This window comes from Bemisia tabaci, chromosome 2 (genome assembly GCF_918797505.1).
Source record: "Bemisia tabaci chromosome 2, PGI_BMITA_v3".
NCBI lineage: Eukaryota > Metazoa > Arthropoda > Insecta > Hemiptera > Aleyrodidae > Bemisia > Bemisia tabaci.
In genome coordinates this window covers 36,315,459-36,559,251 of record NC_092794.1, presented here as the reverse complement: position 1 = coordinate 36,559,251, position 243,793 = coordinate 36,315,459, and the positions used below count along the sequence as shown (strand labels likewise).

At 38.9% G+C, this 243,793-nt stretch overlaps 3 protein-coding genes across 16 annotated transcripts; 1 reads left to right on the top strand and 2 right to left on the bottom strand.

Moving 5' to 3' along the window:
- Positions 1–12,471: 12,471 nt before the first annotated feature.
- Positions 12,472–233,953, bottom strand: LOC109043408 (kelch-like protein 5). Of its 14 annotated transcripts, none has more exons than XM_072297234.1 (15): positions 233,725–233,953; positions 233,010–233,136; positions 192,619–192,696; positions 170,209–170,372; positions 158,520–158,681; positions 133,938–134,134; positions 112,493–112,609; positions 97,028–97,123; positions 94,924–95,113; positions 74,035–74,262; positions 70,385–70,547; positions 57,764–57,976; positions 33,675–33,846; positions 21,048–21,100; positions 12,472–14,286 (listed from the first exon to the last, which is right to left on the bottom strand). In XM_072297234.1, exons 3-15 carry the CDS (start codon positions 192,669–192,671, stop codon positions 14,277–14,279), a joined length of 1,818 nt encoding a protein of 605 aa, XP_072153335.1. In that variant the 5' UTR covers positions 192,672–192,696; positions 233,010–233,136; positions 233,725–233,953; the 3' UTR covers positions 12,472–14,276. The 14 variants fall into 14 exon arrangements, 13 of the variants coding, with proteins under 13 accessions (XP_072153335.1, XP_072153336.1, XP_072153334.1 ...); XM_072297235.1 differs by having other exon boundaries at positions 233,025–233,136; XR_011899325.1 differs by lacking the exons at positions 233,010–233,136; positions 233,725–233,953 and adding an exon at positions 196,001–196,175 and having other exon boundaries at positions 20,945–21,100.
- On the top strand, positions 217,155–222,670 carry LOC140224078 (putative nuclease HARBI1). Its single transcript, XM_072297248.1, has 4 exons — positions 217,155–217,561; positions 218,206–218,406; positions 218,954–219,101; positions 221,095–222,670. Exons 1-4 carry the CDS (start codon positions 217,449–217,451, stop codon positions 221,824–221,826), a joined length of 1,194 nt encoding a protein of 397 aa, XP_072153349.1. The 5' UTR covers positions 217,155–217,448; the 3' UTR covers positions 221,827–222,670.
- On the bottom strand, positions 223,933–227,809 carry LOC109032048 (uncharacterized). Its single transcript, XM_072297249.1, has 3 exons — positions 227,215–227,809; positions 226,066–226,295; positions 223,933–225,681 (listed from the first exon to the last, which is right to left on the bottom strand). The coding sequence occupies exons 1-3, from the start codon at positions 227,702–227,704 to the stop codon at positions 225,379–225,381; spliced, it is 1,023 nt and encodes a 340-aa protein (XP_072153350.1). The 5' UTR covers positions 227,705–227,809; the 3' UTR covers positions 223,933–225,378.
- Positions 233,954–243,793: the final 9,840 nt, after the last annotated feature.

Genomic DNA, 243,793 nt, shown 5'->3' with positions numbered 1-243,793 from the left:
TGAAGTGCAGCTATACAATAAAATATTAGAACGTCACGCGTGTGATTATGTAAACTGAGTAAAATATAAGAGTAATCGAAGATTGAACTTTTTTTATGAATAAATTGTGACTGTCCACGGAAAAAGATGCCTTAATCCAGAAAATCTCAAAGCTTATTTTTCAAATCTTATTTTTTAAAGTAAGGAATTAGAACTATTAATGTTTCTTTTATAGTGCTCACATTCTTCCTTTTCCGCCCGATGTGAATTAATTAGAACTATTGAATAGAACTATTAATATTCTAATTGAAATAGAAAAGTCTAATAAATGGTCCAGAATAGTCTTGAATATTATAATCGAATTGAATAGAACTAGTAATATTTAAAAAATGTAACAATCTCAGTCATCATAAATAAAAAGTTATTGTGTTACAAACATTTTCGAAGAGTTTCATTCTTTATTCTTATTTTTTTAAAGTCAGCGATTCTTCAAGAAAAAATGAAGAGAGAAAATTTTAAAAAAGGCGCATTGCTTTAAATTCTTTTTAAAGAGATTAAAAATTAATATAAGATGGGAAAGAAACAAAAATAAACGTAAAAAAGTGACAACAGTAACACGCGTATTTCTTTTTTGCTCCAAATTCATCTTTTCGGGTTCAAAAAATCTTAACCCATCAGGTCTCGCGCATATTCACTATCACAATAATGGTGAGAGCCTAAGTCAATGACTTATATAGTGTAAATTCGGCCGTGGTAGACATAAGCCCCGATGGCTAAGTAGGTAGGGTGTTAGGTTCGTAAACTGTAGGTCCCAAGTTCAAATCCCGATAGGTAGGCCAAAATTTGCAAGTCGGTACTTGCCATGTCGAGTCTTCGATACTTGCAGATATACAATTGAAATTTTTTTTTCATCAAAAATTCGATAAATTAAACCATGTTTTGCTATTATTGATCAATAATCATACATATGATATGGGTGCAGTGTGCATACCTGCAGTGACTATTTACTAAATTTAAAACAACAATTGGCTAGAAATAAGTAAACACGCCTGAGAGTTAGGCAACATCCATTCATGCCGGGCGTCCCCGTTTACTAATTCTAAGACAACAGTTGGTTTCAATACAATAAACGCGCATTCCCGTCCAACACGCCGTTTACTAATTTTAAACAAACCATTAACTTGAAGCCAGTAAATGCACGTGGGAGTTACGCAACTGTTTCCTATTTCTAAGTAAACAGTTTACCTAGATCAATACGACGGATACTCTCTTCAAACCAACGATAATTTCTTAAATTTAGGAAATATTTTCACGGCATGGAATGTTTCCTTTTTTTAAGTAAACGCTTTCTTCTTTTAAGGGGACGTGGAGCGTTGGATTGAGAAAACGCTATTTCTTGATCCAAGGTAACTCCGTTGTCTTAGTTCAAACCTCCGTTTCTTGTCGATACTTTTTAAGTATCCAGTTTACTTGGTCTAAGACGGCTCCGCCTTGTATTTAGGAAACATTTTTTTCAGTGTTTCCTTATTTTAGTGGATTATCTGTCAAAATGGTTAGAAATAACAAAAGTCCCATCTCACCATGCTAGAACGGTGATTGATGCTGTAAAACCAATCCTTGCAACGCATGGTTATCCTAAAGAAATTATTTGTGATAATGTCCCTTTCGGAGCCAGAGAATTTAAAAATTTCATTGAAGAACATAAGGGTAAGGTCCTAACAACCAGCCCAAATTTTCCTCAAGCACATGGAATGATTTAAATTTATGTAAAAATAGCCAAAGGAATGATAAAAAAAAAGCAAGGAGTCTAAGGTTGATCTTGATGAAATGCTGTTAGAATATAGAAACATGCCTTTGACAGGTATGAAAGTCAGTCCAGCTCAAATTTTAATGAGTCGTCAGTTGAAAAGCAAGTTACCTGTTAATCCTAATCAGTTAAAACCTAAAGTAGTGAATGCAAGAGAAAAGTTTCTTGAAAAGCAAGCTAAAGTTAAAGAACAGTTTGATAAATCTGCTACACGATCTGAAACTGAGTTTAAGGCGGGTGACAATGTTGCTGTTCGAAAAGATAAAATCTGGATTAAAGGAATAATTGTAGGTCCAGCAGTACCCCTCGTTCGTATATTGTTCAAACAGCTCATGGTAATTTGCGTAGAAATACCTTTCATTTAAAGTAATCTCAAACTGAACGTTTCAATCCACTTTTGCAACAAAATGACAACTATGATTTTCTGGAGGCAGAATTAAATGATAATACCCAGTTACATAATGTAATTGAACCTGATAATAATGTACCCCCAAATGCACAAGTTGTTAATAATGCCCAGCCTAACGGTCAAGCGCAAAATAATGAACCTGAAAATGTAATTCCACGTAGAATTAGACGTGTCCCTGAGTGGCACAAAGATTATGTTATGTAAAACTCAGAGTAAATTCTGTTTTGTAACCCTCTCAAGTGTAATCTGTGTATTGTACTAAAATTTAAAAAAAAAAAATTCTCAAAAAGGGAGATGTAAAGTAAGATTTAAATTTTTTTTCTCAAAAAGGGAGATGTTGTAATGTCAGAAAGCATCATATAGATATGGCAACCATGGATCATGTGACCAGGTCAAACCCCACTCAAAACCACACACACACACACAACATGTCCGACCATGAAAGTTCTTGAATAAACAGGTGTAATCTCGTAAAAGTCCTAATTTATGTTTCAACAAAAGTCCTTCAAAAGTATAGATAAAACAGCATCTGTAAAAAATCTTCAGTCACGACGTGTTCTACCTCGTAAGTCGGTTGGCGGAGAGAATGGTGCAAAATAAAGTAAGTGAAAAATAAACAAGTATAAAATAAAATAAAATTACGAGCCAGAATCGGGATGCGATCCTAGGACCTCCCGCCTGCGCGGCGAGCGCGCTACCGTTTGGCCAAGCGCTGCTGATAAGGGTAAAGAGCCTCTGTTACCTATCTTTACCTTGTTCCGCTAGCGCACGCGTTTTTTCCGCATCTTTCGCCTTATTTTTGAGGGCTTTCCCGACCCCATTCGAAAAAACGGAAAAATGTGGTATCCCTAAAATCATCTCTAGTATCTTCATGCGAAATTTCAACTTGAAATTCCGGTGACACTTGGGAAGCTCCCCTTGTGAGTTGATAAGCGCGCTTCTCACGGTGTTCATCCACCGTCTCTAGCGGTTGAACGAAAATGAGTCGAGAACGAGTCCCGGCGAGCGCATCTAGCCGCGTGTGTAGTGCGTTTGGAGTTGCGGAGAAATGCAGGAGTCTGGATGCGCGCGCGTCCTTCAACAGGCAAGTTGTTCGTAGTCGTGATTTGAATCGTGAGCGCTTATGGAATTGATTGTAAAGTCCACTTGTTAAAGTAAGTATTTTCCCCATGTTTTTACTGCGTTTTCATTTTCTTTACCGGTGTTTAATTCTGCCGCTCGTGCAAGAAACAAAGCCGAAGTATTTATCTCTTAGTTAGTTATTTCGCTGAGGGACGAAAGTTAGTTTTTCTTTTCAGAGCTAACCTCCCTACCACTTTGTACCATGCTCTGTTTGAATTCAACATATTTCCTTGCGAAAGTGAAGGATAGCTGATCCTCAGTTGTCCTCCAGATGTTGAACTACCAAAGTGGCAAGAACACAATTCAGCTTAATAAGCCAAAATTCTCGTGACTGTGGTCTGTTCGAATCTCACCTGGATAATGCAAGTTACCACTGGCTTATATGTTGTAGACTCATGTAAGTACTCAAGCAGTGAGCTTGCTTATAAGTTGTCGACATATGTACTTAATCAATGAGTTTCAGACTGCATCTTACTTCTTCTCCGCTAGGTACTTTCATCTTTGCTCAGGGTTGGAATTGTCCTTGCCCATTGTAACCTATCTCGGATGAGATAAGCTGAACTCAATGAGTAATTGATTTTGGTTTCATCCGCTGGGTGGTCCTTGTGAGGTGTGGAGGATTTGTTCACAATAATATACCTCAAGGGGTTGCGGAGTCTCTCAGAAGTCAATGGAAATGGTGATTTTCTCAGAACTTTTATGCGTTAGTTCTGAAGTGTTCAATATTTAAACGATAACAATCACTGATTCGTTTAACCCCAGTTAGCAAGATCGAGCTCCATCGCCGATTCTAGCGGTGGACGGTGCCAAAGCGGAATCGCTTATCCACATAGAGGAGCGGCAGTGTAGCTAGAGATATTCACCCGTTTGTAGGTGGATACCCCTCGTCGGACTCGGAGTCCAGGCGCTGCTACTCGCGGCATCCGGAGCGGCTTTGTAGCGCTGACGCAAGCGGCCCACGCGCGGCGTCACGCAGCGCGTTCCTAGCGGCAGTTCTGACTGATAATGAAATTTATTCGGGGTTTTTATTTCTTTTACAAAACATTGGATCTTCAGGAAATAGATCTACAGGGTTATTCAAAAGTTACGCACCACTGGCCATAACTTTAGTTCTAATCATGATATCGATTTGCGGTTTGTGGCGTCCTTCCTCATATCGAGGGGGAAACTTTTTGAGGTACTTTTCAGTTTTTCACCCCCCCAGGGGGAGGGGGGGCGGGGGGCAACTCAAAAATTTCAAATGGCAACCCCCATCATGTGATACATCGTTAGAAAGAGCATGAGAAAAGAAAATTTTTGGCGCAAACCGGAAGTCGATCTGACCCCCCTGTCAAAAGTTAGGGGGGTCCAAAGGTTATTTAGGGGGTCCGTACCTTCATTTTTTAGAGTAGCTTCGGCGGCTCTTGGACATACCGTTTCTCTTTTCAAAGAGTCCTCGAATACTCCAAGTCTGATACCGAAGTCTTCATATTCGCCCCGGGCCACCACAGCCCCCCCGTAGGGGGAGATGGGCCTGTTACAATGAAACATTGCATTAAAATGCGAAAAATCACAGAAGAGCTTCAAACTTAGCATCAAATCCGAGTGGAACTTCTTGCCAATGTTAACGCAAACGCAGCCTGCGACTTTAAAGTGAGTTTTCAAAACTCTTAGCCCCCTGCCCCCCTTCATTTTTGGTTGCAGAGCGGGTAAAAACCGGGAAATTCGCCAGAAATGATGCCCGAAACCACTGTAGAACTTGACGAGAACCCTTGAAACGTTGCGCTTAGTCGGAGAACTGCAACACAGGACTGCCGCCCACTTTAAGGACGGAAACATCCATAAAACCCCCGCTGCCCCCCTCTTTTTTCGTTGCAAAGCTGGTAAGAACCGGGGCATCATTTCTGGCGAATTTCCCGGTTCTTACCAGCTCTGCAACGAAAAAAGAGGGGGGCAGCGGGGGTTTTATGGATGTTTCCGTCCTTAAAGTGGGCGGCAGTTCCTGTGTTGCAGTTCTCCGACTAAGCGCAACGTTTCAAGGGTTCTTGTCAAGTTCTACAGTGGTTTCGGGCATCATTTCTGGCGATTTTCCCGGTTTTTACCCGCTCCGCAACGAAAAATGAGGGGGGCAGCGGGGGTGTTTTGGATGTTTCCGTACTTTAAGGGGGTGGCAGTCCTTGTATTTCAATGCTCCGACTGATCGCAACGTTTCAAGGGTCCTCCTCAAGTTGGACATTAGTTTCGGGCATTATTTGTAGTGAATTTCCCGGTTTTTACCCGCTCTGCAACCAAAAATGAAGGGGGGCAGGGGGCTAAGAGTTTTGAAAACTCACTTTAAAGTCGCAGGCTGCGTTTGCGTTAACATTGGCAAGAAGTTCCACTCGGATTTGATGCTAAGTTTGAAGCTCTTCTGTGATTTTTCGCATTTTAATGCAATGTTTCATTGTAACAGGCCCATCCCCCCCTACGGGGGGGCTGTGGTGGCCCGGGGCGAATATGAAGACTTCGGTATCAGACTTGGAGTATTCGAGGACTCTTTGAAAAGAGAAACGGTATGTCCAAGAGCCGCCGAAGCTACTCTAAAAAATGAAGGTACGGACCCCCTAAATAACCTTTGGACCCCCTAACTTTTGACAGGGGGGTCAGATCGACTTCCGGTTTGCGCCAAAAATTTTCTTTTTTCATGCTCTTTCTAACGATGTATCACATGATGGGGGTTGCCATTTGAAATTTTTGAGTTGCCCCCCGCCCCCCCTCCCCCTGGGGGGGTGAAAAACTGAAAAGTACCTCAAAAAGTTTCCCCCTCGATATGAGGAAGGACGCCACAAACCGCAAATCGATATCATAATTAGAACTAAAGTTATGGCCAGTGGTGCGTAACTTTTGAATAACCCTGTATATCTCAAGAGAATATAATTAAATTTTGAGGCTAAAAAGCTCAAAAATAAAATGTCAAAAATACCTCTGAAAAAATTTCACAATCCATGAAATTTTTTCTTGTATATTTTTCACTTTATTCCTCAGTTTTTTAGCTGCAAAATTTCAGAAATCAGGCACTCTAGAGATGTAGATGTACTTCCTGTGGATCCGATTTTTTTAAAAGTAACCCCAAAAGAAAACTTAATTTTTTTAAAAGGAAACTTATAGTAAAGACCTATACTTATAATGTACTTATATCAAAGTGTTTTCGGTAGGTACACAAAACACCAAGTCAAAGTTATTAACCAGAGTTATTTTCCATATTACCTCGAAAATCTATTTTTCGAGGAGACAAATTGCCTCTTGGATGAATTCGATATGTCGCTAATAAAACTTTTTATATTGAAATACTAATTATATGTGATTGCAGGAACTTTAACAAAAATTCTCATAATTCTTTCCCCTATGGCTAACTAGATTTATTCTCAACAATGTAACAAAGGAGAGCATTTAAAGTCAAGAAAAAAAGAAGAAAAGAAAAAAACTCAGATGTATACCAACAAAGATATTTTATTATCATTATATCATTCCAAATAGACTCGTTTCTAAATTTAAGATGTACATTGATGATGTACAAGATGATCTTTTCTCTAGGGCAAACTAGAGATTTAAGAGAAAATTTTATTACCTAGTTCAGTTTTTTCATTAATTAAAAAAGTTGATGTATGGAACACATTGCACAAGTAATAAGCATAATTTGTATGAAAATAAGAAATTCTGGAGACTAGCCATATCTTAAAACATTGGTTTTGATAACTTATTATTCTTCTACAACCCTGTTGATAAGAGTCTCCCCTCGGAATCGGCACTATTAAGTAGATGTAAGAATTATTATCGATAAAATTGGGAAGCGGACGAAAGAACAGTATTAATTACTTTAGCCGTATTTGATGGAGCCTCAACATACGTCCAGAATAGGATGCTGCAAATACTTTCTATCAAATCTCATCGAAGCTGACAATGAATCTTCACCACTTTCTCAAGGAAAATATAACTTTTGCCACTTTATCATCAGATGTCGTTCCGAGGATATATCCTTCATTCCTCACAAAGACATTGAAAGACATTCAACTCCATATATTGTTGAAAATCCTGACATCGAAGGATGCATGTCATTGAAAATCCTAAAACATGTTGTTAGGAATTCTAGGATGATGAATGACATTAAACGGCGCATGTCATTGGTCATCCTACGATTATGGATGACACATGTCATTGGTCATCCTAGGATTATCAATGACACTGAAAGACACATGCAGCTGGTAGTACAAAGGGAGCATGTTTGCCATAGAGAACCCTGCAAAGATGAATGAAGTTTGATGTAGAAAATGTATACCAAGGTATTGATTGATGCGCCACATCTAGTCCGAATAACTCCACGCTTACTCCAGTAACTCTTCATTAGTCACCGGCGTAAAGTATCGTGAGATTTTGACTGCGAGACCCTCAGTTTTGGGGGGATGGAGGTACACAATGTCTTTAATTTAAGCTTAATAAGTTGTAATGATAAATCATGACATTCAGATCCACTTAAATGATGCCGACAAATACAGCTAGATCACTAAAAAGTATGACAGAAAATATTCAAGGCTTTGAACTACATAAAATCAAAATTTTCAGGTAATATACAGCACAAATATGTAACTCAGACTTGAGAGGGCATCAAACTTGCTGAGATGATGTTTCATGATGAGCATCAAAAGAAACTGCTTTCTACAGTTTATCAAAGTCCTTCTGTGTTGAAAGAGTATGCGTTAAGAAATTATATAAAAAAAGACTCGCCAAATATAAAGTTCTTCTTCAAAACTTAAATTCAGAACAGTTTGGTTTTACCTACTGATTCAGATATTTAGGCATTTCCAACACTGAACTTAAGTACACTTTTCTTCTTCGTTTGAAAAAATTAATATCTGGACAAATCAAACTTTGAAAGTCACTGTTTATGATTATTTAAGTTGCCTACACTAAATATTCCTTGATATCAATGTTGTTTGAAGCACTAAATGATGAATTTTGAGGTGATTTGATTTTGCTGCTAACTCTTCACCAATGATTGCTCAGATACAGGATGGGCAATCAGATCATAGAATATTAGCCGCTTGGAAATTCCAGAATACTTGGAAATAAATCTGAGTGCAGATGCTCGTCTGGAGTGAGGCCACTGAAAAATAGATGAAGAAAATGACATTACACATTAGCTTCACACCTAATAAACCCAACTTATGTTTAGTTCTTATACATTTACTCTGTTAAACGAATCAGCGATTGTTGTCATTTAAATATTGAATACTTCAGAACTAACGCATAAAAGTTCTGTGAAAATCACCATTTCATTTCCGTTGACTTCTGAGAGACTCCGCAACCCCTTGAGGTATGTTATTGTGAACAAATACTCCACACCTCACAAGGACCACCCAGCGGATGAAACCAAAATCAATTACTCATTGAGTTCAGCTTATCTCATCCGAGATAGGTTACAATGGACAAGGACAATTCCAACCCTGAGCACAGATGAAAGTACCTAGCGGAGAAGAAGTGAGATGCAGTCTGAAACTCATTGATTAAGTATATACGTCGACAACTCATAAGCAAGCTCACTGCTCGAGTGCTTACACGAGTCTACAAGATATAAGCCAGTGATACCTTGCATTAGCCAAGTAAGATTCGAATAGACTACAATCACGAGAATTTTGGCTTATTAAGCTGAATTGTGTTCTTGCCGCATTAGTAGTTCAACGTCTGGAGGACAACTGAGGATCAGCTGTCCTGCACTTTCGCAAGGAAATATGTTGAATTCAAACAAACAGAGCATGGTGCAAAGTGGTAGGGAGGTTAGCTCTGAAAAGGAAAACTAACTTTCGTCCCTCAGCGAAATAACTAACTAAGAGATAAATACTTCGGCTTTGTTTCTTGCACGAGCGGCAGAATTAAACACCGGTAAAGAAAATGAAAACGCAATAAAAACATGGGGAAAATACTTACTTTAACAATTGGACTTTACAATCAATTCCATAAGCGCCGTAAGCGCTCACGACTCAAATCACAACTGATCAACTGAATCCTGAATCACAACTAACAACAACTTGCCTGTTGAAGGACGCGCGGCGCGCGCATCCAGACTCCTGCATTTCTCCGCAACTCCAAACGCACTACACACGCGGCTAGATGCGCTCGCCTGGACTCGTTCCCGACTCATTTTCGTTCAACCGCTAGAGACAGTGGATGAACACCGTGAGAAGCGCGCTTATCAACTCAGTCTCCAATCTGCCGCTAGAGACTGTGGACGGAGACTGTAAGGAGCGCGCTTAGCAATGCCATCTTCAATCTACTGCTACATTTTGTGGATAACGCGAGTATTGGAGCGAGCTCCTGTACGGGCTAATGGATCCAAATGACGGAGCTCCTATGATCTGAATGCTCATCCTGTATCTGAGCAATCATTGGTAGAGAGTTCGCAGCAAAATCAAATCACCTCAAAATTCATCATGTAGTGCTTCAAACAACATTGATATCAAGGAATATTTAGTGTAGGCAACTTAAATAATCATAAACAGTGATTTTCAAAGTCTGATTTGTCCAGATATTAATTTTTCAAACGAAGAAGAAAAGTGTACTTAAGTTCAGTGTTGGGAACGCCTAAATATCTGAATCAGTAGGTAAAACCAATCTGTTCAGAATTCAAGTTTTAAAGAAGAACTATATATTTGGTGAGTCTTTTTTTATATAATTTCTTAACGCATACTCTTTCGACACAGAAGGACTTTGATAAACTGTAGAAAGCAGTTTCTTTTGATGCTCCTCATGAAACATCACCTCGGCAAGTTTGATGCCCTCTCAAGTCTGAGTTACATGTTTGTGCTGTATATTACCTGAAAATTTTGATTTTATGCAGTTCAAAGCTTTGAATATTTTCTGTCATACTTTTTAGTGATCTAGCTGTATTTGTCGGCATCATTTAAGTAGACCTGAATGCCATGATTTATCATTATAACCTATTAAGTTTGAATTAAAGACATTGTGTGTCTCCATCCCCCCAAAACTGAGGGTCTCACAGTCAAAATCTCACGATACTTTACACCGGTGACTAATGAAGAGTTACTGGAGTAAGCGTTATTCGGACTAGATGTGGCGCATCAATCAATACCTTGGTATACATTTTCTACATCAAACTTCATTCATCTTTGTAGGGTTTTTCTATGGCAAACATGCTCCCTTTGTACTACCAGCTGCATGTGTCTTTCAGTGTCATTGATAATCCTAGGATGACCAATGACATGTGTCATCCATAATCGTAGGATGACCAATGACATGCGCCGTTTAATGTCATTCATCATCCTAGAATTTCTAACAACATGTTTTAGGATTTTCAATGACATGCATCCTTCGATGTCAGGATTTTCAACAATATATGGAGTTGAATGTCTTTCAATACCATATATCGAGAAAATATCTGAGAGAGTGAAGAGAATAATAGAGAAGGACAAAAACGTAAAGGTAACCTACGGCAACCAGAGAAATTTGGGCAGAATTTTGATCAATACAAAAGAGAAATGTGAAAAATTGGAAGCAAGCGGGGTGTACAAAATAGAGTGTAACTGTGGGAAAATATAAATAGGCCAAACAGGAAGGAGTGTGGCAACAAGGCTGAAGGAACACGTTGACTGTGCCATACTAAAAAGGAGAGGTCATTCATCGTTTGGGGATCATATAATCGACACTGACCATAAACTGGAAAATTGTTATGCGAAACTAGAAAAAGTATGTCAAAAAGGCCGAAAATTAAATGTATTAGAACAGATCGAAATAATGAAAACACCTAAGGAGCAGCTACTTAATTCACAAATCGAGCAACAGGTGGCACCAGTGATCGTCCCCCCGCCCTCCTATGTGACGCAACACAGTCAGCTGATCACCGGCAAGATATCGCACTGACTAGTATCGCGACGCGTCGCCGGCGATAATACGTGGAATTTTTAACGTCAGTTTTTAGCTTCGGTTTTTGTTTTTATTTTCGTTGTTAGTTAATAATTGCCTGATGATGGCTTCCACAGAAGCCGAAATGGCCATCGTTTAAGTTTAAAGAGTGACAACCGAAAAATTCATCGGGCGGAAAAGAAAGTCAATCACGTAGTTCCCGATAAAGAAAACAAAGGATTAGTAGATTATTATTATTTCAATTTATGTCAATGAAGCTAAAAATTCCATAAAAATTCAAAGAAAATTTGCATGTTACAGACTCAGACTTTAAAATGATGTAATGTAAATGGCTACTTCTGTTAAAGGGAACATATCAATGGCTGAACCAGGAAATCATTTAGCTTGGTCTAGTCGTGTTGAATTCTTCCTGGCATACTTCATCTTTTGATTCATGAGTTATCAACGTAATTTCTTACATATTTTTGTAATTGCCTTTCTTGCCACTCTTGCAGGTAGAGGAAATATTGTCATCTGGCATCCCCAATTAGTGGGTAGGTACAGCCGCATCTTAAAATATATCTGTTAAATTTCATTCAAAATGAGTACGCCAAGCGATTTTTGATAACGTCAAATTGTTTGGGTAACCAAATTACCAAAGTTCACACCGTGAGTTATTTCAACAACATTGTGAATTTTAAAAACATGCCTTTAAATATTTGAAAATCGGTATCAAGCTCTACTAATATTATTTCTTAAAGTTCGTGAGCACTTTGGACTATATTCGAAATTGAAAAGGTACGGGGCATTTAATTAAGGAGGGCTCATGTCACTTCAAAACCATAATGTGAGCTGTTCTTGTAAGACTGTAAAATGCAACCTTACAATCATTTTAGAAAAAAGCATTTCTGAAGTCCGTGAATTTGCGTTTCAAAGTTTGTGAATTTGTGTTTCGAAACCCAGAAAATGTCATTTAAGATTGAAATTCGCCTTTTAGCCATTTGCGTTTTAATTTCGGAATCGGTAAGTTGTGGGTAGCGCCTCTATCTTAGTCACACTTCAAAACATCCGTGTCTAAAAAAAATCGCGCTGTAAAATGCAAATTGAGACTGCAATTTCTTGGGATCCCCGGTTACAGTATAAAATCACCGTCTTTCACATAGATAAATTAGATTTCAAGATTTTTTCCTCTGGATCACTCATCCACAAAATGGCTTGGCAAGTTTGATTTTGAAACAACAATAAAATACGGAAAGAGAAGGAAATCAAAAAGTCTCCCCAATGAGAAGAAAAAAAGGTATAATAATATAAAATATGGAAAAAAAGAAAACAGAACATTATTTTAAATACTTTCATACATTCGGTCAGTTTATAATTTAAGTCAGTTTAAGTCCTGAAACTTGAAAATATACATGACTCTTGGAAAAGCAGAGAGATGAGTGGATTCAAACTGATTTGTCCTACGAGACGGTTGTTGATGGTTTTTTTACTCGAATTATCTTGTGGCTAATAGGGAAAGAAATACAAAAAGTGAAGGGTTGAGGACATGGGGTGGAGGGGGCACTTTAAAACCTTAATATTAAGTACAGTAAAATAACTTTTTTAAAATTAAATACTATCACAGCAGTACAATTGGGAATTATAACACGAATTGAATAGAAAGTCCTTTCTCACCCAGAAAAGAAAAAAGAAGGGAAAAAACATGAACTCGCTGATAAATTTCATCTTCAAGAAAGGTGACGAATTTGCACCTGAAAACTATTGCGGTATTATGCTCCTAAATACATGCCCAAAGTTACTTACATCCGTTCTCGAAGGCATTGTGGAGGAAATCGTGCAGATGGCTAAGGAACAGCAGGGATTCAGAAAAAGCAAGGGCACCAATGATGTCATATTCATGGTACAAAAATGGATCACGGTGCGCCTGAACGAGTTTAAATTTTTTGATGAGTCACAAGCAAAAACTCTTCAGGTTCTTGAAGTAGAGTGTCTACTGAGTCACTTAAGCCAAAAAGAAAACGTTTCTGTCGAGCTCCTGGAAAATAAGGTCGATTTAAAGGTACTTTTGGGCTAAAATAGCCAAATTACCCATAGCACGTCCCGTCATATTATTTAAATTCTTTTTTCTTCCGGGATATAATGCCTAAGTTTCTTGAATATGGATATTTTAAGCCTCCGAATATTTAAACTACCAACTTTAACCATACGGTGAATTTTGGGGGCCTAAAATGAGCCCTCAGAGCCAAAAATTGCATACATTTACAAAAACTTCGGGTTTTCAGGGGGATATTTTTTTTTAAACGTTGTTTTTCTACAGTCGTCAATAGGCAATTCTGAAGGGCATTTTCGATTACATAATCAACATTTTGACTGTTCGGGTGAGGGGGGGGGGGGCATCAGACTTTGCTTTGTCTTTCTCACAGTTTCTGAAAACGCTTGAAAATTCCCTTTTACATTGGAAGTAGAAAATATCCCACTTTAATTCATTAATTACTGCTTCTGATATTATGAAATATGCAGCAGGAGTTACCCCCCCTCCTCCTCACCACAAGATGCATGTAAACCTTGATCTTACTGCGCCCGCTAACGGATCCTTGCTTTTCGCGTGATGGCAGCCCGTTGTATAGTAAATCCGGGCATTTGCAACAAAACATGAGGCGGTCTTTAGCATTACATGTAAATGAACGTATTTATGCTACGAGGCACTATAAGCATAAGGGGATGGGGGAATCTTGATGATCCGAACGTTCACAAAAACCTTTCTACAAGTGCTAATGACTTTTTTGTACTCATACTTATTGAATTGAGAGTCATATTCAATGGACCTGAGGTCATTTGAGCCGAGGAAAATATATACCACATTAGTACGGTGGGTACGATCAAAATCGACGATTTTTTTATAGGAAATTGCCACTTTGGGAGGTCATACTAGATGAAAAAATAAAAGTTTTTGTCCGTAGAACCACTTTCAAATCCGTGCAGGATCCAAGATGGCGGCCGTTAAAGATGGAGGCCAAGCGCTTTTTTGAAGTGCAATATCTCTGTTGCTAACTGTCCAATTTTGATTTTCTTTTTTTTAAGTGAGAGCTAAAAGGGCCTGAAACATGAATAAATTATAACAAGTTCAACTTGGCCAACAATTTGTCCAAAATTTTACAAAAAAATTTTTCCTTGAAAATTCGTAAAATTTCAAAGCAAAATAACTTTTAACTGAGCAGGAAAATTGATATTTTCTCCTCTGTAAAAGAGATGGGTCTTAATCTCGCGTTTAATTTGATACCAAAACCATTTTTAAGCTATGAGTGGTTATCCCGCGAGAGCCATTTAAGTGTCGCGCGATTGGCCGCGGCGCGCGATTTCCACCCCGCGTTCATGGCCACGAGCGCGCTTCACATGTGTAAAACGCGCGATATCTCTCCAATCATTCGTTCGATTTTCAAACTTTTGCTTTCGTTTGAAAGCTACTATAAAAACCTTTTCAAATAATGTGCATTTTTACATTTACCTTCAAATAATTTGCCATATTATGAAAAAATACGTGAATTTTTTAATTTCCTTAACAGCCGTTGATTTTTTGTTTCTGGGCGCAATTAGAGCCCTTTATTTTCTTGAGGTGGGTGGAGGATTTTCTGACCTTCAAAACGATACCAAAACCTTTTTTTGTGACGAATAGAAAACGCGTGAAGACGATTTTGGTCGCGCGCTCGGGTAGAGGTTCGCAACTTATGCGCCGTGCAACCTCGCGTCGGCCCGCGTTCATGCGCTACACAACTGGAATACTCGCTGTTTTTTGATCATTCATCGCACAATTTTCATGAAAATTATTAATTGGAAAATCCTTTCATACCCTCTTGAGACGAAATGAATACCTATAATTAAAAAAAAAAAATACTCTGGTTAACACGATGAATATGAAAAAATGTATAATGAACTAATTACTTATTCCTTAAGTTTTTATGAGATGAAGATGGATGAAACCGCAACAAACTTGATTCATTATTTGATTCATACACTTTTGCGACGATATATTGTCGATAATCAGCATTCTCATGGAATTTTAGGAATGATTTCTACAATTTTCTCGCTTAGAGGCGAACTCTACTATTTAATCAAAATTGATCGCAAAAAGATCAGCGGGCTTAGAATCTTTCCCTGCAACCAAGTGCATAGTGCACGTGGAAAAACTTTTCCAATGCAACAGCGGGGTTTCTCCCTCTTTCGTCCCCGAAGGCATTTCCAGATGCCTGTTTTCAAACCCTGGAAAGATATACCTACCTGCATGTCACCTCTATTTTTGGCGGTAAACAGAGGTTTTCTTAGCAGACGCAAGGGCAGATATCGGTTTTCTTTAATTATGCTGGTAGATATGATGTGAATGAGAAACCGCAACAAACTTTTTTCATTATGTAATTTATCTCGATTTAAAAATGGGGATATAACGGCGATTATCGACATTCTCGTGAATTAGCTATGGTTTATACAAATTTCTTGCCTAGATCAGTCGAGCTGGTCACAGATATGTGTTCTGATGCTTGAATCTTGTAAATCAGCTAAGAATAGTAGGATCTGTTCCAACAGCAACTCTCAAAGTTCAACGTTATCCGAGATATCGTGCTTTGAAAAATTCGATTTATCCCGTTATCCACCGCGGTAGTGAAACCCTTGGTTTCCTCCAACTTGCTTTCATCCGAGTTTCACGCATGTTTCAATTGTTTCACGTTGAGTAACCAGTGAAATTGAGTGTCAGCCTGAAATATGAGAGCAAGGTAGAAGAAACCGAGAGTGTCACTATAGTAGTGACACCCAAGCTGTATCCAAAGCGGTACCGCTTTGGATGACGTCATCAACCAAATTTTTCAAAGTTGGATATCTTGGTTAATATTGAAGGAAGAAAGCTTTTGCTCGTACAAATCTTTTTGTTTATAGCTAATCCACAAGAATCAAACGTCAAAACACGATTCTATGACTAGCGCGACTGACCCATTAAAATTGATCGCTAAAAGGTCAATGTGTTTAGAATCCTTCCCCACAACGAATCTGGGAACTCTAAAAAGTTCACGTAGTAGAGTTTCTTCGGACTTTCAATTTTTAGGAAACTCTCCATATCCAAGCATCATATCAGCCACGATAACCCCCCCCCCCTTCTCTCACAATGTGCCCGATAACCGCCCTGCATGACATTTAAGGCACACTAAGGGGGCATCGACAATGTCCTCCGCTTTAGTAGGAATTTTTTAAAATTCAGTCAATTTATAATAACTTTTGTTAAACTATTACTGCAATGACTAATACAAGTACCTCCAGAACATTGTGTGCAGATGAAAGTGCATTGAACTTGAGCTTTAACACAGGAGAATCTCTTTGTGCAGGCAGACTTGCAATTGCATTTAACAATCTCCCGACAGCCGTTCCAAATGGAAAGAAGATTTGACCAGATGAGTGACCAACTTTCTCTCTTTTCGATCAACTCGTACTTCTCACGGCCAGGAATTTCTTTTTCTGGAGACAAAACACGTTCCCAAACTTGCCTTACCTGGTCAGCAGCGCAAAGGGCGTGCTGCTTTAATGCACCTTTTGTGGGGGGCAAATTATGAAGTTCCCTTTTTTTGGTGTAAATAGAAATTTTCTCAGCAGATGCAGGGGCTTATTTGCTGCTTTTTCGTAGTAAGGACGGCAAACCAAGTACATGCAGTGCGTAGAAAAATTTTTCCGATGCAACAGTGGCGTTCCTCCTACTTCGAGACAGCAGCAGATATCCGCCCTTGCGTCTGCTAAGAAAACCTCTATTTACCTCCAAAAATAGAGGCAACATGCAGGTAGGTATATTTTTCCAGGGTTTGAAAACAGGCATCTGGAAATGCCTTCGGGGACGAAAGAGGGAGAAACCCCGCTGTTGCATCGGAAAAGTTTTTCCACGTGCACTATGCACTTGGTTGCAGGGAAAGATTCTAAGCCCGCTGATCTTTTTGCGATCAATTTTGATTAAATAGTAGAGTTCGCCTCTAAGCGAGAAAATTGTAGAAATCATTCCTAAAATTCCATGAGAATGCTGATTATCGACAATATTTCATCGTAAAAGTGTAATGAATCAAATAATGAATCAAGTTTGTTGCGGTTTCATCCATCTTCATCTCATAAAAACTTAAGGAATAAGTAATTAGTTCATTATACATTTTTTCATATTCATCGTGTTAACCAGAATATTTTTTTTTTTAATTATGGGTATTCATTTCGTCTCAAGAGGGTATGAAAGGATTTTCCAAAATTAACAATTTTGGAAACTAACACAAAAAATGGCCTCCATCGAATCACCTTAAGGCAGTGGTCTTGCTCTTATTTGAATCGCCGAGCACTCAAGCACAAACCTGCGTCCAGAGGGATAGTCACCCAGCAAACACATACCACTTCCAGTCAAGGCAAATAGTCCTAAAAGAGACCAAAGCCTGCTCCAATACCGAGTGGCTGCGTATTCAGTGTCACCTGTGCGATTTTTATTGCTGAATACAAATTTATCTGAAATGCTTGACAAACAACCTCAGAGAGTGACGACCCTCCAACGCGTTTACACCTAATTCTAATGATGCAAATTGTGACTGAGAATTATCTCATTTTTACTTGAATTTATTCTGATTGATTCTTTGCTACCGAATAAACAACAAAAATGTGATTGGACAACTAGGCAATAGCCCTAAAAATCGCAAAAACTATTTTATGTAATCTCGGCAACATTGAAATGCGTTTGGTTCTTTATTTATTGACTGTCCATGTAGGTCATCGTAGATTTTACTAGCTTTACTTCATTTGTCGAGACATTTTTCGATAGATGGGAGGGATGGGAAAATGGTAAAAAACTGCGAAAAAAAAACCCATTCTTGGCTCATGGTTCAAAGTTTGCTGCCATGTTTCGGCACTTTCAATTTCAGCCCGAGCAATAAAATTCATACTAAAACCAATTTCATAAGGAATATTATGCGCTCTCATTTAAAAAAAAAAAAAAAAAAAAAAAAAAAAATTGTAGTCGGATCAACTTTTGGCAAGTTACTAACCATTATTTACAAAAAAGCCAATTTAAGGCCATTTTCACCAAATTTGGCAACTTCCAAGCACTAGTCTTAGGGGGCAAAGTTGAAATTTGGATCCAGTGTCAAAACTTACACTGTTCACACTGTACAAAAAGCTACCCGAGATTTTTGTGGGCTACTTATTGTAGGTAGTTGCCTGAACTGTTCTTTAACCCATTACCAATGGAACTTTGAACACGCCTTCTTCGGCTCTGCTCCGCTCCAAAATCCTACATCATAAGCGTCCCCGAAGCGCTTCAGCAAGGCCAGCAGTTGGCCATGAAATATAAGCTCAACAACCTGTTGCTTGCAGGTCCGACAACTAGTCTCTCTATTTTTTTTTTTTTAAGCATCCTCATTCCTCTTGAACAAGGTGGAATCAACCCATGAGTTTGGCAGGCCTGAGGGCCTGTTTTCATTAAATTCATCAGAAAAAACTCAATTGAACTAGAACAATTTTTGTAAAAGACTCTTTGAAGAGATTGTGAGAACTTGAATACAATAGAGGTTGCGAGTGCTGTTGTTTCTGACATTTCTTTTGGAGTTTTATAATGTAGAGGAGGCTCCCAATTCCGCATCACTCCACTCTCGAAGGTAGCCAGGGCTGCCCATGTCTCTCATAATGACAGAGCCTGCTTAGGCAATGATTCGGCGTGCAGTTCTTGGACCTCCATGCTCTCTCCAGCGCATCTTGCTCAGACTCTGCTCTCTTGCACGTAAGGACAGCATGTTCTACGTCGTCTGCGAAGGAATAACATGCAAGGGTTTCCATGAGATATTCAAGTCCATCCTATGAAAAATACCTGCCATCGTCATACGTTTCCAGATGAAATTTTCAAAAATCAGCATGAAGTCTCGAAATTTTCAGCATCAAGACAACCTAACGAAAGGCACCAAGACCCCATTTAATAACCAGGCGATTTGACTGGGACCACTTTTCTTATATGACAGGAGCCTCTTCCATTCACAAAGAATTGAAAAACCAGCAATTTTGAAGAATTTCTGTAACATCTTGGAACCCTGCCTAATCCAGCTAAGAGAAGGGCCTATCAGCTGCAGGGGCCGGTTTTTTCCAAATCAGCATTTCAGATTTCTGGTGTCCTGGACCATTCTCTCTAGCAATATTATGACTAAGTCTGGAGTTTGGGGCTCAAGAAACCTGTTTTAGTTGGGCCGTTACATCAGAGTGTGAGAAAAAGGCTTTTGCCTGATAATCCTCATCAGGTCATTTTGATAGGTTTCTACTGATATCTGTACGTTTCGTATACATGATGTGTCATTTGGTTGATATTTTTCTTCAAGTTTGGAGCCTCCACGTGTTGTTATAATAACATCATTATATAAATCATACAAATCTTATGCATTTTGATTACAAACAAACAATATTATACAGACAACTGGACAACCTTTAAGGTAATTAATCTAGCTACCTACCCAAAAACACCAATCACAGATTTCCTTCTTACACAGTCTTTGCATTATACCCAAAACAAAACTCTGAATGCCTTTTTCTCAAGACTCCTATTTCGACAACAGGTCCTTACTCCAGCACTCGCCTCAATTCACATCTATAAATAGGTCCTAATTACATTGTAAGTTTGGTCATTTCTGTAACCAACACTTGAAGATTGAAAAAAAGTAATGGTCTCACATGCAGGGTGTTGGAAAAGTGCCCTCCCCCTTTCTTACTTTTTACCTAATAGAGGTACGGATTTGAAACTTGGAAGACGTTTCCCGGTCAAAAGGAGCTACTTTTTGACCCCCCCACAATTTTCAGGGGACCTCCTGGGGGGGGGGGGGCAACTTTTTATTTTCAAATGAGAAGACCCCTCTTGTGATACCTCGTTCGGAAGAGCATATAAGAATCAAACTTTTTGTGCAAACCCGAAGTCAATATCTCAAACCGTTTTAAAATGGCGGCCGGTTAAAGATCGACATGGCCGAAAATTGGCATCTCGGTTATTTGCCTGTGGATTTGCTTATAACTTGGAACCTACGGGTATTTTGGCACGAGATTAGCAAATTTGAAATTAGATTTCCAAAGAAAACAAGTTTCGACCATTTTACTTTAACCAGCTGCCATTTAAGAAATTTTGAATTTTAGAGAATCGAACGTCAAATTTGTTTTTCGTGTGTTAAAATACCCCCCCACTACCGAGTTTTCGGCAAATCTAACGACAAAAAGCCTAGGTGCCGATTATCTGCCATTTTGAACTTCAACCGGCCGCCATTTAGAAACGGTTTCAGATGTTGACTTCGGGTTCGCACAGAAAATTTTCTTTTTTATGCTCTTCCGAACGAGGTATCACAAGTGAGGTCCACTGAAAAATGAAAAGTTGGGGTCCGTTACCCCCCCCCCCCTCCCCCAAGAGAACCCCTGAAAATCTTAGGGGAGTCAAAAAGTAACTCCCTTTCACCTTGAAACATTCCCCACGTTTCAAATCTCCGCCTCAACTAGGTAAAAAGTTACAGGGGGGAGGAGGGAAAGGGACTTTTCGAACATCCTGTATAAAAACAAGTGAATGTTTGGCGTAAACCGTACACCACTTATGTATGAGTACGTAAAAATGATTTTTGGGTGCTTCATTCTTGAATATGCTAGGGTGGCGGCGAGGACCCTTCATTTTTTACTAATACAGAGAGAGAATGGGGAACATTTTAAAAATGAACATCTTTTCAAAGAGACACAAGTACCTCCTGAGCAAAATACTTTTCAGTCATGAGGTGATTGAGTCAAACGTAAAGAAAAGCAAAGTAAACTAAGTGTAAGGTTGAACGTGTTTTAGAAGTTTCCTACGGTTTGATGACAACAACGCAGGCTCCTCCTCTCCCTGAGTTCAGCGGTGCAACCTAGAAAAAAAAAATCATGAGAAATTAAAATGTTGAGGCAAAGTTTAACGCTGCCAGGTTTATCTCCGATTCAAATAGGCTAGATCTCACAGTTCTGCACAGTTCACAGATCTTCTGAACTTTGTAAACACAGTGGTGACATTTTATAAAAGATTCTAAAATGAAATTTCGTTTACTTAGTTTTCATTTTCATCTTACTCATCATCTCATCTTAAGCATCTTGATCATCTTTTTCATTCATCTTGATATTTGACCGAGCTATGATGAGTCAAATTTGACCTGCTTTCAAGAAATCGTAACTCTGGTTTAAATTATCGTAGAAAAAAATTAAAATAAAACGGGAAATAATATTAGATTGTAAGAAAATTTAAGGAAAAGTCGCAGGAATCACTTCAAACCAATTTCAAGGGGAGTTTCAGACCCCCAAATGCTTCAATTCAATATTCATACGATTTTCCCGCGAAATGAGCCAATTTTTCCTAACTTTGCCCTAACATTATCTCGGTAACTTCAAAATCAGTTCGACGTTATATTCTTGAGTCCTCAAACGGGCAAAGGTAAGAAAAACGATAAAGTTTGATGCAAAAGCGGCTTTTTGCGCCCCCCCCCCCCCGGAATTTCTTCAAACTTTGTCTTTTGATTACTCATACTTACGTGCTTCTTTCCCCAAATTTTCAGACCCACATCTGTTTGGGGGGGGGGGGGTGGAGGAAGTCAAAACCTGTGAACCTTGATATCTCTCGAAGGAAGATAGGTATCAAAAGTCCAGTTTGGACGAAAAATCGTCTAAAATTGCATAATTTAAGATTCTGAAGATCAAAATCCGGAAATTACATTTTCAAGTTAACATGTGCTTCTTTTCAGTTGTTGAAACGAGAGAATTTCTTTGAAACAAAGAATACACAGAGTACTCAATTTTTTTATTTGAACCAATACCAGTATTTTAGATTGTTTCTCTTTTCCCGCATACAACAAGAAGTCCATTAAGCTGGGGAGCCAAAGGATTCAAGGGTTATGGCCGATTGAAGTTTCCGCTCTATGCGCGCTGACCGGGTTTTCGCGCGCCAAACTATGGTTCCAAAGCCGGATTTGTGTGTTAATAAATCAGATTAAATGTTCAAACCGTACAAAATAAGTTTTTAGGGATTCTTGAGGGTCGCTGAGTTCAGAAGTTACAGATGCTTTAAAAAAATTCATTTTTTCTCCGTAGCGCAACTTTAGAAGCCCACTGAGCGGCCGGTCGGTTGGCGCTCGGAGGGCCTCTAAAGTAGCACTACAGAGCTGTAATTTTAAAAAAGTGAATTTTTTGGAGGTATCTATAATTTCTGAACTCAGCGACCTTCAAGAATCCCTAAGAACTTATTTTGCACGGTTTGAACATTTAATCTGATTTATCAACACACAAATCCGGCTTTGGAACCATAGGAGACTGGAGACCAGTCGGCGCGCACTGTGCGGAAACTTCAATCTTCCATAGCCCTCAGAATCCTTTGGTTCCCCAGCTTGATGGACCACTCGTTGGTAACAGGAAAAGAGGAACAATTTAAAAAACTGGTTTTGGTTCAAATAAAAAATTGAGCACTTTGTGTGTTCTTTGTTTAAAAAAAAATTTCTCGACTCAAAAACTGAAAAAAGCACATACCTTAACTTGAAAATATGATTTCTGGATATTGACCTTTAGAATCTTACATACATACATACATTAAGTCGCTTTCACAGCGCCGCCTCGCTCTCTGCGACGCCCAATCGCCATTGCCTCCTATAGGGGGCAATGGCGATCCTCCCAGAGATCATCAGGCACTTGGCACCTTCTGATCTTCTCCTCCACCCCTTGTCGCCAACCTTTCACAGGACGTCCAAGCCGTCGCCTTCCGGGAGGAACCCAATCGAAAACCTGCTTGGGCAACCGCTCGTCCGCCATCCTTCGCACATGTCCATATCAGACCAACTGCTTGGACCTGATATCGTGCACGATGTCCTCCACACTCATTATCTCGCGCACTTTTTCGTTGCGGATACGCTCTCTTCTTGAAATGCCAGCAGACCTCCGCCAAAAGTCCATCTCAGTTGCTCTACATGTCTTCACTCCCTTTCTTGAGTTGCCAGACCTCACTCCCGTAAGTTACGATACTCTTCACGATGACGTTACGTTGTAAATTCTTTTGGTCTCCTTGGAGATACTCTGGCCCCACAGAACCCCATTTAGCATCGCCATAGCTTTCCTGCCTTGCACATTCCGATCTTTGATGGCCCGATCCAAATTTCTGTCCTTAGTTAACCAAACTCCCAGATATTTATACTCTTCAAAATCCTGAATTCTCCGGCCATCCTCCAGTTCAATGCTTTGCTGATCACCACCGATAGCTAACTTTTCCGTCTTTAACCACATTTACTTCCCTTCCCCACTTTCGGTATACTTCCACTCACTTCCGCGTCATGTAATTCGCATCGTCTTTGTCCTGAGCTATTACCACCTAATCATCAGCAAAGCACAGAGTATAAAGGGTGCCCGTAGCGGGACGCCCATTCCTGAACAGCATCTTTTCCATTCCTTTAAAACTTCTTCAAGGTACACTTTAATTAAGGTTGGCGACAAACAACATCCTTGTCTAAGTCCCTTAGTAATTAAAAACCCCAACGATAACTCCCTATGTGATTTAACCCTAGAAAAAGCCCCATCATAAAATTCTTTAATCGCACTAATTACCTAGTCCCCCACTAAAACCCCTTTTGTTAAAGGCTTCCCAAAGTTTCATCAATGGCACACTATCGTAAGCTTTCTGGAGATCCACAAACACTAGATGTAATTCCTGGCCTACTCCCTTCTTTTTCTCGATCACGTGGATGATAGTAAATAAGTGATCAATCGTTGACCGACCAGCTCTGAAACCTGCTTGCTCTTCCGCTCCATGTTCTTGCCACTCCTCTTCGATTTTTGCTTTTAGAATTTTTCCATACACTTTGCTTAGGGCACCTGCAACCGGCAGTCCTCTTTAGTTATCACTCTCATATTTTCTACCCTTCGTCTTGTACATAGGTGACACCAAAGACTCTTTCTATTCTGTCGGTACCTTTCCACCGTCCAAGCAATCTTGCATCAGGTCTCGCAAACGCTGAAACAGCTTGCAGGTTCCACACTAGATCAACTTTGCAGGAACGTTTCCCGGATCCGGAGCTATATCGTTCTTCAGCTCTCGTACGGCCTCTACCACGTCCTCCATCTGGATTTCCAAGTTATTATCGTTAGTATGCTCCAAGCTTACACCTCCATCTTGAAATTCAGGTCGCCTTTCTGTCAGTAAATTTTTAAAATAACCCTCCATTTTATCAATGGATATCGGAGATATTAAGTCCCCCTTCATGTCCCTTCGCAGTCCTTTCAGCAGCCTCCAGCTCTCAGTACTTTTCCTTCCTCTTATGTACGTGTCTATTTTGCTACAGCTACTCTCCCAAGATTCGTTCTTTTTCTTAGTTATGAGCCTTCGCACCTGCGTCTGAGCTTTTCTATACGCCTCTTTGTCTTCTGCTTTTTTAGAGGAAAGGAACTGATGATATTTTTGCCGTTTTTCCTGAATCTCCTTATCAATTTCTTTGTCCCACCAGTAAGGTTTTTCACTAACTTTTCTATCATCAGCAATACCAAGAGCCTCCATTGCTGCCAAGTGAATGCAATCTTGAAGGAACTGATACTGCTGTTCAGTATCACCGTGCCTTGATTCGCCAAACTTCTTATCCAAGCGCTTTCCATATAATGCCCTTACACTTGGATGCTGCAAGCTGTCAAAATTATAGTTTACAAGCTTGACACGATATTTTTGTTAGTGAACCTGTTCCTGTGCTTGCCTCCTTTCCTGGCTCCTTTTCACCGCGAAAGCTATTTTCGCCCCGATGAAATAAAGATCACTGCCGCAGGAAAGACCTCTCCACACACTAACTTGCTGAATCTTCATTCCCGTGTCTTGTCTAACAACCATATAATTAATGATCGACTTCAACCCGCGAGTAGCCTCTATTCCCCAAGTTTCATGGATATCCTTGAGTTGATAGAATCCATTGAGCACCTTCATCTCCCTTTGCTCACATGCGTCAATGATACGGGCTCCATTATCATTTATTGCCGCCTCTCCGAAAGGGCCGACGATCTTACTTTTAACTTGACGTCCTGTTCTACCATTGAGATCTCCCAACACAATGATTTCCCTCCTGGACCAATCTTGCCAATCTTCTCGTTCAATTCTTCAAAAAATTGGTCCTTCACTGCAACAGTAGAATCATCTTTGACTCCATACACTCCCAATATGGTGATTCTATGGCCAAACACTGCCATCTTCATCTTCATCATTCGGGGGTTAACAGCTTCCCGAGTAGTGATGCACTTCCGTAGGCTCTTGCCAATAAGATTTGCAACACCCTGCTGAGCTCCCTGATATTTTTCCACGCCACTGTCAAACAAATCGTATTCCTTTACACTTACAGAACCTTGCCCTTTCTTCTTCGTTTCTGTTAGTACTGTGACATCAAATCCGTGACTCCTTATCTCCGATACCACTTCCATCATTTTAGTAGAAATTCCTTGTACGTTCCATGTTCCAAAAACCACCATCCGTTTACGTAATTTTTTCCGATAAATCCGTTAAAGTCCGTTTGTACCGAGGCAATTGTTCTTGGGTCTTTTAACAGTCTTTCTTTTTCGAAGTATCGGGAAATTAGTCCGATAACTCAACCCCCAACCTGGAGGACCGGGGTTTGATTTCGGAGTTTCCTCTCCTAGACAGGTTGCTTCCACTACAGCTGAGAGCCCTTTCTACCTTTTCAATGGGTGGTTCATACGCCTTGAAGCCGGTGACCATCTCCACTACCCCATAAGGCAGGGCAGGGGTTACCAGCTGGGGTCCGCAGGATTGCTAAACCTGTGACAACAGTCCCCCATATGTTTCCTTTAGAATCTTAAATTATGCAATTTCAGACGACTGTCCCAACCGGACCTCGATATCTTTCTCCCTTCGAGAGATATCAAGGTTCACAGGTTTTGACTTTCAACCCCCCTAACACTCCCCCCCCCCCCCCCAAATAAATGTGGATCTGAAAATTTGGGAAAAGAAGCGCTCAAGTATGAGTAACCAATAGACAAAGTTTGAAGAAATTCCGGAGGGGGGGGGCGAAAAAAGCCTTTTTTGCATCAAGCTCTTTAAGGTGCTTAAATTTGACCTATTGTAACTCGGTCAAAAATTAAGATATTGATCTGCGGTTTGCTTAAAAATACTTAGTTTTTAATGATCTTTCCAATGAGGTATCGCAAGGTAGAGGCCAAAATTTTGACCCACTCAGAAGATGGTCCTCTTTGAGATAGAGATATTCTCAGAGTTTCGTTTTTTATCTCGAAGGGTTCAAAAGAAAGGGGGGGGGGGGGCAGGACTGTTGGCTCACCCTGTATGAAGTTCAAATAAGCAAGGATAAATTAATCCGGCGATTATGAGTGGCAGTAGCCACATCCGGGCAAGTAATCTATCCTCCAAAAATTGGCAACACAGTACAGCCCGGGTGAGGCACCGACACCATAACTGGACGTACTTCGTACTTGGCTTATTTGGGTTTTTAGTTGCGGTATCTAAAGCTTTTAAAAGCAATGGAGCGACGGAATTCAAAACTGTTGGTGTCTACAGATGCGTCTCAATCCCGTCCAACGAACTGAAGAATTTCAAGGGAGTCAATTATTTATTAAATGAGATAATTGCGCATGTGTGCCAAAACTGGCGGAAAGGATCTGCTTTGCTCATTTTCACGGTCTGCCAAAGCTATGAAGAAAACGAGACATAAGAGGCCTATAATATCAAAATAATTGTTAAGCTCTCGTCTATGTTGCTTGAAAGTTTCATTCAGATTCAAGCCATTATAAGAAAGAAATCGTCTCTGAACTGCCTTTTGGGTGCAATGGACGACGCGACCTGCCGTCACTTATCATTGAATGTCTCGCTTACACTATTCTGGAATGAAGTTTTTTATGGTTTTTTTAAGGTATCATCTCGAAGATATGAGGATTCTAAAAATTTTATATAAGTAGAGGTTTACTTTAACCGTTAAGGCTGTAGCTTTGTCAACGTCCCTAAAATCGTAAAATCCTCCTTCACTAACACATGCACATGAAAGAGTGCAGTGTATGTACTCTAGACTAGAAAGAAAAAATCGGAATACGTTAATTACTTTTCGCATAGCGAGGGGTCAAAGTGGGGGGAGCTTTAATTTTGTCCACGCGATAACTCGAGTAAAAATGAATATTTTGAGCTGAAATTTTGATGGTCGTTGAAATCTACTAAGACTGGTTTCCTATTGAATTTCAGGGAAATCGGCCAACGCGTTCCATAATAGTGGCAATTTACCGTTTTTACAGGTGAGGGGGAGGGGGTAGGAGTTGCGCAGCCAAGGGGAACTGTTTCTTGAAACATATCTGTGGCAAGAGGGATAGGGTAAATGATTTCAATCCCCAATGTGACACTACCCTTTGGAAAATACACTCATGCCGCGGTAAATGCGGGGACTACAAAAAGAACCGTCCCCTACTTGCCGGCAACCCCACGGGAAAACCCTGCCGCTTGCGGCAGGGTTTTTGTTAAAATTTCTGTTGGCTCCTCTCAGCTACACGGACAGACAATACATTTTTGGCAGCTCTCTATAGGGTCATTCCACGTCAACTGTGCCAGGCTCGGAACCCGACCCCCTCCGATTTGGCTGAAAATTGGTATACGGGGTCTTTACATCATTCTAAGAAACTTATTTGAAGGGTTTTCCCATCCGACGCCCCGTTCGCGAGATATCGACCCCCAAAGATGGGGTGAATTTTAGCGATATTCAAAAAAGCCCGTTTTAGCAATTCTCATTTTCTCGACTTCCCTCTCTTTGACTCTCCATAGCGAGACTCTGTATCAATCCACCATACTTTGAAAGAGTGTTTTTAAACCAATTTTTCATGTATATTTCGAATATGCCATCGAGCTAAAAATTACTTAAATGGCCGTAATTTAGGGTTTTTCAAAATTTACAATTTTTTCGCCATTCAATGTTCAAACTGAATTATCTAAAAAAACTGTCTCTCCGATTTTCGATTTTGTTTTTATACTTCAAGCTTAAGATATATACTATTGGTTGATAGACTTTTTTCAATTGCTATCGGACGGTTAAGGGCCATCAACTTGCGTTTTTTTTTAAGCTGCTCACTTCAAAACGGAAACTGACACAGCAAGGTGATCAGCAAAGCATTGAGTTGGAGGATGGGCAGCAGATCAAGGGCTGCATGCACTATGGGTACTTGGGGGTGCGGTTGACCCAGGATGGAAGAACGGATCAATAGATCAAGGAAAGAAACATCCTAACAAGGAAGGCTACAGCGATGTTCAATGGAATCCTCTGGGATCCGAGGATTTCCAAGGAGAACGAGAGGAAAATTTACAACGTTTTAGTCAAAGTATTCTTACATATGACTGTGAAGTTGACCAGCTGAAGGAACGGACCCAGGGGATGCTGGGAGCTACGGAGCTGGATTTCTGGAGGAGGTCGCTGTAGGAATTTTTAGGAGCGATCGGGTCCGCAATGAAAGAGCGCGTCAGATCATGGGAGTCGAAAATGATATCGTATTCGATGTCATGATCAGACAGCTTCCTAGGTGAGGTCATGTCGATAGAATGACGGACGTAGGACTGATGAAGAAGAAGCTTGATTGGGTTTATCCTGGGAGGAGACGAAGTGTTCGAGTGTTCCTGAATAGGTACCCTAATCAAAATGAGTGACGAGTTCGGCTTTTGCACGGTCCAAACGGTCAGTTTCCCGAAAACAGAGAGGTGATCGGGAAAAATAAACGGAATTTTCAGATTCAGCGGCTCAAAACACATCGGAATAGTTCAATACTGCGTATCTGAGAAAAAATTCACCCACATTCTGCAGGGCCCCTGCAGGGGTACTGGTCCTAAAAAGACCAATAATGCTAATTATAGAAACTGACCCGGAAAATGAGTGCCGAGTTCGGCCTTTGCACGGTCCAAATCAGTACCATTTGGCATGAAATGTTTTTTCCCCTATTTTTTTGGAATCTATGACCTCGAAAACAGATATCTAGAGTGTTCACTCCTAGGACTCTTTGCTCCGCATTTGACGTTTTCGCCACTAAAGAGCCAAAATCGGCCGCCATCTTGGATTTTGGGCATTTCCGTGGGTCGAGGGGTGTGTATGACTAATTTTTTGGAATCTACGATCCAAAAAACATGAGAATCGACACCTCTCTTGACGTTTCGTGCCGTTTTACCAACATTTCCATTTCAGCCTCCATTTTGGCCGCCATCTTGTTTTTGGGGCCTTGGCATCAAAATCGGAGAGTCTTGCAAAGATTTTCTCATTCTAGGGACCAAAATGAAGAGAGTAAACTTGCATCACAAACGTGCAAACGGGACGTAATTTTCGAACACATGCTCCCCTGACTATGCGATAAGTCGCCTTTTCCCGTCATTTTTGAGCAATTCCGGCCGGTGTTCATTTCCGTTTAGATACTTGCCCTATCGATGCACGTTAGTAAGTGTTTATTACTCGTAAATATATACCTTAAGGTTGAAATAGAGAGAGAAAATTGGAAATTGCAGTTACAATCCATGGAATGCATCGGTTACGGTGTGAAAAATCGCCTTTTTGCGTAAATTTTAAGGATTTTTAGTCGGTTTCCGGTTTCCCTCAGGCCGTTAATCGATCGATGAATGTATTGGAAGCGTTGATAGGCTGATTTTATACATCTAAGAGGGTAAACTGGGGGAAAATATCGATAATTAAAGCGTTCCTTGTAGAAATATTTGGATTAACATGTAAAAAATCGTCTTTTTTTTACCAATATTTGACCTTTTGTGGCCTATTTGAATTTTTTTAGGCCCTTAACCGTCCGATAACAATTTAAAAAAGTATATCAACCAATAGTATATATCTTAAGCTTGAAGCATAAAAAAAAAATCGAAAATCGGAGAGACAGTTTTTTTAGATAATTCAGTTTGAACATTGAATGGCGAAAAAATAGTAAATTTTAAAAAACCCTAAATTACGGCCATTTAAGTAATTTTTAGCTCAATTTCGATGGCATATTCAAAATATACATGAAAAATTGGTTTCAAAACACTCTTTCAAAGTATGGTGGGTTGATACAGAGTCTCGCTATGGAGAGTCAAAGAAGGGGAAGTCGAGAAAATGAGAATTGCTAAAACGGGCTTTTTTGAAAATCGCTAAAATTCACCCCATCTTTGGAGGTCGATATCTCGCGAACGGGGCGTCGGATGGGAAAACCCTTCAAATAAGTTTCTTAGAATGATGTAAAGACCCCGTATACCAATTTTCAGCCAAATTGGAGGGGGTCGGGTTCTGAGCCTGGCACAGTTGACGTGGAATGACCCTATAGCTAGATGCCACCCATTAATTCTTAGTTAAGTCAGTTGCTTACTGCTGCATTTGGGATACCTACACGATGGGTTTAGTATGAAATTTCTCTTAGATGAGCCAGCATAGAAACAAGTCTTCTTGGAATTAAAAATTCTCTGAATTTTCTGGGATTTTAGGCGTACAGGTCATAACTTTTTCCTGATTTTGGAATGTCCTGTTTTGATATTGGGTGTCTCTCATAAAAATTCTTTTCACAAAAATTTTTAGTTTTTACTTGATTCAATTTTTAGTGTTTGGTCTCTTTCAACTGAAAAAAGCAAATTTTTAACGGGGAGAAGGAATTTCAATGCTCCGCAGCCAAACTACCTCACGTATTTTCACAGTGAGAAGGGCATAATTTCCTAACTTTTAAAAAACCTGTTACCCTGTCTATACGTCAGAAAATCAGTGAACTGAATGAAATTAAATGAGAGTCGTTGACAACATTACCACTAAATTGATATTTAGGGGATTAGAGAGGGAGCAATTTTACTAACATTGTTGTTAAACAGGATTTACTCATCAGATCCATGAATATTGATCCCGGAACCAAGAGAAAATAATTTTTTTCCTTTACTCTTAAAGATTAAACTGGTCATGACACAGGTAAGTATGAAAACTACATAGATCTCATAAAACTAAAATAAATCTTGTTGCTGGGGAAAAGACTTAACACATACTGAAGATAATCATTGAATAATGTACCTCCCTAAACATAGACAATAGTTTCCGTGAAAATGTCCATTATTTGATACAAAACAGGAGTACAAAAATTCTCAGAGGACAAAAAGAATGCCAAGAAAGTCATTAAATAATTTCTTCTTACAAACAAAAATTCTAGGTGGCGGTAACCACCCCGGCCCAATCCTAAAAAACTACCCCTAAAAATTTGATGATGTAAAAGAAAAAAAAAAAAAAAAAAAGACGGGTGGCTGCTGCCTAACTACATAGGCTGTCCCAAAACAACTGAGAGTAAGTCTGTATTTCAGAAAAAATAATAGATATTGAAAAGCGGTTTGTGGTAGGTTGTAGCTCATATCCTTAGCTATCCAACAAGCCCAAGATTTGCTATTTTGGTCAAAATTTCGCTGAGTTACAGCAATTTTTTGGAGCCGTGTAAAATATAACCCTACAGGATTTTTGAGTATTTTTTTCCTTGTCTGAACTGTTGTTCCGAGATCGCAACTTTGCGGATCACGTTGGCACTGGTCTAGATGCAAGTTCTAACATTTTTGCATGAGCTTTCATTGCATATCAGAGTTTTCTTCAACTTCCCAGCTCAGTGAAGCCAACTTTGTCTAGCGTTAATGACACGTGTTCTCGTTTGGTGCAATGAGTTCGCCCGCGGAGCTGAGACAAGAGCAACGCTATGCCATCCGTTACTGTGTTTACCAAGGTTTAACTGTCTCTGATACCGTGAAAGAGATGTTAGTTGCTTATAGAGAAAATCGACTTGGGAAGAGCACCATTTATCGGTGGCATGCAGCTTTTTCCGAGGGTCGCGAGTCGGCGGCTTTGATTCCGCATGGCGGCCGGCCGTCAACTTCTGCGGCGGAGGAAGAAAGTGTCATTAACGCTCCAGAAATTGGAATGGATGAAAAAACAGATCAACGGACTAATTTTGCCCAACCAATTTAACTAGAATAAATCAATCTTTGAACCTTTGTTGGGCTTTCTGTGATTTTAGACTTTCATTTTTAAACTTTTTTGTAGGCAGACAACTTTATTTGTAAAGTATATTAATATTTGTCATATCTTCTAAACTAATGAAGATAATCTAAATCTGTAAAAAGGGTTTTAATTGTCATACTCTCAGCTTTCTAGAAAGCTTCAGTTTTTGTGAATTTGGTTTTCTGAGTAACATCAAATTTCCAACACCAGTCTCTCGCCACCGCGTGTCCAAAATTTGCGCACGTCTTGTGGGGTGTTCAGTGAGTGTTACTCATTGATTTCTTAGAAGAAGGCACAACTGTTGATGCTGACAGAGACTGTGATGTCATGAAAAGGCTTAAATTAGCAATCAAAAGAAAACAGCCTGGTCTTTCGTCTCGTCAAATGTTGCTGCTTCATGACAATGCTAAGCCGCATACAGCTCATATGACCAACCAGTTGTTGATCTCCTTTTAATGGGACCTTTTTCCCCATTCCCCTTATTCCCAGGATCTCGCCCCAATTGATTTACCACTTTTTTCCTCAGCTAAAGAAGGATTTTCGCAGAAAAAGTTCCGCGGACGCTGATGAGCTGAAAGAAGCTGTATGGAAGTGATCGCCAAAACAAGATTGACAGTTTTACGCTGATGGAATAAAAAAGCTCGTATTTCGCTATGTAAAATGTGTTCAACGAGATAGGGATTACTTGGGAAAGTAAGTTAAAGTCTTCTCAAACACGAATAAACTATTCAATTTTGAACGAAAAATCGCATTTTGACAATTTGCAGAATGAAGTCGCATGATACTGTGCTGCAACCTCCCGAGTGGGCGTAAATTTTGGACAGGCGGTGGCGAGAGACGTGTGTGGGAAAAATTATGTCACTCGGCACTTGGAGGACCGAATTTCAAAAACTGAAACGTTTCAAAAAGCTGAAAGTATGAAAATTCAAACGCTTTTTACAGATTTAAATTATCTTATTTAGTTTAGAAGATATGATAAATATTGACTTGCATTACGAATACCCCTCGTATTTAGGTTATTGAACATATACAATTTTTGAATGTACAAATTTTGAATTTAAATGTTTTGAACATGTCATCTAGTGGGCCATTGTCACGATTTCCTTTGCATACAAGTACGCCCTTCACTTCTTTCTTCATAAAAAAGCACATTATAAAAATTGCGTTCGCAAAGAATAACACATTAAATGGTTGCCATTACAAAAAGTAGCTTATCGATGCAAAGACATTAAACTGAAATTTTAAATAGAAAGACCCGAATGCCTCCTCCTTCCACATTTTCCCCCAATTTAGGTGCCTTCACATATCTCCCGCGCTTGGCTGATGGAGCACTTTCTGCAACCCTGAAGGCTTCACTACTATGATGAAAGTCGTGACCTGTATTTACTTGTCTTTTTCAAATAAATACTCAATTTTTATGCAGTAAGTAAGAATTAGGTTGGTAAAAAAGAAATATACGAACCGCTTGCCATTCATTGGTTTGAGAGTTGTAAGATTCAACAAGACGAAGGTACGACTGCCCATCATATCCTCCAACTGCTAGCAGTCTGTCACCTAGTAGACTCACACCAATTGCGTCTCTGCCAATACTAAGGCTTGCTATTGTAGTCCATGTGTCGGTTTTTGGATCATACCTGATAAAAATAAATTATTTGCGATCATCAGACTAAATTCAAACAAGTTGTGAAGGGTCGCATATTGCATCTATTATTACACTTGTTCGACTAGAGATGTACTAAGTAGATGTAGGTTAAAACTCGTGTATGGTAGGGTCTCTTTATACAGAGAGTAATATAGGGACAATACCAATCCATTTCTAAATGGTTCCCGTATTTTAGGCCTCCACAGTGGGGCGGGGAACTTTGTACCTCTGGAAAATGCGCCTAACGGACAATGTGCCTAACCTGTCACCAGTCATTTCACAAGGTCCGCGGAATAGCGCCTCCCAGTAAATGTGTCTAATGTGACGTTGACTCACTGTTTGTCTGTCTGAATTTCTGATTGGTTATAGTTTAACCTGAAAATCCGGATTTTGAAGGGTGACAAATCCAGAGGCTGAGTCCGGACTTTAATGTTCGCATCATTGAGTCTGGTTCCAGTGCCTACCTCTAGCTCAGAGCATAGAATATTAACTAGCTGCGCTGGAGAATGATCGTAAGCCCTAATTATGTAGGTACTGGAAGAAATCTAAAACCAAGTAATGAGTAAGTAAGTAAGTAGGTAATCCGTAATTTCAAAGGTTCTGCAGAGAGAAACACTCATTCATTCTAGAATTTGGACGAAAATGAAAAGCCGGCTTCGTTTTTAAATAACACTTAAGGTTACGCATTTTGTTTTCTTCCTCAAAAGTCTACTTCTTTTTTTCTTCTTTCAATCGACTTGAGGGGGAGGGGGAAAGATGGCGAATTCAATTATAGAATGAAACAGGTGTAGGTAGAAACCTAAAATAGTGTTATGTATTCTCGGTCCCTATTTGTAAGTAGACCCAGTTCAAAACTCAGAACTCAACATTAATTGATATGCTCAGCGTGATTGAAAAGTAAACGTTTCGATGTATTGTTTTTTTATTACTATTTTTTATTTTAAGTACAGCTCATGGTTAATTTAACAGGGACAACGGAGACCACAAGCGTGTTGGAGGTGGGCGTGAGGTCCCTAGAGACCCCTATACATTCTTGATCGTCACGGTATCATATGATATTTATGGATTTTTGCCTCTCCCACTAAATTAAATTCTACTAATCCAGATTTCACATGCATGTTTAGAGTTTGAGCGCGAAAATAAATAAAATGCTAATAAACGCTAAAAACTAGGTTAGTCGGTAAAGTACGTCCTAAAATCATTTTTTCTTTGTGCCTACAACAAAATTACGAGTCACTGGTAAAAATCAGAAAACATTACTTACATTCATTGGGTTTTTCACAATGCCTCATAGTCGAAACTAGTTTTATACATGTTTCGTAAAAATTCAATTTAGTTTATTTAAATCATGCAGATAGAATCATTACATATTTTTGTAGTAGTAAGTAAGGTCTTAAATAATATTTGTTAAAGGAAAGAAAGAAAGAAAGAAAAATTGTTACACCGCAAAAATGTATTATACCTGGAGGTTTTACTATTTTGGACCTCTGGTCATGAAACTAGTTTTTACCTACAGGTTTTTGCGCACTTCAACCCTGCAGGGTCAAGACTTTAACACACTGATATAATGGTAGGGATTTCTTTGTGAAGACACAAAACCAAGGTGTTATGAAATGCATTTATTAACTAAGAACTGAAATTAACAAAAACAATTGAGGACACCGCACCAAGAACAGCCTATAACTGGAAACCGCGTTTTGAGAAAAACGCATTTTAAGTTTTGTTTTTGATGTACTGCGCAGACTTTTCTATGCAGGTACCCTGTTTTGGTGTTTTTGGGTGACCTAACCCTTCTATTGAAGGATGCCGGGTGGATTTTTCGATACATTTTGGGTTTACACTCTAATATATTTAATTTAAAAAAGCGTTTTATAGGCCATTATTACGCCCAACAGTCATTTTGGTGGCAATATGAAGTATAAATCAATTTAATCACGCATGATTAACGCAAAATGAAAGAATATCGATAGTGAGTATAGAAAGGGGTAACTAGCACCTTATAGGCCCGTTTACAGGTCGTTCTTGCACCCATCGATCCAGAGGCCTGACTTAACTCAGAAAAAAAAGGTTTTTCGACCTCGAGCCATTACCAATCTATATTCTATCGCTACCACAGCATAGTCCGGGGTACGTAAAATCCGAAAAGCAGATGGGCGTAATAACGACCTATACGCCTATAGGCTGTTCTTGGTGCGGTGTCCTCAATTGAATCGAGGTATGCGAAAACGTCCGATGTCCAAAAAATCAACTTTTGGTAAACCGCAAAAAACTGTGGAGGCCTTTAGAATCGGCGTTTTGAAGAAAATCAAGGCATGTGTTTCTCAGTAAAGGGTTGTAGAAAAGGCACACAACTGTGTCCCATTCCAACTCCCATTCAGTGCTGAGTAATTGTAAAAAAAGGGCTTTGGACATCGGACGTTTTCGCATACATTGCAAAAATCTGCCCAAAAACCATTATTTTTGACCCCTCCAAAAACCTTTAAACTAGAGTAAAACATAATGTCAGACCTCCAGTAACACAAAAAAAAATATTTCTCTTTCCTTCGAGGCTTCAGTGAAAGTTACGTGACGGCGGAAGAAGAAAAATAATGGACATCGGACGTTTTCGCAATCTTTGAGATTGCCCCTCAAGATATGTGTTCAGGATTGCCTACAATGCATGAAATCGATTAGAATTATATAAAATAGGGTGAAATTATTCATCTTCAGAGGGTCCTGAACGAGAATCCAAATTTGCCCCCTCGACAAATCATGGGAACCCCCCCGAAAACCCCCAACATCAAAAAAACAGTCAGAAATTGGTTATTTTCTCTCGTTGTTCTGCTACTAGCGCACGTTTTGAGAGCAGAAATCTTTTTCTCATATAATTTCTCATCTATAGGGAATTCTTAACGAGAATCCAAATTTGCCCCCTCGACCAATCATGGGGACCCCCCCCCCCCCGAAAACCCCTCCATAATCGAAACAACTGTCAAAAATCGGTTATTTTCTCTCGTTTTTCGGCTACCATCGCATGTTTTGGGAGCAGAACTTTTTTTCTCATTTAATTTCTCATCTGTAGGGGGACCTTAACGAGAATCAAAAATTGCACCCTCGAACAATCATGGGGACCCCTCCAAGCCCCCCCCCCCCGATAAAAAACGGTCAAAAATAGGTTATTCTCTCGTTTTACGGCTACTATCGCCAAAGCCGTTGATTTTAAGACTGAGTTTGTGGATCTCACATGAAAGCAGATAAAAATTCGGTCTTATTTAACCCGGTTTGAAATTTTTCTGATGAAAATTGCGGTCACTACAGGGTTCTCATAGATAGCCCAAAATTTTCAAAATTTCGTTTTTTAATGGTTTTTTGCTTGTAACTGTTGTTCAGCTATTCTTTAAAGTAAGTAGATCCTTTCAAATGAAAGTAGATTCAAAATGCTACAAATTCGTGTATCAAGCTTGTCCTTAGAGCGTAACGAGACGGCACCCCAGCGTTGCAAAAGTTACCGTCTCAAAATGGATTTTCCGGGGCGGTGCAGTCCGCGCAACCACTCCACTCTTTTGCTCTACTCTAGGATTGCCTAGAATGCATAAAATCAAGTGTAATGGGCCTGTTGCATGCAAGAGATACAGCCGTGCGAATAGACTTTTCAGAGGTTAAATGACACGAAAATTACGATGGTCACATTAAAAAAGTCTGAAATACACTCCTTACTGCGCATTTTGCCTTGTGAGGAACACGCTTTTTCAAATTTCCCGCGTCTGGGGGCAGTTTTCTAACGGAAACAATTAACGGCAACTCGCGGCTATTTCCGGTCAACTAAAACTGACAACATAACCTAAAAATCGGAGCTCGTGATATCGTGAAATGAAATGTAGAAGGATTGCGTTGGATATTTAAAAGTTGATCGATTTGGTTACCGCATAAAGCGTATATGGACCACTATAAGAGATCACGTTGGGTTTGTAAACAAACTGAAGGGAAAAATAACAACAACAACAACAACAACGACTCGGCATCTTCCGGAAATCACCGAGCCCGCCGTTTGCTCGTTTTCGGTGATTAGAAAACTGCCCCCAGACGCGGGAAATTTGAAAAAGCGCGTTCCTGACAACACAAATTGCGCAGTAAGGAGTGTATTTCAGACTTTTTTAATGTGACCATCGTAATTTTCGTGTCATTTAACCTCTAAAAAGTCTATTCGCGCGGCTGTATCTCTTGCATGCAACAGGCCCATTATACAAAGTAGGGTGAATCGATGTTAAACAAAATAAAGTGTGAACTTTGTAACAGGAAAACTCATGCTAAGGAGAAAGAACAAGACAAATACTGGAGAAATACATTTACCGGACGGAAACTTTAGCATTAATCATGACTTTCCATCTATAAAAAATTTACAGCCAGTAAAATGGTTTTGAAATGCGTCTTAAACAAGTTAAAAATTGAAAAAAGATTGGGAAAGTTTCGATTACTTATACAGGTTGTTAAACAAAAATCATGGGCTATCATGTACCGTTTTCGGAGAATTTAAAGTCATCGGCTCAAAGAAAATATTCAAAGAAAGTCGTAATGTGGTCAGTTTAATAAAAATACACGATACAGTATAAATGATAAAAATAAAAAGGAACTTTCAAGATTAAAATCACATAATTAAAAAGAAACTTCAGGGAAACTGTATACTTTTTCTTCTTGGACACCAAACTCTCACGGAGCCTAAACACCGAAACCGATACGTTGTTCCTTTTCTCGATTTTGACAAGAGATCATCTATGCTCGTGGGGAATCGAACGTCCGAGAAATCGTAATGATTAGACAGATCTAAATATTTTACTAGGCGTTGTTTATCATTCGCATCTCTCGGGAGGAACTTTCCCAACATTGCGTACCGGAAACAATCCTTTAATTCACCGTTATTTACGTTAACAACATTGTTGGTGCGAAACGGAAGCTTAACGTACGTTCCTCCTCGATTTAAAGCGTAATAGCGGTTGACACGTAGATCCATACCCTGTATCTTCTTTAGCACCCACCCAGATCCGTCCATGTGAAAATCGAATGACTCTTTGTTGATCTTGGCCCTGAACTCTTCATAATACTCGTCCAGATCCGTTGACGCGAAAATAACTTCGTTTATAGTCTTACGCTTTTTCAACTGCATTCCTTCCTTGTCCCTATCATCAGCTTTCTCGTATTCAGCGTAAACTAGTATATTTACCTTCAATGCCTCGCCGGTGAGTTCTTCTAAGATTTTCCAATCACGAGGTCTTTAGCTGATGTTAAGTAGGTCATCAATGATGAGAATCTCCGGTTGGAGGTTTGTGATGAAAAATGTTTTCAACCTGCTTTGATAAGCAGTCTCGACTTGAACAATCAGTACTTTCGTCTCAAACAAATTTCTTGTGTGACTTGCAGATTCTTTATGTTTTTCTCTTTTATCGTATGATATTTTGCATGTGTCACAATATTCTTGATCGTCGTCGTCGGCAGGTGATGAGGCGTCTTTTATGGTGGACTTTTTTTCAATATGTTCGGAAGATTGCTCATGATTCTCTCCCTTCGTAAAAGACTCATCACAAACATCACATTGGATGAGCGTGTTATGCTCCTTTTTAATATGCGTTTCTTCTTTAATAACCTCCTTCTTAATTTGTTCCGCGCAGACTTCGTGCTTTTCACCTTGTTTATAAAATTCATCACAAATATAACATTGGATGATTGTTTTAACAATCTGTTAAGCTTGTTCTTGAGCAGCCATGATAAAGATACTATTTTAAGCTCTAAGTTTTCTGAGTTTGTCAGAGAAGGGAATTTACACTATCTTTACGTCTGTTGGATTCAGTTCACTGAGAAGATTTCAGAGCGAACAACTGATAACTACTTTAAGCTCTAAGATTTCTGAGTTTGTCAGAAAAGGGAATTTACACTATCTTTACGTCTGTTAGATTCTGTTCATTGAAAAGATTTCAGAAGGAACAAGTGAATACTATTTTAAGCTCGAGGTTTTCTAATGTCATCAAAACCGAGACTGACGAACTTTCGCTCGGAGACAAATCTACAGTTTCCATACCAAGCGGAAAGAAACTGTAAAGTCATAATTTACCTCAGAGTAAATATAGCAGTATTCGTTCACTACCAAACTCGGTTACACTCGGACAAATTGTGTAGTCATGATTTAGATCAGAAAAATATAGTTGTAGTAAAAGTCGTAACATAAAATTACACTTTCATGTAAAGTCATAATTTACCTCAGAGTAAATATAGCAGTATTTGTTAATCACCAGACTCGGTTACCCTTGGACAAACTATGTCGTCATGATTTAGTTTAAAGTAAATATAGTAGTAGTAAAAGTAGTAGCATAGGCTGACCTATAATCGCCCATGTATATAACATAAAATAAAGTGTCTGTCCTTCCATTGTTCGAATATGCGATTAAGCGAATGACCTTTGAAGAATGCGAGTTTGTGAGTTTGTATGAAGTACCTTACGAGCTGGAAATCGGTCTCAACGCGCAACTTGTTGCGTCATTGTATTTGCAAGTGGACCCGATTCATCACAGCAGGCGCACCCACGTGTGTGACTACGAGTACGTGCGTACACTAGAAGCGATTCTAAAAACTCTCAAATATGAATGACGCGGCAAACCCGCGTTTTGTGGGTGCTTTATGACTGGTTTTTATAATTGGGCTCAAACACATTTGTGCAGTAAAAATCTCATTTCGTTGTATATAGAAACCGAATTACTGCTACTCGACTGATAAGTCATGGAGCGAGTTTTTGGAGCAAAAAAAAAATTGATTCATCAAACTGAACATTGCAATATCCAATCCCAATTACTCATCCCAAAACCCAAGGTCCGATACACACCGCCACGCCACTAAAAATTGAAATGCCCGAATCAGACCCTCCTCTCCGGTACCTGATACCAGACACATCCTGGAGGAGATGGTCTATCGATGCCGAAAATTTTACAAGTCCGAAATCTCGAAAACGGAAAGTCGTATCAAAATTCGGTCCGTACAGTTTTCCGATCTTCGACAGTTTAAAAGATTCGCATCGATCCGGGGCGGATCGGAGGAGGAGAATGTTCCCAAAATATTTTCCAGCGCGGGAAATTCCCGAATCAGACCCTACTCCCCGGTACCCGATACCAGACCCATCCTGGAGGAGACGGTCTATCGATTCCGAAAATTTTACAAGTCCGAAAATCCGAATTTTTCGCACAATCTGACAACAATGTACGGAAAAATTATTTAATTTTTTGCACCATCTGGCAACACTGTAAAATTCGATGTTGCCAAATTTCACCCATAAATTAATCATTTATTTATGTGCACCGTCCGGCAACGCTGTTGCATAACCCCCATCCTGGGCTACATACACCATTGCATAACCCGCAGATTGAAGGGGCAACATACAATACTTCTTTCTTTATAGCGTAGCCATATTGTTCAATACCCGTCATACAAGACCGTAATTAAATTCCTATTTTTCTGCACAATTTGGCTAAAAACTTTTGCGCTCAAGAGCTCATTTTTACCCTACTCGCCTCAAATCAAATGTTTTGCAGTTTCTTTATTTTAAGTATGTGGTCCTGAATTCATTCAAGAGTTAGAAGTTTACCATTTATTTAGTATTACAGCCTTTTGGCCTCTCAAACTTCACCGATATGATCTCATGTAGTTCAAGGTTTCTTTGGCCCGAACCAAGTGATTACACATCTGAGGTGTGTCTCATGGCTCTTCAAATTTGCAGTTTAAAACTAGATTAGGGACTACAGTTAATTAATCCAGTTCTGCTCTCTTGTTCAATGTTTGTTCGTGTCTGTTCTTTGTAAGTGACCACTCTAGTGCATACACCGTTACACTATTGGTACAGGTATTATTTCTTTTTTTCTACAGTCATGACTTTCTCTTGAGCACAATAATTTACCAAAGAAATTTCCCAATTGCGTTAATAATTTGGTGTATAGTTATTCAGTTAATATCTTCTTGCGGTGACGCAAAGTTTCTGAGATCTGTCCTTAGTGGGTTTCACATTTAGACGGTCACTCTTGTCAGATGAAATTAGGTACTGCCATAGCAGCGTCAAATTTATACTTTGATGTCTGATTCATCAATAAATGACACTCATGGTGTCATGTATCATTAATCAGTTCAAAGCTATTTCGACAATGAATCATCGAAGGTCTGATCAAAGCAGGAATTTTCTGGTGTGTGCTGCGGCTGAACCGACATGAAAACTCAACTTTTGATAGCATCAACCTATAAAAATTCATCGAGAAGTGATAATGGTAAGTGGTAGTTATGTTAGTGCTCGCTTCTTTCATAAGCAAATTGTGCGCTCAAAATTTCAAAATCTACTCACCTGCGTGTATATTTGAAGAGGAATACAACATGCTATGTGGCGGGCTACACTTCATCTAGGAACAATATGTAAAGTTGTCTCAAAAGCATTCTTGGGAAACTTTCAGAATTTTTAGTTTTGTTCCTGAGAGTAAATTTTGAGATGACTATGCTGGTATTGCCAGTGTCTTTTCAGAATTTTTGTACTTTATAGATATCATCAAATACTTATCAATAGATATTGCATAAGACAGTTAATTTATTTGAGGATTCTTGTTAGTATGTTGTAAGTGTTTCCTGCAGCAACAAGGCACATTATATTTCATGGAATGAAGCGATCAGAACTACTTACTTACCTACAGCTTGGTTAATTTCATGTCTTTCAAGAGTGAAGAAAATATTTTTTTTTTTCTCCTTTGAAGAATTCAAGGTGATTCAAACCTGTCCAAAATTTTTTTAATAAAATCGCTTTGTTCAAAATCACCTAAGAATCATTTCAATGGTAAAGCTGCCGACGAATTTTGTTGAAAGTCTGAAAGTCTGAAAGTCGGCTGGTTCACTGAATTTCTCAGGTACAGACGGATGAAAGGATTTTGAAAAGACATGGAATTACATCCGTAACATGCGTAACCATAGATACATACATATGCAATATACAGGCGAAATCGTACAGGTTGCCACCTCCGGGCGGGTATTTCAGGGTTTAGGACAGGGCAAATTTCAGATATGCTGCGTATTAAAGTGCCAGAGCTGGTTTTGATTACACCGAAAAAAAAGAGGTGTAATTTGAACAGTCACTTCGGGTGTCAAATACGTGGTCTGTCCGGAAAGTATCAGGACTTTTTAGATTTTGAGAAATCGAGCTTACCTATGACATTGTGGCTTTAATTTCCTTCGCAGTACTCTCCGTAAGACACAATGCACTTGTTCCAGCGATTTTTGAGCTTTTTCAAAACAGCCCAAAAAGCACTCCTTTGGGATGTCCTTCAGCGCTCTCGTCGTATTCTCTTTGATGTCATTGATGGAGTCAAATCGAGTCCCTTTCATTGGAGATTTCAGCTTTGGGAACAGCCAGAAGTCGCAAGGAGCTAAGTCTGGACTGTATGGAGGATTTGGAACCAGAGGAATACCGTGCTTTGCCAAAAACTGTTGCACACGACGGAAGGAATGAGCCGGAGCGTTGTCATGTTGGAGCATCCAGTCACCGCTCCGCCCGAGTTTTTCAGTTAAAATTTCCGCAACGATGGTCTTCGGGATATTTAGCTGCTCTGCCAGTTCCCGCACGGTTAACCGACTGTCTTGGGCAATAGCTTCCCGAACTTTTTCCACGTTATCGGGAGAATTCGTCGACGAAGGTCTCCCAGACGGCGGATCATTAGCGACTGTTTCACGACCCGATTTAAAGCAATTATACCACTCATAAATATTGCTCTTGCTCATAGAATCAGTGCCAAAAGCTTTCCGAATCATTTCCATGGTCTCCTTGGCAGTTTTTTCTAGATTAAAGCAAAAAATACAAATTCTCTGATCTTCACGCTCGGTCATTTCACGAAAAAAAAACGCGACGATAGCACTTGACACACACACTTTGATCAGTTGATTGCAATCGACTGATTAAAGGTGTGAAAGCCCGATTGTGTGGCTGCATTGGAGAGGACCTTCGCAAAATCCAACCCAAGTTTCAGCTCATTATCTGCATTACATTCCGAGATAATCAAAAAGTCCTGATACTTTCCGGACAGACCACGTATAATACTAGTTTTTCATTTCATCTAATCGCCCTGGGCGCTACCTCAACATATCTTAGTTATTAGAACAGCAACCAGCAAATCGGTGTCATAGACGGACTGTCAGGTCTGATGAAATGACAGATCAAACGGTTAAATTAACATGAAAAGTATTTTAAATTAACAGCCTGTGTAGTTCGTAAAATCAACGTCTGTAGACCCGGGAATGTAATCCAAAGGCGGTTCATTTTACCGCCTCCGCGGCGTTGAACAAACACTTATCCAGACTGCGGAGCCTACGGTTCCTCTCACGCAACCGTGATGGCCGTCAACATCACCATGGCTTATTAAGATGACTTTGAATTTTTGGCTTGAAGATTTGGAATTTGAATAATTATTGTTCTCGGGACGGGAAAACATGATCATTCTTAGCTGTCCCTTAATAATGACATTATTTTTAAAATTGTCATAATTTTCAGTTTTTTATTGCTGCCTTGTCAGTAACATATTATGGACTTTTAGTTATGTAAAAAAAAAAGAACCTGTTAAAATACACGGAAAAAGAAATCCGCTTTTACGGGATGTTAGAAATATTGCAAACTTTTTTAGTGTATTTTCCAAAGGAAATACACTATTGCGTTCTCCCCTGATGTCAGACCTGGACCAAAGACCATGTAATGAGCATCGATCATGGGTCGTAGATTACGAATATGCATGCCGTTTGAATTCATGTTTATATATATAATGTGGGACCGTAGTTGTGAGGAGTTTTATAAGATTTTAACACACGTTGTGAGCAGTGGGGTAATTATGAGGAGCTCCTCACAATGAAAAGCCATAAGAACAATGTAAAAACCGGACTAGTCATTTTCGAGGCGATTTCGATTCCTTCCTCACAACGTTCACACAGCAACCAAAGCTTCGCGGTAGGTGTATAAGATAGCGCTGCTGTCGCTTTATGTGAGACGATGACGAGATTTCCGGCAGAGGCCGCGTCGATCGTAACGGAGCACCAGTCAGCCGGCAACGATCCCCGATAGAGGCCGCGACGATCGTAACGGTCAGCCGGCAACGCGCAACCTGCTTCTTAAGGTGTAACCCGGTCTCCGGACATATAATTTGAATATGCGCGGTTTGGTCCTTCTAGTCCCAGGGCACGTTGATTGGTCTCTCTCTACTGGCTGTCGGCCAGTGGGGAGAGGGCAATTGGCATTGCCTGGGGAGTGGGGGGCCCGGCCGCCATTCAGTTTTTTGCCATCTCCTAGTGAGACCTCATGTAAGTTTTCATCATCTTTTTGAAAGGGTGGGGCTTCGGCCCCATCTAGTGTTTTTTGTCTTCAATCATGTGCTTCAGGGTCCTTGCTCCGGTATTTGAACTTTAAAACCGACTCGTGTTCGTACTTTACCTACCTGTTTTCATTCATCTATCTCGTCTGTGGCTTACAGGCCCCGGCTTCAAAGGGTTATGTTTTCTTGTTTATGAGTGAAATGATGTCAACATCAGAAAACGAAGAAGTGATGTAAGCAAGAATCTCTCGCCCTTTTCTGGGATTCTATTGTTACTATTCTATTTCTTTTGTCTACTGCATTGGTGAATTGGTGTTGTGCGCGTGTTCGGTGTTCGGTCAGTTCAGTGTTCAGTTGGAGGTACGCGTTTTACATTGGCTAATATTTTCTGTGTTTTTTCTCTTAATACCTATGCGGTACTCCACTCTCAGTGGGCGCTAACATCTTAATCACTGTTTGCACAACAAAAATCATGGAAATAATGAGAACGGACTCACTATCAGCATTAAATATGCCAGACTGCAAAAAATGCAATGGCATTGGATCGAATTTCTTTCCCGGGATACCATTTTATTATATGTAAAGGAGTATTTTACAAGATCTTCTTATACATAAAACGTTACCATAATGCTGCATTTTAATATATTAGTATGTATCTGGTAAATTTGCACATATTTACAAATTTGAACTTTCTATGCCTACACGTACGTATTATGAGTTACTTAATATTACATTATGGGGATACCAAATTGGTTCATAGGAGAAGTGTGTCCTTTTTAAGGAATGTGTTGTTTGTAAGGAATATGAATATTGTCCTCATCTCCATTTCAATCATTCTTGATGAATAAGACCATATTTGTTCTTGGAAGGTATTTGCTCTACCTGAGAAGTATGCATTTGCGAGTAGTGTGAATGTTATCATTCTCTGTACTTACATATTTTACTTTCTCGCTCCCCTGGGTTTCTGGAGAAGACCGTAGTAGTCCTTTGGAGGAGTGTGCCCTGTGAGGAGTGTGTTTTTGCGAGGAGCATGATTAATGAATTACCTCCACATAAATCTTCTGTGATACAAAGGACCCATAAGGTCCTTGGGAGAAGTATGTCCTTTCTGAAGAGAGCAAGCTTCCCATAAACAACACACTCCTCGGAAGGGGTTTACTCCACCGAAGGTAAAGTAGGATCTTCTCATTAAAAAATATTATAAAATCTAGATTATGAAAATTTTCACACTCCTCGCAAACAACACACTCCTCAGAAGGGACACACTCCTCCCAAAGAGAAGTAGGGTCTTCGAATGATAAAAATATTTAATGCCAGATATTGACAATTTTCACACTCCTCACTAACAGCACACTCCTCAGAAGCGGCACACTATTCCCAAGGAGAAGTTGGGTCTTCGAATGATAAAAATATTTCATGCCAGATATTGACAACTTTCACACTCCTCGCAAACAACACACTCCTCCCAAAGAGTATTAGGGTCTTCGAATGATAAAAATATTTCATGCCAGATAATAATAATTTTCACACTCCTTGCAAACAACACACTCCTCCCAAAGAGTATTAGGGTCTTCGAATGCTAAAAATATTTAATGCCAGATATTAACAATTTTCACACTCCTCGCAAACAACACACTCCTCAGAAGGGGCACACTCCTCCCAAAGAGAAGTACGGTTTTCGAATGATGCAAATACTTAATACCAGATAATGATAATTTTCACACTCCTCGCTAACTACACACTCCTCAGAGGGGGCACACTCTCCCCAAAGAGTAGTAGGGTCTTAGAATGATAAAAATACTTAATGCCGGATAATGATAATTTTCAGACTCCTCGCTAAAAACACACTCCTCAGAAGGGGCACACTCCTCCCAAAGAGAAGTAGGGTCTTCGAATGATAAAAATATTTAATGCCATATATTGACAATTTTCACACTCCTCGCAAACAACACACTCCTCAGAAGGGGCACACTCCTCCAAAAGAGAAGTAGGGTCTTCGAATGATAAAAATACTTAATACCAGATAATGATAATTTTCACACTCCTCGTTAACTACACACTGCTCAGAAGGGGCACACTCTTCCCAAAGAGTAGTAGGGTCTTAGAATGATCAAAATACTTAATGCCGGATAATGATAATATTCACACTCCTCGCTAACAACACACTCCTCAGAAGGGACACACTCCTCCCAAAGAGTAGTAGGGTCTTCAATGATAAAAATATTTAATGCCTGATATTGACAATTTTCACACTCCTCGCAAACAACACACTCCTCAGAAGGGGCACACTCCTCCCAAAGAGTATTAGAGCCTTCTGAAGATAAAAATATTTAATGGCGGATATTGACAATTTTCACTCTCCTCGAAAACAACACACTCCTCAGAGGGGGCACACCCCTCCCAAAGAGTAGTAGGGTCTTCGAATGATAAAAATACTTACTGCCAGATAATGATAATATTCACACTCCTCACTAACAACACACTCCTCAGAAGGGGCACACTCCTCCCAAAGAGAAGTAGGGTCTTCGAATGATAAAAATATTTGATGCCAGATATTGAAAATTTGTACACTCCTCGCTAATAACACACTCCTCAGAAGGGGCGCACTCCTCCAAAAGAGTAGTAGGGTCTTCAATGGTAAAAATATTTAATACCAGATATTGACAATTTTCACACTCCTCGCTAATAACACACTCCTCAGAGGGGGCGCACTCCTCCAAAAAAGTAGTACGGTCTTCAATGGTAAAAATATTTAACGGCCGATATTGACAATTTTCACACTCCTCGCAAACAACACACTCCTCAGAAGGGGCACACTCCTCCAAAAGAGAAGTAGGGTCTTCGAATGATAAAAATACTTAATACCAGATAATGATAATTTTCACACTCCTCGTTAACTACACACTGCTCAGAAGGGGCACACTCTTCCCAAAGAGTAGTAGGGTCTTCGAATGATAAAAATACTTAATACCAGATAATGATAATTTTCACACTCCTCGTTAACTACACACTGCTCAGAAGGGGCACACTCTTCCCAAAGAATAGTAGGGTCTTAGAATGATAAAAATACTTAATGCCGGATAATGATAATTTTCAGACTCCTCGCTAAAAACACACTCCTCAGAAGGGGCACACTCCTCCCAAAGAGAAGTAGGGTCTTCGAATGATAAAAATATTTAATGCCATATATTGACAATTTTCACACTCCTCGCAAACAACACACTCCTCAGAAGGGGCACACTCCTCCCAAAGAGTATTAGAGCCTTCTGAAGATAAAAATATATAATGGCGGATATTGACAATTTTCACTCTCCTCGCAAACAACACACTCCTCAGAGGGGGCACACCCCTCCCAAAGAGTAGTAGGGTCTTCGAATGATAAAAATACTTACTGCCAGATAATGATAATATTCACACTCCTCACTAACAACACACTCCTCAGAAGGGGCACACTCCTCCCAAAGAGAAGTAGGGTCTTCGAATGATAAAAATATTTGATGCCAGATATTGAAAATTTGTACACTCCTCGCTAATAACACACTCCTCAGAAGGGGCGCACTCCTCCAAAAGAGTAATAGGGTCTTCAATGGTAAAAATATTTAATGCCTGATATTGACAATTTTCACTCTCCTCGCAAACAACACACTCCTCAGAGGGGGCACACCCCTCCCAAAGAGTAGTAGGGTCTTCGAATGATAAAAATACTTACTGCCAGATAATGATAATATTCACACTCCTCACTAACAACACACTCCTCAGAAGGGGCACACTCCTCCCAAAGAGAAGTAGGGTCTTCGAATGATAAAAATATTTGATGCCAGATATTGAAAATTTGTACACTCCTCGCTAATAACACACTCCTCAGAAGGGGCGCACTCCTCCAAAAGAGTAGTAGGGTCTTCAATGGTAAAAATATTTAATACCAGATATTGACAATTTTCACACTCCTCGCTAATAACACACTCCTCAGAGGGGGCGCACTCCTCCAAAAAAGTAGTACGGTCTTCAATGGTAAAAATATTTAATACCAGATATTGACAATTTTCACACTCCTCGCAAACAACACACTCCTCAGAAGGGGCACACTCCTCCCAAAGAATAGTAGGGTCTTCGAATGATAAAAATATTTAACGGCCGATATTGACAATTTTCACACTCCTCGCAAACAACACACTCCTCCAAAAGAGAAGTAGGGTCTTCGAATGATAAAAATACTTAATACCAGATAATGATAATTTTCACACTCCTCGTTAACTACACACTGCTCAGAAGGGGCACACTCTTCCCAAAGAGTAGTAGGGTCTTAGAATGATAAAAATACTTAATGCCGGATAATGATAATATTCACACTCCTCGCTAACAACACACTCCTCAGAAGGGGCACACTCTTCCCAAAGAGTAGTAGGGTCTTAGAATGATAAAAATACTTAATGCCGGATAATGATAATATTCACACTCCTCGCTAACAACACACTCCTCAGAAGGGACACACTCCTCCCAAAGAGTAGTAGGGTCTTCAATGATAAAAATATTTAATGCCTGATATTGACAATTTTCACTCTCCTCGCAAACAACACACTCCTCAGAGGGGGCACACCCCTCCCAAAGAGTAGTAGGGTCTTCGAATGATAAAAATATTTAACGGCCGATATTGACAATTTTCACACTCCTCGCAAACAACACACTCCTCCAAAAGAGAAGTAGGGTCTTCGAATGATAAAAATATTTGATGCCAGATATTGACAATTTTCACACTCCTCGCTAATAACACACTCCTCAGAGGGGGCGCACTCCTCCAAAAAAGTAGTACGGTCTTCAATGGTAAAAATATTTAATACCAGATATTGACAATTTTCACACTCCTCGCAAACAACACACTCCTCAGAAGGGGCACACTCCTCCCAAAGAATAGTAGGGTCTTCGAATGATAAAAATACTTACTGCCGCCAGATAATAATTTTCACACTCCTCGCTAACAACACACTACTCGGAGGGGACACACTCGGAAGTTTGGGGGCCCTGAAAGTAGCTAACATTGATGTTTGAACATTCCCAAAATTTTGTTTCAAAATATTAAGTACGTAAAATTTTAGAGGGAGTGGAAGGGACTTTGGGGATACCCTGTATAGTTGAAGATAGAATATAGTTGGGTTGTGTGTAAAAGAAACGAACACATCAAACACAACAAACACATCAAACACAACAAACTTATCAAACACAACAAGCTTATCAAACACAACAAACACATCAAACACAACAAACACATCAAACACAACAAACACATCAAACACATCAAACGCATTAAACACAACAGGCACATCAAACACAACAAACACATCAAGCACAACAATCACATCAAACACAACAAACACATCAAACACAGCAAATGCATCAAACACAACAATTGCATGAAACACATCAAAGACAACAAACATAGCAAAAACTTTAAACACAACAAACATCCCTTTTACCCCGGTTAATATTAATACATCCCGTTTTATCCCAATCTATATCGTATTTTACCCATATCTGATTTATTCTATCCGTCCCGTTTCAAATTGATTATGCCACTTTCCCATCCTGGTCCATATTGGACAATATATCAAAAATCGATTAACACAGATCAATATATCGAAGGGCAGGATAACCCTACCTATCCTATTTTATCCTTATCTACCCCGTTTCACACTGATTATTCCCCTTTTCTTAAAATTCCTACCTTTTAACCCGGTGAATATCAATAAATTCCGATTTATCCGTGTCTGTTCTGCTTTATATCGAACGATATATCGAGGATGGATATAGGGGAGCAAGGCATGCCATAAGAAAAAAGAGACAAGTAAAATGAGTGGCGGGGGGAGGGCTGCACGAGTTAGAAACATGAGCTGGAAGGAGGAGGGGGTAGAACAAATGCTGGCAAGAAATTAGAACTAACCTCGCTATGATTTATTATAAAAAAAAAATAAAATAAAAAGGAAGTATAAAATCCACTGACTTGGCCGAGATATGGAAAGAAAACATCAGCTGATAGCAAACAAAGGTTACCAAGGAAACAAAGGAATGGAACTTTAATAAAATCAGTTTAGTGGAAAACAGCGTAAGTAGGGCACTTACGTTAATTGCCGTTTACAAGTAAACGGTAAATGCGATTTAACCGAAAATCTATACAGTTCTTCATGAGACCAAAATGGACAAAATTGCAAAATTTGAATCAGCTCACGTAAATCTAACGATAGTTATCGTGAACGAAAGATTTGCTGACATAGATCCGATAACTATTATAGGTGGGATGGGATATATTTCCGACTCATCGTGGTTTTTTCGATTTTTGCTTGGTTATATTTCCCTCATTTTAAAAAATTTCCAAGTGAAACTTTTTGCGATGTAAAGTAGAGGAACAGGACTACCATTCTGCGCAAAAAAACGGAGATCGAAGTATTAAATTTCGAATGGTGGGGGCGAGAAGTGGGGGGAGGTTCAATTTTGTGGGCGCGATAACTCGCGCAAATGAAAAGCTTTCCCCCCGAAATTTTTACAGAAGGAAGATCTTACTTAGTTCTAGGCTGGTATTGAATTTGAGCGAAATCGATCAAGCCGTTTAAAAATGGCGAGCTTTGAAAGTTTTAGGCGGGGGGTGTGCGGCAAAAGAGGAGGGAAGTCGCACAGTGGGTCACGACCTGAAAATTGGTGGACAAGACGGCAATGTTGTCGCACAGTGGGATACGAACTGAAAGTTGGTGGACGAGACGACAATGTTTTCGCACAGTGGGTCACGAACTGAAAATTGGTGAACGAGACGGGAATGTTGTCGCACAGTGGGTCACGAACTGAAAATTGGTGGATAAAACGGCAATGTTGTCGTACAATGGGTCACCAACTGATGAACTGATAATTGGTGGACACGATGACTATATTGCCGCACAGTGGGTTACAGACTGATAATTGGTGGACAAGACGGCAATGTTGTCGCACAGTCGGTTATGGAGATTCATCCATCGTCATTCAAGCTTGCCACAGCGTTTGTTGACATTTTTTCATATCAGACATTACATGAGGATTGTTGTTGCAATCTGGCGACATGAAGTCCTTATTCGAATAATCAATGCCTCCAACAGTGTAAACGTAAATCCAACCTCCAAAGATTGCTAACTCCCCGCCCCCTCCCCGCCCCCGCCCCTCCCTTCGGAAAATACACTCTTCCCGCGGTGGACGCGCGGGTCACTTAAAAGACAGAACAACTGAGGCCGGACACCCAAACTAGAAAACGCGCGCGAAGCGCGCGTCCTGGGGGGGGGCTTGGGGGGGCGAAGCCCCCTCAAAAGCCGGCGCGGAGCGAAGCGGAGCGCCGGTTTTCTTAAAAGTATTTTAGATGAAGAGGCAGCATTTTGAAATTTAAATAAATACATTTTTTTACTTTGAGGCAAAGCTAGAAACAAAGCGTGGTTTTTCTTAAATTTAAATAATATAAGACTTTAAAACATTTTATGCCGCAAAATATTCGCATCTTCAAAGATCTATGAATTTAATCTATGAGTTTTTAAAACAGTTACAAAATGAAGGTCAGTCAATATATGAACAATTTTGAGTAACAAAAATGCAAGTGTTACTATTACCTAAAATTATTGATAAACTCATGAAAATTTTTTGTTCACTTTGTTTTTTTTTTCTCCTCCTCCTTTTTTTGAGTCATCCAACAAAACTTCGCAAGAATTTGCTGCTACTGTCTTAAAATAATTTCTCAGGCTAAAATACAAATAAAATATGTTTTTAATAATTTGAAATTAAATAAAAGGAGGGAGAGACATAAAGAGAGAAAAATATACTTCATGGGCTAAACTAATCTTATAGCGCGCAAGAAGATCACTAGGAAATTCTATTGAGATAGTGAGATACTATAGGAGAGGCTACATAATGTGTGAAAAGTGAGGCTCCCGACCGGCAGCCTGGCTAGCTCAAACAGTAAAGGCCGCGCACGGTAGCACTCCGAAGGATGCGCGTTCTAATCCCGCCACGGACAAAAGAATTTTAAGGGTGCTGGATGATTGAATCATCTCCGGTAGAGTAGCCTGGAGGAGGTAAGGATGTTCTCAAATTAAATAATAATCATAAATATGAAAGACAAATAGAAAATTAAATTTTTCCCTTCATTAAAAGCCTTTTTTGCAATGGCTCAGAAGTGCCAGGTTAACAGTCAGGGGCGGTAGATTTTACCGCCTGTTAGACATAGAATCCAATACCCTAGCTATTGCGTCAGCGGGTCACTTACCCAGGCGGTAAATATTACCGCCTTGGGCCGTTGGCTTAGCGGCCTCGAGCATTAGTCCAACAGACCAAAGGGTACTGAATTGCCGTTTCAGCATGCTGTTGATACAAACAACAGGTTAGAGTCCAATTTTTCAACCGCCTTAGGATGTTGAGTCAGGTCCCAGGGCGATTGGATGAACTCTTCTTTTTTTCGGTGTAGTGAGACTCTAGTTATGTTGTCATTGACTAGGTAAAGCTTTATAATTCTGCTCATTCTTCAAAGCAGAGGAGGCAAAAACTTATCTTTTAAAATCAATAATGTATTGACCTTAACATTAGTTTGTCTTACCCATTTATACCTTTGTTGTTGATGTAAAAATTCCATCGACCAACGTTTCCAAAATGTTTCATATAATTTTTTAATCAACTTCTAATTTGTAACCGACGAGGTTGGGCATTCTGTGTTAGTGTTTGAAATCTCGGTCATTGAAAAACCAATCAAGAAGTGGCCAGGGGTTAGTGCAGAGGGATCAGAAAGATCGTTTGACACTGGCCAAAGAGGTCTAGAATTTAGGATTGCTTCAATTTTGTTAGGGAGTGTTGAGAATTGTTCGAAATGAAGTGTGTTCGTTGTTATGGTTTTAGAAAATTGATGTTTGAAACTTTTGACACAGCTCTCCCATAAACCACCAAAATTCGGAGAGTAACTAGGGATAAACTTCCATTCAATCTGTTTTTCTTGCAAGTAATATGAAATTTTGGGTGGAAGGTTATTTTCAAACAACAAGGGTTGCTGAAAATTATTTCTAGCACCGATAAACGTTTTTGACTGATCTCCACCTCTAGATACAAATTCCGAAATCAATACAAATTCTAGATACAAATCTTTGAAGTGCTAATAGGAATGAGTCAGTTGTTAGATTAAATTAATGTTGTCTCTAGATGAACAGCTTTTGTAGCGAAGCATATAAATAGAACAATATTCCAAAAATTGACTCCTTTTTTGTTAGGCTGCAAGCGCAATTTAAATGGTCCACAATAGTCCAAGCCTATGACTGGAAATGATCTCGAAGGTGTATCTCTTTCTTGTGGTAAGTGTCCCATTAGCTGCGTAGTGTTGGATGGTCTTACTCTTCGACATGGCACACATGAATTAACTGTTTTCTTTGCAAACTTTAAACCATTAGTAGGCCTAATGACGCTCTGACTAAGGAAAGTAATAACTGTGGGCCGCAATGTAACTCTTTGATACGCTCTGATGCAACAATTAAAGAATATAAAAGATGATCCTGAGGAAGTAAAATATCATGTGATGCATAGTGGGGAATAGATGAATTTTGTATCCTTCCTCCGGCACGAATTAAACCATTTTTGACGAAAGGACTTAAACTTACTATTGAATTACTTTTTGGCAACTCTCCATTTTTTTTCAATAAGGTATACTCATAATAAAATCTCTCTTTTGGTGCAATTTTGCACAATCTTACTTTAGCATTATTTAGCTCCTCACAAGTTAAAGACCCAGTTCTTTTATTACTCCTTTCTAAGTTCTGCCTTAAATTTTCAATAAATCTAAGACAGTACAATGTTACAAGCAGTAACTTATTAAAACTTGAATACCTCAAAAATAAAAACATTTGCTCAAAATTAACCGCACTCAAACAATATCAACATTTTGTGGCTCTACAAATATCCTAGGTGAACCATTCGAAACAGTTTCAGTACTTCCAATGCATAGAGGACCAAACCACCATAAGAGGTATTCTTCTAGTTTGTTTCTCTTTTGTCTTTTAGCATAGACACTTCTAGTAAGGAGATCAGCAGGGTTCTCAGCTCAGGGAATGTAACCCCAGTTGTCGGTTTTCATATCAGTTCAACTCTACCGAGTGTGAATCCCCCCTCTTTACTCACTTGTGTATTTGTGTTTAATCAGATTTGGCGCAATTTTGCTGTCAGACCACATCAACACATAATTTATATTTACAACTAATATACTTAAAATAAAATACACTAGTTCAGGAAGCAATGCATGATTCTAATTTTGGAAGAGTTACTTGCTTCTTTGATGCAAAAAAAACTGAAACATGATTTCATCATGTTTCAGTAGACACTGCTTATAAACGTAACTCCTGATAAGGGCCCAAAAAATCGTGTTCTGCCGTAACTTTGAGGGTTTGAAACATGCATCTGCACAGTTTTTAGCCCAAATCTTATGATTTTACGTGAAAGAACACTAATAAATGTGTACTAGTGCAAATTTTTATTCGTCTACATGCAAAAATGCGTACCCAAAGTTCAGGGCGAAATACCGTAAAAGCCCGATTTGCTGAAAATCGTATTTTCGCCGGCCTCAACTTTGGCGCCATTGCGACATACGTAAAAAATTTGTTTAATTCCCCCCCACTCCGATATTTTTACATAAAAAGGAACCGATTGCAGGGTTCCGACCTGAGAATTTCTCAAAAGTCCAACATAAGGAACACCCTAATGCTACAGATAAATAGAGTGCGCTTTTAGACATTTTTATTTAGTTTTGTTAATTCTGTTGGTGTATGTAGTGTTGCAGTTAAAACCGTGGGTTTTACCATTTTGCTATGAGAAAACGAGCTTCACTAAAGGAATTTGTGAGTTATTATGAGTTCCTGCATACGAGGTAGTACAAGCTTGTGAAGATGGTGATGATATTTCAGACCTGTTAGTTTGGGGTGGCGTGCAGGAGTTCCAGGGGAGATGGCCGCGACCACTCACGATCGCGAGCTGATTTGGAGGACGAAGCTTTCTTGCACTGCATGAAGAGGCATGTGTGCTTTTCCACAGGGTTAGTCTTAGGTCATTGAGCAGTAGTCTGGCCCAGTTTAGCTCTTTTAGAGTGGTCAAATGCGTTCCCAGACTTCCGGTCTAATGTTTAAAAGAGAAAAGAAGGGTTCCCGCCCATTTCTGGTTGATCGAGTTTTAATGGTTGTATTGTTTTTACTTGTATTCCGTCCAAAGACAAAGTGTTCCCTCAGATAGTGGATTTTCTCTGCAACTCCCTTTGCTGCAGGGTTTTGAAGGTTACTAAAAAATTGCAGTGCTCTTTCACCCTATCGCTTTAACTTAGATGAATCAGCACTCTGCAACTTATTGTTTGCCCATTATGCATTTAGCTTCATTTTAAAGAGAATAACACAAACGACCACTTCTGCACATATTTAGTTTATTTCATTATTATTTATTATGCTTTAATACAGGTGATCCCAGATGACCCGTACCTGGTCTTTTTCTCGGTTGGATTGGTTCGTACGAAGTCGGAGACCATGCGGTTGCATAGGGAATCTCCCGAAGCTCCCCTAGCCGCCTTTAGGGGGTAAACGGGGGAGGCACAATATCCCCCGCCTTTCGAAATTGTGCCTTCCCTGTTTACCCCCAAAAGGTGGCTAGGGGGGCTTCAGGACCATAAAAATCGGATTTCTTGAGGTTGATTACTTAGGAGACCATCTTTTCCCAGAGAGTCTACGTCAATTTTTGACCGATGGGAAATTATAGAGGGAGCTGCTGTTGCCCTCTTTAAGGAATTATTTTGGGGCGTAAAGTGGTCCGATTTTGGATTTTTAGGAGACAATTTCACGTGAAATTTTTGTACCTTTCAAATTTAATGCAATCGAATCGCAATCCCATCGAGAACCCCGGCTATTGGGATCTTAACCCCCTTTTACCTCCCAAGGGGAGCTGGGGGGGGGGGGGTTTCCAGGACCATGAAATTTGGATTCCTTGGGGTAGATTCCCTATTTAACTCCGCAGTCTCCGATTTCGTACGACCTAAAAAACCGGGAAAAAGACCTGGTACGGGTGGTCTGGGACACCCTGGATATTTGACCTTCATTTTGAAAAACTGAGTAACTAAAATTAAAAATCGAAAAATTCCATGAGCCACAGCTCAGTTAAAATTAACCAATATTTAATATGAAATTCATAACCATTCAAAACTTGTCAAAACATACTTTTTTTTGTGGCAACCCCCCCCCCCCCCCCCCTATAGAGCTAGATTAAAAAATCAGTCATCTTTTAACTTCCCTATCCTTCTTCCGTAGACTTCTTGCAAGAAAAAATTGCTTTCTGAGACCAATTCTGATGGGAGCTGCGTACACCTCTTTCAAGTTCTGTGGACTTGAAATCAACGAAGTTGATACTGCTTTTCTACGCATACACTTTTATCAACTCTTCTGATTAAGAAGTATCTAACCTGAAATATCACGAATGATTGACTGTGATCATAAGCGAGAAAATCGTTTATGATTTGGTGGAGGAAGACATCTTTTAATGGAAGAATTGGAAGGATAATATTACCTTTCAACACAATCAAATCGAGCCGAAGATGGATTGGAAGCAGGTGCATCATGACCTCCTAATGCGTAAAGAAAGCCATTCATCACTCCCACACCAACACCTCCTCGCCGTTTGGCCATTGAAGCGCACAAGGTCCATCGATTTGTATGAGGATTATAGCATTCCACGCTTTTTAAACATGAGCTCCCATCACGGCCACCGACTGCATATAATCTAGAGAAGAAATAGAGATTGAGAATTTTAAAACCAAATGAAAAATAAAAGTTGAGCCAAAAAAGTCAGCTGAGATTCAAAATAAGTTTTCAGATCAAAAAAGAGCATTAGTGAGAAAAGTATATTCGAGGGGTTTGGAGGACAAGGCGCACAAGTGAAGTCTTCGCTATTATAAGAAATACACATTTACAATTTCAAAATTAAGTGGCGCCTCTTGGCAGGAAGGAAGTTTAAACTTACTTTTTAATGCTTTTAAGTTGGATTTCAGATGTAAATTTTTCACTGAATGTATTTCCAAACTAGTTGTAGACGAGTTCAGGTATATCTCAATTTTTTCAAAAATTGCACTTGTGCGCCTTGTTCTCCAAGCACCTGATTTGTGACCATGAACAGAGAAAGAAAATTTTACTGGGGCACTCAGTGATTACACATTGGTGCCAATGCTTAAGTAAATATTTTAAAGCCATTTTGGGACTTTCGATGCCAAACTAAACTAGAGTTATAATGAGATGACCTGCTCTCTATGGCATGGTGTATTATATCAACATATTTTTTGGTTTCTTAAGAATTGAATTACTCCTCTTTGAAAAATGATGACAAAAATTGTGAGAAAAAAAATTTGGGATTCAATGTTTTTACGAAAGCTACAACACAGATTTGTGTCCTCCAAAATCCAAGATCAAAAATTAATACAAGCAACAGGGGGTTAGGTAATCACCACGTTAGTATCAAAAGGTTTTGTTCAGAGATCTATTCCCTCAAGCCGTATTCGTTACAATCTTTGGCATCAGTGAGCAGTTCCGTACCGCTGACCCATTAGCGGGCGGGATGCGTTCGAAATCATGATCGGTAACCCTTACAATTGTCTTCCAGTTACAGATTCAGGTTGCAAACGGAATCCGTCCTCTACGCGGTCGCGTTAATGATCGGGACCGGACACTGCATGCTTCACTATTAAAATCTGTACCGAAAACGCGACACCCCGCTTTCTCGTTTAAATACTCGAACTCGAAAAGGCACTTGGAACTTGAACGAAAAGGCACGCCTTTTCGTTCAAGTTCAGAAACCATAACTCAAAAGAGTACGGCGCGTTATGAGTTCAGCTCTCCCGAACCCGGACGACTGGCTGGCTTCCCCAGCGCACATTGCTTTTCGGCAGGCGGCGGTCAGTCCCCGCAAATTTGCGTAACAACAGTAACCACTGAGAAAATTCGTTCCGCAATTTGTGTCTTTTGCTACCCTTCGTTCATTTTTTGAGGAATCAACTGTATACTAGGGAAAGCTATTTTAAAATAATAATTGTAAATGGACACAGATACTACAAAAAAGGAAAAAGTGAAAGAGGCGAAGGAAATTAAATGAGGATATAATTACTGATTCATTCAGATAGAATGAAACAAAATCAGGAGTGAAATTTAGGTACAATGAAGCTGTAAGAAAAAAAAACACAAGTGGGCTGATAGCGATTTGGAACTCGAACTATACTATCGTTGAGCAGTTTTTAGACCCCAGCACCTCCGATATTCTTTTTAGGAAGTAAAGATGAACTTTTGTTACTTCAGCTAGTCAAATCGTGGAAGCAGATCAACGGTTGTCACTTTCCTCCACCCGATGGGACTGACGTCCCAGTTAAATGCGTTTTTGAAGAAATGATCGATCCCCATGATTGCTTCATCTCCACAAATTTATTAATGTGCAAATGATGGCACGCTCCAGTATTAAGGTTCTATGACAAAATAATTTTTGTCTTGAGAGTCTCCAAAATGTTTACATCATGATGTAACAAATGTCCAATGTATGTGTGTTGTATATGTGTTGTATCAAATGTCCAATTACTCAGAAAAAAGGTTCGCGAAGCGAATCGAATGTCACTCGCGTGGCGAGTGGCCAGGGGTCCAGGGAGCGCAGCACCTCCGCTAGCCGAGACGGGTGCTCGAAGCGCGCACAGAACGGCTGGTATTTCATAGGCCTAAAATTGTTTTGAGTCTGGCAGCCACTTATCCCCGGCATTCAAATGCATTCTACATAAAAAGTGACAAAAAATTTCGAAATTTACTGGTGCGTGATTTGACTTTCCCCCGGCTTTGGACTGCCAGACCGCCTGATCCTTGTTGCACACGGGCAGGTACTTAAAAGTCATTAAGTAGATTCACATCTTTCCATACATGAAGCCGTATCTGTAAAAAGAGCAGGCGGGTGTCGAGTTCAGTTTTCAGAAAAACGCTCACAAAGTTTTTAAGGCTCTGCATTTTAACTCCATTTAAAACCAAAAGGATTCGGCTTAAGGATTTTATGTAGAAGAAATCCTCCTTTAATTTGTTTTTTTTTTTTTTAGACTCCTTAATTCCAAGCAAATCTCAGTGAACAATATCGGGTTAAAAAAAAAAAGTCCACTGTTTTTACGGATAATATATTTATGACGGTTCAAATCAGGTTTTAAAGCAATGTCACTATGTCAGCAAAGTTAAACGATTGAAATTAACAAAAACGTATCGCATACTAATTTTCTTAATGAATGGTAAAAAAAAATGAAACATTCAGTAACTTCCAGAAAAATAGGGAACAAATTATATTAGTCTTCTAAAATGAAATTAAATTACAAATTTCAGTCTTCCAAAGAATAGTTTAAATAAAAGCGTTGTTCTCTAAAAAAGGGTGGCCACTAAGTGCTCAACCATTAACTAGCTAACCATTGACGAGGCTATAAACCAGTTTCAATGTGAAAAAACGACGAGTGTTTACAATGTTTACATGACATCCACCTTTTTCACATACAGGGTTATTCAAAAGTCACGCACCACTACTGGCCACGAGGGGGGTGGCCATTTGAAATTTTCGAGTTGCCCCCCACCCCCTCTCCCCGAGGGGATCAAAAACCGGAAAATGCCCTAAAAAGTGTCCCCCTCGATATGAGGAAAAACGTCTTAAACCGCAAATCGATATAATAATAAGAACTAAAGTTGTGGCCAGTGGTGCGTGACTTTTGAATAACCCTGTATAACATAGCTTTTGCCTGATTTTTCACGCCAGAATGGAGTTCTGAGTTTTACAATTTTTTACACGTGCTTTTGAGGGTCCGTATACTCAAAGAAACTGTTCTCCCTAAAAACGGCGGATGTCGATATCCGTCGGTTTTTCAGATACGGCTTAATATGATTTGACCGGCTGGCTGACCTTAAGAAGTAGATGCATGACGGAACTAATAATGCAATTTGCGATTCATTCATGCCGATCGCGCAACATCGTGCTACATTGCAAGCGCAGCATTTTGGAACGCATCCGTCGGACTTGCAGTGCGCAGTTAGTCAGTCGAGTAAAGCATACCAAGCCATCTCCAATGAGAATGTCATTCAACAATAAATTTCATAATCTTGATCCGTGATCCACTTTTCACTCGGTATTTTCCAAACAACCTCGACAGGTTATGGGAGCCCAGACGACAGCCGAAAACTTAAACATTCGTGTTCTGAAAGTGCGACCGAAAAGTGTGCGAAAAATTTAAACATTCGTGTTCTGAAAGTGCGATCGAAAAGTGTGCGAAAATGAGCTGGTTCGACAACGAAAACGAAATAACGATAACTAATGATCTTGATATGCATGACGTGGTGCATTACGTGTTAATTTTCGGAATGATGGTGATAATTTTCATATTTTACTTAGGAAACAAGTGCAAAAAAATGAGAGGGAACATCGAGGCAGTACGAAACGCTTTGCGACTGCACGCATGGCGAGGTCAAATTTTCGTGAAGTGAGTTCCACGCGATTTTCCAGTTCTTTTCGCGAAGCAACCCGCGTAAACATTTTTTTGCGAAGTGAAGCCGCAATAAACATTTTTTTTCTTTTCGCAAAGCAACCCGCGTAAACATTTTTTTGCGAAGTGAAGCCGCAATAAACATTTTTACTTTCTCGCTCCCCTAGGGTAGAGAGGAAGTATTGTCATCCTCCAAGGAAAAAAAAAAAAAAAAAGTTGAAATTTCATCATTTCTAGACGTTTTAAGGTCCCAGGAGTCAAAATAACCATACTTGAAAAAATGTGTGTCCGTCCGTCCGACGTCCCCCAAATCTGTCAACAGCGATATCTCAGAATCTATCTGTTCGATTTCATTCAAAATTCTCACAGAACACCATATTTATGGTCTCCTTATGCACGTCCAACGATTTTGGGGTACGCTAAAATTTGGGGGGGCTAGGGTCAAATTGGGTTAAAGGTCCATTTTCAGCAAAATCACACGGAAAGCTCATTTTGAGGGACCGTAAATTTTGAAAAATGCCTTTAATTCTTTAAAAGTGGGCATCAAGCACATCACCTGGGTCATTAATTTAAGTTCCTAAAAAATCTTTGGACTAAACTCAAAATTCAAGGGATTACGAGGCCCAAAAGTAGGGCACTTTGCTCCGCGACATCACACAAACAACTCATTTTCAAAGACCGTAAATTTGAAAAAAAATGCCTTTCATTTCTTCGAAAGTTGGCATAAGAGCACCACCTGGTTCAATAATGTAAGTTCCTATGAGGTCTTTGGACTAAACTAAAAATTGAAGGGTTACGCGTCATATAGCGAGGAGAGCACTTCGGTCACACGGAGAGCTCATGGACTGTAGATTTTGAAAAAATGCCTTTAATTCTTTGAAAGTTGGCTCGAAAGCACCATCTGAGTCATTAATTTAAGTTCCTAAAGGATTCTTGGACTAATCTCATAATTGCAGAGGGGCCGATAGGAAACGCTCAATTCTCTGATAAATGAGTCGGAACGCTTCTAGATAATAGCAGCAAACGCTTTGAGTCAGGTGAAACCTAGGAATTCAAATGCATTATATAATGCATCATATACTATTTCCAAACTTACTCCGTAGGTATACACCAAGCAAAATTAGACAACTAATTAGGTAGGCTGTACTTACAATATATAGTTACTATTAGTCATCAAGCTGACGCAAGAACTGACACTTACATCTTTATTAAATACTAATATGTTTGTTGTTAATGAATTTAGAATCCCGGCAGATTCCATCTTTCGCGGTTCCTTTTTACGAGGTACTAAGCACAAATATAATATAATAATACGGCACAAATATGAAATATGACTGATTTAATGCTTGTTACTTAATAAAGGAGGTTATAAAAAGAACCCGAGGTTTGGTTGAAGGAGATGGCGCTCTCAACGCTCTCTATTGTTTTCGCTTTGAATTACAGGGATACGCGGTAAGGAGATGGCGCTCCTGGCGGGCGTGTGGTGAACCTTCCAGCAGGTAGATTCGCCCGCCAAATTTAAAATTTGGGAGATGCTAAGCGAAAACCGTTTAGTTTTAAGACTATTTGAACATCGAATAGTCATTCTACCCATTCAAGTAGATATTTGATGGCTTTTGACCGTGCTTAAGGAGAGATTATAATATAAAATCGTATCTGAAGTATGATGTCAATAAATCTAATGGATCCTAATGAATCGTAGAAAAGCTAAGATTTTTACGGATCGCCATCTTTGACAGGAGACTTTGTTAATCAATTACATATTTAATTGAAGATGCCTCATAAAATCAACAAGTCGAGTCCGAATATATGAATTCATCACATATCGCGAAGACATTTACAATAAAGTTCAGTGGTTTGAATAAAAATTTCATAACTATTATCCTGTGATCAAAATTCCAATCAAACTTTATGATTTTGTAAAATTGGCAGTATTTTTCTAAATATTCCAGTAAAAGTGTCTATGCCGGCGCGAAGCGCCGGCTCGAGCGAGAAAGTCCCGTGCGGTCCCCGCACCAATCCGCTAAGCGGATGGGGGGGCGAAGCCCCCCAAATGCCGGCGCGTAGCGCCGGTACGCGGCGCGAAGCGCCGCGCATAAATTGGCCGGAGGCCAATTTTTTTCTTTTCGCGAAGCAACCCGCGTGAACATTTTTTTGCGAAGTGAAGCAGCAATAAACATTTTTTTTAGCTCTCTCGCTTTCTCTCTTTTGCGAAGTGAATCCGCAGTAAACATTCAGTGCATTATTATCTCGCTTTCTCTCTCTTGCGAAGTGAATCTGCAATTGATACGATGTCGTACGAGGGAAGCACCAACGCACGTCTTCTAGAGATCCGCGACGTGGAGAAACTGAAGGATGCCAACACATATCCCCTATGGAAGTTCCAAATGAAGATTGCATTCCGAGCAGTGGGAATTCTTGATGTAGTGAACGGAAGTATACCAAAGCCTCGTTTGAAGGAAGACTTATCCAACGCGAAAGATGTTCAAAACTGGAAAAGGTCTGATGCAACAGCTCAACGGGTCATAACAAACACAATGGACAAGATTATTCTGGTGCACTTGATGAACTGCCAAACAGCAAAGGAGATGTGGAACATTATCAAGGAGTTATACGAGAGGGACACTGAGGAACAGCGTTGTGCCCTCCTTGAGGAATTTTTCAACTATAAATATATACAAGGTACAGACATTATGACTCATATCAGTAATATTGAAAACCTTTATACCAGACTAAATGCGATTCAAGCTAAACTTTCAAAAGACATGTTAAAAACAAAGATTCTATCCACATTGCCGCCCAATTACAGTTTTTTCCAGTCCGCGTGGGATGCAACTCCCAGCGACAAACGCACATTATCCCTGCTAAAATCTCGATTACTTTCGGAAGAGAACAGGAAGCAAGAGAACAAGTCCGAAGGGGTTGCATTCAGCGCTGCTGAAAAACGCTGTTATGGCTGCAATGGGGATCATTTATTACGTTTTTGTCCAAATAAAGTAGGGACGCTCAAACGAGAAATCGCAAAGCAATGGTAAATTTTGTACATATTGCAAAAAACGTAATCATGATATTTCAGTCTGTAGAAAGCTAAAAAGAAAGAATCAGGAGCAAGGGGGTGACAAAAAAGGAAAATGGTGCTCTCTTTGCAAAATGAGCAATCATACAGATAGCCAATGCTTTAAACAAAAGAAAAACGGTGACAAGTCCGAGCAAGGGGTTGCATTTATGGGATACGATGAGAATTTGACGCAAGAAAATGTTGGACAGTGGATTCTTGACAGTGGCGCTAGCTCCCACATGTGTGCAAACAAAGAATATTCCTCTGAAATGTCAGAATGTAACGTTAAAATTGCCGTAGCTAAACAAGATCACTCTATGTTAGCTACAGGAATTGGTAAGATAATATTCAAGACCTTTGAATTGAATGATGTATATTATATCCCCTAACTGTCACGAAATCTGATTTCCATAAATGCAATTACCGCAAATGGAGGACAAGTTAAATTTAACAAAGATAAGGAAATTATCAAGAAACATGGAAGATACATATTTCACGGTGTCAAAACTGAACTGGGTTTGTTTATTGCCACCATTGATCCCTTCAAAAATGAGCATGCTTTAGTTGCACAAAAATGTAATAGTGTTGAGAAACGAAGTGAGTTAGCGCAACAATGGCACAAAAAGTTGGGGCACATTGGAAATACTTACTTAATAAAATTGATAAACATGGCCGAAGGCTTAAACTTACAAGAAAGAGATGTAAAAAGTGAAAAATTGCAAGATTGTGATGTATGTATTAAATCTAAACTCTGTCGCACACCCTTCGGGGATGGACGACAGAAAGCCGATCGTATTTTGGGCATCATCCACTCAGACGTATGTGGTACAATCAGCCCGAGTACTTACGATGGTTATAATTATTATGTTAGCTTTACTGGTGGAGTTTCTGGTTTTGTGATGTTATACTTAATAAAAACTAAGGATGAAGTATTTGCCAAGTTCAAAGAATGCGTAGCTGAGGTAGAGAACACTCATAATGCCAAAGTTTCTATGCTAAGGTGCGACAACGGGGGTGAGTATGATAATACTGCTATGAAGCAATGGTGTAAAATGAAAGGTATAAAATTAGATTTCACTCCCCCGTACACTCCTCAACTAAATCCAGTAAGTGAGAGATACAACAAGACTGTTTGGGAAAAGATAAGAGCCCTCATGTACAAAAGTGGTTTAGATAAGAAATTCTGGGGATTAGCTGCGCATGCTACATTTTAAATCGCTGTCCAAAAAGGGGGATGAAAATAACCCCGTATGAAGCATGGACGAATAGAGTGCCGGACTTAAGTAACTTGCAAATTTTTGGCTCTCAAGCGTACGCCAAGAATTTGCACTATCTAAAAAAACTAGACGAGCGAGCTCAAGAATACATTTTTGTGGGATATGCGCCAAATGCGTATAGACTTTGGTGTGAGGAAAGCGAGAAAATCATAGTGAGCCGTGACGTAGTTTTCACAAACAAACATAAGCATAAGCAAAACTCTGATGGGACGAAGAGTGTAAAAATCCCAATATTTGTATCCAATGATGATGAAAGTGGGACAATGGCTGAGGACGAGGGGGGAGAAGTACCAGAGATACCAGCGGAAGTGAAGAAAATGAGAATGAAGAAAATGAGAGTGAAGAAAATGAAGAGGAAATCAAAACGATCACGCTCGCAGGGCGCGAAATAAATCATCCTGACTGGTATGGTAACCCAATCCCCAGCGATTGTCTCGACTTGATGTTGCAAAGTGCGATGCTCACTTACGCACAAGCGGTGAAAGGGCCAGATTCCAAGGAATGGCTCAAAGCCATAAATGAAGAGAAAAATAGTTTAAAAGAGAATGAAACTTGGAAACTGGTGCCACGTTTTCAAGCCGCAGGCAAAGGCATTTTAAACAGTACCTGGATTTTAAAAGAAAAAGAGGACGGCCGTAAAAAGGCAAGATTGGTCATAAGAGGTGATCAAAAAATCCCAGGAATTGATTTTGAGGAGACATATAGCCCAGTGGTAAGCAACAACGCACTTCTCATTATTCTAGCTCTTGCTGGCGATAACGCATACAATATTATGACTTTCGATGTTAAAACAGCGTTTTTGTACAGTCAACTTGACAAAGAAATATACATGTTCTTACCCGAGGTATATGAGAAGAATAACGAATTTATATGTAAATTGCAAAAGTCTCTGTATGGGCTACGTCAAGCTTCGCGTCAATGGAACATGAAATTTGTTAATACTCTAAAAGGTTTAGGCTTCACAGAAGTAATTTGTGAACGCTGTGTGTTTGTTCATAAAAGTCATGGCATAATATTAGCGATACATGTTGATGATGGCTTCTTGGCTTACAGAGATGAGAGGAAGGCGAAAGCCATAATGACAAGCCTTGAAAAAGAATTCAAAATGACGGCCAACTATGACCCAAAGAGTTTCTTAGGAGTAGAAATAGTTAAGAATAGCGTAGGTTTGTCGATAAGTCAAAATGATTATGCCTCCCAAATTTTGCAAAAATTTAACATGCAGGATTCTAAACCAGTTTCAACACCTGCAGTAAAGACAAGTAGAACGGAGAGAGAGAAGGAAACTGCTGAAGAAGTCAACTTTCCTTACCGTCAAGCGGTGGGTAATTTGCTATATTTGTCAGCAAAAACCAGACCTGATATTGCTTATGCAGTTAATTATGTGAGCAGGTTCATGGAAAATCCGACGAAGTTGGATGTGACAAATGTGAAACGTATCTTTCGTTATATACGAGGAAACAGCGTTGCCTCAATTATGTATAAGAATGGTAATGACGAAGAGCTGCATGCTTATTGTTACTCTGATTTCGCTGAGGATGAGATTGACAGAAAAAGTACAAGTGGCTATGTCATAATGTACAAGGGAGGTACTATAGCTTGGGCCACTAGAAAACAACAGATTACAGTAACTTCCTCCACGGAAGCTGAATTTGTCAGTGCTTGCGCAATGGTTAAAGAACTTGTCTATTTGAAATCATTTATCGAAAACCTCACTGGTAAAACGGTCAAGGCAACTGTTTATTCCGACAATCAAGGAGCAATTCAGCTAATTAAAAATGGTATTTTTAATCGGAGGTCAAAACATATCAAAGTTAAATTTCACTACGTTTGCGAAGTATATCAAGAAAAGAAAATAGAGATAAAATATATACCCACTGACCAACAGCTGGCAGACGTATTCACAAAGCCACTGGGGTCAACCAAATTTGAAACATTCAAGAAACAATTTTTGACTAGATTTAAGTGATGTCTTGAAATATTCAAGAGACAATTTTTTTAATAGATTTAAGTGATGTCTGAGATCACATGAGACGGTGTTGGAAACCTCGACCAAATTTGAAATGTTCAAGAATCAATTTTTTTTACACCAAATTCAAGTCTTGTGTAAGATCCCTATTGTAAATGTAATCATTATTTCTCTTTCAGGAGGAGACTTGACATAAATGTAAAATTAACATTAAGTAACATTAAGTAAACTTGTAAGAGATGTGCTTTAGTTTTGATAGGCCTCGGTGGAGGACAGGGCATTTCGTTAGGCAGTGAACGAATTGAGGGGGTGTGACGGAACTAATAATGCAATTTGCAATTCATTCATGCCGATCGCGCAACATCGCGCTACATTGCAAGCGCAGCATTTTGGAACGCATCCGTCGGACTTGCAGTGCGCAGTTAGTCAGTCGAGTAAAGCATGCCAAGCCATCTCCAATGAGAATGTTATTCAACAATAAATTTCGTAATCTTGATCCGTGATCCACTTTTCACTCGGTATTTTCCAAACAACCTCGACAATGCAAAGCACCCAAGATATTAAAATCAATAAGACAAAAATGATTTTTTTGCAGTGCTTTTTTAATGTCTCTCCGTGTCAACCATTATTTTGGGTATAAGCGACTATAAACCCTCGAGTAGGCAAACCTTAAAATGTTCCCATCAAGCTAATTTTTTTCACTGGCAATGAGTCATTTTTAAGCGGAATGGAACGAGTTAAGGGGGTGGGAACCAAAACAGTCCTAATAAAAATGTCTACAGGTAAAAAGATGATCCACCCAAACGCGGCATGCGCTAGGAAAACAGCGGGCCACGGGCAGCTTGAAGCGGGGTGAGAGACAAGGGGAAGGGAAGACCGGTGTAGAACATCAACGGCCGCACGGCATAGAGGAACTCTGAACGCGACGGAGTTCGGCGAGGTTCTAGATCTGTAACGCATAACGAAAAGCGGCGTTACGAGTTATGGCATTAGTATAGCTGAACTGATAGCAATGGTCAGGTCTGTGGTATGAGTTATTTGAACTCAAACGCAGTCGGCCGCTTATTCTTTCAAGTTCCGAATTTCAAACCGATTCGATTGACAATGCGTTCGGGATCGAGAACCCGACCGAGACCTTTCCGCAAACGGTTCACGATCGAAAACCCAAACTCATTAGGAGCCTATTCCGTTCGGGTTCCATATCCCGAACGCGAACGCAAAGCTGGCCCATTGCGGTGTTGAACGATGAACTGATTAAATAAGAAACATTTAACATATAGATCTCTGGTTTTGTTCCATTCGAGAACATTTTATTTGTCATACGAACATACCAAAAACATTTTGAATTTCTTTTTGAATAAAATCGTGTAAAAATAATTAGTGATTATTTGGGCTGATATTGTCATGGAAAGACGTTCCATATCACCTATGGTTCTATGTCCGCATTTTCACGATGCATCCAATGCCTTGAATGCAGGGCCATGGTTTTCGAAGCACAAGCTCGCACGGGCTTTTTGGCGTCTCAGAGGATTCACCTTGGAGTGTCCTGCCCTCGCACGAACATCTCGGACGTAGCTGCTCTTCCGAAAGCTACTACTAAGATATATACTCTGAGAGGCCCGTGGCGCGGGGTCGTATCATCGAGGCAGCGAATAGTGAGATCACCTTAGCCAAGTGTATCCAGTGTGTATCGTGTCATTATCGATTATATTGATCAGTTCTACCATTTGACTACGTGGGTTGGATCTTTTCATCCCCCCCCCCCCCATTACAATATCACTACTTTTATTAGGGAAAAGCAATTTCTTATTTTGAACTTCGCAGCATAATTTTACGAGAATGTTTTTGATGGTACATACTTTTATAAAAATAAATAATCCTCAACTTTAACAGTTCTATGGTCACTAGGCTTAGCAAGCAGATTAAGCTTTGCTGTGAGGAAGCAAGTACTTTGCCTTTCATCTTGTCTATATAAGCACCTGATTTTAAAGGGTAATCTAAGACCGATACATCATTCCAGAGAAGGCATATGAAGTTCGTTTATTCCTCCTAAGCTCACTTCACATTACACTTTAACAAAAAGTTTGTTAAAATTCAGCTATCAGCAGAGCCATTACAGGGGGAAAGGAGCCTTTATGCAAAATGGCAGATTTTTAAGAGCACCAATTCTCGTTAAGTTTTCAACAGAGAACACTTACCAGTTTCTAAAACAAATTTTGAGAGCAGGGGTCGTCCATTTTGTGGGTTGGGAAAATCACAAAAGGAGTGAACTTTCCTTCTTCCGTTGTGTATAGTATTGTTTTTTAACATTTACACATTGAGGACAGAATCAACAACAAAACTATCAACTTACTTGTGATTAAGTACAGCAACACCTACTGTAGAGCGAGGAGTGCACATTGAGGCAACATAGCTCCATGATTTGACTTGAGGATCCCAACGTTCAACTGTGTTTAAATAACTCCATCCATCATGTCCGCCAACAGCATAAAGAGGCCCCTCTAGCACACCAACACCTGGAAAAGTCCCTATCTAAGTAAATTTCCATTCACACGAATGAAATAATTAAAAGGCATGATAAAAATTATTTGCAAGTGACTTAACCAGAAGGAGATAATGTCCAATATCGCTTGAAACATTTCGAGACCAAGTTGTTGCTCTTTCCAAAAGTAAAGTATTGCACATGTCGTCGACTGCTCCCTTTCCCCCAATAGCAGTCTTTTTTGCCTTTTTTAGCTCATGTACATTAATGGCAATTTCTAATTTTGTACATTTTTCAATGATGGAACGAGGAGTTTGAGGTCTATTCAGAGAGAGGAGGGAAGAATATGTTGGCGTCAAACTTCAAGATTATATTCAGTGGATACTTCTTCCTATATTATGTTGAAGCTGAGTAAGGTGATTAGATGGACGTCATATTTTGTGTCAGAATGACATGCGATACATCGCATCGGTTAGTTCCATTTTTTCAGCTATTTGTCATTTTTCTCAAATTTTGAGATCGCAATTCTGTTGTCAGGAGACTAAAGAATTCACTTATTTTTGACAAACAAATTCAACCTGATGAAAGCATGGTTTTTTTAGAGGAAAAATATCGCATTCGATACTGATGTCGAAACTGCACTTTTCTCTTCTCTCTAAATAACCACGCATACACTACGTTGATTTAGTTTGTCAAAATTGATTAGTGAATTCTTTAGTCTCCTGACAACAGAATTGCAATCTCAAATTTCGAGCAAAATGACAAGTAACTGAAAAATGGTACTAATCAATGCGATGATTAGCATGACACAAAATAGAGCATCATCAAATCACCTACCTCCTTGCGTCCAAGAGCACTTTCCTGTGAATGAATCCCGGCCCCTATTTTTGCACCCGCTTTTCAGTGAACCGATTTTCCATAGGAGTATTGAGAGATATGATCAGGATCTTGGTGGTCCGAAAAAATTAAGCACCCTTCCCCCACCTCTCGCAAACTAAGGAGAAATGAGAGCAAGAGACACATACATGGTTGCAATGTCACGTTAATTTTTCTTCTTCTTTTCTTAAGTACTTCCTCTCTTTATGGCACTGAAATATTTGTTACATATAATTCCTTTGAAGGATTTTTTTCGTCTGTTGATATCTCATGGTTAGTTTCATTGCGTTGTCAGAAGTGAGACCATGATAGCAAAAAAATAGCCTCTATTTCATTAAAATAAACTGGAATTCACAGAAATAAAATAAAAAAATTTAAAAAAAGCCGTCAACCCACAGAAAAAAAAATTCTTGGAGAAGGGTAATTTCTTTATATAATGGTGGAGAGGGTTATCAACCCTAATCTTAAGTAAGCCTTCCATTTAAAAAACATTTTCCCAAATAAAAGCTGCTATAAGTGAGCCATCACTAAAAAAAAACTCAACTCTAATCGTGTCCGTTATTATTTTTTTTAAAAAAATTGAGAGAGAGAGTATGGCCAATCTTATGATTTCAAAGGGAAGGGGGGGGGGGGGGGGGCAGGTAGCCTTACGGGTGCTTACCTTATGGGGGGAAGGGTGAAAGAGAAGGCCAAAATACTCACAAAAACATTTGTAAGGATTATTCATTGTATTTCTTTTAATAATATATACAGGGTGATCCAAAAGTCCCTTCCACCCCCTCTAACTTTTTACCTAATTGAGGTAAAGATTTGAAACTTGGGGGATATTCCTAGGTCAAAGGGAGCTACTTTTTGGCCCCCCTAAAATTTTCAGGGGGCCCCCCTTGGGGGGGCAACGGCCCCCAACTTTTAATTTTCAAATGGGAAGACCCCCTTTGTGATAGCTCGTTCGAAAGAGCATAAAAAAAGAAAACTTTTCGCGCAAACCCGAAGTCAATATCTCGAACCGTTTCAAAATGGCGGCCGGTTAAAGTTCAAAATGGCCGAAAATTCACACCGGTTATTTGTCGATGGGTTTGCGCAAAAATCGGTATGTAGGGGTATTTTGACACGAGAAAAACGAATTTGACGTTAGATTTTCAAAAAAACCGAAATTTCCAAAATGGCCGCCGGTTAAAGTTCAAAATGACAAAAAATTGATTTTTTAGAAATCTAAGTTCAAATTTGTTTATCTTATGCCAAAATACTCTCAAATTCCAAGTTTTAGGCAAATCCATCAGCAAAAAACCGAGGTGACAATTTTCGGCCATTTTAAACTTTAACCGGCGGCCATTTTGGAAATTTCGGTTTTTTTGAAAATCTAACGTCAAATTCGTTTTTCTCGTGTCAAAATACCCCTACATACCGATTTTCGCGCAAATCCATCGACAAATAACCGGTGTGAATTTTCGGCCATTTTGAACTTTAACCGGCCGCCATTTTGAAACGGTTTAAGATATTGACTTCGGGTTTGCGCGAAAAGTTTTCTTTTTTTATGCTCTTTCGAACGAGCTATCACAAAGGGGGTCTTCCCATTTGAAAATTAAAAGTTGGGGGCCGTTGCCCCCCCCCCCCAAGGGGGGCCCCCTGAAAATTTTAGGGGGGCCAAAAAGTAGCTCCCTTTGACCTAGGAATATCCCCCAAGTTTCAAATCTTTACCTCAATTAGGTAAAAAGTTAGAGGTGGTGGAAGGGACTTTTGGATCACCCTGTATATATTTTCCCTGTGGGATTCGGGGATTTACTGCAATTACAAAAGAAGACTTACGGAAGCAATGAGGACACACACATTAATCTTGGCCGTGCGATGGTCCATGATGAGCTGGAGCTCACTAAGAAAGGTGATAGAAAATTCAATGCTGTTGCAGCTGATTTGCTGCTGAAGGGACTGGAGTGGCCAAGGATGGAGGGAACAACAAAACGTTGTTAGGAATAGACAGCCGCTTTATCACACCAGATTGCCAAGGACAAGAAGCAGGCCGACGAGTGAAAAACAAATATGACAGAAAGCAGAAGTATTAAGGAGTCAATAGATTGTGCGTACAGGGAAGGGAGAGGGATTAGAAGGTTGCGATAAGTTACAGCGGAATGGGGGAAGTCATAGTCCGAGATAGAGACTGGAGCTGGCTCCGTTTCAGCAAAGCTCCGAATTCCGAAACGGAACTTGCCTTGCACACAGCCAGCTACCGGCCGGAGCCGAGCATGTAACATGGTCGGCTCCGGCCCAGGCGGCTCCGCTGGCAGAGGACGGCTCCTCAGTCCGATGCTCCGTGCGTGGCTCGGCTCTCAATCGAAGCCTGGTGCCGGAGCCGCCTCCGGGTCCCTGATTTAAACCAACCTAATTTACAAAAATGTCAAAGTAATTTTACCATGCTGCCGAATTTTTTTGGCTCTAAAGATTTAGAATTTCGGAGTATTCAGCAGAAAACACTCACTAGTTTCTAAAACACATTTTTAAAGCGGGTTCGTCCATTTTGTGGGTTGGGAAAATCACCAAAAGGAAAGGATCTCCCTTCTCTCACTGTGTATAGTATTGTTTTTCAACATTTACACCTATTTTTATACCTAACATTTATACTTCTCTTAAAAGTTGGTGAAATACTTTACCTAAACCATGTCGATGTGTGGACATAGGTGGCATTGAAGTCCAAGACTGGGTCTTTATATTGAAACACTCAACAGAGTTGAGAGTTTTCAGGCCGTCTCGACCTCCTACAACAAATAATTTATCATCTAGAACTGCAACACCAAACTGCAAACGTCGGCCACCCATATGACAAACAAAACTCCAATTGTCAGTGCGGAGGTTGTACTGCTCGATATTAGTTGCTCCAACTAAAACAAATGCCATGTAAAGAGTCAATAATTCATATCAAAAGGCAAAAAAGCAAGCTGCCATCAGCAATTGGCAAGCAATGGGCCAGCAGCCAGCTGCACACAAGAGATAGAGCGAACTGATTATACAGTGAAAGGGAAAATTCACTCAAAAACGTTGGACCTCGCCTCCATGCGGGACATACGGCAGGTACCCCCCTCCTTACGTCTGAAACCAATGAAGATACGTCTTTGCTGACTTCACCATTGAACAGAGCATGCTTCACTTAGTCTAATTTCATGTCTAACTAAAAAAAAATGTTTTTGTTCATACGGCGTTCTTCCTTAGCACGGCAGCATATCACTCTCGCCAACCAACTTATTTTTTACCCGATCAACTCTATACTTCCAAACAAGACAATATCTCTTCCACCCACAACTTCTACCATATGTTCACCTGGTACGTTCTCCATTACCCAGTCTCTTGGCATAGAAAGTAGCTTTGCCACCATCAGAGCGTGAAACTGGTGAAGAGTTATTTCCCCCTTCCCTCCCCAACGCTACCTTTTAAACAACCACCCTAACCCCTTATAAATTATTTTGTAACACATACACACTAGTCCACAGTTGGCTTCAGGTGTTTAATGCAAAACCATTAAACAACAGAAAAAAAAAAAATGTAAAAGCAAAGAGACTGATGTATCATTCAAACTTTAATATAATAGCTGCACACAGGAATGTTTTTTGTACATCTGCAACCACACTATAAATTGCGGGTTTTATGAATTAAAACTTGCAAGGTTGCCATTTTTCATTTTTTCCAATATCGTTTTTTTTTTTTAAATTATTATACATCGTCAAATGCCTCTTTTCAAAATCAAACAAAAAACTATTCATTGTATTAGCCCTAATTTTCCGTATCCATTGGTTCTACATTGCTCGGAAATCACGTTGTGCATGTCAAAAAAGTCTGGAATCCATTCCTTAGTGAGCAGTCTGCGTATTATGTAACGCGTTTTTCAAGTTTTCCGAATTAACGGGCAGTTTACTGAGTCACCGCCGACCAGATTTGCACAAGCAAAAGTGAAAGAAAAACTAATCTGAGTATACAAACGAATTTACTTCTTTTTTTTTCTGGTATAATTTCAATCGTTTTCAAGCGTTTGTTTCATTTTTTTCCCCCTTTATTTTCTTAAAACAAAAGTTTTGAATCAATTGAAATCTTATGCAAGGAGAGTTTGTAATAGTTCTTGAGACTATTTGTTTATTTCAGGTTTTTTTTTTTTTTTTTTTTTTTTCAAACAATTATTTTATTTGTTAAATGACAGAGTAGAATGATACGTGACAGGGTATCACCTGAAGGCCTAAGTTTACATATTATTAGTTTTTAAAGATCCTATTTACAATTTTTTTGATTATTCCCCCCTGTCCCATGGAAGCTTATTGTCTAGTTACTTAAGTTCTAATTGGTTTCTCGAAGATCCTCTGTCTTCTTTTCGCTTTAGTTGTTTTTGTTTGTCCCGGAATTGCCTTGGGGTGGCCTGTCTTCGGGTGAGGAGGAGGGTTGGCAACTATCGTCATCCTTTTCTTGATTAAGTGCATGTTGTTTTCCCTGTAGTGTGTTCTTGACGTATGCATGTATTAGTGTCCATTTTTTGCGAGAATCTAGCATGGTTGGTATTAGATTATCTGGAGTTAGAGTTGGTATGTTTAGTGTTTTTTCCAGTTCTTCTTTCTTTTGTCTTACGTTGTTACAAGTGAAAAATGTGTGTTCAGGCGTGCCTTTTATTTCAATTCCGTCTTTTATACAATATGGACAATATGGGTCTTTTCGTTTCTTGAATCTATGTAAGTAAGAGGCATATGCGCCATGACTAGAGAGAAATTGCGTAAGATAAAAATCTGGTTGGCCGTGTCTTCTGTTTAGCCATTTGTGTAGTTCTGGTATGACTCTTTTTGTCCACTTGTTTGGTGAATTTGACCATTCTATCTCCCATCTTGTCATCTTGTCCTTGTGTATTTCTATTGGGTCTTCTTTCATATATTTGCTCATTCTTTCTTGAATAAGAATGGTTTCCGATGGTATCCCTGAAATTATATTTAGTGCGAAGTCTGAAGTTGTTCGGTAGGCGCTGCATAAGGCTAGTTTGAGTGGTCTTAGCGTTTTTCTTATTTCTTCTTTGTTTTTTTTAAGGTTACAATCTGGAGCCCAGATTATTACTCCATAAAAAATTATGGACATTACAGCTTGAATCATAATTTTCCGTCTTATAAATGTTGGTCCATGGAGATTTGGTAATAGTGGTCTGAAGTGGGTTGCTACTTTTCTTGCTTTCTCACAAGCTGCTTTGATGTGCTTGGCCATCCTGACACCCCTTGTGATTTGGAAACCAAGGGAGGTCAGTGATGTCCCTGCGGTGATTTGCGCTTCTCCAACTGTTACTTCGATGTTTTCTGCTTTTCTTGGCCCATGTAGTAGTATTGCTTCTGTCTTGTTATCTTCGGTAAGTAGTTTTTTCTTTCGCAATTTCTCTTTGATTTGCTTGGTGATTTGTTTTGTTTTCGTTTTTATTTCTTCTTCGTTTACACCTGTGATTATTAGTAGCGTATCGTCTGCATATGCCTGTTTTAATGAGTCTGGTGTTGTATTTAGATTCAAAATTTCGTCAAAGATCATTATCCATATCGTTGGTGATAGACAGCCACCTTGCGCTACACCTGAATTTAATTTTATCATAAAGTCTGGAAAGACTAAGAATCTGTTTGTTAAATAGGATTTCATGATTTCTATGAGATATTGCGGGATGTTTCTTTTATACATGGTCTCAATTATGTCTGTCCAGCTTACTGTATTGAATACGTTTTTGATGTCTAGGTTGAGTAAAAGTAATAAGCGTCTTTGAGTGTTACTGTTTTTTGTGTGATGTTCATAAATTTTTTTAATCCTGAGAATTGCATCGCATGTATTTTTGCCGTTTCTGAATCCAAATTGTGCGGTATTTGGGGTGAATGATTGTGTGAGTCTTTTGTTAAGAATGAATTCGTATATTTTAGACATCGAATTTAGCATGCATATTGGTCGGTATGCTTTAGGGGAGTTTATTTTTTTGGTTTGTTTCGGTAGTAATGCTAGTCGGGCTGTTTTCCAAGTGTCTGGAAAATCGCATTTTTTCAGTAAGGAGTTTAACATGTCTTTGTACGGTTTGAAATTACTATTTATGTATATTTTGCTTAATATCGGAATTATGTTGTCTGGACCTGGGGCTTTATAGCTCTTTTGTCTTTTGATTGCCATGTGTAATTCTTCATCTGTTATGAGAGGTATTTCTGTTTCTGGTATTGTTGTCCGTTTCCATTGTACATAACCATGGTCTGGAAATAATTTGTCAACTGTATCTAATAGTTCCTTTTTGGTTAGGGTGTTGGTGTCATGAGTTGGTGGTCTTTTTAGTTTGTTTCTGAAGATCTTATATGCTTTCCCCCATATGTCATTGTTTTATTTCAGGTTAGATTTCTCTCTGGGAAACCTGACTGCCGGTCACCAAGAAGAACTGCCTGCATACGCGTTAAATTTGAAAAAGGGTGTCACAAACTTCCGTGATTGCGCGCGAAGGAGTAGATTTTAGACTCTTTCCAAGACTAGACAAGAATTCGAAACTAAGATTTTGCCGTGAAATTTTTACAGTATATTATTTCATGGTTGAAGACGATTAATGATACCTTGAACAATTATTTTTTATTTATTTATTTATTTTTTTTTTATGGTCAATTCTTCAATTTTGTTTTCCTTCCTTATTTATGTTCAAACAAAATGAGAAAGGGAGAATTCAAATGCCGATACAAACGAGCTACGTACGTAGTTTTAGTTAAGTTCTAAATTATTTTAATTGGATTGGTTCCTCTGCTTATCTTACTCGATCCTAAAACGGGCATCATATTGTCCGCTACATTTGCGTGAATTCTCGGCATTTTGAAACTGTCAATTTTATTCGACAATCTTTCTCTACATTTTAAATGGAAAATTGTATGAATTCTTTTTTAAACAAGTTCTTACGGTAAATTTTCCTTTTATAATTTTGAAGTTTAGATATTAAAAGTAAGTAAATCAAGTAATTTGAAAAGCTAGCCTAGTAATGAAAAAAATAATTTGATGAATGCGGAATAGTCTCCTCAAGATAGAAAGTGAAAAAAGGGAGAAAAACATAGGTTGCAAAGGGAAAGAAAGGATTTTATTTTTTACTAAAATCAGGAAACTACTAACCACTAACATTCTTTTTTTTCACGCAGAACTTATTGTCTCCATTTAAGGCCAACTTTCAATTTAACATGCCTCTTATTCAAGTAAGAAACATACAAATAAAACAGAAAAATATAAAGCTTCCAATTCAGTTGCAGTTACTTTTGCATTGTCTTTCCTCTTTAATTAATATTTCAATTTTTAAAATAGCTCTACACCTTAAAAACACGGACGGTGAATGATCTTGGTTATAGGTAAAATGATTCCTGCAAAAATAAACCTCACAGAAACGAAAGAGGAGAAATCCCTATACTGCAGCCGGCAGCGTTGGAAACACGTCCTCGGCACTAGGATGGACACTAAAGGACCCTGCCTGCACGGGCAGTTTGCCGTGAGTCCGACATACCCTCATTCTTTTGTGATTTTCCAGGAAGTCATTATCTTCTTGCAAATGATCCAAGTGTAGGGAAGATCCAAGTTCATGCCTCTCTGCAAGGTTCGCGAATTTTAATTTTTCGTTTTCTCCTATTGACAGCTTGATCCCTTGGCTGTCCATTAGCACTTGGATCATTTGCAAGAAGATAATGACTTCCTGGAAAATCAGAAAAGAATGAGGGTATGTCGGACTCACGGCAAACTGCCCGTGCAGGCAGGGTCCTTTCACTGTGCCGATTTTGCTGTGTGTCCATCCTAGTGCCGAGGACGTGTTTCCAACGCTGCCGGCTGCAGTATAGGGATTTCTCTTCTTTCGTTTCTGTGAGGTTTATTTTTGCAGGAATCATTTTACCTATAACCAAGATCATTCACCGTCCGTGTTTTTAAGGTGTAGAGCTATTTTAAAAATTGAAATATAAATTAAAGAGGAAAGACAATGCAAAAGTAACTGCAACTGAATTGGAAGCTTTATATTTTTCTGTTTTATTTGTATGTTTCTTACTTGAATAAGAGGCATGTTAAATTGAAAGTTGGCCTTAAATGGAGACAATAAGTTCTGCGTGAAAAAAAAGAATGTTAGTGGTTAGTAGTTTCCTGATTTTAGTAAAAAATAAAATCCTTTCTTTCCCTTTGCAACCTATGTTTTTCTCCCTTTTTTCACTTTCTATCTTGAGGAGACTATTCCGCATTCATCAAATTATTTTTTTCATTACTAGGCTAGCTTTTCAAATTACTTGATTTACTTACTTTTAATATCTAAACTTCAAAATTATAAAAGGAAAATTTACCGTAAGAACTTGTTTAAAAAAGAATTCATACAATTTTCCATTTAAAATGTAGAGAAAGATTGTCGAATAAAATTGACAGTTTCAAAATGCCGAGAATTCACGCAAATGTAGCGGACAATATGATGCCCGTTTTAGGATCGAGTAAGATAAGCAGAGGAACCAATCCAATTAAAATAATTTAGAACTTAACTAAAACTACGTACGTAGCTCGTTTGTATCGGCATTTGAATTCTCCCTTTCTCATTTTGTTTGAACATAAATAAGGAAGGAAAACAAAATTGAAGAATTGACCATAAAAAAAAAATAAATAAATAAATAAAAAATAATTGTTCAAGGTATCATTAATCGTCTTCAACCATGAAATAATATACTGTAAAAATTTCACGGCAAAATCTTAGTTTCGAATTCTTGTCTAGTCTTGGAAAGAGTCTAAAATCTACTCCTTCGCGCGCAATCACGGAAGTTTGTGACACCCTTTTTCAAATTTAACGCGTATGCAGGCAGTTCTTCTTGGTGACCGGCAGTCAGGTTTCCCAGAGAGAAATCTAACCTGAAATAAACAAATAGTCTCAAGAACTATTACAAACTCTCCTTGCATAAGATTTCAATTGATTCAAAACTTTTGTTTTAGGAAAATAAAGGGGGAAAAAAATGAAACAAACGCTTAAAAACGATTGAAATTATACAAGAAAAAAAAAGAAGTAAATTCGTTTGTATACTCAGATTAGTTTTTCTTTCACTTTTGCTTGTGCAAATCTGGTCGGCGGTGACTCAGTAAACTGCCCGTTAATTCGGAAAACTTGAAAAACGCGTTACATAATACGCAGACTGCTCACTAAGGAATGGATTCCAGACTTTTTTGACATGCACAACGTGATTTCCGAGCAATGTAGAACCAATGGATACGGAAAATTAGGGCTAATACAATGAATAGTTTTTTGTTTGATTTTGAAAAGAGGCATTTGACGATGTATAATAATTTAAAAAAAAAAAAACGATATTGGAAAAAATGAAAAATGGCAACCTTGCAAGTTTTAATTCATAAAACTCGCAATTTATAGTGTGGTTGCAGATGTACAAAAAACATTCCTGTGTGCAGCTGATATATTAAAGTTTGAATGATACATCAGTCTCTTTGCTTTTACATTTTTTTTTTTTCCTAAAAGATTATCAACACCAGATGATCAGATCAGATTTTTTTTTTTTTTAATGGTTTTGCATTAAACACCTGAAGCCAACTGTGGACTAGTGTGTATGTGATTCCAATAGGTCTGTAGGAAGAGGCCAGTTGGGGGTCTTCATCTCTCTAAGAACTAGTATAGATTTTAATATCTTTCCAGGAATCAGGGATTTTTTTTAGTATCTAAAATGTTGTTAAAGCTGTCAAGGAGGATAGTTTGGGCTTTGGGGGGGGGGGGGGGGGCTTCTGAAATAAATGCGACAGTGTTGGTCTAAACCAGGATTTTTTTTTTTTTTTTTAAGTTTCATAATAGCCAGAAAAAATTCTTTTTTCAAGATTTTTCAAAGGTATCTGAGAAGGATGGTTCCATTGTTTACTGAATTCGGCATCCGGGGTAAGGGATAGATGAAGGTCTTCGATCCAACCAAAATTAATATCTTCATACAGGATTAGCGATCTATTAAGAGTCTTTACTTTTTTAAAAATTTCTTTGGCTGGGGCACAGTGATTAAGTTTGTGAAGTCTTTCCAATTTTTATTTTTTGTATTTTTAACAAGGAGTTTAAATTCAGCACTGGTATTCTTATATTCTAAAAATGTAGAGAGGGAACAGTTTCTCTGATAATCTTTTAGGAGGCAGTCAGGTTTATTTTTTAGCATTTGGCACTTCTCATTCCACCAGGGGATTCTTTTATGTTTCTCAGGTTTCGGAAGGTTCGGGATTATGGGGGAGAAGGGGGGGGGGGGCGTTGCACAAAATGAGAGTGTATGGTTTTTAAATCTCACTCATCTCTCACACTGTTAGAGTAGGCTTCTTGAACAATCTTTAAGTAGTGGGCGATTGAAAAGTTGGTAAAGGTGGGTTTTAGACAAGCTCCACTTTTCCTCTTTTGGTAACTGTGCCAGGTTAGGGGGAGAATTTGAGGGGGTGAGGGGGTTCGATGCAGTATCGGTAGAAATTGTTTTACTTAAGAAGTAGGAGCATGGAAAGTGGTCACTACCGTCAGTTTGGAAAGCTTTTCAGTAGGTGTTCCTGCAGAATGGCTCAGAGATAAAGGCTAAATCGTTGAATCTGAGGCTCTGGCCTGGTGCAGTTTTCTGCGTTGGTTGGGGGTTAAGTGAATTGATATTGACAAAATCTAAGTGTTGGGAGAGGTTAATAATAACTTGGATTGCATTTTGCAAAAAGGAACCAATAGCATTGCAATGTTGCTAAGATTGTGCAACTTCTTTTGTCTTGGAGGAAAACCCTGATTATCCATTAATAGTTTCTATTTTACTCGCTAAAAACTGTGAATTTCAGACAAAATTACCATCTAAATTTCATAGTTTTTCACTATTTCCGCAATTTTTTTTTGAAAGGATGAAGTTGCACAATCTTAGTATCATTGCAATGCTAGTGGTTCCTTTTTGCAAAATGCAATCCACTTCACCTTTATCTTAAAAATCGTTCTCCCTCCAGAGCGGTAAAAGGTTTCGTTCCTGAAACGAAATGGTCTGGGAAACAAGTAGACTTGCAAAACGTTAGAATTTTTGGTTGCAAAGCCAACGCTCAAATCCCAAAACCAAAAAGGAACAAACTAAGTCCGAGATCCACACTTATGATCTTTGTAGGAATATGTGAGAATTCTAAGGCATATCGCTTAACAGACCCTAAGAATCCAAAAATATTCAAGATAAGTCGGGATGTCGTTTTCGATGAATCCTCATTTTTCGATAATAATACGAAAAATACAAGTAATGCACAAGAAATTTTCCAATACCCAGAACTTTCTGCTGAGAAATCAACTTCATCAACTACAACTTCCCAACAACCTCTTCTTGAAACTGAAATAAATACAACTGTAAGCTTTCCTGTGCCACAATTAAAAGTCAATCAACAAATATCTACAAGTAATATTTCTAGTGACTCTCTCGAAGACAACAGTGATGCTAATACAAGCAAAACTTTATCTGAAGATTCCCTGGAAGCTGATGAAAACATGGTTAGCAAAATGATTCCTGAATTGTTCACAGATGATGAGGATTCCTCACAAGAAGAACTATTTTCTCCAACAGAAGAAAAATCGTCTCAGTCAACAGTTAATGAGGAAAAACAGCCGAGGATCATTAACCTCCTGAATGGACTAAGGATTACGTTCTGTTCCATGATGCTGAAGAATTCAACAGGAATGAAGTTCCAGAAACTTACAGGTAAGCCATCAACTGCAGCGACAAAGAAAAGTGGATGAAAGCGATGCAAGAAGAAATTGAATCTTTCCAAGAAAACAATGTGTGGGAATTGGTGGACAAGACTAAGGACTCCAAAGTTGTAGGTACCAAACGTGTCTATAAACTGAAAAGAGACCCTGACAGTAAAATCGAATACTACAAAGCCAGGTTAGTGGCAAAAGGTTTCTCGCAAAGAGAAGGTATTGATTTCGAAGACACCTTCTCTCCAGTAGTGAGACATTCTACTATGCGCTTGTTATTTGCTTTAGCGGCAAAATTTGATTTGGACATACTTCATCAAGATGTCACAACAGCTTTTCTGAATGGTGATTTGAAAGAAAATCTATTCTTAAAACCGTCCAAAGGAATGAACGTGCCTGCAAATAAAATCTTCAAGCTTAAAAAGGCAATTTATGGGCTGAAACAGTCTGCTAGATGATTAAATGAAAAAGCTCACACAACCCTAATTACTCTCGGATATAAACAATCTCACCCTGTGTTTACTTCAAGAAACTTGATGGCAAAATAATCATTATTGCCCTGCATGTCGATGATTTCTTCATTTTCCACAATCACAAGAAGGAAGCCGACAAATTGCGCTGTGATCTAGTTAAAATCTTCAAATTTCGAAACTTAGGTGAAGCTACAAATTGCCTTGGTCTGAAGATCTCAAGGAATAAAGAGCAGGGTGAAATTAAATTAGGCCACAAGAACTAAATTTTAAACTTATTGAAGCAATACAACATGGCAGATTGTAAACCCGTTTCTACTTCTGTATCTGATCTGAAGCCTCTTCTTACTTCAGATACACAGATCACATACGCGGGGCGATAACCCGATAACTGTCCGCAGACGGTATAATATACAGAAAATATTAGGAATTGCCGATTTTCGCTGTTTTTTAGCTTTTGCCCCCCTGTAACAAAAAAACTACTCAAAGGATCATGCTGAACTTTGGCATGATGATTCTTTAAGATTCAAAGGCCATACCTTTTGGTGTCTGATCTTTCAAAACTTATTATTGACGGAGATATGACGTTTTAAAGATTATAAAACGCTACCGGACTTCCTTCGTTTTCTAGAACTCCTGGCCTTGAAGTAGCTGCCGATTCTCATTAATAGCGCGCTTTTTTTTATCAAACCAGAACAAAAACACTTGAATAAACTCTTTCAGTGTCAATAAAAGAACAATTTGGGAATTTATTCGGAATATAACTGTCACGGAAAAGTGCGTCAAATTAAAGTTTAGCGACTCCTTTCATAAGTTCCCGGGTCGTAAGTTATTCCTGACGCTAGAGTTTGCATGCGCAATTGCGGCACGACGGCCATTCATGGTTTTGTTATTGTTATCACAAGTGTTCAGTGTCAAATTTGTCAAAAATCGTGTGAATTGTAATCGTTTTAAAGTTATTAATTCTTTTTATCTGTAGTTCATATGTTTCTACATGTGATTTAGTCCTAAATAATCATAGTTCAAGCACTTGAAGCCTCCACCAGACCCCAATCGTCATTGAGGAAACAGCTGATACAGACTACAGACCTAGCGCCCCTTTATACTGTTGCTATGCCTTGACTAAGCCTTTGTTTTCTCTTATTTATTTTCATCATCATCATGTACCTTTATTCAATCATGAATTCTGAATGGAAATTTTCGGAAGTGCGTGGTTTACCTATTCTCCGGAAAAAGTTGATGGTGTAGCCACATCCAAACATCCGCGTCTCAATCTCAACTACGTACTAGCCATGAAACCCCATGCTTTATTATTTCATTCCTACTATCTACATATGATTTATAGCGAAGGAATATCTCTTTCTCTCAGGTAACTTATCAAACATCATAAACGATATCCTCACTTGATTGTGATTCGTCGAGTTGGCAGCTGGTTTTCACAAGCGCAAGTTCTATTGAGTCAATGTTTAGCACTCAATACTGTATTAAACTGATTTGTGACTATGACGATGATATGTTTCTTCGTCTTCCAGATACTGAACATGATTTACTATTAGTTTTCAACTTGACCTCTAAATTCATGAACATTGTCTGCATTAAGTGTTTCGTATCGCTCATGAAAATCTATCTTATTCTAGTAAGCGTTGCGTTGTAGAGCTCGCTGGGTGTATGTTTATATAAAGCTCTTGTACTGTTTCTGTCACATTTCGCCAATGGTGCCATCTATTACCATGTATTAACGTGTTATTAAGTGGTGCTGATTCAGAGCTGATCAGAAAATGACATTAGTCTCAACATGCGATGAGCAATCTTTAACAGCATCAGGCGCACAACTGATTGCATAATCAAGGACTTTGTTATCATGATGCTTTTCTTTGGGTTGGTACGCTAAGTGCTTAAACTTCTTTGAAATCAAGATGTGCGTGGTCTGATCCCGGCCCTAAGTTGTTTAAGTGAACCCAGAATCTGTACTTACTGAGTCATATTCGCTAATCGTCGCAGCAAAGGGACATAGTTTGAATGCTATTCTCATCAAGCATCATATTCAAGAAATTACAAAGATCGCCAATTCATAGCTGCCTTTTCAGAAAGCAATTTACCTTGTCAGTTTGTGTACCTAGGTATCTAATGGCTGTTTCATTCAAAAATCATGGTTCTCCGCTGATTTGATATTCAAAAATTTGCGGAGACCATGGATTGATTGACCACAGCAGTCAATTTCAACACAACACATCAGCCTCTGAATTCTCTTATCCATGTATCTTCTCATCCTTCAAATCTTCTACAATATCGCGTGGAAAGAGTTCAATTTCCTGTGAGTATTTATGACATCATGCTTTACAACTTTCCTTCTTCCAGAGCACAGAGTTTTTCTTTTAAGCTCCTTGTCAACCTTGACTTGAAACATGTATTTTCGTTTGAGTACCTGCTTTGCTATAATAAGTTTGGTGAAGGTACTCATAAATTAAAAGTGATCTCTTTCTTTCTCCTCAGAAACATTTGAATTCCTCAATCAAATGATTTTTTTTGACAGACAAAATTGATCTGTGTTACTTCAGGATCTGTGAATAGATTATTCAAGTAGGTAATTCTTATTTTTTCATTTAATTCTACCCTGCCTTAAAAACATTTCTCATTAATTCGTTTCTTTTCTGGTTTTTATGGTAACATTTTTTTTTATTTTTTGAGGGGCAAGGTGCACAATGTCAAAGGATGAGTGTCCATATTTTTGTTAGTGTCCTTTTGCATGCTTTCAAATAGTTCATCACTATTTTAGCAATACCAGGTACCCATGCTATCACTGGATTTTGCCTGATAGGTGAATTCCAATTTTCTCAAGGAGTTCATTTCTTTGGAGGCCTAACCAGTGGAAATTATTTTTAAGTATGTTCCTCTGAGACTCATTTCTCAGTTGTTGGGAATCTGAGATCCATTATTTATCCTTTCTTGGCTTCATTTGACTGAAAAAGTATGGTCACGTTTGATCCGATGTGTTAATTTTTGTGTTTATTTTGTAGAGAGGCGCCTAGAGATGAGAGGAAAGAATGGAGGAATAATGAGTTACTCAGAAATTTTTCTTACTAAAAAACCGAAAATTCAGTGTTGGGTAGTTTAACTACGGACCAATCAGAACTTACGTCGTTTTGAAAAAGCATGGCTCTCAACTCATGTTTAAAAAAAAAAAAAAAAAAAAAAAAAAACTAGTTTGTACATCTTACTTTAACAATAAAAATACAGGATCGGATGACTTAGCTCGTTTAAAAAAAATGCCCCTTAAGCCATTCTAGAACATTGACCAAAAGCCACGTACGTCTTTTCTGGTCAGAATGTGCATAGGTTTATGAGGCAAAAAGCCTCAGACCACTCACATCCTTTTTGACGAAATAAGTGCATAAATGGCAATGAAGGCAAAATTATATCGTTTTCAAAAGCATGTCACTCAAGTCATTTCAGAAGTAAGACTGGAGTTCTCTTAAGTCGTTTTTGAAAAGGAAATAAGAATACAGCAACTCAGTATGACTTGATGAATGATCGAAAGCCCGGATGAAAGTGGACATCCATGACCTCAAGTCTCTCTTTAAAGGGAAAAGTAGCTTAATTTTTTGAAAATGTTTCTAGAAAAAGAAGGAGTATCAAGACGTTGAGAAAAAATTTCCTTCTACACTTTTATTTCTCGCCCATCTGATGAATAATCATTACAGCCAGAAAAAAGAATCATCACTTTTTTGAAAGTTTCCTCAGACCTTCCTCACGAAAATCTCGAGACTTCCTCTAGCGAAAGTAACTTGAGGAAAGTTGGAGATGATCCAAACGAGGTCTTGAGTCGAGGAAGGTGCTAAAAGGCCAATATTTTTATTAAAAATTTGCTTTAAAAATGTTAAGAAATTACATTATATTTCATTAATTAGGTACCTTTCAAGTGCTCATCAATACCTACCTTATCAGACACTGCAGAAGTTTTCAAATCTCTCTTAAATTGAAACTACAAAAACCCTCAAAAACATTTTTCGGGCAAAAAATCCGGTCAAGGAAATTAACGTGTCACTTCCTTTTAATCAAGTATAAGATAGGCAAAAACCTTTGATGAATCCCAAGGTCCACTAACACTAATAATTAATCATTAAAAAGTTCCAAAAAACTTACTCGAAAGGAAAAAAATAAAATGAAAAATAAATCCCTTGCCAAAAATAAATAAAATACCGATTTTGAGATAAATCCCTCCAATGAGCTTGAAATCACAAAATCGGTCGAGAATGTCAACTGAAATTTTTTCCCCTTCAATTATGAGCTCCGCAACAAGCGTGACTTGCTTGTACTTTTTCATACACGAGCTGCACGAATTCTTCTCTTCTTCTCTCCTCTCCTTCCATCCATGGACAGAGGTCCAAAATTTTTCGGATTTACTGACGCGACCGGCTGCAGCTCGATGCTCTGAGTGAATCGATGCCTTCTTATCCCTGAAGTCGGCTTCAAGTCGGTTGCATGCAGTCGACCAATTTTTCCATAACCACATGTTAGACTTTTTCGAAACATGATTCACCTGAAACATAGATTTTTTTTAAAGGGAGCTTACCATTTGCTTTGGACGGTAGGTAGGTTGTAAGTAATAATTGCTCTTATACTCTATCAATTAAGTATAGGATACATCTGTACCATTGGATGACATTTCGACAGACACGTTAGGTCCGGACGAGTGAGGGGATTTCTGAATCGAAAAATTATTAGTGGAATTGTTATAGTGGAGGAGTTGAGTCCCTTACCGGAATGAGCCCCACTTAAGTCGACAGGTTGTACGTGTTTCTCTCTGACTTATGTGTAATCTTAGTATTTCACCCATGTTTACGCACCGAGCCGCAGCCTGTCGCGTCAGTAAATCCGGAAAATGTTGGACCTCTTTCCATGGACGGAAGGAGAGGAGAGAAGAAGAGATGAATTCGTGCGGCTCCTGTATGAAAAGGTACAAGCGAGTCACGCTTGTTGCGGAGCTCATAATTGAAGGGGGAAAAATTTCAGTTGACATTCTCGACCGATTTTGTGATTTCAAGTTCATTCGAGGGAATTATCTCAGAATCGGTTTTTTATTTATTTTTGGCAAGGGATTTATTTTTCATTTTATTTTTTTCCTTTCGAGTAAGTTTTTGGAACTTTTTGATGATTAATTATTAGTCTTAGTGGACCTTGGGAATTCATCAAAGGTTTTGCCTATCTTATACTTGATTAAAAGGAAGTGACACGTCAATTTCCTCGACCGGATTTTTTGCCCGAAAAATGTTTTTGAGGGTTTTTGTAGTTTTTATCAGGTCGTTTTTGGGTGGATAAGTACCTAAAGGTCTGTCTATACGAAGAGCTAGCAAAACCGAAGTATTCGGTGAAATAGACCATTTATTACCTGTAGTTTTATTGAATTTCTCAAAGCAACCTCCTTATCTCCCCATATAGTCGCTTCTATCCTCGCCAATCAATTTTAGACAAAATGATTTATTCAGATGATTTTTTTTGTCCGTTTTTCTATTAGTGGTACAATTTGTTTTCTCATAACCTTTGCTATGAGACCTTGTAAAAAAGGAGCTTCATTGAAAGATGTCTAGTAAAAGTAAGAAGTTTTCGTCTCGCAGCTTCTTTCTAGACATTTTTATTTAGTCGCTACTTTGATGCGTGTAAGCTCCAGTGTCATAAAAAAAATATAAAGCAACCTCCATCATCTCCCCTTATAGTTGCTTCTATCCTCACCAACTACCATTGGACAAAGCAGTTTATGGATAATTCACGCATGGTGGAAGCACGAAAAGAAGACCCACATAAGAGTTGAGTTGGGGGGTTGAACATAAGACCCAGAAATTGGATGGCTGCTCAACTGATCCTGGAGGCGAACAGACGCAAAATCAGGAGAACAATATGGACTGAATTTTCCAATTTGGACCTATAAATTCTGGCTCATCTGAAAAAACACTTATGTGCATAGGGAAACTAATAGCACATACGTTTTTTTAATCAGGCTGGAATTGATAGGTCCAAATTGCAAAATGCAGTCTAGTTGTGATAGAGGTTTTGACTGACTCTGACTTTGAATGACTGGAAGTCTGACGTATTCAGTTTCAGCAACAGAGGCTCCTTCCAAAACACAAGATGGTGACTCATCTTCCGGTTCAAGTGGATTTTCACCTGAGGAATGATTACATTTTGAAAGAGCCTTCCGTAACTTATGATAGGATCTTTTTCTCATTGACTTTCTTTGTCTTTTTATCAACTAAAAATAAAGTCGAAAGAGGGTTGTTCCAATAGTTGAGATCGTCAGTAACTGTAGGAAGCGCAACATCTGATTGCTTAGTAGCATGCTGCGCTTATTTCCTTTAAGCTTTCGCCTGCTGTTGTGCTTTGCTCGGCATTGCAGTTTTACCTTGCTCCAGGTCTTTCTAAAAATTGACTGATGACCAGGGAGTCAACGGAACTTTGTGTACAACTCAACAATCTATGCAATTGAAGGCAATTTGCATAGAGAGTGAAACTCAAGTTATGCGATGAGAGATAATACGTATAAAGAGCACAAGAAACTCAACTTAGACAATTAGAAATTATTTTGAGTGAAACTCAAGTTATGCGATGAGAAATAATGCGTATATAGAGCAGAACTCAACTTATACGATTAGAAATTATTTGCATAAAGAGTGAAGCTCAAGTTATGCGATGAGAAATAATGCGTATGGAGAACACAACTTATACGATTAGAAATACTTTGCATTAAGTAAGAGTGAAACTCAAGTTATGCGATGAGAGATAATACGTGTAAAGAGCAAGAAACTCAACTTAGACAATTAGAAATTCTTTGCATAAAAGGATAAAACTCAGCTTATGACACTGCAAATTCTTAGTGTCAAGAGCGTAGGACTCAAAATACACTAGTGCAGATTTTGGCGTAAAGAGGTAAAACTCTTCTTATGCTATGCAAATTCTTAGTGTAAAGAGCGTGGGACTCAACTTACACGAGTACAGATTTTCGCGTAAAGAGGTAAAACTCTTCTTACGCTACTGCAAATTCTTTGAGTAAAGTGGGTAGGACTCAACTTACACGAGTACAAATAATTTGCGTAAACAGATAAAACTCAACTTATACAACAAGAGGTAATGCGTATAAAGAGCAAGACACACCTACAGCTTTTACGATCAGAAATTGTTGGCATGTAAAATGTACTCTTCCTCTCATGCAAAAATATGTAATGTAATAAAGCAAAATATTTTACCTAAATAAATGAAGACACACACAAACAATGAATGAACAAAGTAAGAAATGGCACAGTGACACAGAGTGCACTTAGTTTTCACTGAAATGAGACCGATGTCTCAATTTAACGTAGAACAGTATAGCAGCAAATAGTAAGAATATCGTGAAAAATGCACTAAAAGAACAAGGGTTTCCAGGAGAATGTATTTTAAGATTGAAGTAGAAATTCGTCGGTATAAAAATTTGCCTTCTTATTTTCGAGGTTTTGTTTATTTTGCTCTTGTTGCTTTCCTACCATTTCCTACTTATATTCCCTCTCTCGTTCCGTTTGTTTCTTGTTGTACCCTTCCTTCCATGGTTCATACTCAGTCTTCCGCTTTAACCGAAATGCAAGAGCCAATCAAAAATTGATCCTACAAGGCGAACTCTAAGTATGAAACGAATCTGGTGTTCATTGGTTGAGAAGTAACTGCATCATGAAGAATGTGACCACCACAATTGAGTCCTTATTTTTACTGAACTTCAGACAGTGGGAAACGCAAACAGAACTGTTGTCAAATTAAATGATGTTTTTAATTAATAATAATGGAAATATCGTGATCTTTTTATCCAAAGGATTGACGCCAAATCACAGATCGGTTGGGAACAATTGGATCTATGAATCGCTGCGTTGCAGCTAGTGTCTTTTGTCCACCCAATAACAAAAAATTATGTTGGTACCTGCACTTGGTATAAAGATTGACAACTGACTTGACCTATTTGATTTATGATCTTACGTGTTCTTAATGCAGTAAATAAGTCTGGAGATCTAAGTATTGGCATGAGTTCATTAGAAAAAAAGGCTCATCTGAATGTGAGAGGCCAGAGCGGTACTTACGGTCACCATACCTGGGTTCGTAGGCTCACCCTCGTACTGAGACGGCAATCCCATCTGTTGATCGGAGGATATGCCATACCTAGTTGGTAAGAGTGGAGAGGCATTTATGATTACATTGATACCATGGGGTCTAATTGTATTTAGCCTTGATTAACATGATCACACTTATTCCAATGGAACTAGGCAGGAACACGTACCTACGTATCTTAATACTGAAGTCCTCTAAACAGATGAGCAATACATTCTGTAACGCGTTGAAATAGAGGAGGAATGGACGCACCCATTTCACACAGCAATTGATGCAAGAAAATGAAGCCTTCATTGTATTTTTATCATCAACTTATGAAATTATGAGAATAAAACGGGTACATACCTTTCATTAAAGACCTTGTTATACATTGTTGGGCAAAATGAAGTTTCTAACAACTCCTGACGCAAAATCACAGAGACTCAGAAGAAACCAAGTTGAGCAAATGCTCACAGTCAAAGACCTTTGATTGTGTGACATTAAGTTGACCTATGATTGAACTGTTCCGAAAAGGGATGGAATTGTGCCTCACTTACTCAGGTACACAAGCCACGCGTAACAAGAACGGTAGAAGAGATAGGAGGATTCCAAGATAAATCATGAAGGAAACATGTTCTTAATGTAAATAACATACACTTCAGAGAAGCATTATCACTCCAGAGCACATAGGTTGATGGCAAGATATAGAGCGAATAAATTTTGGTTGAAGTTCAGTGACAGTCGCATGTGAAGGCCGAGGCTCATATTCCAGTAATTTTTAGACTTTAGTAGTGAGAATACATTCTGTGATGTAAATGCTGCTTCCTTTGGAGAGTTTGGCACAATGTCGGTGTAATTTCGTTGACGTAATTTACCGGAATTACATCTATCGCTTAGGTCAGGTACTGACATAAACATGACGACATAACCTCACTTAAAAATTTGTCACATATCGTTCAATAAAATAAAGATATCACTTGAACATTTTAAGAGAAACTGAGGTAATAGTATATCGGGCTCCAGTAGAACACGTGAGACGTAATAATATGAGTATGTAAATATAGTAGTTAGCATCTACAAAGAATTAAACTCTTATCCAAATTAGGTAAATCTATTCACAACTAGTTAAAGAGGTTGGTAACGATCGACCAGAAATCACTTGAAAACTTTTAAGAAACCAATGAAGCAGTGTATCGGGATAAAAGTGGGCGTAATAATATGAGTGTGTAATATTAGTTAGGATCTAAAATGAATTTAACTTTTAAATTAAATCTGTTCATTATTCACAAATAAATACAGTAGCTGGAGGTTGGTATAATCGACGACGTTTCGTTCCCGAAACTCAGACGGACCTGAACAGAATGAACCAATGGCATTGAACCACCACTGGTTTTTTTTTCTAAATTCAAATATTATAGCTAAAATTTTGAACGATTGGAGCAGATGCTGGATTATCCGTGCAATAAAGCCCTATTTTATGTGGCGAAATGAAATCCTTATATCTTCAAGGAGTGCCCTTTATATAGGCTTTATTACAATCTATGGCCGTGTAAGCTAGAAATCTGTTGTCAAAGATGGTCATGACGGGTAGGTTTCAGTCGGTTTAGTCGTATTTTCCGTAATTTCTCTTTTAGAACACTAGGAATGTTAAAAAACTGTAAAAACCCGTGGACGCGGTAACATGGCGATTCTTTAGGTACCCACTTTTATGGGTCTAAGGTTTACCGTTATCGCGGAGTTTGAGTGACTTTCTCAGGACCCTGGACTCTTGAAATTCAAATTTCCCGGCAAAGTAAAAAGTAAAATTTTCCTCGTTTTGAGTCATTGAGTGCTTATAACTTTTTGAAAACTCAATGGATCTTAATGAAACTCTTCCACTTGGTAGTCCTAATTGAGATGCGTCCGTAGACACCAAGATCGTAGGAATCCGTGCTGTCGTTTAGGCTGCAGTCAAATAGCAACCGAATAAATTTTCAGATTAAGGGAGTTGCCTATGACTAAGAGTGTCTGCCACCCGTTTGTTATCGGGACTTTAGTAGGACGTCATTTTCCTCGACCGGGGTTGGCTACCGCCACTCTTGATAATGAAATAAATGTATAAAAATCAGACCATTCTGCTCCTTTTATTTGTTTGTGATCATTTATACGAAAAACTTCATGATATCACACCAAAAATACTTCCGGGCAAAAATGACCCGCCAAGCTTAAAATATACATATTCGTCGCCCAAAATAAGATGATATCACACAAGGTAGACGCCAAGTAAAGTTCATGAATACAAATTTTAAGTTTCTCCTCCCTCCAACATTATTACCGGAAAAACGAAAATTATAGACAAAAAAAAATAATTTAAAAAAACCGATACAAATTTATCATTTTTTGTAGTACAATTGTACAAAAAAAATGATAAATTTGTATCGGTTTTTTTAAATTATTTTTTTTTGTCTATAATTTTCGTTTTTCCGGTAATAATGTTGGAGGGAGGAGAAACTTAAAATTTGTATTCATGAACTTTACTTGGCGTCTACCTTGTGTGATATCATCGTATTTTGGGCGACGGATATTTATATTTTTAGCTTGGCGGGTCATTTTTACACTGAAGTGTTTTTGGTGTGATAGTTAAAGTGCTCTAAATTTATCAGAAAACCCTACTCTCCATCGAAGAACCAAGCATATTGACGTGAAATATCATTTCATTAGAGAACAGATAAAAAACAAGAATATTAAAGTATCTTATGTACCCGATGATGAAATGATTGCTGACGCTCTCACAAAACCAGTTCCAGCTTCCAAACTAAATTTTTGCGTGAAAGGTTTTGGCCTGATAAATTAATTTTTTTTTAATGTAATATCTTTCTAAGGAAGAGAGCCAAATCCTTAAATATAGTTCAGTTAAACTCTTTTTGTTCAATTGTTTACTGATTTAATCATGAACTGAAATCCTTTAATACAGGCACTTAGATTTCTTGTATCTTTTTGTATAATATTTTCTTCAGCCTGCGATTTCTTTTTTATTGGCCAGGTAGAGGAGAAATGTTGGACTTATACAATCTGTCCCTGTTCTATTAGTGTTATATCGGTAGGACCTATTCAAGTTGGTAGTACGTATTCGAGTGCACGATTGGTGCTAACCACTCCCTTATTCTTATCTTTGTAAGATCCTCTAATTTGCAATTGCTAATGTACTTCACTTAATACTGCTCGTGTCTATAGTCTAATCCTCTATGTTCTCATTTCCAATATGCTTGCTACAACAAAAGTTCATGACAATATCAAACCTTTGGTAACTTCCATCCCTCCAACAGCGTATAAGACTCCAACAGTGGATTTGCGTGGCCGAGTTCTCTGTGACTGCAATAATTGCCTTCTCTCAGGCAACAAATGGTACTTCATGGCTTCCATGATTAAATCTTGACAATATTTATCATCACGGAAAACTGTCTCCGGCTCGATCAAATCAGCAATGAACTAAACAAAAAATACCCCTATCATTATGAAAACATAATGAGAAAGAAAAAACAATTTAGAACATGCACCAAGGACAGCAACAGAAGATTGTCATGGAATGGCGAGCCAAGGAGTCTACGGTTCTATGTCCGCATTTCATGATGCGTCCATCACCTTGGGTCGAGAGCCGTTGCTTTTGCAGATGCAAGCTCAAGCGTGCATATTAACGTCTTGGAGCATTTACCTTGAAGCACCTGGCATCGCACTGACATCTTTGACGTCATTGCTCTTTCAGATGCTCCTGAGATATAGACTCTAAGAGGTCCGTGGCGGTCGTACCATTGAGCAACAAGTAGAGATATCACCTTAGCCAAGGGTATCAAGTATCGTCTCATATCGATTCCAATAAAACAAAAATAATATTTTTGTACAAAATTTCGGCTCAATCCAAAAAATGTCACTCCTTCCCTAAAAAAAAAAAAAAAAAAAAAAAAAAAAAAAAAAAAAAATCGGGCACCCAAAAAATTTGATGGCAATACCGTTTGGATTCATCATTTAAAAGGAGATGATATTGTAATGGTTCGTAAAGTAGCCTGAGAAATATCCTGAAAGGAAAGGGGGGGGCCCTCGGGGAAGGAGGCGATGGCGAGGGATATGTCCCTTGAATCAGTCTCCAACACGAGAGCAAAGGACCTCGAGGAAGGTGCCGATAGCAAGGGATAAAATCCCTCAGATCGAGTAACCGACGCAAGATCCAGGAGTAGGAAAAGGAAAAAAAAGGGGGGGTCAAAGAAAAGGTTACTTAAAGCTAGTTAGTTGAAACTAATTCAGAAAATTAGAACAATACAGGATAATCCTATATTACAAGTGGCTCCCATGTTGATGATTGTATGAGCCCTTGCCTGGCCACTTCACCAATTTGAAAAGGTGACAGCAAATTGACTGCTTTATTGTATCATTGAACATAAAACTAAGAATTAAAATGGCCTTCTCCTTAGCACACAAACAGCCGGAGATTTTTGAGTTATTGAGTGGACAAGATTTGACCTCCCACCACTTTCAAGCCCCACCCCTCAAAATCTATTGCCTCAAATTTCAATTTTTTTCTCGCAGAATAGCAGTTTTAATGAGTCTCTACTAAATACAAAAAACTTGGTCAAAATATCTTTCAATGTAAGAAAGATATAACTACTCAAAAATCGAAAACTCTTAAAAAGGCAGAAATACATACGTACATACATACATACATACATACACACATACATACATACATACATACATACATACATACATATAGTATGGGTAACAATTTAATCAGCCCAAAAAATGTAAATGAAATGAGAGGAACACGGGGTACAGGCTGTAAATAAAAGTAATTTGGACGGGACGTTTCGGGCTTCACATTCCCTTTTTCAAACGCCGAGAAAAAACAAAAAACAAAAGTTAAAATTTTGCACATAAATGAGCCGCCACTTAACAGCAAGGCAAGTCTTGCCCTACATATTAACAATTAAGATCCAAAATTTTCCCTCCACTTTCTGATCTCCATACCATCCTTTCAAAGTATTTTCATGAAATCTCTCTCTTTTTCAAACGAATTAATCTCCAAATTTAATGTGCTCTATCCTTACCCTAACTCTTAATTTTGTACTACCTTTTTGTGACCCCTACTTTTTAGATTTTCAAATTCTGTACTATATTTTCATCTCTCCTCTAAGGTGTTAATGGCTCAATTATTAAAAGCACCAAATAAACGTATCTACCAACCAACCAACCAACCATACATACATACATACGTACAATAGCATATATTTTCCTGATCTACAACCCATGATCGGTGCTCTTCACAATGTCTCAGGTCTGAGTCCGACATCATGGGAGAATGCAATGGTGTCTTTTCCTCGGAAAATACACTAATAAAAAGAGAAAACTTACGGAGGGAGAAATAAGTGGGAGTCTCACGAGCTCCAGCAACCGTGCGGCACCTTCCTTCCTGTTGATTTTATCATGACTAATCCAAATCATCACAGCCTGAAAACACAATTAGAAAATTTTGACGTGAGTAAGAAGTTTACAATTCGGGCTAAGCATATACAGTTTTCCGCCCTCAAATTGAATGGAATAAAAATTTTTACGCATATTTATATCAGAACCACCTTTTTGTCACTCAACACAAGGCAGAAATGCTTCATGTTGTGTTAATTAATAACGTAAAAACAAAATAATTGAACTGTCCCTGCAGCCCTCAAATCTCTTGCCCAGTCCAGCCTTTGCAGAGAGTCCACTGATGTTCAGTCCACGAATCACCGGCGACTGGACCTCCGGCTCTCTCTACTGGGACTTTTCCCAGATTTACGGGAGATACCATGAGGCGAAAAGTAGTAATTATTTCTAGAACTTTTTAGAACTTTCTCCAAGTGACTCATAAGTAAAGGAGACGTTCATTATTCCTTTCCAGAACTTTCTAGAATTAGCCGCTTTTCGGAAGGTGTCACAAGGTAGCTGACGACGGCAGTTTTTTTGGAACTTTCTGAAACTCTCTCAAATTTTCTCTAAATGATGTACGAGTGAATTCAGGCCCTTCCCACATAATATCCAGAACTTTCCATAGGATATTCTTGGACTTTTAGGAGAGTGTCACAGGGTAACAAGCGGTAGCTGTTTCTAAGCCTTTCTCTAACTTGCTCAAAGTGATGGTAAAAGTAATGTGACTCGTAAAGAAAGCCAAGATCACTTGCAGCACGAGAGTTTGGCGTCTGGGGGTCGCCCCCTGGTTTTGCATGGCACTGAAAGCTGTGGCTTAGCGGGCAGCAAATGGGCGAATTGACATAATTTTGATTTTTCCCAGAAACTACAAATATTATTCTAAAGGGTTATTTATATTATTTTTGTTTTCAAAGCTGCAAGATGCGAGCAGCCTCCTACCACAGTCTTTTGGGGGCGAGAAACTTGGCCCCTTCAAGTGGTTTGAAAAAAATTTGGATCTCTGTCACGACTTCCTCCTTCTTGATTCATTCCTATCCAGATCTCTTTGTTTTCATTTTTTCTTAGTTTTTACTTGCCTGTTTAAATTAAATTTGTCTCTTAAGTGTTTTTTCTTCAACCTAAGGTACATTCAGCTGTTTCATTTTATTCTGCCTGTTCGTTTGATTATTACCTCGTTCTTTCTTATTTTAGTTTTAGAGGCACGGGTTATGTATAATAGCTGTTCCGGGCACGCCTCGCGCGCCCGGAATATCTTGCCCGGGTCGGAATGTTCCAGAGCCTTCCAGAATATTCTATGGCACACCAATCGATTTTTCGAGAAAATTCGAGAATCAATCGGAGAGCGGTCGGTGGACCTGCACGGCGGGTCGCGCGGGAGGAGGGAGGCTGTCATTGGGAGCGGTGAGCGGTGTCGCTGGGTCTGCGCGGTGCGTCGCGCGGGGGGATTCCTGGCACGAATTTCCTGCGAATTTCCGGCAATTTTTAGGCGCGCTTAGAGCTGTAATATAATGATGATAAAATAATTGGCGGTCCGCCGCGCCGCACATTGGTTCCCAGACCCCGATCTAGGTGGCATTAATTCGAAAAAATGAATTTTGCAAAAATTAAAATTTGACACCACAGATTGATAGTGCATACTCTAGAGAGTACCTTGGCCAAATATCATGAAGAATGGATCACTAATGAGGAAATGATATGCACCTAGAGGTGAGGCCGCGAGGTACTTTCGAGCGGACTCACACCAGATTTTAGTGTTTACTGTTTGGTCCTATGATTTGAAGTTCATCATACAGAAATAGATGCAAATGTGAAGTGTCCTGTTATGGTGTATCAAAAATATAAGGCATGTCAAAGGTTTATACGTTTTTACTATCCTTCAAAAACGTGTCTATACATCTAGACAAGCCGCTAGACATAGCGTTATTCTCTACTAATTTCAAGCAAATTTTTACAAAAATGGCTCTAGATGAATGTCTTGCGCCGGTTCGCACGCATACTGACCTACTGTAGTAGTTAGTACTAACCCTACACTTGATTTTAGTGCAATAAAATTCTGCGCATACTTGCGTCCCTGGGGGTTAGGACACTTTGAATTTCCAAAACCGGCTTTCAAGAAATGAAGAATTAACATACTAAGGAGCTCACTGCAGACCTCAGATCCTTGGGAAGAAGAATACTGCATTTTTGACAGGTCATGTGGGTTCTCAAATCTTCATAATCGTTAGGATGATTGTTTTTTACCTTGTCTATACCTCTAGAGAAGCCCATAGACTTAGCACAGCTCCGGTTTTTTGACTGGAAATTTTACAATTATGGCTCAAAATAAAGGTTATGCGTAGGTTCGCACACGTGCAGACCGACTGTAGTAGTTAGTGCTAACCCTACACTTGATTTCGGAGCAAAAAAATTCTGCGCATACTTGCGTCCCTGGACGTTAGCGCACTTTGAAATCCCAAAACCGGTCTTCGAGAAATGAAGAATTGACATACTGAGGAGCTTACTGCAGACTCCAGATCTTTGAGGATATGAATACCTACTGCATTTTTTGCAAATCACGTGAGTTCTCAAATCCTCACAATCATTGGGATGATTATTTTTCACCTTGTCTATACCTATAGAGAAGCCCATAGACTAAAGACAGTTCCCGTTTTTTGACTGGAAATTTTACAATATGACTCAAAATACAGGTCGCGTGGGTTCTTGAATCCTCACAATCGTTTAGATAATTGTTTTTCACCTTGTCTTTACCTTTAGAGAGGCCCATAGACATAGCATTGTTCCACAGGAGAGGAGCTTACTGCACTCCTCGCGCATTATTCCGTGATTGTATGAGTAAATGTCCTCTGACTTAACAACGAATGCTTATTTCTTTCTTTGGTTCATGATTTCTTCGTGTTTTTATTCTCTCAGGTTTGAAAGGCTCTGAAATCATCGCAAGCTCACAACTTCATATATTTTGTTTAAATAGGGAAAAAAAGCAAATGTGACACCTCACTCTTTTTGCTGCGTAATGAAATACGAGTATTATACCTATGAATATTTTCCTGCTCTTACAGACAGGAATCATTTTTCTTTCAAAATACTTTGTTATTAATTTTGGTTTCTGCTTTCCTTCATTGAGTGAACATACTTCTTGTTCAAGTAGAATATTTTTGTTACATATGTTTAAATTGCCGCGTAATATGAATTTAAAAGTATTTTTTAAATTATTGACGGAGATCAAATTTTAATTCATAGTTATTTTGATAACATAATAATTCTGATAGCAAAATTGTACCATTAAATTAAAAAGCTTCAAAATTCATGTTGGTTTTAAAGCGCTGCGAATTAATAAATCAGCGAGCGTTGAGGTTCAAATAGAGTTCTTCTTACGCTGATTTGTCCACACAGTATGAAAAACTCGATTAGTGGAATAAATCGTTTTCTTTGGTACTGAAATTGATAGTCCTCAAGGAAACCACAAAATTTACTAGGTATATTTTACCATACTAATTCCTTGTTCACAAAGCTATACAACATTGCTCCCCCCCCCCCCATCCAAAAAAATTAGTAATTAGAGGACAAATCCTCGTAAGTTCATCGATAGTTTTTGATGATCAATAAAAAAAAGTTGAAAAATATATCAGTCCAGGAACCAAGCCATGTTAAAATATTAGTAATGCAGTATTAAGTATGAATTTTCGAGCTAAATGCAAATTTACCACCTTATGCTAACTGATACGGTCAAATTGACTTCAAATTCATAATTAGTGACCCAAAGAACCTCTAGAAACATATATTACATGTCATCATCAGTGATATTCTAATTAATGCCACCTAGATCGGGCCCTGGAACCAATGTGCGCCGTGACCTCGAGATTCTCGGTCTCGCCCCGTGGGTTGGCTGTAGGTCGGCAATGTTCAATAAGGTCGGATCTCGCGATCTTCCCTCCGTCCCACTACGGGCTGTGAGGCCAAAATTCTAGCCGTAAGTTGGCGAACGACACGAATTGTCGAATATGCATGAGTATTTTCGAAATTTTCAAATCGAAAATGGCGGTGGCCAAGATTACGCCAATTAGGAGAAAAACTGTAATACAGTGGACTCTCGATAATTCGAACCTCGATAATTCCAAAACCTCGTTAATTCGAAGGAAAGTCTGTTTCTCTTGAAAATCTCTCGATAATTCGAAAAAAATCAATGTATTTTTCTCCCCTCGTTATTTCGAAATTTTTAAGCTGGTGCGACCCTCTATAATTCGAAATTGCGACGAAAATTCTCTCTGTAATTCGAAGTGTGGAAAGTAAATATGGGCCTCCCTCTATAATTCGAAATAAGACGATACATTCCCTCTACAATTCAAAGTCAACTGTTTATGTACCTGGGTGTCTGAAAGAGCTTGGCCTTTGACCTAAAGACCTTTTGGCGTAAATCCGTCCATTTGCCCCTCTACAGGGTGTCCGGAAGTTAACGTACTTAACTTTCAGGATCGCTTTTTCGGCTCAAAATAAGACTTTTTTTTCCTATACACATATGCCCGAAAACGCCTCATACGTGAGCTATGCGCTTCCAAAGTTGCCATTTTTTTTCGTTCAAATTAATATAGCTCCTCGTCTTTTTTTCATAGGTGGTTGAAATTTTGTTTTGGGGGTATTTTTTAGCGCTCTATTCATTTTTTGTGTTTTCAAGGACGTACGTCTTCGAAAAATGACGTCACAAGCGTTCCCGAATTTGAAAATTGCGATAACTTTTTTGGTAGATGATATTTCGAAAAACGGATTACGGCACGTGAAAGAGCGTAAAAAATCAAGGGGTCAGGGTACTGCACAAAATTTTCCAGAAACGCGTTATTTCGACGCAAAAGAACTTTGAAAAATTTTAAGATTTTCGAAGCTCCTTGCTGTGTAGGCAATTTTTCCTACAAGGATTGAAAAATTGCCTACAGAGCAAGGGGCTTCGAAAACCTCGAAGCTATTGAGACGGCTCCCTCACACTTTTTCCAGGCTTGGGACTGGCCCGAGCATCATCCTACGAAAATTGCGGTTAGGCGGCGATATTTTTGGTATCAAATATCCACCGAAAAATCATACTCGGAGGCTTATCGAAAACATGGTTTCAAAGTGTGGAAGTAATTCGGTTTTCACATCCGAAGTACTTCGGTTCTCACATCCGAAAAACTTCGGTTCTCACATCTGAAATACTTTAGATGTAAGAACTGAAGTTTCGGATGTGTGATCCAAACCTCAGCAGCTAGACCTTAAGTGTTCGGATGCTCAATCCGAAAACTTCAGAGATCCATATGACCTAAACTTTGGGTCCCACGCACGAAGTTTTTTTCTCCGTGCAGTATCTCATGCAATCCGTAGTGCGTGCTTTTCTCAATGAAAAGAAATACTTTGACAAAGTCGAAATTCGATGAAGATATTCAAATAGTGAAACAATGATAAGACATTGATTGCAACTGCAAGATTATTGATGTGCTGCGAAATCGGTATATCAAAATGTGAGGAGGAAAAAACCATCAGAATTCAATTTTTAATCTGATCGAGCGCTCATCATAACGCTGCCACGTGCTATGGGAGGTTGTGAGAGACCATAATGCACATTTGTGGAGTGCAAATGAAGAATTTCTACCCACTGAAAAAATTATTTAAAAAATTCGGCTGATGCGACCCCTGAAAGTTGATCAATTGGCCTGAAATTTTGTACGAGGCAGTTCTTTTACTAATGCAGAACACCCCCTCCCCCCCTCACTGGAGGTAACTTATCCGCATTTTTTTGGTTTAATTACTGTTCTTTGTTGTTTCTTTTCTTTAATACGAAAAAATCCGCTTCTTAGCTATTCTCGCGCTACTGTGTGGGTAATCATTTCGAGCGACAGTACACACATTGGCAAGCATCAACATAAGTAAATGAATTGAATTTAATCTCCGAACCTTTCACTGCACCCAAAGTACTTACAAGATCTGCCATTGAACATGAAATAAGAAATTCGATGAATAAGTGCAGAGCAGATATCACGAATCTCTGCATTGAGAGGAGCGGCGTTGAACAGCCCCGAGCATTCACAAGTAATTATTAAGGCATGACTTGTTAAACTTATGCTAAGAAACTACCACACTTTAAAACCATGTTTTCGATAAGGCTCGACGAAAAACTCGAGAAAAGCGACGACAACGTCTCTCTTGAAAAGATACAACGCATGCGTTGCAGTAAACGGCTCCCATTTTGAACAAAACCTGTGGGTGAACTGGGCCATTCAATTTTACTGTTGATATCGTCCATTTGTTATGCAAAAAAACCAAAAAAAAAAAAACAAAAAAAACCTTTTAAACCGCCCCGAGCATTCACAAGTAATTATTAAGCATGACTTGTTAAACTTATGCTACGAAACTACCACACTTTGAAACCATGTTTTCGATAAGCCTCCGAGTATGATTTTTCGGTGGATATTTGATACCAAAAATATCGCCGCCTAACCGCAATTTTCGTAGGATGATGCTCGGGCCAGTCCCAAGCCTGGAAAAAGTGTGAGGGAGCCGTCTCAATAGCTTCGAGGTTTTCGAAGCCCCTTGCTCTGTAGGCAATTTTTCAATCCTTGTAGGAAAAATTGCCTACACAGCAAGGAGCTTCGAAAATCTTAAAATTTTTCAAAGTTCTTTTGCGTCGAAATAACGCGTTTCTGGAAAATTTTGTGCAGTACCCTGACCCCTTGATTTTTTACGCTCTTTCACGTGCCGTAATCCGTTTTTCGAAATATCATCTACCAAAAAAGTTATCGCAATTTTCAAATTCGGGAACGCTTGTGACGTCATTTTTCGAAGACGTACGTCCTTGAAAACACAAAAAATGAATAGAGCGCTAAAAAATACCCCCAAAACAAAGTTTCAACCACCTATGAAAAAAAGACGAGGAGCTATATTAATTTGAACGAAAAAAAATGGCAACTTTGGAAGCGCATAGCTCACGTATGAGGCGTTTTCGGGCATATGTGTATAGGAAAAAAAAGTCTTATTTTGAGCCGAAAAAGCGATCCTGAAAGTTAAGTACGTTAACTTCCGGACACCCTGTATAATTCGAATTCAGATGGCGCCTTCCCTCTATAATGCGAACCTCTCTAATTCGAAATTTTTCCACATGGAATCTCTTTAATTCGAACTCTCTTTATTTCGAAACCTCGCTAATTCGAAGAAAAAGCCGATTCCCTTCAATTTCGAATTATCGAGAGTCACTGTAGGTAGAAGTTCAATAAAAAGGGCTGTCATATTGATTTTCGAGTTTCCTCATAGCATACCTCATACCTCCGCATACCGCATACCTCATAGGCTTTGGAACACGAATATGCACGAATTTTCTAAAAAAATAAGATCCAGGATGGTGGCAGCTCAATGAAGCCTAAAAAATTGACTTTTACAAGAGGCTTAGAAAATTGGAATATATTGGAATGCAGGATCCCATGGTATTTTTCGTTAATAAACATGCGTATTCATGGATTTATTTCAAAATTTCATGTCCAAGATGCAAAGTTCTTTAAGCTCAAAAATCCCGTGTTCAATCAACTCAGCGATCAGTATCCCATCGAAGCTGGATTCAGTTTGGGTTATGAATATCGGCCCAGAACTCGGACGGTAGGTATAGCATTTTTGTTCAGTATCCGAGGAACTTGAAGCGGAGCAGTTGATTCGCCCCTACAGCACTCATTGATGTGGGTCGGTAGCCGAAATAAATGAGACGCTGATGATCACTCAAAGATGTTTATTATAACGATTATAACGAAATCACGACTTGAACAGGAAGGGGCTGGATCTGGCTAGTAGCCAGTCTGTCTGTGGGTGCCCCGTTGCCAGGTCGGGCACACACCCTATTGAGTAAGGCTATGATGCCACATAGCCTTACTGCACCTCCCGATTTTTTTTTTTTTTTTTTTTTTTTTTTTTTAAAGAAAGCACTTGGTGCGTGATTATGTGTGGGATATTTCCACATTCATGTTGCTTTCTGAGCAAAATAAAGCTGTATGGAGCTTAGTAATGTAGCCATTGGGCTGAGAAAATAATAATGTCGCCATTGGGCGTAATGAATTATTTATGTAGCCATTGGGCTTAGAAACTGATAATGTCGCCATTGGGCGTAATGAATTATTTATGTAGCCATTGGGCTGAGAAACTAATAATGTCGCCATTGGGCGTAATGAATTATTAATGTCGCCATTGGGCGTAATGAATTATTAATGTAGCCATTGGGCTGAGAAACTACTAATGTCGCCATTGGGCGTAATGAATTATTAATGTAGCCATTGGCTTAGATACACTTAATGTCGCTATTGGGCGTATTGAGTAACTTATGTTACCACTAATTTACTTGAGATAATTACAATACAAAGGTTAGGGGTGGGAACCCCAGTCATAGGTACTTTTAAATTGGTATTTCATTTGACTAGTTTCATTTTATACATTAATTAAATCAATATCACAATTAAATAGATTGAACATTGTTCACGAGGCAAATACACAGGAAGAAATGAGTAGTAACTTGCTTTGATACACAGTTTTTTTTATATTAGTACATCAGGTAGCACTCTAATTATTTCACTTCCTTACAAAGTCATTTCCGAGTTTTTTGGGAATACCTCGTCCACCATGTCTTAATTTTTGATTGAATGGGCTATTCTTATTAATATTTATGACCTCCTTAGGTGTTGAAGTGCTTGGTTCTGTCTCAAATCCCAAAAAATCTTCTTCATCTGTACTTTCTGTCTCCTCATTTGTGACTTTTTCTTTTGGCACATTAGGTTCAATTACAGTGATTTCACTAGAGTCATCTGATGAGACAGAGTTAAGGGAATTTTCAGTTGGATTTTTAATCGGAGGAGCCAGATTGAAAGTTTGAATTGGAGCAACCTGATTAGCAGCATTTATGTTATGTTCATTATCAGTGTTCCCTTGTGGTAAATAAAACAAGTAGGGGTTAACATCGTTTTCTGTCCTAGAATTACAATAATTTTTCCTTAGAAATTTTGAGTTTCGTACAATGGTTCCCCCGTCTTCCTTAGATACTAGATATGATCTTGGAGCTTCCAACTTTTTAATTATTCTCCCTGGATACCAGCGGTTATCTTGTTCTCTAATGAAGATCTTTTCATTCTCTAGAAACTCTTGTTTAGGTTTACTACTTTGGTTATAGTGACTCTCTGTTTTTCTCTGATGTTCCCTCATTTTTTCTGAGACATTGATGATCTGAGGGACCAAAACTTTTTGAGACACTGGTACATTTGTTCGGAGGACTCGATTCATTAGCAGTTGAGCAGGAGACGCTCCAAGAGCTGGGATAGGAGAATTGTTATATTCCAAAATAGCAAGATCCAAGTCGCCTTTGCTTTCTGTGACTTTTCTTAGCAGCATTTTGGCTCTTTTCACCCCGTTTTCTGCCATGCCATTGGATTGTGGGTATTTAGGACTCGATGTTTGGATTTTGAAATTGAACTGTTTAGCGAATTGACTTAACTCAAAAGAACCAAATGGCTGGTTATCTGCAATGACAAGCGCTGGAATACCGTGAATTTTGAAAATCTCTTTAAAAAGTCTGATTACTTCTAAAGACGTTTTATTTCTCATGGGTCTCACCTCAAGCCATTTCGAGTAGTAATCAGTTAGAATTAAGAAAGATTTTCCTGCAAACTCTGCTATATCAGATCCTACCTTGTGAAACGGCAAGTTAGGAATGGTGTGAGAAATCAAAGGCTCCTTTACATTTTTTGGTAGAAATTTACTACACGTGGGACACGCTTTTATATAATTTTCTATGTCTTTGATATAAGTAGGCCAGTAGACAATTAATTTAGCCTTTTCTATTGTTTTGCTGATCCCTAAATGCGAGTCTCCATGCAGTAATTTTAGGTAAACTGTTTTTAATTCAGTTGGAATGATTAATCGGTTTTTAAAATATATAATATCGTTATTCATTGCAATTTCATGCCTGATCTTATAGAAAGGTTTAAGGGCCTCATCGTTACAACTGTTCCAGTCTTGTAAATGCATTTGCTTCACACGTTCTAACATTGGGTCACTACATGTAGCTTTTTGCAGTTCTAGGAATTTTGGGGTTGATAATTCAAAGTTGGTCTCAATACAATGAACCACCTCATTTAATGGGATAAAATCCTCTGGCTTACCATTTAAAAAGTTTCTTGAGAGCAGATCGGCTAGATACATATTTTTTCCTGGAATATATTTTACTTCTAGGTCATACGGTAGCAGTTTGAGTAGTAGTCTCTGTAGGCGATTTGACATAATTTGAGAAATATTTTTCTGAAAACTAGGCTCTAAGGGTTTATGATCATTTTCAACATAAATTTTATAACCATATACAATGTTATGAAAGCGTTTGGTTCCAAATACAATACTGAGAAGTTCTTTTTCGATCTGTGCGTAGCGACATTCCGCATCAGATAAGTTACGAGACGCAAAAGCTATAGGTCTTTTTTCTTGCAAGAGACAAGCTCCCAGACCAAATTGAGACGCGTCACATTGCAGAGTTATCTTTTTAGCTGGGTTAAAATTAGCTAGACTGCTTATTGCACAAACTGCCTCTTTTATTTTATTGAAGTTCTCAGTATGTATCTGTTGCCATGTGAACACTGAATTCTTTTTAAGCAGTCCTCGAAAAGGCTGAATCAGGTCCGCAAGATGAGGAATATATTCACGGACATAATTCACACTCCCCAAAAAACTTTGTAATTCCTTACGATTATTTGGATTTTTTAATTGCAAAATGGCCTCCAAGTATTCTGGATTTGGGCTAATTCCTTCCTGATTGAGAACGTGCCCCATGTAATTAATAGATGTCTTTTTAAATTGAAATTTAGATTTATTAAACTTAATATTCAGTTCCTCTGCTCTTCGCATTACCTCTGCAAAAGCTCTGTCATGCTCTTCTTCAGTTTCACCGCAAATTAGTATATCGTCAAAATAGATGATTACATTCGGAATATCACCGAAGTATTTGGTCAATACTTTTTGAAAAATTTCTGGGGCACAAATTATTCCAAACGGTAGTCTCAAAAATTTGAAACTTCCAAACGGTGTGTGAAACCCAACGTACTTTGTTGATTCTGGAGACAATTTACAATGCCAAAATCCATCCTTAATATCTAGAACAGTGAACAACTTTTTGTTTGTGAGTTTAAGTTTAATTTCTTCAAAGGATGGTATGAGAAAAAGTTCTCTTTTAATATGTTTATTCAATCGATTAGGATCTAAGCACACCCTGATGGATCCATCATCTTTTTCCACAACGACTAGGTTACTGAACCATATAACATTCTTGACATCATTTGAGATTATGTTCAAAGATTGTAATGCATTTAATTTATCTCGCAGGGGAGTTCTAATTTTATGCGGCAATCTTCTCGGTGGATCATTTGATGGGATTGCATTAGGTGAAACAAATAAGTCAACTACGTCTGGAAATTCTCCAACGCCGGAAAACTGTTTGGGAAATTTTGCAAGAACTGCAGCTTCATCAGTGAAGGCAGACACATAATCTATTTGTTTTTTAAAAATTAGGCCAAGTTGTACTGATGTTTGTAGGCTTAACAGAGGGGTAGAGCCTGTTTTGGTTACAGTGAACTTAATTGTATAAGGAACACTAGTATTGGGTAATTGACATTTTAAGGTTACGTTACCAAAAGTTTCGATAGGAGCTCCGCCATATCCCAGAACCCTTGTTGTATTGGGAACTAAATCATCACTTAAAGTCTTAACTTTTTGATAAAGATGCCACGGTAAAATATTTATTTCGGCACCGGTGTCGATTTTGAAATCAATGAAAGAATTATTAACCAGCAATTGTTGCATCCAGAACTCATTTGTCTCAGCGGAAGAAACTACATTTACATTTACATGATTTGATTGATTAGCATGATGCGTTTGATAGCTTGCTTTTTGATTGCGACCCGCACTCGCTTCAATTTTAGAGCTTTTACCGCACTTGCTCAGATTATAGTCAGTAATAGGGGGATTTGAAAAGGACTTTGGAAAATTATGTGGAATGCAACTAATTTCTGAGATATAAACATAATCTGAAGCTTCGACTTCATCAAGGTGCACTGAAGGTGCTGAATTTTCAGGACAAATCACTTCGTTAATACGGCACATTTTTTCAAAATGATTTCGACCCAAGCATTTTTTACACTGCTGCCGATAAGCAGGACACTGTCGCACAGGATGTTGTAGACCGCAGGAACGACAATCAATGATTCTTGACGGCTGCTGTTGATTGGGCGAGTTGTACCTGCTTTGATGGTTGTATCCTTGTCCGAAGTTGTTGTTTCGTCCTTGTCCAGAGTTGTTGTTTCGAGCTCGTCCAGCGAAGTTGTTGCCTTGATTTGAGGGGTTGCCTTGAAATCTTCCACTATTGACTAGATCAACACTTGATGCTTTGGGTTGATTGACTTCATTCGACCTTTTCTTTCCTGCTTCGACGGAGAGGCACAAGGAAACTACTTTCTCTAGCGGCAGTTCCTCGCCGAGGAGACGTTCTCTCAGTTGAACATTATGGATGCCTATGATGATTCGGTCTCTGATAAGTGAATCTCTCAGCTTTTCGAATCCACAATCTTCGGCTAATTTTCTAATTGCCATATAAAATTGATCGAATGATTCCCCTTCTTGTTGATCTCTCGTATTGAACAAGTATCTACAGTAAGCTATGTTTAGTTTAGGCTTGGCAAATTCAGTTAGAACTTTTAGAAGACCATCTACTGTCTTCTTTTGAGCGTCAGTAATGATGAGGGTGTTAAGAATTTCTTCTGCGTCAGTGCCCAATATATTGAGAAAGATAGCGACTTGGACTTTCTCATCTTTCTTGTCTAATTCGTAGCCTATACTGTAATTGGACCACTGTTTTTTGAAACGTTTCAGGTTTTCATGGACGTTTCCACTGAGAGAAAGGGGATCGGGAGTTCGCAATTCCATTGTTTTAATTGCGAGTATGAGAGATTCTTGAATGCAATAATTGCTTAGCCTATAATAATGATAGGTGCCTCATCTGGTACTGTTATCAGTCATAACCTTGAAGCGCATGGAGACTAAGACATTATAAAAATTAAAAACAATTCGAACTAAATCGATAGGATAAAATTCACTGAAATCACTGTAGCTGTGGATTCTGCTTGAGCGTCATGTCGGGGGATGAGTTAAAACAATCTATTTACCCATTTTCTTCTGATGATCTGCGGCAGTGAGCATGGTGGCCTAACAGGTGCATGGCCAGTCCCCAGTTCTTAGCTGATCAGGTGAATTCGCTGATTTCTGTCACGTTATCCTCGTCGCCATGATGTGGGTCGGTAGCCGAAATAAATGAGACGCTGATGATCACTCAAAGATGTTTATTATAACGATTATAACGAAATCACGACTTGAACAGGAAGGGGCTGGATCTGGCTAGTAGCCAGTCTGTCTGTGGGTGCCCCGTTGCCAGGTCGGGCACACACCCTATTGAGTAAGGCTATGATGCCACATAGCCTTACTGCACTCATCAGTGAGGCCGATGCTTCGGGTCGGAAATATTCGAACTGATTCAATAAGACGCTGGAATCTATTAGCTCATCTGAGTTGGTACAAAAGACCCGGCTTATTACATCAACTGAACCAGGACCCAGCAATGAGCAAATATCACGGCACGCGTTGGTTCGATGCGTGGACTTCCCCTCCCCGCCTTTCTGTTGCCCTTCACCCTTCGATGTCTCCAGGTAAAGCAAAGCGCACATCTCAACGCTGCAACACGCCGGAGCCGAAGATTGAGGGTTGCGGGAGCAGTTCAATCATTTTATTCATAAGATTCAAAAACGGAGATTTCAATTTTACGACCAGGGAACATGATGAAGAGTTTTATAATGCCACTTCATTATTGTAATTTGTTTAATGTGTTTGATTTTCTCATAACTTAATGTGGCTTTGGAGTTCATGCCGAGCTAGGCCTAGGGCATGAGCCTTTGCTGCTTCCTACTGTATTTTATGTTTGTTCATTACATCTTTTTCTTTCTTTTTATAAGTCACTAACACCTAGAAAAAGATATATTAATGGAAATGTTCAAAAAGTGAAAAAAGAAAAGGAAAGAATAAATTAGATTTGGAGATTGAGCTGGAAGCTTGTGAAAAGGTATGACATTGTGCATGGTTTTTTGGTGCAGTAACACTGACGTCCAATGGTCCATTTCCAATTTTTCTAGAATTTCATTCCCTTCTTCTTCCGAGAATTTTTTGTTTTTAATTTTTTATTTTCAGCGTGCTACACAAAATCAAGACACAATAAGGAGGCAAAAAAAATATTATCATGAAACGACAGGAAGAGTGCAGTTTTCTTCGATCTGAACTTTCAGAAATCCAGCGAAAAAATTTTGCAACTTCTTCTCCTAAAAATTTGTCTTATTTCACCGCAAATTTCTGACTTTTTGCTTTAAACCTTCTCTTCACGCCAAAATCTTGTCTTATTTCCGAGAATACATCAGAGTTCCGGTAGAACTTCGGAGTTGGACGTGCTGAAACCAAGGAAAATGCTATTCTTATCCCCCTCCGCCTACCTGCTACCCCTCCTTCTTTGTGGAGACGATTCTAAAAGTTGATCAGGGTCCACTCTTATTTTCTCAATACAGCAGTGAGACTCTGGCACGCCTCTGGAATTTGCACTTCATTGGGCGCTCTGCTGTAAAATTTTGCGATGAATACCATAGTGCCACTGGTTTTCTCTGAAACGAATTCCCAAGATCATTTGTACCTGGCCATTCTCTAAATTATTACAAGTCGGGCGAGCGCGGGGACTGCGGGAGTGAAAAGAGAATCAACCCAAAGGAATCCGAATTCCATCGTCTTGAAGCCTCCTTGGCGCCCTGCAGGCGGTAAGAGCTGCCCTGATTTTAATAGTATAGTTTCCAAGCAAAATGTTAAATTTATCAAAATCAGACCTCCCCTTATTTATACTGAAGGGAACAGAGAGAAAGGGTCCTTTAGGTATATGAAATTTATTTTTGCTGGATTTTCTGCATAGATTGCTGCGTGCGAAGCATATAGGGGTCGCTAGTTTCTAAATAAAATGGATGGACGGACGGACGGATAAATGCATGGATGGATGGATGGATGGACGGATAAATGCATGGATGGATGGACGGACGGACGGACGGATTCATGCATGCATTAATGAATGAATGAATGAATGAATGAATGAATGAAGGAATGAACGAACGAACGAACGAACGAACGAACGGACGGACGGACGGACGGACGGACGGACGGACGGACGGACGAACGAACGAACGAACGAACGAACGAACGAAACAATAAATAAATATATAAATAATTAAATAAATAAATAAATAAATAAATAAAAAGATACATAAATAAATTAAAATGGGAAATGTAATCCTTCCATTACATTTTTACCTGAAAAATTGTTTCTTCGGAGGGCACGTTCAAATTATCAGATTCTAGCAGTTTACATACTTCATCTATTGGCAAAAGCAGGTACTCTTGGTTGCATATAACTTGCACAAAATGTTCCTGTCAAGAACACGAGAATTCAAGGAAAATAAGGTAGAGAATATAAAAATAAAATCTTTGACTCTGATTGTATTTTTGGAATTTTTTGGCTTTATTTTCACCGCAAAATGGTGTGAACCCAGCACCATTTCACCACCTTGTTACATACATACATGCATACATGAACAACATACATGTTGAATATGTCCAAGAAACTACAACCAAGAAAACACTGATCTGTTCGGGTTCCCTGAGTGTCCTTATAGCCTTACTTTCATTAGCGCCGATCCTTTAGTAATCCAAATTCTCAACCTGCTGCACTCCCTCATGTCAGACGCTTTCCATATCTCTTTAATTTGGACACTTTGCCATGTTGGAATCCCTAGCAACACAAAAGGGGACAAATTTGCCAAAGAGGCTGCACTCACCGTCGGCCTTTTCTATCCACTCTCAGCTACTTTAGCTGATCTTGCAACTTCAATCAAGCATCAAATCCTCAATGAGTGGGAGCTGGAATGGGAACATACCAGAAAACCAAAAATCATCCAGTAGACCTAACCACAATGCTCATTCAGCCACCAAATAACCTCACTCGCAAAGAGCAACCCATACTAACAAGACTATGCATCGGTCACACTAATTTCTCTCACCAATTCCTCGTCAAAAAAGTGGATCAACCTCACTGGAATCCCTGCAAAACTGCACTCACAGTCGAGCACGTTCTCTGTCGTTGCAGTCTTTTTGAAAAGGACAGAGGAAAATACCTCGATCCAGATCTAAACCTCAAGTCACACCTCTCCAATGAAGACAGTATCAAGAAAACCATCAACTTCTTGAAGAGTACATCCGCTGCGATTGAAACTTGTGATCCAACAAATTCTATACAAATTAAAATTAATCAAGTTTTTCTTGTGTAATACTATTTTTATTTTATTTTTTATTTTTATTTTTATTTTTTATTTTTTACATAACATACATAAAGCCACCATATGGGGCTATTGTACTAGTCAACATGGTATTTAGTTACAAAAAAGACGTTAAAACAAATTTATCTTATAATAAATTTATAACCTGCAATAACAGCAAGTTGGAAAACAGAGAGAGTGAATACCGTGAGTTATCAATACTAGAACATTAAGTTAGGAAGTTAAGCAGTGGTGAAAAACTCAGAGAGATCTTGAAAGGATTCAGCCAAAAGAAACGATTTCAAATGTGAAAAAAATTTGCTGATCTCTGAGTTCTTAAAGTGAAGTCTAATATTTAGAGGGAGAGCATTGAACAGCTGAATAGAAGCAAACTTAACACTGTTTTCAGAAATTTTGTACTTGGTGGAATTGTTGGGGATGAAGAAGTGTCTGCTGTTGTAGTTGTGTGTGGGAAATAGATCAGCCGGCTTTATTATTTCTCCTTCTACTGCATATTTAATACATTCATAGATGTATAAAGAGGTCACTGTAAACAGTCTCTCTGATGACATTATTTCTTTACAGTCACTTCCATATGGTTTGTTGTATATAATTCTAATGATCTTGAGGTGTTCTTTGGAAACACGTTTTGGTAATGAAAAATCCCGATATTAGTAAAACTATAGTGTTTAATAAAGGAATGTCTATAAACCTTATCTGAGTAACTTTGAAGGGGGGTCAAATGGATCCCGTTTCTATGTCTGGTCTTAATCTATAATAAAAATACATTCAAAAAAATGAACCAAACAGACAGATCTCTGAAATAATAAAAAAAATTATACCATATCCAATTATATAGTTAATTTTCAAAGACCGAAATCCCTCATATAACGATTCTCGTATAACATCTCGCCACCATTGAATTATAATTAACACAGAAATAAAGAAAAAAAAAAAGCATATAAGACTTGAGCTGGTTAAAATAAATTTAGTAACCCTTGTGATTGAATTAATTAAGTTTAATGCGATTAAAAGAGGTCATGGACTATATTTTACTAAATGGAAAAAATGGTTGTCTATTATCATTTTTGCATTTTAATCTTTGATATTTATGTGTAAGATGAGTATTCTATATAGATGCAAAAATTAAAACATAAATTGAGTTTAACAAATTTTATGTTAGAGTTATCCCATATTATTTAAATACCATTGAATTTTAGCTTACTTAAGTTGAGCTCAAATTCAGTTGCTTTTTCTGTTTTAAAAAAAAGTCGTAACTTTATGATATTGTTATATTATAGGGCAACCCCTAGAGAGGGTATTTTAATATAGTATAAGCACTGTCCTCCCTCCCCACAATAGGAGGACAGTGATTATACAGTAAATATATATAAAAATGTATAGAAATAATTTATATAATTATTAATAATTAACATTATTAAATATATAATTTATAATAATACTATTAATACTATTATTACTATAATACTATTAATACTATAATACTATTCTACTTTTCATCATACAGGGTGTTCGAAAAGTCCCCTCCCCCCTGTGGCGAGGAAAAGTGAGAACTCGTACGATCCTGATCGTCAGAACCCACATAGCACAGAATATTGATATAATACTACAATAGTACTGACACGTCAGTAGTGTCAGTATTTATAAAATGCTGATGTATCCTGATTTAATATTATATCAAGACTATGCCAGTATTTATTAGTTACTGATTTGGAGCTGTCAAAATATTGTTACAGTATTGGCCGAAAAGGTTGATTTCATATGGAAATCAGGGTTATGACAAGGTCATCAGAACACTGCAGGACACCGACAATATGTATGCATTACTACCTTAACACTGACACGTCTGTACACTCAGCGCACTCTGTCAAGTAGATATGAAAGTTCAGACGATGGCCGTCATTTTCATAGTACTACACATGTATTACATTTGAAACATGAATTACACAAGTATACAAGTATTGAATATTATAAACCACTTACTTCATGTCCTGCGACGTTTAGTAGCGTAAAATACCCGGACGCCCTCAGGTGGATTTGAACCCGAACCGTGGAATTCCTAGCCCAGTATTCTGCCATTGAGCCACAGGGAGCTGGTGGTGTTTCGGGTTAAAATCACGCCTGTTAAGGCTGTTATAGCATGCATAGCATCAGTGCGCGGCTCGACTTTCATCATAACTTTGATTAACACCGTGTTTTCTTAGGCTTCCTTTTCTTCCTATATTTTTTTTTCATTTTTTCGTGTTAATTTCTTCTCGTGTTATTTTTTTTTTTACCTCGTCAGCATTGACTCAATACTGTTGTTTGATATATTGAAGGTATCAGTGTTATATTCATGCTGACGCGGTATACCTTTTAACCGACAATCTTAATATCATACTGCATTAGTGTTGGTGATATCATGTCAACATCCAACAATATGTATCAGTATTGACATAAGATTCTGTGCTATGTGGGAAAGCAAGCCTTCCGGAAAGGATCGAGCTTCAGCTGATCAAGCCACAAATTTAGGGTGCCAGATGCTCGTCGGGACGCCTGGGTTCGGGCGCCAAAACACTCGAGGTGCGCGATCAAAAAATGTAATGAGGTGATTTTCCTGAGGTGAGGACAGGCTTGGCAGGAAGGAAAAAATGAGAGCAAATTTGAACGTACTAGAGTCAATTTTATTGACGAGAAAAGAAAACTATTTCTTAAACACAATTATAAACTTAAAATTCTCAAAACAAAAAAAATAACTAAATGCGAGATCAAGATTAGGATGAGTGAAGACGAATGAGTTGATCGGATTGACTTTTAAATTACTTTGAAAGGAACGGTAAAAGGGACATAAAAAATGTTTTCGGACTTTCCAATGAATTTCTCTTTGATTATTTATTTGACCTTAAATCTCCCAGACAACCGGTGCTACTCACCACGTGCATTCAATCTTGAATGGTCGATTTAGGATTCAAAATAACTACTTTCCAAATAAATTCAAATAGCGACCAAAGCTCCAGGTGCTACTCACCACGTGCACTCTTGGAATCTGACACGCTATAAGAGATTTATTTGCCATAATTAAATTAATGTCAGTCTGTCTCCAAATACAAATAATATTCGTTAAAATAAAATTTCAATACGAGGGTAATAGTAGAAATCTCATGTAATTATTTACTGTAGGAGCTACCCGAAATTGGATGCGTCACACAAGCAATTAATTACAAGAAGAATTTGTACTTTCCATTGCAAGCGTGCTACTCATCACGTGCACAGCTCTGCAATGGAAAGGATCCGATTAAGCATTTAACTCATCTTGGTCGGATGACTGCGGTGAAGCACCGGTCGGGACCCCATCAAATTCATTTCATCTAGCTTCCGTACACGTCGACCAACTTCATCCGACTCCAATAAGTTAAATATACTATTAAATAAATTGTTTTCTTACATCAAACTACTTGCCTAGATTAGCTTCGCGACTTCCTTTAGTAAATTTGGTGAAAACAATTAATTAATTAAGCTAAAATAATAAATAACCAACTTTTTCTCAGAAGTCTGAGCGACTGAGCCACCGTGCACACGCTAGACAGCTGGGTAGTCGGGTACAAGAGGTTCCAGATCGCTCCGCGAGAGCGCTCGAGTGGCGCGCGGCCGACCGGTGTACTGCGGTACTTCGCCGTTCCTACAGAATGCGCTACTGTCGCAATCACTTGCTACAGCTGTAGCCATCGAAATTTTTACATATGATTAAATCTGGGCACGGTTTAAAATTAAACAAAATTTCCTAGGTGATTCCTTATTCGAAACTTAAGTGACGGAAAAATTACCGTCACACCCCCCCCCCCTCTAACTTTTGACCTAATTGAGGTAGAGATTTGAAACTTGGAGGGTGTTCCTAGATCAAAGGGAGCTACTTTTTGGACCCCCAAAATTTTGGGGGACCCCTCCTTGGGGGGTTACGGACCCTAACTTTTTTTTTGAAATGGGAAGACCCCCTTTGTGATACCTCGTTCGAAAAAGCATAAAAAAAGAACATTTTTCGCGCAAACCAGAAGTCATTATCTCAAACCATTTCAAAATGGCGGTCGGTCAAAGTTCAAAATGGCCGAAAATTGGCACCTCTGCTATTTGCACATGGATTTGCTTGAAACTCGGTATCTGGGGGTATTTTGGCACAAGAAAAACGAATTTGACGTTAAATTTTTTAAAAAACTCTAATTTTTCAAAATGGCCGCCGGTTTAGGCTCAAAGTGGCCGAAAATTTGACAAACTCGATTTTTTGCCAATGGATTCACCTGAAAGTCGGTATCTGGGGGTATTTTGACCCGAGAATAACGAATTCGACGTTAAGTTTTTTAAAAAAAACTCTAATTTTTCAAAATGGCCGCCGGTTTAGGCTCAAAGTGGCCGAAAATTTGACAAACTCGATTTTTTGCCGATGGATTCACCTGAAACTCGGTGAAGTAACGTCGAATTCGTTTGTCTCCCACCCAGATACCCTCAAACACCGAGTTTCAGGCGAATCTATCGGCAAAAAGTCGAGGTTGCCAATTGTTGACCATTTTGAACTTTAATCGGCGGCCATTTTGAAAAATGAGGGTTTGTTTAAAAATCTAAGGTCGAACCCGTTCTTCTCGGGTCAAAATACCCCCAGATACCGACTTTCAGGTGAATCCATAGGCAAAAAATCGAGTTTGTCAAATTTTCGGCCACTTTGAGCCTAAACCGGCGGCCATTTTGAAAAATTAGAGTTTTTTAAAAAATTTAACGTCAAATTCGTTTTTCTCGTGCCAACATACCCCCTGATACCGAGTTTCAAGCAAATCCATGTGCAAATAGCAGAGGTGCCAATTTTCGGCCATTTTGAACTTTGACCGGCCGCCATTTTGAAATGGTTTGAGATAATGACTTCGGGTGTGCGCGAAAAATGTTCTTTTTTTATGTTTTTTCGAACGAGGTATCACAAAGGGGGTCTTCCCATTTAAAAAAAAAAAGTTAGGGTCCGTAACCCCCCAAGGAGGGGTCCCCCAAAATTTTGGGGGGGCCAAAAAGTAGCTCCCTTTGATCTAGGAACACCCTCCAAGTTTCAAATCTCTACCTCAATTAGGTCAAAAGTTAGAGGGGGGGGGGGGGGTGTGACGGTAATTTTTCCGTCACTTAAGTTTCGAATAAGTAAATTTATTATTAGTCGAATTTATTATTAGAAAATCAAGAAGTTTTGAAAAACGCGGTTTAAACGAACGTTTTTAGCGTGTCAAGAGCTTTCAGAAAATGTATAACATCATAGGGTTTTGTCAACATCAGCTCGTGTTATTGCCTCCGAAGCGCCGTAACGCTCAAAAAAGACCCATTTTTTCTCACGTCAGGGCCAATTTCAAAGAAAGCCGTGTTTTTATTTTGATGAGAAACTGATACGTTGTTCCTGACTTGCTGTAGCCCCTTTGGCTTCCTATCGCATGCTGGGGAAATGTTTTGATCGCGAGTTATAAGAGCGGAAAGGAGCGAAGGTCGGGAAAAATGTGCCATTTAAAACTGCGCGCGCGGCGTTGATCGGAAGGAAAACGTCCCCTTCCTCAGTTCTGCGAATCACACTCCTCAGCCGAACAAACATTGTTGCCACATGTCTCCTGGTCCGTCGCCGCGCGCAGTTTAAAATAGCCGATTCTCCCGACCTTCGCTCCTTTCCGCTCTTACAACTTATGACCAAAACATTTCCCCAGATGCGATAAAAAGTTAGAGGGACTACAGAAAGTCAGGAACAACGTATCAGTTTCTTATCAAAATAAAAACATGGCTTTTTTTTAAATCGGCCCTGACGTGAAAAAAAAGGGGTCTCCTTTCAGCGTTCCACCGCTTCGGAGGCGATGACTCGAGCTGAAGTTGACTAAACCCTATGATGTTATACATTTTCTGAAAGCTCTCGTCACGCTGGAAACGCTCGTTTGAACAGTTTTTTTCAAAACTTCTCGGTTTTCGAGTAACATATGGCCTGGTTACACGCTCAAATTTCCGTCAAATTCCGATCAAAATGATGACCAAGATGGCGGTCGAGAGTTGGGTGAATTCAAATAAGGGTCAAATTCCAGGTTCTATTTCCTCCCAAAATTTTTTTCTGAATTTTTGGGCAAACCAAACTTTATTTTGACTATCATTAGGTGTAGACTTAGGAAATATAGCTCGTCGAGCTTAATAGTTGGGCTTAAACCCGAATTTCCACCGTCAAGTGTATCACTTCCCAAAATTTGCCGTAATTTTGCCTGATTTCTTAAATTTTCATCTCAGAGGTGACATATAATACTTTTAATTAAAAATTGAACACAATTGTCATAAAAGCATCGTCGAGCACTAAATTAAAGCATAATTGAAAACATGCAACCCTTTCATATCTTGCAGAACCAAAAAAATTAAGAAAAAATTCATCCGTCATGAAAGATATCTGGAGCTTATTCTGCTTGTCTTTTAGACAGTTCCGTCTGTTTATCAAAATGCGCACTGTTTTCGTTTCACACGAGAAGAAGCTTTTATTTCTTGGATTATTGCAATACAAAATGGATCAAAAACACCGAATTTTAAAACTTCGAGTGGGTGTGTACCCGCTGAAGTGGTGATAAAGCCAGGAAAAGTTTGAGGACTTACATTAATACAACAATTACACCGGTCAACTTTTTTTTTTTTTTTGATTTTTGATTTTCCGAAGATTTGCCAATGGTTTCAGAGTAGATTTTTGGCGCTGATTCTGAAGAACACTTCCATTTACCTGTATCGATGCGATTTATCCTGGGAAAGTTCGGAATTTTTCCGGAGGAATCGGAATTTTCCTTAAAAATCTAGCTTTTCCAGAAGAGTCAATTTTCCGGGAGAATCTGTGCACAATGGAAAAAACACAGGAATTTTTCGATTTCGTAGCCTAAGATTCATGAGAAACCCTATTGCACCCCTATTAAAATTTCCTTTCTTTTCCCCCAAGTAGCAAGGACACCTATCGATGGACATAAAATCGTAGGAATGTTGCTATATTATATTTGCCATGCATATTGCCTACTCCCTCATTTGAAGGCGCGGAAATTATTGCTATATTGTCGCTATGATGTAGCAATAAATTCCGATTATTGGTTGTGTCACCTGTTGCCAATCTGCTAATTGCAAGGCGCAAAAATTATCGCAATAATCTTGCTATTAAGTATGATGAAAAACTCCCGCGTGTTCCTTTCCGTAACTTGCTTTCAAATCTCTAGCATGAATGCAGGAATGTATCGCAACAATTTGATGAAACATCCATTTTTCCTCAATTTAGTCTTGTTGAAATAGCTCAAACTCGATAAATCTGAAACTTTAAAAATTTCAATGCTTTTTTAAAAGGTTTGAATTTCCAGTCAATCAAAATAAATATCGTCTATGCTTTTAACCAAGTTCTGGGAAATTTAATTTTACTTCTTTCATGCCTTTCTTTCCTCCTTTTATTTCGTTTCTGTATTTGTTACACTTAATTCTTTGAATTTTTTATTTCATGCAAATGCGCCGGTACCCAAGTAGCATGGATTGCAATTTCATTGCAATGGATTGTGAGTTGATTGCAATTTTTGCTTGTTGCCTATACGTTCATTTGAAGGCGCTTAAAAAGTTGCAATTTTATTGCAATAAGTTTGCAAGAAATGTAGATTATGCTTGTTGCCTAACCTTCTTTTTCAAGGCACTATAAAGACTGCAATTTCGGTGCAATCATGTTGTAACAAATTCACGCCATGTGCCTGGCATCCAATTCTCTAGTTGTTTTAAAGTTTTTTCGACTTAAATGTCTCACCTAACCCATATAGCCCAACATATTTTGAAAATATTGTCACCTTCATCAAAATATTTTCATGGCAATATTGTAATTAAGATATTTTCAAAATGTTTTTAAAACATTTTAAAGGAATATTTTGAAAATGTTTACAAAAAATATTTTTAAAATAATTCAAAAATATTGCCTGTAAACATGCATATTAAAAATATTCCTTATGAAAGTTTTGAAAATATTTTAAAAATATTTTTTGAAAATATTTTTAAGTTCTCAAGTTAGTACGTGGTGTAATTTACACCGGTGTAAATTTAGTGTGAGTACCTATTACGTGATATCGAAAAAAAAATCAGACAAAAAAAATATGAAAAAAATAAGTAACACGAAAAAAAATAAATAATAGGCAAAAGAAAGAAGCCTGAGAAAAACGGCGTTAATCAAATCTATGATGAATGTTGAGCCACGCACTGACGCAATGCATGCGATAACAGCCTTAACAGGCGTGATTTCAACCCTGCTCATCATCAGCTCCCTGTAGCTCAGTGGAAGAGTGCTCCGCTATGACATTCGCGGGTCGGGTTCAAGCCCACTCAAGGGCGTCCGGTATTTTATGCTGCTAAACGTCGTAGGACATTAGGTAAGCATGGGTTCGAATTATTATAATTTCCCCGGAAAATTTAGGGGTTGAAATTTAAAGGTCGTCAATATTGAAATTTCTTTGCAAAAAAAAAATTGCAACTTTTTTACAATGAGGGGGTCAGATGTTGTAAAATAATTGCAATTTTCTTGCAAGAAAGTTGAAATCATCTGGAAATTTTATTGCATTTAAATTGCAATTTTTTCGTTGCAAAATGCTACTTGGGTAAGGGTTTCGTTTCATGTCGGAGCTATATAATGTGTGAAAAGTGAGGCACCCAACAGGTAGCCTGGCTAGCTCAAACGGTAAAGGCGGCGCACGGCAGTAATCCGAAGGTTGCGCGTTCTAATCCCGCCTCGGACTGAAGAATTTAAAGGGTGCTGGATGATTGAATCATGAATTGCCTGTCAATTCCGGCAAGATTGGATTTTCGAATGGATTCTGCAACGTTGTAAAAATTAGAGTAGACTGATAAATTCCTCAATTTTCCTAAAACCATTTGGCACCGCCACAAATAGCAATGACATTGCTATTAAGTATAGATTTTTTTATCGATCTGACCTGACGAAATCGGGAAAAATTGTCCAAATGTTGACTGAGAATTGCTACTTTATAGCTATATTATTGCAATATTTTTTACAACTTTGTACCTATAAATTGATACATTATATCAATTTTTACGTTGAAAAATGCTACTTCGGCCTTATACCATGGTTTTCCGGTCCAGTTTCATTAAAATCAATTAATTAGTCACCGAGATAGTGTTTTAAGCCACGGCCACCATCTTAGATTTTCGAATCTCGGAAATTTGACTAAAAATTCGAGTTCCCCACTCAAAAATACCCGCGGCGCATGGTTACCAAGTTTCGCGTAAATCGATTGATTAGGCTCTGAGATAGCATTTTAGGCCATGTCCGCCATCTTGGATTTTCGAATTTTAAAAAGTTGACTAAAAATTTAAGTTCCCCATTGAAAAGTACCCCCGGGTACCAAGTTTTGCGTGAATCGATCGATTAGGCGCTGAGATAGCATTTTAGGCCATGTCCGCCATCTTGGATTTTCGAATTTTCAAAATTCGACTTAAAATTCGAGTTCCCCATTGAAAAATACCTCCGAGTACCAAGTTTCACTTAAATCGGTCGAAAAGAGCGCCTACAGGGCTTAAACAAACAAGTCTCAGTTGATTAGGCGCTGCGATAGCATTTTAGGTCATGTCCGCCATCTTGGATTTTCGAATTTTCAAAATTCGACTAAAAATTCGAGTTCCCCATTGAAAAATACCCCTGGGTACCAAGTTTCACTTAAATCGGTAGAAAAGAGCGCCTACAGGGCTTAAACAAGCAAGTCTCAGTTGTAACAGTTTTCCAGTCTGTCCCACTAAACTGGGACATGGGACAGGATGGAAACATATGGGACAGGATGGAACGGGACAAGATGGAACGGGACAGGATGGAATAAGCTGTTTTTTAAGCTTATCGCTAACAGTAAAGACAATTTTGGTGTTTTTTTTTCACGGAATATTTAGTAGCACGTGCTAGAGGATCGGAATAAGAGAAAATTTTCCCTAACGCACACTTCGAAAGTATTTTACGTGCTGATATTAGTGTGTGTGTGTGTATGCTTGACGCTCTGTTAGTTATCGTGTATTGCATTCTGTTTGGCATCATTAATGGCGTTAATCTTGCAGAAAAATTGGCGAATTTCAGAATTTTTGCCATCTGCGATGTGTGAACTATTCAATCAAAACAAAAAAAGTCGTTTTTGGAAAAACCTCAACGTTTTGGCAATCATTTAGAGCTTATTACATCGTTGCCATGTCTCTCCTGACTGTTGCTGACTGTTGCTCGGGACAATGATTCTAGCGCGTGAAAAAGTTATTGATGGAGCAAAAAATAAATTCACATATTTTTTTTCTCAAATTCAAAAGCATTACCTATCATCTCCGATAAAGTTTTCTTAGATAATCACTCTAGTCATGCTGCAACATCGATTTAAAGTCAAGAACCAGGCACGGGGGACACGCAAATTTGGGACAAATGTAGGCAATTTGCACATTCAAAGTTCTCCTAAATTTTTATTTCAGTCCAAATAAAGTGGGAAATAGCATGTAATAGTCAACAATAGTGTGGAAAATGAGAAAAAAATTTGATCTGCCCATATTTCTCAGATTATGACGATTAAAACAGCTCAGGACACCAAATTAGACGCTTATTTGAACTCACCCAGTTATCTAGATTGATGAGTAAAATTAATTAATAAACAGCGTGTTGATTGAAATAAGCATGAAATAAGCACGGTTGTGTGAAAATCAGATGAAGGATGAGCCCCACAGCTCCATCATCTACCATCAAATTTTTGCAGGCCTCAGAAATTTGATGGTAGGTAGATGGTGCGCACCAGTCACCATTTGATCGGAAATTGATGGAAATTTGAGCGTGTAACCCGCACAATATACGCGAAAATAGCTACGTTTATGCGAGGCTCGAAACCGAGGTTTCACGAAACACACAATTTTTCCGCAATATATAAGCGGAGGCTTCATCTTCACTAGAAAAGCCTTTACTGACTTTCTGAGCAACAGTTGGAAAAATGACAGTGGATTTTTAATCATTTTACGTTCATATTTAAAAATTGAATGAATACCTAAGTAATCTCAACAACCCGTCAAATCATGCTCGAGCTTATATGCTGAGTTCAGAAAATTTGCCATAGGTAATTTTAGTGATGTTAAAAATAATTGTGGCAGGCGCAGAAATTCATCATGTTGTTTATTGAGCTTCTAATGATCTTACAATAGGTAGATATAGGCATTGAAAGTGTAGGAGTGCTAATCCAGTACTGCACCTTTACTCCATGGTGTCGTAAAGATTGTATGTCTGCCATTACTGTAGTGAAACAAATAACTAATCGGGAATACTTATGGGAATCGCTCCTTCAAAATATGATCAAAATAAGCGGATATTGATAGGTCAACAAAGTATCGCTGAAGCAGAAGCGTCTAAATCCTCTTGAGACAACGGACGGTGACAATCTTAACAAACTGATGACGCTTCACAAATTTTGAGTTTCCACATTCCCAGAGACACGCGCTGAAATCCTGTCTCTCACCCCTCTTTCTGACTGCTCTCCGAGTCCATGAGCAAGACAGGAAGAAAATAGGCAAGCTACCTACCTACTACTGTTTGCCTACCTATGTGTTTTTTTTCTTAAACTTGATTTTCAAAGGTGACTCATGTAAAGAGCAACTGACAAACAAGATTTCAGAACCTGCCATTGCATTTCACTAACCTAAGACACAAACCCAACCTTACCATTGATATTCTTTCGCTTACACTGTATATTATTCTCCCACTGAGATTCGATATGAACTCAATTCAAAAATGCTTTTGAATTTAATTATTCGGGTAGATTGGAATATGGAGCTTTCAGTCTACCTGTAAAGTGCATTTACTGACATTCACTGCTGTCACAAGATATTTTTGCACAGGCAGAGCCACTTTCCACAGTTGATGCATCTCTAACGCCAAGGCTCAATTATGACAAGTGATTCAACAACCAAAAATTGTTACACGCCTCAATAAAAACCGTATTCTTACCTCAAATTGCAAATCTTGGATAACAGAGCACTCACCAAAAAATCTCCTTCCTTCTACCTCAGTATGAGAAGAGTGACGATACTTTCGAGCAATAACTTTGAACTAGTTTCAATAAATGAAGGCCGCAGAATTTGAGTCATCATTTACAAGAGATTGGATCAAAGAAATAAGTCAGCAGGTCACGGTTGTGGTTGGTCTCACACTTTCAGTAGGACAACCAGGAAATAGATACATGGATAACACACAAATTCAAGAGCTACACAGCTCTGATTGGATCAGATTTAAGATTTAATCGGTAGATTGAAATGAAAAAATTCGGTGCACTACTTAAAGGGAAGCAGGGTGCCTTATCTTGAAATCCTAGGCAAATCGTGTGGATACAGTAAAAAAGTTCTCCACAGATGATGAACTGGTAGGTAAGGCTATTACTCAATTGTAGCCTGTAAAGCTCTTTGCTTGGTTTGCTTCTGTAGTCATAAAATGTTGATTAGAGTTGCAAGAATTATCTGAAAAAGCAGTAATAAGCCTGGATTCCATCTGACACTTAACACCTTCACTAGAAAATAACGTCCTACGTTTAGCTAAATAAGGATAAATAAGCCACACATAACTGAAAAAATCACGTAAAAGTGCTTAAGCAACAATTATAGTAAAATTATGATTGTAAAAAATGTTAAATAATGGCAAAATTAAAGCTAAATCGTGGGATAAGCACCAGTTGTTTACGAACGTTATGATAATAAATCCGCCATATTGCCGACCGCGCACCTGAAAATCGCATTTGAAGTCGAATTTCAACTAATTTCAACCTCCGGTTCGTTTATGCGGAGTGCGATAACCTAGTCTTTAGTGTAAAATAAGGTTTCAAACACAAATTTCGGAAACCTACATTTCGTTAGTTCCGTATCGTTTATGCCGTGATTTGAACCTTGGTTTCAAACTCAGGTTTCAATTGAAGTTAGGTTTAGAGGCTCGCATAAACATAGCTAATGTTACTGCTTTTTAACTTCGATGGGGCGCTGCATCTCCCCAAAATTTTTGGGGGGCTTGAAACTGTGAGAAAAGATGGAACATTGTTTGGTGAATGAATAGGACAAGTCTCAAAGGTATCCGCCGCGAGCCCCAAATGGCCCGTTTTGCACGTACCCCTTTCCAATCAATCAATCAATCACGCGTACATATATTTTCAAAGTTTTTTCATGAAATCCCTCTTTTAATCAAACGAATGAATCTCCAAATATCATGCATTCTTTCCTTGTCCTATCTTTTAATTTTGTGTACTACCCTTTTTTGACTCATATTTTTTAAATTATTTAAATTCTGTACTACACTGTTTTGATTTCTCCTCGGAGGTGAGGCATTAATGATCCAGATGGTAGAGGCACCTTTAAATAAACGGATATACTATCTTACCATACATACATAATACCGACGAACCATACATACATACAATTCATACATACATACATACATACATAAATACATACAGTTAGTTAGTTAGTTAGTTATTATAATTTTGAGACATTCAGCGACTCAGGCTATTAACGTCTTTACAAGTAATTTTGAAAATATATAGGAGTATAAACGAAAATTTAGATTTTTAAATTAGGAGAGGTGAAGAGTTTCAGAATTTTGGTGGCAATATTAGGTTCATCGCATGTAAGAGGGTTTGTATTTCTGTTGATTGTAGGGGAGTAGATCTGTGATTGGAGATGTCGGAGGGAAGAGCAGTCCATAAGTATGTGTTTGATGGTTAGAGGTGATGAATTGCAGAAGTGGCAGGTTGGTTGGTTTTCTTTAGATATGTTATGATTGTGAGTGAAAAAAGTGTGACCTATACATACATACATACATACATACATACATACATACATACATACATACATACATACATACATACATACAATACCATACCATGCGATACCGTACATACATACATACCATACATTGCCTTTGATGAATAAAAAACATTAGTTTGCTGATTAAAGGAGAAAAGACATGCCTTGACCAGGGACTGATAGCGGAGGTTGAAATTGCCTTTGATGAATAAAAAACATTTGTTTGCTGACTAAAGAAGAAAAAACATGCCTTGACACTTGACGAAGAGAGAAAGTATTCTAAATATGTAGGCTTCTACGATAGCAGTTTGTTGTAAACAATGTTTTTTGTTGTTACATCTGCGCCATGCAGTCATTCCGTTTTAGTGGGCAAACAAACATTTTTCATTTCTCCAGCCCTACTCAAAGCAACATAAAGTTGACGATGTGCAAATAAATGATCCTGAAGGTCCACTCCGACGATATCCGGAATGGCTTTAAGATTTATTGATAGTTAACGCGTTGCTAGTCCGACCGGAAACTGTCGCCTCGTGATCTGAAGTCCTTTTTTGCCAGCTGATAGTTTGCAAGGAGTGCGTGCAAAACGACCCATTTGAGACTCGGGGCGGATACCTTTGAGACTTGCCCTATTCATTCACCAAACAATGTCCCATCTTTTCCCAAAGTTTCATGTCCCCAAAAAATTTTGGGGCGAAGTAGCGGGGGGTCAAAGTTGAAAATCCGCGATATTCGCGAACTTTTTACTCAAAAACTACTAAATATTTCGAAACACCGTTTAAATGAGCGTTTTCAGCTTGAAAACAGCTTTCAGAAAATGTATAATATCATAAGGTTTTGTCAACTTTAAACTCGAGTTATCGCCTCCGAAGCGCCGGAACGCTAGAAATGACCCGCTTTTTTTTCAAGTTCGGGCGATTACCAAAATAGCCCATTTTTAATTTTTTTGAAAAGCTGATATGTTGTTCCTGACTCTCTGTAGCCCCTCTAGCTCTTTACCGCATGCTGGGGAAATGTTTCGGTCGCGAGTTATAAGAGCGGAAAGGAACGAGGGTCAGGAAAATCGGCTATTTTAGACTGCGCGCGGCGACGGACCAGGAGACATGTGGCAACAATGTGTGTTCGGCTGAGGAGTGTGATTCGCAGAACTGAGTGAGACGGGACGTTTTCCTTCCTATCATCGCTGCGCGCAGTTTTAAAATAGCCGATTTTCCCCAAATTTTCTTTTAAATCGGCCCGAACATGAAAAAAATGGGGTCTTTTTGAGCGTTCCGTCGCTTCGGAGCCGATAACTCGAGCTGAAGTTGACTAAACCCTATGATATTATACATTTACTGAAAGCTCTCGTCACGCTAAAAACGCTCGTTTAAACCGTGTTTTTCAAAATTTCTTGGTTTTCGAGTAATTTGATCGCGAAAATTTTGCCGGTTATTAACTTTGACTTCCCCTCCCCGCGTCTCCCCAAAATTTTTGGAAGGCTTGAAACTTTGGGAAAAGATGGGGCGTTGTTTGGCGAATGACTCGGGCAAGTCTCAAAGGTATCCACCCCGAGCCCGAAATGGCCCGTTTCATTTACGTACTCCTTTACACAGGGTACTAAACATGTTTTTTACACATTTTCTGGACTTGAAACTTCCAGGAAAAATTTTAACACTCTACTTATAAAAATATTTCTATCAATAACCAACCTGTCTTCAAAATTTAAATTTCTAATCACAACACACATGGTCCCAGTTTTAACTTCAATTTCATGATCAGAAGGGCCAGGTTCCAGACAGGGACTGGTAGCGGCTACCTGGCCGCAAGCATCCAGCCCGGATACGGGATTCCGGCTACTAAGCTATGCTCAAGGCTCCTGGATCTCGGGGCATGCGCATAGTATGCTATGCTGGTAGGTCGAAGACTTCGATCCTCAGTTTACAGATCCCGAGATACTTAGGTAGCCGGCTAGACGGTGACCCGACGGATCTCGGCATCCGCATAGTAGCTGGATCCTGTGGCAGCCCTCGAGAGTAGGATACGTCGAAATTCGGTCCGACGATCACCCTGGAAATCTCCGGCGACGGACAATGGAGACAATGCCCTCAATGCGAGCGCTTCAGTGGAAGTTCTGCGAACTGTGGCGGCCAATCTCGGTGCACTCAGTAGCCGTCTAGTAGCATATACATGGTGGATATTAGTATCTTAGCGTATCAATGTAGCTGTCCACCCTAGTATGCTGGGATCCTTTGCAGCGAGGGATGCTAGCATACCTAGAGATCCGGCTACCAACGTATACTGGCATATGCGGCTACTTGGGCATCCGGCATGCCGCATATGTAGGGATGCCGCGGCATCCCTACATATGCGGCATCTCGACGTATGCCGGCAGTCAACCTCCGCTATCAGTCCCTGGTTCCAGAGAGTGCTTGAGAACTCGAGAACGCTATTCAAGCGAGCGAGCAAGCGAAGCGTCTGACAGGATGTACAAAGGATGTCTAGGAGATGACTCTCTGACTTGGTCTGCTCTCGATCACCTGGGCAAATTTTGTTCCTCTGTGGACTGCACGAGTGTAAGTCTGCAAAGTGAGCTCCGTAGCTCTGCCCAGTCATCATAGATACCGACTGGAGGGGCCGCGCGGCCGCACGCTCGCTCGAATAATATTGCCCCTCTCACAGTCAAATATTTTCAGAGAGTCTTCGAGGTTTTTTAGTAGATATACAAAAGAGAGAAGTTATGGTGGCCCGAAATTCGGTAACATGAAACACAATAAAACAGTGGGAAACAAGGCTAAAATTACAAAAATAACTGCGGGGCGTTTGCAACCCAAGCCATTATCAATTGTTAAAACAAACAGAACATTGAAAACAATGCTAAAAAACCCACTACATTTAAAAACCCGTGAGATCAGCCGCGACGAAATTTAGGACTGATAAGATGTAAACAACCTCAAGAAGCAACTTTGACCAGGACCAGTCAAGTCTTCATTGTTTCTTGGTGAGGGTTGACTGTTCTTGGTCAACATTGCTTCTTGAGGTTGTTTATGTATTATCAGTCCTAATTATGGTCGGGGCTGATCACACGGCTTTTTAAATGTAATGGTTTCTGAAGCCTTGTTTTGAATTTTGTATTTGTTTTAGCAGTTGATAATGGCTTGGGTCGCACAGTGGGAAAACAATCAATCTAGCGCCAAAAAAGTCTTGAAGCTCGGGGCGTTCACTTTCCCATTCGTTTTTCACTAAGTCGGTCTTATACATCTACCTAAACACAACAGACAGCATAATGCGCCGATTTTTTGTAAATTTAAGAGGTATTGAGCTAAATTTAGTAGACAAATCAGCTGTAATTCACATTCCTTGAGACTGTGTTTCCGTTTGTGTGCCCAAGTGCAAGTATTTCAGGTGGAAGTTCTGAGAGAGAATGAATGTAATATGCAACTTATTTTTAAACATTGAATGGATGCAAATTTCATATTAATTAGCATATCTAATTACTTAAAAGGTGAAGAAAAATTGCTTGAAATTTTAAATTTCCAAAGAAATGACAGTCATACAGTGGAACAGTTATACCTAATCCATGGATAAGGACAAGGAATGAATGTCGGTAATCCACAGCTCATTACTATCGATGTTGATGGATAAGAATGTTATATCAGTCGGCAAGCATTTAATAATAAGAGCCAACGAGGAGGAGAAAAATACTTGAAATTTTAAATTTCAAAATTAACCGTCGAACAATGGAATAGCTTTAACTAATCCATGGATATTTACACGTTCTGATTTTTCTCTATTTCTTGTTAATTTAACAATTAAATTGTGAACATTTATTTTATCATAAAATCAACTTGGAAATTTGATCGTTTAAATCCATGTCATCATTTTATTGACACACTTAATTTTCATGAAAGGAAAGTAAAGTATTTCCATTACTCGAAAATTTTGGCAATTCCTTTCGCTCAATGCTTCTGATGTTTCTTCTCTGAAAACTTAATGTGAAGTGAGACCATTTTTGAAGAGCTGCAATGAGAATTTACATTCTTGCAACTATTAGGTAATTTAGATAATATCATAGCAATCAGTAGATAGGAAAATAATAGGACCTACTATTCAAGAAATTAAAATCAGTCTTTAATAATAAATTCACACCAGGAGCATTTGAGGACTTATATGTAACAACAACGGTCGCTGACATCCGCCATTTTTAGGGCAAACGCTTTTTTCAAATTCTGGAACCCTCAAGAATGCCTGTGCAAAGCTTCAGACTTCCAGGATAATTTTTCAGCGAGATATGAACTGAAAACCATGTTAATTCTAAAATCAGTGGATGTGAGAATCCACTGTTCTCCCCCGCCGCCGCGGCAGGACACGGTAGAGATTCGAATCCACTTGCGATAACTGCCCGTGCACCGACATACGTATCGGGACCGTTTCGCCAGAATTGTTGATTTTTTAACTGATTTTATAATTTGTTCCTTATTTTTGTTCTAGAAGTTACAAACGGTCTAGTTTTTTGTTCAAATGTATTAAATGACTCAGCATTGACTTACTTTTGGTTCATTTCAATCATTTCACCAACCTTAACCCTCCTGAGAACTTTGTTTCATGCATAAAAAACGTTTTTAGTAAAAACAGCAGATGTCACATTTTTTTCAAATCGCTGTTACTCCTGCAATTTTTCACTTACATAGATCGCAAAACGTGTATATTTTACAGGAAGGGTTGCTCTTTATGATAATCTTTATAAGAATCCTCTCGGTTCTACGGGCAGCTAAGTGTAAGGCTTCGAAAACTTCAAATGCGATTTTCTCACAATGTGAAAACTCGACATCCACTATTGTTACAGATAAGTCCTCATTTGGAAACACAAAAAAAAATATAACAAAGCACACAGATTTTTACGTACAAAAGATCAATACTTCCCAATGTATGCTTTGAATGAACATTTTTTTAACTAAGTCAGTTCAGTCAATCTATACCAAAAACAAGAAACCTTGCAAAATTCTAAGAAAATGTTTTTGTCATATGTTTCCTTCTAGTTTTTTTGTGCTGAATCCGTAACACTGAACTTTGCTGCCTTCAACTTTTTTTGAAAGCCACTATTTTGAAAATACATCGCCAAATCTCAATTTTTGTCTAAACGTCATTTAGGACTCATTCCCTGAGCGTCGAACAACAAAGATGCAAATAGCGGAAACACTCCTATAATGAAGAAAACATTTCCAAAATCGGTTGGCCTAAGCATACTCTTTGATAAGCTCAAATGATGGTGCAGGTGCTTTTCAACTCTTTTTCTCTCCCAAGTTTGAAAACATTTAGCCCATGAAAAGTGCCCCATTATTAAAAGGTAAGGTCACTAGGTGATGAGGAAAGAGGATCAAGGACATATGGTTATATTTTTATATTTTGAAACCAAGCATACTGTAAGATAGCATTTTGTTGGCTAAAAATGCAATAAACATTATTTTGTGCACTCTCAAAATTGGTGAAAGGGGAGGCTAGGTGTCGGAGAAGGGATGCCAAAACGTGTGAAATCTCTAATTATTGTATTTCTCAGCAAGATTCAATGCCTAGCAGCAAAATTATTCTTTAAGAACCCAAATTACAGCCCTTGTAAGTAGGCAGTTCTGTAATCTAGTGTGACCGCCGATTCCGGTCGGTAAGAGTCTCCGACTTCAAGTGTTGCTAACTTCTGTACAATCACTTGCCAAAAAACCAAGAGACTCACTAGTTGCATTTTTGTCTTCTTATATTGGACTACATTTTACGTTTTGGAACTACAATTTCTAGCTCAGTTTAGAGACAATGTACCATTGGTATTCCTATGCACATGAGTGTTTTTACGGGTGAGGCAGAAATTTTAGGTCCAAATTGCAAAGTATCCAATTTCTGCTTTCATAAGGGACACCCTACTAAACATAGGCTTTGTTATGTTCACATAGAGACATCAGTAAAATAAAACTTCTTACTCTTTTTTTCTCCGCGTTCTTGAGTTAAAGTAAATGAGAAACCACTTGGGTATTTTGGCTTGGACACACTATCAATTAGAATGTAACCAGCCTTCATTACTGTCTGCAATTTTTAATGCAATTCAGATGCATGCAACTTTGATGAGTTTATAGTTTGAAAAGAAAATAACAATTGACTCAACTGATGTGTTGTATTTTGGACCGCGTTGACAGACCACACATGTATAACCCTGAGTTTGATGTACTTGGTTACATTTGGATATCATCACTAGAATGCAAGGTTGCTGGAATAGTTGAAAGAGTTCCAACTGCGAGCAGCCAAAATGTAGACTTAACACTTTACGCCCGACCGCCACATTTGATTTCAGATAGCCATTGGTTGCCATCACACGATATCAATTGTTGGCAGAACACAAACGAAGCCTGGAATATGATCCGAGCTTCTTTCGAAATTATGAGGCATGGACGAACTTTTTTGAGGCCAACAATACTCTAATCCCAAAAATTTAACACTTTGGTAGTCCCTGCTACATGCAAATTCTCTCGTACAGAAGAAAGTTAAAACTTCTTTTTTCTTCATCTATACTTGTAAGATTTCAAGATAGTCTTAAGACTTAATATGATCTATGGGCTTATTTTTGAATATTGTTTACTCACTTCTATGTAGGCTCGAGCAGCTGCTTGAAGACTTGCACAACCTTGATTATCAGCAAACACGCAAATTCCAATACAATTGGAAGGATGCAATTGTTTCGTTAGAAAACGACAGCAGGTTTCAACCACACTATTCAATTGTAAGAGGCTCGCTGTGCTCAGAAGGGTTTCAACACTTTCCTCTTGTAATTCAATGTGTCCTAGAGTTGAATAATTTGTTCAAGAACTTATTAGTCTGGGTGCAAATGTGAACGTAGTTTACTAATTACCTACCAATGATCACCTCTGCGTTTTGGACCACTTCCTACCGATTAGCTACATGTTCACAGAAGACCTACATGCCAGGCATAGCCCCGAACTAGTTGGACAACACGAGGTATGGTCAAAAAGTTCCCGGACTGGTGTAGCCCTGGGCTGAAAAATAATCCAAACGAGCTCAACTTAGGCTCGTATGAAAGCTTATACTCTCATATAAACAATCCTTTTTATTTTTGAAAAAATATCAATTGCTTTTCGCACAGCGTCAATTTTACGGAGACGTGTTTGCGTCGCGTGGCGATTTCCACAACTTAGAACGTTTTCGGCGGACTTTCTCGCGGAACCGACTAGGCACATCGCAATAAAAATCAGCATCAACTCGTATACCAGGAGGGACAAATTCATGGTGCAGAATCCCATTCACATCAAAAAACACGATGACCATGCTTTTGACTTTGGACTTTTTTTTTTCTTCTTTTTTTCTTTTTTTTCCCCTTTATTAAGTAATGATACATAATAGTAACAAGTTTAATATGGACTAATAAACATTAACTTTAAAATTATATTGATTTACTTAACAAAGACCCCGGAACCGCCTGGTGGCATTACATCGGGGGGGGGGGGGGGTTTGGCTGTTAAAGGGGTAGAATTATTAATCTTATTGCTAGAAGTCTTAAAAAATTATATCTTATCTTCTACTGTTTCTTTTATGTATCTATAGCCTAAGTTCCATTTTTCCCTACTCTCTAACATTAACTTTAATAAATTATGTGCATTAATATTTTGTTTCATTTCTAATTCTAACTTACCCCGATCAAAATTAAGATTACATAAAAAGAAAGCATGGTTTGGAGTGTCTATTTCGCCGCATACACAATTGGGAGAATCGATTAAATGTCTTTTATTTAAGTAACTGCCGAACGCACCATGTCCTGAAAGATACCGGGTCACATAAAAATCTGGTTGACCATGTTCACGATCCAGCCATTCGTCTAGATCATGTATAGTGGTTTTTATCCATTTATTGCCTTCCTCATTTAACCAAATCTCTCTCCATTTATCTCTAATTTCTTTTTCGACATTTAATTTATTTTCACCTCTGGCGACTCTAAGTTTCAATTCAATTAACAATTTAGCAGGGGAACTCCGGAAATAATGTCTTGGGCAAAGTTAGATACAGATTTGTATCCTGATATCAAAGTTCTCTTCAATGGCCGGATAGTTGATTCAATCAAGTTCAATGTTTTCTTCCAACAAGTAGCCGTGATCCATAAGGTTACACCATAAAAAAGAATTGATAACAGGGAATGAAAAATGATCTTACGTCTAAAGAATGTTGGGCCAAAATTATTAGGTAGTATTTGATTACAGTGATTGGCTGTTTTTTTAAGTTTATCACAGGTTAATTCTAAATGTTTACTGAAGTTTAAGTTTTTAGTCAGAAAGAAGCCGAGATATTTCATGATATTTTTTGTTTCAACTAATGTGTTGTCTATTTTTATTTTTACATTTATGTCTTTTGTGCTGTTAGATAAAATTAGGGCTTCAGTCTTAGTATCTTCTATAAATAATTTTTTCTTCTTTAGTTTTTTCTTCAGCTTTTTTGAAGTATTTTCTGATTCTATAAGTAAAGTTTCCTGGTTTTCGGTCTCAAAAGTTAATAATGTGTCGTCGGCATAAACATTCTTTTCGACGCCCGAACCAAGTCTCATCCTTACAATTTCATCAAAGATTATCAGAAATATTAGGGGCCCCAGTATACTGCCTTGAGCGCCACCAGAATTGATCTTAATTTTAAATTCAGGAAAGACTAGGAATCTATTTGACAGATTTCATAATTCTAATTAGGTATGGAGGGACGTTTCTTTTATAAAGTGTACTTATAAAGTCTAACCAACTAATACTATTAAATACGTTTTTGATATCAAGTGAGACTAAACATAAAAGACCTCTTCTGCCAATCGGCTTCCTCATGTGATATTCTAGTACTCTTTTCACTGATTCCATAGCTGTGATAGTAGACCTGCCCTTGCGGAATCCGTGCTGTCTGGTATCAAAGGTGAAAGAATTGGAAAGTCTGGCCGCTATAATGTGTTCGAAGATCTTCGAAAGGGTGTTAATTAGGCAAATAGGTCTATATTTTTTTTGAGGATCACCGGGTTTTAGTTTAGGAAAGAGTATGAGTTTGGCCTCTCTCCAGTTATCGGGAAAGGACCCTGCTCTAAGTAAATTGTTACACATTTCAGTGAAAAGTTTTCACCCGCCGTCTCTCTCCAGATCACGTCTCCGTGGTCGGGAAAGAGTTTTTTAATTTGATCAAATAGTTCTTCTTTGGATAAAATAGAGTTGTCATATGAACGCGGATTTTTAAGGCGACGTCTAAAAATTTTATACCCTTTTCCCCAAATATCGGTGTCTAACTCATCTATAAGTTCTTTATGTTTTTTCTTTTTTGAATCAATTATTTTAGTACTAAGTTCTTTTTTGAGATTTTCCAATTCACTAAATTTGTCCAGGAGAGGAAGATTTTTTCTTTTCAATTCCATTATTTTTCGTCTTAATTTTTGACAGTTTTTCCTAATATTCCCTATTTCTTTTTTCCACCAATAGAGAGGGGTGCGTGGAGAGACTGTTGATTTTTTTATGAAATGGGCATCGGACGCTTCAGAAATAATTTTTTCACAGATTAAAGGGGTGAGTTTGGATTCAGCTGTGTAGATAGAGGTTACATTTTTTACTGTTTTTACAAAATCAGAAAGTTTGTCTTTATTAATGTACCAGCCATAATTATTTATGGGTAACTTGGTTTGTTTTTCAATATTAGTATCATTAAGTATGTTCACTAAGACGCATCTATGATCTGAGAGGGTGTAAGAGTCGAGAATTTCTATTTTAATTTTGTCACTTAGATCACCACTGGATAATACTAGGTCGGGGATCGATTGAAAACCTCTAGAATTTATAAATGTAGGCGTGAATCTTTCGTGATTATTGTGAATAGTTAGCTCATTTTCGAATATCCAGTCCTCAATAATATGACCTCTTGGATTGTATTTAATGCCCCCAGGCTGGTGATCTCCCGTTAAAGTCACCTAGGATTAGAAAAGGTCCATTAATTCTTTTTATCCGTGTTTCTAGAATGAACAGGGCTTTTTTCAATTCAATATTATTATCATTGGGAGAGAGATAAACTCCGACAATTGTTATTTTAGACCAGGTGAATAACACGTAAAAAGGACCAGCCTCCCAATTGAGGGTGGAGCCGGTGAGAAAAACGGGTAGAGCAGGCGGACACCCACAGATCAAGGCTAGAGTAGAGATTATCCCAGTTTGCTTTTGTAACATTTGGTTCAGTGAGGAAATAGCATCCGATTTTGCGATTTTCAACAATTTCTTTAAGCAAATCATGTGAGTGGGGTTTAGTATTGACGTTACCTAACAATATAGACATACCAATTCTCTCTTGACTTATATCAATATCGGAGTTCATGGAGTTATCAGATCCATTTTTATCCTTATTTTTACGAATTATATTTAAATTTTTGCTGGGCGGGTTTTTACTAACTATCACGTCGTTTTCTTCTACCTTTTTGAGGATAATCTTATCCTTATTTGTGATAAATACATCATTATCATCGCTATTGTTTTGACAGGACAAATCATTTTCGTTCTGCATATGCGCCGGTAATGGGGAATTATCATCTACATCAGAATTATCAGAATTATAAGCAACAGACCATAATTGAGGAAGCGCGATGGGTCTAATGATTCTTCCGCAAGGCAATTTAAGAGGGGGTAATAACATGTCTTTACATTTTTTGCAATTTTTTGCTTTGACATAGTGTCTACACCAGATACAGTTTAGATCCGCATAATATCTGGGATCAAAACAAATAATACATTTAGAGATAGGGCGGGTGTGTTGACATATAAGTTCAGTGTCACTTGTGACATTATGAGGGTCAATCTGATTAGATTCTATATCAAGATCGAGCATCTCAAATCGATTATTGGAGCAAGAATTCATACTTGATTTTGTTGAGAAAGGTCAGGATTGTTTACATAGCTAACTACCTGTGTACCATTACCGTGTGGAGATGCTAAGGTGTGTCTTAACTGTTCAAAGAATATACTCTCATGATCTTCATAACGTCTACACTTCTGTTCTAGGGCTTTGAGATAAATAGGGCATTTAGGACTGGTGGGGAGGTGTTCTAGATTTTCTTTAATTTTGTGTCTGACACAGTTGATACATTTTGCATGTTCTTCCTTACATTCGGCTATTTTGTGATTGTTTTTCCCACATTTGAGGCACAACACTTCATTGACACATATTTTTGTTCCGTGGTAGAATTTTAGGTTCAGCTTTAGCAAAACCAAAGGTGCTTAAGTAAAAGTTTCTTTGAATTAGGACATCTTCAAGCAAGGGTGATTCGAATCTCATGTAGACTATATTTTTGGGGGTACTGAAATTATTCCTTAAATTGATGGTTCTGAAAATATGAGTTTTCTTTTGAATATTTTTGAGAGTATACTTATTATTGAGTTCGGTATAAATTTCCTTGAGGATTTGAGATTCGGACATATTGGCTGGGATAGGACCGAAACTTACAACTTCTGATGGATATGTGGCTTTGACATTAACTGATTTGGATTTAAGACAATTTTTCAGTGCGCTTTCTAATTTTCCTCTATCATCTGTTATAGCTCTGATTACATAGCCCTTATCCTTATTTAATTTTACCGAAAAAACTTTCCCTAAGTTAGGTGGAATTTCTTTGTGAATCATATCAAATAGTTGTTGTTCGTCTACAGTTTTTCCGGTAACAGTAGATTCTAAAAGTGTGGTGACTTCTTTAGAGACTCTATTGACAACTCCACAAGTGAGATTTTGCTTGTTTTTCTTGAGCTGTTCGCTATAACTTAGTTTTTCATTTAGTGCAGGGAAGTCATTGCTTTTCTTATCTAATTTACTTATGGTTTGCTGAACATTTGTTAATTTGTTGTTGAACTCTGACATATTTTCTGCAAATTTTGATCTTAAGGATTCTAATTCTGTTTGGGCTTTCTGATATTTGTTTCTCCGAAAATCTATTTGTTCTTTAAACTGATTCTCGCTTGTTACAAAAGATAACCTTAATGCTAATAAAATTTGTTGTAGGACTGGCCAAGAAAATTCACTGGGAGTAACAATGTGTCCAAAAAGAGATTTGATGGTGAAATCCGGAGATTTTGATTCGTCAGCAGGTTTTTGAGCGTTTTGATCAGTCTCATTTGGTTTAGATTCGCGATCCTGGGTTTCTTCTTTCTTTTTTTCTGGGTTCTTGGTGCTTCTGGTTCCTGAAGTACTTCTGTCACTGGATGTGGAGGGTGTCCTTTTGTTTCTTCCTCTAGTACTGCTTCTTCCTCTTGAGCTGCTTTTTGTGGCCTTTTTTGTGAGAGCAATGGAACTCTTAGGTACAAGGAAGACATCATCCGAGTCCGAATCAGCTTTATGTGGATCAGTTTTGTCCGCTTCCTTTTGTTTCCTTTCCTTTGGTTTTTCGGGAAGGGTAGTAGATACTAGTGCCGGTTTTTTGTTTCCAGTGTTGCTCTTGTGGGACTCTATGTCGCTGATTGGGGAGTTCGGGTCTTCATTTCTGGTTCTTTTCAAAGATGCTTCTGTATAGTCCATCTTGTCATCTTTCTCATCAGAACCATCATTGTTTGTGTTTTTATTTTCGATCTCAATCAACGTAGGATTAGGGTTGCTCTGTGATTGGGATGCGGAGTGTTCAGGGTTATCGGGAATTGGAGTGGAGGTTCTTGAGGGTTCTGATTTCTCTTTAGATTTGTTCTTGTCCGAAATCTTGGGAGAACTAAGGGAGTAATGTTTTTCCCGGATGCAATCAGTTTTATGACAGTCCGTGACATTGTGAACCGTGCATTTGCGCTGTTCGCAATGAACCCGGTCATGTTGTATGCAGGGCTTCATTGCAGCTATAAGATAAGTTCGCCGGTATCAGTGAAACGGCGGGACGGCGGCGCGCGGCGGCGTGACGAGCGCCGAAAGGCCGTTCCGCGTCGAAGTTTTAGAGTGCTGATATTGTCGCTAGACTAATGCCGCTGGCCGGTGCGGTGAGAGGAAGGAAAACTAAATAATCTTAGTGACGATCTCAATCTTAGATTATTATCAGTCCATTGTTGCCGAGTTTCAGTCCAAGAGCGCATGCGCGAAAACAGAAAAGTTGTGCGTGAGTGGCCCAAGCTGGCAAAAATTACGATTGCGCAACACTTTAGGCCACTTCACAGAACTTGAACACGACACAGAAACTGAGTCCCTAGGGACTGCCAAGGTTCGAAAAGGTCTCTAGGAGGAAGCTCCTTTCAAAGCTGCATCGATTGATGCCAAACACTGGTTTTAAAAGACACTTTAAACAAGGTTTAGAGGTTGATAAACTGGAGCAGAGCAAAACACGACTACACGGCTCGAGAGCGCAGTTGCCAACCCCTGACTTTGGACTTGGACTGTCGCGCTTTTTTGGGACGAGGATCCCCCGGTGTTAAGCCATTGAGAAGATTGCTGCTTTGTCTCCAGATCATACCCGTGTTACCAGCTCTCATCACCAGTAAAGGTTCGGAGAATGAAGGTAGGGTCCACACAAGTTTAACACAAAGATCTGTGCACGCTGTCACTCGTTGGTCCTTTTGGTCATCCGTAAGCAAACGAGGAACAAATTTTGCGGCGATGCGACGCAAGTTCAGATGGCCGTGCATAATTTCAATGACAGATCCGTAGGACAAATTCTAATCAAAGGCAATGTTCCTCGCTGGAGTCCCAGCATCTGCTTTGATCACCTCAAGCACTTTTTCCACGTTTAAATCGTTCACAGAAGTTGCAGGTCGACCTAGTCTTTCATCATTCTCCACTGAGGTTCTCCCTTCCAAAAAACGCTGGTGCTATTCAAAACATTGGGTTTGGCCTATCGCGTTTTCACCATACGCTTCCCTGAGAAGATCGAACGTATCCTTCGAGTTTTTTTTTAAAAGCACACAAAATACCAACTCTTTGCTCAATTCTTAGCAAAAACATGTTCACAAAAATCAAAAACACAGACCGCACAACGCACAGAAACACCGAACTCACTTCATCGCCTTAAAAATCGAATTGAACTCGAAAAATTGCATCTTGATGCGTTCCAAAAGACACATTTCAGGTAAACAATAGTGGGTTATCTTGTGCAAGTACACCAGAGGTAGGATTGACTCAAGTCAGCGTGATCGCTGGATGCACCTGTCTTCTCAGCCACCTCAAAGTTGGGAGTGGATGTTGGTCATTTCTCGTTCGCAGACAAAATCGCCGCACGGCGCAAACACGTCTCCGAAACATTGACGCTGTGCGAAAGCTAATTGATATTTTTCCAAAAACTAAAAAGAGGTAGACTCGTAAGAGTATAAGCTTTCATACGAGCCTAAATTTAGCTCGTTTGGACCATTTTTCAGCCCAGGGCGGCACCAGTCCGGGAACTTTTTGACCACACCTCGTAACTTCGTGGCTGTTCTTCCAAAATTTTCTCCTCGAATTTTCATTGAAACGAACAGGATATACGCATACCTTTAAGGCATTCTACTCACAACCTACAACTGACGTATTTTCAGCAGTACATGACCGACATGGAATTATTACAGCATTTCAAGAAATCTCGCCAAAATGATGTCGAGCTGCTACAAGCTAAGTAATTAAGAGAAGTACACCTTGCCTCCAAACAGTAGGGTGGCATTTTGAGCAATTGCTACTTTTTTTTATTGCTTTTAACTGAATAGTTAAAATAAAGTGAGGTAATTCTGAATTTTTTTCATGGGTTAAAAGTTTGAAAGTGTTGTTAATGTTTCTAAAAAGTTCGTTAATTCGTTGCAAAGAGTTTAAATGTTAATCAATAGAGAGGGTTGGAGCGCATTACCGCTCACTCGGGAACTTTGATTTTTCAAGCACTCAACTCCGCAAGAGTAAAATTCGCTAAATATTTTCGAAAAATCCGTGTTTTCCAATTTCCCTGACGACACGAATATCGCTTGCAAAATAAAATTCCACGACATGCCGAATTTTGGCGGATTCCCTGACGTTTTCCTTGACTTCGAGGACAAAAAATAAGTCCTGTAACGTTTCCCAGTTTTCCCGATCGCTAGAGACCCTAATAATGATTAATGGACGCGGGAGGAGGGCACATACGAGAGACATGGTCCGTAGAAAAGTGAGGCTCTCACGCGGCGCTCCCGGCGGGCGCTTGGTGAACCATTTCCAGCGCGGAGAGCTCCCTGGCGGAGAACTTCGTACATTGCAAATTTCGGGACCACTATCACCGAGCTCCAATGCACAGTAGTGGGGCGGATTAGGAAGAGATACCCTCCAAAAAAACATCGAAAATGCTGAGTTGAACCTGATTTTAACCTATTTTTAAATGCAAATACCTCCAATAGTAACAAAGAGTTGCTAAAGTTCTTTTGCAGGATTGAAGGTGCGTGTCCAAAGGTTGAGGAAACGTTAACTACCCAGAAGGATATCCTCAGTTATTGAGAAAACAACATCTAAAGTTGACAACTTAAATACCCAAAGTACTGTTTATGGGACAGTCCCTTTTCGACCGAATTAACCTCCACCTCAGACCCATCAATTTAGGATGTCCCGAAAAAAGTTCTACCCTCAGAAAGTTACGTTTTCTGGTTGTAGAAGTAAATTTTTTTTTAGAATAGAAGTTTACTTTACTTTACCCTTCCAGGTTTATAAAGTTACAGAGATAATATATACATTTTACAGAATTTTCTAACACTTAAAATTTACATTAATTTACTACCAACTTATGCAAAGATGTCGATGAAAATTGCTTTAGAGGTTTCAGTGTTTAAAATTTTGGTAAAAATTAATAGTTACATATAAAATCTAAAATTAAAAGAATGTTAAATACTCAGTGCAAAGGTTATACATATTTAAATAGGATAGAGGGTAGATTCATTAGTGCGAATTGGACCCAACAGGGGACGTTGCAAATGGACCGTCTTTTGCAATTTGAAACTATAAATTCTGGCTCATCTGAAAAAACACTTATGTGCATAGGGAAACTAATGGCACATACGTTGTTTTCAAACCGGGCCAGAATTTATAGTTCCAGATTGCAAAGTGTAGTCCAATTGTTCATTTAACCCAAATGAGCTGATCTTCATGGCTGTTGCTAGGTATTTGTAAATTTCAGAAGTTTGTGCCTTGCTTGCGTTGTATTCAAGCAGTTGCTCTAGGTTTCTAGAGCATTTTCCCAGAAATTTACATCTAATACCGTTGTACATCGGGCAATCAAAGAGTAGGTGTGCAAGGCTCTCGGGCGTTTGCATGTTACAGATAGAGCAAAGTTCATTTAGGCAAATTTTATACAAGGATTGATGTACTTGAATAATTAAGAAGTCTTTGTTCCTTAATCTAATTTGACTGAAGAGCCTCTTCTCTTAAAAGTTACAATTGGAGTTGAGGTAGCTATTTCTATTGCAAGGCTGATTTGGAACAAGCAGTATAAAATTAGGAATAATTGATGATGCATTTGTTTTTCCTATATCCTGTGAACGTAACAATTCCTCTGTTTTTTGTAAATAACAATTAATTTTTTTCTTTATCTCGGAGGGCAATAAGTTTTCATCAAGTATATTTTCGCAGCCTACTTTACTGAAGAGAATTTTTAGTTGCAAAAACCAATTGAATTTTGGAACATTTACAACTCTGGAATCTAGTTGATGTGCATCACTCTGGCGAGTGATCACTGGGTCAACTCTCTAATTTTTGACACTAACAAAACTCTATATGAATTAGGTAAAATCCACAAAAACTTAGTCGTGGTACGGGCTGACGATATCAAATACAAATACTATAGTACAGATCTATTGCATCTTAATCAAATTGGCAAACAAATAGTAGCTAGCCGCTTAATTAAAAGAATAAGTATGTCAAACCAATTGGAAGGTGTCTCCATTAATTTAAACTAGATCCTACTGACGTAACTGCTCAACTAGTAGTTGATAATAGGGAAACTCAAAATGTAAAACTCTCAGTACCCGATAATGTTGATGGGTGCAACAACACAATGATTCTACTGAATGTGCAAAGTCTTTTCAGCGTATATCAAGAGCTACAAGTATTGTTACATAATGTTAAGCCCGTGTATTTCTGTATAACGGAGCACTGGCTCCCCAAAAATTGCAAAATTTCCTTTGAGAATTACAGTATGCTAACATCCTATTACAGAGAGCCAGCCTCAAATGGGGGAACCTATGGCGGTGTTGCCATTTTTGTAAGAAGTGATATAGCTGAATTTTGTGAGGTAGTTAAAATTGATAATTTCTGCCAAGACAAAATCTCCGAAGCTGTTGCCATAAAAAATATAGTGGAAAAAATTACCATTCTAACTGTCTACAGATCAGATGGCAATGTACTGAATTTCACCGACAAACTAGACGAAATAATCGCAGGAATGTCAGGCAAAATTATTGTAGCTGGCGACTTTAATATTGACTTTTTAACAAACGAATGTAACAATCTAGAATCCTGTCTGTCATCACACAACCTTGTGAGGCATGTGCATGTACCCACTAGACAAAAAGCTTGTCTAGACAATGTATTAAGTAACGTGGAGTGTATTGAGACTAAGGTAGAAGATGAGGGTAAATACTCCGATCATAGCATGATTATCTTTAAGTTTGCTCTGGCGTAAAGCTTGTCGACTCTGCGAAATTTCTAGGGATTTTCTTAGACAACAAGCTATCATGGTCTGCCCATACTGAAGCACTATGCAAAAAATTAGCAACCACATCTTTTCAACTTAAAGTTCTTAGAAGTCTAGTTAGCCAGAAAGTTCTTAAAGATGTATACTATGCACATGCATATTCTCATATTTCATCCTGTATAGCCGAATGGGGTAGTTCTAACAAACTGAATGACATTTTCATCTGGCAGAAAAAGATCATCAGAAGAATCTCTGGTCTAGGCAGAAATGAGTCATGCCAATCCAAGTTCAAAGAAATGAATCTACTAACGGTCCCAAGCATCTATATCTATCATGTGCTTAAATATGTTTTCCAAAACTTTGACGAATTCAAAACTTTCAACAATGTGCATTCTCATAACACTCGGAACAAGTCCAACATAAAACTTGAAAACGCAGTAGATCCCCTACTCAGAGAAGGGAGCAGAATGTATAATAAACTTCCCAAGCACATCAGGGAAGGAGATGGGAACAAATTATTGAAACTAAAAGTGTACTTAATTAATAATGAATTCTACTCTGTAGACGATTTCTTCGATCACAATGTAACAAATTAATGCATAGTGATTTAGATGTAATATTGTTAACATAAGATTTAAGTATCAAATTTATGTTAATGTGACGTGTACGATAACTGCCTGTGTCTATGTACAAAAAGTTGCAAAATAAATGCAAATAAATAAATAGTTCCTTTCGACGCTTTAAGCAAATTTTAGGGTACCTAGAGTCATCCATACTTTAAACCTTCACTAACCAATTCAGTGCATTTTTGATAACTTCTACTTCTAGTTTACATTTGCTAGTATCCATTCTAATGGCATAGTGGGGCGTGAATCTTTGCCATCTAAATACTGATTTAAAGAATCTGCTTTAAAACACTTCTATTTGATCACAATATCTAAGACCCCAAATTTCAGCGGCATACAAAAGTGAGACCGATGAAATCGAATGTCACAACATGTTTATTATCTCAAAAGATTCATTCTTTGACTTTGATAAGATTTCCTTAATGACACTGGCTGAGATTCTGGCACGACTAATTGCGTCATCCACTTGTTGTACAAATACACTGCTACTTACAAATTTAACACCTAGGTATACAGAGCTATTTCTAATATCAATTTCGTTGCCATTACAGTAAAACTTAGGTGTCCTGCCGGGGTTGCGCCCTTTGTTACAAATTAGAATTTTTCGTTTTTTGTGTTCACCACAAGGTCGTTATCAGTGCAATATTTTTGTAAAATTCTAAGCTTTTTGCAGACATCTACTTCGGATTCAGCAAGAATGACTAAATCGTCTGCGTACGCAAGAAGAAGTATGTCGACTGCAATTGAATCGAGGTATGCGAAAACGTCCGATGTCCATTTTTTTGGATTTTGAGTTTTTTGGCTTAACGTCATCTTCGAGGGTAGGCGCATCTATGTGTAGACGGATTTGACCTGTTTTTTGTTTTTTCGCCCCCATTTAGGGGGTCGAACCTCAAAAGTATGCGAAAACGTCCGATGTCCATTTACGAGGGTCATCCAATGAGGTTCCCTACCTCTTATCTTCCAAACGGAAAGAGATAAATCAAATCGGTAAAGAAGTTCTTATAAGGCATACTCTAAGCTTTAAAAGAAGCTCAAGTTTTTGAAAATTGGTCGAGGGGTTCGCGAGGAAACTTAATTTTACTGCGACAACTTCCTGTCGCCGCGCGCCCACCTTCGGAGTCTGGATGCGCGGAGAGTCGATTATTTCAGACTTGGGTTTTCGCCGCTAAGCATCATATCAAAAAGAAATTTGAAGGTTTTTATTGAGTAGACCTTACCTTACTTTTTGACGTAGTCTCCGCCTCTGTTTTGACATTTCTGGTGTCAATATTGCAGCTTCTTGATGCCTTCCGCGTAGAGGCTGGCTCTTGTCTTGGCACCGGAATCCGTCATTGACAGCGCTCTGTACTTCCGAATCATTCGGATTCCGCTTTCCACCGAGGAAGTTTTTCAGCTCAGTGAACAGACGAAAGTCACATGAGGCTGAATCGTAAGAGTACGGAAGATGGAGGGAAATTTTCTTATGCAAAGCAACTGATTCGGAAAAGTAGAGGGCTTGTCAATGACTGGTTTCGGTGCCAAGACAAGAGCCAGCTTCTACGCGGAAGGCATCAAGAAGCTGCAATATTGACACCAGAAATGTCAAAACAGAGGCAGGGACTTCGTCAAAAAGTAAGGTAAGGTCTACTCAATAAAAACCTTCAAATTTCTTTTTGATATGATGCTTAGCGGCGAAAACCCAAGTCTGAAATAATCGACTCTCCGCGCATCCAGACTCCGAAGGTGGGAGCGCGGCGACAGGAAGTTGTCGCAGTAAAATTAAGTTTCCTCGCGAACCCCTCGACCAATTTTCAAAAACTTGAGCTTCTTTTAAAGCTTAGAGTATGCCTTATAATAACCCTGCCGGAAAAGTACCAATTAAATCCCAAAAAGTACGGGATCTTTCGGCTCTCACTGAGTACTTGCCGAGTGAGTTTTTGCCATTTTACAATGAGCTGCAGGGTTGGCCAACTTCAGACGATGTTCCTAGCAGTGGCGATGAAAGCGAGGCAGAGACCGAGGCCGAAGATTGAGTAAATGAATAGTGAGGAATTTTATGTCATTTCATTTTTAAATTTATGAATTTTCTACATATTATGTATCTAATTAGTTTTTCACATTGAACTCATTACGGGGCCCACATCAAGAAGCCTTTATCAATCATACTTTTATCTGTAGTATCTATATTTTCTTGAAAGTTATACTTTTGTACCGTCTATCCCTGAAGTTTCTTTTTAATTATGTGATTTTAATCTTGAAAGTTCCTTTTTATTTTTATCATCTATACTGTATCGTGTATTTTTATTAAACTGACTACATTACGACTTTCTTTGAATATTTTCTTTGAGCCGATGACTTTAAATTCTGCGAAAACGGTACATGATAGCCCATGATTTTTGTTTAACAACCTGTATAAGTAATCGAAACTTTCCCAATCTTTTTTCAATTTTTAACTTGTTTAAGACGCATTTCAAAACCATTTTACTGACTGTAAATTTTTCATAGATGGAAAGTCATGATTAATGCTAAAGTTTCCGTCCGGTAAATGTATTACTCCAGTATTTGTCTTGTTCTTTCTCCTTAGCATGAGTTTTCCTGTTAAAAAGTTCACACTTTATTTTGTTTAACATCGATTCACCCTACTTTATATAATTACACTTGATTTTATGCATTCTAGGCAATCCTAGAGTAGAGCAAAAGAGTGGAGTAGTTGCGCGGACTGCACCGCCCCGGAAAATCCATTTTGAGACGGTAACTTTTGCAACGCTGGGGTGCCGTCTCGTTACGCTCTAAGGACAAGCTTGATACACGAATTTGTAGCATTTTGAATCTACTTTCATTTGAAAAGATCTACTTACTTTAAAGAATAGCTGAACACCAGTTACAAGCAAAAAACCATTAAAAAACGAAATTTTGAAAATTTTGGGCTATCTATGAGAACCCTGTAGTGACCGCAATTATCATCAGAAAAATTTCAAACCGGGTTAAGTAAGACCGAATTTTTATCTGCTTTCATGTGAGATCCACAAACTCTGTCTTAAAATCAACAGCTTTGGCGATAATAGCCGTAAAACGAGAGAATAACCTATTTTTGACCGTTTTTTTTTATCGGGGGGGGGGGGGGGCTTGGAGGGGTCCCCATGATTGTTCGAGGGGACAATTTTGGATTCTCGTTAAGGTCCCCCTATAGATGAGAAATTAAATGAGAAAAAAGTTCTGCTCCCAAAACATGCGATGGTAGCCAAAAAACGAGAGAAAATAATCGATTTTTGACAGTTGTTTCGATTATAGAGGGGTTTTCGGGGGGGTCCCCATGATTGGTGGAGGGGGCAAATTTGGATTCTCGTTAAGAACTCTCTATAGATGAGAAATTATATGAGAAAAAAATTTCTGCTCTCAAAACGTGCGCTAGTAGCAGAACAACGAGAGAAAATAACCAATTTCTGACTGTTTTTTTGATGTTGGGGGTTTTCGGGGGGGTTCCCATGATTTGTTGAGGGGGCAAATTTGGATTCTCGTTCAGGACCCTCTGAAGATGAATAATTTCACCCTACTTCATATGATTCTAATCGATTTCATGCATTCTAGGCAATCCTGAACACATATCTTGAGGGGCAATCTCAAAGTATGCGAAAACGTCCGATGTCCATTATTTTTCTTCTTCCGCCGTCACGTAACTTTCACTGAAGCCTCGAAGAAAAGAGAAATATTTTTTTTTTGTGTTACTGGAGGTCTGACATTATGTTTTACTCTAGTTTAAAGGTTTTTGGGCAGATTTTTGCAATTTATGCGAAAACGTCCGATGTCCAAAGCCCTTTTTTTACAATTACTCAGCACTGAATGGGAGTTGGAATGGGACACACTTGTGTGCCTTTTCTACAACCCTTTACTAAGAAACACATGCCTTGATTTTCTTCAAAACGCCGATTCTAAAGGCCTCCACAGTTTTTTGCGGTTTACCAAAAGTTGATTTTTTGGACATCGGACGTTTTCGCATACCTCGATTCAATTGTGATGTTTATTCGTCGCACATGTTTTCCAAGCTCGAGGTTATAGAAGTGTTTCATTTGGTTCGAAAACTCTTTTGACAAAGTTTCAGATTTTTGGTAAAGTTTAAGTGCTGCCGCATCTCTTATTTGGGGGCGATTTGATGATTTTTTTTATTGACGAAGCAGTCACGCTAGAGCCCCGAAAATCTGAGATAGTAGCCTCCTATCACATTAATTTGGATATAAATTAAACATTTGGGCGTGCGAGACAGGGCAGTAAAGGCATGTATTACAAATTCGGAAACTTGACCGAAAACGCTTCTCAGGCGCAGATAGGATACAAATCAGCGAGTTGACTAATTTTTTAAAGTTCGAAGGAATATTGCTATCGTCGTAAAAATTTAAGGTAGTTGACCTCTGATAGACTACTTTTGATACAAATTACATATTTAAGCGAGGAGACCGCGGAAAATTTTTTAAAAATTCGGAAACTTGACCGAAAACACTGTTTTGACGCAAACATGTATTTCAGTGAAAATTGATTACTTTTTTAATTTTCGGAGAAATATTGCTGGCGTTGTACGGTCTGAAGGTAGTCGACTTCTAATAGCATATTTTTGGTCTCCGAGACAGAAAATTTACGCGTTGTCAAGGGACATTACCCGAAGAGAATTATTGCGAAACGCACACTGCAAACTATAATGTCGGAAACTCAACTATCTATTTCTGGAACAAAAACTATTATTTTTTGTCAAAACTTCACGTCTCGAGAGCGCCCGTACGTCCTCCCGACATCATAGCTTGCAGTGTGTGTTTCGCAATAATTCTCTTCGGGTAATGTCCCTTGACAACGCGTAAATTTTCTGTCTCTGAGACCAAAAATATGCTATTAGAAGTCGACTACCTTCAGACCGTACAACGCCAGCAATATTTCTCCGAAAATTAAAAAAGTAATCAATTTTCACTGAAATACATGTTTGCGTCAAAACAGTGTTTTCGGTCAAGTTTCCGAATTTTTAAAAAATTTTCCGCGGTCTCCTCGCTTAAATATGTAATTTGTATCAAAAGTAGTCTATCAGAGGTCAACTACCTTAAATTTTTACGACGATAGCAATATTCCTTCGAACTTTAAAAAATTAGTCAACTCGCTGATTTGTATCCTATCTGCGCCTGAGAAGCGTTTTCGGTCAAGTTTCCGAATTTGTAAAACATGCCTTTACTGCCCTGTCTCGCACGCCCAAATGTTTAATTTATATCCAAATTAATGTGATAGGAGGCTACTATCTCAGATTTTCGGGGCTCTAGCGTGACTGCTTCGTCAATAAAAAAAATCATCAAATCGCCAAAAACCTCAATTATCGAGATCGCAAATTTCCCAAATAAGCGATGCAGCAGCACTTAAACTTTACCCATAAATCTGAAACTTGGCCAAAAGTGTTTTCTAACCAAATGGAACACTTTTTCAACCAGAAAACGTAACTTTTCGAGGGCCGAACTTTTTTTGGGACACCCTATTGCACAAGCTACTGAAAAACTTATAACTTACATGCACGCAGGAAAAAGGTATAAATATACAAATAAAGTATACATCTATTGGGTCAGAGCTGGGGGCCGGGCAGCTCCCATAGTTTAACCCTCTTGAGGCGTCTCAAAAACGGTGAGTCATATGGAAAATACGTATACCACCTTTTTAATAGGAAATTTTATAAACATTATTATTGCACCGAAGTAGTTTGACGAAAAAATTACTTTTTTACCGACTTGTGGGACAAAAACCGAAAAAATAGCTATTTTAGGCCTAAAAATCCAAGATGGCGGCTAATGCTTCACTTCAGGAATGGTGCAAAATTAACCCTTCTCTGCGGACTTCATAATAAGTCTTTTAAAAAAATTTCCAGCTTTCCAGCATTTAATTCAATATTACCCCCCATATGGAGCTATGGTGCCAAACCATCATTAAATCGTCAAAAATCTCAATTATCGGGATCGCAAATTTCCCAATTATGCGATGCGGCAGCACTTAAACTTTACCAAAAAATCTGAAACTTGGTCAAAAGTGTTTTCTAACCAAATGGAACACTTCTATAACCAGAAAACGTAACTTTTTGAGGGACGAACTTTTTTTGGGACACCCTACCCATCATAAATGGGTCTTTGGAAGAAAATAAAAAGAAAATTTACTCTTGTGACAGAAACATTGTCCTGATCACGAATGTCACGATAGTATTCGGAAAAAAATTTGAAAGTCAATTTTTCATTTTTGTCAATGGGATTCCGCACTATGCGCGCTCGAATGCAATTAGTGCTGGCGTGGGATCGAAGCTCGATTATTTCCACCTATGTTTTTTTAGACTATAAAAACCCAAATTCATGATTTTTGGTCAAAATAAGTCACAAAACTTTTTTTTAATACTAATTTCAATTTAAAAATTGTTGGTTAAATTAGCGACTTTTACTGACTTAGCTATTCGGTTAGGTTGGGCTTGGTCATTGACTCTTCAATAAACTCGCGACACTCTGTTAGATAGACAACTTCATGTTAAATTAGTGTTTTCTCTTATTTTGTTTTTTAAAATTTCGACTTCTGAAATTATAATTCGACTAATCGTGTGACGTAATTAGTGAATACCCACCCCTAGAAGAAGCATAATAATGAAAGGCGGATCGTCCGCCTCCCCTGTGCTCCGTCCTCCTTGAGCTTCACTTTTCTAAGGCTCATGTCTCCCGTGTAGGGTAATCGTGGGGGGGGGGGGGGTTGTCAATTTGAGGTTATGTTCAACTGTTTCAATCCAATACGATACAATCAATACAGACTGTGATGTGGCATTAAAAGTGTCTATGGCGCATGCGTGTAAAGTGACGTCACAGCCTCAGCTGGCACGCCACTTGCAAGCAAAGACATTGAATCACGTAGACCATACATTCTGTATTATGGAGGACGTTAAAACTTCAAAAAAACCGGAGCTCCGCGCCGTTTTGGGGGAGCGGAGCCCCTCCAAACCCCCTCGGGACGCGCGCTTATCGCGCGTCTTTTCAGTCGTTTCTCCTATTTGAGTGAGCCTTGCATCCACTGCGGGTAGGAAAGTGTATTTCCCGAAGTGGGCGCAAGAGTCTTGGAATTTACCGATATTTTTAATTTTTCTAGCCATTTTTTTTTAATTTTGAAAATAGTTGTATGGTTAAACGGGTGAGATGTAAAGCAAATTTTATTTGAGGTTCCCAACCTCTTTGAGAAGCTCCGCCACGGTTCGTCTTATTAATCACCAACGCTATTGGACACTATTGCTAACAAATTCGACCGATCAGATCAGTTGGTTTTCAATGGGTCCAAATATTTTTAGAGCCAACTCGCGGGGTGGTACCAAAATCACGAACCAACGTTGCGATTCGTTAGTCACTGAATTGGAAGTTCCGCACTCAAATAAAATGGTAGCTCGGATGTATGAGCGCCAAAGTAGTACCGAACCTCTTAATAAAATTCGCTTTTTGTTGGAAGACAGATCTCTTACCCTGACCCACCGAGCGACGAAAAGCTTGTCCAAAAACTTCCTCCCCCTGACCCACTGTGCGACGAACAATTTGTCCAAAATCTTCCTTTTCCTGACCCACTGAGGGAAGAAAAGCTTGTACAAAAACTTCCTCCATGGTGTCTAGTTTTCTTGGCAAAGCTCACTCCCTGATTTTCACTGATTTTCAGGAGCTCATTCCCTGATGAGAAAACGAAGTTTTTTCCCACATTCCCGGGATTTTTTTGAGAAAAATAATATAATTTTCCAGAGTTTCAGATATGAATATCGATTTTCATTAATCTTACAGCCAAATCTTTGGCATACATTCAGAATTTTAATTACAAAAATGTTCCTGATGTTGAAATTATCTGGTCAATGGAAGCTTCTACATTATTTTGATGATTTGAAGCTTCAAATGCGGCACTCAAGAAGTTAAAAAAGCGACTCAGGTGCAGTAACATTTGCCCTAATAACAATAGATACTTAAAGTTTCCTTACTGCAATTCACTATTGGGCAAAAAAAAAACTCACAATTAGTATTACATTCATAAATATTAAGCAAGTAACTGCACTAAAAAGATAACCCTGCGGGAAATTAAATTGAAGTTAGAGGGAGAAAGGGAGATTTCTCTTCTAGTCTGAGATAAAAAATGTAAAATACTATAGCGAATTAGCGCCGATATTACCCGAATAGCGCTCGATCAGATTAGACCGCCTTTGAAAATGAAATAATCTCTGGGTGGTTGGAGAAAAGATTCCCGGTTTCTGGAACAGATTCGCTGATTTTCCCGGTAAATTTTCATTTCCTGATGAATCCCGGTTTTAAAAAAAACTAGACACCATGACTTCCTCTCCCTGGCCCACTGTGCGACGAACAGTTTGTCCTATATCTTCCCGGACCTACTGTGCGGCCCCGCTCCAGCCGGCTCCTTTCATGCCGCGCACCCCCCCTTCCACGCCTAAAACTTTCAAACTCACAATTTCTAAACGGCTAAGCCGATTTTGCTCAAATTCAATACGAAACCAGTCCTAGGGGAAAAGTATCACCCATAAAAATTTCAGCTCAAAACATTAATTTTAACTCGAGTTATAGAGTGGACAAGATTTGACCTTCCCAATTTCGAGCCCCATCCCTCAAAATCTATTGACTCAAATTTCAATTTGTTTTTTTTTAGCAGAATAGTAGCTCTAATGAGGCTCTACAAAATTAAAAAAAAATTGGTCAAAATATCTTACAACGTAAGAAAGATATAACTACTAAAAACCGGTTTTGGGGCGGCTTTGCCCCCTCCAAGCCCCCCCCCCCCCCCAGGACGCGCGCTTCACGCGCGTCATTTCAGGGTCGTCTGCGCATCTAGTTTTTCCATAGAGTACATAGAGTCGTAATGTAATTGGGAGAGCTGGCGCCATGTTCTGCTCGACGAGTTCCGAGCCCGGTGTGCGCCGAGTTTGGGTCGCTTTTTCGATACATTTTCGATCCAAAATGGCGGTGTGGAATACGTGGTAATTCCTATCTCCGTTGTTGTTGTTGTTGTCATCGGATGGCCGGGTACCCGTGTATCGCAAACAATCGATTATGTATCGAAAAAGTGACCCGGCGTCACACAGGAGTCTCGGAATTCGGGACATGGAAAATGCTTAAAAGTGGCGCCAGCTCTCCCAATTACATTACGACTCTATGTACTCTATGAGTTTTTCTTCTTTTTAAGCGTCCCGCGCATCCACCGCGGGTAGGAAGTGTATTTCCCAAAGTGGGATTTTTGTAGTCATAAAATCGTACGTCTGTAAGTCATTGTGTAATGGATAGTTTTTTTCCAGATATTTCCTTTCCTTGGGTCGCTGTGCGACGAACAGTTCGTCCAAAAACTTTCTTCTCCTGATCCACTGTGCGACGCGCAGTTTGTCTGAAATCTTCCTTCCCCTGAACCTCTGAGCGACGAAAATTTTGTCCAATAACTTCTTCCCCCGGACCCACTGTGCGACGATCAGCTTGTCCAAAAACTTTCTCCCCCGACCCACTATGCGGCCCTGCTCCGGCCGGCTACCCTCATGCCACAAACCCCTCGCCTAAAACTTTCAAAGCTCGCCATTTTTAAACGACTCGGCCGATTTAGCTCAAATTCAATACCAAACCAGTCATAAGGGAAAACTACCACCCATAAAAATTTCAGCTCAAAATATTCATTTTCGCTTGAGTTATCGAGTGGACAAGATTTGACACCCCCCCCCCCCCACTTTCGAGCCCCACCCCTCAAAATCTATTGCCTCAAATTTCAATTTTTTTTTTGCAGAATAGTAGTTCTAATGAGTCTCTACTAAATGCAAAAAAATTGGTAAAAATATCTTTCAACGTAAGAATGATATAACTGCTCAAAAATCGAAAAATCTTAAAGAGGCGGAAATACATACATACATACATACATACATACATACATACATACATACATACACATGAATTTGAATGGCATATATTTTCGTGATCTACGACCCAAGATCGGTGCTCTTCACAAGGTCTCGGGTCTGGGTCCAACATCATGGGAGAATGCAATAGTGTATTTTCTTCGGAAAATACACTAAAAATCGAAAATCTTGACAAGGCGGAAATAAATACATACATACTTATGTACACATGAATTTGAATAGCATATATTTTAGTGAATCTAAGACCCGTGATTGGTGCTCTTCACAAGGTCTCAGGTCTGGGTCTGATAACGTGGGAGAATATAAAGGTAAATTTTCTTCGGAGAATACACTATAAATCGCATAGCGCACCGATCCATGAGTGTAGAGCGCCGACCTTGCATCGCTGAGCTTGTGTGTTTCTCTGCGCATGCACACTGGCCCGTTGATTTTTTGTCAGATTGGAAGGTACTTTGCTCGGTTGGCAATTAATTAGTTCGGGAAAAAGAGACTATGCAATGAAATCTCTTACAAAAGTCTCAAACATGACGTTTTTAATGATATCACTAAAGGTAAGTTTTGTAAAGTATTAAATAGTTTTTCTCTGTGAAGTCCTAACCACGGCCAAAACCAAAAAGCCATGACAAACTTAAATAAATACTTACATTTATTATATTGGGAGTTAATCTTCATTTTAAACCATAGCACTGGCTATCCATTAAAAAAACAATTTACACAAAGTGCTGCTACCGTAGTGTTGTACATCAACACTTAAAAAAAAATTAAATTAATAGGACGTTGAAAACAAAAAAGTATATTTCCATTGCACATTTTCTTTTAAATTTGCATCCAAACCGCGACTTCATTGCTCGATTTAAATGTCACCATAACTCATCAATTGTCTCCTCAGTCGGCAAAAAGGAGGTTTTCCTAACATATCACTCCACAAAAGTAATTATGGCCCCCATCTTAAATTAGGAGTATCTACACAAAAACTGAGAAAAACAAAATTGATATTCTATTATAACACGCCAAAACGAAGAAATTATGACACCTCCCACACCCTCATCACTGTTGGTTCCACAGGAAGACATTTGCGCCCGCATTAAATCATAGAATGCAAAAAATCTCTTCAATAATAATAGATGTACAATTATTAAAAGTCATTTAATAATACTAGCCAGGAGGCTTTGTCCTCTGGACCCCCATCACTCGCGACCGCGAGCATTCCTGTCACTACCACCATGATTACATTCGAGAAAGTTCTAGAAACAAATGCCACTCGGTGTCTAGCAGCACTCTTCCAAAAGTCTAAAATATTCTCGAAAGCTCCCGAAAGCACACGGAGAGGGCCTCTATTTAATTGCGCACCGCCTGGAGAAAATTTGAAAGAGTTCGAAAAAAATTCGAGAAAAGCTATCGTCAGTCATGACACCTTACGAAATTCTGTAAAATTGTGGAGAGGACTAAAGAGGGTCATCGTTTTACTGAAGGTCACCTGTAGGATGACAAATCGAGAGAGTTCTAGAAAGTTCCAGAAACAGTTACTATATTTCGTCATGAGACACCCTCCTTATGTCTGGGAAAATTCTAAAAAGTTTTGGGAGGACGAAAGGAGAGCTTCTCCGATACCGACTGCAGTGCTCGCAGAAACTGGAGAGAGAGATGGAAAAGAACCTCTGGCCGCGGCTGCGCGGCGTAGTGTTCTAGAAGCCGATTAGCGCGGCTTGATACAGGGTGCGGGTGGTGGGGCGGGGACTCAGCACAGCAGCCAGCGGAGGAAAGGCGTCGCGGCGCCGCCGGGCGGGGGAGGGAGGCTGTCGCTGCGGTGAGGAGTCGGTGGGCCTCCGCGACGTGTCGCGCGGGGGGAGGAATTCCTGGCACGAATTTCCAGCGATTTTTAGGCGCGCTTAGAGCTGTTATCTTCTTTCTTCTTCTATACTATAAGCTCCGAGACCTCCTAATTTTGCGTAACTGGTAACGCTTAGTTCCAGCGTTCTACCGAGCCGATTTTCATGATTTTTGCGGCTATCGACAAGTAATTAGTCCTAGATGAGCCCGCTCTAGTCAGATTTTGGAAATAGGACCCAGATTTTTTTACGATCACTTTATAAAAGTGAGCAAATTTACAGATTGCTTCGGAACTGCTGTCGCTATGCGCAGGAGGTTGCGCAGTGGCTGAGTAGCCTGCCCATCAGCTCTACATATCAACACAAGGTTCGCCCCAAACATCCTATGATAAGCGGTGGCCAAGTCGTCGTACACATTCACTATATTCAAGATGTGGGTTCGATTCCTGACTCCTTAGCTATTTTTAATTATGACCTGATTATCATTATTCGTTGTTTTACTGCAATGTCTCGCTAATCAGTCATTGCAAAACGAGTTATTTTGACTTCAAAATTTTTTCTTTATTCATCAAAAACAAAAATCATTTCCCTCTAAAATTAAAGTATACCTCATATCGTAATTTTTTGGGGGAAAAATAAAATCAACATTGATAGGAGGGTAAAAATAGGGCCGCGAAGCGGCCCATTGATAGCGCGGAGCGCCTTCAGGGGGTTGGGCCGCGTAGCCCCCTAGTATAATGATATTGTTAGTGTTTTGCAAAAATAAGCAGAGCCTAATGATGGAAATGACAAGTTAAGAATCATGGGTGCCAAACTAAATAATTAAGTAATGAAATGGAGGTTCTGAATTTTGGCAGGTGCAATGACCGTAAAGTTACTTATAAAGGGTGAAATATCAAAAAAAAATCTAAAATAAGGCTTAACAAAAATGTCTCTAAGCCAATCCTCCCTACCCCACTAAAAAAATTACACCGACTCTTACTCTCCCTTTTAATGGAAACAATCAGAACATCTGGTCACTGCCTGGCATTTTAGGGTAGGACCAACCCGCACAACGGAGTGACAGAAACTAGCAAGATGTATAAGAGGACTTCTAGGGTTGTGGTGATTAAATTTAACAGATGTCAGTATCTTATAAACCATTATGTAGCCGTTTTGAATACAGATTTGATTCTAATAAAAATATTCTCATGGCGCAAATACTTCTTAAGATCTTTGTATCAACAAACCTGTATAGCAATAGTGAACCAAGTGCCACAACGCTTCCCCATCAATGTTTTGGAGCGTTATTTCATTTTGTCTTGCTTCGCATAAATCACTGGTGAACATAGCAGCAAAATATTCAGAGCCTGCACTTAAAACAAGTTTATGTGCTGCTATTTGTCTCCCGCCTGGAAGAAGGAACAAAAACAGAGGGAAAAAACCAGCTGATTAGTATGGAAAAATATTCCAGCATACTACTTCAACTTTCTTTTACAGCAAATTTAAAGCATTTTTCAGCTAACTCACATGAATTATGAGTGTAACAAAGAATCCTTTCCGGCTCTGAGAACTAGATTGTTCCAGTTTTCTTGGTCTATTTGGTCATTAATAAGCATATAGGCGTCTCCACGAAAGAGAAACCTTGGTCTACAGGGGTCAAATGTGTTGCATGGTGCAGTGGATAGAGGACAGCACTGCTGTCGCTTCTCAGTCCGCGAAGGGGGTGGCCTTGTTGTCCCCTAGCCCACCATTGAATATATTCGTGTCTTCGTCTCAGCAGCATTGCCAGCTTTTTATGTTCTCATCTTTCTTCTGACCTTTTGGCTACATTTACAACATAGTGTCAGGTAAAGGGTGAAATTTACCCTGCTTGCCATGTCCGTCGATTTCAAGTTCGATCGAGCTGCAGAGTCGCCGTGCAAGTAAGTTTCGCGATGCCGCGATCGCGTTCGTGACTGGAAGTTTTTGGTTATTAGTCGATAGCCATGACTCGAAAATAATCATTTACTAGTCAACCTCTTTTATCCTGCAAAAAATTTGTTTTTATGTCATCAAAGTCTACCCGCCCGTCACCTGTGAACATCATTTCATCAGCCACAGTCCAGTTTTTTTTTGTCAACCAGCAGTCACAAGTTCGGTCAGCTATGCTGGGATTGCTGGGTCCAATCCAGTCACAGTGCTCCTGAAAGGGGTTTTGATCAAAGTTGGTCCTGACATAGACATTTGAGCTGAAATGTCAAGAGGAGCACTACCAGATACTAAAAACCACAATTTCGAAACAGGTTGTTGGAGCTCCTGGAGAAATAATCGCGATTTTATGGTTTTTTTAGGCTTTTTTCGGAAAATAGGCTCATGTAGGGCAACTAAATTCTCCCCCTGCCCCATTTCTTCTTGGATTGATCTGAGTTTTTAGTATGTTATTCTCTGGTATAAAGTACGACTCTCCTGAAGTTTTCATGACCGAGAAATTTTTTTGCTCCCGTTACAGCGTGGCAAAGTTTCAAAATTCAAAATTATGGATTTTGCGAAAAAATTTGTGACACTCGCCCCCTGCTTCTTGGATCGGTCTGAATTTTTAGTATGTTACTCTCCGATATGAGGGTAGAATTTCCTGAAATTTTCATTGCCGGAAAATATTTTGTCCTCTCGTTGCAACATTGCCAAGTTTTCAACTTGAAAATTGTGGGTTTGGAGGTAACACGATGACATGGGCCCATGTCTGAATGAAGTGATCATCTAGTCAACTTCTCAGCCTTCCTACCAGCCTAATTTGTTGGTTTTTTAGTCGATTGCATCTGGACAGATCTCACCATGCTTCTATAAGTAACATTTTCCCTAACCTTTTGTATTACCTCTCATCACTCAGCTGGTCCATCATGTCCAGTAGTATCAATTTCCAGCCAAGTAGCTCGCCTCAACAAATTGGCAGAGCCGCAGATATTGATCCCCAGATATTGAAAAAGTTGGCCGGAGCAGTTTAGTACTTGGTTGTATCTCGTCGCAGCCAATCTGGGTCACGGGAAGGACAAACAGAAAGTTGCCCTGTTGCTGTCACTTATCGGTCAGGAAGCACTCAGTGTCTTCACTACTTCCGACGTTAATGTCGAGAAAGTCAAGTAAGATGTTCTTGCTGAATTGTTTAATTCTGAACCCGAAGAAAAACATGACCATGGAAAGGCATCCATTTTTGTCTTGCCATCAGTAGCCAAGTGAATCAATAGACGATTTTATAACCTCATTAAAAAACTTAAGTCTTTCCTTAGGCATTACAATGGACCACTAGATAAGGTACGAATTTCAGCATTCTGATACATGTTTCTTAATTAAACTTTTACGTAGAATACGACGCGCACAACGAAAATTACCGAAATTAACTCCTTACGAAGATATTTAATGATTCTTAATGCGTGAATTCAAACCACCCGCTCATAAAAACTCAATTCTCTACGTGACTCACATCGCGCGCTAAACGTTATCATGACAGTCTCTGCGATATAAAAATCTGGCAACCTTAATCTTGACGCTTTAGCTCAGCTATTGCAAGTTGTTCATAGTTTGAACAGTACATTGTGGGAAATGAACATCGCTTGATTGAGAAGCTTGCTGAAACCGTTGTAGTGCACGATTTGACTCACGTAGAGCTTTGAGTTTCTTGTGAGCGGGCAGTTCAAACTCCTCGTAACAAATGTGAAATAAAAACGTTAATATCTTTGTTAGGAGTTGATTTCGGTAATTTTCGTTACGCAAATCGTGTTTTACGTGAAATTCTGGTCAAGAAACATGTATTAGAATGCTTAAATTCGTACCTTGTCTATTGGTCCATTAGGCACCCTTACAAATAGTCTGCTAAAAGATGTCTTCATTTGTGGTATTCATTATAAAAACTCCAGGATAAAAGAAAAATTGCTGCAAGATAATGATTTGACTCTACACAAAGCGATAATCATATGTAAATTCAAGAGATGTCTCACCAATATGTAAATGAAACCTCCAATGCCACCAAAGGAAGCAGCAAGACTGGTTCGGAAAAAGTGTATTCTAGTTCAGCCAACAATTCAAGACATGGCCGAGGGTGCCAGCGTTGCAGCTCATCTCAACTTAGACACAGATTCCGATCAAGTTCGCAATAAAAAAACAGCGCAACGCTTAACACATCTCCGTCTTCCAATCAGTCTCCTTGCAAAAATACTCGTAGAAATTGTGGTCAAATTCATAGGTACAAATACCCGGCGTTGGATGAGACTTGCAATAAGTGTCACAAGCTCAATCATTTTGGACTCATGTGTGGGTCAAAGACTGTTCGTCAGCTCAATAGTAGAGAACATAGTTTAGAGCCGGATCAGTCAGATTATTCTGTCTCCAGTCTAAAAGATAAATCTGACAATTACTTCTTGCATGCTTCACTTGGTATGAGGATGTAGAAATTGATGGACAAATTGTCAAAGCCCAATATGCTGGTGCCGATATTAATTGTATGGGTGTCAGCGAATTTGACAGACCGAAAGTACCTCGTCATGCAATCACACCTACTCGCAAGAGAGTCATGTCGTACCTTCTAAACAACCTTGATAGTTGTTAGACTTTACGGCACAATAAATGAAGAAGTTCAACCAATATATTTTCACGTTATCAATCAGCTTTTCATCGCAATCCTTAGTCATAAAAGCTGTGTTGATCTGAATCTCATCAAACAAGTGAACTCAGCAGCTACATAGAATGACGCCGCAAGATGGCATTATTAGTCATTATTTGAACAATTTAAACATGTATTTAAAGGCCTGGGGCACCTTGCTAAATGTTTAAAAAACAGCTCCTATTTACATTCCAAGACGCTTCCCTTTTAAATTGTATAAACGTGTCAGGTAATGCTTGAACCAAATGAAAAAAGACCGTGTTATAACAGAAATTACACATCCTGCTGAATTTGTCAGTTCAATGGTCGTTAGGAAAATCGTTACAGAAAAAAAAGATGGTGGACGACGCATCTGTTTCAACCCCAAAAATTTAAACAAAGCTTTCAACTAATCACACTAAAAGCTTCCTACAATAGAAGACGTTCGCTCCCAAGTTCATGGTTTTTCTATTTTTTCTACTTCAGAAACTCTGCTTTTTTTAATACTTTCAGTTGTGGAAGAAAGCACATATCGTTTGACATTTAACACGGCATTTGGTCGATTTATATTCAGGCTATTGCTTTTTGGAATGAGTGTTCCTGAAATTTTTCATCGGACAATGATTGAATGTTTTGGTGACTTACCGGGTGTGTGCTCATTTATATAAAAATGATATTTTAGTTCATGGATCAACTCACGAAACACACGATGAACAACTTCTTAATGTTTCAAAACAGCTAAAAAAACAGGTATTCCCCAAGCAGCATTTTTCAACGTTGTTTCAACGTAAGGTTGAAACAACGTTGGTATTAGTTGCAACAAAGTTTCAACTTTCGGTCAACTTTTGGTCGATAAGTGCCGATTTTCGGCGATCTGATCGGAAGACAAAGTTGCGACCTGCTGAGATTGCAAAATTGCTGCACCAATGTTGTTTGAAATCTAAAGATAGGCAACCAGCAATACTTTGAAGTTGAAACATGTTTCAACTTGATTGCAACTAGTTCCGACAATGATAGCTCCTTCGGGGGAGAGAGTAGGCAATCTACACATCAATCTATTAGTTGCAAGAATCAAACGATTTTGTTGCAGGTTGTTGCAACCTCTGCTACTTGGGTCGTTTCAACCTTACTATTGTGTTCTTGGTCTCCCTGAGGTTAGGTGCATGGGACACCTTTTTTCGAGGGTTGGAGCCAGAGCCGACGAGTCTAAGATTAAAGCTATCAATGTCATTCAGCCGCCTACGGAAACAGAAGCTTTACAATGTGTTTCAGGTCTCATTAACAACAATACTAGTTTCATCCCGAACTTAGCTAAAAAATGTGCCTGCCTAAGGGAGCTGATCAAGACAAATGCTACTTAAAATTAGAAGTCGAAGCACCAAGAAGCCTTTGATCACTTGAGGAAACTACTGATTTCAGCATCTGTCTTACCATCTTTCAAGATTAATGACTCGATAGTCATTGCAGTCGACAACATCAGAATGCAGTCAGAGCCTCACTTTCACAACACGATAAGCCTGTAGCATACGCTACATACGTAGTACACGGCATACAATACGTGGCAAATCGAAAAGAAATTACACGCTCTATTATTTGGCTGCACATGTTTTAAACGAGTCTCGTCTGATAAGCGAACGAGTTCGGACGTCTGCTCTCGCGAGCGCTCCGCCTCCAGTGCTGACAAGTTTCAAGTGTTTCTCAATTTGTGATGGCCTCAAAGTCACCCGGCCCATTTTTTTGTTGCCAACACAACAATATCGCAGAGGTCTGTTCTACCTGCACTAAGATTGCATCTTGGTCTCTCCAAAAACTTCGTTTTGTTTGTGTACATCGAAAAAATCTCCTTGAGTGCGTAAACTGTATAAACTTACCAGTCGTTGGTAGCGATGAAGCTAAAAAACTATCTAACTTCAGTGCTCAAGCAGAGACCTCTAACCCTACCCCTCTGAATATGGATTTATCTACTTCCGGAGAAAGAGCGACGCCAAAAACGACCGTTTTTTGGCACAATTTGGGCCAGAAGGGATTTTTCTGAAACCGGGCCCAAACGATACCTTATGATACCCTAAAACTCTGGTAAAAATTTTAGCTTGAGTTTACGCACCGTTTTTGAGAAATGGGGGGGCAAAGATGCCAAATCGCCATCATTCTGGACAGCATTTTTACAGCAAAAAGACGGGAAAAATGGACGAAAAAGTTACACTATTGATGGGTTTGGGCTGTAAATGTTCTTATTGAGCCCCCGTGCATGAAACTGTGTTCAGTTTCAAAAATTTTGGACGTACAGTGGTCCAAAATGGGGAGAAATCGTGGACAGAAAAGGATTCTTTGTCCAACTTTTTAAAAATGGAAGTAAAATTGTTGGTCTCCTGCAGAGATCATGTGGAAAAATGTTCTTATCGGTCTTCAATGCATTCAATTGAGTTCAGTTTATCAAATTTTCATCGTACAATGGTCCAAAATGGGAAATCAGTGGACAAATTAAGATCTTCTGCCTAACTTTTTAAAAATGATGTACGACTATTGGTCCCCTGCAGAGATCATGGGGAACAATGTTCTTGTCAATGCATTCAATTGGGTTCAGTTTATTAAATTTTCATCGCTTAATGGTCCAAAAAGGGGAAATTAGTGGACAAATTAAGATCTTCTGTTGAAATCTAACCTAACCTTTCCTAAATCCTTAGAAAGGATTTATTGTAAAGTATTATTCTAACTACAATTATTCACTGACAACTAACTAGGACAAAAACCACCCAGTTAGCCGGATTTTAAGGATCCAAAAGCTAAGTTCCTCCTGAATTACCGTTTCCAGACCTCATTTGTTCAGTTCAAAACAGTGAACATGGATAGCTTTTATTGGCTACTAACTTATTTTGAATTTACACCTTTCGAATATAGTGAAAAACCTCATAGTTTCATGTTATTTTTCAAAAATTTCAACAGAAGATCCTAATTTGTCCACTAATTTCCCATTTTGGACCATTGTGCGATGAAAATTTGATAAACTGAACCCAATTGAATGCATTGATAAGAACATTGTTCCCCATGATCTCTGCAGGGGACCAATAGTTGTACATCATTTTTAAAAAGTTAGGCAGAAGATCTTAATTTGTCCACTGATTTCCCATTTTGGACCATTGTACGATGAAAATTTGATAAACTGAACTCAATTGAATGCATTGAAGACCGATAAGAACATTTTTCCACATGATCTCTGCAGGAGACCAACAATTTTTCTTCCATTTTTAAAAAGTTGGACAAAGAATCCTTTTCTGTCCACGATTTCTCCCCATTTTGGACCACTGTACGTCCAAAATTTTTGAAACTGAACACAGTTTCATGCACGGGGGCTCAATAAGAACATTTACAGCCCAAACCCATCAATAGTGTAACTTTTTCGTCCATTTTTCCCGTCTTTTTGCTGTAAAAATGCTGTCCAGAATGATGGCGATTTGGCAACTTTGCCCCCCCATTTCTCAAAAACGGTGCGTATACTCAAGCTAAAATTTTTACCAGAGTTTTAGGGTATCATAAGGTATCGTTTGGGCCCGGTTTCAGAAAAATCCCTTCTGGCCCAAATTGTGCCATTCTTGGAGTCGCTCTTTACCTCCCATTAGTGAAGATAATTAACTCTTCTACAAACAAGAAAAACCTAACTCAAGACGAGGAAGGATGGACAACCGTAACACCTTCTAAGAGAAAACATCAATATTCTGCGGGATTCACCGCAAAAGGATCCCAAGAAAAAGCCCGTAAACTCCAGTGTTAAGAACAAGAAGAAAATTCCTGTTAAAATTAGCCTTAATAGTTCTAAATTCAGTGTACTTAGTGATTCCAATGCTAACAGTGAAAAAGTTGTTAAACCCTCCATTCCACCTCCCATATTTGTGTCCCGAATCAAAGATTCGACCGAATTTAGGGAATTTGAAGTTGACCCAATTGCCCCCGCCGCAAAAATGAAAGCAATCAATCGTACGCAACTAAAACTTATAGTTAACTCGTTTGATGAGTTTAAAAATTTAACTAACTCCTTTAAAGAGAAAAAAGTTCCTTTTCACACTTTTCAACCAAGAGATGGTAGAGCTATTAGAATGGTCCTTAGGGGCTTACCCGTTGACTTTTCAAATCTGGTCTTGAAAATAAAGAAAAAATTTTAGTCAGAAATGTTATCCAAGTTCAAAGAATAAAAGATAAAAGTAAGCTTGCCCTGTTTTTTGTTGATTTCGAACCGTGGGAAAATTTCACTGAATTTAAGAAAAGTATCGATTCCATTAAAGAGATCAATAAAGAGCGACGCCAAGAATGGCACAATTTGGGCCAGGGGGGATTTTTCTGAAACCGGACCCAAACGATACCTTATGATACCCTAAAACTCTGGTTAAAATTTTAGCTTGAGTATACGCACGGTTTTTGAGAAATGAGGGGGCAAAGTTGCCAAATCGCCATCATTCTGGACAGCATTTCTACAGCAAAAAGACGGGAAAAATGGACGAAAAAGTAACGCTTTTGATGGGTTTCGGCTGTAAATGTTCTTATTGGGCCCCGAAACATTTAACTGTGTTCAGTTTCAAAAATTTTGGTCGCACAGTGGTCAGAAATGGGAAGAAATCGTCGACAAATCAGGATTCTTTGTCAAATTTTTAAAAACGGAAATAAAATTGTCGGTCTACTGCAGTTTTCATGGCTAACAATGTTCTTATCGGTCCTCAATGCATGAAATTGTGTTTAGCTTCACAAATTTGCATCGCACAGTGGTCAAAAATGGGGGGATTAGTGGACAAATTAAGATCCTCTGTGAAACTTTTTAAAAATGAAGTGAAACTGTTGAACCCCAGTAGAGTTTAGTTCCCGGAAAAATTCATGTATTTAATTTTTTTAATTATTACTGCATGTCAGACCGTATTGTTTATAGAACGTTGTAATAGAATAGACTTTTTAGCATTATCTCAATAAAATATGCAAACTTTCAGAAATTTAAAAAAGAAGGAAAAATGGAGAAAAAAAAATTAAAAAAGATTTAAACAGTCCAAAAAAGAATTTAAAGAATTTTTCCGGGATCTAAACTCTACTGGGGACCAACAGTTTCACTTCATTTTTAAAAAGTTTCACAGAGGATCTTAATTTGTCCACTAATTCCCCTATTTTTGACCACTGTGCGATGCAAATTTGTGAAGCTAAACACAATTTCATGCATTGAGGACCGATAAGAACATTGTTAGCCATGAAAACTGCAGTAGACCGACAATTTTATTTCCGTTTTTAAAAATTTGACAAAGAATCCTGATTTGAAAACGATTTCTTCCCATTTCTGACCACTGTGCGACCAAAATTTTTGAAACTGAACACAGTTAAATGCTTCGGGGCCCAATAAGAACATTTACAGCCGAAACCCATCAAAAGCGTAGCTTTTTCGTCCATTTTTCCCGTCTTTTTGCTGTAGAAATGCTGTCCAGAATGATGGCGATTTGGCAACTTTGCCCCCTCATTTCTCAAAAACCGTGCGTATACTCAAGCTAAAATTTTAACCAGAGTTTTAGGGTATCATAAGGTATCGTTTGGGCCCGGTTTCAGAAAAATCCCTTCTGGCCCAAATTGTGCCAAAAAACGGTCGTTTTTGGCGTAGCTCTTTTTAATCTCCTTCGAGCCACCTGAACTTCTAAGAAGAATCATACAATGCAAAAATTGTTGATCCTTCGGACATGCAAAAGGGGGATGTTTTTGCCCCCCACGCTGCATATGATGCGGAGATTTTCATGTCGCACAGGAGTGTCCCGTAAGAACCCCCTCAAATGAGGGAATTCCATCCTATTCACCACCTCCAACTTGTGCTCTCTGCGGGGGTCAACACCCTGCAAACTTCCTCGGCTGCAAAGTTAGATGCGAAATACAAAAACGTAAATTCCCCCCTCTTAAAAAAGAGGATAAAACTAAAAATCCAGAAAAGCAGGGCAAGCCTAAGTCTTACTCTGCTATATTACGTGGCGCTAATCATGATCAAGATCAAGCGCAATCAATCCAAGTCTCAGAGTCAAGAGACAATACAATTGATATAACTGATAAAACTGATAACTCTGATAAAGAGTTGATCATTAGTTTACAAGAGACCATTGTCCAACTTCAGGAGATTATTAAAACACAATCGAAAGTAATAATCGAGATTAACAATAAATTTAGAGAAATTCTCGAAAAAAAAGTCAATCATACCGAGAATTAGGAAACCGTATCATTTACTAAACGAGGAAGAGAAGAAAATACGCGATCGCGAAAATGCGGCAGAAAAGATAAGACATGATCGCGAAATTGCACTGTTGGTTGCTGAAATGGAAGGTAGACCTTGAAATTTCAAGTTCGCACTAAACATTATTAGCACTATTTATAACTTTCTTCATTTTAATGTTCGGTAAACTAAAATAGCATCTCCAAGATGCATAAGTACAATTTATTGTTCAAACTAAACTCTAAGTGTGAGGGTGTGGTGGGGTGGGGGCCGGGGGGGGAGGGTCCCTGTTAGAGTAACACGAATCGGTCGTAAGCGGAGAGAAGTGACAAAGCCAAAGGGCCAATAGCTCTTCCTTTCTTGCAGGGTCTGCTCTGAACGGCGGGGACTCCGCCGGCCCCTTCCCCTCCCCCAAGTGCCTTCTCGCAAAGAGTAGATTTAAAAAAATTATTTTTATACTAGTGGCTGGAGGCATTACATGCCCCAGACCTCAATGATAAGTTTTTCTTATCATACGTTCTCTTATATATTTTTATGTTATCTATTCTAAATTAATTCTTGTCAATAGATACCTAATATAATTGCTTGTAAGGCAGTGGTGACAATTCTTGTATGCTTATACAATAAACTTTACTAAAAAAAAAAAAAAAAAAAAAAAAAAAAACATGTTTTAAACAATACATTTATGTTCAGTAGATAACAATACAATTCAACCATAAACCATTAATAACATTCAGTAAAAAGCATCTGGCAATGGTCCTCGTTAGACTTCAAAGAATGTTCTTGCATCTACGACCGTTTCATACCACCGTTGTTTACAAGCTTAGGAAAGAAAGTACATTGCTGTAGCCTAGTCAAGCTCACCTCTTTCAGAAACTGATCGCGAGTTAGAAGAGTGTATCGCAGTCTATGCCAACCTAATTAATTGTGCTTTAGCCGTCTCTCCCTCCACAATGTTAAAAGTTCGTCAAAAATCAACCACAGATGAAGAAAGTAGTCTTTTGAAAAGGTATGGTCTCGAAGGTTGGCCAAACGCCAAGGCGAAACTTGAAGATTATATCAAACCTTGTTGGCATTGCCGTGGAGAGATCAACATTATCCCTGACTTGTTTCACGAAAATCATAGTTCGATTATTCCGGCGAATTTCCGAAACTTAATGCTACCTACAGTTCACTCATCCCACATGCGAGACTATAAAAAAAATAGAATATAATAGAATATAAGTCGTGGCGCCAAATGGCCGTTCATATCAATTCAAGTTGAAAGTTTAATCTCTTAGAGTTCAGTATGCATCAAACATCGCCCATCAAACAGAAAGGAGCCACTCAAGGTGCACGGAAATCCTAACAGTCCTTGAGAAAAACTTAGAGCAGACTACATACATGTCAACAGGTCAATTCAAACAATAGTTTGATGAGAAATGCCAAAGTGTACACTGCAAAGCGGACGAATTGATGCTCCAGGAGACAGCTTGAAGTGCAACCACAGTCGCAAACGTAAGGCAGTACATTACAGCACCTGAGATCCCCACTTTGTTCGTCTGTGCAAGCCTTTCTAAGCATTGGGTACTAATTATGATACCTTACAATTGGTCTCAACACATCTTGAACAGCATATTACACAAATCTCATGCATTATTCTATCGTATTAGTCTCATAAAGGTACCATAAATGCGAGGTTAAATTGGCCAAAATTGCCGTTTTATGTAAAAAAAACCTTTCGCCCATTTTCAACTTAAGTTCTTTCAAAAGTGCAGTTTGATAAACATCTCACAATTCCAAGCCTTTTCCTCTTTTCAAGGATATGTTGAGCGATTACAAACGAAATTGGACGTAATATACAGATTACTCTATGAGTTATTTCGTTTGGGAAACTTCAAATATGTTCTCCTTAAACCACTGTTTTGCCATAAGAGCCTTTTGACCATTTATACACACAAGGCCTGATTGATTGATTGACTGATGGATATTTAAAAGGTTGACATGCAGTCATGCACTAAAATATTTAGGTAAACTTGAACAACTTCAATACCAGCTCAAAAAGTGCAAGGTTCCGGCATTAAGTATTGTGTTAAAAAGTGAAAAAGTAAACAAAAAATGCTGTTACCTGCAGTTAGAATAACATCTGTTAGTTGACCACTAAGAAAGTATGCTTCCATTCGACTAAGACTAAAAACAGCATGTTTTTTGCAGTCATTGTGTTCATCATGAGAAACAATGCTTGACAAACTTTGATCTGAATAACTTGTTGATGGAGCAGTTCCAACATAGCTGGTAAATAAACAAAAAAATTGATATAACCTTCCTAATTAGAAGAAAAATCACTCCTACATAAATAAAATGATGTTTCACGACTGGGCATGATTCAATTAAGCAAACTGCACGGTAAAGTCTAGAAAAAAAAATGTTTCTAGCCAATTTCAGGACAAAAAAGAGATACTAAATTTTTAGAAAAAATTAAGATAAAAAAGTTGGGAGGAAAAAAGAGAAAAAGAAAACAAAAATAGACAGAAAACAGACTGGGAGGAATATGATGAAAAGAAGAAAGTATAGAAGGAGGAGAAACAACACAAGAAAAGAAAGAGAAGAGAGGAGAGAGGAGAGAAGAAAAAACTAGAAAGAGAAACAAAATAGAAAGAGAAACAAAATAGAAAAAACGATAAAAAGAAAAAAATTCGATGAGGGTAAAAATGAGAAAGAAGAACAGCTGAAAAAATACTTGCACCAAATTAGCTTTGACACACAAATAGGGATGCACATACAAAACAGACAAAAAAAAACCCTGCCGCAAGCGGCAGGGTTTTTCCGTGGGGTTGCCGGCAAGTAGGGGACGGTTCTTTTTGTAGTTCGCGCATTTACCGCGGCATGAGTGTATTTTCCGAAGGGTGGTGTCACATTGGGGAGTGAAATCATTTACCCTACCCCTCTTGCCACAGATATGTTTCAAGAAACAGTTCCCCCTGGCTGCGCAACTCCTGCCCCCTCCAGGGTTGTCAGCCAAATTATTTTTTTCCATTCCCTGACTTTTCCCTGACTTTCCAATATTTTTCCCTGACTTTCAAGTATGGATCTGACGCAGTCTGTTAAAGTGAAAATGAGAGCTATTTTCGACTATTTAAATTTTTAGCAGTTAGTTAACATGCACATTTGCAACGCAAGGGCTAGGCACAGAAAACTGCTTGCTTAGGGTGTATTTCAAAAAATATTTTTGGCGATTAAGATTGGACCTTGAGGTTTCAGAAGATGTTTTCCAATTATCACGAGCAGCAATGAAGGATTAAGGTGCAGGAAGGACACTTTTCAGAATCAGTGATTCAGAATTTCCTTTGGCATTCCATCCCTTTCAAGGCGAAGAAATGCTAGTGGCATGAAGACAATTTTACTGAATGTGCTTTATAATTTAATAATATTGTTAACAAAAATTTCAAGTAAAATGACTAAGTTACTTTCTTACAAAAAAATAAATTGTTGATAGAGATCCTGAAAAACTGCAATGGAGAGATTATGTGAACAAACGTAAACACACGCGCACACACACACACACACTCTCACACGCGTGCGCACGTCCGACGCGACGCGATGGTCGGAATGTCGGAATGCCGGTAGTTCCTCGCGAAGCCGAGCGAGAGCGCCACCATCCTCCGCAATCGAACGCAGTTAGTCAGTTGATCCCGCAAGGCGAGCCCTAGACCGCCCGCGCCTAATTCCACGAAAAATCAGAAAAATCCCTGACCAACACCGAAATTCCCTGACTTTCCCTGACTTTTCCCGGTTGATTTTTTTGCCCTGCCTTTTCCCGGTTTTCCCAGTCGCTGGCAACCCTGCCCCTCCCCCTCACCCGTAAAAACGGTAAATTGCCACTATCATGGAACGCGTTGGCCGATTTCGCTGAAATTCGATGGGAAACCAGTCTTTGTAGATATCTAACTACCATCAAAATTTCAGCTCAAAATATTCATTTTTACTCGAGTTATCGCGTGGACAAAATTAAACCTCCCCCCACCTTGACCCCTCGCTGTGCGAAAAGTAATAAACGTATTCCGATTTTTTCTTCGCAGTTTAAAAGTAATCTTAGGGGACAATGAGCCCCAGAAGTTTCGTTTCAAGAGCCCCAGAAGTTTCGTTTCAAGAAACTTAAAAATTAACTGCCACTCAACGCTCTGAAATCTGAAAAATCCTCACACTGGCTGAAATACATACATACATACATACTATATACATATATATATATATATATATATATATATATATATGTGTGTGTGTGTGTGTGTGTGTGTGTGTGAGAGACAGAAAATGAATGACATATATATTCGTGATCTACGACTCGAGATCGGTGTTCTTTACATGGTCCCAGGTCTAGGTCCCACCATGAAGGAGAACGTAATAGTGTATCTTTCCTTCGGAAAATACACTAAAAAATCCTCACGCTGGCTGAAATAAATACATACATACATACATACATATATATATATGACAGAAAATGAATGACATATATATTCCTGATCTACGACTCGAGATCGGTGCTCTTTACATGGTCCCAGGTCTAGGTCCCACCATGAGGGAGAACGCAATAGTGTATCTTTCCTTCAGAAAATACATTAAAAACGCAAAGAGGTTTAGTTTCCTAATTCGACCAATTTCAGCGGGATGGACAACTTTAACTCAGGAAATACTTGGAATTTTTTGGATCAAGTAGGAAAGTTTTCTTATTACAGTTCTTAGGGATTGCTCACTACTCAATTTCACTGAAATGAAAAATATTTACTTCAAGAATAAGTTGGGGCCTTCCTCTTCTTCTTTTTTGACGTGCTGTAGAAATCGCGACCATAGTTCAAGGGAGAGTTTTCTATCTCCCTCTCTCCCACGTTTTCGGTCTCTCTCTCTGCGTTCTGAATTCGAGCCAAGAGTGAGCCTCCTGTTTACTCGTTGGCACGATTAGTCCACCGCATCTTTCTGTATTACGTTTTTTTAGCCCGACCAAAATCGGCATGGGTCGAAAGATAGCTCCTTGTAGGGGTTAGTATCTCTCGGTCTCCACGCCTGTCTTCACTTGGGTTATAACTCACTCTGCCTTATGTCACAGCCCTTAGCTTGGTCAACATCTGGTGAAACAACTTTCACAGCCTTCCGTCATGCTCGGAAACAAATCCCTCCAGGTAAAGTAACGCTTTTCATGAAATGTATGCTCACTATCCTTACTTGCCGAGTCTTGTGTTATTCTTGATCCTTGTTCTCCCACTTATATATTTATTTTTGCTCCTTATTGGCGTTTCGTGAAGTAGTTCTATCTTTATGCATGACATGACAATTTTTCGATATTTTAAATGTTTGGAAATCCTTAAGAGAATATCGCACTTAGATAAGTTCTGGGTTCATTGTTCCTGATGTTAAGATATTCGTGTTGCTGATGGAATTTCATTATTTTGTACCTCTCTAATACGAGAATGTGAAAGAATAAATAAAGTTGCTCTTGAATTTTGTTTTACTATTTATTTATTTATTTATTTATTTTTTTTTTTTGCTGTTGCAAAAAGAGCCATTGGTCTGGCCGGAATTGAATTCTTACACATCTCATTCATCAACTAAAACAGTACTCAGGCCACAGAATCCGTTAGGTTTCGAGGGAAATTTTGAGCAAGTATCCGCATTGATGCAGAATAGATAGAAGGAGGAGAAAAAAAAGCTGTGTTACAATACTGTAAGGAGCATTGATGTATTAACTATGTCTTTTAGTACGGTGGCTTAGCGCCAAAAAAGGGCCAAATGCTGCAAATCGTGATTCAGTTTTGCCACTTTGGGAGATCAAACTAGATGATATTTTAAGCGTTTTGAGTCGAAGAGGCATTTCCAAAATGGTGGCAGAGCCAAGATGGCGGCCATTCAAAATGGCGGCCGGCGCGTACTTTGAGCCGCTCTAGATCGAGATCCACTGAACCGATTTAAATTTTCTTTTTTTTGTTTGATAGATAATTGAAAGGTTAATATAACAAAATCACAAAATTTTTGATTTCGACAATATACAGGGTGTTTTTTTCATAAAAACCGGGTTTCGCGTGTGGAAAAAAATCTTCTAATTCGCATAACTTCCAAAATCGTAATATTAAGGTCACTTTAAATACTCACCATGTAAAAGAGCGTCTTTCAAGCTTTCCAACGATATATTACATGATGCGTCTATGATTTAAAGTTTCCGCGCCACTGCGATCCGCGCGGCGGCGGCACAGCGCGGGCCTGTATAAATTAGTCCACGGGCCTATGTTGAAAAGAAGCCTCCCGTGGAAAAGTAAATGTAGTAAGTATGGAAAATGGCCTGACCTCTTCTTTTCGATGTGTAGAAAAATAATTTTGATGTTGTCAAGCTCAATTTTGCGTCCAACCCCTCCAATTCAACATGGCGGCCAAAATGGGGGCTCGGGGGTTGAAAATGTTGGAATTTGTTTTTGATGTCGTGTATGGGGTCTATCGCTATGTAATTTTGGTCGTAGAATCCGAATTTGAGGTCCAAAATTGTCTCCGGCTCAAAGGGATGCCCAAAATCCAATATGGCCGCCAAAATTTCCACGATAGGGTCAAATCTCCGAGAGTTGCGTAAAAGTGCCGAGTAGGGTATCTTTCCTAGGGTTTTTTGGGTCGTAGATTTCACTGATGAGGTCAGAATTTTACTACAGGTTTACTGAAGCCCAAAAATGTCAATATGGCGGCCAAATGGCTGCCGTTGCGGGGTGAAATATTTTGTTGAGGCTCGTATCGTCGAGTGAGGTGTCCCTGCATGGGTTTTTCGGGTCGTAAATTCCACAAATGAGGTCCAAATACCCAAACAGGCCCATAAAAGTTCTCTAAGAACCAAAGTGGTGGCCAACATGGCTGCCGCTCAGATAGTGAGAACGGTAGAGAAGTTACCTTTCATACAATGATGAATTTTCGTGTATGTTTTGTACTCCGCTGATTCCGGATGTAGTCCAGAATGTCAAGAAAATAAGTGAAGTGGATATGTATACCACGTAATATGCAATGCTCATGAGATTTTGCAACCCACACTTCCTTTTGGAGAAAATGTACGACTTACTGATACTCAGAAAATTTTGCAGTCATGGACACGGCAAAAAAATAAAATATTCGGGGAAAATCCCGGGACTCAGCATCAGTTCACTGATTGCAGGAATGCTACACGTCTCTTGACAATTTCATACACTGTGTATTTTGAATGAAATTTTTGCAAATTCATCACACGGAACAAAATCTTCGATGTTTATGGGTATATGTTACGGTCCATGGGTACGACAAATCTTCTCTTTTGCACAACGCAAATGTTATTTTTCCGTTTTGTGCTTAAAAAGAGGGTTAACATGTTTCGGTGCACATGATAGGGTGGACACCTATTTTGTACTTTATTGGCTGCTTAAACCAGTTTTGGTTTACCTATGTTCTCTAACATTAAGAATGCTGCAGGAGTCGAAATGTCCAACAACTGCGTTTTAGGGGGAGGAGGATACACTTTTGGAAAAAATCTCCCCTCGAAGTGTTAGGTATACCAATACTGCGCACAGGGGTTGGCTGATGGTGGACTTTTTTGTAGTGATTTATCTTAAACCTCAGCTTATTTTTAAAATTGTGGTAAGAATCCTGCTCTCCAAAGTTGGAATACCCTTTCGTCCGCTGAACTCCCAAGGGTGACCGAGGGGGCTTTGAGATGACGAAAGCTGCACTCCTCGGGTCAGCTCGTCTCTATTTGTCCTCGTGGTCCTGGACTGTGTCCGGCCTAAAATAACCCAAGCAGAAAAAATTCTGACACGTGAGGTTTAGGACATCCTGTACATTTGACTGTCAAAGCCGGAGATGGTATCCATTTTCTCCTATCATGCTGCAATTTTCTAGAAAATCTTCATTCGATATGGAAAAGAGGATATCTTTACCCTAGTATAAATTGGCTTTAGAATTAGAATCTATGTCCCAAATACCATAGACCTATAGCCGGCTATGAGATTTATTATAGCATCTATTGACCGCTATACGCAGTTTCTTGCAGTATTTGATAGACGATGGCGATAAAGTTATTGTTAGGCAATAAACTGTTTAGCACGGCTGTTTGATTTCCTTCGCTTTCTAAAACCAGCTACCTATACGAATTCTATCGCTTTTTGTAACCGGATGTAAGAATATCTATGGAACTTTGAACACCGGGATCCTATTGAGAATTTCAGCAGGTTATCCGGGCTCAGCCCTAAGATTCCTCCTAGAGTAACTATATGAGATCCTTGCCTCATACTCAGCAATACGTCTATGTAATTAAGGAGCTTTCCGGAAAAAGGGCACATATAGCAAAAAATGGCCTTTGAAAAAAATGCATTCGAAGTTTCCATCATTATAATTATGGCCACTGACTGTGACTTACGTTCGAGAGTCCAAGCTGCGATGTAAGTTATCATCAGTGACCGGAAAGTAATGATGGATACTTATGATGCATTTTTCTCATACGCAATTTTTTGCAATGTGCCCTTTTTCCGGAAAGCTTCTCAATTGTTAAGTCCACGTTTCTGCTGTTAAGTAGGATGACGCGTGCAGAAAATGAACACTACCTGCATGCGAAATTGCTAAAAATCGTAAACTAGAATTAATTTTCATTGTGTTCAGTAATTTGTTCGTGCCCAACACTGAGGCTGAATTTAATTTTTACATCCCCACAAAATAATTGTAATAAATTTCGGTCATATAGATTTAACAGCACCATGAATGCGTGAGGTGTTTTTAAAGGACAGTGTTGAAGTAAATTAGGTAGACTCAGTGAGATATTCTAATCAATTAAAAGTACACATGATTTGTCCTACCGGACATGTACAAAATATTCACCCTACTTTTCAGATGGAAAACGAACGAATAAGGTTTGTATTCAGAATAGTGTATTTTGTCCTTTCATCGAGAAAAGTATCTTCTTAAGAAAAATCAGGAAATACGCTCTTGAGCATGTCCTAGATGTAATACAGTCCACTACCGCTACCACTCCGATGTACTAGAGGACTGCATCCGGAATCAGCGGAGTACAAAACATACACGAAAATTCATCATTGTATGAAAGGTAACTTCTCTACCGTTCTCACTATCTGAGCGGCAGCCATGTTGGCCACCACTTTGGTTCTTAGAGAACTTTTATGGGCCTGTTTGGGTATTTGGACCTCATTTGTGGAATTTACGACCCGAAAAACCCATGCAGGGACACCTCACTCGACGATACGAGCCTCAACAAAATATTTCACCCCGCAACGGCAGCCATTTGGCCGCCATATTGACATTTTTGGGCTTCAGTAAACCTGTAGTAAAATTCTGACCTCATCAGTGAAATCTACGACCCAAAAAACCCTAGGAAAGATACCCTACTCGGCACTTTTACGCAACTCTCGGAGATTTGACCCTATCGTGGAAATTTTGGCGGCCATATTGGATTTTGGGCATCCCTTTGAGCCGGAGACAATTTTGGACCTCAAATTCGGATTCTACGACCAAAATTACATAGCGATAGACCCCATACACGACATCAAAAACAAATTCCAACATTTTCAACCCCCGAGCCCCCATTTTGGCCGCCATGTTGAATTGGAGGGGTTGGACGCAAAATTGAGCTTGACAACATCAAAATTATTTTTCTACACATCGAAAGGAAGAGGTCAGGCCATTTTCCATACTTACTACATTTACTTTTCCACGGGAGGCTTCTTTTCAACATAGGCCCGTGGACTAATTTATACAGGCCCGCGCTGTGCCGCCGCCGCGCGGATCGCAGTGGCGCGGAAACTTTAAATCATAGACGCATCATGTAATATATCGTTGGAAAGCTTGAAAGACGCTCTTTTACATGGTGAGTATTTAAAGTGACCTTAATAATACGATTTTGGAAGTTAGGCGAATTAGAAGATTTTTTTCCACACGCGAAACCCGGTTTTTATGAAAAAAACACCCTGTATATTGTCGAAATCAAAAATTTTGTGATTTTGTTATATTAACCTTTTAATTATCTATCAAACAAAAAAAAGAAAATTTAAATCGGTTCAGTGGATCTCGATCTAGAGCGGCTCAAAGTACGCGCCCGGACGCCATTTTAAATGGCCGCCATCTTGGATCTGCCACCATTTTGAAAATGCCTCTTCGACTCAAAACTCTTAAAATATCATCTAGTTTGACCTCCCAAAGTGGCAAAACTGAATCACGATTTGCAGCGTACTTGCCATAAGCCACCGTACTATTTACGTAAATATGTCTTTTTATCACCTAAGCTGCCAACAATAGCATAATTGCCAGAGGGAGCCCCCAACTCCTGATTTTATACCCCACCAAACATCTCATTACCTTTTTTGTCCTTAATCAGCCATCAGTGCTAATTCAAGGTTGAAATATGTAAATTTATTTATCTATGCCATCGATAAAAGCATGGTTGGTTGCCAGACGAGGCACGACACTCCTAATTTTGTGAGTCACAAAGCACCCCATTATTCCATCTTCCTTCCTTATTTGGCGCAACTAGAAAGAGGCATGGTTGATGGACCTAGCAGGAAACGTACTTTCATTGTTCACCTCTATACTACACATAATTGCACTTGTTTTGCACTATCATTGCACTTGTTTTGCACTATCTGACAAAAGATGGTCTATTATCCTCATTACCTCCCTACTCCCACCACGGGCATATATTTCCATACTAATGCTCCTAACATGGATTTAGTCATCCTCCTTCCATCCTTGTCATCCTTATTGAGACAAATTTTTTGACCGTTTTTTGTTAATCGTGTTTTTTCCTCATGATGAGTCTTTCTATTATTTTTTTTTTTTTTAATACCTGCCAACGTTCACGGCATCATTTTGGAAAAAAAAAAAAAAAAATTGTCACAATTATTCATGATGGCGACTGAAACAGGCAGAAGATGGGGAGAGAGGGACTCCCAGTTATTTCTGAATTAGGAGGGTCCTACGATCACTGCATTAAAATTGGTTTTTTTAACCAAGGATACAAGGGATCTACTTGCCATTTTTACCACTGATACCGAAAAGCACCATAATTCCAAATACAATATTAGCAGCAATAACCATCTATTAGCCGCTGGGTGCTTTTTTCCAACATAGGCATCAACAAGACTCATCTGAAAAATATAGATTCCAGGGGTGCAAAACCCTCCCAACTTCTTAACTCGCTTGGCTGCGTGAATGGAAGAATTGTCAGATTTTTCCCAGATTTTGTGACCTTAGCGTTGTAGCACTAGAAAATTCAATTATTTTTGAGAGGATCAGGTTTTTTTTCGTCCAAAAAGGAACTGATCGTGAATTTGGTGAAAAATAGGAGCAGATCAATTATTTTGAGACTGGAGAACTTGGAACTCTTTGCAGTTACTTCAGGTTAATCAGTGCGGTTGCTCAATTCAAAAATACATCATTATCCGCGGTGTCCGGCTACAGCGTAATTTTGGTCTTAAAATGACCGTAGGATCCACCCGATTCAGAAACATCTAGGAGTCCCTCTCTTCAGCCCCGTCTTCTCCCCATTTTGGTCGCCATGATGAAAATTGGTGATAAAAATTGGTTGCCAGGTTGTTCAGGTGCGCCAATCACGTAAACCCCAAAGACATGGATACACTTGAAGGTAATTTCACCGCGAGAGACGAATTTGGTTTGCGGCTCATCAGCGCCCTGCAAAGCTGGTTACCTGGCGCTGTGATTTCACGCTGTCAGGCCGATCGAGTTATTTAGGGATCGCTCAGGACGTTACTCATTTTTGTAGTTCTATGGAGCTCCATTGGAGAGCCATTTTCAGGATCCTCAAATCACTAGCACGAACTTTAATTAATTAGTCAAGGTACAGTTGGCTTGAAATAAAAGCTAAAAATTAAATCATAAAAAAGGAGACCATTAGAACATCATTACATCACATTAACCAGGTTCTCGATCGGCCTCTAAGCGTGATTTCATAGCGCCGGGTACCTAGCTTGGCGGTCCGCCTAAAAGTCGCATTAACTCAAACTCGTCTGCAGCGGTAAAATTACCGTCAATTATATCCAAATTCTTTGGGTTCACATGATAAGTGTACCTGAACAACGATGAAGTATTTCTACAGTGCTGTAGAGGGGTCGCATTTTCACATTGCATCGGCCCTTGTGGCCCTTTGGAAAGCCCTTTTCGAGTCCCGGAGATTAGACACATGAACTTGAATTCGTCTGCCGGTTTGAAACTAGCTTCACGAGTGTCCATACTATGTGCATGTACAAGATAAAGGTAGTAAAACAACGCGAAGCCTTCATGTACAACCGTGTAAACTCGGATTTGTCCGTCCAGGCACGAATATAGCATCATGCATATTTCTAAACTACAGACTTCATAGGAAACAGCTGCTGGGCAAGAGTTACTTCTTTTTTATAGGACCATAAAGTGGCTCTTCCGTGCGTTTTCGAATAAGCTTTTTTTCCCTTCTTCGTACAGCGCAGCAACCAAAAACACTACTTTAGGAGTCGGATAACACCCCATCCGTTATGAGGGAGGTCAGAACTGTAGAAATAAAAAAGGGATAGAGGGAAACAAAAGTATATTCAGACAAAGTGTACAGAAAAAAAAATCACCATGACAACCAATTTTTTGATTATTCTCTACAAGAACTACATTTAGCGAAGTTTGAAGCGTGCTGAAGTAGTGGCACCGAAAACGTAGACTCTTTTTAGACTCTTTACTCTAGACTCGTTCAAAAACAGTAACATTCCAGTTTTTTTAACTTCGGAGTGGGAAAATTGGGGGGAAGGGGGGTCGGGAGGGGGGATTTGCCTTTTTTTTATGTTTTTTTTTTTCTAACATGGAATGATCTTCCACCAATAAACTGGAGGCTTCGAAAAGGCTCATCATGTAACTGTTGATGATTGCTTTTCAAACATGATCGGTCGAACAATCTTTGAAGGTTACCGGTGTAATTCAGACACATCAAAGATGAGATGTTGAGATTTCTCACGAATTGTGTGCAAATCAGGCCGAGAAACAAAAAGAATTAGTGCCAGTTTGGGAGCTCCAATTTTTATAAGAAGGGCTTTTAGGCTGATTCCAGTTAAGACCATCCATTTTATCTGACTGCCAGAATTGTGAAAATTTTAAGCTCCAGAAAATAAGATCCGAGACCATAAGTATAGTTACCAATATACGTGTTTATCTTATGACCCTAATTAAAAAACTATCTATCTACAGAGGGAGAAAATGGAGAGATACTTTGATAAATAGAGGTAAGTTTTCTTTTGGATGAGCTAAAATGACTTCTAGCCCAAGCATCAAAATGGAATGGTATCAATAAAGATTTCATGGGGAAAGGTATCACTAGGGATTTCATGTGTACATACATTTTCAATATTGTTTCCATGTTAAAAATATGGAATGGAATCCATATGACAGGGGTGCAGAAAGTGCTCGATCGGCCGTTCGGGGAGCAAATGTGAAGTAAAGGTACCCCAAAAGAAGTCGACACTTGGCCAAAAGTGTTTTCTAACCAAATGGAACACTTTTTTAACCAGAAAACTTGACTTTTCCAGGATAGACTTTTTTTTGGGACACCCTAATGTGAAGGCACCTGAGAAGGGGTAAAATAATGTAACGGCACCTGGAAAAACGGAAAAAATGTGGAGGCAGAAGGCATAAACCAGCTAAGTGCACAGTTTTCTTCTAGAAGAAAATAGTTAAACGCGCTCTTTTATAAAAAGAGCTTACGTTACTCTTAGATTTATTTATTTGTTTGTTTCTGCACAAAAAGGCTAATACAAGTATGTCAAGGTATACATTAATATTTAAATACAACGCTACGTTAGGCTAGGTTGCTGTACCTGCAAGCGCCTAAGTTTTAAGTGGACAGCAATGTGAAAGCAACCTCAAAAAATGTGAGGACAAAGAACTTTCTGCACCCCAGCCATAAGAAAATATCTATACTGAGCTCATATAGACTCATACACGTGAATTTCTAATACAGAAGTCTTTGGTACAGAGTCCATACAAATTCCAAATCGAGGACACTTGATGTATCCATATAGAATTCGCACGTATGGATTTGATAAGGATATATCCATATGTATGGAATGTAGCCTAACCATATGTATAGATTCCTTAGAGATGTATCCATATTTTTTATTTATTAATTTTTTTTTAAAGAGTTTATTTATTGTGACCTTCCTAGGAAGAAATTTATACAATTATCTTAATGTATGTACATAAGGGTATATAAAAGTAATAACTGGATAATTACTTATTTCTATAATGATTATGGTCAAACTTGTGACTTAATTTTAAGATTAATAAGGACTCATACGGATTAGGTGGATGAAATGAGTAAAATTCAAATGTAGTGAGTATTATTAACTCTTAATAGTCAGAATCAGCGTTGGTGACAAGCTCCCATGGCTTCTTCCTTTTGAGTCTTCTAATTTCCTTGATATTATTTAGAAGTTCAATTGCAGTTTCGTTTGGATGACAATGTAGCCTGTCCTCGTATCTTTGCAAAATTTTTTGAATATATTTATGAATAGATTCTATCCCTAAGTCTCTATGTATGTCCTTATTAGTCTCATACCTTTGGGCTCCACACAATTTCCTTAATATTTTAGACTGCATTGATTGGAATGATTTTAAACTACTTTTGGGGGACAGCCCCAAATTTGGCAACCATAAGCCTAAGTGGGTCTTATAATTTGCTTGTATAATAATAACTTATTATCTAATGATAGGGAGGACTTTTTACCAAGTAGCCAGTTTAGTCTATACACATTAAAATTACATTCCTTCTTTTTGAGTTTGATATGGTGTTTCCACTTAAGTTTAGTGTCTAGCGTAATTCCTAATTTAGCTACATTGCTTAAAGGTATTGGAGTGTTGCAGAGTTTTAGTGTTATTTTCCTAATTTTTTTATTGGTAAAAATAATGAAAATGGTCTTTTCACAATTCATATTGATGTCTTTTCTATCTTTCCATGTTTCATTTTCTTTGAGGTTTTCCTCAAGAGTTCTCACCGCAGTAAATTGATTTCGGTGAGATGAGAGGTAGGTAGTGTCATCGGCAAACTTTCCTGGGATAGATCTTTTTTTAGCAAGAGGTATGTCTGAAGTAAAATGAGGGTAGAATAGGGGGCCGAGTACCGATCCTTGCGGCACTCCTGCTAGGATGTTTCTGTGACTCCAATAGTCCTCTCCAACCGTTACTTTAAAAGTATGATCTTCAAGATACGATTTCAATACTTTGGTATGGCAAGCAGGTAAGAGTTGAGACAGCATTTTGATAAGTATTTCAGGAGAAACTATCAAAAGCTTGGGCTACATCTAAAAATACTGCAGCACAATATTCTCCTTTTTCTAAAGCATTTTCAATAAAATTAGTTATCCGATGAACTTGTTCTGTTGTTGAGTGTTTTTGTCTAAATCCATATTGGTGAGGTGGAAGCAATTTTTTTTTTATTAATAACTTTAAGTAGTCTGGAAATATACATTCTTTCAAACAATTTAGAAATGGAAGATAACAAAGAAATAGGTCTGTATGATGCAGGCTTGGTCGCATTTTTGCCTTTTATAAGAAAAAGAATAATTAATGCCTCTTTAAACTGTTCAGGGACTTTTTGAAAATAAAGTATTGCATTGAAAATTTCTTTTATTTCATACATTGCTTTCTCAGGTAATTTTTTTAGAATTGTGCCGGTGATTAGTCAGCACCGGGAGCTTTCTTTGTTTTGCATTTTAAAATGAGCTTTTAGATTTCATTAAATGTGCATTGCGGTATTTCGGTATCTGTTTTGATAAAATCTTCATCCGCTAAATTTATTGTGATATCAGCTTTAGTAGCTGACAGCTGTGAATTATGTTTAAAAACGCTAGCCAGATGATCTGCAAAAAGTTCGGCTTTGTCTTTAACAGATCTTGCCCACTTGCCAACCTTTTTCTTAAGTGGGGATGCATAAATGGCTGGTCTCTTAAGGTATTTGTGGCCTTCCAGAGAGAATACTCAGGTCTTGCGTTAAGGGTCTTAATATATTTTTCTAGTCTTTCATTTTTAATTTTCCATAGTCCTTTGTTAACTTGCTTTGTTAAAAAATTGAATTTTGACTTGTTGATAGGATCTCTAGTTCTATTCCAGACTCTTCTAGCTTTCCTTTTTTTTTTTTTTACTAGATTAAGGATAAAAGGAGGCGATCTAAGGCTAGTTACATAGTTTTTAAGGGGTGGAGGGGTGGCTAGTTTAGCCGCGTCCAGTATTATTTTAATTAACAAATAAATTTCGTATTCTATGTCTTTAATGCCATTAATAGAAGAGTTGACATATAAATGTATGCGTTCGTTAATGTAATCTTGAAATCCGCACCAGTCCGTTCCTTTATTGTGTAGTCTCTCTGGAGGAGGGGTGAAATAGGTTTACAAGATAATTGAAATAGAACAGGTACATGATCTGAGGAAAGCTTATCATGTAGAATAGTTGTGAAAATTTTACTTCTATTGATCCCTTCCATAATTCCGAAGTCTATTTCATCGGGATTTTTGTTCTTACCTACATTGTTTTCCAATTAAGCAAATATTTCTTGACTCAACTAATGAACAACATGAGCAGAAATTAATATAAATGAACAGTAAAATAAAATCGAACATAATTCGGTGTTGCCAAGCTTAAACAAAATACTCGAATTTTCGCTGGTTTTTCGATATTTGTCCTATATTCTTTGTTCACTTCTTATTTTTAATTATTTAAATGTATCTCTCGTGCAAAATAATACACTTTTGTAGAATATTTTAATGTCAACTTAGATATATACTAATTACTAGGGTATTTAGTTCAGAGAGGAAAAATTCATGAAATAGTGAGTTTTATTGAATCGTGCCAATAAACAACATATTGAAACAATCATGGAAAACTTTCTGCTAAAAAGTAATGAATAAAATGTACTCCTCAGACTGACTTCATTAAAACAAAACAAGACACATTGCAATATTGTCAAAATTACGTACAATCATCGAATTTTGGCGGTATTTGACCATTATTATTCATCGTCCTATATTCAGTATACAATTTTATTTTATAATTCTGAGAAAGTGGAGTTTAATAGAAAAAAGTAACAATACCAAAGTGAAGAAGACGCCCAGGAAAGGGCAATAAAGGGCTTAAAAAGGAACAAGGGCGCTCCAAATTACTGAAGACCTGTGAGAGGACAAGGAACTATGGCGGTTAGGCCTCGCGGGGCGCGAGAGACCGCTGTTAAAGCGGCTATTATCCATACATGTAAAAATACAATAGTTTGTCGTTTCACTCTGTGTAAATCAGATTTTCCTAAGAAATGTTCATTTAGTCGGAAAACAAGAAACTTAGGACAAAAAGCGCCAATTTTGGTGTCTTTTTTTCAGTTTGCTGCTTGTCGCGCGTTTAATTTTGCCGTGAGCAGAAAGAATTCGACTCAGCTTGTAGAAAGTTTAACGAGTTTTAACTGTGGAAATAACCAATTTTGTCGTCTGATCAACTCCTGGCAAGTCACTGGCCATAATTCGCCAAAAAGGCCTTTCTTAAGCCATTTTTGCGAAATTTGGCAACATCTTGATGACAATTTTTTTATGAAATGGTCAAATTCGGATTCAGCGCCAAAAATTATATAAGAAACCATGGAATTAATGCTACCCGGTGTTTTTGGAGGCTAAAATTTCTATCTGCCCGGACTCAAAAAGCGTCGTCGCTCCATAAAGCTGTTTACAAAAATAATGATATCTCGCGAACCAAAAGTTTCCCAGCGAGCTATAATATATCGATGGATGCGAAATCGAACGAACTATCGATTAGACAACTTTTCATTCAAAGAGCGACGCCAAAAACGACCATTTTTTGGCACAATTTGGGCCAGAAGGGATTTTTCTGAAACCGGGCCCAAACGATACCTTATGATACCCTAAAACTCTGGTTAAAATTTTAGCTTGAGTATACGCACGGTTTTTGAGAAATGAGGGGGCAAAGTTGCCAAATCGCCATCATTCTGGACAGCATTTCTACAGCAAAAAGACGGGAAAAATGGACGAAAAAGCTACGCTTTTGATGGGTTTCGGCTGTAAATGTTCTTATTGGGCCCCGAAGCATTTAACTGTGTTCAGTTTTGAAATTTTTGATCGCACAGTGGTCCAAAGTGGGTAGAAATCGTCGACAAATCATGATTCTTTGTCAAATTTTTAAAAATGGAAATAAAATTGTCGGTCTGCTGCAGTTTTCATGGCTAACAATGTTCTTATCGGACCTCAATGCATGAAATTCTGTTCAGCTTCACAAATTTACATCGCACGGTGGTCAAAAACGAGGGAATTAGTGGGAAAATTAAGATCCTCTGTGAAACTATTTAAAAATGAAGTGAAACTGTTGGTCCCCAGTAGAGTTTAGATCCCGGAAAAATTCTTTAAATTACTTTTTGGACTGTTTAAATCATTTTTAATTTTTTCTCTCCATTTTTCCTTCTTTTTTTTTAAATTTCTGAAAGTTCCCATATTTTATTGAGATAATGCTACAAAGTCTATTCTATAACAACGTTCTATAGACAATACGGTCTGACATGCAGTAATAATTAAGAAAATTAAATACATGAATTTTTCCGGGATCTGATCCGGAAACTGTTGGTCCGCAGTAGAGTTTAGATCCCGGAAAAATTCATGTATTTAATTTTCTTAATTATTACTGCATGTCAGACCGTATTGTCTATAGAACGTTGTTATAGAATAGACTTTGTAGCATTATCTCAATTAAAATATGGGAACTTTCAGAAATTTAAAAAAAAAAGAAGGAAAAATGGAGAGAAAAAATTAAAAATGATTTAAACAGTCCAAAAAATAATTTAAAGAATTTTTCCGGGATCTAAACTCTACTGGGGACCAACAGTTTCACTTCATATTTAAATAGTTTCACAGAGGATCTTAATTTTCCCACTAATTCCCTCGTTTTTGACCACCGTGCGATGTAAATTTGTGAAGCTGAACAGAATTTCATGCATTGAGGTCCGATAAGAACATTGTTAGCCATGAAAACTGCAGCAGACCGACAATTTTATTTCCATTTTTAAAAATTTGACAAAGAATCATGATTTGTCGACGATTTCTCCCCACTTTGGACCACTGTGCGATCAAAATTTTTAAAACTGAACACAGTTAAATGCTTGGGGGCCCAATAAGAACATTTACAGCCGAAACCCATCAAAGGTGTAACTTTTTCGTCCATTTTTCCCGTCTTTTTGCTGTAGAAATGCTGTCCAAAATGATGGCGATTTGGCAACTTTGCCCCCTCATTTCTCAAAAACCGTGCATATACTCAAGCTAAAATTTTAACCAGAGTTTTAGGGTATCATAAGGTATCGTTTGGGCCCGGTTTCAGAAAAATCCCTTCTGGCCCAAATTGTGCCATTCTTGGCGTCGCTCTTTGAAGATAGCTTTTTTGGGTCTAACTTTTGAACGAATAGAGCTAGGAAAATGAAACTTAGGGAATGTTCCTATCTCAAAAGGGACCATCTTTTGGGGGGTTCAAAATTTTGGTCCCCCCCCCCCCCAACTTCTTTTCTTCAAATGGCAACTCCTATCTTGTGAAACCTCATTGGAAAGAGCATAAAAAACTAAGAATTTTGGAGCTAACCGCAGATCAATATCTTAATTTTTGATTGAGTTATGATAAGTCAAAGGTCAAATTTGACCTATTTTCAAAAAATCATAACTCCGGTTCAAATTATCGTAATGAAAAAATAAAACGGGAAAATTTATCAAATTGTAAGCACTTTTAAGTAAAAATCACAGAAATTACTTCAAACTAATTTTAAGGGGGGTTTCGGACCCCTAAATACGTCGATTCAAAGGTCATTCAATTTTCCCGTGAAATAAGCCAATTTCTCCTAGATTTGCCTCCACATTATCTCAGTAAGGTCAAAATCAGTTCAACAGTACGTTGGCAAGTCCCCAAATTTACGGGAAAAGTTAAAAAAGAAAAAGAAATTTAAGGTGGTTATATTTGACTATTTAAATTTCGTTTTTTTTTTAACTTTCCCAAAATTTGGGGACTTGCCAACTTACTGTTGAACTGATTTTGACCTTACTGAGATACTGTGGAGGCAAATCTAGAAGAAATTGGCTTATTTCACGGGAAAATTGAATGACCTTTGAATTGACGTATTTGGGGGTCCGAAACCCCCCTTAAAATTAGTTTGAAGTAATTTCTGTGATTTTTACTTAAAAGTGCTTACAATTTGGTAAATTTTCCCGTTTTATTTTTTTCATTATGATAATTTGAACCGGAGTTATGATTTTTTGAAAATAGGTCAAATTTGACCTTTGACCTATCATAACTCGGTCAAAAATTAAGATATTGATCTGCGGTTTGCGCCAAAATTCTTGGTTTTTTATGCTCTTTCGAATGAGGTATCCCAAGATAGGGGTTGCTATTTGAAAAAAAAAGTTGGGGTCCGCAGCCCCTCCCCACGGGGGGCCCGAAAATTTTTGGGGGCCCCAAAAGTAGCTAACATTGATCGATGAACATCCCCAAAGTTTCGTTTCAAAATATCACTTAGGTAAAATTTTAGAGGGGGTGGAAGGGACTTTTGGGACACCCTGTACGTATGGATGCAATCATGTATAAATCGGTCAAATTTCATTATTCTGACGGTAACTTTGCCGCGAACATTGGAGAAACATACAGAAATGAGGTCGATCAGCCGGAGTTGAGTAAATGGTACGCTATTTCCAAAATGGTAGTTAATAACATAGGTGAAGGGGCGGCGGAACTAGGGTATTGACGTTTCTGTATTTCCAACTTAATTGTGGGCGTACCTGCCAAATTTTACGCTTCTGGCTACAAAACAGCCATGACAATCTGACAAACCTCGGAGGAACAGGGCGATTAGCTTTTTCCAAGATGGCGGTCAAGTTCGGCGGTAAAATGGCTGACCAAACTTGGGTCTCGAACTTTCAACACACTCATGGATATTCCCGCCAAAATCCACGCGTCCAGCTGCAAAACAGCCGCGCAAATCTGAGAAACCGCGGAGGAGCACGACTGGGCTGTTAATTTCCCAAATGGCGGCTATTAGCCAGGACAAAGATGGCCGACTGAACTTGGGTCTCGATAGATTTTTGTTCTCAACATGTTTATGCATATTCCTGCCAAATTTCATTTATCTCATTGCAACCCAGCCGCGAAAATCTGTTAAACCGCAGAGAAACGGCGCTAAACCGGTAATTTTCAAAATGGTGGCCAATAACAAGGGTAAAATGACCGACTGGACTTAAATGTCAATTTATCCTCATTCTAGACACACTCAAATATAAACCTGCCAAAGTTCATGTTCATGGGTGAGTTAAAACGCCTGAAAAATGAGATAATGAGTCAGTTAAGCTCGGGAGGGATTTGCCTGCAAATAATCGGATCATACAGTTTTCCGTACGAGAAGAACGATGCGCATGTTAAAATTTCACGAAAAATTGTCTCCGCGGATATATAACGCTTCCTTTTTAGGGGTCCTCGAAAACGTGTTTAAACCGACCGCCGTGAATCTCCGCATCTCCGCGTCATAAACGGGAAGATGGCGGCGACGAAACCAACCTGTTTACTACCGCCACGCCGCCGTTGTTGAAATCACGATTTCTCGTTCGAGATTAAGTAAGTTCTGTGTGAATGTTTCATATCCTACATACACCTGTATCGAATTCTGATTGAAAAGCTTAGAGAATTAAGAACAATGGATATGAATCTCTAACGAAGTAACCGACATAACCTCCAATTGACCAACAAAAACATACCGCCAACGCGTCGCCGCCGTGTATTCTTCCACTACGCATTCCGCTGCCATATTGATCGTGACGTGTACATGTGGAACCTACGAGCGCGCAGTTCAAACGCCGTTTAAGGCCACCCTGATTTTTGGCACTTCCGAATAAACTTTTCTCCCGTTCGCAGTCATCAAGAAAAATTTAGGAAAAAAAATGTAAGCTTCGGTCACTTACTACTTTCGAATGACACAATTAAAAAAAAATGACTTAGGTAACTGACTCATAATGGAAATCAGCTCATGGCGGCCATCTTGGTAAATGGCGGCCAAAATACGGGGAACCATGGGAGATCCAGCTTGGGTCCCGACGGATTTTCATTCTAGGTACCTTAAACTATATTTTCACCAAATTTCACGCTGGTAGCCTTGTTTGATATATTTTTCCCCTAAGCGACCCCACTATTAAATTTAGCGTCTGTACCACTAAGATTTGCTTGATTATCACAAAGAAGGCTGATCTTGTTTGTGTCACCTTACTCCGGTGTGTTTTTCACTGGAATTTCTTCCATTGCTGCCACACCGAGCAGGCCGCACACTATTAATCACTTAATTAAGTCATTCTTTCGTCACTATTGGCAACATTGGATCAAACTTAGCATCTAATTTTAGATGGGTTATCTGGGAGATTAAATTGGAGCGCTGAGCTGAGAGATGACCTCACGGCTTGACTTATCAGACAGAACTGATGTATCCATATGAAATCCATACATAAGGAGTCCGTGACAGTGCTATCCTTCCACAAAGGATGGCATCTTCGTGGAAGGATCTCCATAGAGATGCAATATGGATCCCTAGGGTGCGTCAAAAAAAATGAAAGTCTGAAATGTTCCGCTCCCCAGGCGGCAATCGATGACGTTTGGTAAAAAAACATGTTTGCCAAAATTTGGGCCGATTTCAATCATTTTAAATGGTGCCAAAGGTCAATTTTGTGATGAAATTATGATATTTTGGTTTAGACCTCGATTTCGTACAAAAAACTCGAGTTTACGCTGAAATCGTGCGTTTACGAGAAAAATGTCAAAGAACTCGACTTGTAGAGGATGAAATTTTACACTAGGAGGACGTCTTTGTAACCGATAAAAATCAAATTGATCTAGAAAAACTCAACTCGGTATTTATTTTTTTGGTCCTCAGAATTTCCGAGGTCTTACTAAGTAGAGGTTTAAAAGACTCATTTTTCACGAAAATAAGTCGAAAGAGGGTATAAATGAACTGTAGGCAAGTGTTGAGGATGCAAATGTCATCAGAACTTCCTCAGTTTCAAAAAAAGTTCCAACTATTTTGCACAATCCTCCAAAAAGTGTACGACTCGAGAAGCAGGATCGTGCTATAATAGTAGGGGGAAAGTGCGGGTTGACCGGGAAAAATTGCGTAACAAGCTTTCCCTATGTAATCGTCATCAGTAGGTCCCCCTGAACAACTTCCTAAAAGTTAAAAATGGCCTGACCCCGGAATATCCCTCAAAAAAGTTAAAATTGAAAATGGCGGCCGTAATAAGAGGGTCCAGGAAATCGGTATTTTAAAATGCTCATCCTGTCTCATCATGTGAGGTATCATTTCCTATGTAATTTTGGTCGTAGATTTCATAAATAAATTTCGCAAGGCCCTCCGGTCAAAGGGGGCGCTCCAAATCAAAGATGGCGGCCAAATGTGAAAGGCAGGAGGTTGCATTTTTTTAAATATTCACCGAAGGAACAAGGAAAGTGAAGTGTCTTTATTTTCATGTATTTATGGCCAAGAAACTTAAATTTGATGTTATAAATGTATTTAATAAAGGAAATTAAAGGAAACAAACGACTACCGAGAGAAACGTAAGCTCAGAAGAGGCCTTGCGGAATTCATTTATGAAATCTACGACCAAAATTACATAGGAAATGCTACCTCACATGATGAGACAGAATGAGCATTTTAAAATACCGATTTCCCGGACCCTCTTATTACGGCCGCCATTTTCAATTTTAACTTTTTTGAGGGATATTCCGGGGTCGGGCCATTTTTAACTTTTAGGAAGTTGTTCAGGGGGACCTACTGATGACGATTACATAGGGAAAGTTTGTTACGCAATTTTTCCCGGTCAACCCGCACTTTCCCCCTACTATTATAGCACGATCCTGCTTCTCGAGTCGTACACTTTTTGGAGGATTGTGCAAAATAGTTGGAACTTTTTTTGAAACTGAGGAAGTTCTGATGACATTTGCATCCTCAACACTTGCCTACAGTTCATTTATACCCTCTTTCGACTTATTTTCGTGAAAAATGAGTCTTTTAAACCTCTACTTAGTAAGACCTCGGAAATTCTGAGGACCAAAAAAATAAATACCGAGTTGAGTTTTTCTAGATCAATTTGATTTTTATCGGTTACAAAGACGTCCTCCTAGTGTAAAATTTCATCCTCTACAAGTCGAGTTCTTTGACATTTTTCTCGTAAACGCACGATTTCAGCGTAAACTCGAGTTTTTTGTACGAAATCGAGGTCTAAACCAAAATATCATAATTTCATCACAAAATTGACCTTTGGCACCATTTAAAATGATTGAAATTGGCCCAAATTTTGGCAAACATGTTTTTTTACCAAACGTCATCGATTGCCGCCTGGGGAGCGGAACATTTCAGACTTTCATTTTTTTTGACGCACCCTAATGGATCCCATTCCATTGCGACACTTGGGCATATGATAAATACTAGGATATAAAAGTTTGAATTTCCACTTACATTCCACTCTCTTCACTACTGCTTCCAACTGACTCTTGACTTGGACTCAACATGGCTAAGAACGGTAGGCTCTGATATCTGCAAAAAAGGGAGCCATGAGTGAAAAATTTGACTTGGATACTTAGTAAACTCGATCCTATCTGATAAAGAGGACAAGTTTCATAAAATCGGTGCAATTAGCCGACTTCAGCGATTTGGAGAATCAATTAGGTACATGTTTGAAATGGGGCTTGTCTAGCAGCTTCGACAGCTGTTTAAAAGCTCATGGAGAGTGTTAAAATTTTCAAGAGTTATTTCTTAACTCCTTCAAGAGTATTATCTCATAATTTGCATGTTTGTTAAAATGTCTTTATTCCTACTAATACAACATTTCATTGAGATATAAAATTTCATTAACGATGGAATGATTAACCACAAAAAATGCAGTGGCCCCCAAAATTAATGGACTTGTCGAAACTTCACAAACCAGGTAATCCACTAAGGCCTATAGTCAGTTGTATCGACTCCTCTTTCTATAAGATGTCGAAGTTATTGAGTAATACATTGTCCAAAGTGGTTGGAAAGACAAAAGTCTTTCATCCGGGATTCCTTCCATTTTCGTAATTTCATTGAACACCAAAGATTTCAAGAGAATTAAATGTTGGCTTCCTTGGATGCTATATCATTTTACACGAATATCCCGCTCGAATTAATCAAAACGGTCATGGAGGAATATTGAGACAAGATCAAGCACTATACTAAATTGCCAAGAATTGCCCATCGTATCAGGGGTGCAGAATTTTCCAAGCTTCCACATTCTCACGTGCGTGGTCGCCGGCTTTCATACAGTACAACTGAGTCGCAATGTACTGGAGCGCCGATGAAGCCACTTTTGGAGGCTGTTTTGTCCACTACTCCGGAGACTAGTGTGCGGCGACTAGCGATGACGCATGCGCTGAGACTCGCACCATGGATGAATACTACGCATACGTAGTGTATATATTTATTTATCCATGCTCGCGCTCAGCGCTCCCCACTCCCGACTCGGCTCCGCTGCAGCAGAACATCTCTGTCAGGTCCACACACATTAGCTACGTTTATGCGAGACGCGAAACCGAGGTTTCACGAAACCCGAGTTTGTAATGCAAGTTTTCGCCGTCGGGTTTATGCGGGCGCTGTAACCCGACTTTCGCGGGAAATCAAACTTTCCAATTCTGGCGCTGTTTATGCGCTATTTATGCGCATATTTTCGATTGAACTTGAATTTCATGCGTTGGCGCCATTTTCACAAGCTATACTTCATTTTTTCACTATGAATTGATTCAATAAAATTATTATTACTCTTTTATCCCGTGTATGTTCCACAATTTTTCCGCAATATATAAGCGGAGGCTTCATCTTCACTAAAAAAGCCTTTACTGACTTTCTGAGCAACAGTTGGAAAAATGACAGTGGATTTTTAATAATTTTACGTTCATATTTAAAAATTGAATGAATACCTAAGTAATCTCAACAACCCTTCAAATCATGCTCGAGCTTATATTCTGAGTTCAGAAAAGTTGCCATAGGTAATTTTAGTGATGTTAAAAATAATTGTGGCAGGCGCAGAAATTCATCATGTTGTTTATTGAGCTTCTAATGATCTTACAATAGGTAGATATAGGCATTGAAAAAGTAGGAGTGCTAATCCAGTAAAGCACCGCACCTTCACTCCATGCTGTCGTAAAGATTGTATGTCTGCCATTATTGTAGTGAAACAAATAACTAATCGGGAATACTTATGGGAATCGCTCCTTCAAAATATGATCAAAATAAGCGAATATTGATAGGTCAACAATGTATCGCTGAAGCAGAAGCGTCTAAATCCTCTTGAGGCAACGGACAGTGACAATCTTAACAAACTGATGACGCTTCACAAATTTTACATTTCCTCATTCCCAGAGACACGCGCTGAAATCCTGTTTCTCACCTCTCTTTCCGACTGCTCTCCGAGTCCATGAGCAAGACAGGAAGAAAATAGGCAAGCTACCTACTACTGTTTGCCTACCTATGTGTTTTTTTTCTTAAACTTGATTTTCAAAGGTGACTCATGTAAGAGCAACTGACAAACAAGATTTCAGAACCTGCCATTGCATTTCACTAACCTAAGACACAAACCCAACCTTACCATTGATATTCTTTCGCTTACACTGTATATTATTCTCCCATTGAGATTCGATATGAACTCAATTCAAAAATGCTTTTGAATTTAATTATTCGGGTAGATTGGAATATGGAGCTTTCAGTCTATCTGTAAAGCGCATTTTTTTTTTTTTTTGTAAAGTTCTCCGCAGATGATGAACTGGTAGGTAAGGCTATTACTCAATTGTAGCCTGTAAAGCTCTTTGCTTGCTTTGCTTCTGTAAGTCATAAAATGTTGATTAGAGTTGCAAGAATAATCTGAAAAAGCAGTAATAAGCCTGGATTCCATCTGACACTAAACACCTTCACTAGAAAATAACGTCCTACGTTTAGCTAAATAAGGATAAGTAAGCCACATATAAGTGAAGGAATCACGTAAAAGTGCTTAAGCAACAATTATAGTAAAATGATGATTGTAAAAAATGTTGAATAATGGCAAAATTAAAGCTAAATCGTGGGATAAGCACCAGTTGTTTACGAACGTTATGATAATAAATCCGCCATATTGCCGATCGCGCACCTGAAAATCGCATTTGAAGTCGAATTTCAACTAATTTCAACCTCCGGTTCGTTTATGCGGAGTGCGATAACCTAGTCTTTAGTGTAAAATAAGGTTTCAAACACAAATTTCGGAAACCTACATTTCGTTAGTTCCGTATCGTTTATGCCGTGAAAAATTCGTGGATTCTCCATCAGGATAATGCGAGGGCGCACACATCCATTTTTACCCGTGAATTTTTGGAAAGCAAAGGTACTAGATTTCTAAGACATCCGCCATGCAGCCCAGATCTTGCTCCCTACGATTTCTGGCTGTTCCCTCCTCTTAAGAAGGAGCTACGAGGTCAAAGATTCAGGACCAAGGAAGAAATCAAGACGGCTGTCCAAAAAACCTTCAAAAAATTCCTCAGGAAGAATTTGAGAAGACTATGCTCGTGAAATGGAAGGAAAGGATACAAAAGTGTATAAACAACAACGGAAAATACTTTGGGAAGCAACCTGATAATCTAGTGGAGTCTGACGATAGGGGATAGAATACATTTTCGTTAAAAACCCGTAGGCAGCGCGCGTACGCCCCTTACATATAGTGTCATAACTTGTGGAATTTTTCTTCAAATAGTTGATCTTGGTCCCAATCAATAGAAGAGGATTAGATCTCTCAAATGAGACCAAGATCAAGTTGCTAGGTGGCTTAGTTTTGAAATGGCAGCATCAGTCTACTTACTTTTGGGACACCCTTTGTATATCAAATAAAACCTGCGTTTCACGATGCACGTGTGAATGGAGACGTTGCATAAATGAGGAATTTGCGATTTGACTGTTAATTCTTACGTAAAAGTTCGCGAGAAACACTATGGTGCCACTGATTTGCTCTGAAATCAACTTCCAAGCTCAAAAAAAGCTCTCAAGTTGAGGCCAAAATGGAGGGGATGTCCCTCGAAACCCTTAGAGTCCACCTCTACATCAAGACAAACTCTCCATGCAACGCTAGGCAGCAAATACATTAGCAGGGTTGCCGTGTCTTCAGTTGTGGTGTCCCCAAATAAAGTGGCAGCCCTGTCAATAGCTATGTTTATGCGAGCCTCTTAACCTAACTTCAATCGAAACCTGAGTTTGAAACCAAGGTTCAAATCACGGCATAAACGATACGGAACTAACGAAATGTAGGTTTCCGAAATTTGTGTTTGCAACCTTATTTTACACTAAAGACTAGGTTTTCGCACTCCGCATAAACGAACCGGAGGTTGAAATTAGTTGAAATTCGACTTCAAATGCGATTTTCAGGTGCGCGATCGGCAATATGGCGGATTTATTATCATAACGTTCGTAAACAACTGGTGCTTATCCCACGATTTAGCTTTAATTTTGCCATTATTCAACATTTTTTACAATCATAATTTTACTATAATTGTTGCTTAAGCACTTTTACGTGATTCCTTCAGTTATATGTGGCTTACTTATCCTTATTTAGCTAAACGTAGGACGTTATTTTCTAGTGAAGGTGTTTAGTGTCAGATGGAATCCAGGCTTATTACTGCTTTTTCAGATTATTCTTGCAACTCTAATCAACATTTTATGACTACAGAAGCAAAGCAAGCAAAGAGCTTTACAGGCTACAATTGAGTAATAGCCTTACCCACCAGTTCATCATCTGCGGAGAACTTTTTTACTGCATCCGCACGATTTGCCTAGGATTTCAAGATAAGGCACCCTGCTTCCCTTTAAGTAGTGCACCGAATTTTTTCATTTCAATCTACCGATTAAATCTGAAATCTGATCCAATCAGAGCTGTGTAGCTCTTGAATTTGTGTGTTATCCATGTATCTATTTCCTGGTTGTCCTACTGAAAGTGTGAGACCAACCACAACCGTGACCTGCTGACTTATTTCTTTGATCCAATCTCTTGTAAATGATGACTCAAATTCTGCGGCCATCATTTATTGAAACTAGTTCAAAGTTATTGCTCCAAAGTATCGTCACTCTTCTCATACTGATGCAGAAGGAAGGAGATTCTTCGGTGAGTGCTCTGTGATCCAAGATTTTCAATTTGAGATAAGAATAAGGTTTTTATTGAGGCGTGTAACAATTTTTGGTCGTTGAACCACTTGTCATAATTGAGCTTTTGCGTTAGAGATGCATCAACTGTGGAAAGTGGCTCTGCCTGTGCAAAAATATCTTGTGACAGCAGTGAATGTCAGTAAATGTGCTTTACAGATAGACTGAGAGCTCCAGATTCCAATCTACCTGAATGATTAAATTCAGAAGGATTTTTGAATTGAGTTCATATCGAATCTCGGTGGGAGAATAATATACAGTGTAAGCGAAAGAATATCAATGGTAAGGTTGGGTTGGTGTCTTAGGTTAGTGAAATGCAATGGCAGGTTCTGAAATCTTGTTTTTCAGTTGCTCTTTACATGAGTCACCTTTGAAAATCAAGTTTAAGAAAAACACACATACGTAGGCAAACAGTGGTAGGTAGTTTGCCTATTTTCTTCCTGTCTTGCTCATGGACTCGGAGAGCAGTCGGAAAGAGGGGTGAGAAACAGGATTTCAGCGCGTGTCTCTGGGAATGTGGAAATTCAAAATTTGTGAAGCGTCACCAGTTTGTTGAGATTGTCACCGTCCGTTGCCTCAAGAGGATTTAGACGCTTCTGCTTCAGCGATACATTGTTGACCTATCAATATCTGCTTATTTTGATCATATCTTGCAGGAGGAATTCCCATAAGTATATCCCGATTCTTTATTTGTTTCACTACAATAATAGCAGACATACAATCTTTACGACAGCATGGAGTGAAGGTGCGGTGTTTTACTGGATTAGCACTCCTACACTTTCAATGCCTATATCTACCTATTGTAAGATCATTAGAAGCTCAATAAACAATATTAGTCCAGGCGCCTGGTAGCTAAAAATGAGGCTACCTGGAATTTTGGGTACACAGCGATTTTTTTGGCTTATTTTCTGTTTTTTGGGTCGCTGAATCCGAATCTGAAGTTTCCGCACGCGTATCGGGTGAGCATTTTCCGCTATTTTGAAAAAATGGCCTATAAAGGCCTTTTTTTGCGGTTTGTTGATAAAGCGGCTACGGATGAGGAGAAGTCCCGGATTTAGCTAATGTTTTGAATAGCTGACAAAATTTGGAAGAAAATAGTATATAAATATGCTAGGTTTGCTCAAAAATTGAGGAATCTCGGATCTCGGAACTTTGGAACGCTTCGGTCCTTAGCTGACCGCGGCGAGCCGGATCACGCGTTAACGGGTGCCCCGCGAAAACGTGAATGGGCGCGATGTTCACGATGCTGTATCTTCCTCAATTTTTAAGCAAACGTAACATATGTATACACCATTTTCTTCCAAATTATGTCAGCTATTCAAAACATTAGCTAAATCCGGGACTTTTTCTCATCCGTAGCCGCTATATCAAAGAAACCGCAAAAAAAGGCCTTTTTAGGCCATTTTTTCAAGGTAGCGGAAAATGCTCACCAGATACGCGTACGGAAACTTCAGATTCGGATTCAGCGACCCAAAAAACATAAAGTAGGCCAAAAAAATCGCTGTGTACCCAAAATTCCAGGTAGACTTACCAGGCGCCTGGACTATATGATGAATTTCTGCGCCTGCCACAATTATTTTTAACATCACTAAAATTACCTATGGCAACTTTTCTGAACTCAGAATATAAGCTCGAGCATGATTTGGAGGGTTGTTGAGATTAGGTATTCATTCAATTTTAAAGATGAACGTAAAATGATTAAACATCTACTGTCATTTTTCCAACTGTTGCTCAGAAAGTCAGTTAAGGCTTTTCTAGTGAAGATGAAGCCTCCGCTTATATATTGTGGAAAAATTGAACATACACAGGATAAAAGAGTAATACCTAATAATTTATTGAATCAATTCATAGTGGAAAAACGAAGTATAGCTTGTGAAAATGGCGCCAACATGAAATTCAAGTTCAATCGAAAATATGCGCATAAACAGCGCCAAAATCGGAAAGTTTGATTTCCCGCGAAAGTCGGGTTACAGCGCCCGCATAAACCCGACGGAGGAAACTTGCATTACAAACTCGGGTTTCGTGAAACCCCGGTTTCGAGCCTCGCATAAACGTAGCTATTACGACCCTATGTACTCTATGGTCAAGACAACACCCCTCATAATAGCGTCCAGCCCACATACAAACTAGAGGCTTCAAAGAGACTCATCGATTGCCCCGACTTAAACCGCTGGCCAATGAAAGGGCCAGGAAAGGCATCGATGAGTCTCTTTGAAGCCTCTAGTTTGTATGTGGGCTGGACGCGTATAAGTCACAAACGGGAATAAAGATTACAGAAATTGAACGTTTTTCGTAATCTTTGATCAGCCCATTCTCAAATTCCTTTTTCCGTTCCTTCTCTCATTCCATTTGTTCCTTGTCGAACCCGTTATTCCCCGGTCCATTCTACACTTTAATCTTTGCAATCTGTGAAAATGTAATCTTTATTCTCGTTTGTGACACTGTGAAGGCCTAAAATACGGGAACCAATCAGAAATGGATTCACATTGTCTTGACTCTCAGTATAAAGGGACTCTAGTATTTACCTAGTCTGCCGTGATAGCGAAGAGAGAGGCAAGTGCAAAAATGAAGTTTTGAGAAAACGGGCTCAGAAGCTTCTGAAAAGATCATTAGCTACGTTTATGCGAGGCTCGAAACCGAGGTTTCACGAAACCCGAGTTTGTACTGCAAGTTTCCTCCGTCGGGTTTATGCGGGCGCTGTAACCCGACTTTCGCGGGAAATCAAACTTTCCGATTTTGGCGCTGTTTATGCGCATATTTTCGATTGAACTTTAATTTCATGTTGGCGCCATTTTCACAAGCTATACTACTTCATTTTTCCACTATGAATTGATTCAATAAATTATTAGGTATTACTCTTTTATCCTGTGTATGTTCAATTTTTCCACAATATATAAGCGGAGGCTTCATCTTCCCTAGAAAAGCCTTTACTGACTTTCTGAGCAACAGTTGGAAAAATGACAGTAGATGTTTAATCATTTTACGTTCATCTTTAAAATTGAATGAATACCTAATCTCAACAACCCTCCAAATCATGCTCGAGCTTATATACTGAGTTCAGAAAAGTTGCCGCAGGTAATTTTTAGTCATGTTAAAAATAATTATGGCAGGCGCAGAAATTCATCATGTTGTTGATTGAGCTTCTAATGATCTTACAATAGGTAGATATAGGCATTGAAAGTGTAGGAGTGCTAATCCAGTAAAGCACCGCACCTTCACTCCATGCTGTCGTAAAGATTGTATGTCTGCCATTATTGTAGCGAAACAAATAAAGAATCAGGATATACTTATGGGAATTCCTCCTTCAAGATGTGATCAAAATAAGCAGATATTGATAGGTCAACAATGTATCGCTGAAGCAGAAGCGTCTAAATCCTCTTGAGGCAACGGACGGTGACAATCTCAACAAACTGGTGACGCTTCACAAATTTTGAATTTCCACATTCCCAGAGACACGCGCTGAAATCCTGCTTCTCACCCCTCTTTCCGACTGCTCTCCGAGTCCATGAGCAAGACAGGAAGAAAATAGGCAAGCTACCTACCACTGTTTGCCTACCTATGTGTGTTTTTCTTAAACTTGATTTTCAAAGGTGACTCATGTAAAGAGCAACTGACAAACAAGATTTCAGAACCTGCCATTGCATTTCACTAACCTAAGACACAAACCCAACCTTACCATTGATATTCTTTCGCTTAGACTGTATATTATTCTCCCACCGAGATTCGATATGAACTCAATTCAAAAATCCTTCTGAATTTAATCATTCAGGTAGATTGGAATCTGGAGCTCTCAGTCTATCTGTAAAGCACATTTACTGACATTCACTGCTGTCACAAGATATTTTTGCACAGGCAGAGCCACTTTCCACAGTTGATGCATCTCTAACGCAAAAGCTCAATTATGACAAGTGGTTCAACGACCAAAAATTGTTACACGCCTCAATAAAAACCTTATTCTTATCTCAAATTGAAAATCTTGGATCACAGAGCACTCACCGAAGAATCTCCTTCCTTCTGCATCAGTATGAGAAGAGTGACGATACTTTGGAGCAATAACTTTGAACTAGTTTCAATAAATGATGGCCGCAGAATTTGAGTCATCATTTACAAGAGATTGGATCAAAGAAATAAGTCAGCAGGTCACGGTTGTGGTTGGTCTCACACTTTCAGTAGGACAACCAGGAAATAGATACATGGATAACACACAAATTCAAGAGCTACACAGCTCTGATTGGATCAGATTTCAGATTTAATCGGTAGATTGAAATGAAAAAATTCGGTGCACTACTTAAAGGGAAGCAGGGTGCCTTATCTTGAAATCCTAGGCAAATCGTGCGGATACAGTAAAAAAGTTCTCCGCAGATGATGAACTGGTAGGTAAGGCTATTACTCAATTGTAGCCTGTAAAGCTCTTTGCTTGCTTTGCTTCTGTAAGTCATAAAATGTTGATTAGAGTTGCAAGAATAATCTGAAAAAGCAGTAATAAGCCTGGATTCCATCTGACACTAAACACCTTCACTAGAAAATAACGTCCTACGTTTAGCTAAATAAGGATAAGTAAGCCACATATAAGTGAAGGAATCACGTAAAAGTGCTTAAGCAACAATTATAGTAAAATTATGATTGTAAAAAATGTTGAATAATGGCAAAATTAAAGCTAAATCGTGGGATAAGCACCAGTTGTTTACGAACGTTATGATAATAAATCCGCCATATTGCCGATCGCGCACCTGAAAATCGCATTTGAAGTCGAATTTCAACTAATTTCAACCTCCGGTTCGTTTATGCGGAGTGCGAAAACCTAGTCTTTAGTGTAAAATAAGGTTTCAAACACAAATTTCGGAAACCTACATTTCGTTAGTTCCGTATCGTTTATGCCGCGATTTGAACCTTGGTTTCAAACTCAGGTTTCGATTGAAGTTAGGTTAAGAGGCTCGCATAAACATAGCTATTTTATTGAAAGAAGCTTCCATTCTTTGTCAAATGGACCACTAGACAAGGTACGAATTTCAGCACTCTGATATATGTTCCGTAACCAAAATTTCACGTAGAGCAGGATGCACACAATGAAAATTATCGAAATCAACTCCTCACAACGATATTTAATGATTCTTGATGCGTGAATTCAAACCACCCGCTCATGAAAACTCAATGCTCTACGTGATTCACATCGCGCGCTAAACGTTATCATGACAGTCTCTGCGCGATTTAAAAATCTGGCAACCTCAATCTTGACGCTTAGGCTCAGCTATAGAAAATTGCCTATAGTTCGATCAACACATGGTGGGAAATGAATATTGCTCGATTAAGAAACTTGCTGAGACCGTTGTCGTGCGCGATTTGACTCACGTAGAGCTTTGAGTTTCTTGTGAGCGGGAAGTTCAAATTCCTCGTAACCAATGTGAAATGAAAAGGTTAATATCTTCGTTAGGAATTGGTTTCAGTGATTTTCGTTGCGCGAATCGTGTTCTACGTGAAATTTTGGTTGAGAAACATGTATCGGAATGCTTAAATTCGTACCTTGTCTAGTGATCCATTGCCACTAATCGTCCGGTAGACTCCTAGAAATAGTAAGGATGATTAAAAATCGACTGATTTCATTTCCATTACGTAAAAAGGGTATTTTTCATTTTCATGCTAGGTTGTTGTTACGCAAGACAGCCGTAAGTGCTATCTTCTGCATGTTTTCGTGCTTGCGTTTTGGACAATCAACAAACACATTTTCAGGTTAGAAATTGGCAGAAGAGGGCGGCACTTTACTGGAAAGCACTGTTTTCATTGGCTCTCATGCATCTACGGCTGTCTTGAAAAAAAACTGTGTCATTTTTTGGGCACTTGCGGCTTTTACATACGTCTCGTTTTCATTAAATTAGGATGAATTTTGCTGTTTTAGCTGTCTCAGAAATTTCGTCTAAAAGAATTTGGACGAATTTTGAAGAAAACTCGATTTCGAAAATTTTGCACTTACGGCTCTCTTCGCTACAAAGATTACTAAGGACTCCAGATACCGCACTGGAATAAAAAGCGGTCCCCTAGTCCCCTGCAGCTCCAGGGTAGGCAACCTGTTTAGCGGTATGCCATACTTCGAGCTAACGACTATACTGTTTGCCGTGTGTTTGACCGGTTTCGCCGTGCTGCGCTAAGCCCTTTCCACACGTTGCAAGTTTTGCTGGAAGTGAGCCGAAAGTGGGAGTCATCACTCATCGATGATCGTGAAATTTGCCCGAAAAATGCCCAAAAAAACCACAAAAAAATTAATGGAAATATCTCTGCTCAATTTCCTGAGTCCATTTACCATGACTAGTGACTAAAATGAACAATTTTCGCAATTTGCCGTTTATAATCTGCACATTCGAAGTGCAATTTACAATGCACTTCCATTACAGGTGGGCTAAAGTATGGCATACCGCTACACAGGTTGCCTACCCTGGCGCTGCAGGCGACTGGGGGGCCGCTTCTTTCCTACGGCAAGTATACGGCGTGCGGTAGAGTCCCTTTATACCCAGAGTTAAGACAACTCACTTTTGGTTGGGCTGAAAGTGGCCTAAAAAAAAATCCAATTCTGATTGGTTCTCGCTCATGAAGGCCGAAACGAGTGCACCAAGATGGCGGTACCTCGATTGTGAACAAGAATAATGAAAATATTACCTAATTGTGGTTTATCAAGAGTAAATTGTTATTTCCATAGGTCCAAAATGAAAATAGATTAAGAAATTATTCACAAACCAATCTCATTTTCTTTTTAATTGATCACTTTGTTGATGTTGTAGTTTTTGTGTGACAGACATCGCAGGATTCCTGATCCTTATCCCTCAATATCATTCGTTTGGGTGCACTCGTTTCGGCTTCCATGGCCAGCCAAGGACGGCTGCCAGTCAGCTGATAATCGAGTTGTCGTAACTCTGGGTATAAAGGGACTCTAGCGTGCGGTATCTGGAGTCCTTGGTAATCTTTGCTTCGCTACAAAGAGAAAACAAGAGCCCGGACGTGAAATGCGGAGCGAGTGGCACCCCCTACTTTTAGACGAGTCGTCTCTGATTGGCTGATTCGCCTGGAGCCCACTTTCTGGAGCCCTTATGGAAAATAACACGGGGTTCATTTTCCATTGAATATATCTCGAAAACAAGGAAAAATATATCCGTACAAAATTCCAGAAATCGATTCTCCAGATTTTTCTGAAGAGATTGATAGGTGAAACATGACACTTTTTTCTCAAACACACGGAACAGCTCGACTTGGAAATTTTTTTTTTTCAACTTGAAATATGGCACCCTCCAATTGTTTACTGACACCGGGTCAGCTGATAATGGGCACCAGCAGTTCTCGATCTGAAATTTGACAAATTTTCAATTTAAAATCATCTTTTGTGACTTAAAATGGTATTTAGTCTCTCAATCAGTATTGTCTTAATACGTTTTCACTTTAGTTTCTAAAGTTTATCGCGTTTCTTCATTGTTCCTTTCGCTCTTAATGGTTGAAGCTGAAGCCAAGTAGCTCGTCGGTTTGTCTGCTTTTTTTCCTCGTAGAGGATTTTATTGTGTCTCTCCTTCAAGTCTCAGCTTCAGCAGTGTTACTTTTCCATCATAAACACTTACTTCGGTAATAATCAAAGCTTACATTTCACTTCTGTGTCTACAAGTGTCTGCGTCAGGAATCGTTCTCCGAGAGCAGCATCTCATGACTGCAGCATACAGATGGAAATTAAGCTTGTTTTATGGTTTTATTTAAACAACTTGTGCTCTAAATTTATCGTTGAAGTGACAAATGGTGTGTATTACTGTGCCCAAAAGCTTAGCGTAGAAACTTTGAGCACCTGTCTCAGTGTGAGCGGTCCTTTGTTGCGGTCAAAGCTGCTCATTGATGACAGTTTCTCAAAGGTAAAGTTTTTGATGGATCAAGAAAAATTGTCTCCCTGAAATAGTAATTCACACCCTTTCGTCATGAAAATCTCAAAATTTAGTCCTCACTTCAAGTTTGAGACCATTTCTCAGTTTTATCCTTGGTGGTGCGGTGTCATCAGAAGTGCACAATTTCTGTATGAACAGTTCATGGTGAGGATGATTTGGAATATTTTGATTACCACTAATCACGGTTTGTGACGTTACAGACTTCCTGTCATACTTGATTTTTTAAATGAGAAACCACTTGACCGGAGTACTTGGAAACTACCGTGATTTTTCTTCTATTCATGAAGAAAATCCTGTAGGAACTTCAAGGAATGATATCGATTTGTGCTCTTTTATTAAAAGAAAATAGGAGCTGAGATTTTCAAACACTGTAAGAAGTTTCAACCATCTGCCCTGCAAAGATAATTTGAATTCAAATCATGAATAGAATGCCATGCACTTAGAAGGGGTGAGCAATTGAGGTTCCATTTGCCTGGGGAGGCACCTTTCAAATTCACTGCCAATGGAGTCCCTGTTTACTTCTCACAAGTGTATTTTAATATTGAAGTAGTTGTGGATTAACTTCTTAGAGGCTAAATTCAATCGATTCAATTCAATTTATTCAGCACAAAAAGACAGGGTCAACTCAGATCAACTCAGGATAGCCTTCATTAGCAATATCCGGCAAATGGAAGGTACTATCCTGGTCCAAAATATGTAAAGAAAGCTTAGCCACCCCTGGGCTCGATGGAGTTTGCCAGATTTTTTCCCCTATTTCTGGATTATTAGTTGAGGATGCCTACTTGATCTTTACTTTCACAGAAGACAGAGTTAATGCTGTAACAGGAAAATTCAAGTTGGAAAGTCCGAGAGGTGGATCCGTACCTCAAAAGTCTGAAGCTTCGCCTTTATTCCAGCCCAAAGGGATAGCTACAGAAACATTCAAATTTTCAAAAGATGTTAACTTGGAGCTGCAGAGAAGGAACCAGCAAGGTCAAAGGTTCAACCTGATACAAGGAGAAATGGCATTGATAATTGCTCTGTTTAGAAAAAAAAAGTTTAAAAACTTGCTTCGGATGTTTTTCACCCCTCTCAGGAAAAAAGAACAGAAATGAATTAAGGTACTATCAAAGAAGATCAGTGACAATAATGAGCGGCTGTTCGTTCGAGGGAATCTTAAGTGACATTTAGTGCTCACAGCATTCATAAGAGCGCTCATACTGACATTTTTGAAGGTTTATCCAAATGTGAAAGACCATTAAAATCTTCTTGACAAGACTTGGAAATATTTAAGTTGAAATTTCAAGGCGCATTTCAAAGATTTAGGAAACCTGTGATGGATTTTAAATGATTACTTAAAGCTCTGAGTTAGACCAAGAAAAACAAAAGACACACCTGAACTCACATGATTAATTTTGCTCCCTGTAATATCCTTAGCGGAACGTAAAGGATATCATTCGGAGTCCGATTGACACTCACTAGGAAAGATTTATTCACATCAAGGAAATACATATTAAATCTTAATACCTATATAAATAAGCCCTGGAAGAATTATTAGAGAATGATATAGAATGCGTCATCAGTATAAAAAATTAGATAATTTTTCTTGATCCATCTAAGACTTTACCTTTGAGAAACTGTCATCAATGAGCAGCTTTGACCGCAACAAAGGACCGCTCACACTGAGACAGGTACTCAAAGTTTCTACGCTAAGCTTTTGGGCACAGTAATACACACCATTTGTCACTTCAACGATAAATTTAGAGCACAAGTTGTTTAAATAAAACCATAAAACAAGCATAATTTCCATCTGTATGCTGCAGTCATGAGATGCTGCTCTCGGAGAACGATTCCTGACGCAGACACTTGTAGACACAGAAGTGAAATGTAAGCTTTGATTATTACCGAATTATGTGTTTATGATGGAAAAGTAACACTGCTAAAGCTGATACTTGAAGGAGAGACACAATAAAATCCTCTACGAGGAAAAAAAGCAGATCAAACCGACGAGCTACTTGGCTTCAGCTTCAACCATTAAGAGCGAAAGAAACAATGAAGAAACGCGATAAACTTTAGAAACTAAAGTGAAAACGTATTAGGACAATACTGATTGAGAGACTAAATACCATTTTAAGTCACAAAAGATGATTTTAAATGGGCCTGTTGCACCAATTTTTTTTAATTGCTTTTATCGAAAGAACTAAGGCTCCTGATGTCACAGGAATTTTCCCGGAATTTTTTGATCACCGGAAACCCCCAAAAAATCAACTTAAAAATGCCTCAGAATTTGGATTTTCAAAACGGTCGTTTCGGGTCTGCCATACTTGAGACGTGAAATGGTGCGACAGACCAGGTTTCTTCATCACTTACGATGTATTTTCCCGTGAGGAAATGACAGCCGCTTTTCAAATGCAAATATCGAGTCAATCTATAATTTTTTGATCAAAATGGAAATCAGAAAAGGATTCCTCGTACGTTAAATAAATGGTACGTTACATAAATGGTACGTTACATAAATGGTGCGTTACATAAATTGTTAAAACCTTCATTAGATAAATAAGAACCGACGGGATAAACCCTATTTTAAGGAAGACTGTAGTCAATAGGCGATTGTTTACATCTGCTTAGTGATAACAGACATGGACATTAGCTCAATATTTGGCCATTTTCATGAGTTTTTACTTTTTTGTCCCTATTTGAAGGTAAGTTTATTTTGTAAATCAATTGTTTAGTGCCTTAGGATCGTGTTAAAAGCTGTAAAAGTATACTTTGTCACTTATTAATTCAGAACACACTCCGGCAGTGCAACGCTCAAACCTGGATGTAGCGAGTCAGTTGTTATTTCTTACTATTTCACCCTTTAATGCTTCACTGAAGACACCAAAATGATAGTATCAATCATTGATGATGAAAAAAACTTACCTTTGACAATACTGATGAGATGAGGAGACCGGTATGTTTTAGCTGGAGGCAAGGAAAGTAGATGTAGGATCCTTCTTCGGTTACCAGATTTTGTCGATAAATTTTTCTGTATAGTGTTACATTTAAAACACACAGGAGTTTAAAATAACATAAGTTTATAAAACGTAGGGACGTTCTGAATGATATTGAGATGTTTGGTGAAGAGTTAAGAATGCTTTACACGCATTGAGAGAACATCCATGGTTTGAGCGTTGGACTGTCGGAGTGTGTTCTGAATTAATAAGTGACAAAGTATACTTTTACAGCTTTTAACACGATCCTAAGGCACTAAACAATTGATTTACAAAATAAACTTACCTTCAAATAGTGACAAAAAAGTAAAAACTCATGAAAATGGCCAAATATTGAGCTAATGTCCATGTCTGTTATCACTAAGCAGATGTAAACAATCGCCCATTGACTACAGTCTTCCTTAAAATAGGGTTTATCCCGTCGGTTCTTATTTATCTAATAAAGGTTTTAACCATTTAAACGTACAAGATCCATTTCTGATTTCAATTTTGATAAAAAATTATCAATTGACTCGATATTTGCCTTTGAAAAGCGGCGGTCATTTCCTCAGGTACGGGAAAATACATTGTAAGTAAGAGATGATGAAGAAACCATGGCTGTTGAACCATTTTACGTCACAAGCACAGACTCTATAGAGGGGCAGATAAATTGTATACAAGATAAATCGTATACTCCCGTCGAAATCAGATAAATCATATACAGTTGGATGGTGAGAGGATAATGGATAATTCATATAATTTGCCAGTTTGTCAAACTGTTGGGCGATCGCGAAATTCCTATGCGAAATTCACTCTGATTTCTGATTATTCATAATTTCATAGCCCTTCTTTCCTACAAGTAATGAAAAGAATTTTTTTTACCTATTACCACCAATAATTCTCATTTGGATTATTAATTATTTCTGCACTAATATTTCACATCTAGATAAGGTGGATTGCCAAATATCAATTCTATCCACTGACTGTCCAGCTTTTTGGGATAACGTAACCAGTTAGTTGGCTTAAATTTTAAGAGTCTTTGAGAAGAACTTAGTTCATTCTGACATTGTTGAGTCCATATAAAATTTATGAAATTCTAGTGAAGAACTGTGTGCAGCCCGTTTAGGAGCCCCCAATATTTTGTGTCAATCTGTGTGGCAGTGACCGTTCGTCTGTCCTAATAAGGACGGAGGCCAATTTTTAATAATTTTAAATAAGTTAAAGATACAGTCCTACAATTTCAGTAGTGTCTTGCCAGTGGGTCAGCTCTTCTAGTTTTTGTGTCTCCAGATATCCGTCAAAGTTCATCTATGTGGAGCTCCTGTACCGAAGTGCCTTGCGTCCCTGTCCTTGACTTCATTCGTATCTGTTCTTTCCAAGTCACTTGAACAGCTTACTCTTATTTTCATTTAAAATCTTCCAAAAGGTCTGATGTTTGATCTCAACAGTTTACTTATCATAATTTAGTCAGGCCAATTTGTTCATCCTGCATAAATCATCTTGTTATGTCTCATTCCTCTCAATACGTGTGTAGTCCTGGCAGCTTGATTTGGCTTGACGCTAGTTTGTTCACACTTTAAATTGAAGACCCCACTAACTCCAGTTGAGAAATCAAGAGATAACGGGAATATAAGGAGTCTCCGACAAGGAAGCTTAGCCACTGAAAGTTTCTTGATAACCCAGTATTTGGATAAATGATAACAGCAAGTCAAACTGCAGGTTTGCTTGGTTTCAAGAAACCTTATTGGCAGCCTCTAAAACAAGCCACTAGTTAGTGGCAATTGCTCCAAATCCTTGGTAACTAACATCATCACTCTATCTTTGAGCAGAGGTAAGTGAAATTGTCGTAACATCTTATGTCGTTAATAACTCCGGTAACTTATGTCGCAGCTGACAATGGAAGTAGAGAAAAATAGTCTCGTATTTGAGGTTTTACATTTTCAGCTATTGCTGTCCAAATTACCAGAGACCTGAGTTGTTGGAGAGACCCACAGCTCAGCAAAACTTCGGCCTCTGCCTCCTAAAATTATTCTTTTTCATCATTGGGCCTTATTTGCACACTTTAGTACCCTGAAAAGCCGCTTTCTGCTGACTTCAACTGGTCAAGGGCATGGAGAAAGACTGGAAGGTGATAGAAAGAAAACTTCAGCGGCCTTGTGAAATTGTTGGGTTTGTTCTAATTATCTTTTGTAAACATTAAAAAAAGTCGTTTGGCACCAAACGTCAAAATTAATCAACGACTCTCGGGCCAACCTAGTCACCTTATTGGCTACTAATCTCTAACTAATGATCACCATCTCTTCTTCCTTGAGAGTCCAAGGGTGAGATGTGTTTCAGATATTCTCAAGAATATCGACATTGCAAATAATAATTGTCAAATTCTGCTATCTATATTGCCCAGAGACAAATATTGCCCTTTTGCCTTTTCCGAAATGAGGTTAGTTTAAATTGTAGGTAGGTTGCGATTGAGCGTTTTCGCAGGCAAAGACCCCCTACGATGAGCAGGCGATCGCAGAGCGGGAGTAGCTGGTGGAGCGTGCATGAAGCTCGCTCGGACTCATTGATTAGGCTCTGTTGCTCTCTCCTCTCCTCTACTCTTTGCTCATAATGGCGCCAAGCACAAATTTCACTCTCGGAGAAAAATTAAACTGCTCAGCTCAGGGAATTGACCTTTTTGATCGAGATTAAATTTCTAAAAGAGTTCAAACCAAGTACTAACCAGGGTAATTCTCAAAATTCTTTGGCAAGACATTTATCTGATATAATTTAAGGATTAAGGAGGGAAAATCTTAGCATATCTGGAGAAATCACAAGCTTGTGTGGGGGCCTCGCAGCGTTCTGAGGCATTGAAATCAAATCCTAAACGTACCTACTTACATTTTGAATTTTGATGGAAAATAAGGGGGGGAGGGTCTTCATTTATATCTGAGCCATGGGGATGCCAGATGATGAGGGATGAGTTTGAGGATTTTTGCGCACAGCAGAGGTGCACAGAGATGTTTTCAGGAGCATTGGGGGAACTAGTTATAGGAGGAGAGGGGGGGGGGAGAAATATTACCCTCTCCTGACTTCAAGAAATATGAGGGCTTTTGCTAAATTAGGTGTGTTGCCAGACTTTCATTGTGGAATTTATAATTCTACCAAAAATATTTCCATGTGAAGATGAACCATCAAGCTAAAAATTTAACTCAGCATCCGCACAAATTTATCAATTTTTTTTTGTGGCACAATGGTACAACTTCTGGGAAACATCCTGTTAAAGGTAACGAGGCACTTAGCATATTTCTTGAAAAATTTACTAAAAAATATCTTTGCACATTTCTGCTTTTGATAACTTATACCTACAAAAGTACATAACGATCCAAAAAATGGTGAATTTTACCAGTTAGGCATCAAGGGGTGAAATATGGGAGCATAAATATAGCATTAGGTACCTAAGATGACATATCAGTGAATCATTTGAATCAGTGAATTCGAAAATACAACAACTCGGAAAAAAAAAATTTCAGGAAACACCTAAAACTTCGCAGCGGGCGAAGAAGTTGGTTTAAGAAAAACCTTTTTGATGCCAAGGGACGCAAGAAGTACTCTAGAGACTTTAAAGCACCAAGTTTCAGATACTGATTTTTCATAGTCTGCCCTGAAAACTTTATATTTTTTGACCTGAATAACGCTTGAATCTTTATATAACTTGTTGGCACAAGGTATACTGAACCGAAAAAAGAAAACCACATAATCGGATATAGTCACCCGTTTCCCTTGATCGGCCAAAAATTGTTATTTCCAATGAAATTCTTTGATTCTTCCCTTTTCCCGTCGCTGTTTCGAGCACTTCCGATTGCAATTTCGAAATATCCTTTTGCGTGCAGATGCTTCTACTTATCCATAAGTGTTACTAAACCGTAAAAAAGTGAAAATCGAAAAAAACTCGTGTTGGAGTGTTTCCGAACTCACTGATTCATTTTACATTATTGGAAACATGATTATTTGGATGGATAAGGTGGGGAGATGGCAGACGATAGGATGGGTTAGAGTAGGTATTGGTTAGAGAGTGCTCGAACTGCTCTGAGTTCCCGTCGCGCCACACAGCCATCTTGCCTGCTCATTCGAGGGGGTCTTTGCCTGCAAAAAGTAAACATCGGTAGGTTGCTACAGATCATAACAAGAGTACAGTTTGATGGTCGGTACCCACCAACCAACTATTTGATGCTAGTATGCAATTTACTCATCAGACACCCAGTATATAAATTACCGTGTATGCGATTTATACTAACTCAATATATAGGCTCCACCAATCACAAGTATAGCCCCACATACACGGTGAAAGTGGACCTTAATATTGGCTTAATGTGGGAGTCACCGATGCGTTGTTGAGCGGTGACCTTTAAAGTCACTTTAAACAGCAGTTACACGATTAAATCGGCAGGGCCTAGCATTGTTGCCGAGCCAGAGGCCCAATACAAATTTTTCATAAGAGTTCAAATGGGTTAGTGAACATATTTGTACAACCCTGACAACAGTGACTTAACTTGTTTGGTTTTTTAAAATTCTGGAAGTGCACGTGAATATTGAAGGTTATGTGTTGAGTGTGTTTTGTTATTTCCAACCATGAGGGAGTTGAGGAAGTAAGCCCCTCCATATTGTCGAACATATTATGATTATTTTGGGTAGGTGAATTATTATTCATAGGCTCAGGAATAACTTTTTTGGGCTGAACCACTACCCTCGTGGATTTGTCATCGTGCACACCAGCTCTACCTGCTAGTAGAGTCCCTTTATACTGAGAGTCAAGACAATTTGAACCCATTTCTGATTGGTTCCCGTATTTTAGGCCTCCACAGTGTCACAAACGGGAATAAAGATTACATTTTCACCAATTGCAAAGATTATAATCTGGAATGGACCAGGGAATTACGGGTTCGGCTAGAGTCCCTTTATACTGAGAGTCAAGACAACACCCCTCATGGAGTCACAAACGGGAATAAAGATTACACAAATTGAACGTTTTTCGTAATCTTTGATCGGCTCATTCTTAAATTCCTTTCTCCGTTCCTTCTCTCATTCCGTTTGTTCCTTGTCGAACCCGAAATTCCTCGGTCCATTCCAGATTATAATCTTTGCAATTGGTGAAAATGTAATCTTTATTCCCGTTTGTGACACTGTAAAGGCCTAAAATCCGGTTGACCAATCAGAAATGGATTCGCATTGTCTTGACTCTCAGTATAAAGGGACTCTAGGTTCGGCAAGGAACAAACGGAGAGGAGGAACGGAGAAAGGCATTTGAGAATGGGCCGATCAAAGATTACGAAAAACGTTCAATTTCTGTAATCTGTATTCCCGTTTGTGACATCCAATTGTCTTGACTCTCAGTATAAAGGGACTCTACCTGCTAGCAACTCCCTGCATGATTTACCCGGCTTGGGCATAATTTTAAGTAGGACCGTTCTCTTCACGTTCTTGTTACTATCGATGAAAGACATTTTAATGGCTGAAAATTGCGAAACGCATGCGAACACGAATACAAAAACTCCGAACTCCGAAGTCACTAGCTATGTTTATGCGAGCCTCTTAACCTGACTTCAATCGAAACCTGAGTTTGAAACCAAGGTTCAAATCACGGCATAAACGATACGGAACTAACGAAATGTAGGTTTCCGAAATTTGTGTTTGAAACCTTATTTTACACTAAAGACTAGGTTCTCGCACTCCGCATAAACGAACCGGAGGTTGAAATTTGTTGAAATTCGACTTCAAATGCGATTTTCAGGTGCGCGATCGGCAATATGGCGGATTTATTATCATAACGTTCGTAAACAACTGGTGCTTATCCCACGATTTAGCTTTAATTTTGCCATTATTCAACATTTTTTACAACCATAATTTTACGATAATTGTTTCTTAAGCACTTATACGTGATTCCTTCAGTTATATGTGGCTTATTTATCCTTATTTAGCTAAACGTAGGACGTTATTTTCTAGTGAAGGTGTTTAGTGTCAGATGGAATCCAGGCTTATTTTTGCTTTTCAGATTATTCTTGCAACTCTAATCAACATTTTATGACTACAGAAGCAATGCAACCAAAGAGCTTTACAGGCCACAATTGAGTAATAGCCTTACCTACCAGTTCATCATCTGCGGAGAACTTTTTTACTGTATCCGCACGATTTGCCTAGGATTTCAAGATAAGGCACCCTGCTTCCCTATAAGTAGTGCACCGAATTTTTTCATTTCAATCTACCGATTAAATCTTAAATCTGATCCAATCAGAGCTGCGTAGCTCTTGAATTTGTGTGTTATCCGTGTATCTATTTCCTGGTTGTCCTACTGGAAGTGTGACTCCAGCCACAACCATGACCTGCTGACTTATTTCTTTGATCCAATCTCTTGTAAATGATGACTCAAATTCTGAAGCCATCATTTATTGAAACTAGTTCAAAGTTATTGCTCCAAAGTATCGTCACTCTTCTCATACTGATGCAGAAGGAAGGAGATTCTTCGGTGAGTGCTCTGTGATCCAAGATTTTCAATTTGAGATAAGAATAAGGTTTTTCTTGAGGCGTGTAACAATTTTTGGTCGTTGAACCACTTGTCGTAATTGAGCTTTGGCGTTAGAGATGCATCAACTGTGGAAAGTGGCTCTGCCTGTGCAAAAATATCTTGTGACAGCAGTGAATGTTAGTAAATGCGCTTTACAGATAGACTGAGAGCTCCAGATTCCAATCTACGTGAATAATTAAATTCAGAAGGATTTTTGAATTGAGTTCATATCGAATCTCAGTGGGAGAATAATATACAGTCTAAGCGAAAGAATATCAATGGTAAGGTTGGGTTTGTGCCTTAGGTTAGTGAAATGCAATGGCAGGTTCTGAAATCTTGTTTGTCAGTTGCTCTTTACATGAGTCACCTTTGAAAATCAAGTTTAAGAAAAACACACATAGGTAGGCAAACAGTGGTAGGTAGCTTGCCTATTTTCTTCCTGTCTTGCTCATGGACTCGGAGAGCAGTCGGAAAGAGGGGTGAGAAACAGGATTTCAGCGCGTGTCTCTGGGAATGTGGAAATTCAAAATTTGTGAAGCGTCACCAGTTTGTTGAGATTATCACCGTCCGTTGCCTCAAGAGGATTTAGACGCTTCTGCTTCAGCGATACATTGTTGACCTATCAATATCTGCTTATTTTGATCATATCTTGAAGGAGGAATTCCCATAAGTATATCCCGATTCTTTATTTGTTTCACTACAATAATGGCAGACATACAATCTTTACGACAGCATGGAGTGAAGGTGCGGTGCTTTACTGGATTAGCACTCCTACACTTTCAATGCCTATATCTACCTACAGGGTGATCCAAAAGTCCCTTCCACCCCCTCTAACTTTTTACCTAATTGAGGTAAAGATTTGAAACTTGGGGGATATTCCTAGGTCAAAGGGAGCTACTTTTTGGCCCCCCTAAAATTTTCAGGGGGCCCCCCTTAGGGGGGCAACGGCCCCCAACTTTTAATTTTCAAATGGGAAGACCCCCTTTGTGATAGCTCGTTCGAAAGAGCATAAAAAAAGAAAACTTTTCGCGCAAATCCGAAGTCAATATCTCAAACCGTCTCAAAATGGCGGCCGGTTAAAGTTCAAAATGGCCGAAAATTCACACCGGTTATTTGTCGATGGATTTGCGCGAAAATCGGTATGTTGGGGTATTTTGACACGAGAAAAACGAATTTGACGTTAGATTTTCAAAAAAACCAAAATTTCCAAAATGGCCGCCGGTTAAAGTTCAAAATGACAAAAAATTGATTTTTTTAGAAATGTAAGTTCAAATTTGTTTATCTTATGCCAAAATACTCTCAAATTCCAAGTCTTAGGCAAATCCATCCGGAAAAAACCGAGGTGACAATTTTCGGCCATTTTAAACTTTAACCGTCGGCAATTTTGGAAATTTTGGTTTTTTTGAAAATCTAACGTCAAATTCGTTTTTCTCGTGTCAAAATACCCCTACGTACCGATTTTCGCGCAAATCCATCAACAAATAACCGGTGTGAATTTTCGGCCATTTTGAACTTTAACCGGCCGCCATTTTGAAACGGTTTGAGATATTGACTTCGGGTTTGCGCAAAAAGTTTTCTTTTTTTATGCTCTTTCGAACGAGCTATCACAAAGGGGGTCTTCCCATTTGAAAATTAAAAGTTGGGGGCCGTTGCCCCCCTAAGGGGGGCCCCCCTGAAAATTTTAGGGGGGCCAAAAAGTAGCTCCCTTTGACCTAGGAATATCCCCCAAGTTTCAAATCTTTACCTCAATTAGGTAAAAAGTTAGAGGGGGTGGAAGGGACTTTTGGATCACCCTGTATTGTAAGATCATTAGAAGCTCAATCAACAACATGATGAATTTCTGCGCCTGCCATAATTATTTTTAACATCACTAAAAATTACCTATGGCAACTTTTCTGAACTCAGAATATAAGCTCGACCATGATTTGGAGGGTTGTTGAGATTAGGTATTCATTATTCAATTTTAAAGATGAACGTAAAATGATTAAACATCTACTGTCATTTTTCCAACTGTTGCTCAGAAAGTCAGTAAAGGCTTTTCTAGTGAAGATGAAGCCTCCGCTTATGTATTGTGGAAAAATTGAACATACACTGGATAAAAGAGTAATACCTAATAATTTATTGAATCAATTCATAGTGGAAAAATGAAGCATAGCTTGTGAAAATGGCGCCAACATGAAATTCAAGTTCAATCGAAAATATGCGCATGAACAGCGCCAAAATCGGAAAGTTTGATTTCCCGCGAAAGTCGGGTTACAGCGCCCGCATAAACCCGACGGAGGAAACTTGCATTACAAACTCGGGTTTCGTGAAACCCCGGTTTCGATCCTCGCATAAACGTAGCTACTAACCACACAACACGACCGGGAGAAAACCAAACACAGAGCAATCCTCCAGAGGATGGTGATCGTTGATTCAGAATACCATCGGTGAGCCTTAAGCCCTTTCCACACGTCGCAAGTTTTGCTGCAAGTGAGCCGAAAGTGAGGGTCATCGATGCGCTGTTGAGCGCTGACGCCCGATTTTACTTTCAATAGCGTTCACACGTTGCAAGTGAAAGCGGCGCGCGCACTTTCCTTTCGACCAATGAGCGTCCTTTGTTTTGTTGACAATATTCACCGGCACATGACTTTTGAGAAAAGTTTGAGGTTATGTATTTTGTTATCCTAGTGATCATAATGCAAGGAAAACTTTTTAATACAGTTCTTTTCGCTTTTTACGATGGATACCGACCTCCTTATTGCTTTGGCAGTTTGGACTTTCCTACTAATAATCGCGGCCTACCGGGAAGAGTCGAAACGGAGGCGACGTGGAGAAAGGAGATTTTGGGTTCGGTAAGTTTTTCTTGTTTTATAAGTATTACTCCAGATTTTGATTTTTAAAAGCTTTTTTGCCTTCAGATTTTTCTTCTGTTGGTACTGGATATCTCACAGAAGCAACATAAAGATTTGTGTTTTAAAGTTATATCAGGCCATGCCACAATGCAGTGTGCTGTATCGTGAAGCGACTCACGCTAAAAATTTCACAGTCCAACTGTTTTCTTATAATGCTGTATGAATCGAGTCCTCCGAGGTAAACCCTTATAACTGCGCTCTTTCTAATGGTTTGGTTGCAAGACAAGTCTGAGGTGCATAAGTTTAGCAGGGATTTTGCGTCGCTGCAAATTGCTGATGCTCCACCTGTGTCACCCTCATGAAGAGATTTACGCTCTAAATGATGGAGTAACCAGGCCATATTTTAAAGAAAAACTGATTTAAAGTTAAGAAATGTACAGTTTTTTTAAAAAGAGGGAAAGTAGAGCCAGCAAAGTAAATGGAATAATGCATAGGTTGTTAAGTGCTATTAGAAATTAACAAGGTTTTAGAGAACACATTGCTAATCAGTGTCTGATCTTTTATCTGATTTCTCCCTCTAAGTTTCTTTTTGTGACTCATAAGATGTGCAGAACATGCTCATCAGTTCATTTTTTTATTTCTAGCAATTGGTTCCTTCGCCGGGAAACCTTGCAGCAAGGCCTGTTACACAATGTTGATAATGAATTACTACTTGAAGATGAATATTACTATAAACTGTTCATGCGACTGCAAGATGATGAATTTGATCATGTTCTGTCTTTAATTATCGATGATATCACCAAGCAAGACACAGTAATGCGTCTTGCCATTACACCCAGGCAAAGGTTAGTTTTAATTTTCAATTATTCATACCAGCTCTTTTTTGGTAGTGTTACATTTCACCACAGCAGCAGCATGACAAACAAAAGATCCATACAGCTACTTTATATGTATTAATTCCATTTACCGTGGACTCTGCAGAAAAAGCACAAGATGTTTATTTATATCGGACTCCATTTGATAGGTTGTCATTTGGATTCTTATGAGACTATTGGAAAAGGAGCTGGGGAAAAGGTCTACAGCCACCACATTTTACTATGCACAATTTAATTTTTCATACATCTATCAGCTGGGTATGTCAATATTCAGAATATCTTGATTTTCACAAGAATATTGGCTCTAAGCCACAGTGATGAAAAACTCGACTAATTGAAATTGGAAAATAAGTATAATCTTATCTGTAAGATTTCTGATAAAACCATTGCGTCTCTATTCCTGTTTGTCATTTTATTTGTGTCACTTGTTTTCCTTCACCTAAGTACCTATGCAGATTAGACCCTGTGTTCCTAAAATCGGGTTCATAACCCAATTATACATTTTCTGTTTGTCCAGATTGAGTCTTACGCTAAGGTTCTTAGCAACAGGTGAAACTTTCCAGAGTTTGGCAATTTCATGCCGGATTGCACCCAGCACGGTTTCGAAAATAGTAAGAGAAACCTTAGGAGCTATTGTTAAACGACTGGGACCTATCTATCTTCAGGTATGTGCTTTTATTAGTATGTTGTGCGGTATTGGTGTTCCTAGCATGTAGGAAAATGAGAAGAATCTGAAACTTTATTAAAAGTGAAAAAAAGAGACAATTTCCCTGCGATTTTGTATTTGTCCTATTTCATCTCATCATGTGTGTGTGGTTGCAGTTCAACATTAAAACAAAATTTTTGGGTTCAACTTTGTAGAGAAATTACCCGAATTTTCAGTAGGAACTTTGCTGGAAACCCTGGAAAAGATATTTTTCCATCAGATAAATGTAATGTAAAGTTGAAACTTATGAGCAGAAAACTCATCTGCATCTTCAATTAATACAGAATATTGCGGGTATATTGTTTTTCACATGAGTAAATACTGAGCAAAGTCCTTAGGATAGCATAAATTGCTGAAAAAAGTTCAAACATATTTATATTCATTTATTTCCATCACGGCTCCTAGTAGAGTTTATTTCTTCAAAGAGGAACTAACAATTATTGCCATGAACTGACAACACCTTTTTCCTTTGCATTTTATTCACTGGCAGCTTTGATCACAACCTACAATTTCTCGGTGCCAGGCAGGTGCAATTTGCGTAATAGGGTAAGGGGTTTCAAGCACTGTCAACAAGGGGGGGGGGGGCCGAATGTAGAGGGTGCGCTTTTGACAGAGCGCATGCAAAAAAGAAAGCAAGGAAAGAGAGAAGAAAGTCTTTAAATGCTTTGAAAATTTCCTCTCAAAGGACTACGTGCAAAACGGGCCATTTGGGGCTCGGGGCGGATACCTTTGAAACTTGCCCTATTCATTCACCTAACAATGCCTCATCTTTTCCCAAAGTTTCAAGCCCCCCAAAAATTTTGGGGAGACGCGGCGGGGGGTCAAAGTTATAAACCGGCAAAATTTTCGCGAATTTATTACTCGAAAACCAAGAAGTTTTGGAAAACGCGGTTTTAACGAGCGTATTCAGCGTGACGTGAGCTTTCAGAAAATGTATAACATCATAGGGTTTTGTCAACTTCAGCTCGAGTTATCGCCTCCGAAACGCCGGAACGCTCAAAAAAGACCCCTTATTTTTTCACGTTTGGGCCGATTTAAAAAAAAGCCATTTTTTTATTTCGATGAAAAACTGATATGTTGTTCCTGACTCTCTGTAGCCCCTCTAGCTCTTTACCGCATGCTGGGGAAATGTTTTGGTCGCGAGTTATAAGAGCGGAAAGGAGCGAAGGTCGGAAAAATCGGCTATTTTAAACTGCGCGCGCGGCGTTGATCGGAGGGAAAACGTCCCCTCCCACTCAGTTCGGCGAATCACACTCCTCTGCCGACCTCGCATTGTTGCCACATGTCTCCTGATCCGTCGCCGCGCGCAGTTTAAAATAGCCGATTTTCCCGACCTTCACTCCTTTCCGCTCTTATAACTCGCGACCAAAACATTTCCCCAGCATGCGGTAAAGAGCCAGAGGGGCTACAGAGAGTCAGGAACAACATATCAGTTTTTCATCGAAATAAAAAAATGGCTTTTTTTTAAATCGGCCCAAACGTGAAAAAATAAGGGGTCTTTTTTGAGCGTTCCAGCGCTTCGGAGGCGATAACTCGAGCTGAAGTTGACAAAACCCTATGATGTTATACATTTTCTGAAAGCTCTCGTCACGCTGAATACGCTCGTTTAAACCGCGTTTTCCAAAACTTCTTGGTTTTCGAGTAAAAAAATTCGCGAAAATTTTGCCGGTTTTTAACTTTGACCCCCCGCTGCGTCTCCCCAAAATTTTTGGGGGGCTTGAAACTTTGGGAAAAGATGGGGCATTGTTAGGTGAATGAATAGGGCAAGTCTCAAAGGTATCCGCCCCGAGCCCCAAATGGCCCATTTTGCACGTAGTCCTTTGGGTTAAAAAATCAGCTTATCTTGAAGTAACATTCTAATTCCTCCATCAATCAGAAATGTCTTTCTCATGTTCTTTTTCTATGCAGTTAATATTTAATGTTTAATATTTATTTTGACATTACTTTTACAGGTCCCTTCTACGGAAGAAGCGTGGATGCGTGTTGCAGAGGAATTTTACAGTCGTTGGGGTTATCCTAACTGTCTTGGGGCCCTAGATGGGAAACATATTGCGTTCCGTCCTGCACGATCTGAAGGCTCTACATTTTATAACTATAAAGGATTTCACAGTGTCGTCCTCATGGCTCTGGTAGATGCAAACAAAAAATTTCTTTTTGTTGATGTGGGGGGTAACGGGAGAGTCAGCGATGGCGGAATTTTCTCTCGGAGTCGCCTGAGTCAAGCCTTAAGGGAAGATTTGTGGAATTTTCCGCCACCCCGACCCCTTCCTGGCCGCCGTATTCAAACGCCTTTCGTTGTCATTGCTGACAGCGCTTTTCCTTTGTTGCGACGACTGATGAAGCCGTACAAATTTAATTGTAGAAATTTGATTCAGCAAATTTTTAATAGGTGTCTCAGTTCTGCGCGTCAGGTGGTTGAAAACGCTTTTGAATTGATGGCGAATCGTTTCAGAGTGTTCTTAACTCCCATCCAAGTGTCTGACCCTAAATTTGTAGAACTAGTCGTTTTCAGCTCTGTTATTCTGCATAATATGCTCCTTGAGCGTTCACCACAGATTTACGAATTAATGGCTAACGAGGAACCGCTCGAACTCCCTGACTATGAAGGAGACCCTGGGCCCGTTAATGAAGCCGGACTGCATGTCCGGCGAGAATATGTGCATTTTTTTTATAATAACAGGTAGAATGGATGATGTTGTTTTCTGCGTCTATTTAAATGTATGGTGAATATGTGAGGAGAATTCAACAGTATTCTGCACAATTTTCAATCATAATTACCCATTTGAGTCCCTACATGATATACAATAGAAGATGTGTAATTTTAAGAATTTTCCAAAAACCGCTCTCCACTACTTTGGTTTTTTTTTTACACTAACGGAAATTTTTCTTCCTGATTTTTTCACCTCTTATCAAAAGTCCCCGATGAAAACACAGGAGAGAACACCAGTCAAGTGGCCCCTTGACAAGGATTCATGTCTGCAATTGCGGATCAAACCGCTCCGATTTGTAGTATATTTGTATTTTATTTGTTTCTATATGTATACTATTTCTTGAGAAACACTACGATTGGACTGTATCTTAGCAGGTCATTACAATGTTTCACGTTAAACTGAAAAACAAAGACATACTGAAAGCTAGTAACGTTCGGTTTTTCATTTCTCCTAATATTATTTCCCCCTCATCTTTTTCAATATTACCTATACATGTGTTTCTCATTTTTAGCATCTATGTGACATGAAATTCCATTTTTACAATGGAGGACTTATTTTTGTTAAGTTCTTAAGGACAGCAGGGTCTTCTGTCAATAGACGGTCAATAAGCAGATAGAGAGGCTTTCAAAGGCGGAAAATGACGGCTTTCAAAAATTAAAAGTTGCGTGCATTTCAAATTTTTTTCATGCTTTTACTTTTATTTAGTTCTTTGTTATTTTGTTACTGTAAGAAACTTTTTATGGATTTCTCAATAGTGCTTGCAGGCAAGACTGATTGTATATAAATAGTCTTTTGAATAAATTTGTATTTTTGTGTTGCTCTTAGTAGAATGTTATTTAAAATTTAATCAATTCCAAAATTACAAATCTTCGATCACCCTAAAAACCTCCTTTGCTTTAGAATGTGCATACGTTAAAAATATTGATCGGTTTTCATTCATCAGCTTACAGTAATAATAGGTTTATGATGTTTACAATTGATGGCCGAAGTCAAAGAACAAACATCTCTCAATATTACAAAATTTCAGGGAAATTTTTCTTTCTTAGGGAGAACTGTTTGAAAAATCTAGCAACCAAATTCCAGAGTTTTTTTTTTTTTTACACTGATGGAAAAATCACGCCAAATATCAAGGAAAAATATATCTTAACTTTTTTTTTTAGTAACAGATATCAGCGTAGTATTTGGAGGTATTTCTTACGAATTAAGTCATTGTAATGCCTTTATTTCTTAGCCTTAAACCGAAATGAAGATCTTCAAGATTAGTCAACTTGCAAGCTTTTCTTGTCATAAATTTTACAACTTTCAGGGTAGTAGTAAGTTACAAAGGAAGGAGAAATTTATTCTGATAAGGTTGATAATCGCTGTTAATAAGTTAAAATCTCGATTGGAGAAAGTGACTCATTCCAATTGTCATTCATTTTACGAAATTTAAGCTGAAAATTCTCAGTATTTTATCATGCTTAGGCCAGCAAGGAATAAGTATTAGAGAGCAAATTTTCTAAACTTTGCACAGTTTTAATAATACAATTTTGTCAGGAAAGAAAATTTAGCTTCAAAACTGGATCACTTTCAGACAAAAGTTGGTTATAGTTATTATTGCTCTCTGTTCTCCATGAAATGAAGCATTGAGCTTGATTAACTTTAAAGTTTTAACTTCTTAAGAAAATTGAGAAGGAACAGTGATTCAATCTCTTAACACAGAATCTCATTGGGCCTCAATGAAAATCAACTTTAAGGCATATGTTCCGTCAGGTTTGCTTTGCACTATGTTGATGAAGCTGTCACACAGTGAGCATTGGCAATTTGCGACTTGGGAAATCCCGATACAGCAATGATTAGTTCATTTTACTTGTCCGAAGGTATCAATCTTATTTATGGGAGGGGGGGATTCAACAGTGGCAGAACAAATAAACTTGACGAAGACGGTTTGGTGCTTTTAGGAAAGCGTGAATCATTTGATTTGAATAAAAAATTAGAAATACGTACATTTCTACACTAAAAGATTTAAACAAAAGAATAAGTACAAATGCAGAAAGTTAATAACAACAACTCATATTTGAAATATGTACATTTATTCACATTGAAACATTACAAGATAATACTAGAAATGAGTAAATTTTCACGAAGGAAGATTACAAAAAAAAAAAAAGAATAAGTACAAATATGGAAAGTTACTAAGAACAACTCATATACCGTTGGCATGAGTGCAAAAACGCATACTTTGTTTTACGATGTTGAAAATTTCCTGCCCTAATTCATTTTCTTCAAGGAAAACTAATCAATTGTATTACTCAAAAATATTTGTTATTTTTCTTAGCAGCCTAAAGAATATTGTGTGAAATTTTCAAGAAATAATGTTGGTTCGTTTCTCTTATAAAAAGTAACGTAGAAGCAAAAATCAAGAGACACGTTTTTGCACTGATGCCATTGATATGTACCACCTCTTAGACCAAAACAACAGTGAGCAAGCATGGTGTCTGTCCATAAGATGGCGTCAGCAGCGCATGAATTACGTAATAAATTACTGATAAAGAAAAATAAAATCCATTATTGAATTGAGGAGAAAAAGAGGCATGACAGAACTGTGTGGTCTTGTCGAAAATCCTGGTAAAAATCTGAATAAAACAGTTGAACAGGTTGGTGACATAGGAAATGGTAGAACTGCTGCTTCGTTTCACTTGTAGTTGGAAACTTTTCTTTAACAAAAAAATCCGTTGCAATTAACTTGCTTCAAAGCATTCATCTCCATTAAGAACTTGCAAGTACTTTTATATTTAAAAATTGTACGCAAAACACATGTGTCTTTTAGCCTAGGGTAAAATCTATGGATTTTCAAGGAAATAAGTTTGTGATGTCAGAGGTAAAAGAATCAACCAGTTAACAACAATGTGGGGAGCTCTGGAGGAGTATCATCTGCAATGCCTAACTGCTGCTTAGGCGCTGTCGCTCCATTTCTCGAAAGGTTTAGATACCCGGTCAGGTTTATTTTTTACTTCATTACCATAAGAACTTTTGTTAAGCATGACATAAGGCATTCATGTAATTTACATCAAAAGGTTCGACCATTGGCCACAACACATGTGCAGTGTGCAGGGTTCTTTGTCTACATGTCTCTCATTCGTGCGCACAAAATTACAGATTGGCGCACAAAAAGAGATGAAAGTATAAGAAATATTATATATGATTACCACATTTCATGCGGAAATGAAAATATTTAATAAAGGAAAAATCTAAGCATGGAGCATGCTGGTTTTAAAAAAATTGAAAAATAAAGAACTGTATTAAAGAAGGATAATTCAGCTACAGAAAGGCAAAAAGTGATTTCGAAAGGCTTTGATATTATGGTGAGTCAAAATCTGAACATTATAATACAATTATGCGCTTTCCATTAGTGGTAATTATTTATTATTTAAAAATTAAAAATGCTTTAGAGGAAAAAACATTACATTATTGAATTCAAAAGTGCCTTTAATTTTGGGGAAAAATCAAAACTTTTAAAAAGAGAAGAACTAAGGTAGGGACTAACTATTTGTGCTGTTCAATCAACACTGTCATTATGCGATTTTCGGCTCTTGTGGCATCTTCTGGATCCATTGACCGAAGTTTGGAGGCAACATAGGAGCCGATAACATCAAAGTGATCTTTAGCTTTTTCAGTAGCCGCCGGAGTTGACTTTTCTGATTTATTCTTGGCCAAGGTTTCAAGAGCTGAGCCAGTTTGCTTCAAAGCTTCAGCAAACTGTGAATCACTAACACTTGGGTTGCTCTTTCTTCTTTTGATTGGAGGACCTGGTAACTTCTTACTCTCATGAACAATACCATCCTCCTCCTGTTGACAAATGTAAACAACAAAAACTGTCATTATTCGTTTTCATAGAGATGCAATTTTAAATGCATGAACAACAAGAGGTTTTCTGAGTGTGTTATGTCAGCAACAATAAAAATTTGAATTACGCAACCCTCCTGGTTTTGCATTTAGTCTCCCTGACATTCCCTGACTTCTCCATGACTAATTTCATCTCCCTGACTTTCCTGGTTTTTCTGGTTGCTAGACACCTTGCTCCATACATGTGAATGACATCAGTCTAAAGATACTTCTGATAGAAATTAAGTCATTTTGCTTCATGCTCTCTTCTAGCTTAAGAGGTGCATACTCATTTCTCTGTTAAGCGACAAAAGTTCATTGTAATCGTTAGATCTAAAAATAACAAACCTCTTCTTGGCGAATGATTGCATCAAATATGTCTTCAGACTCAGAGTTATCGACTGTTCTACGAGCATCTATGAATTCTTTGATGAAATATATTTCATGATAGAACTTCATAGAGGGGGTGTATCCTTTTTTTCCTCCAGCAGCACCAGTACCCGTGCTCTCTCTCACTTTCTTCTGTTCTGCCGCAAACTGAGTACGTAAAGAATGCCATTTGGCTTTGACATCATCGACTGTAAAAAATGACAGAAAATAAGTATGCATTTCAAGAAAGACAAAATGAAAAAAAATTAAATACTTACAGACTCTGATCAAGTTTTCAATTTGAAAATGTAATATATCGGATTTGTGCAGGGAAATACATGGACGTACTTATGCTAAAAGGAACTAAATGCATAGGATTTGTGTGCAACATAGTTCCTTTTAGCATAAATGGGTTCACATGGACAACCGGAAGACTATGTAGGTACTGCCCATTTTATCGCACAGCAGAGGATATAAGTTTTAATAGTGAACTAAAAATATGGGAACAAGCGAATTTTCAGATGTTATGTACCTGCTTGAAATCTGAGGAATTTAAATGTACTCTTATTATAAATCAATAAATCTCAGTTGGTCTTTGTTTAAAAGGAGACATGCTTCGACAAGTAGTGCACTTGGAGACATGTTTCGGCTTAATAATGAGTCTCATCATCATGAAATAAAGATGTTCCTAGCAAAAAGGTAACTCAGCCGATGGAGCTCAAATGGAATAGGCTTCTCCCTTGTCTCCACGAGCCATTTCACAGGATTTATCCCAAGTTCGAATCGCAGGAATGAAACTTCTGGGCTTTTTCGCGTAAAACAACACAACAAAATTTCTTCTTCTTTTAAAGTCGTTCCTGGGACTCCGCACAAGGACTTCTAGTTGGTACTGTGATTAGTATTGACTGCCTCAATATTTTTCCCAACTTCGCAAGTGAGATTTCTCCCTGGGACAAATCCCATGAAATGGCTCGTGGAGACAAGGCGTTACTTATGACTTGAGCCCTCCTATTGCCTCTCACCCCAGTTCTGCAATGCACCAAATGCACATTATTTATCTACATAATGAGTCTCATCATCCTGAAATAAAGATGTTCCTAGAAGAGACAAAAAGAAACTACCACTCACCAGTTGTGCCTTCCTTGAAAAGAGACACTTGCTTTGATACCATGCTCCAGCTCTCCTCCCTTTTGACCCGATTATGAAATGTTTCTGATTTAGTGTCGTATAGACTGGGATGTTCTTTGACAGCCATGATGAGCTCTAAAGTCTGTTCCGGGTTCCACTTGTCCTTATCAGTGGGTGGCTTCTTTTTTGCTGGTTTTTGACTCGGAGGCGGAGGGTCATTATTCTCTGGACCTGTTGCTGGCCGAATAGTAATATTCTGATTTTTTTGACTCGGAGGCGGAGGGTCATTATTCTCTGGACCTGTTGCTGGTCGAATAGTAATATTCTGTTTTTTTTGGCTCGGAGGCAGAGGGTCATTCTTCTCAGGACCTGTTGCTGGTCGAAGAGTAATATTCTGATTTTTAATCAGAGGTGCTTGTGTACTTGGTGTAAATCTTACCAAAACTGGCTTGCCATTAATAAGTACATATTTTAAGGAATTCTTATCCATCTTAAATATGTACAACTGTACAAAATTACAAAATATACACAATTTACACAAAAACACTACCCGGTACCCGGTCACATTTAGAAGAATGTTGGTTGTAGAGCCACGACCTCATCGATGATCGCGAAATTTGCGGACGGGACGCAAATTTCAGCATCATCGATGAGTGATGCACCGATGACTCCCACTTTCGGCTCACTTGCAGCAAAACTTGCAACGTGTGGAAAGGGCTTTTATAATCGTCGGCCCGGCGAATATTAAGGTTCACCGCTCAACAACGCATCGGTGACTCCCACATTAAGCCAATATTAAGGTCCACTTTCACCGTGTATGTGGGGCTTATAATTGGCTTAATGTGGCAGTCACCGATGCGTTGTTGAGCGGTGAACCTTAATATTCGCCGGGCCGACGATTATTAAGGCTCACCGATGGTATTCTGAATCAACGATCACCATCCTCTGCCATCCTCTGGAGGATTGCTCTGTGTTTGGTTTTCTCCCGGTCGTGTAGTGTGGTTAGTGGAGTTTTTTTATTCGTTTTCGCATGCGTTTCGCAATTTTCAGTCATTAAAATGTCTTTCATCGATAGGAACAAGAACGTGAAGAGAACGGTCCTACTTAAAATTATGCCCAAGCCGGGTAAATCATGCAGGGAGTTGCTAGCAGGTAGAGCTGGTGTGCACGATGACAAATCCACGAGGGTAGTGGTTCAGCCCAAAAAAGTTATTTCTGAGCCTATGAATAATAATTCACCTACCCAAAATAATCATAATATGTTCGGTTGGAATTTCTTTCATGGTTGGAAATAACAAAAAACAATCAACACATAACCTTCAATATTCACGTGCACTTCCAGAATTTTAAAAAACCAAACAAGTTAAGTCACTGTTGTCAGGGTTGTATAAATATGTTCACTAACCCATTTGAACTCTTATGAAAAATTTGTATTGGGCCTCTGGCTCGGCAACAATGCTAGGCCCTGCCGATTTAATCGTGTAACTGCTGTTTAAAGTGACTTTGAAGGTCACCGCTCAACAACGCATCGGTGACTCCCACATTAAGCCAATATTAAGGTCCACTTTTACCGTGTATGTGGGGCTTATGGCGGTTGAAAAACCATAGAGTATGTACATAGAGTCGTAATGTAAGTGGAAGAGCTGGCGCCATGTTCTGCTCGACGAATTCCGAGCCCGGTGTGCGCCGAGTTCGGGTCGCTTTTTCGATACATTTTCGATCCAAAATGGCGGTGTGGAATACGAGGTAATTCTTATCTCCTTTGTTGTTGTTGTTGTCATCAGATGGCCGGGTACCCGTGTATCGCAAACAATCGATTATGTATCGAAAAAGTGACCCGGCGTCACACAGGAGTCTCGGAATTCGGGACAAGGAAAATGCTTAAAAGTGGCGCCAGCTCTCTCTTTTACATTACGACTCAATGTACTCTATGTGAAAAACGACCGTTTTGAATGGGTCGGTTCCAAAAACAGCTTTTTCTAAGTTTGAGAGGTCATTTTAAGGTTTTTTAGTAGCGCCATCGTTCTTTTCGTGAAATTTGCCATAAGATTCAGGCATCAATTTGCAAATACCCGCACCTTGCAACAGGCCCATTGAAAATTTGTTTTTCAGATCGAGAACTGATGGTGCTCATTATCAGCTGACCCGGTGTCAGTAAACGATCGGAGGGTGCCATATTTCAAGTTGAAAAAAAAAAATTTCCAAGTCGAGCTGTTCCGTGTGTTTGAGAAAAAAGTGTCATGTTTTACCCATCAATCTCTTCAGAAAAATCTGGAGAATCGATTTCTGGAATTGTGGACGGATAAATGTTTCCTTGTTTTCGAGATATTTTCGATGGAAAATGAACCCCGTGTTATTTTCCATAAGGGCTCCAGAAAGAGGGCTCCAGGCGAATCAGCCAATCAGAGACGACTCGTCTAAAAGTGGGGGGTGCCACTCGCTCCGCCTTTCACGTCCGGGCTCTTGTTTTCTCAATTCTCTTTGATTCGCTATCACGGCCAACGAACTACACCTCTAGAATGGCCGACCAGTGTTAGAGACCCGGAACGTTTTGAAGTTGATATGGGTTAGGTTTACTTGGGCTCACACAGCAGGCTGCCATCTAAACCCATGTCAGACGCTGCCCACATTTTGCCGAATATTGTTGAATAAAGTGATAGCAATGAAAAGATTGCATAATAATCGCACCTCCAAAGGTTTTCTAAACTCAAAAAATAGGAATTTTGAAAGCAAACCTCAAAAAAAATGAAAGTTTACATAGGTTTTCAAAATGGAAATTTTCACATGTAATCCTTATGGGCAAGACGCAGCAGAAATGGAGATTGAGGTTAGCTATACTTTGGCTCCCACCCCCCTCCTGCCTTCAAAAACCGGCCCTTGCGCGTTACGCAGGTTTGCTATCACGCGGCCATTCTAGAGGTGTAGTTCGTTGATCACGGCAGTAGTGGAGGTTAGGTTAGGTTAAGTTCATCTCGAGCTCCGATTGGCTACGATGATGAGCGGACGCTGCCGGAGAAACCCGAGCAGGGCTGGCTGCTGCGCACCGCCCTCCGCTCACCGCCGAACGGCTCCTCCGCTCCGTGAAGAAAACGGGAAAGGATCGATTTTTAACTCACTTTCCGACCCAGAAGTCGTTGTGAAGAACCAAAAACCCAGTCTGTAATTGATTCATCTTATCTTCAGGTATCCATCACGATAAAAGAAATGAGTTTAGTCCAAAAACTCGATTTTTCCTGATTTTTTAAAAAACTCATATTAGCACGCAGTTCAGATAGGAAAAACCCGTGGCCGTGCGTTGTGACGTCAGAGTCACGTGATTTCGAAGCGCGGGAAGGAACCCCGTTTCACACCGTTTCTCAACTTTCGACGCTTTTTCTCCATGTTCCAATCATCAGAAAACATAGAGTAGTTTTAAAAAAATATCTCAACAATCAGCACACCACCAACTTCTAGAAACTGAATTTAAAAAATGCATGCAACAACCCCATTGAATCGGGACGTGCGAAGACCGCTAGTGTCCGTTTTTCTAGTCATGGGGTGTTTTTTCTTTTCTTTTTTTTTTCTTTTTTGTTAGGTTAAGTACTTCTATACATTGCCACCTGAGGCAGCACTGTCGCCTAGCTGTCCGGGGATGTCGGACTTGGCATCTCGCAATACACAGTTAGTCATCACACCTGCATCCGTTGAGTATCTCGTGTCCAATCCTCTCATCCCCACAGGGGATGACCCTAAAATGGTGTCAGGTGTAGGGTCAATTTTCTTTTCTCTCCGTCAATATTAGTCGCTAACACTACCCGTGCTAAGTGATTGTGTGTATGCAAATGTACAATTTACCGTCCGTTTTCGTCCCGAACTTTCTGACCTCAAATTTCCGCGAACTGTCAGGCCGATGTCAAGCTGATCAAGCCGTCCCTCGTGCTAAGAAGTTGAAATCGTCAATCCGTCATATTTTGTAGTCAAGTCCACGGGTCACGTAAAGCATAGCGTCCGAAATGGTCCTCACCAATTTTGTCTTTCGTCAAATACGTCCAGTCCAGGTCAAAACTGTCTGTCTTGGTCAAGTTGTCCGTCTCGTCTCTCTGTCTGTCTGTCCGTCGCATCATGTCTGTCCTGTGTGTCCAGCTAAACGTCCCTGATCTTGTCTTGTCTTGTCGTCTGATCAAACGCTTCTAGTCGTGAGTCTACACATTTCTGATCGAAAATTGTATCGTATCTCTTCTCTCCGTTAACATCAATCCTACTTCAGATACTGTAGAACTGTTGCAGCAAGCTATTAAACGCTGTCCGGCTCCAGTTACTTTATTGTTACGGAATGTAAAATTTTGTCGTATCTCTTGTCTCCGTTAACATCAATCCTACTTTAGATACTGTAGAACTGTTGTAGCAAGCTATTAAACGCTGTCCGGCTCCAGTTACTTTGTTGTTATGGAACGCAAAATTTGGTCGTATCTCTTGTCTCCGTTAACATCAATCCTGCTTTAGATACTGTCGAACTGTCGTAGCAAGCTATTAAACGCTGTTCGGCTCCAGTTACTTTATTGTTACGGAATGTCATTTATCTCAACATAAAATTATGGTCCTTCTACGCAAAACTTTGTAGCAAGTGACTTGTCTCAATTGAATGGAGAAAATCATTTCTCATTAATAAGTGGTAACCACACCTTACCGTCAAACTATATCAACTCCACACTGGGCTTGAAAATTGTGTTATCAGGCTATTGTTGCTGTCTAGATCCATACTTTCTTAAAAGGATGTCTTAATGGTATGTCATCTCATATCTTCCTTAAATTATTATCACAAATGCATAAAATCCTCTCAATGTAAAATAGATGTTTGGTTCTTTTTTCTTTTTTTTTTTTTTTTTTTTTTTTTTTTTTTTTTACTACTTCAAATAGCCCACAAGGGCTAATCCCACGCTTTAAGTCCCATCCCCCCTCCGTCCCTACTGAACCAGTCCCGGGCAACCATTGCTTGAGACCATCAAACTCGGGTCGCCTGGCCGGGAATCGAACCCGGGACCTCCCGATCATAGAGCAAGCGCTACAACCACTACACCATAGGAGGCCGACACACACCATAGGAGGTTCTCGCAAACAACAATCATTAATATATTTTGTCTTTGATGCTCAAACTGTGCTCACTATGTCTATTTAATTCTACGAAGACCAAAATATAATTTTTCTTTCAGCCGCATCAGCAAATAATTATTCAAGCCAATTCCAGTTTGTATCTAATCTCAATCTTCTTCCTCTACTAAGTCAAATTGTTCAGTAACTCCCTTAAAGCATGCTAATTAGTTCGGCTCCATACAACGGTATGTGGAGAATCAACTCCCACTGACTTACAATTTTCTAAAAATCAATTTTTTTTCAAAAAAAAAAAAAAAAAAAAAAAAAAGGAACATGTTAGGTTAAGTACTTCTATACATTGCCACCTGAGGCAGCACTGTCGCCTAGCTGTCCGGGGATGTCGGACTTGGCATCTCGCAATTCAGTTTGTCATCACACCTGCATCCGTTGAGTATCTCGTGTCCAATCCTCTCATCCCCTCAGGGGATGGCCCTAAAATTTTTTAGATTTCATAATTCTTTTAGAGAGTTGATGTAACCATAGAAGTTATGAAAGGACTCGTTTTGAGTTTGAGAAAACCTGAAGAAGAGTTGTAACGCCACTTTCGTGGTTGTAACCAAACGGAAAGTATTAAGAACGCAGGAAGACTTAGGACTGGAAAAATGGACATTGGCGGTTTTAGCACGTCCAGATTCAATTTCAATTTTTGATCATAGAAGTCTTACAATTACAAGTCTTACAATCCGGGCCAGACTAAGTCTATGCTCAATAGGCAGACAGGTTAATCCCAGGTAACCTCAAACTATAAAGTTGTCTGGTTTCTCTTTGAAAAATAAAAAGAATGCGGCAATTCTGAAACACCACAACATAGATAAGTGGTTTCTGATTACTGTAGCATCAACATATCATTTTATTTTTCACCATGTTTCGTTTGAGGTTACTTTTTTGCCTTTTTCAAGTCGCGAATCCTCATCTTTTGAAGAATCATATCTCCCTACTAAAGAATTTATTTGCAACACTTATCTGCACAAAAGCACATCCTTCTAACTATCGCAGAATCGGATTACACAGATTACTTACGCTTTTACCGTGTTTCCGTAATTTATACTTTGTGCGTATCACGTGTTTTTACAGTATATTGCATCGTATACCTGGGAGAGAGAGGAGATGGCAAAAACCAAAATCTGAAAAAAGTGAATTCAGAATACCATAGATATACTGCATTTTCGTAGTACATCTGCGAACACTCGACATATATGTGCTTATGTGTCTTTTCGTGAGGGCCCTCGGCCTCTAAGGGTATTGTCCGGGTAACACATTCATGTGTTCAAAAGTGAATATTACATATCAGCAGGATCAGAAATAAAGAAAAATGAAGGGAAAACACACAGAAAAGCATTTCTTAAAATGCTTGGAGAGTGAGAATACCCAATAACCTACCTAGGTATAACTAGAGGCAGAGTCACTGCTAAGTGTAACGAGCCTGAGAGAATTCACACACTCCACTCCATTACTCTTAAACACTTAATATTCGTCTAAACATTCAAAAGTAAGTACCTATTCTGATTCCTCTTGGCAACTAGAGTCTTCACATCATAGGTACTTGCACTTTACCAAACTACAGACTTCCCTCACTTTAAAGTACAGTTGATGTTGAGTTGACACTTCTACCATAGAGAAAAAAAAGGAGGTGTTTGCATTTCGGGCATCTTGGAGTATTTTGATGACTTGATGACGTAGGTGGGTACAGCTGGGTACAGGGACGTCCCCTTCACACTGTACCCACCTACGTCATCAAGTCATATAAAATTCCAAGATGCCCGAAATGCAAACACCTCCTTTTTTTTCTCTATGCACTTCTACAGCCGGCGGCACGGCATGGACCAAAGACATAAAGACGGAGGGCTAAAAGCAAAAAATGAAGCTTCTAGAGCTTCTTTTCAATCACCTCTACTATTGGCTAGAGGATTGGCGGCGAAATTGGGACAAGTTTGAATTCAAATGTAGGGCGGGAACTGAATAAAATAATTGCGGAAACAAAGTATTTTAGGTTGATTTTTGCCCAAATCCAGGTACAAACTCATATTTTTTTAACTCTAGGTTAGTTTCCGTCCGTCGTCGACCGATTAATTTCATTTGGGAGTAACGTTGATCTAGAACTGTAACGGCCTGTTTGAACCTGCAGAACCACCATAAGCAGAAGAAAAACTAACTTTATCTGAGATTACTGCCTGTTACCGAGCAAAAGTAGGTGTATTATGTTAGGACGCAGACCGAACTTTCTTAGTATATTCGTTTTAGGAATTTAAAATACGTTTCGAAGAAGAAATATGCAAAAATCAAGAGGACAAGTTCAAATCAAATTTCCGTTTGCCGCCATGGATTCCCGCGCTCATTTACACACTCACACAAGCGCGCAGCGTCGAACCTAGCTTCACTCTTTCCCCGTGCTTTTAGATACGAGCGCTCCGTCTTTATGTCTTTGGCATGGACCAAGAGAATAAATAAGGACTCCCAACTCCCTATGCTAACCTGTGTTAAAAACCGTTACCGCGCGCTTGCAGCGAACCTGGCGGAGGGTGCGGTGAACTAACGCCACAGCGGTCCACGATCGTACCTCTACAGTATGTTATTCCATGCAATGTTCTTTGTTTATCTATGATTTATTTATATGTTTAGATACTTTAATACATTTTACTTTCGCAAACTAATGAAATAGTATAGATACATACCTTCTGCAGAGGTCAATGCGAAAGACTTTGATTTGAAGTATCTTATCAAAACACGAGCAAAGATGATTCAGTCAACTTCTGACGCAGAATCAAAGAGACTTGCTAATGATCAAATTAAAGGTAATGCTTGAAGTCAAGTATCTTTGATTTTGTGACACTCAGTTGATTTTTATCAGTACAACACTATTTCTCAATCAAAAGATTTCACTTGCGCCTTGGCCTTCGGCTAAAAGTACAATCCTGATTCCTGCTGCACACTGCACACTGCACACTGCACTAGAGTCCCTTTATACCCAGAGTTAAGACAACTCACTTTTGGTTGGGCTGAAAGTGGCCTAAAAAAAAATCCAATTCTGATTGGTTCTCGCTCATGGAGGCCGAAACGAGTGCACCAAGATGGCGGTACCTCGAATGTGAACAAGAATAATGAAAATATTACCTAATTGTGGTTTATCAAGAGTAAATTGTTATTTCCATAGGTCCAAAATGAAAATAGATTAAGATATTATTCACAAACCAACCTCATTTTCTTTTTAATGAATTACTTTGTTGATGTTGTTGTTTTTGTGTGACAGACATCGCAGGATTCCTGATCCTTATCCCTCAATATCGTTCGTTTGGGTGCACTCGTTTCGGCTTCCATGGCCAGCCAAGGCCGGCTGCCAGTCAGCTGATAATCGAGTTGTCTTAACTCTGGGTATAAAGGGACTCTACACTGCACACTGCACACTGCACACTCACACACATCCTTTGGCTATCTCAACAGCAGTTGCTGCTGAGTAAAACGGTTAGAAAAAACACTTCACATTATTACCAGTTTATGTACCCGAAGACTGACGGAGATTGAAATGAAAATGGGAAACTTTCATAGAGTACATAGAGTCGTAATGTAATTGGGAGAGCTGGCGCCACTTTTAAGCATTTTCCATGTCCCGAATTCCGAGACTCCTGTGTGACGCCGGGTCACTTTTTCGATACATAATCGATTGTTTGCGATACACAGGCAGAGATGGAAAGTGAAATTTCACGTTTTGAAATTTCATGAAATTTCCCAAGGCCCGAATAAATTTCAAAAAAATTGAAATTAGTTGATTTTTCAAAGAAATATTGTTACTAAGCCTCGGAAACGGTTCAGATGATCCTCCTGCTGATGCAGCAGAATATGGCCCACTAATGAGATGCTACACCCAAAAGGCCTCTATAGACGATCAAATTCCCGAACCAATTCCGATCAAAGTAGCATCAAAGTGTCGGGAGTCATCAGTCTGAAATTCATAAATTTGCTTAATTTTAAAATGAAAACTTGACAGAAACGTTTCCTGTGGCAGGAAATGATGAATGATGGCACTCCTGTCTGATCTCACTTTGATCAAAAAAGTGCGGCCCGTCAAAATTTGATGGTAGATGGTGACCACCAGTCATCAGCATGTCTACTTTGATCGGAATTGGTTCGGAATTTGATCGTCTATAAAGGCCTAAAGGAGGGGGCACAAGGGGGGTTTTAGAGAAAGTTAGCCCTAACCTAACCTCCAAACCAAATGTAAACAGACAAGTACCCAGCAAATCGCGTGGCCGTGGACAAGATTATAAGAACATCACACCCTTTTAGAAACGTTTTACTTTAGTACTTTTATGTTTTCAGAGATGTGAATAATGGCGAAAAAGCCGAAAAGCCGTGCTCGGCTTCATTTTGGTATAAAAAAGGGACCCACTCCCCCAACGTTTCTCAAATAAAAGTCCCCCCCCCCCCTCATAAAAAAACTAGTATTCTCATGCCGATGCGTGGAGGAAATTGTTCTTGTGGTGGAGCGGAGGCACTCAAGTGTCAATGATGCATTACTTACGAAAATTAAGGACCCATGACTTACATAAGTGACATCTGACATGACACCGAAATCTTCGTGATAAAAAACTGAGCTGCTGGAAGAGTGGGTGGTGAGGTTAGGTTAGGTCAGGGGGGGCTGAAAAATCTCAATATCGAGAATCACCGTTTCTAGGCGTTTCTTGGCCTCTTGAATGTATCCTCAAAAGTTTCAATAAATTTCATGAAATTTCGTGAAATTTCATGAAATTTCACGCGTGAAATTTCACTCGAATAAATTTCATGAAATTTTCCATCTCTGTACACAGGTACCCGGTCATCCGATGACAACAACAACAACAACAACGGAGATAGGAATTACCATGTATTCCACACCGCCATTTTGGATCGAAAATGTATCGAAAAAGCGACCCGAACTCGGCGCACACCGGGCTCGGAATTCGTCGAGCAGAACATGGCGCCAGCTCTCCCATTTACATTACGACTCTATGTACTCTATGGAAACTTTTCACACTAAACTCTTCCAGGGACGAGCAACGAACTACACCTCTAGAATGGCCGCGAGATAGCAAACCTGCGTAACGCGCAAGGGCCGGTTTTTGAAGGCAGGAGGGGGGTGGGAGCCCAAGTATAGCTAACCTCAATCTCCATTTCTGCTGCGTCTTGCCCATAAGGATTACATGTGAAAATTTCCATTTTGAAAACCTATGTAAACTTTCATTTTTTTTCGAGGTTTGCTTTCAAAGTTCCTATTTTTTGAGTTAAGAAAACCTTTGGAGGTGCGATTATTATGCAATCTTTTCATTGCTATCACTTTATTCAACAATATTCGGCAAAATGTGGGCAGCGTCTGACATGGGTTTAGATGGCAGCCTGCTGTGTGAGCCCAAGTAAACCTAACCTATATCAACTTCAAAACGTTCCAGGTCTCTAACACTGGTCGGCCATTCTAGAGGTGTAGTTCGTTGGGGACGAGTTCTATAGGACGCCGTTCTGTTGTGAGCGGGTGATTGCAGCGCATTCTCGCGTAGGATCCTAGTCAACTCAGAGGATCCTTCCCCCCGAACCTCGACTCATCCATCGCCCGCTCCAAAAGTGAGGTTAAGCTGGAGATTGAAAAATAACAAATAAGGCGGCTGAATTCTTGAAAAATAAGTATATTTTTGGCGTTTTTCGACGCCTTTCGGCAAGGAAGGGCCCGCCGCATTTACCATTACGGTGAAAAATTCGATTTTTTGCAGTTATACGCGATCCTACGGATTTTAATGAAGTCCAACAACTGATAACAGCAGTGAGTTGCGAGGATCCTACGCGAGAATGCAGCACTAGTGCCTGCTCTCGAATTTTTACATTGACTCTTACGGGAGTCCAGGGTCCTATAGAACTGGTCCCTGACTCTTCAAAACCGCAGGGCGACCACGAGGATACGAGGATCCAGAAACTTCTATGAGCACTACCAAGTACCAAGGCGGATAAAGAATGGTGGTCGCATCTCGTGCTCGTACTCTCTTGACGTCACGATTGTAAACAAACCCAACTGCGGAGTTAGGGGGTTTGAGGTTTACGCTGCACTCTAACGCTACAAGGTATTGTCACTTATCATTGTAAGTATTTCTGGCGTTGATAGCCCGAATTTAAAGTGAAATTACTGCGGTGTATTTTATTTTGCTATCTTTATCAGTAAATAATTTAAAAACCGTGATAGGTTTTTTTTTTTTTTTTTTTTTTTTTTAATATTTTTTATTTTCTCCATGGGTACCTGATTATCAATATAATTTTTCGGGGGATCCCCCGAATCCCCTTATCTGGGGGGAGTCCATGCCGGCGGGACGGACCGGCCGATTGAGCGTTTTTGCAGGCAGGCAAAGACCCCCTCGGAATAAGCAGGCGATCACAGAGCGGGAGTAGCTGGTGGAGCGTGCATGAAGCTCGCTCGGACTCCATGATTATGCTCTGTTGCTCTCTCCTCTCCTCTACTCTTTGCTCATAATGGCGCCAAGCACGAATTTCACTCTCGGAGAAAAATTGAACCGCTCAGCTCAGGGAATAGACCTTTTTGATTGAAATGAAATTTCTGTAAGAGTCCAAACCAAGTCCTAACCAGGGTAATGCTCAAAATTCTTTGGCAAGATATTTTTCTGATATAAATTAAGGATGAAGGAGGGAGAATCTTTAGAATTTCTGGAGAAATCACAAGCTTATTGTGTGGGGGCCCCAGCGTTCTGAGGCATTGAAATTAATCTTAAACGTACCTATTTACATTTTGAATTTTGATGGAAAAGGGGGGGGGCTTCATTTATATCTGAGCCATGTATGTTTGATTAGAGGATTTACTTATTGCTAAATAGGCAGAGGATGCCAGATGATAAGGGATGAGTTTGAGGATTATGTGCGCACAAGATATGTTTTCAGGAAAGCTTCGGCAGCTAAAGACTAAGGTAGCATCCTTCCTTCCTTATTAGAATCAGGCGTGGATCTCAGGAAAAATTTAAAAAATAGAAGGAGGCTATCTACGTGTGGGAGAAACCAATATAAGTACTTAGAGTTAAATTTTAGGTAAAAAAGATGTGTAGTTGGTCCGTAAAAACGCAGAGTTGTACTTACGTATTTGTCAGGCTGTATACATGCAGCACCCATTGCAGCCTCCTTTGGAGAATACTATCGGTGCCTAATATTATCTCAAACATGCTTCAGATGTCAAATTTTGAAATCATCCATGTCAAGAATACCTATCTATTAATATTATTATACCTGTACCTTTCCCTCTGCTTTATGCTGCTTAGTACATTCTGTGCGCATTGGGGGAACTAGTTGAGAGGAGGATGGGGGGGGGGGGAGAAATATTACCCTCTCCTGACTTCCTAAGATATATGAGGGCTTTTGCTAAGGCACTTAATGATCATCCATGCATGTAGTGATATACCTATTTATTAATTATACCTGTACCTTTCCCTCTGCTTTTATGTTGCTTAGTAAATTCTGTATGGATTCTGCATTGGAGGAACTAGTTGGGGGGGAGGGGGGGGGGGATAAATCTTACCCTCACCTCTGACTCAATTCCTAAGAAATATGAGGGATTTTGCTAAGTTAGCTGTGTTGCCAGACTTTCATTGTGGAAATTTTAACTGTACCAAAAATATTTCCATGTAAAGATGAACCATCAAGCTAAAACTTTAACTAAACATTCGCACAAATTTATCAATTTCTTTTTGTGGCACAATGGTACAACTTCTGGAAACTTCCTGTTAAAGGTAAATACGAGGCACTTAGCACATTTCTTGAAAAATTTGCTAAAACAATATCTGTGCACATTTCTGCTTTTGATAACTTAAACCTTCAAAAGTACATAACAATCCAGAAAGTGGTAAAATTTACCAATCAGGCATCAAGAGGTGAAATGTGGGAGTGTAAATAAATAACATTACCTACAAAGATAACACTTACATTGGAAATATGATAGTATCAATCTATACTATAAGCTCCAAGACCTCCTAATTTTGCGAAACTGGTAACGCTTAGTTCCAGCGTTCTACCGGGCCGATTTTCATGATTTTTGCGGTTATCGACGGGCAATTGTCTCTAGATAGGCCAACTCTTTTCAGATTTTCAAAATATGACCCAGGTTTTTTTATATTACGTGGTAAAGTTGCGAATTCTCCCATTTAAACAATGTAAATTTATACTTTTTGTCATAGTTCGTTTGAGCGTTCTACCGGGCCGATTTCCATGATTTTTGCGTAAATCGACAGGTAATAGGCCCTAGATGAGCCCGCTGTAATCAGATTTTGGAAAAAGGACCCAGGTTTTTTTAAAATCACGTTATAAAAGTGAGTGAGTTTATAGAATGCTCCGGTACTGCTACCGCTATGCGCGGGAGGATGCGCAGTGGTCGAGGAGGTTGCGCAGTAGCTGTGTAGCCTGCGCATCAGCTCTACACTTATCTACACAAGATTCGCACCATGATTCTCACCTTGAGCGGTGACCGAGTCGTCTAAGACGTCGAATGCGTCCACTTTGAACTCGGTGTAGGTTCGATCCCCGACTCATGAAATCTTAATTATTACCTGACTATCATTATTCATTGTTTTACTGCAATATTTCATCAATCAGTCATTCCAAAACGCGTCCTTTTAATTTTAAAGTAATTTTAAGTAAAGTTTAGAATTAAAGTATACCTCATATTGTAATTGTTTAGGGGAAAAATAAAACTAACACTGATAGGAGGGTAAAAATAGGGCCGCGAAGCGGCCCATTGATGGCGCGGAGCGCCTTCAGGGGGTTGGGCCGCGTAGCGGCCAGGGGGCGTAGCCCCCTAGTAAATTAATAATATGTAAATGAATGCGGACGATAGGATGGGTTAGAGTAGGTATTGGTTAGAGAGTGCTCGAACTGCTCTGAGTTCCCGTCGCGCGCGCCACGTAGCCATCTTGTCTGCTCATTCCGAGGGGGTCTTTGCCTGCAAAAAGTAAACATCCGGACCGGCCATCTGATGAAAACAAACACAAAGAGAAGGAAGAGTAGAGTACCTATATTTAGAGTCCCTTTATACCCAGAGTTAAGATAACTCCAAGGTAGATTTACGCAGGTATGGACAGAACTTAACAACTGTAGATTGCAGATTGGCTCTCCAGCGGCCCCTTAACGTCAGCCATTTGGAATGTTTTGATTATTTTGATTTATTATATTCGGTTTATCGTTTGTCAAAATTTTGTGGGATTTTTTGCACAGTTTTGATAATGCGATATTAATTTTGACGTTTAAACGCACAAACGTTTGAATGTTAATTTGATTGTAATTTAATTAAAAAACGGGCCCCTTAACCTACGTCACGTAGTAATGTGACACGTACTGAGGCTCATGGGAACTTTTCAACTTTTCCCAAATGCCGCGATCAGACGCTGAATTTAGCACCTGAATGTGGAAGTCAACAGTCATCGCCCAACGGCTAAAATTTAGCAAATTCGAGTTATTTTCATTCAGATGTGTATCAAATCTACTCGAATAGTTCTGACAAATTCAAAATTGGTCCGATGGTTGCTGAGAATCGTTGCTGAATTTTGCGCGTCACGCGCAAAATTCAGGCATCGGGCCGATGACTTCCACATTCAAGCCACATTCAGCTCCCACATTCAGCGTGTGATTGCGGTGTCAGACATAAAGACGGAGTGCTCGTATCTAGAGTCCCTTTATACTGCAGTTGGTGAAAATGTAATCTTTATTCCCGTTTGTGACACTGTGGAGGCCTAAAATACGGGAACCAATCAGAAATGGATTCAAATTGTCTTGACTCTCAGTATAAAGGGACTCTAGTATCTAAAAGCACGGGGAAAAAGTGAAGCCTGGTTTGGCGTAGAGTCCCTTTATACTACTACTGAGAGTCAAGACAATTCGGCTCATGGATGTCACAAACGGGAATAAAGATTACAAAAATTGAACGTTTTTCGTAATCTTTGATCGGCCCATTCTCAAATGCCTTTCTCCGTTCCTCCTCTCATTCCGTTTGTTCCTTGCTGAACCCGTAATTCCCTGGTCCATTCCAGATTATAATCTTTGCAATTGGTGAAAATGTAATCTTTATTCCCGTTTGTGACACTGTGGAGGCCTAAAATACGGGAACCAATCAGAAATGGATTCAAATTGTCTTGACTCTGAAGGCCTAGATACACACGACGATTAATCGCCGCGATTGGGTTGGTTCGGGTCGCATCGCTCAACGCAATACAATCAACAGAGACCATCAGTGCGATTACGTATACACCTAGCGATTAATCGCCGCGATCAGCGCTGATTGTTTATGTTATTCCAACCTTTCCTGACTTCCCTTACTTCTGCACCATATAATATCTCTGATATTCTTAATTTTCCTCCTGAGAGCAATAGAAATTGCTACATCTTTACAAAAATGAAAAATTATAAAAAGAAATTTCGTGAGGAAATTTCCAGAAATTTCATATAACACTCAGATTGCAGGATTAAACCCTAGAAACTTATGAATCTCCTTAATTCCCTTTATATACACGTGGTACGCCTTGGCTGGCCATGGAAGCCGAAACGAGTGCACCCAAACGAACGATATTGAGGGATAAGGATCAGGAATCCTGCGATGTCTGTCACACAAAAACAACAACATCAACAAAGTAATTCATTAAAAAGAAAATGAGGTTGGTTTGTGAATAATATCTTAATCTATTTTCATTTTGGACCTATGGAAATAACAATTTACTCTTGATAAACCACAATTAGGTAATATTTTCATTATTCTTGTTCACATTCGAGGTACCGCCATCTTGGTGCACTCGTTTCGGCCTCCATGAGCGAGAACCAATCAGAATTGGATTTTTTTTTAGGCCACTTTCAGCCCAACCAAAAGTGAGTTGTCTTAACTCTGGGTATAAAGGGACTCTAGTGCAGTGTGCAGTGTGCAGCAGGAATCAGGATTGTACTTTTAGCCGAAGGCCAAGGCGCAAGTGAAATCTTTTGATTGAGAAATAGTGTTGTACTGATAAAAATCAACTGAGTGTCACAAAATCAAAGATACTTGACTTCAAGCATTACCTTTAATTTGATCATTAGCAAGTCTCTTTGATTCTGCGTCAGAAGTTGACTGAATCATCTTTGCTCGTGTTTTGATAAGATACTTCAAATCAAAGTCTTTCGCATTGACCTCTGCAGAAGGTATGTATCTATACTATTTCATTAGTTTGCGAAAGTAAAATGTATTAAAGTATCTAAACATATAAATAAATCATAGATAAACAAAGAACATTGCATGGAATAACATACTGTAGAGGTACGATCGTGGACCGCTGTGGCGTTAGTTCACCGCACCCTCCGCCAGGTTCGCTGCAAGCGCGCGGTAACGGTTTTTAACACAGGTTAGCATAGGGAGTTGGAGTCCTTATTTATTCTCTTGGTCCATGCCAAAGACATAAAGACGGAGCGCTCGTATCTAAAA

Bases quoted from the DNA above. Each gene is read 5' to 3' on its own strand.
- LOC109043408 (XM_072297231.1), bottom strand. From the start codon at position 196,071: ATGCAACGTCTCCATTCACACGTGCATCGTGAAACGCAGGTTTTATTT. The intron at 134,135-158,519 runs GTTTGTTGATAC...ATTCAACTCTAG, and splicing joins GGTTCACTATTGCTATACAG to GACACATTGAATTACAAGAG. The intron at 97,124-112,492 runs GTAAAAATGTAA...TTGTGTTTTCAG, and splicing joins CCGAAGAAACAATTTTTCAG to GCTGTGATGATTTGGATTAG.
- LOC140224078 (XM_072297248.1), top strand. From the start codon at position 217,449: ATGGATACCGACCTCCTTATTGCTTTGGCAGTTTGGACTTTCCTACTA. The intron at 217,562-218,205 runs GTAAGTTTTTCT...TTTTATTTCTAG, and splicing joins GAAAGGAGATTTTGGGTTCG to CAATTGGTTCCTTCGCCGGG. The intron at 219,102-221,094 runs GTATGTGCTTTT...TTACTTTTACAG, and splicing joins TGGGACCTATCTATCTTCAG to GTCCCTTCTACGGAAGAAGC.
- LOC109032048 (XM_072297249.1), bottom strand. From the start codon at position 227,704: ATGGATAAGAATTCCTTAAAATATGTACTTATTAATGGCAAGCCAGTT. The intron at 226,296-227,214 runs GTGAGTGGTAGT...CATTTTTTACAG, and splicing joins TTTCAAGGAAGGCACAACTG to TCGATGATGTCAAAGCCAAA. The intron at 225,682-226,065 runs GTTTGTTATTTT...ATTTGTCAACAG, and splicing joins CAATCATTCGCCAAGAAGAG to GAGGAGGATGGTATTGTTCA.